We start from the raw sequence: 279739 nt of genomic DNA on the forward strand, positions 1-279739 counted from the left end.
TTCACATATACAGAAAAGAAATAAAACTATTTAACTGCAATGCAGTCATGCTTTGATAGCTTGATTTCTCTGTGGCTGCACCAAAATACCCTTTTTACTCTAGTAGAGCTACTAATAGCTATGCAAATGTATAAAAAATTTGAACGTGAACAATTTCATATATAACAATTAATAATAATAATAATAATAATAATAATAAGCAATGAATCACTAGACAGAAAATATACCATATAAAATTATAAAAAAATAAATATATACTATGAAGTCTCCCAATAAAATGATAATATAACTGCAACCAGCAATTATCATGGTTTAAGCTCTTTAAGGCATATAAACACCTAAATCAATGAATAAAATAAAAGCATTTATGCAAATCTAGGTAAATATGACTTATAGCACCACCTATGATCAGATTTCTATAAAACATGAATATTTTTTTTTACTTGAACCCCTAAAAAATTGTGAACAGATGACAAATCTAACAAACGCTACTTCTATGTCCCATAGAAGAAAGAAAGTCAAGTGAAAATTTCTTTATCCATTGCACAAAATACCAGACTGTAATCCAAAATATTTAAGTATACATGATAATATAAATGATACAGTCAGGCACTTACATTCTTCGGGGTACAATGGAGCAATTCGGGAGTAAGAGGTGGAGTTATAACGTCGCTCTCCACTGGGCTCCTCCCTACCACTAGAGGGCACTGTGGTTTGGCAGGAATTGATCGGTTTAGCCTATAGGCCTGTAATGAGGGTTTTGTCAGCATAGAGTTAGGCAGAAGAGGCCTTTTTATGGAATTAGGAGGTGTAAAACCCTCTGAAGAAGGTGTCCCAGCAGGCGGTCTATCCGTTATCCCCTTTCCAAATCCCAGCCCCCCCAATCCAAGCACTAGACGGCCTTTGCTCATGCTCAAAGGAGATTTGAGTCCAACTGTTCTCGGAGGACGAAGCTGTGTATTAGCAAGTGGTTTGGCTAGCTCCACTGCCTTGTTAAAAGAAAAGGAGCGTGTCATGGGTGCGGACGTTGGTGAAGGCAGTTGCTTGAAGTGAGTGAAGCTCTGAGAACGAACCATGTAGTCAGGCACAAGCGACTGCCGTGAGAGGCTGTCGTTGGACTGGGATAAACTGTCTCTGGAGGTGCTTCGAGTAGAGCTAGAGTTCGCTCTTGGACGCTGAAGCCCTGAAGAGCTTGCTTGGCTCGGTGAAGATCCCAGAGATGAAGTCCCATTTTGAGTTGGCTTGGAGCCTGGGCTTTTTTGGGATATGTCCTGACTTTTGGAGGCTGTGGTGATTTGAGTATTTTTGGACTTTGGTTTAGGACTGACAGATTTAGGGGATTTGGGTGCAGGTTTGGGGCTTCCAGTGGTCAATGAGGAGGCAGACCTGCGCACTTTGGTTGCAGGAGTAGAAGGGCTTTTTAACTCCCTACTTCCTGGAAAATGCTGAGAACGAACTTCTTTCTTCTCATCTGGAACCGTGCCTTCAACTGGGTTTGAAGGGTCCACCAGTCCACCACTATCCTTTCTCCATTTCAAGTTGAAGGAAGAGGTTCTGACCACTCCATTTGGCCTAGCTGGGGGATTCTTGCCCTCTTGAGTGAGTGCAGTCTGGGTTGTACCATTGGGAAGGGATGACGGGGTACCATTGACAGGACGGGCACCAAATTTAGGCAGTCTGGAAACCATGGAGGATTTACTGAGGACCTTCTGTTCCATCAGCAAAAAGCAGAGTCATGGATGAAGACAAAATACCTAGAGAGAGAAAGACACATAAATAGAGATTTTCAATTTTTTTGTCAGAATTATTAATCATTTACTTAAACATAAAAAAACTAAATAATGAGCAGTTGCCATGAAATCCATTTGTCATGTGGAATGATGTTTTTACAGTACTTATGTTAAACAGCATTTAATTATTTTAGAAATAAAATAAAAATGCATTAAGATTTTATGTCTTTTGTGTGCATTATGTGTGCTTTATTCTATTATTTATCATTTGTTACACCTAGACGTGTGCAGGTATTCATTAATATAATATATCATCATAATGAATATGCATGGTATTGGTATAACATGAGCACATACAGAATATAATTATTTAAAATTATTCAGAATTTTTTATGTATTATAAGAACATTTCTGCCAGAACACCGCTGTAAGCTGCGATGAACACACGTGCACTCTTATGTAAACAAGCACGGATGAGAAGCTCACGGCTGAACACGTGAGAGATGCACTGAATGAAAGCACAGATTCACTTTCTGACAAAACGTTAAAACACAGCCGTTACCCCAGATACACCATAAAGCAGATGCGCTACTTCTAGTTTAAATTATTTAAAAATGCATTCAGATTTTTGTATTCACAGTGGTGTTCATCTCAGTGCCAAATCCTGTAATATTTAGACCCAATAAGCTATTTATTTAATTACTACTGTCTACTACTGTCACACTTTGCATTAGGCTTCATTATTTAACATTTAAAATTCTTCTAAACATTCATTAATCATAATTAAAATAAATTAAATTAAAATTAATGTTTAACAAACATTTGCCTTATTTTTGCATTGCTTTTTGTATATAAATGCTCATATTTTTGTTATATATATATATATATATATATATATTTTTTTTTTTTTTTTTTTTTTGGTTATATGCTTAGTCACACCATAGGATTACATTAAATGAACTAAACATGAATAATGAGAAGAAAATGTAAAATTCTTTGATCTGGACTGTATTCTTAGGGAAAAGAACAATGGACAAAAACAGAACAAGGTCAGTTTCTCAAAAGTCATCTAAATGATCACAGTACACGGACTCCTAGTTTTTCTAGTCTGGCACCTTAGTAACTTAGTAACTAAAGCAACTGAAGTAAATTTGTTTGTGTAGCTGTATTAATGTTCCTATGTGTAAAAGCATGAAAACTGTACAAAACCCACGTTCTTCAGGATTTGCTATTATGCAGTACTACTAGAATTACATTCCTTACTGACCATGTAAAATATCATATAAATACACGTGAAGTTTAGGTGTTTTACTTTGAGTGTAAGAGAATAAGCAAGAAAAACGTTAGATGCAAAACTGATTTACTAGGCATTCACTTTAAAAAAAGAGAGTCTGTATGAAGGAATTCTCTCTATTGAAATACAGATGTGTCATAATTTTGCAGTTTACATTTCAGAATCAAAAGGAAATACCCATAAACTTAACAGATGTCCTGGCAGAAAATTACCAAAGAGGTTTCTTATTTTTCATGTTCTTTATACTGTATCCTCCTAACCTCTTCTACAAAATATAGACAAACACAGAAAACAATATTAGAACTTAACAACAAAGCTTTCAAATGTAGATCAAAACTCACTTCCTGTTTTACAGTAGTCAGGGCATAAAAATAAGTCCCAGAATTTTAAATGGAATAATCTTCTCATCTACATCATTATGTGTTTAAAGGGATGAGCAGGACTGAATCTCATGATTCATGGCAGACAATGTTGCCTGTTTGATGTTTTAATGCATGTTTGGCAACTGAAAATTATTCTTAATAAATTCATTTTGTTCATATTGTCATTCATATTGTTGCTCGCAGTTGGCAGCTGACTTGATTAGGAACTGCAACACGAATGTATGGTTTAACTGAAATTCACTCTTCTCCGTATTGATTTCTTTTTCGGTAAATTATGTCAAAGGCTAAAGGAAACCAAAACAAGTATATTCAAGAGAGATGTTCTGGGCTAAAAGCCAAATCCTGGCCAGATGAATGGTGTCTCTATAATGCCCTACTTCATTCTGCCCTAATCCAGTTGTATTCACAAAAATGCCTTTCACAAAAAATGTTCATTCTTTTACGCAAGCCTCGTTCTAAAAGACAAGGTACCAATTATAAAAGATAAACTGTGACCCGTACACAACGTCATATTTTGGTTCATCGTAGCACCAGTTCAGATTTCTGTTTAAGAAAAACAGTCAAAAAAAATGGAGGAAGAGAGGGGGAGAATACAGCAACCTTTATTCACACACTGACCCACATTCTGTGATGAGAGATTATACTAGCAGTCACACGACATAAACGCACGGACGGACGGACAGAGAGAGAGACTGCCAGGCTTTATAATCCTCTTCATTCTGCCAAATCAGGTCAGCCACAACACACCCTACTAAAGACTCGTTACCCAACACCGCCACTTGTGAGGACGTCACATATCATGTTTTCAGTTGTCAAAACACACAGATTCTATGACCTGATGTTGTTTGTTCTGATCTAGTGAAACAACAATCGTTTTAACCAAAGAAAATTATTTTGTGCTAACATACTCTATATGCCTTTTTTATATGCCTTCTGTAGAAGCTATAAACAGTTCGTGTTCAAAAATGTATTTAATTGCAAAGTTCCTGATGAAACAAGACGTCCCTACACTACAGAGATAAAAAACCTTGATTGATCTAATTGAGTTTACTTGCATGTAAAAAAAAAAAACAATACTTTTATTCAGCAAGCATGTTTTATTTTTGATCACATTAGTTAGAATAAGAGGAACCATATGCAAAATACTAATACTATATACTTAAATTTAATTCATTTCAATGTGAACAGCATTCAGATGTCTCTTAATACCAATCACTATGCTTCATACAGTCTGGTACTATTTATTTGCAATTTTTAAACACTTCTTTGCTTTAAAATGAATTTTGCTATGCGAAGCATTTCAGAGCTGGTTGTTTTGGTTCAAGGCCTTGAACTCAGCAGAATCTTTTGAAAACTCTCCTACTGTACTGAATAAACCACTGCATAAATCTGCATAAAAATCCAAAACACATTTAGAGGGCAAAAGAGGGTAATAATCACTGAAGCCTAGGGTCAGATGATGTCATAGATGGGGTTACTATGGCAACCCTGCAGACCATCTGTCAGCTGGCTCCTTCCTACACAAAACTCAGTTGACTAGAGCAAACGGATCACCAAAACAGTGCCTGAAAAAGACTGCAAGGATACCTGCATCTCAAGACACACAAAAACCCACCCACACACATACAGTATAAAAACACTTCGGCACACTACTTTTTGTTAAGGTACATCTAATTCACTTCAGATCAAACACAGCTGAATTTCATGGTATAGTATGTAAACTCTACCAGTGTCTTCAGAAACAAGCACCATTAATCGCATTTGTTTCTGCAATTAACCACTAATGACAAAGCACTGCAGCATCCACAACCAATGCCAGCAAAATCAATAGAAGCAATAATAAAAACAACACAGTCCAAATTTACACACTAGATTATTTGTGTGTTTATTGGGATAAAAAAAAAAGTTAAGAGAAGAACAGAATAATCCCTTTTACCAAGCTGACTACTTATCCCAGTTGGCTAGACAGCAAGCATAATGTGTGCACAGCATGTGACGGCCCAACACTAAAATCAATTAGACACGGTCAACTTTCTGTCTGACTTCTGTTCGGTACTGAACGCACTTGCCCTTGCTGATATAGAGGATATGCACATGGTCCCGAGTAAGCTGGTGTTTGACATTGGTTTGTTTCTATCTTCAGCTGAGCTGGCCTCAGGTGTGCACAGGTAGGGATTTGTCACAGAGAGTAGCTTACTGAGATAAGGCAGATCTGCTCGAGGGTTGGATTAAATGCATTACAGTCCACCTTTACAAAGATAACTGTCTTTGTGGTGTGGCCAAGTGTGCTCTCCATATGACAATATTTCTGAGCGTTATTTCTTTCTATCAGGTGACTGGAACCACAGAGCAGACTAAAGCCAATTTTCTCCTACGCACTGAGCGTTTATTCCAGACCCAGACAAATTCAGGCCAGACACTCAGTCAAATGCACAGTTATATGTCTGGAGGAGAGCTATGGGCTCTCAGAGCCTGTTAATATTTGATTGGGACAAAATGAAGGCAGAAGACAGACCAAAGTAAAGATCCAAAACTGCACGTTGAAGGGAATGTCTCAGATTTTGGCAGGCCTGTATTTATTCTGCAAGCCTGATCTACAATTCTGATCTACAAAAGATGACTTATTTCAAAATTGGCATAAGTAAAATGGAACCGAGTTTAGTTAACTAAGAAAATGTAGAAAACCATCTGCCTCACTGTTACAAAACAAATGCAAATGTTTCTACCACAAAAAAGAAGAAGCGACATCAAACATGCTCCACAATCATTAAAGAACGTATTAAATTAATATTGTGTTTTATGGCTTAAGTTTACGTGCGTTTTCATTGAGACCATCTATAAGCTATGTATTTGTATACATATGCATATACATTTTAAATATAATTTTCTCTTTTCTCTAAAATTCTCTTTTAAACAAAAAGACCAAAGATGACATGCTGACCTGCATTAAAAAACAACAACAACAAATGCTCTTCTGAATGAGAACATCCCCTTCCCCAAACATCCTCTCACCCAATTCTGGCTAGCAATGGCAAGTGGAAAATGATTCAAAGTGGTGATGAATTAAAAATGTTTAAGAAATTTTCCCGCCACAATTTCCTGATTCAAATGTCAGCATTGGCAAGACAACACCGCTAATGAAGCAATTGACAAAAGTCTTCAAATGTAAAAACAAATGGCATTTTGCAACCTATTATACATCAACTATGTGCATTTCTATCAGCGCTATTTTCATATTATTTATTAATAGTATTTATATTGTGGATTAGACATCACTTTAGCTTTATTTTATTTAAATATTTGTTTTTCCATTTTCATTTAATCTCATCTTTTTCCCTTTTTTAAGATGTATATCAATCGATTGAAATATATATTATTTTCATCTTATTCACAATAAGATCAAGAAAGCTAACTTTTTGAAGAGTCTGCTGTATGCCCTGAATTTCATGTATTATAGTCTTTTTCCATACAACAAAGATCTGTTAGTATATTAGCGTCATTGAATTATTATATTAAAAATTATAAAGGCATATTTGTATTTGAGCATAACATCTGCTAGTCTAATGTGGCCTAGTAACTTTTTAGCCAAACTCCTTTAATTAGAGAACATAGTGATGCTAGTAACAGCAGCCCTCAGCAATGCTCTTCAAATAAATCAATACTGTACAGGCAGCTAAAGAGAAACCCAACAGAACATATCTGATGTTGCCTGGGGTTATATACGCCAACACTCCTAAATATACAAAATGGATTGACAATGAACAAGCCATTAGCATTAAGGTACATCAAATGACAGTAAAGCAAATTCAGAATATACTGCACTGTCCATGGTAAGCACTTATTAAACTTGAACTTTAAGATTAATTTTAAAAGGTAGATACGCAACACAGTTGCATAACACAGTGGCTCTAAACTTTCAACCTCTAATAACACCCCCCACACGCATTTACCCCCCAAATATGACCTCATAGTATCAGATCAGAAATAAGCAGATAAAACTTTAATACACCCTAGTCTCAACATTCTTATTAAACACAACAAAGAAAAGGATCAGACAGCTGATCTTTGAAAGTAATCACAGTACGTGGGCCATTACAATGAGCACGTTGTGATTAAGTGTGATTACCAGCAAGAAAATGCTCAGCAGCAAAACCTTATTCTGCTTAGCAAAGTCACTTGATCAGCACGAACCTACAGCATAAATACTGCACTGTAACGCATATAAAAGACTAAGAGGAGCATACGAGACACAAAAGAGACTGAAAACAGATCTACAATTGCTCACAAATCTGTACAGAAACCACTCTTTATTGTTTCTCAATCTCATCTTCCAGCCTAACTAACCTAATCCACTTACGTTAATGCAAAATGTCCTTTCTGTTGATGCAAGCAACAAAATAAAGAGTTTTCAGTCAGATGACTCGGCAAGTTTCTCATTCTTTCAGAGCCACTCAGTGTTCTTTGTTTTACTCGCCATGGTCCATAAGGACAAGTAGCTGCTACAACAAAAACACACACACAATGACAAAGAGAGATTCATTATTCATGGAAGCCATGTTCAATGACTTGGCTCTTTACCAAACAATTACGCTATAATTGACGAAACATGGTAACCATTAATAATAGAATATATTATGAATTTCGAAACTTTTAGTGATAACTGAATCATTTCAGACAGTGCATTTAGGATTAATGAGTAAACCATATTGTGTTAAACAATAATAATTTCTCTTCTTTCGGAGTCCGTTTCATGTGGAAACTCCAGACAGGCCAAACCTAATATGCAAACAGTCTATTTGAATGTCAGTCAGGTAAAACTGACATCAGCCTTGACTAAACAGAAGAACAGACGTTATGCTGATGTAGTTATTGTATCACAGAGAACCTAAATAAACATTACAACACATCCACAAATAAAAAAAAAAAAAACAACAGAAACCGATTTAAAAAACCTACACATCCACAGAGGCTGTCGAAAGCTGCTGTGATTAGCCGCTATCCTGCTAACGCTAACACTTTAAGCACCTTGCTTAAAACCTTAGAGAGCTTTCTGTCAATTTTACTGTCTTGACACACAAATCCAGTTCTACATCTGTTTTAAAGCATTAATATACAACAAAACACTTCTAATACTTTAGTTGGTGACAGCAATGACCAATTTCAACAAGATGTACTGTGCTTCCTGTTTGTGTTGCCTTTGGCTCCATCCATCAATTAAATATTAATGATTCCATGATGTCACACCACCAAATACAGCAAATACTGATTGCTGAGTACATTGAAACAAGCTGAATTATCACTTATTTTTATTTTATACAGGAACTATGCAATGAGTCATGGCAGTTAATGTCCACGAGCACTAAGTGAAGTTCTCAGGTTTCAGATTATTACATTGCGAATATAATCACAAGAAAAGATCCAGCCTGTAGAAGTTCTTTACAATGATGTTTGTACACAGATGTAGTCTTAATACAGAGGTGCGTGTTACAGATGGACTGAAGAGAGACACGGGTTTACTCAGCTGAACACAACAGCACAAATAAAAAAAACAAAAGCCATATACAAATAAATATATATATAAATAAATAAGAGTTTATTTGCAAAAACAGATTAATTTATTAATGACTTTTAGTTTTCCAAAATATTTTTTTATCATGTTTTTGCCATTTTTTATAATATCAGTATTTATCTAATCAAAATAACCCAGCTGCAGTTTGATTGAGATTAATTGGATTATCCGTTGGTGCAAATGAAAAATTCATATACAGTACAGTATGAGGGTTAGAAAGACAGCACAAGAATAAGATTACACTTCAGACAACACATACATTTCTACTAATCTTCAAAATTAAACTGTCAAAAATAATACCTATTTTCCAGCATAATGCTGGGACGTCTAAATTCACGTTCAAAACAGACTTTGAAAACTAATTTTAGTTTTAATGATCTATTTTACAGAATTTTAATATCAGCCATCTGAGTCATAAGCCATAGCATGAAAATAATTATCAGCTTAGCAGGTTCAAATTTTCATATCTGTGCATGCCATATCAATGATGTAAGTGTACAGTAATACATGCAGAACTCCACAACTAAAGTTACCATCGGACAGCTGTCTGGCGCTGAGGACAGACATTTAGCTGCCTGGATACTTCACATTATACCACATTACACTCACTGTAACGCAATACGAGAATCTAGCTCGAACAGAGCTCCCTGACAGGCCTCAGGATGATCACCTAACAGCCACTGCTGCTAATAAACACCCCTCAGAGATATCTGACGCTAGAACGGTCACGAGGACAAAGCAGCAATGGGAAGAATTTTATCGGGTTAGTTTGATACAGGCATTCAATTGGTGAACAAACACACACACACACACACACACACACACACACACACACACACACACACACACACACACACACACACACACACACACACACACGCCTGACAGCTGCCATGAACATTCAACACACACACAAACCAAGCAATAAACAAGGGGTCCTTGCACCTGTCGAGGACACACACATAGTCTGTCAACACAAGTGCTAAGTGAGAACTTTTAATTTTGGGAGGGGGGTGCGTTGATGCTTTGGCTTAACACGGTCTCGTCTGAATCTCTGACAGTTCATGGCCATTAACATCAGCACTGACTGACAGCTATGCAATCTTCATAAACAGAAAGAATGACAAGTGTAGTGGGTGGTGTGTCCCCACCCCGGTGCCACATGACAAGATGACAGATAAATGATCTTTACTAACATGATTAGTCTTGATCCAAAAGTACACATTAAGCTAAAATCGCTGCATTCTTCCTAGTGTGCAAGAATATAACCTTGTGCTAACATGCATTGAAATATACATGCTAAAATAAATAAAGGCTTAACCCAAGAGGTATGTAATAAGAAGGGTGATGACTCTTCTTAATGCATTACTGTAATTTCTTATGGTTATTTCCGGGGCTGGTTACTGAAAGACAAGAAAGACCATAGCGGAAGTAATTATGTCAGAGATCAAAGTCTTTGTAGACCTCCCCCGCAGTATTTTTCCCTTGGTGCCCTGTGTATTTCATCACATGCACCAGATATACACAGGTGACAGAGTCACATGTGCTCGCTGGAATTGATCATCGTGCTTTTTACCATCATTGTAAAATCCAGACCTGAAATGCACCGTTCAGTTAACATGAATGCACACGCATTTGAGATGTAGGATATAACCCAATGCATTTTTTGAATTACGCAAGATGCTCTGAATGCACATATTTGATATGGCCCAGTGAATATGTGAGGAAAATCTATTAAGTCACACTATCCTAAAGGGTGCGTTGTGTAAAGTATGTTTATCTTTGTCCTTTCCGCAGCTTGGATGGACACTGGTGGAAAGAGCAGTTGTAGTCTGGGGGGCAAAGGTCATCTCTGTTCTCAAAATAGCAGCCCAGTTCAACATTAGCATGAACAACATCTGAACTGAGCTAGGTTGTTCAGTCACATAATTATGGACCACTAAGGACATTTCACATTTCTGAACGTAAAATTTCAGTCACCCCATGAACACATAGAAATAAGAATGGAAATAAGAACATATGACCCTTTAGATATTATATTGTAAAATTAAAACAATAATTTGAACAAATATGTAAAACCTGCAAACACAGTTTTGCTGAGACCAATAACTGGTATATTTTGTTGCAGTATATTGAATTGTACCGATAGTATGCTTGAAACTGTTAATTTACCAAATAAAAAACAAGATAAATATCCTGATTCCTGAGGAAACACCATAAGCGGAACAAATGCTTCACTAAAGTTCCTATTAGTGACTTTTTAGGTCACAATTGTGATTATGAATGAATCATTAGAATCACGACTCATGTACACACGAATGAACGCCAGCGTTCATGTTCATTCAACGTTTGATTAATACTTACAGAAGCGTTTACCACATTTTGTAACATACCACTGAGAGCAGTGTGAACGGTGTTTTCCCCAAATAGTTCTTCTTAACAAAAAACATGAATAAATCGTTATGCGGACCGTCAAAGAATACGAATCTGAAGCAGAATCGATTCACTTACGGGAATACCATCCCTGCACTTGACCACGAAAATATTAAGATAAGCGTTAGATGTGACTCACCTGCTCGATGAAAATCAGCCGCGTCTATCCATGCTGTCGATGTCAATGTCAAAGCTCAAGAGTTCACGGACAACTTTAAAGTCTTATTTAAAACGGCTCACGCCTTGAGCACCAAGCTGACTCATTCTATAAACCACACCATATGTTACACACCGGAATAGCCGTGTTATTTAGTAAGAAAGCAACCATGCTGCTAAATAATCCGGCGATATTAGAAAAAGCTAGCGCTAAATTCCTAGAGCACAGACTAAAACAAGCAATAACGCGCTGGGAAACAGCGTGAAAGCATATACTCCTATGTGTATTTTGTAGGATCGATATACAGCACTATAAACGTCCTTTCTCGGGATTTAAAGCGCTAGAGCCGCGGAACAGCAGAGATGCTGTACAGAAGTGAGACTCCATCGTGATGTTTGCGACGTTCGTCGCTCAATCCAGCATCCTCTTCTTCTGCACCTTGCTCTCAGCGATTCGCTTGAGCTTCCACAAAAACGCCTACGATATCAAAGCGCCGAGACAGGCAGTTTGTTCGCAAAGCAAGCTGGCGGTTCATCTGCCTTGAGCTGATGAACTGGAAAGGCGTGCGCTCAGCGTTTGGCCCGCGCCTAAACTCAACCTCTCAACCCCACCGAGCGCGAGCAGCCACCGCGCTCCCTCACGCGCGCCGCAAGTGTGACTCTGACGTCAGACGTGATTCGCAGTGCGCGAGCTGCGTGCTGGCTCTGAGGCCGGGAGCGAGCGCGACGAGTTGACGACCATGTTGACATGTGACATGAATATTACACACAGTCTGCAGCTTATATTTATTATCCAAACTATTTATAACACATGTATTTACAGATACTTACAGATATTTCTTAGCTACTCTATAATTAGTTAAGTAGAATTATTTTTTTTAACATTTAAACACAGACCTAACATAATGTAAATACTGTGTGTGTGTGTGTGTGTGTGTGTGTGTGTGTGTGTGTGTGTGTGTGTGTGTGTGTGTGTGTGTGTGTGTGTGCAAATCTAAGACATAAAACATGATAAGCAGATAGTACATAAAATTCCCAGGGCCTGTCACATGTTGAGGGGTGGATCCCCAGTCCTTCAGGCCCAATACTAAACCTGAATCACATCACTTCAGCTCACTCAGAGCAGTGCTATTTCAGCATTATTGAGATATGAGATATGGGTAGTAAGTGATTACATGTAATCTGGATTGCGTAATCATATTCCAAAAATTAAGTACTTGTCCTTTCTAAATTGGCATTCTGCTTATATACATTCAGAAAGTCTTAGTTTTGTGGAGATTCACTCGGAGATCAGACGTTAGTCAGGTGGCTACACTGCTGGATTCACAACAATCACTTCAGGTTTCAATATTGAAATTATCACCCAGTCGGTTACTTTGCATGTATTATTTATTACCTTGGAAGGCGTTTGTCTTACAAAGATTGAAAAACAAATTCGCTAACTTTTTTGTCATCTGATCCTCTTTCCCCTAATATGTGACATGGAGCACAAAAGCAGTCTTAAATCTGTAGCAGTAGCCATCAGTACATTGCATGGGTCAAAATGATCAATTTTTATTTTATTCCAAAAATCATTAGGATTAATTAAAGAAAGATAATGTTCAATAAAGATATTTTGTGAATTTATAAATCTTCTTACATTTTTTTAATATTTTGAATTATTATTATTATTTATTTACTTTTTTCATCATTCTCACTCCAGATTTTCAAATAGTTGTATCTTGGCCAAATATTGTCCTATCCTGACAAAGCGTAGGCCTACTTATTCAGCTTTAAGATGATGTATAAATCTTTAAATGTATAAATATTTCAAGAAACTGATCCTTTTGACTGTTTTTGTGGTCCAGAGTCATACATACTTTTTTATTTGAAGTAGCCAACTTCAATATAAAGATTTTAATGATGAAGTATCACTATGTATCACTAAGTATCAGTATGTTCATGGTTCTCTGATGCTGGTTATGGTCACATGACATGCAGGTAAACATATAAAATATAAAAAAAGTTTTTCAGATAGTGTTTTGATTGACCTTGACGTAATATGTAATGCACTTCATGTTGAAAATAACAACATACTAAAAATATATTCTCACTTTTTGTTTGTTTATATCAGTTTGGTACAAGATTAAATCAATGTGAAAAAAATGTACAGCCAAGTTAATTTTAACTTTGCTTTGGCAAAATACATTTAAATAAAGTATTTCATATTTTATTTTATTTCTGTTAATAGTTGTTTTGCATTTGGAGAGTGCGGTCTTAAAAATAAAGGTGCTTAAAAGGTTCTTCACAGCGATGCCACAGAAGAACCATTTGTTTTCAAAAAGAACCATTCAGTTAAAGGTTCTTTAGAGAACCATCTCTTAAGAACTTTCTTTCACCTCACAGAACCTTTTGTAAAACTGAAAGGTTCTTAAAATGTTAAAAGTTATGCAACCATTCAGACAAAAAGGTTTTCATATGGCATGGGCAAGTCCTTAACTCGGATAACCTCGTTTTCACTCGAATGCACATGACTATTTGAAATAATAGATCTGTTTGCACTTCTATTACATCACCTTTTTAATACTTTATACCTGCTGTCTGCTGCTTCATGTTGTCTGCCATCTTGTTTGTGTGTTGCACGGTTGTGGTGTCTGGTGATTTGTGAATGCCACAAAGGATCAGCGTTTTTAAGAATTCCATTGTACTTGTGCATATTGCAACAGTGTACTCTGCTCTCCACTACTACACACACTGTTCAGTACATGTTTTTCTTCCTCCATGATATACTGGAGGGAAAAAACTCTCAGCTCCAGCTATTAAAATTTCATCTGCTCAGAAATCTTAGAGATTTCAGCATTTCAAAAAGCCTAAGATTGTGAAAGTATAAAAGACAGATGCTGCCAACATTTTAGCAATAGAAATGAAGCACTATTCGTCCTGCCAAAAATCTAACTGAACGGGTTCACTCATATACATACAAGGCTGTGTTCTGATCTGTATTGATAGAATTTAAAGGGTTAGTTCACCAAAAAAAAAAATCTGTCATTAATAACTCACCCACATATCGTTAAAAAAAACTTGTAAGACCTTTGTTCATCTTTGGATAATAAATTACAATATTTTTGTTGAAATCCAGGAGGTTTATTACCCTCCATAGACAGCAATGCAACTACCACATTTAAGGCTTAGTAGTAAATGTAGTAAGGACATAGAGGACAGCGGAATGCTCACGTATACGTCATGGTACTCACATGAACACGTGTTGAAGACGGACATGGACAAGAAGAAACTGTTGAATTAAGTTATTATTTTTGTTTTCTGTGCACACCAAAAATACTCTTGTAGTGTCATAAAATTAAAGTTAAACCACTGATGTCACGTGTTATTTTAATGATGTCCTTCTGTGTCTTGAACATATCAGTTGCATTGCCGTCTAGGGTCAGAAAACATCTTGATTTGTGTTATGAAGACGAACAATGGCCTTACAGGTTTGGAACAACATGAGGGTAATTAATGACAGAATTTTCATTTTTGGGTAAACTATACCTTTAACCATATCTATTGTATAGATAATAATTTCTGCTTTGACCTCGGACATCAGAAAACACAGCGAACTAACACCAGCAGATGACATGGCACCCCAAACCATCACTGGCCAGGGATACTTTACGCTGGACCTCAAGCAACGTGGATTCTGTGCCTCTCCTCTCTTCCTACAGACCCTGGGACCCTGATTTCCAAAGGAAAATGATCAAATTTACTTTCATCAGAGAGCATAATTTGGAGCACTCAGCAGCAGTACAGTCCTTTTTGTCTTTAGCCCAGGCGAGACGCTTCTGGCGCCGTCGGTTGTTCAAGAGTGGCTTGAAACAAGGAATGCGACAGCTGAAACCCGTGTCTTGCATACATCTGTGCGTAGTGGTTCTTGACTTAAGCTGCAGTCCACTCTTTGTGAATCTCCCCAACGTTTTAGAATGGGTTTTGTTTCACAATCCTCTCCAAGGTGCGGTTATCCTTATTGCTAGTACACTTCCTTCCCTTCACCTCTCTATTAATGTGCTTGTACACAGAGCCCTGTGAACCGCCAGCCTCTTTCGCAATGACCTTTTGTGTCTTGCCCTCCTTGTGCAAGGTTTAAAGGCCTTTGCAGGTGTTTTGGGTTAATTGGCTGACGTGTGTGGCACCAGGTGTCTTCAGTATTGAACCTTTTCACAATATTCTAATTTTCTGAGATACTAAATTTGGGGTTTTCATTAGTTGTCAATTATAATCAGCTGTGTATAATCTGTGTGTATTGAATGAATATTATGCACAAGTTTCACTTTTTGCATGAAATTAGTGAAATAAATCAACTTATTTGATGATATTCTAATTATATGACCAGCTCCTGTATAAACGAGACTACGACTTGACATCTCTATGCTAACACTTTTTCAGTGAACACCAGATGGCGCCGTCGAACAACTGTTTCTAATAGCTTTAACTTCTTGCTTCTAGATTCCACTGCTGAGGGCCCCATCACTCCACAATTTTGTGTTTGTCTCCTGTTTATGCTAAATTAATAACATATGAACCAACATGTGGGAAATCGGCCACCAACGAGACAAAAACAAAAACAAAAGTGATGAATGGCAAACAAACTGTCCTGAGGAAGTGATTCATGTTTAGGTCAAAGGGCACAGAGGTCAGATACTTAAGGCTGCAGGACACCAAAGAGACATTATTTATGTATTTGCCTGTGACTACAATCGAAAGACTTCAAAATAGACACATCAGCACCTGCAAAAGTTTTACCCAACGAAAAACGACACGAACATACTAATACAAATGTTTTCCGCCACTCTTCAGAGTTCTTAAATGTGAGGATTTATGGATTATTATGACATTACGTAGTCAACAGCTTGAAAAAAAAAGTTTTGTTTTGGAATTTCAAAGCATGTAGTTTTAAACTCATGCCATCCGGTCCAGTGCCTTTGATATGATGTTTATGTGCGTGTGTGTGAGAGAAAAAAAAAGATAGAGAGAGTGAGAGAGCTCTGCTTCTCATTGAGTTTGGCATTACTTTACAGACAAAAAGATTTACAGGCCAAAAAAACAGATGGAAGAATGCAGTACAAAGTAGGAGGAGAAAGAGAGAGAGAGAGAGTTCAGGTTTGCACAGTATCTTTAGATGTTTTTCACAGTCCATGTGTAAGTGGAGGTGAGTGAGTGTGTGTCTGTGCATGTGTGTGTGTGTGTGCATCCATGCTGTTAATGGATTGCTAATTAAGGACTTCTCAGGTGAAGCCAGAAAAAGCAGGAGAGGAAATGGAGGAGTGGAGTGCCAGGTAAGAAGATACGATAGAAATAGATTATCAAATGAAAAGAGAGAATGGGGGGAAACAAGACAAACCTGAAGGAGGGGCAGAGGGAAAGGAAAGGTATGTGGCTGTCTGGGAATCCGGAGAGAGAAAGAGTAGAAGGAGGCAAAGAGATTAAACAGGCACGGAAAGAGAGATCATAAGAGAGGAGAGACCGTGGTAAGAATTTCTACACCAATTAAAAGAAATAGCAAAGGAATGAAAGGGTGATTCTGTCAGTACGACTGCTCTGTTAGCGTAACTCTATCTGCTCTGAGCCGTTACATACAGTAATGACTTCCCAGTGATGGGGCCACTCCATTCTACACACACACACTCTTCTAATGAGCACTCCGGGGCTTATACACAATACTGAGACTACTGTGAGTTATTTAAGGAGAAGAGCGATCAGACAGAATCAGCTTTGATCAAGATTTGTGCTTTGAGGATTATTATCTTGACTTTTATAAGTATGATATCTTATGCTCTCCATTATGACTTTTTTTTTTTTTACATATAAGGTTGATATGATAGTGTAGGTCTTTACGTGGATGAAGTTTTTTCTTTATGTCTTGTGTGTGCCGTTCATTAGCTGTACGCTTTCTTGATGAAATGAAGAACGTCTCTTAGGATATCCTCAAGAAGATTCAAATCTTTGGGAGAATATGATTAAATTTTAAACACAATCCTCATTGCCTTATAGTCATTCTGAAGTTTTCATTTGGAGAAACAAACTTTTTATACATCTGAGTGCATTCTGGGTGAGATTCTGAGTCAGAACTGCTGGATTGAAACTGTCACCTGTTGAACGCATGTTTCAGATCCATAAACATCCTTGAGTGAGAAATGCACCTGCACTGTCGTCTGTTGATCTTGACAGTCGCCCTTCACCTTGGTGTCGTCAAGGTAAGTGGTTTATAGTTGCTTTGGTGAGAGAACATGGTGCGACTGTGCTCTAAATTTTAAATAAAAATCCAAAAAAGGTTACTGGCAAGTGCTTTTTTGAAATGCAAAAAAAAAAAAAAATTAATTAATTAAGCTCTTTATTAATAATAATTTTATTGTTGTTTTTAGCATTTTATAACATACCTGTGCAAAAATGTCTAGTTGTTCATTTAGAAAAAAAATATATATATATTATTTTATTGTGATGTTTACATTTTAGAACATAGACCTAACAAGCGGTTGTAAGTAAAAAGTGTTTATGTTTGAATTGTTAATTTTACCCAATTTATGAAACATATCATATGAAAAATGTGTGGAACAACCAAAAAGGTACCAAGTATGAGTCTGTAAAAGAACTGTTAAAACTTTCACGCTTACCGTGCTGTAATGGTTAACAGACTGCTGTAAATGTGCGCTCTTCTTCATTCCTCTGTACATGTGTCTCTCTCTATTTATAAAGCATTTTTCTGCACACATGTTAGCGCAATATGACCCTCATCCATCTCTCGAAATTCTCTCATATATTTGAGGATCTCAAAGATCAAGAAAAGGACATAGGAAAATGTAAAAATGAATTACAGTTCATCGCTGTTTACTATAAAAGCCGTGAATCTAACAGACAGCATATAAAAATGAGGCTTTTATATTTTGGTTTGGTTGCCAGGATCAGCCAGACCTTGCCTGCCTTTAGAGGTTTATGATTCATTAATAGTCCAAAGATCAGTGGATTAAGTTCACTGTTAACCTCTATTTCAAAAATACTGCTCTTTTTAACTTTCTAATTATTAAAGAATAAAATTAAAGTATTAAAATATTAAGCAGTACAACTATTCAACACTGATAATACTAAATTAGACAAAACACCAAACTAAAGCATATTAGAATTAAATAATGACTGCTTAAAATTCAGCTTTGCCATAAATAAATTAGAAATAAAATTAGATATTAAAATGAGAAATAAATTAGATATTAAAATACAATTGAAAACAGGTAATAATATTTCACAATATTACTGTTTTTAATGTGTTTTTGATGAAATGCAGCCCTACTAAGCATAAGACCTTTGTTTTTACTCTGTTGAACTTTGATACTTTTGATACGTATGCATCAAAGATCATTTTTAACTTACAAATCCCAAGTGAATGACCTTATTTGTGTGTGGAAGTGTGGAAGAGCCCAGCGCAAACAGAGGCAGGCTGAAGAGAAGCTGAGGCCATATTTGGGCAGAGTGGATCCAGGTGAGACAGTTACTTTATAATGACAGCCTTATTTTAGGACAGGTTTTGTGCATCATTTATTCAATATAAAATGTTTTACTATTAAACTCGCTCTCTTTCTTTCCTTCTCCTCCACAGAATCCCTTTGTCAGTTGTTGAAATGTCACAGTCCTATTGGTTCCTGGTGCCAAGTAGTGAAGGAGGGGGGCATTTTCGCCCCTAAATGTGTGTGTCCAAAGACCTGCCCATGGTAAGATGCACACCAACAAATTAATAACTATTTTCCAAGACATCTGAGCTAATTTCATTGCCAAGCTACTCACAGTGAGCCAGCATCATGAACCGTGCAGCTCAAAACTCAGTGTCATGATTAAGAGCAGAATAATGACGTAAGACACTCCTTACGGCTCACAGACTCCTTGGAATCAAACCAGCATCCCAGACATTTAACTACTGGTATATTTGCTCTGTGCTTTAATGCAGATAAAGGCCACTTGCAGAAAATATGAACATGAGGCCAGTAGTAGCATACATAAAAAAATGCTGATGCAGTTTTGAAAAACTATTTATTAAAACATCTCAGTCCGACAGTTTTTTGACAATACCAAATTATTGTAGTTAAAAATCAATTGAACAGCTTTAAACTTGACTCAATAAACCTAGCTTGTTTTTACATCAAGTGGTGTTCCAATGCAGTACCAAAGTTATTTATCATGATCATTCTGTTTGATCAAAAGCCTATAAATAAATAAATATACTGAAATTCACTGTACCGTCAACATTTTAAAATCGACAGTTTTGGTTTTCTACATTTCTCTAAATATCTGTTTTGGCTGTTTTTTGCCAGTTTTACTGCTTCCAAACACAGGTATAAAAGCAGGCCTGTTTTTATCCTCACTGCAAGCGAGATTAATGCCGTCTGCTTTTTCTTTTATCTTGAGTAATTGTATTCATGTTTCCCAACCTGTCCACGTTGGCATCTGTCTAATTTGGCAGCTTCTACTAAGTGACAGATAATTTTATGCCAAAACAGTTTGATGTGACGCACAGCCTGGGACGTCAACGACAAAAGATATTAAAAGCGCTTCCTCGTTCCTTTCACAAAATGATCTATTTTTGCACATTTTGCAATTTGATGAATTGTATCATTAGTGTTCCGCATTGTTACCTGTCGTCCTCGACTCTGAACAGACCCATCGAGAAGCACTTTACGTGTTGTTCTGTGCAGGCAGGGGGCACCAGTGTGCAGCGTTTTGGGAAAGACGTACAGCAACGAGTGTCTTCTTCACAGGGAGGCCTGCCGCAAAAAAAGACGCATTGGCAAAGCACATACTGGAGCCTGTATTGGTACAGACACACACACACACAAAAAAAAAGTGTAGCGTCATTACAGTGTCCAGCGCTGTTGTCTAAAAATACTCTTGTGGTCTCTCTGTCAGTGAGCAAGGCTGAGTGCTCTGAGGAAGAGTTCGGTCAGTTCCCGTACCGTCTGCTGGACTGGTTCTTGCTCCTCAGCAGAATGGGAGAGAGATACACACCAGCCGCTCCATCGCAGAGCTGCCTCACACACACACAGCGAACCCAGCTTGCAGAGGTAACACAAAAAACACACTCACACACACTCCACCCTTAGATCGTCCACAGTTTACATATTGATTGAATTGCTTTTGAAAACACACGCACTAATAAAACACTTTACAACATATGATGCTGTTGTTGTGGTGTGTATGCGTGATGCTTTGACACAATAACCCTTGCTTCGCTTGGTTCATGTGTTCACGTCCATACCATTCACTTGTAGTCAGGTCTCGAGATTAAACTTCAGTCAAGTAGTCTTCAGGGCATTTTGATTGAAAAACTCCATTATTAATCACATGAACACTGATTATCTTTAAATGACTAAATGGGAACCCTGATGAAAACATAACAAGTACTCTGTATGGAGTTCTAACTGAAATACAAATATTTCCCTGTGTGGTGGAAAGAAACGCAATTTGATTTTCAAACCCTTCAGATTTTTTTCCTCGGTATTGTGATATATATCTAAGCGAATCAGATTATCAAACAGCAAAAAAAGTCATTTCATTCATTTGATTGGTTGTTCATTAGATAACTTTTCATCTGAATGTGAGCTTGCGGTCAATCGTAAGAAAGTGGCAGGGTTTATGACAATTAAATGATTGGAGAAATCTGAAGAGGAGTCTGTTGTTTCACAAAAAGACTGAGTTACAGCATTTGATTATAATTTACAAGCACAGATAATTTTTTACTAAATTAAACATGCATGGATGAATTATTCACAAAAAGATCAATAACATGCATTAAAAAAGCAGATAATGTGAATATCCTTTTCATGCCTCCTTCGAGCGTTCCCTTAAGACACTACCCTTCTAAAATTCTCTCTACGTCAATCAAATGACATAAGTCTATAGTGTAAGTGTGAAGTGAATAATGGCTGTATTTGGGATTTAACTTTTTTTCTAAACCAGTCAACTCTGTTTTAAGCCAGTATGCTGAGATGTTAGCTTGCTAATTCAATATAATACATGTAAAGTCGTTCTTAAAGCAGTTAAATGAAAATAAACAAAGAGGTAATTTTCTATTATTTCTAATGAGAAACCCAGCCCATAGAACGGGAATTGCCTTTCAATTAATTTGTGAATTTGTGATAAAAGCATTCTGATCCTTTCTTTCCTTCTTTCTTTTTTCTGTCTCTGTCTATTTTCTGTGTCTGTCACACTTCCTGTCTATTTGCCTCTTTATATTGATTCGCTTGTTGTGCTTATCTGCTAAATTCATGAATGTAAATGTAGTTTTTTCCCTTTATTTTTCAGAGGAGGTTTGTTCTGCTGGATCGTAACAGGGACAGGAAGTTAAGCAGGAGAGATCTGAGAAAGCTTCACTATAAGCGGATGCCACTGGAGCACTGCGCTCAAAGATTCTTCCAGTAACACACACACAGAAAATGACACCAGTGCCTATAGACACACACAATCGCCTCGCCACTGTGATTTTGTGATGTTTTCCTCCGTCTGACCTTCTTTGTATTTGCATAATATTACCGCAAACCCTCCCCAGCACCCCTCTGATTATAGTACACATGCCTTCAGGATGTCACCCACCCCTCTCTCTCATCCTCTTTCAATCTCTCTTCTCTCGCTCATCCTCTCAATCTCTCTTTCTCATTCAAAGCTGCGAATGCTTATTGCCTTCCTACTGTTCTAATGCGAGCGATGTCCTTTACGGCTGATAGCAGCAGAGAGATGTGTAGAAATCAGAAACAAGAGAGACAGAAGCAAAGAGAGACCACTTGTAGATTTCAACAGTATGGTGTTTGTGTGTGTGCGTGTAGGTCATGCGACAAGAACAAGAATAAGAAGGTGACCCTGAGGGAGTGGACTTCCTGTCTGGTTGACCGGTCAGAACGCTGGTTTCAGGATTTCATGTGTAAGTCTGTATTCGTTTCTCATATGTAAGCATGTTCAGACACACATACACACACACACACACATTATGTCCCTTTTTCCTCTGTCTACCGCAGCCATGAAGATGGGCTCACCAAAGCTGTGTCCTGTCCCAGACAACAACCTATAAATTTAGATGCTTTATATCGTATCATATATTATACCTTATCATTTACCTAGAAGTTACAATAATTGATACCCAGACAAAGCTATTTGCATTCTTGTTTGATTAAAAATAAAGTAAAACACTGTGATATTGTGAAATATTCTTAGAATTAAAAAATAAGTATTTTCTATTTGAATAGAAAAAAATTAAATGAAAAGTGTAATTTATTCCTGTGATGTCAAAGCTGCCATGACTCCAATCTTTAGTGTTATGTGATCATTTGGAAATTGTAATTTGTTGATTTACTACTTAAGAAACTATATTTCTTATTATGATCATTGCAATAAAAAAACTGTTAAAATAGAAAGCAAAAAAACATTCATTTAAAATATTTTGTTTTTGTAACATTATACATGTCTTTTTGTCACTTATGATCAGTTTAATAAAAGTTTTTCTTTTCCAAAAAGTAAAGAAACATTTATTTAGACTTTTTTTTCCCTTTTTTGGCCAAAAAGTGGGGGGATGAAATTTCTGAAAGTGTGGTTTGTAATAATTGCTTAAAAAGGGGCATAATAAAAGTCTAAACATTTCTGTTGCTTTTTATTGCTTTGTGTATGTGTGTTTGTGTTGTGACTCAGTGCTACAATCTAGTCAACAAAAACTGCTTTTTAAGGGACAGCGGCATGTATCATGGATCACACAAGCAATTACTGCAGAGAGGGACAGCAAGAGAGGGAAAGAGAGAGAGAGAGAGAGAGAGAGAGAGAGAGAGAGAGAGAGAGAGAGAGAGAGAGATTGGGCTATAACCTTAAACAGAGGAATGGAGAGCAGATTAATTGAGGGGTGGTGTTTAATAGGAGAGAGATGGAGAGAGAGATGGATGGCCCATGAGAGAGATAAAAGACTACGTGAGCAGGGATGAGAGGAATAGATAATATGGCAGAGAGAGACGGGGAAAGGCAAGGACACCGAAAGAGAGAGAGAATCTCGTAATGCACTCACAGAATGGGACGGGGAAGGGGACAAGTTACAGTAAACCATTGCAAATGGAGGAGAGAAAATAGATTGAAGCATGAAAAATGGATCAGAAAGAGAGAGATGGCGGGGGGAAGGGTGTGAGAGAGAGAAAGAGTTGCAGAAGGGTGCGATAAAGGGTGGGAAGAGATTGTTAGATGGAAAGAGAACAAGAAGAGAGTAACTAAATGGCATCCCACCACAAAGTAACTTCCCCTTCCAGTACATCATTGATGTCTTCCACTTTTCCAAACACTAAACGCTTCCAATCATGTCTGCCAAGTGTGAAAAATTGATTCTCAACATTTGAAAACAACTAGATCGAGTTTTCCAAGTCTATATGACCCCAGGAAGTGCAGTAGAATAATCAGATCTCATTACATTTGTAGCTTTTAAAGTGGGTTTGGTTTCCTGTAGCGGTAGTGCAGTCAAGAATCATCTCATCTGGCAGCATCTTCTGCATTGTTTTGCTTTACGGTGCGGTTTGATATCTGTCATTGTGTTGTGTGATCATTCTGTGTTGTGACGTTTTGAGGTTATGTTCTGAGTTTAAAGTGTGCCCTGATTCTTATTATGTCTCGTGTTGTTAATACACAGTGTTGTTTGGGCCTGTGTTGCCTTAGTAAATGTTTTCACTCAGACCCGACTATTGGTCTTATATATATTAATATACTACCTTTCAGAAATAATTAATGTCGGTTTATCTTACAAAGGCTTCATTTATTTGGAAACATTAAAAAAAAAAAAAAAAAAATCTATATTTTATATCATTGCAGTTGTTTAATAAAACATGAATTATATTAGAACTATTTAAAATAACCATTTTCTATACACTCTCTGAAATAAAAGTGTAAAAGCTGTCACTGAGGCGGTATCTTTGTATCTATCTAAAGGGTTCATTTTGATGCCTTAAAGTTAAATATTAGTACTTAAAGTGTACATATTTGAACCTAAAATGTACAAAAAGTATACCTTTTGAAAAGGTTTCGTCCCAGTGACAGCATTTGCACCTTTATTTCTGAGAGAGTAGGATTATATTTTAAAATGTAATTTATTTGTCTAATATCAATGCTTCATTTTCAGCAATCATTACTCCAGGCTTCAATGTCAAATAATCCTTCAGAAATCATTCTAATATGATGATTTGGTGCTCAATAAACATTTTTTTATTACTATCAAACTTCATTTCATCTATAATTGCATTATTTGTCAAAATTATTGTCCATTCTAGTGTCAATAGAGATGAATTTATTTAACCCAGAATATTAATTTAAGAGTGTTCAGGAATGAGTCCTGTCTGTACTGTGATAAGAAGCGTGATAATAGATCTATTTTCAGTAACATTTCAAAGCTTGGCAGATCCTTAATGAATATGAGTCAAAAAGAAAGAAGAGAGAGCCTTTTTATCGGTAAGAATTAAATGAAACGAGGTCTAGTGGGGAGACATGACCCCTGGGGTCAAATCAGGCCCCCCTCAGCTCTCTCGAGACCCTCCCCCTCAATCAGTTATAACTGTTTCAGGAGAGACACACACACACACACACACAGACTATCTCATTAAGAGATCTATTGTCATATGCTCTGCTTCAGACTGTGTGACAGTGCGCACACACACACACACACACACACACACACACACACGTTTCAACCTTACACCCCATCTCTGGTCCCATCTCTAGTGTCTCTCTGAGGCCACACAGACCGGTATCCTGCTTTTGTAATGGACACAGATGCAGAAATAACAGATCCATATGGAACTGTTGTATGGATGAGATCATGTACATGTGTCATGCGCTAAATTCCCATTGGACGACAGATCATAGTGACTCCATGACCTGCTATAGCCATGACATCACGCACTGGGAGGTCAAGCTGAACTGGGCGAAAGTGACGTGTTGATTGGTTAAAAAGACAATGCACATGACAGCCCAAGATTTATGAGTGAACTGTGTCTCTAGTTTTTCATCTCTTCTAATTTTTTACTTTATTCCAGTTCAATTTTAATGCACTTTATTGGTATAACAAAAACTTTTGCCAAAAACAAATGAAATAAAAAGGTATAAATATATATTAGTATAAATATTTATTACACAAAAAAAAAAAAAAAAAAAAAAATATATATATATATATATATATATATATATATATATATATATATATATATATATATTTCTAATTTAAAGTGCTTTATTGCTATGAAAAGTCAACTAAAGGTATTTAGTCACCTGAAGATGAAAAAAAATAACACCTAATGTGCCAAAATGTAATGATGTGATATATAATTTTCATATAAAAATACTCACTTTCCTCTCTCTTTCGGGTCCCTGGAGAGAATCCAGTTTTATATGGGCAGATGGGCAACTGTTTGTCGTCTGCTGTTAAAATTCGGATCACTATCAACAGACCACTTTCACATTCTTCTCCGTTCTCTCTTTTTTCTGTCCTTTTATTCTCTCTCCCTGTCTCTCTATCAGTGTTGTGTTATGCAGGAGTTTGCCCTGAGCTACAGAGGTCTTCTCGTCATAACCACCGAGCTGGAACAATATTGCATTTAATACACTTACAGTCTTTACAGGACTAATGGGCTGCATTTGTGAGAAACCTTTAACCAGCCATAAATAATTGATAAAACCTGAAAATTCAATTATTTTAATTAAAGATATGTTGTAGGAGTGTGTGTGTGTGTGTGTGTGTGTGTGTGTGTGTGTGTGTGTCTATGCTGTACAGAGACAGAAGCATCCAGCAAATATGGCGAATGAATTATTAAGAAGAACACAAGAGAACAGAAATTCTGCATGGTAGAAAAAAAATGGTGAAAGAGAATAAGAGAGCGAGCGCGAGAGAACACCAGTCAGAAGAAGAGAAGCTGATGGTGTATGTGTGCATTCATGTAAATGTCTGTCATTTTTAGTATTTCTGGCAAAATCCAAAAGGTTAATCAGTTATAAATCAAAACTTCAAAACCCCAGCAGTATCAGAGAGAGCCAGACTTCAGGCAGTTCAAAGGGATTTTGAAGTGGGCCAGACCCATTTAAAGCACTCACCCGGCTCTCCGGGGGGGGGACAGGAGTGTGGGGCCCACCTCCAAACACCCAAAGATTCAGCACTGGCCCGATTAAAGCATCGTACTTTAAAAAAGAGATCTTTTAGGCAAGTTGATGAGATTCATTCCTAAATGTTAAAATATACTTATAGCAGCTTATGTAGATGGCATCAAAGGATAGAAAGGCTGTTCCTGCCTTCTATTAAAAAAAAGCTGATCTTTTTCATATTTCCATGGTTCTCAGAAGCATAAGTTAATAGGGGGGTTCCTAATAAAAAATGAATTTAATTAAATGGTTAATTTAAAATAAAATACAACAACAATAAATTGTTTTAGACGGTAATTTAGTCATTTGTAGATCATACAAAAATGAATATTTGCTGAAAATGTACTCACCTTCCTAAGAACTTCACTGGAACAGATTAGAAGAAATTTTGCATTACATCTCTCTCACCAATGGATACTCTGCAGTGAATGGGTGCCGTCAGAATGAGAGTCCAAACAGCTGATAAGAACGTCATAAAAATCCACAAGCAATCTAAACGATAAATTAAATTCAAACAGTTGCTCCCAACTAAAATATGAACTACATGTAAACCAACGATCACGGCAAGTCTGAAAAAGTCTGTCATTTGGGCCAGAGCCACACTTTATAGGCAGCTGTCTGTTCAGGCCGACAGAAGACAGCAAAGCAGCTCACTTGTTTCTTTCCCTTTTCTTACATTAAACTACTGAAAAGTCATTTTGTCCAACTGATGCTTAGAAACAAGACATCACTGAACTAAGGCCAAAAGTTTCACTTTACACATCGCACCAATAATGACTAGGCATTTTAACCCACGTTTCTTACTTAGAGCAAAAACGTTCTGAGAGCAAACAAAATACAATGATCAAGGACAACATGAAATATCATCTGAAGCATTTGCAGGATGAATTTTCTCTTTCCACAATGGATTTAGCAGGACCGTGACCATCAAGAACATTCTAGATTCATTAGGACTCTGATTGTCAGTCATATCAGGTTCCTCTCGTCACCGCTGAGCTGCTGTCCTGACCTGAACTAAAGCCACCGATGGCGGACTGCCACAGAAAATCACTTCTTATTGGCCGGATATATCTATTGGTCAAGGAAATCAAGTCTTGGATGAGCTCTGGTATACTTGTGAGCGACGGATCTCCCTGCTGGATCTGGGGTCACAAACATTCATACACACACACACACACACACACACACACACACGTACACACAATGACCAGATGGGTGGAGTGTTCTCATTACTTCAATAGCATGGCTGAAGCACCCATAGAATACATTCAAAAAGGCCCAGGAGACATGCTTAACACACACACACAATGCAAATAGCTCTTTTCATTCTGCTGTGGAGGATGGACAGAATGTGAGGGAGGGGTGGAAGATGGAGAGATTGCATTGTGTGGAGGAGAGAGGCACAGTGTCGAGTTCGGGAAAAACACTTACAATTACATGTACATATTCAATCTCACTGAGAAGAGCACTTGACCTTTAGAACAATGCATACACGAACGCACACACACCCACGCTTCAGGTGTGTGCTGTGGAGCGACTTTATGTTCAGCGTCCATGTATTTATGATAAATATAGGCTGATATCTATATCTATGTCTGTGCCTATATGTAATGTTATACATATTGCCCCATATAAACAGGGACAATGCCATATATATTACTAAGGTGATATATAATTTTCACATTTGTACATTCTATTGGTATATGAATATATAAGTTGATTACATATATAAAATGTGTATATTTGGCTTTAGTAAAACAACATGTACACAAAAAACAAAATTTATACGTGATTTAGAATCATTTTGATACATGTCTTTTATATTTACTCATATAGTATCAATATATATATAGTATATATATATATATATATATATATATATATATATATATATATATATATATATATATACACATTTATGTTTTAATATGAATTTGTTCCAATTTCTAGGTTTCATTTTTTTTCCTATGAGAATGTTTCCTATATGAAATTGTTTCTATATTTACAAATATAGAATAGGTGCGTATAGGTGAAACTTTTACATCCAATGATTGTTATCATAAATGAAATAAAGTTGTTGTTTTATTTATTTATTTTTATGTGTATGTGCCAGTGCTTTATCAAAGCCGGCAAATTGTAAATTGTAAAAATAATAAAACAGATTTTTATTTTTATTGACAAAAATAAATAAATAATATATATTGATAAATACATTTTTATAATAATAATAATAATAAAGAGATTGGTAGTGACAATTTTGGGGACAAATTAAAATAACAAGAAACCTAATTATTTTACTGTTTGTAATGAAGATGTGTATGGTTTTTGTTTCTATGAGAATTAATGGAAATTATCTTTGGTGTGGGTCCCCAAATGTAATTAACACATCCCTATGTAATCTTCAAACACACACACGCGCGCGCGTCTCCAAACACCCTCCCCAATTCTCTCTGCAATTACTTCACACACACAGACACACACACATAGACACAAGCGCGCACACACACACACACACACACACACTACCACCCCTCTTGCAATGACAGCACACACCAAGACACTTTCTCCATCCTTCTATCCATCATCTATCTCCTCTCTCTCCCCCATGCGCATGTGTCTGTTTGACTAGCGCTCCTCAGTTATCAGACTGCACCGATCTGGGTCGGGAGGAGAGAAGAAGAGAGGAGAGAAAAGGAGAGGAAACGAGAGAAGAGAGTGGATAAGAGAGAAAGAGGAGAGGAGAAGGGTGGGAGGGCTTTTCTTTTTTTCTTTCTTTCCCTCTATCCTCAGGACTCCAGCAGGACAGGGGAGTTTCTGTGACTCTGAGCACCAGTGCAGAAGACATCAGACCCATTTACTTCTGCTCTTCTTCACCTCTGCTGCCTTCTTTCTTCTGAGGTGAACATCCTGAGCGCTGGCTGAGGTAAGTACATGCGATTGCATGTTTGTGTCTGTGATTACGCGTCAGGGACTCAACTAGTAGAGAGCATGGTGCCAGCAATGTTGAAGTCATGGGTTCAATACACTGTGAAAAGATAAAGTAATATATTTCTCAATTTTGAATGCAAGTAAAAAAAAAAAAAAAAGTGTAAGTGTTGTCTAGTAATACGAGAGACCTTTTTCTTCGATCTCTGTTTTCTTGACCTATCATTTTGTTACACGAGACTGGGATCATCCCCCTCTTTCTATATGCGTGTGTCTTTACTCATGTCTCTTTGACCACTAAATAGACCATAAGTACAGCAGTGAGATAGTCTGTGGTTTGGGATGGTGGTTCAGTTTCAGGGAAATCCAGAACAGGGCTAACACACTCATAGTGTGGATGAAACTCGAACTGAATCACAATATCTAAAAATAACAATTGTCGTAGTGTCAGCAAAAGAGAGAGAGAGTTTTGTTTTGTTTTTAAATGTTTTAGGGGTTTTTGCTTATATCTGAAATTTTAATTTAAAAAAAATGTATATATAAAATAACATTTAAAAACGTAATATAAAATAACTAAAATCTGATTAAATTAAATTTTTATTAAAATATTATATAATTACAAAACATAAATATATTATTAATATTTAATATGGCATCTTAAATTAAAAAAGTAAAAATATCAATTATAACAAAAACGTATTAAAATTAAAAAAGTTACATTTTGTTCAGTTTTATAATAACATATAATCTGTAAATGCGGGCATAATATTGTTGTGCTAGCATTGAAACTGCATGGCTATGACTGAATTCAATTCAATTTTGAAAGTGAGACAGAGACAGCAAGGAAGGGAAGACAAAGCAATTAGTGTTACTTGACTTGTTGAAGTCGACAATTAGATCCTGAGTTCATGACCATGAAATATTTCTGCTCCGTCCACAATCTCCTTCAGTCTTTCACTAAACCTTTTTTCTCTCCGTCTGAGCCCAACTCTGTCTGTTTCCCCCCCTACGGCCCACATCTTTGCATGAGTTCTCAGTTTTCATTCTATACCATTCAAGTTTGGAGTCCTTTTCTGTCTTTCTTTCTCTCTTTTCCACCTCTCTCCCTTTTCTCTCCCTCTCTTTATATCTGGCTCCCCTGGGAGCAGTCAGGACCCCTGCAAAGAGCATGTGTCACATGACACCACAGCCACCAACGCCATCAACAAGCTCTCTAACAAATCAAGAGCGAGAGAGAGAGTGTGTACAGTAATACGAGCTCCCCGAACACAGTAAACAGAGATTGAGAGATAAAGAGAGAAATAAAATTTGAGTGAGATTTACTGAACAGACAGACTACTATAAAAACATGGGAAATCAATAGGAAAAATATCAGAAATTATATTTAAAGAATCATTAATCATTATTCATTATTTAGCCTATTCAGGACAATTCATGTATTTTTTTTTTTTATTTTGTTATGAAAATAGTTTTTTAGAATTAATGCATTCCCCACATTGTCATTACCATGATGTGTCTAGGCATCCCACTCCCATTAAAGCCAGTTCTCATGACTACAATACAGTTGTTGTAATTAATGAAAAAAAATTTCAATACACATTAAATGATTTAATGATAGCCTATTTCAATAAAAATATTGAAATAATACAAATGCTGTAGAAATATATGACATCATTTAAGAACTGTATAGGTTTTGAAATGTATTTCATTTTTTTTTCATTTATTGCATTACATTAGAATAATTATTACTATGGCGTAAAATGGCATGAAAATTTTACAACGCAAAAAAATAAAACGGTGCTTTTTTTCTTCTTTATAACTCCTTTGACTTTGAGAGGACATTTAACCCTAACACTTGATTTACTCACCCGGAGGTTTCACGACCATTTATCCAGCTCTTTTTCGCATATTCATGTGCCAATTTTGCCTTCCATTTTTCTTTTACACTTCCCTCCATCCCTTCCTCCTCCCGTCTTCCTCTCTCACCTCCTACGCCCTTGCTCGGCTCCTCCCTCCTTCACTCTCCCTTTTACCTCATTTTTCCCCTTCCGATCCTCTCTTTCTCACCTTCACTGTCTTTTTTTCACCTTTCTTAATCCCTCTCTTCATCTTCCTGGACATTTTCCCGCTCCCATCTTGCTCTCTCTCTCTCTTTCTCCTCCCTTCACACTTTTCTTGCATCCTTCTTTTCCACCCCCTCCATCCTTCTTCTCTTCTCTCTCTAATGAGGGCCTGTTCAGCAGTCATAATCAGAGCAGAGGTTGGGTGATGCGTCTCACGCGCATTTACTCCACCGCCTGTCATCCGATCTACGGGGCCACGTTTCCCCAGCGACATCCATGCGTGTTGTTATGGGGACACTTTTCAGCACGACGGCTTTGATCGCAGCCTCTCTCTCCCCGGGGACGTGAACTCACATCACTGAGCCCATCAGCTGCAGATAAACACCGATTGAACATCTGAGAGTTTCAAACTTCCTCAACTCTCCCCCACAGACGCCGCTCGGCGGTGTTCAGATTACCTCCAGGTGCTGTTTTGGTCGGGTTTGTTCTTTTTGTCGATGGGTTTCTATACAACCAAAGCAGCCTGCTGTTCGTACATAATGAGTGGGGTTGAATTATATTTTCACGGTAAACCAATTTGATGTCGCCTGTTAAAAATAGAGACATGGATTCAAGTGAGTGTTTGCCAGGCATCGCTGAAGTGCCGCTCTCGTCTCGCAGCGCGAGGCTTCTGTGTGGAGTGTCAAAGCAGAGAGCACTGAGTGTTAGCGGATAGCAAAATTTCTTTGCTCATATAAATAATTCTCTCTGAATAAAGGCAAATGTTTCCTGCTATCAATGAATCATCAGCTGGGATGAGGCTAACTTTCTCTCCCTCGTCCTTTCGCGTCTCTCTTTCTCTCTCTCTCTCTCATCTTGCCCTCACAACAGATGGAGTGTGAGAATCAACTGATTGACTGATAGCTCTGTTCTGCGCTTGTCAGCCGTAATGAATAACCTTTGTGCCGAATGTCGGTAGAAACACAAGTGAGTTTGTCAGCACCTTGGGAGATAAATAACAGCACTGTCATCTAACACATCAGCCCGAATGCAGATCTTCCCAGGATTTAGCCCGGGAATGTGAGTTTCAGCCATCGGAGTTGGAATTTGACAGGTTTTAGAAGATTTTAATCTTAATTTTAATTTAAAGTCTGCAGTTTATCTCCAGCTTTCACATCAAGGACAAGGCAGATGTTTCGAGTATGATGGATATACACTTGGTGAAATGAGATAAAGTCAAAATTCTGCTGAATTATCAGCTCTTTTGAAACTTCCACAGATATACTCATTTGTCTTGGAGCTTTCATAAGCAAAGCATGAGCCGTTTGTAACCTAAATAGATGGAGTGACTGACAAGATACAGTACATCAACTTTTCACTACAGCCTGTACGCTCATGCGTTTTTCTATAATAAATAGTATGCAAATGGAAGTACGCCAAATGAGTAGAACAGTGGTTGGTGAAAGATATCTGAACGATGAATCTGCAGAGATTGCAGTTGACTATTCTTAATGTTAAAAATAAAAGTGGCAAACCTTTTTATTGTACTTGTGTAACAATCGCTATATGTAAATTATTATTTTTCACAACAATTATACCTTAGTTTTGACATTTTTTCTGACAGTGTTGTTGCTATTATGTCATTGGTCAAAGGTCAAAAACACAAAGGTCAAAGGACAGAGCAGCATGGCAAATGTAGTAAATGCTCAGAACTCAAGCACATACCTCAAGTAAAGAGGTAAAGTTAATATCATATCTAATCATATTTAGTACACACTATAGTATGTAAGTATGAGAATTCAGGTGTAGTGTGTCTAAGAAGGTAAAACTGAAAGCAGTAGCTCTATAACACTTAAGAAAATCATTATTGTCCATTAATGTCACCCTTCTGGTTTTTAGTGAAATATTCTGTCAAAAGTTGTTGAATGAAAGATTGTAATAAAAGCTCTTCCCTCTTAAAACTGCTGTTCTCTGTTTTCCAGGCAAGTGTATGTGAGTGGTTACTGGTGTTGGACGAGGATGGCTCTTTCCTGGTGTCTCTGCCTGGCCATGGCCTTCTTTTATGCCCCCAGCACCATCCGTGCCCTGGCACCTGAAAATGAAGTGACATTACACCCTACAACATGGCTGAGTGAAAACAGGGTCACACCAGTACATCTGCCTAAAGGACGAAGTCGCAGGTAAAAGAAACACTCGGCACACACAGACTAAAAAGACAATAAAGACAATAAAGTTCTTGAATAAGGTACACAAAAAATGAGTTCTTGAAGCATCTTGGAGACACTGGCACAGTTCTGTTTCTTCATGTCATTGCAGACAGACTGGATGATGATGAAATCAGATCTCTGTGTGGAGCACGAGCTGTCATCAGACTCCTTGTTCAAACAAAAATCATTGTAAAATTAATGTTTGGAAACATAAACTGATATTTCCTACTGACCCGCTATACGAATAACTGACTTAAAACCATTAGCTGGTGAAAATACGTATGTTCTAATAATTTTGGTTACCACAGTATACGTTATTTTCTACATTAAGCTACACTCTTTTTGTAAATCTGAAAATTTGTAATTCTGAAAATCAAAAAATATTTTTCCTCCAATATTTCTGATTCTTATTAATAGGCTGAAAACCATGCCACAGATTTCCCAGTTTCCTCTCTATCAAACCCATTGAATTCAAGCAGCTAACATTGCAGCTTTCTTTTTCCATTAGCAACACTAGCCAGTGAGAATCACAGTGAGAACTGCTCCCTCACCCGTAACAGAGGTGGTGTCAGGCTTCAGACTGAGCGCGAGAACGCGAGAAAGAGAGAAAGAGAGAAAGAGAGAGAAGAACAGTATGAGTTTGAATGCACAGCCGCAGGGCAGGAGCTGCTGATCATAAATCAAATTAATTAATCTATTAAAAGATCGTAACTGTGCCTTCCACACAAAACTCTTGCATTAAAAGGGTAAGGGATGCACACACCTGAAGTGAACCTGCAAGCGATCCCTCAAACTAAAACGATGACCTTTTGTTTTGTTGTCAAGGTCAAAGTTAAACCTGATTACCAGAAGAATGAAATCAATATTATGATAATGTGCCAAGCCGGCGTGCCAGCGGCATGCAAATAAGAGATCCAAATCACATTAAACAAACGCTGAGTCTTTAATCTAATGTCTGACTATTTCCATAGCAATAATATAATGAGTAGTTGAAGATGCAGAAAACCATTGACTGAAGGCAGCCGCTCTAGCAGGGTTTCAAGGTCAGAGGAAGTGGCTGTTGCCAAATGGCTGGTGTTACCAGAATGCACCGAGGGAGGTTCACCAGATTCTGCCCAGTGTGATGTTATTCACGGAGGGGGAGTGAATGTGTTTCCTGCCTGAGCGGAGCACGCTACAGTGATGCTGCACCTGGCATCGGCTGTGATCTGTAAACATTAGGGTTTGTGGAGATGCATATCTAAACGATGGCGATGGATCGATAGGAGCTTAGCAGAGATCAGTCATTCTGGAGTCATTGCTTTTGTTTCTCCTCACCTTCATTAGCAGATCAACTTGTGCAAACAACAGGAGTCATACAGTCCCCGAGGAAGCTCTGCGGCATGTTTTTTAAAGATGTCATGTTTTAGACTTTTTCCCCCGGAAAAGACTTTTATTCCAAAACAGTCATCATTTAGTCTTTTTCACTCTCTTTAAAATTCTGTCATCATTTGCGCATACACATTTTTCCAAAACTTGTATGCATTTTTTTTTCTGTGGAACACAAAATAAGATATTATAAACAAAGCTTGTAACACTTTTGGCGACCATTATTTCATTGTATGGGCATTGAGACATTGAGATTTAATTACTTTAAAATAAATGCTCTCTACAAATAAGAAAGGAGAATTGTTTTCACTGGTAGTTATAATATATAGATGCCAAATGTTCACAATACAGTACAATTTCACTCAAACAGTAAAGTTCGTAGTCAAATGGTCACGAACTTTGTTGTAAAAAACCTCTGTTGAGATCCCACACAGCTCACGGTTGGCTTTTACTCTTATCTTTACTATGGTGTTTAGAAACAATAATATGAAGGAGTGGATCGAATTTCTGAACACTGAATAGGCATTTATTCATAAATGTGTTTAGTCATGTGTTAAAGTCTTTGGATTTCTGATCCCAGGAATCCGATGATTTTGTAACAAGATATTTTTGCTGCTTAATTTCAATAGAGGGTCTTTTATGGATGTCTGTTTCTGCTTTAGAATACAGAACTCCCACATTCTTAGATACTAAGTCTCAGGAGATGTCACAGTTATTTAAAAAATGAGGAATACAAATAGAGTGCATTAGATTCTCTTAATGAGACACAATTTGGCTGGTGCATACGGTTAAAGGAGACTGTTAGACCGATTAATTTATGACTAATGGTTAATTTATGGAATATAAAAATAGTTATGAATAATTAGACCAAACATATCATATTTGCTGTGTCTAATAAATACAGATACTGATCTGTGTTTCAGACTGTATTTCACGCTAAAGAAGAAAGCCGATTTGCTGTCGGTTACTGTGAGCCCCTGTGCAGTGCCCATCGAATGGAGCTTGGCTGTTCGGACCCTGAAGGATAAACCGCCTAAGAAAGCACACTGTGAGTTTGTGTGTGTGTATATGTACGCTTATTCATGGACTTGTGTCTGCTTGAAGGTATATTTGTGCATGCATGCAAACACGTACATGTGTTTGTGTTTGGGGAGTGCTGGCATAGACCTAACCGGGGCTAACAGACAACTCAGGGATTTTATATCCAAAGGGCGGACGGGTTACATCCCTTCAGAGGCTTTAATGAAGAAGCGAAGCAGTCGCTTGAGGCTCACTGATTTAATTAGCAGGTGTAAAACTGCTGTTGTGTTGCTTTAGGGCCTCTGTGGACAGAAGATTCTCTTCTTATCCATCTCCAAATCTCCAGGCTGTTTCCCTGACAGAGAGAAGACAAGAAAGAAAAATATTTTCAAACAGAAACAAAGAGATACAACATATGCAAGCACAGTCTGGAGAGATAAACATTGACATCTGTTTCTAATTTAAATTTGTACAATAATAGTCTGTTTGTTAACATTAGTTTATGAAAAAAAATGTATAGCATTTATTAATCTAGGTTAATTAAAATTTCTATTATCATTCACCATCAATGTCATTTCATACCTTTGTGACTTTCTTTTTCTGTGAAACTGTAAAAATTAAAATTACATGAAAGTTAGTAAATTATTAAAGTTTTATTAATAACTGCTAGTTCAAAATACTTAATGTAATAACTAATGTTAACAAATCAACAAAACCCTCATAATGCACAACAGATACATGCATTGTGTTGCAAAAAAAAAAGTCACAATTGGTAATTATGTTAATTAACATTTAGAACACATGTCTGCTTCGTGTGTTTAACAGTACCAGAAAAATACTGATGATTTGATTTTGCATTGCATTTTATGGTGACTACATTTCTGCACTCTGCTTTCGTAATCATGCGCATGTTCTGATATGAAGAGTTAGTCTGGCAGGCAAAGCAGCATTATAAAGTCATAAAGTGACATATAAATCATTTAGACAGTGAACTCAGGGGTCCCCATCTACACCTTTAAATTATTCACTTTGATTACCAAATGTTCCCTCTAAAAGTGTGCCGACAAAAGTAATGATGGTTTGCATGAAAAACAGACTTATCCGTGCATGCGGCCCAAATGTTTTTAGCTCCCTTTTGATTAGAGCCGTCTTTTGAATATGCTTGATCTTGTTCTGAAATGCTTCGTTTCTACAGGGAGCTCGAAGAAGAGCATGCCAGAGGTTTGGTGGAGAGGCTCTGGAAGAGAGGTTAGGATTTACACCTACACCGGCAATGCTGTAGACACCTACACCGGTCCTGCCTACGCACCGGCCTCCATCTACATCCTACGGTTGAAATCAAACGAACAGGACACGCAGGTGTCGACGTACCTCCACGAAGGTCCTAGTCCCTCGGGGGCTTTCCCAGAGCTGCCTTCGGACCCCAGAGTACACACACTGGGGGTGGGCATGACCAGTGTCACCTTAAACTGGGCTCCGAGTTCATCTGTAGTTGTTAAAGATGGTCACCGGCCACATCACGAATATTGCGTCTTAGTCAACCACAAGCACAACTATCGAAGTCTTTGTGCTGCTCGTGAGGGAATCCGAAAGGAGATACAGAGTGTGCAGAAGAGACAGAGGAGAGACAAACAGAGCAAAGAGGTTGTGTGGGCAACTCTTAAAGACTGGTGGTGGCAGCAGCCGGATGCCCTCGAGAATCGTGAATCATCCATGACTGACAAGTTTGAGGACCCTGGATGTGTGTGCAGGGACATCGAAAGTGTGTGCACAGTTTCAGACCTTCTTCCGGATACGCAGTACTACTTTGACGTCTTTGTAGTGGACAGGGTTAACGGCACGAGTGCGGCCTACACCGGCACTTTCACCCGGACGCACGAGGAGGCTCGTCCGGCTGTCACCTCTTTAAGGGAAGGCCAGGTCAAATGGGTCACCCTGAGCGGGGATACAAGCAGTCTCCAGGGAGATCAGTTCCGGTTTAAACCTCGTGGGTGGCAACAAAATGGCCTTCTCACTTTGCACACCTGCAACAGCACTAGTAAAGTGAAGGTCACCGTCTCCAGCAAAGGACGGACTTTGACGTCACAAGAGGTGGGACATCAGCTTGCCCAAATATGGTTGCACGGTGCTCCATCGTACCTCATCCAGCTCCAGGCCTTGGCCCTAGGTTCCTCATCGACGACCCCTAAAGGCGATTCCAGCAAGTCCAAGTTCTGTCTCAAGATGCAGGCATCATCGGCGTACCACCGGCGAGCCTTGCCGGTGTTTCCCACCACACTACAGATTAAGTCTTTCAATAAGTTGCGGACATGCAACTCCGTCACTCTCGCCTGGATGGGGACCGAAGAGCGGAGTCTCTATTGCGTTTATCGGAGGCAGATCCCACTCGACAGCAAGCACACCTCGACGGATCGTTGCATTGACCCAGAATCCCGTCCTGCCAAGGAGAGAGTCCTCTGTAAGTATTTCCAGGAGTTGAATCCACGTCGGGCGGTCACAACAGCGGTGATCGGTGAACTGGAACCAGGGATGCTATATGTGTTTGACGTTTATCTAATGAGACGTTGGGGACTTCCAATTAAGTACCACAGCAAGACTATTAGAACCAGAAGTGAATGTTGAGAGGACATCTCAGAATCTTGCTTTCAGTGGAGAAGGACTCAATGGAGAGACATTACACCACAGGGAAGCCATTGTAAGACCAGAGAGGGAACTATGGGGTGGGGGGGTGGCCTTGATCTGGTGCAGTGGAGGTCAAACGTGACCAATGAAAGACATAAACACACATAATTATGCCAACACAAAGACACAAAAAAACCGAGAGGTGAGACCAAGCTCACACCAGCAAAAACAAATTTACTTTACGATGCTCCCGTATTAATGTTTGTGTTGTTGTTGTTGTGCGTGATGCTGCCGTCTCTGTTGTTAATTATACAGTATTGAGTGTCTGTATAACAGAAACTCTCTCGTCTCTTACACAAAAGAGGACCGTGCCAAAATATGCAAGAGAAACAGCCTGAAGGCTTTGAGCACCAGTGCTAACCAGAGCTGTATCAGATCTCTCAATCTGCCACCAGTATCAGAAAGACACCAAGCGAGGGAGAGGCGAGAGAGCGAAAGAGAGCCGTGTGAAGTCAGTGTGTTGATTATGCTCTGCTAAAGCATGCAGCAGGGAAAAAACGAGTTAGCAGTTCGCTTCGTTGTCTGTGATGTGATTGTTGTGCTGCGCTTCTGCGCACTAATAAAAACACAGTTACCAACCAGACATGAAAATGATCTGTAGATGTTTCACTCTTTGACATTCGTCAAGGGCAATGGCTGTTCGCGTTCCTGAATATAAATTAAACTAAATTTAGGTTATACGTGTGAAAGCCATTTAGTGCAGAGATGCGAATAGCAAACAGGCGCATTTCATCACTGTGGCAATAAGAGAGTCTTTGTATTCTTAATAGTGATTATACAAATAATAAACAGACATTGTGAGCTCTTATTAATTATTAAAAATGTTTACGGCGAACTTTGGATGCTGCAGTCCCACAGGCATCAAAAGTGCTTCAGGGACTCCCTCTGCCGTTCAAATGAGGAACAACTCTGAAAGGCTGCTGGATGTCCCAAAAACAGTTATGGGAATGGTTTTAATGTCCTTATGTCATTTCAGTAATTTTACACTTTTAGCCTTTCTCTAAAAGGGGAAACTTTTAATACTGTTAACTTAAAATAAAGGTACCAAACAAAAAATGATCAGAATAATCATAAACACCCGTTTAAATTCATAATATATGCTATTGTGGATTTAAAGTTTACTACTTCATCCAACAGCTATAGCGAAAATATGTAATCTTATTTGTTCCAGTTTCAGGCGCTTTTGAACTAGGCATTTGAAACCAACATACAAAACAACTGAAGTTGACTCTTAAGTTGACCTGTGTAGTTACAGAGATACAACCACGTGGATGTGAAAAAGAAAAAGACCATATTATTCAAATAATTACCTTTATTGTTCAATTGCCATTCTCATGTATGTTACAGAGGTAAACATTTAGGGGGAATCTTAGATACAGCAGTGCTACACCTGCCAAGAGCTGTCACCTCCACACACACATACACACACACACAGTCACACACACACCCATCCAGCACTGTCATCTCCACCAGACTTAGAGCAGATAAACCATTATTTCCACACACCAAACACGTCCACTTGCGAAAGGTCTGCATCCGTGTTTAAAAGACCAGCGTGGTCTGTTGATCCAGGTGACATGGCTCTTGAAATCTACCCACGCAAATCAGCAGCAATGAAACTCTGTGGTCAGACAGCAGAATGTCTGCTGGAACTCTAGAAATCTCTGTCGAATGACAAAGAAAGTCTAGAAGTCAAATATGGCTACAACTTCTGCAACTCTAGATTGTCCTTGCCGAGCTGAGTGAAGAATAGCTGGATCTGTCTTAGAGGCGGAGGCGTTAGGCTGGGGTATGAAGAGATGTCTTCCCGTGACATCCCTTCCGTATGGCTGTAGAGGAATCATCTCTCTGATCGTCGAACATTATGATGGCCTGTACACTCGTAATACATGCTTTGAGCTTAGTTACTCTCCAGATAGAAAAAAAAAAGTCGATTAAAAGCAATACTCACTCACTGAGATCAACACGTTAATCAAATCGGAGAAATGCAAATGTTCAGTTAGATTCGGTACGATTTCAATAAATGCTGTTACAGTGAAGCTGCCACATAAACATTACAAACCTGTAAGAGCCACATTCAATATCTGCCAGTAAAATGGTACGTCAAAATGTGCTTTACCAGTCAGTGTTAAATATTTAAGAATTTCCTGGCACCAAAAGAACCAAATGGCCATTTAAAAGTCAAAATGAAAGTTTTCCCTATAATATTCCTGTAAAATCCACTTTAAACCGACAAAAAAAGAGAAGATTTTTACAGTACGCTTATTTGAACAAACCCTGAACTCTGCAGTCTTTGTGTGCGTTTCTATTTATACATGTAATAATTAATAAACACCATCCTGTCCATCGCTTGCCAAGTTCTATATGGCTCACGGGACTAAGGCCCAATCACAAAGGCTTATTTTCTGAATAACAAATGGTTTTAAAATAAGAAACTTGAAACTTTAAATCCTCTTTACATCCGCCATTACGCAGGCTGTACTATTGTAATGGCCCGCTCTCATATTGCAGGTGTACTTCCAGAATTTCAGCGTTCCCCTCTGAAAAACAGAGTCAAGGTGGTTTACACCGATTAAGACCTTGGAGTCAGTTTGAATGATATAATGTTACTGAACATCACAAAATCATGACACAAAGGGTTACAACCCTTTGGACTCTTCACAATCTTAATAGGAAGTATTCTTAACACACCAATTGTCCATGAAATTGTTGGAAATGCATCACAATGGAACATCCGTCTAGGATATAGATGGTATAATCTTCTATTGCAGGTTCCACGATCCAAGAAAACTCTGCCGCACCAACATCCAGGCAATTTAAAATCATCTTGAATGAACCTGCATAGAAACTCCATGTAGGCTTCACAGAGCCGTCTTTAGGGAAAACCGAAAGTTGTTACTCCATACAGTACAGCATGTACAGTACATCTACAGATGTAAGGGAAAGACAGTTTCCTGTATTTGGCAGCCGTATGAAGCTGAATATTCCAATATACAAAAATAGGGTTTTAGAAAATTTCAAACAACAACATGAATAACAATACTACTATTAATAATAATAATAATAATAATAATAACAATAGCGGTCATAAATAAAGTCCACGCCCAAACAACGTGTCATACAAAAGTCCAGCAGACGTATAAAGCGTCTGTCAGTACTGAAGAAAAGTTGCGTCAGTGCTGAGGTGAGTTTGGTTCAAGAAGGTGATGGAGATTATGTGTTTGTGTATGCGTGTTTGTGTTAAAGCCCTGGTCTGCTACTGCGTGCCGTCGAACCGCCTCTGCTGTGGGAACGTGCTGGAACAGACACTAGGTGTAGTGATAGAGAGAGACAGACAAAGTGTGAACACTAGGTTTATGCAGATAAAGGTACTTTTAGATTCTTAGTGGTTGCTTTCTTACCTAACTCATTTATATTTTATGCTAAATCCAATCGTGTCGGTATTTTATATATTCAAGATGATTTTCTACATGCAAACTCGCGGTATTTGTAGTACAGATGTACTGCAAGTCTGTAGGGAATATTTCCTGTGAGATCTGTGTAAGGTTTAGGAAGTTTCATCTTAAAAAAAAGTTTTAGACTTTTAGCACTCAGACATTTTAGTTAGAGCATGGTACTTAATGATTAATCGCAGATGTTAAATTATAAATAGCTAATAAATCAGAATAATATATGACTTCCTTTCTACATTTTACTCTTTCATCATTATTCTTAAAGTAAAAGATTATGTAATATTCATACATATAAAGTACTAAGAAGGGCCACATTTGAGGAACCCAAGCATATAAATCTTATTACAGTACTTGCAAGGCTTCCGATACTCCTATTATATTTTTCTCTTCCACATTTTTATGCAATTCATTCTGCTTAAACTTAATTGCAAGATTTGTTGTGCTAATTCATTTTTTTTTAATAATAATTAAAAATCTATCTGACAGCATTAGTATGCTAAAATGTTTTTAAGTTGTTTTCTTGTTTAGTTTAGGGTCAGTATGTTTTTACTGGGATCAGTTTAAATACTTTTATTTAATAAAGGTGCATTATACTGACCAAAGTATATTATATTACATAAATATAAATATTTAAAAGATCAACATGTTTTTGTAAATATAGAAATGTTTATATTTAAATATGCATAGTAGATATGCTCAGCAAACACATATTTTATGTACACAAAAACTTTTATTTTGGATGAAACTATTTGTGATTAATCGTTGCCCTGTACTACTTAAATTGCAATTTTGCAATCAAACAAATGCAGCCTTGGGGAGCATCAAAGACTTCTTTCAAAAACATTTGTAACCCAATCTTTTTGAGATTGTAACATGAGTGTATTTGCATATTTAACTGTCACTGATTTAATTGATTTAATTTTACTATTGCAACTTAACTGTTTATAGCCACATTCACACGGAAGACAAAGTTTATACAGAACAAAAACAGAAAGCTGGCTTGCAAAAAAAAAAAAATATACCATAATGTCTAATAACAAAAATTCTATTGTGTTTTTCTGTACATTAATAATTAATAATTTTTTTATTTAACAAAAAACCTCATTAAAACTGATTCGCACTGACCTGGGGGTGGAGCTTTTGCATCTGGCTCCTCCTCGTGCTCGATGGGGAAGTGGCCAAGAGGATGATGGGAAAATGAGTCTATGAAGGAGGAGCTGCTGATGCCCAAACTGATGCCAGTCACACCAATTCCCAGAGAATCTGCACTCACACACCAAACACAGGCAATGGGGACAATTTAAAGGATTATTATGTTCATCTTTAGGTCCGATGTGTGTTAGTGTGCACCCACCTACACCAACAGACGCTCTGCCAGGTCGTCCCTGCCCGATGCTGTCTATTCCAGTGAATGAACGGCGATAAGGGGTGTCTGACTGCAAAGATCGTTTTGCCATGATCAATACACACATAATTGAAAAGACATGGTGAGAGTCAGGATATAGTTTATGTAATGTATACACAAGTGCGGGAGAGATTCACCCTAAAGGTGTGTGTGGTGTTGGGTCTGGAAAACACGTCCAGCAGGTGCAGTTTGTCTCTGGGCTGAAGACTGACACCCTCGTCTGTCACCGCACTGTGAGCACGACTCGAGGAGCCTCTCTGCTTCTACAAAAAAACGTGGAAAAACGTGTTTAGGGTTCAGATCGCACTATATGTGGAGAATAATGCAAGGCAATCACCTCTTTTTGGTGGCATTTATCTTTTTTTGCTCTTCATACTCTTCATATATTAAAATTTAGATGTAATGATATTTCACAACATGACTTTTCACTGTATTTTTCATCAAATAAATGAATTATTGATAAGAGACTTGATAAGTGTATGTACTTCTAAACAAAATAATTTTTAACAGATAAAATAATGTCTGGTTGTGTGTCTTAAAAGCACCTGCATAAGCCTCGAGTGCTGTCCGGAGTATGTGTGTTCTGCGTCTCCTGTGCCGATGGGGGGGAGGAGTGTGTTTCTACTTAGAGGCATTGGAGGTGAGGCCAAACGATCACTGGCGGTGGTCCTAAAAAACACACACGGACACAAGCTATTGCTAGAGAATTGCTTTTCAGAAAACAAAGTAATACTGAGTTTAAATGAAACAAAGAGTTGAAATAAATGGTGCTCTTACAGTCTTGTGCCTCTAACCACCTCTTCCATGGAGCCAGTTGTGATGGGCTGTGTTACACTGGACGTCAATGGCATTAGAGTGCGAGGGGGCGGGTTCCGTCGTCGTGCCGACTGAGGAGGGCGTGTCAAAGAGGAGGTGCTTTGTTCCATTGCACGACGGGGCCGAGGTTTACTGGTGGGAATGACACTAGAGCCGGGACGATGAGACACTTTCTCCTCTGAGTCCCTGTCCCAGAAAAATAGAGAGGATTATTAAAAGATAGTGCGATTCATTTAAAACTGTTTTTCTTGCACTGCTAATCTATGGAAGCATGTAAAAAGAATTGGTGTCAATAAATAGACAACTTTTGTAATAGTGGTTATATGCAAAAACAACAGATACAACCACTGTAGTCTGAATTAATCGAATTCCTTTTTTTCCACTTTCTATAAAAATACACTGAAATAGAAAATATGAAAAAAATATGAATGGTTTTTTTTATCAAATACAAATACAAGACTAAATTTGTTTTATATTTTTAGAATATTTAATTTTTTTTTAGAAGTCAAACAGTTTATTTTTAAATAGGTTTAATTTATTTTGTTATTAAGAAATATATGGGCGGCATTTCGAGGGTTTTCTCCTATACCTCGCTGACTGACTGTACAGGAAAAATACTACATCATCTAGTTTGGACCATAATTTCTGCAACATCAGATAACTAAACTAAAACTCTAAATATAATTTATAATTTGTAAGGTTTTGTTTATTTCTTCTGCATTGTTCATACTGAGCTATTCGGTCCAGTGTTCCCAGGTTCCTTTGCTGCAGTGGAATGCCATGTATCATGATGAGGTCATTGAGATTGTGATGAGCAACCGCTGCACCTACAGGTACTCGACTGGTCTGTGTGAAGAGAAGAAGGAAAGAAAAAAAAGTTAATTCACTTTTAATTTTATTGCCATATAATGCACAGGTCTGTATATCCCAGTGATTAAAATAATAATAATAAAAAAAAAAAACAGGTGGCATTCACAGCATCTGACATCCATCATCTGTACAGCATGCAATTACATGTAAAACAGACAAAAACACATTGGGAATATAAAAAAAAAAAACAGAAACAAAACTAAGAGTGGGAACAAGCATTATAAACACGTCCACATGACACAAGATTAAAAATGAAGGCAAGCTTAAAATAAAGTCAGGCAGGATAAAAGGATGTTAAGAAAGTGGGCAGCAAATTGTGTGTTAAAAAATAAAGATGAGTGTTAAAGTTTTGGAGAATAACAGAAACATGTCCACAGATGCTCGCCCTCTCTATTTAAGTTATCAGGGTAGAGTTACATACTGTCGATGACTTTCTCTGCTTTTTGGATTTCCGTCTTGACTTGTGCTTTGAACCCCATGACTTTGAGCTCTTTGGAAAGAAAATGAAGGAAAGGGATAGAAATAGAGAGGTATAGAAAGAGAAAGGAAGAATGCAGATGACAGATGGATGATAGGACAGAAAGGCAGAAACAGGGACACAGAGGAAAACACAGAAAAAAGGAGGTTATAAGTTAATGAATCAAAAGCCTGGGAAAAAGCTGGAAAGGCATACGCTGACAGCTTGTGTGTATTTTTGAGTGTGTCTGTGCATGTGTGAAGACAAAGAAGACACAAAGCAGTGAAGATCTCTGCACAGTGACTAGGCATATACACAGAATTCCCAAAGCGTCAGACAAATTCATCTTTGACTTTTCCAGTTGTTCACATTTTCTGGGTTTTGAATAATTACTTAATAATTATAATGCAATTTCTTGTGGTTTTTATTTTATTACAAGGTGCAGTTTCATTGGGTTATTTCTTAATTGTATTCATTTTCTTCCCCTTCAACTTCATTTTAAATTATTCTGTAGCCGTAGCATGACAAATTCATTTTTTCAAGTAAAAATGATATACTGCATGCACTATTGCATATACTACAATTACAACCCGCAAGTTTTTCATGTCAACTACCCATTCAATACAGACATGTGAAGATTATTTTAGATTCTCAATGACTTTTTCAACATTGTGGGAAACCTGTCAATTAAATATTTTGGAGGATATCATCAAGCAGATGGCAGTGGATAGGTGAGTTACAGATATCTAAAATCTGTGAAATGGGATTTCAGATGAAATCAGTGTTGCATCCATCTGTCACAGAAAGAAATGTAGGTTCCCTTCTGTTCTATAATCAGTTGACTAACCTGCGCCTGCAAGCTGGCCGTGAGCTGTTGTGTTCTAGTCTGTGACAGTGGAGGAAGCACTGTTGAGACATTGGACGGCAGCTGAAAAGGATTCTGGGTATTAGTGCAGGCAGGGCTGAGGGCCACGGTATTCTTCTCATCATCTGATGGACAGAGAGGTTCAGAGAAATTATTCTTCATCTTGACATGGCTCTCTGAAATCCTTGATTCAGGCAAACGCTACACGCTGCTTTCAAAAACACTTTCAAAATCAAAATTCCATGAGCCAGTTCACCCAAAAATGAAATTACTCACCCAAACATGTTAAGACCTTCGTTCATCTTCGGAAAGCAAATTAAGATATTTCTGATCAATTCAGAGAGCTCTTTGATCCTCCATAGACAGCAAGGATCCTACCACGATCAAGGTCCAGACATGTAGCAAGGACATCATTAAAATAATCCATAATGCAATTTTACAAAGATACGAAAATGCTTTTTGTGAGCAAAGAAAACAATCACCCTGGCGCCATTTTGGAGAGTAACCACTGAATGCAAACAACATCTGCCTGCTGTTTACATTCAGTACAAGTTTATGTTGTTGATGCTATGATCTTAATGAAAACAACATATCCACGTGCTGCTGCTGCTGCTGACAAAGAACAGCAAACGCTGTTTGCGTTGGGTGGAGACTCTCCCAAAATGGCCCCAGGGTGACGCGGAGGATCAGAGAGCGTCCGAAGTCTGAATGTCCAAAGATAAATGAAAGTCTTACCGGCTTGGAATCACATGAGGGTGACTAATTACTTACTTACATAACTTTCATTTTTGGGAGAGCTGTACCTTTAAATCATTTGGTGAGCTGCTTAATTAGAAGGACGATTTTTAGTACAATGCACTAGGGATGCCCCGGGCCTGATACTGTGCAAGTACCACACAATGTGTGAAGTGAACAGAGAGAATAATGGAGTTTTTAGATATTAAGGATGTCTACAAGGTATATATGTATTCAGTAGCTGATATGCGTGAGCTGAAAAGCATGATGGCACAGTTCTGTGATCTTATAGAGAGAACATATCCCTTTTGCAGCACATTTTAGAAAAAACAACAACAACCTATATTTCCAAAAATAGGTTCATTAAAGTGTTTATTTCTAAAATTCGTTAGATTTATACATAATGAGTGGTTCCCTGCAAACATCTATTAAAGTACTGAGCCGATGCAATTGAGCAGCTTTAATGCTTTCCTATAAAATAAAGACAATGTACCACAAACCAAAAAAAAAACGTGAAAGTAACAAACCTGAATCTATTTTAATGAGTGAAAATAACTGAAGGAAATATCTATTTGCTAAATGTACTAAGCATTCATATTATTTTGACGTTATTAAATTTTGGGTCCGAATTTTTTTGCAAAACTAATCAGTCATAAAAATTTCAAACAGATGCTGTTCTTTTGAAGGATGAATAGAATGATGAATAGAAACTAACAAAATATACAAAAAAATTACAATATCCACAAAAAATCTTGGTTACACTTTATATTAATTGATACATAAAAATCAGTGATAATAATTTATATCGGATTAATATTAATGTTTAATCAGCATATCAGAATGATTTCTGAGTACATTTGAGCAATGGCTTTGCCATCATAGGAATAAATTACCTTTTAAAATATATTCAAATAGAAAAGTATTAACATTTCACATTATAAATGTTTTTACTGTTATTAAACTTTAAAATGTCTTCCTACCTGACACAAAACCCTCCCAATGCCTACGTACGAGCTCCTCCATCCAGCCAATGAGCTCACGCCACACGTCATCGAACAGCAGATCAAGCACCGCCTCTCGACGACAGCGATAAGGCGAGACAGGGGGCAGCCAGCGCCTCCGCCGCCTGTTCACATACTCACGTTCCCATTCCTCGTCCCTAGATAAACACACATATCACTCATCTACAGAAAATATCGATCAAACGAATGATGTTTAATGACAAATTTGTCACACACAAACAAACTCACAGGTCCCTGCAGTCGAAGGCAAGATACTCTTCAATCAGCCCCTCGGCCTCAATAACCCTGGGCAACTCATCTCCGTTATTACTACTAGGCATAGCATGAGGGTGGGTCACCTCCAAAGTGGGCCGACACAAAACTGCCCTCCGACCCTGGACACACAACCTACAACACACACACACACAGTGGCATGAAAAATAGGCTTTATGTAACACTAACGATTTCACACACACACACACACACACATCCACAACCCCCAGATGACTCACTCGTTAGTTTTCTCATTGCTCTGGCAGCCACTGGAGGGGACGGGCACATGAGCCGGTGTGGCGTAAAACTGGAATCCTTCATCTGTAGGACACACCAGCTGTGATCCGAGGATCCTGTCACACACACATGGCCCAAACAGGTATAATAACCAGAGATTGGGCATAAAACGCATAATCATAAATATTTTCCTACTTTTACTTTCTTTGTGCTGAGTGATATTTAATACTGCTGATTCTAGAAACAGAGGCTGTTTTGCTCTAGCACGCAAAAGCTTTTCTCTTTCAACAGCCATTTGGAAAAGTCTTATTTTATGTCTTAACCACCTGAACAACTGCCATAAAGACAAGATTCCTATCTTCGTTATAGCCGGGTTAGGACCATTTGTTCAATACACAGCTAATTAATTCACATGAATGCTTGTGAAAAGATTATTTCATGCCTGATCCTGATTTCAAGGTTAGATTTATGACCACTGACAGAAGAAAATGCAAACATGACCCAGATGTATTCTGTGGCATCTGGGGGGTTTTGCTCCATCCATACTAAAAGATTTTGTGGGGAAAAAAAGTTTGAAAAAGACTTGTGTTTATGTAAAGCTCTTTGACATTTAAAGTATTTGTTTTTATTTTATTTTGTTTTTATTTGTTTTTAGTTTTTATTTTGAAAGTTTAATGAAACTTTTTCACATTTTAATGTTTTAGTTATGTTTAATAACTAATAATTTAGTGTGTAATGCTTTAGTAAGGATATTGAAAACTGATACATATAATTAATTAGTAAAAGTAAATTATGAACATTCTCACTTGAGGAATTTCATCAGAATTATTGCATTACTGTTCAAATCAAAATAATGTTATCTTATACACATGGCTTTTTTTTTTACCTCATCTAATTTCTCATTGACTTATCATTTACAGTAAGACATTATCTAAAATAATTTCTCATTCATCTTAAGAAGCGTACCTGTAACTCCAAATTATGTTTTCTATTAAAATAACAAACACAAACATGAATATTATTAACACGACTATTAAAATAACAAACACGGTGTGGATTTATTGCGGTCTGTCACTGAGACGGATTCCTTAAAGATTTAGCACAAACCAAACAGCACCGTGAAGGATTGTCTAGCGCTTTCGCCAACTGCAATGGAGACTGTAAATGTCAAATAAAAATACATTTTCAGAATAAATACTAAGCGGGCAAATATTGCAGATGAGACTAGAGCAATAAAGGAATCGTGATTAAAACAAGAGTATTTCTGCACCCCTAAGCAGAGACTACGAAGGCGTCACTGATGTTCACAGATCTGAGTGTGTCCATGTGTGCGAATGTGTACCGTAGATGAGGGAATCGTGAAGCCCACTCTTGACACTCTTCCTGCAGGCCTTTGAGCTGTGTTTCACACTTCCTCTCATACAACAGTTCTTCAATCTCCTCAAACATCTGCTGGACCTGCCTGGAGGCAGCTTTATCAAATTCCTACAGTCAAAAGAGAGAAAGAAAGAAGGAAAAAGAGAGGAATTCGAGCTTGCCAGCAGCCCGTTTTGAACACGCCGTGTGAATGCTTCTTGTATGAACGGCCCCTCAGAATTCAAGTCATCACTCACATCGTAGCCCCACGAAAAGACAGAGCTGCGTTCTGTAGAGATGCCAGTTCCCGTGTAACTATGGATACCAGACCAAGACTGAGCTGTGTCATCTGTGGTGAGTGTCTGACATCCTGATCTGACGGATGATGCAGAGGACTCCTCAGACCTAGAAAGAAAGAAAGAGAGAGAGAGAGTGTGACTTTTTTCATGAGTGGAAAGAGTGAATGTTATGCCACGATTCGCTCGATATACTGAGCGATGAAAGCCTGTCCCTTTAATGCATACCTGCACAAACGCACACTGTACCCGCCACTCACCTGCTGTATGAGGACATGTCCTCCTGTAGATCATGCAGGAGTCTGGAAGGATGCACAGAATCATCATCTGCCTCCTCTGGAAGAGGATGCTGGTCCAGACAGCTGCGGGACAAACCACGACTAGCAAAAGCAGCAGGGAGAGAAAGAGAGATACTGGTCGATCAGTCAATCAATCTATTAATAGATCCGTCCTTCTGTTCATCCAAGAGCTATCTATCTATGTGCCTGTCCAGTGATCAATACAAAGATCTTTCTATTTGCTTATTTATCTATCTACCAACCAAATAATTGGATTTACAATCTGACTATCTGTCTGTGTATCTATCTATCTATCTACCGTTCGTTTCGAATATCTGTCTATCTGTCTGCCTGTCTATTTATGGATCAAACCAAATACCTTTCTGATTATCTATCTATAGTTACGTAGTAAGCTGGCTACCTAAGAAACTAAGAAAGCAAAAATGCAGTCTAAGTAGGCAGCTTGAGATCGTGTCTGTGTGATTTATACGCACATCTCTAGGCTGTGAGATACAGGCCGGCGGCTGTATCGGGAAATCATCCTCCTGAAGCGGTTACAGGCGCATCTTCTCCATCAAGCCTGTGATCCGACTCCGAGCCTCCTGTGTCCGGACCGGGCCGCTGCACCACCGCTGCTCTCTCATGCTTCACAAACAGTCGGACCCGCACGGAACCACACCGACTGGATCACAGCTGTGCTGTGAGGAAAAAGGTGCAGTATCCAGCGCTGAGCTGGGCCGAACTGGATCTGTCAGACCTTCTGTGGAGGAGAGTGAAGAGCCCGCGAACATAAAACGAAAATCAGACTATTCCACCATGTCGTCGACTGATTTACTATTCGTTTAATGACGAAAAGCAGTTGTATTCTTCATCCATCCACGATTATCTACTGAACAACAATAACAAGACTGTCATGGAGACCAAGGTGCTCGCGCCCACTGATTTGTGGGAAGTGAAGTTTTGAACGTGGTTTGCCCTCATGACGTGTACACTGCTCTCTAGCGCACGGGAGTATTATTATCTTATATTATGCATGGAAACAAGTCCACATATACATATATATATATATATATATATGCAAAAACATTTTTTTCATTTCTTTAAAATTTTCAAAACCATGTTTTTTTTTATTATTGTATACTTTTGTTGTGTTAAGTTTATTTACCTAGTCAAAATAAACCAACTGCTGGATTAGCAATAGCAATTCAGTAACAATTCAGCTGTCAGTACCACTCAAATCAACTGTTAAATAATAACAATATAGTTGTATTTAATAACATTTAGTAATACAGATATTAATATGTGGCATGTTCATGAAAAAAACAATGCATTATTTGTGAATGAATCATTTATGGAAATCTGATTCATTGAAAAGATCTAATCAAAAGTTAACAGTTTATTCTCAGTTTATATATTATTTGTTCGGAACTGACTTTAAGATTGAAATTTACTTTTCCATATTAAAAATATAATTTAGCTGTAACACTGTAAGACATTATAGTTGAGACTACATAATGAATAACAAAAAAAGGCAAGTCGAATGTGATAATCAGAAGTCATTTATAAACACAGCACATATCAGATGCACAATGCAGACAATATCAAATCAAACACAAAAAGTCCTAGGTTTTCATCAATTTCGCTCTCCAAGCTCTGAGATGCATCAGTCTTTGATGTTCTGGTTAGCTGGGCCAGGTCTTGGTGATTTTCAGGTGGTTCAGTTGGTCTGCAACGTATTTGTGTTCAGGAAACTTGGCTTGTCGTGTAGTTTTGATTTGTTGCCACATCCATTCCCGTCTCTGTGCTGCATGGCCTTGCTCCTGTTCCTGCGTCATGAATGGCCGGCTGATCCAGTATTCATTCTCTGCTTCCTGTTCCAGGCGCTTAATCGTATTGCGTTTCATCTGCCAAGTGACTGGCCGTGGTCGACGGTACTTCCCAATCCACTGCTTTCCTGGGATTCCCTTCCGCAGAAGCGTCAGAGTCAAAAACATCCTGCAGCCAGTAATGGGTTACAAGAATGAATCTGAAGAAGAAGGAAAAAAGGAATAATAATATTTTTTAAAACAGTTTGGTTACAACTAGTGCATCATAAAAATCTTTTAAAACTGCATTAAAAATTAAAAAGCAACTGTGCATTGCTTGGGGCTATTCAGCCTCGAATTTTGAATTTGAGTTCATAGGAAATAGTAGATATGATATAACTTCATTATTGTCACGTATTTATACGGTTAACAATACCTATGTCTTACATGTCTTTAACCGAGTAATATAATATAGATATATTTCTGAACACTCGAAGCAAATCGTCTGACCTTGACTTGAAATGGCCCTTAAAAACAAATCAACAAGAATTTACATGGAAACACGCAAAAATAGTTATATATAGTATACAGCGATATATCCATCTTAATACATCAACACTTCAAATACGCTTTAAAACACATTTAATGTCTCCTACATCACATCGTATACTTGCATGCACGCTGTAAGCGAATAATAAACAAAACCATTCATACAGCAACGACGAAAATCTAACTAAAGGCATAATGAAGTAAAGGCATAGTGATGAAAATCAGTCCGTTTCTTACAACAATAAAGGTTAAAACATTTAATAACTTACACAATCTTCCGCCCGAATCCCGGGTCAGCATGCCGCAGACCGCTGCTGAATGTCAGAAGAGCGATTACTGCAGCGCCACCCACAGCACTGGAGGCGGCAGTGCAGCGCGCTCTGCTGGCGAACTACAAAAATCTGGAAGGGCAACTTCATTCGATCAGGATTACCAGAAGAACAAGAGCTCTTTAGTTACGTGTGCAGCCAAAAAAAAAAAAAAAAAAAAAAAAAAAAAAAGACAGAGACTACGCATTATTCTGCTTTTTATGAGACTAAGTAAATATGAGACACGAAACACTGATTTAAATCTAAGTTATTTTATTAGGATAAGGAAAAGCTGCAGACATTAGATGAGCACTCAACTCAATCCACAATTTTCCGATTTCCCCATCATGTCCTGATCAGCGTGATAAAATAATTTTTACTATAATATTTTTGTCAGACTATATTTTTGTTGGTCTGTCCAACTGGATAATGCCAACAAACAACGCTAACGTTATTTGAAGAGGTTTTATGGTTTGGTGAAGGTTGTTCATTCAAAAAAATATATGTATTTTGCAGTAATGACTATATTTGACTGCAATTTCTTTTTGTTTTTGTTTGTTTTATCATTGGTAGCGTTTACAGAGAAACAGCACACGATTATCGAATGTCATTATTCAGAAATATTGACTGCAGTGTGCCGTGATTGGCCAAACAGAAATAAATTATGCAACATAAAATGTAATTTAAAAAAATTCACGTGAGAAAAAAAGTAAAAACAATAGTCACGTTAAAGTAATCTGTCCAATGAGAGTACAGTACCGTGGCCCGGAAGCGTAATCCGGTTCGTGTTTTCGTGCTCCTCTCCAGGTCTTTGATGTTTCTGTGCTGCGGCTCCGGTCGTGTTTTGGTCAGGACTCAGGAGGAGGCAAAAAGATGACAGCCAGAAAGTCCGGGTCGCGATTAGAGACCGAAATAGAGCGCTGTCGATCTGAGGGGCAATGGGATAAGATACCAGAACTCGTGCGGCAGCTGTCGGCGAAACTCATCTCAAACGGTGTGTGTGATTTCTGGTTTCTGTACTCATGGCTAACGCGTTAGCTCGGACAGTGTGTGTGTGTGTGTGTGAGTGAGTCTCAGGCCTGGTTGCAAAATCCGTATCACATTCATTTCTGTACGTTTAACTACACATTTACAGATCACCGAGAAAATGTTTTCTTTCCAGGGTGTCTGAGATGTAATATTAATGTCTTTTTGCTGTTACTCTTCTCGTCTGCCCAGTACACTTCCTGATTGTCCATACAGTTATCCATTCATCTTCATAGTTTCTATAATTCAGATTTGTATTACGTCTAGTGTTCATAGAGTCATTGTTTGACTTATTCTCTTCTGCGTTAGATACACATGAATGGTGCGTATTTAAACTTAAAACATTTTCATTCAAATCACACAGATGAAGAAAATTACAAAGTCACACAGAACAGAAGATGTGTAATAAAATATTTAGAAGATTAGAAAAAAAACTACACAAATGTTACTAGATCAGTTAAAATGAGAGGGAATTTCACAAAGGTTTTTAATGCTTTATTAATGACAGATTTCAAAATAATTGATTTTAAACAGAAACTTGTAAAAGGACTTACAATTGGCATTTGTGAAATGTACAAAGAAATATATTTATTTATTTATTATAAGTAAAAATGTTTTAATTTATAATAATAAAAACAAAAAATTGTAATATACAACAATAAAGTTATACTTAGAAGTCTGTTAATAATAATATACATATATGCTATTATAAGTGTTTATGAATGAATTATATGTATTGATTTTGTCAAGTCATTATTTTTATTTTCTGAATTTTATTTAAATGTTTTATGTAAAAAAAAACGCAAAATAATCTTTTACATCAATATCATTTGGGAACATCTGGAAGATAATGTATCTGCCTGATTAAAGTTTATGAATTACAAAAGCCTGTCCTAAAGGTTGGTTTAATATCTATAACGAACACATTTGTGGATTAAATTTCCTGTTTCCATCTTCTATTTTTCCCTTTTCATTAAAGCATTATGCATTAATGAGCATTATTGATTTGCTTTGTACGCGATGATGAAAGATTTAAGATGTGCATGTAAGGCAGCAGATTAAACCACACGTGGTTATGTGTGTAAGACGTGTAAGAATGTGTTTAGGTTCAGCACTGGATTATATCTGGGCTTTATGTAAGGCTGTTTTCACAATCAGCATTTCTCTCTTGCACTGCGAATGTGTTTTTGTGTTGACTTTACAGTTCAGAGATGCAGGTGGCAACTCTCCATGATTACTTTTTCAGTCAGAAGAGAAATATGAAAGAATAGGTCCCCAGTAATGAAAACGTTGCCATCATTTGCAGTGGTACATTTATGACTGCATATGCACGAGATTGCTGATGTCTTTATGATTCGATTAATCTAGTGTTTGTTTTGTTTTCCATCTATATGTGCGCTTCTTTAAGTCATTTCAGGTGCTCATTTCAACCTCTTTTTCTCTTATAGATGATCTCGGGGAGCTTCTGCTGGGGGAGGCCAAACTCCAGCAGTACCTCAAAGAAAACCCCATCAAGCAGGGAGCCAGTCCCCGCGGGCCCCGGCCACGCCTCCAGGAGGTACGGAAGCACTTGACGGCTGCACTTGACCGGGGAAACTTAAAGGTAAGCCCGAACTGTCAGGACTAAAACCATTAAATAAATATTTATTGAAAAAAAATCAAATATAAAATATATTTAAGCAAAATTTCCAAAGAAACATTTTCATTCTCATTTAGTGTACTAAAATAATTAAAATTAAACTGAAATAAAATTAATACAAACTCTATACATATTCAAATAAATAATAAAATTGACACAACAAATCTAATAAAAATGTAGGTAATAAATAATATAACAACAATCAAAATATTATGATAGCTAAGGTATAATAAAATAATAATTAGTGAAAATGTTTATCAATTGATCATTGCATCTAAAATAAACTTTTTGTTTACATGATGTATATATGTATATATATATATATATATATATATATATATATATATATATATATATATATATATATATGTGTATATGTGTATATATATGTATATGTATTTGTTTGTTTGTTGTTTGTATTTGTATATATATATATATATATATATATATATGTGTATATGTGTATATATATGTATATGTATTTGTTTGTTTGTTGTTTGTATTTGTATATATATATATATATATATATATATATATATATATATATATATATATATATATATATATATAATGCGTAGAGATGCATTTTTTAAAAATAAGAACATGGTGTCTTGCACTGCAAAAGATATGAACATAAGTACCGCGGTCAAACTACTGCATGTTTGCAACAATGGAAAAGCAGTGCAAAAGAATACAAAAACACATTCTATGAAAATGACTCCTTATTTTGGAATAATAAGATTTAAATGTAATAATTGATTTAAATGTATTTATATTTTTAAATGAGAAATCTACCGTCACTGCCATTTTTTTGGAGTCAACAACAACCAGATTAATAGTGGGATAAAAAGTTTATGATTATGTATAAATTAGTGCTAGGTAAATCTAAAATGAACTAAACCAATAATGGTTGGAGCTTTTCCATCGTCACTGGTGTTTGTCTGTATTTTAGAGATGCATTTAAATTATTCCATTTTTGTGTCTGTAAATGTGTGGTGATTGTGTAAATCAATATATTTGGTTTACTATAGTCTTTTCTTTCTCTCCCAGCCTGAATACATGCAGGAGGCCAGTCTGATCATGGCTAAGCTGTGCTATGTTGAGGGTGATTACAGAGAAGCACTGAATCAGTACAGTCGTGTGAATCTGGACGAGATGCAGCTGGTAGGGGCTCCGGTGTACAGACTGTCCATGATCGCAGAGGCCTACGCCACCAAAGGTAAATGATCAGTGTAGCAGCTCAGATATCAGAGCTGCTGGCCGGTTACGTAGCAGAAATGTTGTCTTTGTGAAAGTACAAACCCGAGCCTGCTGTTGCTGTTACACTGTTTATGTATGCGCTGTGAAACTGTGTAAGTTGCTTTGGTAAGGAAGTTTTGCCTAACTGGAACCGAAACATCATGTTTCTGCAATCATGTACAAATTTTTGGACTTCACTGAAAGCAAAATGCTGCTCAAAGCAACAAAATCACAGCAGTAGGATATTTAATATTCAGTATATTATAGAGCAAAGTAAAGTGTTTTTAATCCAGTGGGATTTCAGTGTTCGTGCAGTATAAATTCTATATATTACATTACTGTCAGGGATTTTTTTAAAGAAATGTACTGCTCTTGCTTAGCAATGATGCATTCAGTTGATGAGAAGCGACGGTAAAAACAATAAAAATGTTCTAAAAATTTACATTTTTGTTAACTTTCCAGTCAGCAAAGGATATATATTGAAGAAATTGGATTAATGTTTTCAAAAATATTAACGTCTCATAACAGACATTTCAGGAATGCTACCAATAACAAGTGATTCTTTATTTCTAAATTAACATAGAATATGGACCATGTAACATTGAATACCAGAGAATATATTTAGCTGTCATATCAGGAATAAATAAATAAATAAATAAAATATATAAAAAAATAAATAAATAAATAAATTAAAAAAATATATATATATATACACACACACACTCACACAGTATCATTATTTTTGTATTTTCTTTTTTTTCTTTCTATTTATTTATTTATTTTTATGTATGTTAGAGTGTGTGTGTGTGTGTGTGTGTGTGTGTGTGTGTGTGTCCGTGTGTGTGTTTGTTTTTGCAGCCTAGTTGAGTATAAGGAGCTTCTTTCAAAATATTTCTGAACAATCTTACCAACCCCAAATGTCTTTAGGTGGTGTATATCTTAATTATAACAATAGTTCTATAATTGCAAAATACTTTCTTAAATTTAATTTTTTTTTTTTTTTTTTTTTTTTTTTTTTATGCCATCTTAACGTTTTGGGGTTTTTTTTGCTCACCTGGTCAGAACCGTGCAGAGATGCTCCACGGATCCCTGCAGTTCATGTGTAGTCCTTTGGGTGGCAGCATTGCTTTAATACCGTACGCGATGCTCTGCAGAGGAAAGTGTTTGCTACTAAATCCTCTGCTCTGAACACACACACACGCACACACACACACTTTTAATTCCAAGCACAGTGAATGTGTTTGCCAGGACCGCAGCGTGAGGTCTTTGATCAGAGTTCTGACAGATCGGCGGTTACTGTGGGGCTCTGGGGAAAAACTGCAGGGTGGCACAGAGCCTGTCTCATCCAATCGCCTCATAGCATCTCTGTGACTGACGACTGGTTTTACAGGGGGGCAGCTTCCTCATTCGGCCCTAATCATCCATCACGCCCCAACTACCACACGCTAACACACGTGTGTGTCATCTCACTGGCGTTTCCTGCCTCGTCTCCTGTGTGTATTAAACCCTCGCCCTAAATTATAGAAATCTTCCTCTTGCTGCCGTGAGCTGCTTGTCACTGCCTGTCCTGAGGCGTCAGATTTACTGCAGCCGTTATGCAGGTCATTAAAGAGCCCGGTCACGGTAATGGGGCTTGTCTTAGAGCTTGCTTTTAAACCTGTAAGTCGAGGGACGTGTGTGTTTAAAGGAACACTGCAGTCGAGAGGAACCGATTTCTGACGAATATGTTATCTGTATCCAAACAGAAGTGAATGTGCCTTTTTCAGACCTTTTAAGATTAAGTGTAGGCCTATAGCAGTAGCAGGAGTTTTTTACCACCCTTTTCTCTTTGGGCATTGGTGTGGAACAAGAAGACCATAGAAAAACCCTATGCCTTTTTCTGTCACAGAATTGGACTTTTCCTTAAAGCTAGAGTGCGTCATTTCTGTTCCCATACGATCGTGGATCCCAAATCTCCCCATTGACCTTAACAATATTTGTAGTTTTAAAATTTAATTTCTACATTGTTAAAGTATTTTAGAGTCTTGCATAAGTAGTAACATGCATGTTCGTTGTAAAATACCCGTGGTACTCTTAAGGTTTTATTAATTTACATTATTATTTTTCAAGACCGTGGGAACCCTGGTTTTTCATAAGAAAAAAACCTTTTGATGAGTGGAAAGTTCAAAACAACAGAATTTTGCTGTCAATTGAATGCATCTTTGCTGAATCAGAAATAATTTCTTACTGGCCAATAGTGTAGGTGACTTAAACTGTTCACTAATATTTTATGCCAATCAGTCCACTCTCGTTCTCCTCCTGTCTTACTTCACAGGGCACTTTTAATCAGGACCTTCTTGCTTGTAATGGATTATTCGACTCCGTTTTCATTTCTCATTTTGCAACTCTGTAACAGACTTTTCTTCATCCTGTGATGTCTGCTTATAAGCCTGTTATCTATTATTGAAGCTGTTTGAAAAGTAGTTAGGAGGGCTACAGTTTCTGTTTCCTGTCACATTGCCATTCTGTCATGAAAACTTTATCTGCATGGAGAACCCAATACTAACGGCGGCCAAACAAACAACTCTCATCATGTTTACCAGCCACCTGAGCGCTGAGTCTGGCCTGTTTTCCTCATGCTATGAGGGATTTAAGATGTGACTTGGGAAGCTGAAGCCAGTAGACAGAGATTGGCCACAGATTGTGTGACATCTCTAGGGAACCGTTCTTGTATCTTTACCGCATTACTTGGCTCTCAGCTGACCCAGACGAGGCAAGGAGATACGGCAGTGCCTTGTGCTAAAACATTTAAAGCTTTTCTGGTTTGTCTGAGGTCTTTGATTTTCTCACACATGTATTTTTCAGCGTCTCACTTCCTCTGTCCAGCCAGAACAAAGGAAACAAACTTGATTTATTTGACCGAAGCATATCGTGTTCGGTTTGCCCCATTAAGAATGAATGTAATATCCTCAAAGTACGGATCAAACCATAACAGTGTATTTCATTAGTCAATTAAATTATAACTGACGGAAATGCTGTGTGCTTCTGACAATTTCACAAGTGAATACCGTGACTCAGTAGAAATGATTGGAAGTGTTTTTAAAATAAATTAGACTGATGGCAGAATTTTGGCTTTGGTATGATAGGAGCCATATGGTACCTACATATCGATGCTAAATTGATTCCTCAAGCAACAAATAAACAGCCTTGGGTGGCTTATGGAATGTAAATGCTTTCAGTTGATTCAAATGTCAATTTTTTTTGTTTAATTAATTCATAGGCATTTAAATGAAATTACAATTTTTAAGATCTTCTTTTCATTTTTTCATGTTAATATGATTAGAACACTGCAAAGATGCATGATGTAATATATTAACATTTGTTTTATTTGAATTATATATATATATATATATATATATATATATATATATATATATATATATATATCAATCTAAATATTTTCAAAATACATATTTTTATGTGTGTGTATTAGTATATGCATAATGAATATGAATGTAGTACCCACACTGTGTGTGTGTGTGTGTGTGTGTGTGTGTGTGTGTGTCTCTCTGTGTATGTGTGAATTTTTTTCTTAATTCCTGATGGTACTTCACAATGATAGTTTATAATTTTTTTTATTGTACTGCCATAATATAGTACATGGCAGCAAATACACTTTAGCGCACTGCTATGCCACATCATTAAAAGGGAAAAAGATGGGTTGTTTTTCTCACTTCAGATTATCTTTATTAAAATGAACTGTCATAAGTCATAAACGTCTTTCTGAATGTGGCAGAGTACTAGGACAACTCTTTCTGGCTCTTGGCATGTGTAAGTCATCCCTTCTCTTTTCTGTTTGCTCATAGGTCTCTGTCTGGAGAAAGTGCCCATGGCGTCCCCATCGCTGTCCAATCGTAATGCAGACAGAGACCAGGAGATAATCACTTGCTATGAGAAGTCTGGAGACATCGCCCTTCTCTATCTTCAGGAGGTAGAAAAGGTATTTCCAAATGTTCGTTCACTACAGTTGTTTTCTTCTTCCATGTTCCCATTTTATTCAAATTCTCATAGATATTAAAATATACATTGATTTTGTTAGCAGCAGGGCAGATTTACACAGTGCTGCTGCAGAGAGTCAGCCAACCGTGAAACTAATCTCTTCCTGTCCCACCTGTGAACTTTAAATCACAATTAAAGCTTTTTACAGGTCAAAGTTCATTTTCTTGCGGAGTAAGATAAGTCTTTTTCTTTCAGATGGTTTTCACACCACTAATTCTTTTTGTTGGTATAGTAGCGCACAGATTCATTCCCCTGCACAATGTTCAGTATTTACTGCTTGTGATTTAGCGTTGGTGGAGAAGGGAGGGAGCGTAGAGAGAGAGAGAGAGAGAGTGAATGATGGCAGGAGGGAAGAACGGCAGAGCTTGTGTTCTGCTGCAGTGTTGACGCTGCATTTTTTGGGTGAAGCCTAAGTTTTACGCTTGACCTTCATGGTAGAAATGCATACCCTCCTAACCGCCGGCCTCTCTAAAGAGCGTTCCCCGGGCAAATATAGTAAACAGTCTGACTCTTTTGAAGACGTTTGGTTTGTATTTGCTGAATAACTAACAGGAAGTGATCAGGAAGTGATCATTTGTTTCAGTTGTGATTAACAGTGATATTTGATGACTTGTGTCATGTCTTCAGGCTCTTAGTGTTGGCATTCAGAACCGCAGTCCAAAGCCTGGTCCGGTCACACAGGAACAAGAACTTGGCTACTTCCTGGAGACAGGACTTCAGAGGGCTCATGTTATTCATTTCAAAAATGGGTGAGTATTTGCGTGTTTGTATTCTCAGGAACTAGGGCTGGGCGATATAGCTGAAAATATATATCTCCATATTTGTCTAGACAATATTTGCTTTTTTTTTTTTTTTTTTTGCATTATTTTGAAGAAACAAAATGTTTTGCAAATAAGACTCAAACTTCTTATTGCAAGAAATAATATAGAAAAGGAAATTAATCATTTTATTCAACAAGCGTGCATTAAATGATCAACAAAGATGGTCAAAACTTAGTTTCAAATAAATGCTTTGTAATTTTTGAACAGTTCATCAAAAAATCATTCGCTTTTCATGGTCATCAATTTAGTATATATTAAAAATTTGTGCTGAAAATTCAGCTCTGCCATGACATGAATACATTACGTTTTAAAACGGTTATTTTAAATGGTTGTGATACTGGTTCTATTGTATTTTTTGATAAAAGAAATGGATCCATGAACATAAGAGACTTATTTTTATGTGTGTGTGTGTGTATATATATATATATATATAAGTAAGTAGTGATTCCAAAAAAATATATAAAATTCGAATTTAGAAATAAATCATTGATCATTAACAAGGTTTTGCAAAACTATATTAGCAACAAACTTAACTTTCAAAACATGTAGCTTGATGTCACCAGCAAAATCATCTTAAATATGTTGCATAATTTTCAATATACCATTCAGCCCTATCCATAGCACAACACTCAGTTATGATTGACAGCCCAAATAGGCTTTTTTCAGAAACACTTGACACAACGGTGTTCATGCATTCGTCATTCCTTCTGTTTCGTACATCTATTGTTTTCTCTCATCGCTCCTCAATCCCTCAGACACGTGCTTCAGTGAGTGCTCTAGGAATCTGCTGAGCTTTCTGTCTGCCCACTAATTCTCTGTGTGTCTGTGTGCCTTTATTTTTTTTCCAAATGCTTAATTGATCCTCAGCCTGTGCATGTCTGTGCGTCTCATGTTATTTATGTGTGTTCTGACACCGCGCTCTCCTCCTGCACCGCGGTCTCTGCTTCACGGAGCAGTGTGTTTGACGACTACTCGTACGTATGCCTACACTCTTTTCATGTAGAGTAGTGCCGTGCTTTTACTGTAGCAGCTTCTCACAGAAGCTAAAACATAGTTAGCCGCTTATGTGGCCTTTAAACTAAGCATCATGGGCACACTCTCAACACGAAGGCACAAATACGCTGCATTCAGTTTCACATAAGGTACAAAAACTAAAAAAAATCTTACTGAAGCCAAACTTTCGAATTGTAGTGTAACATTGCCAACTTACCCAAAGCAGCTTAAGGTACACATTTTATCAGTTTATGCATTTTTCATCAATTTCATAGGCGGACAAATCTCCAGTCAGCTGAAATTTGACATTGTTTACTCTGACAGACCTGCTGATTGTAGAGAGATGGAATAACAGATCTAGTATGCAATCTAGTCAGTGATCTTACTGTTGTAGTAGTGAAAGCGAGGGCATGGGAAGGTTGAAGAATTAACAGACAAGGTGTCATCTCAGCGCTGTTGTCACCTTTGTCTTTTTTTGCGATTTGCAGTACTTGCGTAAAACATGTGGTGGCCTTCCACATGTCAGTACGAGACTCTCCGTCATTATTTATTTGTGCATTGAGTTTGTGGTCGGGGAAGGATCTTCCATATGGATGCAGGTGGAGCATCTGTCAGCGCTTGAAATGCATCTGCGTGAAATATGACCACTGCATTGGTGCATTGTGGGTAATGTATCTGTCAGGCTCATAAATGATTGAAAGCGATGTCTTTAAACCTCACACAACATTTCCTACAGAATAACAGATGTCCGGTTTTGAAGCTTTTAAACATTACGTCTGAAATAATTTTGTGTGGCTGATAGTAAAAGTCAACACTTTTGTCTAAAAACAAAAAAAGGAAACTGATTTAACAAGGGCAGCACTTGGAAACAATAGACACATACGATTGTTTGAATTGTCTGTTTTATTCGTTAGCTCTGTCTCTCTCTGTCACACTCGTGCTCGCTCTCATCGCTGTTTCCGCACTTCTGTCTCTCAACACAACTACTGTACTGCTTTTTCCTGCATCCACGTGCATCTATCAACTCCTCACACCTCCGCATCCCGGAGTCTTTTACGCACATGTCCGTTCGCGGTGTGTGTGTTTGTGTGCTGTCAGTTTGTAAAAAAGCTAGTGGAAATATCACAGTCTGAGGATATTGACCGCAGTCGCTGACAGGTGCTAACGCATTCGCAGGTGCAGCGTTCATATAGGTGCTAATTTTGACCTGCACTGCGTCCAGAACTCCTGTAATCAATGTGCCGTGCAGGAACTGATCATTTCCTGTCCACTGATAAGTAACTGCTTTAGTTTGACGGCTTGAAGCTAGAGCTCATTAAATCGCGCAGAGGTCTGACCAGTCCTGAGGGTGTGTGCACGTGTTTCCTGTGTGTTTGTGTAAGAAAGTTTGTACGCTAGTCGATGGGGAAATTTGTTGATGTCAGCCTTCAGATTTTTTATCAGCGCTCTAGAGGTGATTAATTGATCTATTTTCTCTCCATTTCCCGGTGCTGCAGTAACCTGACCCGTGGTGTCGGCCGCTTCCGAGAGATTCTTCGAGCCGTTGAGACCAGAACCACTCAGAACCTGCGTATGGTGCGTTGTGTGTGCTTATGGCTTTGTGTTGTTGTTCTAGACCGAGACGGTGGTTCTCAACCTTTCTGACTCCAAGGTCCCTCATTATTCAGGACGAAATTTAAAATTCGTAAAGAAAATCCATGCAGATTACTGTACATTTCTTATAATCTTATATTATTATTAGTAGTAGTTTTTCACTTTTGTGATTTATAATGTAAAGTTTTTAAAATGTATTTTTAAACTCAGTGATAGCAATATTTCTGTAATTTGTACTTTTTAAAATAATAGAATGTTTTACAGCTTGACATAATCTATTTAATGTAATATAATTCTACATGATAAATATATGTTTGTGTTCAGGACCAGAAATTACAATTTATATATATATATGTTTTTTTTTTTTCATAAGTAGGTTTTGGAGCATAAAGTGTAAAAATTTAGTTGAATAATGTTACATTGTCATTGTCAGTGTAACACAATATTCATGTAAAAATCCAAACAACATGCTTATTCTGACTTGTACATATTAAAATATATAAAATAATATAATTGTGCTTTAAATGAGTAAAAAATCTGATAAATGGGTAAAACCTAGGATAGTGTCAAATTTAACAATTTAAAGCACATATCATTTTTTTGGTTAAACTCTTTTTCGTCTTTGACCCGTGTGTGTTTAGACTATCGCCAGGCAACTTGCAGAGATCCTGCTGAGGGGCATGTGTGAACAGAGTTACTGGAACCCACTAGAAGACCCTCCTCACCACTCCCCCCTGGACGACCCTCTCAGACACACCCCTCACACTAAGGACTACGCCCTTAGCCGCCGCCCACGCATCTACTCAGGAGAAAAGTAGCACATTAAATTCAAAATAATAATAAATAAAATAAAATTGACATTTATTTTAGTGGGAAAAATTAATTGTTAGAAATCCTGGAAGTTTGTTTCATGTCACAGTATTCATGGTGTCATAGATCATATATCATAAATCATGATGGCCTTTCTTTCTTTCTAGTTTGTTTTGTCCACAGGAGAACACAGAGGAGGCCTTACTCCTGTTGTTAATCAGCGAGTCCATGGTGAGTAGCAGTAAAGATTTGGTGACCCTCTGAACTGCTGGGGTTTAACCATCAGGAACAGAACATGTAAATAAGGCATGGTCTGACACTGCAGGGTTTTTGGCATGAAAGGCCGATGATAATGGAACTGAAAGTGTGAGAGATATCTTTAGCTTGAACTTAGCAGAAAGTATTTTCTTATCATTCAGCATCTCTGGTTCATGCACAGTGTGTTTAAACTGTGTTTTATTTTATAAAAATAGTAGCAGTGTCTGTTATAGACAGCCCTTGCATTTACACATGTTAAATGTTTGTTTGATAATTTAAAAAAATATTGATCAGGGACATGCTAAATTAACCAAAAGTGCCAGTTAAGATATTCAGTATGTTTAAAAATATTAATATTTTAAATAATTGTTGTTTGAACATTCTGAAAGAGTCCTGTAAAAAATGTACAGGCACAAAAATAACAAGATAAAAATGCTGAAATTAGAATATTATAATGATTTCTAAAGGATCAGTTGAGACTGAAGCATACGCATTTCACAAGCATTTCACAATAGTGCTTCTTTTACTTTGATCAGTTAAGGAGATTTACTTTAATAAAACAAATATTTTTGAACAGTAGTGCAGTGTAATTCTGTCTTGTTTTGTGTAGTGTTTGTATTAATATCTGTGTTTATGATAGGCTAACAGAGATGCCGTGTTGAGTCGAATCCCCGAGCACAATAACGACCGAATCATCAGCCTCCAGAGTGCCTCACTGGTGTACGACCTGCTGACCATCGCGCTCGGCCGACGCGGGCAGTATGAGATGCTCTCAGAGGTGAGGTCCTGTCCACGCTAATGGGAAAATACAGGAATACTCTCCTTATATTGTGTAGCTTTTTTGTATTCAGAACTAACCCAGATTCAGTATTAGAGCTCAAGTCCGCATGTCACAAATTTGTCCAAATTAAACAGCATTATTAATAACTTTCTGCTTAATGTTTTATTTTTGCCACGGACAAGCCTCGGTGTTTGTTTTCAGAAGCCTGGCCTATTTAGGACTGAACAGGCAGGCAAAAAAAAAAAAAAAAAAAAAAAAAAGCATTTTTGTGGTGTGCGTGTTGGTTTGTAGTGTGATGTTTTCATTAGTGTACCTGGGCAGGTTCCTTCTCCATCTGTTGATCGCGCTGTTGTCGTTAATGTTGGACTCCGCATAACTTTATATTCAAGGATTTTATGTCTGTGCAATCACAGGGCCCCAGGGGACTGTCATATTTATTGTGTGTGCCCTCTGCAGGGTCGTGTGTGTGCTTGTGTAGCTGTTTGTTGTATAGATCTAATTGTTCAATGAATTGCTCTCTGCTAAGCTGCTAGTGTGATTAACTGTAAAGCCTCAGAGACACACTCAATGCCTGTGGCACTCTGGGTAATCTTCAACAGGAGACATGGCCTGGCTCCGTTTTTGACCTTTGTTTGCGTGTCTGTTGGGGGTCACAATTAATGTTCTCAGTTCTTATCTGAGGTTATCTTAATGTCTCCTCTCCACAGTGTCTCGAAAGAGCCATGAAGTTTGCCTTTGAAGAGTTTCATCTCTGGTTCCAGCTCGCTCTTTCCCTAATGGCTGCTGGGAAGGTTAGCGTTCCCGTTTTCTGTATTCAGTGTACCTCAGAGTTTCCCGTAATAATGGAAAACCTAGAAATATTTAGCAAAAACCTAGAAAGTTGTGATATTCATTAAAATATATATTTAATATATTCACTTATATTCTCTTAATTGTGTATTGGGGTTAATACAATGATTTTGAAAAAGGTTTTTGATGCTGGTTTGTAATTTTAAATATATTTTAAGAAATATATATATATATGTATATTAGAAAGGAATGCGTGAATAAAATAAAATGGCGACCCTTTATTTTACGGTTACCTATTAGTTGCTTATTAGCATGCATATTACTAGAATAGTAATTTTATTACTGCTAATTTTATTACTGCTAATTAAGCACATATTAATACCTTATTCTACATGACCTTATTCTAACATCCCTAATCCTACCCAATACCTAAACTTAAGCGGCAAATTAAGAATTTATTGTGGGAAAAGTCATAGTTAGTAGTTAACAACTCTTATCTATTTTAAAGTGTTACCAATAAAATATTTATATTTTAATCTACAAGTAATACTCTGATAGTAATGACTCTTATCTTGGTGTTTGTGTGTGTAGTCGGCTCGAGCAGTGAAGGTGCTGAAGGAGTGTATGAGACTAAAGCCGGATGATCCCACCATTCCTCTGCTGGCCGTCAAGCTGTGTATTGGAAACCTGCACTGGGTAATAAAAGTGGAATCATGGGAAATATGCACAGGCTCAACCGGAGAGCTGACCCTGACCTGTTTACGACTCTGTAAATCCATTACTGATAGACCGTCTACAAACAGTGAGGTGGTGGTGACATGGGGTGTGTATTTGTGTGTTTTAGCTGGAAGAAGGTGAGCGCTTTGCTAAAATAGTGATTGATATGGGTGAGAAGGCGGCTGAATTCAGGGCCAAAGGCTATCTAGCTATTGGTCTCGTCTACAGCCTGAGAGCCACAGATGGTAAGCATACCTGCAGCAGAACACACTGTTTTTATCATTTCAATACCGTATAATCTGTACTGTATCCTCTGTAACACTCTACATCTTCCCTACAATAATACACCCTTTTTCACCCTCAGACTATATTGTCTCCCTAATTCCCTTCCACATTCTGTACTCTCCCAATATTCTTTTATTCAGTTTTTCTCTACCTTATATAATGCACTTAATGAACCTCTCCATAATCCATATATAATATACTATACCCTTTTGTCCTCTATAACACACTCTATACCCCTTCTTTCTGTATCACTCACTCTGCACATCTCTGCATATCTGTATTATTTCTTAACCCTTAAAATATGTTCAGTACCTTTTTATATATGTCTAAAATACTGTCCTTCATTACAAAATATAGTATAATTTAATATAAAATAAATATAATTTACAAGTTTTATTCATCCAGTTTCTCCACTGCCTCCTTGTGAGGAACCACACTGTTCTGTACCATTTCTGTAATTGATTTGTCCTTTTCCCTTCCTCTGCTCTTATATAACACACTTCAATGCATTGCCTTTATAATGCTTTATATGCTTTATCTGCATTCTATAACATGCCCTATATCTTTTTATAAATGTATACTTTATAACCTCTTATTTCTTATATAACACACTCTGTTCCACTCTGTAATGACAATTATATAATTTAATGATCACTCTGTAATGCTCTGTTCATCGTCTCTGTTACACACTCTATAATCCTGTGATGCCCTTTCTCTAACATTAATGTATTTGATGTCCTTCTTTATCTTGTCCTTACCATCTTCTCACATCTGTCGTCTGTCTTCACAGCATCTCTTCGAGGAATGCAAGAAGAGTATCAGAAAAAAGCACTGAGTGCTTTCCAGAGGTAATTTTTTTTTTTTTTTTTGACTGTTCTAAAAAAAATGTTTCTCCCTCTCAGACCCTCACAAACTGTGCACACTAATGAAACACACTGTTTCTCTCTCTCAGGGCACAGAGTCTGTCCCCCACTGATCATCTAGCGGTTTTCTACCTGGCGTTGCAGCTGGCTGTTTCTCGACAGGTAGGAGAATCAACATCTGCTGCTCACACACAAGTAGTTTGAATGAAAACATCTCACTCTCAGATGACGTTCCTCTCCCAGGTTGCTCACATTGTGATGCCTATAAGCATTTGCATGTCACATCAAGCCACATCCTGGGCAGAAAATATGGCCAAAAATATCATTGCAATATTTTTTCCATATCAGTCGATACGTATATTTATCACAACATTTTTGTACCATTTATAAGGAAGGATGTGCACTCATGTTTCTTAGACTTGATCAAAAAACTGGATGTAATCAAAGATGTACTTCTAAATTCCACATATAAAAAAGATGTCAAATGAAATGAAATGAATGTAATGAATGAATGTTATGCTTCATTAAACATTATTATTATTCTTATTATTATTATTATTATTATTGAAAATTTGTTCAAATATTGATTTATCACCCAACCCTAGCCACATTTCACTCTTCTTACTGTGGGATCTTTATTTTGCCTTTGTTTCTCAGTCTGTCTCTCTCAGCAGATGTCAGTCTGTTATTTTTCCTTCTCGTTTCTTTCTCGGTCCTTTTAAACAATCATCTAATAAAAGCGTCTTGTGTGTGTGTGTGTGTGTGTGTGTGTGTGTGTCAGATTCCAGAAGCTCTTGGTTATGTACGACAGGCGTTACAGCTGCAGGGCGATGATGTTCATTCTCTGCACCTGCTGGCCCTGCTGCTGTCAGCTCAGAAACACTACCACGATGCTCTCAACATCATCGAGATGGCCCTCAGCGAATACCCCGAGAACTTCATGTGAGTCTAACACACTCACAGTCAATGTCACACTTTATCTAACCTCTTGAGCTGGTAGTTTAGACATTGCTTTATTTTTTGACTGCACTGAGTTGATATAGTTGTCAGCAGCCAATCAGAGAATGACAGGAAGCCTATTCTTGGATCAGAGAACCAGTCAGATGATTCTGTGTTCTTTTGCACAGCATTCACACACACACACATACACACACACACACATACACACACACAAACACACTGGCAGGCAGTGTTTAGACATTTAGAGGCATGCCACAGTGCCCACTCTAATGAGAATGTTTGTGTTTGCTGTAGCAGCTGGGATAGATGGGTACATATCTGCTACTGGCATTTTCAATTAGACGAGTTAGAAGTATTTGTGTGTGTGTGTGTGTGTGTGCTGGATGTTTGAAGCACTGGGCAGTCCCCACTCAAATTCCCTTCTCATTCGATTTGATCAGAGTCCCCTCCATCTCTGTATTTGCGTATGTGTGTGTGTGTTGTCGCCCTTTTGGCTGTGTGCTTCAGCCACTTACATAATAGAAAAAAAATACAACAGCTTTCTTTTTCCTCCAATCCTGTGGCCCTCTTTTTCACCCTGTTTTTCCCCCGCAGGGTTTTGTGTGTTTGTCCAGTTTGTTTGTGTGTGTGTGTGTGTGTTTCCATGTATTTTGCTTCATTGCCTTGAAAGGAAATGCACCAGAACATCCAGCCCTCCTTATTCCAAACACACAGGCACACGCGACAGGATTAATTCAGCGGTTGTGTGGGCGTCCTAGCAGTGTAGCGTGCAAATACAACAGAGATGAAAGCGCAGCTGATGAGAATGTGCCATCAGCACTCTGAATTGGCTGAACTCGGATCAGTGGGGCCTTCAGAGACCGCAGCGCATGTTTAAAGCTCTAACCGATCTCAGTTCGGCTCAAGTCAAGCAGCTGCAATGACAGTGAGCTGTTGAAGAGCAGTCTCTCTATATATGGTATCTGCTTCACACACACACACACACACACACACACACACACACACCGGCTGGATCTCTTCACATGCTGCCATATCTGATTATAGAAATGCCCATCTGCAATCTCGATGGTGGGACTTTTACTCAGCTTGAGCAGATCTGCTGTCTGCAGTAATGTGTGTGAAATTCAGGTGTTAATAAGGGATTCTAAATGTGTGCATTCATTAACAACACTAGACAAGAAACAGTACACCACAGACTTCCATACATATATGCAAAATATACAAAAAAAGCACTCAGTATGTTACAAAACATCATTTGAATGATCGTACATATATTAGTTAATAGGTAATAAGGTAGCTTTTGACCCTTATAGCATTTAAATGATTGATTTTAATTGTCGTATTTCATTTTAAATGTATTTTAGTAATCAATATCCCCTATTTATTGGTTAACTGTCACTACATGAAAAGGATTGCTGGCTTATCAGTATTCACTTATCAGAATTTATTATACTTCACAACTCATGCACAATCTACATTACAACATTCAATATAATGCAAATATATAACACAAATACACAATATACAATACATCATACATTCACAATAGACCATAGTTTAAAAGAGGGCAAGATTCAATGATGTGGACACACCAGGGGGCCGAATGCTTCATATATATGTGTGTGTGTGTGTGTGTGTGTGTGTGTGTGCATACAGTGAGAGAGAGAGAGTTGTCTTTAGACCATACAGCCGTACAGATGAACACATTATTTCTGGATGCTCTCTTCTTATTAATTTTATTATATTATCAAAAGAAATCTGTTGATATGCTCTGTTGATGTTTATTTGTTTGATTCATCTTGACTTTGGTTTAAAGATTTGCATCTAAAAGGCTTACAGAAGAGACTTACACTGATACATCTCTATGTGTGTTCAATAAACACTCCTCTCTGTTTATTAAATGCTTCATTAGACATTCTGATGAATGGAAAGTGATTATAAACATTTTTTTTTTCCGTCTCTCTCTAGTCTATTATTCACGAAAGTGAAGTTGGAGACGTTGTGTCGAGGTCCAGAGGAGGCTTTACTCTCCTGTAAACGCATGCTGCAGATTTGGAAGTCCTGTTACAACCTCACCAACCCCAGGTACACACACAAACACACATACTCCAGCTGTTGACACATGAATGCTAGAAGCTCAAGTGTCGGCGCTCACCATCACACATAAGACAGCGCAGCATGTCTCTCTGACTGCGAGGAGCTCACCACACCTTCATTAAAAATAAATAAAAGCACAGCTCATACCACTGCTGCATACTATGATTCAGTCCTGCTTTCTTTCGCTCGCTCGCTCTCTCATTCTAATGGCTGAAATACCAGCCCCCGTTGTCAGAATACTCCAGCTCTTCCTGTCAACCTGTCCTGAACTCAGTACCTGGTGACGATCCACAAGAGACCAATTAGTGCCTGGACAGTGTAACCAAACTCTGCCAGTGCCACATATTCAGAGTCCCTCCCTCCAAACCCTGGGTAGCGCCACTGTGTCAGGACCACTGGAGCTCGTCTTCTCTAAACCCCGCCGCAAAGTCATCCTCGAGCCCTGTACAGTTTCTACTCTGTCGGAGGTTTTGGGGTGCCCTCCAAATACAGTACGAGGACACGGAGACAGACCGCATCCGGAAACATAAATGTAAAAAACTTGCGCAGTCACATTAGAGGAAGGTGTTTCGGCCTTTTTGTCAGTAATGCAGCTCACACAGAGGTCACATCGAAATGAAGCAGCCTTTTGTTGGCCAACATGGTGAATTTGCATTGAACAGTTGCAAAATCTGCATTGAGAAATCTTTAGCCTTCATGCATGCTCACGGATCGTGTGGATTTCTTTTGAAATTACTGTATTTCTCAGAAATTTGCTGAACAGCAATAAATGTGGTCACACCTTATTGCTCAGTATGTTTCAGTTCAGCTTTTAATTTATTCCAAAATGTCATGGCATCAGCCTTTTTGTATGATTTGAGCCAATGCTTATTTCATTTAAAATATTGTTGGAATGTAAGTTTACCCACAAACCTTTCAAAGTTTTCACACTGAAATAGATGAAACCTGTATTCCTACATAGAAGATATTAGGGATGCACAATGCATTAGTAATATATTTATTATCAGAGGATATTTGGGTTTTATTTTGTAATTTATTCATTCTTTTTTATTAGTGTCATATATTTCTTTTAGTGTCATCTCTTTTTATATTTTTAAATGTAGATTACCTTTGCTATCTTCTAATGATGAAGCTAATTTGTAAAAACACAAATAATTTATGTTGTCTGTACTATAACTTTTTCTCTTCTTTGTTCTGTATATTTTCTTCTTTGAATCTTGTTAAATTGCAAATGTAAATTTAAAAAATAAATATGATGCCTGAATTCACTTGTACAATTAAAAAAAAAACGTTTTTCAGGGTTTTTGTGTATGTATGTATTTGGACAAAATTGTATAGATATTTATTCGTTCTCAATAATAACATAAAAATAATTTTTTCTGTAACAAGCAGAATTCTGCTTGTAGTACTAGAAAACTGACTTGTAGTGTAGCAATTTTGGTTCCCCTCTACGTCAACTTTTCAACACTTTTTTGCAGAGATTATTAACAGCCAAATATTTTTTAGTGTAAATCATTTTTTCTTTCTTTTTTATTTTTATTTATATATATATATATATATATATATATATATATATATATATATATATATATATATATATATATGTATATATATATATATATATATATATATATGTATATATATGTATATGTATATGTATATATATATATATATATATATATATATATATATATATGTGTGTATATATATATATATATATATATATATATATATATATATATATATATATATATATATATATATGTGTGTGTGTGTGTGTATGTATATATATATATATATATATATATATATATATATATATATATATATATATATATATATATATATATACACACATATATATATATATATTATTATTATTTTTTTTTTTTTTAATGAATGATGTTGCAGAAGCATTGTGGTTGTGTGTGCAATAGCAGTGTGCCATGAGATGCTGAGTGAAATTTCTGAGGGTTTCATCATTCTGTGTGTATTGATGTGCAAGTATCACGTCGTCTGTCTGAGTGCTTGACTTGTTCTCTAATTTTACCGTCTTAATTGCCTCTTGCTTCTCGTCTTCTCTCTGTGTGTGTGTGTAGTGATTCTGGGAGGGGAGCAGTCTATTAGACAGAGCTGTTGCTGACCGTCGCCAGCTGAACGCCATGACACTACCTGACTTCAGTGATCCAGAAACAGGTGAGCGTGCACACACACACACAAATTAATATCCACATATCTATATCTGTGTAGTTATAGTGGCAACAGCTTTTTTGCCCTACCCTTTTTGATGAGATTGCATCACAGCGGACATCAGCTTTGCTGTCATTTTATCTGTATTTCCTGCATATGTATCTCTCTCTTTCTCTCTCAAACACACAGGTTTGATTTGGAGTGAATGGCTTCTTGTAGATATCTTGTCAAATCATGAAAATGTTCTATGAATATATACTGTATTTCATACTTCTGAGCTCTCCTTTTGCAGTCCAAAAATCCTTTAGTTAAAACTAAGCTGCAAAAGCTTGGGTTTCTGACGTCAAAACACTATTTAGTGTTAAGCAACTGCCAAGTCATGGTAAGGTGATTTAGAAGGAAATAGGCTGGATGCTATTATTCCTCAACGTAAGACCCCTTTAACCCTTTTTATTCTTAACAGAACAATGGACCTTTATTCAGCTTTCTCATTAGTTATAGCTAAATTTACAAGAATTTTCTCAGTATGTTGTGCAGCGAGTAGAGTAATTAGATAAAGAGGGCTGAGATGAGTGCAGGTGTTGATTTGCTGTGTTTGCACAGCCGTGATGGTGGAGGGTTTCTGTGCTGTGTATGCAGACAGTAAACATGTCATCTTGCCTCTGTGATTCAGCGGTTACCCATTTTCTTTACAACCTTATCTTTCTGTTCCAGCTGTTCAATTCTGGTTATTTTTTTATTTTTTTATTTATTTACTTTTTCCATTATTCCTATGGCTATCAATCTATTATGATTTTTATTGACTTTTTTTATTTGAATTTACATACAGGAGTTAAAAATTCGTTATTTTTAACATACATTTTTTTATGTTAAATTAACACTTCCCTATGACAGCCCTATCTCAGTATTCTGTGTTTGCTCAAGATTTATCTTTTTTTTTTTATATTACATCCTTTTCGCTCTCATTTTTTATTTCTAGCCTCTCATGCCTCTTCTTCCTTCTCGGGATCAGAGCCTGTATCTCCTCTTTTTCCTCTTTCATCCTTCTATTCTTCACCTCCACCCAAGGCCGAATCCACCCAGAGGCGCAGCAGCCATGCTTTCTGTGACCACGCCCCCCGCCGACGCTTCTCCTCCACCAGTAATTCACTGTGCACCTTGTGTGTGTTTTTCAGCCAATAGCTTGGCATGAGTCTCCTCTCACTAGCCAATGCCCTGCCTCTAACAGCAGTGCTCTGCCCGCATAACCCTTCCTTCCGGCCCAGATCCTTTTGGGGTTGGTTAAATGTGTTTGGTGTTTGCTGCTGCAGTTTGGATTGGTCCTGAAGAAATGTTTGGGTTTTGGAGCCCTCTTTTTGCAGACCTCCATCTCTGAATATCATCACGCACTAATGTGTTTGCAATGTGGTGAATTTAACCTCCTTAAAAAGACATTTTCAGGCCACATTTACTTTTTTTTCTTGTTTGTAGTAAACTGAAGACGAAAATCTTAAATACTTTGAATGAGCAATTGAGTATTCAAGTGTAGAGTAGTTCACCCTACTTTTATGGTATGTCCAGGCAAGGCTTGTATCAGCTGTAAAAGGACATTAATTGAGTACAGGGCTGTTGTAAGACTGTAAATGCCGTTGGCAGGATGATGTGGTGGTGTGGGTTCAGGGATCCAGTGGCCCGTGAGACTGATGCTAAGCTCTTAATCTCCACTGAGAGGCTCCTGGGGAAACGAAAGAGAAGCAGTGACACTTGCTATCAGCCGTTTAAGACCAGGGATCATATCCGCACTCGTATCTTCAGAGAGGGAGAGAGAGAGAGAGAGAGAGAGAGAGAGAGAGAGAGAGAGAGAGTTCATCAGTAGATATCCTGTGTTACCCTGTAACTCACTCATACTGCAGTTTTGTCACCTTTCTCTTCGTCTAAGGTACTTTCTGTTTACACATTGTACAAACATCTTTCTCGGGTGATCCGGTAATGGTGATACAGATATTTACGTGCATTTCCAGTGAACATTTGTGATCAGATTTTGATGGGAGAGCCTTTGATTGACGTATACACTACCGCTCAGTGGGTGTGGTAATTCTTTTATTCAGCAATGATTTTGACCTAGGAATAACTTTTAATAAATTGTTGGTCAATCAAGTTTCATGATTTTAATTAGACATGGGGGTTTTTTTATTCATATTTATTATTTAATTATTAAAAGAGTTAAAAACAGAAAAAATTCCATATGATCGGTATAATATATTTCCATATATAATCGCTTATATATATAAGGCTTGTTTTAAAAACTTACAGCTCATAATAAACCCCAAATCTTTTATATTACCTGACACAATAAGTAATGTCCACTAAAGTCTGTTAACCTAAAAAATAGACAGTGGAGTCAGACATAATTGCCAACAAATGGTTAATTTATAATCAAAGCAGAGTTTAAATGTTGCATCTCAGCGGATGACTCACAGATGAGGATGGGGTCCTTCCCTGTTATCTGACACACATCAGGATGCAATAATGTTTCCGCTGCAGAAAGGACCACAATACTTTCAGTTTTGGACTTTAATCTAGCCCTGTCCGCATACAATCAGACCACCCGAGATGGATATTAAAACCAGGTGTAAACAGTGTCTGTCTTTTGTATTGCTGTGCATGTGATACACCGTTTCTGCTGTTACTCTTCTCACTGTGCAGTGTTTGTGCATCCAAACCATTGCATTTACACACTTACAGCCCCAAACACAGTGTCACACACCTGTGCACCTGCCAGTCTGTGTCCGCAGAGTGTGAGAATCACAGATACGGGGTTTACAGGGCCTAAGGAGGACTCCTGACACTTTGGTTTGTGGTATTATGGAAAGTCAGACAGAATCGATGTCTTTTTTTCTATTATATTTCTGTTTTTGTAAACTTTCTGTTGTGGTGGTTGTTGTTGTTGTTTTTGTTTCAATTTTTATGAGTAATTGCCCCCTTTTTGTTGTTCTTTTTGGTTTCCAAGGCAACCTTCCAGATGCTTTCTTTCATGGTTTTGACTCCTTTATTGGGGTTTGTAAGTAACTCTTACTGTTAATGCTCTGCCTCTATATATACACACACACACACACACACACACACACACACACACCTGCTTCATTGCCTCGCTGGCCTTCTCCCCCTTGGCAGAGTGCACCCACCACCTGTTTGTTAAGACACTCCGACACACTCCAGCATAATGTGTTCAATGGACTCGTTGCCTTCTACCTTTTGTTTTGCCCTCTTATTGTGTGTCCTCTCCTGGCGTTCTGTGTCCCAGGCCTCTTTGTGCTAGAGAGAGATGTAAATGCAATCATTTGGCCTCGGTTCTTAATAATTAAAGAGACAGTATTGTTCCTCCAGGCCTTTCAAACTAAGTTTAACGCATACTGATGCTTAAAGCCAAATATTTATGGGTACTTTTAGCAGTGTTTGGATTCTGACTTCTTTTTAGTTTTTAATAATACAATTAGTTGTTGTTATTATTATTAATGGTATAGCAAATTACTTCATTTTTTTTTTTATTTACACTACTGTCTAAAAGTTTGGGGTCAGTAAAATTTTTGTGGAAGCTGTGACACTTTTTTTTTTTCTTTGATGAACGTTAGTCTTAAATGTGTTTAATGTCAATTTTAAACAAAAATCTTACTGACACCAAATTTTTCTAAAGCAAATATACATATTACCTGTTTCTTGTTTTTACAAAAGCCCTATAAAAGTGTTGTGTGATTAAATATTAATCAAGAGAGCAATGGCCTAGTCTAAACTGTGCTCTAATTTTTTTAACCATTAATCCAAAATTAGACTTAAGCTCTTTTAATTCCATTTGACAGTCCACAGTTTAATCCCAGTTTAAGATTATTGTTTCATTTTATTTGAAACCTGAGTGAAATCAGGCACATTTAGAGGGACTTTTACTGATCCTGTAATTATTTTAAAAGTTTTTATTTAAATATTGATTATTTGTCATTAGGGTCACTTGATATAAATTGGGTGTGTGGTATCTGATGGAATAGCACCCAGGTCTCTGGACCGTAGATCACGAGCTCTAATTTCCTATAGTGTCTCACATTTAGCAGCTGTTTCTAGTCCAGTCCAGGCTCCGTTAACAGAGCGATGAAACGTTTAGGAGGACGGGGATCGCTGGTGTCATGATCGTGCTGAGAGCTGCTCATTTACGGCCAATTGCAATGGACACAGTATCTGGAAAAGGTCATAGCTTGTAAAAAATTCAATAGAAAGTAATTGGGAATTTATGTCCCCTTTGTTTAACAGAAATAAACGAATGAACTTAATTATGAACTTAAATGTGCTTGTTTGCAGAAAATCACATTACATTACAAACCAAAGATTTTCTGTGTTTTGGATGTTCTGGTGAAGGAAGATACTGTCTCTTTAAAAAGCGTTTTGCTTTGTGTGTGTGATTTGTGTGTGATGATGCTTTCCCACTCCTAGCATGGAGCTCCATGGTCACGCTCTTTCTGCAGGCTGGTCTAATGCATCATGGGAGTTTGTTTGAGTTTGCGTGTGCACACGCATGTGCTTAAAAGAGATGTGAAGCTGTTGACACTTTAGAAGGTTTTGTCATCAACCTTAACCCTCCAGAGTGATGGCCTGATGGCTTCCCCTACTTCATTAGTTTGCATAATTTAAATCGAGACTAGGGCTGGATGATTAATCAAAGTAATCAAAACCAAAATTCTGAATTCCCTTCACATCGGTTATTTTTTTAATTTTTTTTTTTTATTTTATTTTCTTTTCTCTCCAATGCTGTGAAGAGTTTCCCCAGGGTTGCCAGATCTGTGAAACAAAACAAGCCCTATTGTGATTTAAAACATAAGCAAAACTATTATCTAATAATGAATACTAATATGATTAATCGTAAATGTTAAAGTGTTAGAGGTAAAATGTTCAATTTAATCGAGATTATGATTTAGGCCACATCGTCCAGCCCTAATAGAGGCTTGCGCATAGTTCACACTTACATGAATAATTTAGGATCTTTTACTCATGTTGATCCAATCTATATTATTTTATGCAAAGTGACTTACAAATGAAGACAATAGAATCATTCAAAACAAAAGCAATCAAGACCAACAAAAGAGAATAGAATAGAAAAAAGAATGATATGTTGTCTCAGGAAGTGCGATTTATAAAGACATCTAAAGTCATAAAGGTACGAAATAACATGAGAATGAGAAACATGAACAGATTTTTATTCTTGGATGAACTGTCCATCTTTAAATAGAGATCATTGTTATATTGGTAAACCCTAGAACATCCATAAATAACTGCTTGTATATTAAATGTTCTGTTTTAGGTTTTAAAATTGTTCATTCTTGTGACCTGAAAAATACGAGAGTGTTGTTGGGGTTTTTTTTTGAATGCTTGGTATGGGACATTGATGAAGAGATCCCCTGGAAGCCTTTTAAACTCAGTACAGACAAGGGTCAGATTCTCAGTGTTTGGTCCTGTGATCCATGGCTTTGTTCGCCATCACCATAGAAACGCTAAACATAGGAGCAGCATTTATGGATACTCAACAGGCTCATTGCTAAAGAGAAAGAAACTGAGATGTACAGGGATCGATTTCAGTCCGAATGTGTTTTATGTCCCGCTGGTCTGGTCGATAAAGTCCAGCCTATGACTCATAGAGGCTCTTGAGGATCCTAATATGTTCTTCTGAACCCCGACAGAGACTTTAATGACCACACTGATGCCCTGACTACAGCTCTGCCGGGCAGCCGCACGTCCAGACAAATAGGGACTTTGTGATCGCTGAACTGCAGGGGGCAATTTCATTTGAGTTCACCCAGTTCAGGAAACTGATGTGGTGTCTTCAGTTCATTCTCTGCAGATCATTTCCCAGAGTCTAGCAAATTGAAAAGGAACTGAGGCCAAATCTGGAATTTATTGGTAAAACTGGTAAAGGAACATTTACAAACCAAAATTTCTTTTTCAAAAGTCTTTTGCGTCTGGCTGTTAAAAATTCTGAATTGTCTTTGTAGTGCTGAAGTTAGAGTAATGAAGCTTCAACAAGGATACACAAATCTATGATAAAAGCTGTCCATATGACTTCTGGACTAGTGCTAAACAGTTGTTATTCACCGATAATTAGGAATATTCGCTTTGTGAATTAATTGTTTAAGTTGGATGGTTTTAGTGAATTATTTAGCAAATTAACTTAAGATTAATTTAAGATGATTGTAAATGAGAACCAGAATGTAACTTTGGTTAAACTATCCATTTAATTGAACACACTCTTATTTAAGCTGAGCAGACAGGAAAAATCAGTTGCTCTGAAATGAAATACAATTTACACGTTGCTGCCAGCATTTGCAGGATGGCAGGATTTAGTAAATTTGTGAAAAGTAGCAGCAAATTCACATATCTTTATTTATTCTCTATTAATAATCTTATGCCGTGTGGGTTTAAGTGGTGTGTGAAAATGTGCTTGTTAAAGTTTTGTCCACCTCTGAGAGTTGACTACAGGTTATTTACCCTTGCATTTCCTAAAATTCTCTCACATTAAATTGAGATTAGAATCTTTTCCTTTTTTATATTGCATTCTTATGTGTTAAATATATAAGAATTATATTGTTTAATATGTTTTTAGATTTTTTAGGACAAATCGAGGCTGACCAGAATAAAAGTGGGAGAGAGGGAGGGGGCTGGATTAGGAAGGGTCCTCAAGTCATGATTTAAAACGGGGCACTGTATGTCAGCACACTGCCCACAGAGTACTTTTTGTACCTATTTTATTGTTGTACTTGATTATCTTTTTTTTTTTTTTTTATTATTAGATTTATTTTTTTCTCACATCTCAGTTGCTGTTTTAGTAGTTTTTGTATGTTATTTTTTATTTATTTTTTTTTACTTTAACAGTTAATTCTTTACAATTTTTCATTTATTTAATTTTATTACAGCTTTAATTAACAGTTTCTAATAGCTCTGGTTTCAGTACTACTTTTAGTTAACAATAACAGCACTGTTTAGAACAGGGATTAGCTGTGATCAACTGATATTTGGCCTTCGTGTATATGAACAAAATTCTAGATGAAAGTTGTCACTGCTGATATCTGAGGATGTATGCAGAGAAGCTCCTGTGTACGCGTCGTTGCCGACTGTCTGTGTTTCCACCGCAGGTTCCGTCCACGCCACCTCCATAGCAGCATCACGGGTGGAGCAGGCGCTCTCTGAGGTGGCCTCTTCCCTTCAGAGCAGTGCTCCGAAACAGGGACCCCTCCACCCTTGGATGACCCTTGCCCAGATCTGGCTGCATGCAGGTACAAACCGCAGACACAGCCCTAATTTACATTAACAAAAGTCAAGCCCACATTTGGTACATTTAATAAACGGTCCCCATAAACGACATATTCTGTAATCTTGAAATAGAATACAGCCCAAGTTCTAAACAAACTGTAATAAAACACCACTTTTTAGTATGGACAGCTTGATTCTCACTGCTTTGTTAACCAAAGTTATTAATAGCTTCCTTTGTCCAGGCAAATACATTAGGAAAACCATATCCACAGGGATCAAATTTCCCATATGGAGGCTTTTGCTATGTCTACAATCAGCATTTACAAATAGACAAGCAGTATGTTTACTTGTGAATGTGGCTGAATTAAATGCACTGCAGCTTAGGAAAGTCCTGCTAGCATCTCCAAGGTCAAGGGTCTGATTCTCAGGCTAAATAAGTACTGTAAAGAACAGCGTGAATGCACAGTAATTAGGGTGCGAGTGTTTTTCTGCTGTAAAAAATAATTTAAATATAGACCAAAAAGTGAAATTAACTGAAATAAGTTAAAGTCGAAGTACTAAATTGCTAAAACTAAAATAATAACTTAAAATGTACTGGAATTAAAATTGAGAAAACTGAAAAATTGAAACATTTTGAACTGCTAGAAATGATTGAAATTAGGAATGAACTAAAATCGAGTTGAAGTGAACTGAAATAAGTTAAAGCTGAAGTACTAAATTACTAAAACTAAAATAAAAAATGATATAAAACAATAAATAAACCATGTATAACACTGTAATAGTATATAGCCGATAGTAAAACTGGGTAGCTAACATTTTACTAACAGTACTTTGCAACTACATGTCAACTAGCAGTCATTGGAGTTGATGGGGCCACAACATACTGAATATCAGAAACTAACAACTATATGTCAGCTTATTCTACTAACCTTAAATCTACCCTAACAGTGTACTCTAAGACAGAGCTGACATTTAGTTGTAAATTAAAGAGAATTAGTTGACATGTAGTGGATTATCAAAATAGTGTAATCTAAAACGGCACAAAATGTTGATACTATATTTAGAAAAGCATCTGCCGAAAATCCTTGCATTTCTAAGTTGATTGTCTTTCAGAAAAAGACAATCAACTTAGTTACTAAGACTAATTATTCTTTAACCAGCTTGACTGTCACTGAGCCAAGTGAGGGAACCTTAGCAGGACTTGGCAGGGTGAGAAAGGTGTCAAGAGTAAACATGCTTAGTAGTCACTTTCCCTGGAGTTTGTTGGCTGAAGAGGGAGGACACCCCTCCAATGTTAATCTCCCATCAGTCTCTCTGTCTCCTCATGGTTAGCGAGCTATGAAACGGTTTGAAGGCTGACGCTGTAGCTGACAGCCTGTCTGAGAATCACGTTTTCTGTGGTATTTCTCCGGATAAGAAATAAACCCCAGCAATGCTTCTTCCACTGTTTTCTCTTATTTTCTCTCTCTCTGTCTTTCCTCAGCGGAGGTGTATATTGGAATGGGAAAAGCGGCGGAGGCAACAGCGTGTACGCAGGAAGCAGCCAACCTGTTCCCCATGTCCCATAACGTGTTGTTTATGAAGGGTCAGGTGGCGGAGCTGCGGGGGAACGTGGACGAGGCCAAGCGCTGGTACGAGGAGGCGCTGTCCATCAGCCCCACCCACGTCAAGACCATGCAGAGACTGGTGAGCACATGCTGTTTACCCGCTAACTCAAACACCTTCTACAGTTTTACAGTTTCACAGTTTTGTGTTTTTGCTCCCGCAATGCAGTTGACTTCAGGTTTTATTCTTCTTGTGGAAATGTCTGGTTGTGTGTTTGTGTGAGTATTTAGCAGACAATGAGTCCAGGATTTAAAGACTTGTGTGTGTGTGTTTGTGTGTGTGTGTGTGTGTGTGTGTGTTTGTGTTTGTGTTTGTGTTTGTGTTTTGTGTGTGTGTGTGTGTGTGTGTGTTAGAGAGAGAGAGTGCTGCTGTTTCTGGCTGTGTGTCTTAATAGTAAGCAGAAATGTCATGTCTTATAAAGGAACTCCCCTGTAGTAGACAGCAGCAGGAGGAAGTATTGCCCCTGTCTCTGTCAAATCTCTCCCTCTCTGACCTTCTTTTGTGTGTGTGCGTGTCTGTTTATGTGTCTGACACTGTTCTAACAGCAGGACAGTTGACGGCATCTGAACTCTGAGAGCTGTTCACACCACATTAACCCTTCGTTTGATATAGGCTCGGATTTGATCTGTGTAGTATAAAGAATATGTTAAAAGTGCATTTGTATTTAATATTTGCAGTACTGGAATTGTATAAAGTAATGCAAGAATTAAATTTAAATATTTTTCAATTAAATTAAATGTAATTAAGAATACATTGCACATTACAATAATACAATACAACAAAAACAGTAACTTTCACAATAAATATTACTATTACTATTTTTTACTATTACTATTTAATTTATTTAATTTAATGTGTGTATATTTAATTTTAATTAATTTAATTTAATTTTTTTCCTTCACCAAACACTGATATATATATATATATATATATATATATATATATATATATATATATATATATATATATATATAAATTGCTCTATTGTATTATATGTCTATTATGTAGTTTTCTGTTATTGAGTGGTTACAAATGAATATTTTTTACTTTATAATATAATATAATTATGCCATTTCTTAAAGCTAAAAGATATGTTTTTTGCATTTTTTTTAATCAGTAGGAATATTAAAATTCATCCAGAACTCCGTCTTTTATTTCCTGGCATCTGTATTTTTTTTTCACTTTCGAGTTGTCTGTGTGTTTGTTTGTTTTTTGGCAGGGTCTGATACTGCATCAGCTGCAAAGGTACAGTCTTGCGGAGAAGATCTTGCGTGACGCGGTGCAGGTGAACAGCACGGCTCACGACGTGTGGAACAGTCTGGGAGAAGTGCTGCAAGCGCAGGGCAACGACGCCGCCGCGACCGAATGCTTCCTCACTGCCCTGGAGCTGGAGGCCAGCTGTCCCATCTTACCTTTCACCATCATTCCCCGCACCCTCTGAGACACCCCGAGGACTCACCACCGACAAAACCTCTGTCCGAGAGTCATGCATGAACCACAGCCCTTAAAACACACACACCAAAACTCTTCCTCTGTCCTGGAATGCCTTTCCCACCCTCTTCCGACCTTTTTACCGGCTCTCAGACGTGGATCAGCCGAATTCAGTCGGTTATCAGTGTGAAATTTTCCACACTGCTTCACTCACGTTGTTTTTCCCTTCCTATTCCTTCCTTCTTTCTGTGCTAGAATTTCCACCGGCTTCTGTACAGTAGTGGTGCCGCTCACCCTAAAAACCCCGCCCCCTCCAGCACTCCCATTGGTCAGTTTTCATACCACAGTACAAGTGGACCAATGAGAAACCTTTTCAAGCTGCTGTCACAGTGAAGCGGGTGTTTGACGCAGCGGTTTCATCGAACCACGGTGCTTCCCGAAACATGTCCCGAAACATACAATCTAGTAGCTGTGTGTCATACGAACCAGTAATAACACTGACGCAGAGACGGTTAAAAATGTGTATATGTGTGCCGTGTGTGTCAGAGTGTGTGTGTCCTTTATATGTGCTGGTATCCAGGATATCCCTTCTTATGTGGCGTGTGCGCGTGTGTTTAATTTGAAAGAAATACTTGACACGCTGTTACAGTGGATCCCTGTTACACAAACACACATAATAAAGGTTGTGTTTCCATTTTGTTGTTCCTGAGGGCAGGTGTGTCACCCGTGCTATGACTCCTAGAGAAACATTACGTGCCCCTCTGATCAAACACTGTATTGTTTATATTCTGTATGTACAAAAGAATCGCCTAGAGCAAATGGAACGGATGCCAAAAGAACAACTACTCTAAAAGCAAATATTTTACCTTGGTTCTCATTAAAAGAGAAGATAAATCTAGTTTTGGACATTTCGTTTTGGTTCTTTGGTTTATTTTTCCACGTTTATCATGATTCAGAGGTCAAGATTTATATTGTTGATTTATCAGAGACGTGTTATATTAGATGTTTATTTATCTGTGTCCCAGTGGCCATGTGTTAGACGGGGTGAAGACATAAATGTATTCTGTGTGTGTGTGTGTGTGTGTGTGTGTGTGTGTGTGTGTGTGTGTGTGTGTGTGTGTGTGAACTTGAGGGACTGTTACAGATGGACATGGTAAAATCTCAGATACGCAAACTATCTTTATAAGGTCACAGTGATTTCATTTACAGATGAGAAAGAAGAAGATTGTATGTGTGTATGTGAAGTCTTAGCAGTGTCAATCACAGGGCCAAACACAAACTGGAAATGCTGTTTTATGATGTCAATAAATGATCGATTGTGAAAAATTAGTATGTGTTTGCCATTCCTTATTTTTTTCATGTGTCTGACGTCATTTTTGAGTACTGCTAATATTGCTAGTGGAGCTAATATAGCTGTATTTAGCATGGTAATATAGCTCATTTCTAATATTCCACTAATTGTGACATGATTTTCATATTTTTTCTTTTTATAGTTGCTTAGGAGGAAGTCACTTTAGAAACGGGCTTCGATACAAACCTCAGTTTGTTCTCAAGGGGGCAAAACAGAGAATTTCAGAGAATTATTACCTTAAAGGGTTCATATGATGCAATTTCAAGTTTTCCTTTCTCTTTGGATTGTCACAAGCTGTTAGCACACAGATAAGATCCATAAAGTTACATTCTTTATAAAAGTTAAGACGCCTTGTTTAAACATGCCCCCACATGTCTACCTCACTGTGGGATTATTTTCATAACACAACCCAAATTTTTACGCAAAGAAAAAAAATCACTGATCCCTTCCGTATGACACCTTTAAATACCACCCAACAAATATATAATTTGTCCTAATTGTCCTATAGCATTTTTTGCAGCAGTTTTTGTAGAAAACCTCTCTTGCATTATTATACCATTTCATTTCAAAGCACAATGATGTATAAAATCAAGTTAAATTATGAGGTATAGTATATATTTTGGCCATATTTTTTCCCATTTAATTTATTTTCCTGTCAATCTCGCATCTTTCCTTACATGCCCTGCTCACCTCAGCTCATGTATGTTAGATGAGCCCACTGTTTCCCTGACTCATGGTATGGTTGAATACCTTTAAAAAGCTCTCAAAGATTGATGAAGGTCCAAAAGCTCACAAGCAGAGAAAAATAAGAAAGGACGAGCCCAGCCGCCTCTGAAAAGCAAATGAATGACATGACCTAATAAAAAGGAGTCAGGGAGAAAGAAGGATGTGAGGTGGGAAATGTAAGAAGTGAATTATTTAATGCACTTACAGGCCTGCCTTAAACTAATGAGAGCTTGCCGCTTGCTGCTTTACGGGACAGGCCGCACTCCCAAGAGGATTCTGGGACGTACAAAGAGCTGCAGCAAGAGTTTGGTCGTTATTAAAGAGGTGCATTTTAGTGTCTGCCAGAGTGTTTACGCCTCTTGAGACCTCTTCTTCGACTCATTCCCGCTGTAAACAGCCCAGTACAGCCACACGCTGGGTCTTTGATCTGGGTCAGGAGCATGTTGAACCCTAATGAGCCCTCAGTGACGGCATTATTCCTCTGGCTTCTGTAAACACAACATGCTACTATCTCTGAGGGGTTTCCTTTGATCATCTTTGCTTGTAGAGCATCCTCGAGATGTTAGCTGGATTTCACTGACCATTGTACAATGCTGTATCTGACTTTACATGTCAAACGTCCAAACAAGACCCCGGATTAGTAATGCTTACTAAGGCAACTGTCACTAATATTAGTGCACATACTTGTGGTTAGGGGTTTATTCACATCCCTAACCGTAAAGATTAAATTTCACTGTGTGACTCATCTCAAACAACCACTTTGCAAAATACTCTTACCAATATAATACCCTGGAAACCACCTACAACACCCTAGCAAACACTTCCTAGCAACAACCATGCAGATAATTAAAATACACTAACACTTAGCAACACCATATAATTCACCAACAACAGACACCCTATCAGACTATTGTCATCACCCTAGCAACCACCCACAACACCCTAACAAACACTTGTTCTGGTTGCTATAGAAACAGTCAGAATTCTGAGATGTGGGCCCAGGACTGTGCATGCACACTGGCTGATCTCGCCTGAGAAATAAGCCCTAGTATTCATTCAAAAGACCATAACACTTAGCAATACCCTAGCAACCATACACAATACCCCAAAAAACCCTTAGCATTGCCATAGAAATCATTCAAAACACCATAACATTCAGAAACACCATAGCAATACCCAAATAAACACAGCACAGCCCTAGAAATCATTCAAAACTCTTAACATACCATAGCAACACCCTAGCAACCACAAACAATACGCCCCAAAAAACACTTTGCATATCCCTAGCTTTTGTTCAATATACCTCAAAGGCCCATTCACACCATAACTAAAAACACAACAATATTAGCGTCCACAACAGCAAACAACAGCTTTATATTCTTCAACTAGTTATAGTAGAATGGTTTCTGATTGATTGTCAAAGTTTTTATCATTCATTAGCTGAAACAAAATCGTTCTGGAAGTGATTGCAATGATATTGTTTCTCTGTGTAGGGTGTGGTCTATTCTTTATTATTGAGAACAGTTCTTTATCATTCAGATCTTTATTGTTACTTTTATATTCATCACAATCGGTGTTAATACTTAGCAACACCCTGTCAACCAGACACAATATTCAAATACACACTATTATAATCCTAGCGTTCATTCGAAATACCTTAATACTTAGCAACATTCTAGTGACCACTCAATATACCTTAGCCAACAGCCTTAGGAATCCCACAGAACATCCACTCAAACACATAGCAATACCCTACAACTTATTCACAATATCAGAACACTTAACAAGACCCTAACAACCACCAAAAACACCCTGACAAACACTTATCAAAGAATTTGGATAAAATCCTCTCAGAATACCTTAGCAACTGCATAGCTGCATAAAATATGATCATAAATAAATGTATGTGATATGGAATGAGTTTTCTCTGTGGTGGTCTCTCTCTGGACATTGGCTCATGTTTCATTGGTATTATTGCTCTGATCCTGTCATTGATTGGCAGCCTAGCTCAATTCTCACATCAGAGAGCAGCAAATCAATACGACAGACTCCAGGGAGTTTGATTTTTGTAGGGTGAGCTCACATTTTCACACAGACATGGGAAAGTTTGTCTGATGTCCTGTCAAAACCGATACAGAACCAATAGAGACATTAAAGGGACAGTTCATCAAAAAAAATGTTCTGTCATGTTTCAAACCCCACCAAGCTCATTTCATTGTCAGTTATTTCTCCAGAAGATCTGTTATAGTGATAGCCAAATGGATCCATATGCCCTTTCCTCACATGCCCGTCCACGTTTTCTGGTGATTATCCCAGTGAGGGGTGTTGACATTGCTCAAGGACGTTTACTGTCATTTGTCCCGACAGCATTAGCTTAGAATATAATGCACCCATGGTTTGCACTAGCTTTGGGACATGTAGAGAAAGCATGTCTTAATAAAAGTTTGTGAGCCGGTGAAACAAGGTAAGGTGACTCCTCTAGCCGTGACCCCTACATAGAGTGTTGATAGCAATGTGTCATCTATCACCAGCAGATTAGTGAGCATGTGAGAGAGAGAAAGACATAGAAATGTTGTTCATTGTTTTGGAGCGTGACAGTCTTGGTGTCATTGTCACACACTGAGCATTCTCAGGGGTCGTGACCCTTCACTTAGTTAATTTCATCTGCTGTCTAAACTCTGGACGTATTTTTGTGTATTTATATATGCATGATAAACAATACACATGCATATATATTATGTAAATAAAATTCTATTTTATTTTGGATTAATTTAATCATTATATATATATATATATATATATATATATATATATATATATATATATATATATTTACATATATATACACATATATATATAGAGAGAGAGAGAGAGAGAGAGAGATAGTTATAGAAATATATAGAAATAGATATATATTTTTAATATAGATGTAATTATATATGATTTTGTATATATTTCTCATTTAATTACATGCTTCAAAGAATGAACATTTTTCCTATAAAGAATATTTGTAACTGCTAACAAACAATCTTTAATTGTCCTCTAAAAGTTCTTCTATCCTCTAAGAATGTGTAACTTCTTTAATTAATACGAATCAACAAACACAAGGCACACACACACACACACACACTAATTCTTACAGCTGTTCCGCTCTGAAGCTACTCAAGACTGCTGACACAAGGTGGTACAAATTATGCATTTCCCACAGCGGTGTCCAGTCTGTAGCAAACTGTTACAGCAGATGACTGTCCTATCAGCACCTCCCTCCTACACACAACACAAACATACACATATCAAAACCCTCACAGTCTCCTCATCCATCCATCCATCCATCCCTCGGATGGAAGCGTGGGAGGAGAAGGAACAGATGGGGACTGGGGAAAGAGACGGACATAGCAGGAACACCCAGTGAGAGAGAGAGGGAGAGGGGATTACTGGAAGGACTCGCTGTACTCTGTTAAAAAAAAAAAAAAAAAAAAAAAGAAAATTCAATTCAAGTTAATTAACTTTATTTATAGCACGCATAACACTGGCGATTGTCTCCAAGCAGCTTTACAAAGTGGCAGAACTAAAGGCCCAAGTGAGCAACCAAGCAAAGAAATGCACTTAGACTGACACAAGAATACATCCTGGCAAGGGCTGCTTGAGCTGAAAATGGAGAGAATAGATCAAAGAGACACTCTGCTGTAGTCCTGAAGGACAGACTCCAGGGAAAACTGGCCCGAAAAAATTCATCTGACCGATCTTTGCTAGAGTTTTCACTCAATTTCAGAGAGGTGAGAGCAGAAGAGAGGTGAACAATCAATAAACTTTGTAATTAGCAAAATAAATTTGAAAACGTAAAGGAGTATTGGGATTGGTTAGCTGAGTGAATAAATTCACGAAAGAGAGTGTGGCTGTAGAAAATTGATCGAATTAGGCTTTGTAATAAAGAAAATCAGAGAGTCGAGTTCTGGTTTCTTGGCTGACCTCTGACTTGACATATGAGCCATGTTCGTAGCATAGGCTCAGAAGAGAACAGACGAATGAGGATAGAGCAATGTTATAACGGTAACAAATTAAAAATTCGAAAACGAGTAGGCGTTTAAGTTATTTTTACAATGGATATATATATATGATTTATGGAGCTTTAAAATAATGGCCATCCACCAGCATTACCAAGCTTGGAGGATACGTTTTTAAAAAACTCATATACAGTCATATACACCTCGGATGGCTTTACACAGCATGAATAAACATAGATTATATAAGACACATGATTATGGCAGAATATGATTTGTATGTGATTTTCTTATTATTTTCGTAACAATAATGAATGTGTAACTACATCTTAAATACGCATACAGGCAAAAGGCTCTTTTAACACTAAATGACCAAATTTCACAAAAGGCAGTTTTTACACTCAATAGTGGTTTAAATTGAGTTTTGAGTTAGCTCTAATGCATCTGCAGAACAGATGCAGTTTTTTATAATGCATTTTTGTCATAATACTTCACATAAGGTTGCATGTTTTGCTGAATTATTTAGAAATGCTTTTGATAATAGCTGGGTAAATTGTAAATGTTTATCAATTTACAGCACTTAATTAAATATGCATTGAACCTGGCGTGAATTAAATGTAGCATGGATGGTGATTTGAGAGTGATATAGAGAAAATTAGTAAATATTTGTCTTATATGGCTTCAGAAGATTCACTTAAAATTACTCAAAATAGCAAATAATTTGAAGTAGTTTTGGGGTATTTTTATGCTATTTTGATGGCTCAACAAAAGCAGAACCTATTCACTTTTCACTGGTGTACTAAGTAATTTTTGAGTAAATTATAAAAATATCCCTTTAAAGGCTGTAAGTATGAGCTATATATCAGCCATTGTACTATCTCACCCCACCCAAGTTATTTTGAGATCTTGAAACAATGTTGTTCAATGTGACCTGTTCTAAATGTGGATGCATTTTACGATATCAATCAACAACACAGTCTTTACATACTTTCTAATGTGTGTGTGTGTGTGTGTGAAGGGTGAGCTGCAAACTCCCCTTTAAGCTTCTTGATCAAGTGTGTTTACGTGGATGTTTTTGGTTTCTCGAGTTACTGTAATGCAAGCCTATTATCTTTCAGTGGCCAGCGTGTTGCTGCCCTGCAGCGTGTATGTGTGCGCGCTGAGAAATATTAATGCAGCGTTTCACTTCAGCATCATTTAACCCCACAGTGCAGCCTGTCAATCCGTAAGCCCCGCCTCTTCTTTAGGATGACCTCACTCTGCTCCGCTGCAGCAGGGACTCCCTCACAAACACAGACAGTTCAAATGCTGATGACTGCATTCTTAAACAGCCCACTCGTTATGCACTCATATCTCATTCCCCCCGCTGTGCATTTTTCTTCCTCCATATGGGCTTCCCCACCTCTCACACACACACACAAACACACACACACACAGCTTTGAGTCTTTCCCAGACCACTCTGGAGTTGTGCCAAAAGCGCATACCCACTGTGCACTGACTGATCATTCAACACTAGTGATGCTCCCTTAAAAGATAAAGAAATAAATTATGGGTTTGGGAGATTGTTGAAAACAGTAAACATCACAGTAATCCATATGGCTCATCCATAAAATAACTAAAAAACTTTAAATCATTGCTTTCGGCTAAATTACAAGTCTTCAGTACATAATATTGTTTAATATATATATAATATATAATATAAAGCTGACAAGGTGATCAAGAACTCTTATGTGAAGCAGAGTATCTTGTATCAAATGGTTTAGTTTAATGACCAGCTGACGTTCTCCCACTTATTACATTGTGAATAAACCAAATAGATAAATACATCGAAAGGATATATAGATTTTGAGTTCAAATTTTATTGGATTAAAAGAAAGACAAAAACCTGAGGAGATCATAAAACATGTTTTTCTGTAGTATAATAGCTGACCAGTCACAATACATTTTTCATCTGTTTTCTAAACATATATATATATATATCTTAATCATTTTAAAATATTTTATCCTTGCATATGCTTTATTTTTACAAAAACGTGTACACCTCTTTTTTTATATATCTTTTATTTAAAGCATGAAATTGAAAATGTATCTGTTTTCTAAATGCATTTTAATGATGCTATTGTGAAGAATTCTTTATGTTTCATTTAAAAAAAAAAAAACGTTCCTTCTAAATTTTAATTAGAACGTCATAACATGACATTACAGACTTCTCTCTGAAGATTATGTCAGACCTGCCCCCATCCTGTCAGCCACTGATGAATTAAACTAACTCTCCGCCTACATTTTTTCTATTTTAAAGATTATAGATTTGTCACCTCTTCCATTAGATTGTGATTTTAATGTTAAAACTAAAACCATATAAACCTAGAATTAAGACACAAAAGACTTAAACCTCTCGTTTTGGTTATCTTATTATATAATTTAACACCCTGCACGTACCCCTGGTTGAGAGCCCTCTTCTCATCTGATCAGGTCAGGGTGTTAACAGATGACAAAAGCTCCTAATACATTACGTGCCTTGTTGCAATGTGAGCTGTTCTATACAAGCGCATGACACATAGTCTAGTATCTCTAAAACCCGTCCCTCTGCCCAGCTGGAGGGCTGCAGGAACGCTTCGTGTGCTTTTTAATGTTGTAGAGGAGGTGCTGAACTCTCGGTCAGGTATAAATTAAAAATACTCTGCCGGATGATTTGCCAGCTCAGGGGTCGGGAGGGAGCCGTTGGGATAAGATGACCTTATTGGCATTGCGTGAATACAGACTAAATGAGTGAATGACGGCCTTTAGATTGCCGTCCGTGTGTGTGCTTTGAAGCAGCACACTAGATAGACGCCGTATATTCAGCACTGCTGAGGAGGAGGGGCCTGGGTCCTAAGAGGTAAAAGCATCTGACGGAATCTGTTCGACCAAGCATGAGTAAGCTTGTGTTTGGAATAGAGTACGCCACACGACTAGAGCCCTGGAGCAGTTAAAGCTGCGGTGTGTCATTTCAGCATTACTGCGGATTTCGAATCTATAACTTCTCAGATCTGCATAGATCTGCATTATATGTCCTAATTAAGTATATATGTGTGTGTCTCACTGTCTGCGCTCAGTTGAGGTCACAGCAGGCCACTGAAGCTCAATGGTTCTGCAGGCAACTGACTGTGCATACGGAGGAAAATCAATGTATTACCTTTCACCTGTTTCCAAAAGCAAGCTTTTTTTTTTTAAATGTTTTGCGCTGGATACCGCCTGCAGTATTAAGATTATATGCATAAAACGCTTAGATGACTTGTTACACTATTATCAGCTCATTATATTCTAATGTAAAACACTCCGTTTGACATCCTATTATGTAACGGTTGAATGAAGCAGAAGGAACATCGGCTGCAATTTTTAGAATATCTTTTTTTAACTCATCCAAATAGAAAATTGTTAGATTAAACATGCCAAAACCACCGCTAAACAAGCTTATCTTATGAATTGTTTAACACAAAAAAGGCAGATTATATCAGCATAACAACTGAATATAAATATGTAAATATATTCTTATGTTTTAAATATTTTTTAATTAAAAAAATAATAATTTGATTAAAAAAAAGATTTAGATTATAAGCAAGCTTATTAACAATAACAACTTGAGTGCATTTTCATTAGTGAACTAGAAATAGTGTGGAATATTAAATATTAAAGATATTCAGAATTTTTTTAATCAAAAAGAACATATTTCTAGGGTTTATTAAAAAAAATCCCAGATTTTCAATGTTGTCTCAGACTATATGAACCAGCTGTGTGTATTATACCTATGTGATGCCATTCAGCCATGATAAACATGCTATATTTATGTGAGACATTTTGTCTGTTCTTGCTCTGAGATTCTTCCCATAAAGCCTGAGATGACAGAGAGTGTGACCAACCAGTGCCTGCAACCAAACCATGAAAAGACATTCTGCCATGTCTCAGAGGCACCGAACGACCAGAATATTCTACATATTTAAGCGAAACATTTTGTGAAGCCTTTAGCCATTCTCTGATTATTCTTCTTGGATGCAGTAATGCATTTAATACATACACACACACACACACGCTTGGCCACGTGCAGATCATCAGTCAGAAGGGCAGAGAGACGTGGGCTGTTAGCACTCTCTCTCTCCTCCCACACGCCTGTCACTGTATCCTGTTTCTCACTGCTGAGCACATAGTAGACGCACAATCATCTCCACACCCCCCGAGCACACTGTCACTGAGCTCAGGCTTTAAATAGCTGTAAATTAAGAGCGAGTCTGAAAATTGAGTGCAAAAGTCTCACGTTAAATCGGATGGTAAAGCTTCAACTGGAGAAATGCAAATGAATAGTTCCCAGGAAAAAAGGAACATACTGTAGATCTGCTGTAGGGATAAACTGCCTGACTACAGGAGGTGGATCTAATCAGCTGTAGATTTTCACACACACACACACACACACACGCTCTCCATCTCTCCAGAGTCTCTTCTCCAGCTCCCACATGGTTTTTGATATCCCCCTCATCCACCAGAGCCATAGATCCAGGTTGCCAGGCAACCCCTAAAATCCCCAAAGACAGACGCGCTCAAGCCTGCGCTCGGATAGATCAGCGCTCATGCAACATGACACATATATACTGAGACGTACAGAAAGAGAGCGGTTGCCATGGTGATTTCTGTAGGTTGGCTGCAAAAGCTTCCCTAAATGTTCGTTTCGGTAGAAAATGACAAAAAGGACAAACAAGGTTGAGAGCTTCGAGTTCATGTTCTTTTATTGGAAAAAAAATCAAAAGACGAGCATGTACAACTTGGAATGAACATAAACAGAACTGAAGGTGGGCAGTCGAAACAAACCCCTGGCGGCCGAAGCCCTCGTTTTGCACTCTCCAGAGAAAATCGACATGCTCACGGTCAGAGCCCAGAGAAGAACTAAAGATAAAAACATTTATGGTTACAGTCACCATTGCCCTTACCCGAAAAACGCTTTCACATAAGGTGAAAGGTCATACCCCTGAAACTCCCAAGCCACTCCCTCCCGCTAAACGCCCCTACTATCGGGCACAATGCACAAAGAAACAAAACTCTGAATATCCTGACATGCCAAACATAGTTGAAAATCTCTTAACTGCTCATTTTTCTTAAAAATATCTCTTTATTTAGTTTATTGAAGCAAACTGCAAAGGTCCCATTCATTCGTCCTCTATGCAGATTCCGAAATCCCGCCCTGCCCCCCCCAAACCATATTCAAACCTCTTTTAGATTCACCCCCAGAACGCTCCGACAGACATCGCTGAGGTTTCCGCCCCGATAGCGGCTCTGAACTCAAGCTGCATGCATGTAGAACAGAAACAGGAAGTAGAAGACGATTGGCCAGCCCAAACATCGCCACTAGCAAATGGAACCAGTTAAGCAGTTCACCAGATGCTTTTACTTTAGTTTCTGAAGGTTTGATATCAGGATTAATTGATTGATCTTTTTGTAGATGTCTAAGCAGTTCTTTGGGAACAGGACCACTAACCAGTACATGCAGGTCATTTATGTTTGTCTTTTTTTTTGTTTGTTTTATTTTTATTTTTTTATATATTTTTTCTATATATGGACATTTTCCTTTTTTAACATTCAGTTTTTTTCTATACAGAAACAGTATGAATAAATGAATATTTTTGCGTAAGAGGTAAGTAAAACATTTGACTGATTTTTTTTGTCTTCTAAAGAGGTCAGGAGAGAACAGAAGAGCTTCACTTTGCCGTCATCATTTGTACAAATTCTGTGGACAGAAAGAGAGATGAACACATCAGACATGACGCTCAAGATCACAACAAAGCACTAAAACCTACTAGTTTCCAGACTGCTCCTTTAAATTAATCTCCATTTTTGTATGTACACGCAAATAACCTTGCGTTATCCAAATCCAGACTACATTATTGTAATTGAAGTGGCAATTTATAAAAGTAATGTTTAATCTGCATAAAACGCAGACCCTTTCTGGTAATCTCAGTACACAGCTGCATCGTACCTTCGTAATTGACCTGACCGTCTCCGTCGATGTCAGCTTCTCTGATCATTTCGTCCACCTCTTCATCCGTTAGCTTCTCGCCCAGGTTTGTCATGACGTGACGAAGCTCTGCTGCGCTGATGTAGCCGTTCCCATCCTGCCACAGACAGACAGACAGGATCAGCAAGTCAGCAGTGTCATGCTGTTAAAATATTAAATCGCTAAATCCAAAGTAGGTGACTTTGAAAACAGCAATGACGTATTGTGGAAGTGTATTGCAGCAGAGTTCAATGATGACTTTTCCTGAACATTCGACAATCAAATGTCCCAGTAAAACTGAAGGGACGGTGTAAATTATTTGTGCCATGAATCCCTTCAAACCAGCTGCAGTTTTACGTCGATAAAGGGCTTGTTGTTTAGTTTTCCAGGGGTTGATTTCTTTTTTCCTGCCACCTCACTCTTTCCATGGAAGCAAAAACATCATCTTCCCACAAAGCTCTCTTTTCAGCACTGACCTTGTCAAACACTCTGAAAGCCTCACGGATCTCCTCCTCGCTGTCGGTGTCTTTCATTTTCCGGGCCATCATTGTCAGAAACTCGGGAAAGTCAATGGTTCCGTTACCTTAAAGAAACCGGGAAAGAATAAACAGATCTGGTTTGGGATGTTTGGACAACTCGGATAAAGTATCCAGAATGCAGGACAAAAGCAGGGCAGTCAATATGGCAAAATGAAGAGTAATGAGGTCTAATAACATATATTCAGTGTGTCTGAGTGTCATCTAATTGAACTGCACTAGTCCTAGTTGACAGAGTCACAGCAAACATTCTCCAGGATGTACTGTACAACGTAGAAAGTTCACAAGAATGAACGTCATGTATATTTTCTTTTACTGCAAGATAAAACAAACTGAATTAAGGACATAACATATCAATAATATAGTTTTATTGGGTGTTTTTTATGATTAGAAATAATAAAAGTTCAATGTAATATTTTGCAGTCTCAAAAAAACGAATACGCATTTTTCATGCGGTAAATGTTGCAATGTCTGCAATTTACTGGTAGCATTTAAAATGATTCATTTTAGATTTTAGACTTTAATATTTAATTAAAACAAAACGGTTCAGAATTTAATATGAGCCATTTATCGATTTTTTCCATTTCTAATTTAATTCCAAACAAGGTACGTTGACAGTTCTGGGTTTTTCAGGCTACAATGTGTTTCTCATTCCCTTTTGGTTTAACCAAGCTGAGGTGGGATATTTCCATAACACGGGACAAATATGACGTCCTCCTGTGTGCATGCGTGTGTGAAAATGATCACTACAGCCATTCCCACAGGGCTCACACTGCGTGTGTAATCTGACAATGTGGGTGTAGACACGTGCTTGCATATGTGTGTGTGTGTGTTTTCTTCACATTGCATGTTCTTCTCACTGGAGCTCTTCACAAACACTCTCTCGATTCCATCGCCACCACTGCCAAAGTGGATTATGTAAAGGATTTCATGAGGTCTTTATTACCTGCTGTTATTCAACGGGCTTTACTGCTGTCTGACCTACAAAAATGACTCCATACCACACAATCCCATCTGTAAATAACCAGTATATCAGAAACCGAGCTCTGCATGATCTAACGACATGTTAAAATGACACTAACGTTAAAGGACACTCCGTAAAGACACCTTTGCATACTGGAGCGCTAATTACAACAGCTCTGTAACAAGAGAAGCATCCCAGGTGTATTACATTTTGCTGTTATCTGAAAGCTTGTTTGCTTGCACACAAGTTAATTACAAAAACAAGATAACCGTTTAATCACTGAGAACAACAGGAAAGTGTCCCTAGTGTAATATCAATAGTCAAAAATAAAATGAAAAATAAATAAAATTAAAAAAAAAGAATGTCAGTTATGTCTTCAGGGATATATAAGCAAATGTGGAAACCCACCCTTATCTGATTCCAAAGATTTCACCGGTTATTTGAATCGCAGTGTTGACTGCCTACACTAAACTAAAACAAATACTAACTCCTAACCCTAACCTTAAGGTTAGTGTAGTGTAGGTAGCATATTGCGATACGTAACATTACTGTTTGTTGCATTTCTGAAGTCTGAACTGAATCCAACTCACCATCAGCATCCACCTCGTTGATCATGTCCTGCAGTTCAGCCTCCGTGGGGTTCTGCCCAAGCGAGCGCATCACTGTGCCCAGCTCTTTGGTTGTGATGGTACCATCACCATCCTTATCAAACAAGGAGAACGCCTCCTTAAACTCTGTGAGGAAACAGATGAAAAATAGTATTAAATCTTACATATATGAAACTAAATTTCCAGAAGATCCATCATCTGTCTGGATACTAATTGTAGGTAGGTAATATGTGACATTCATCCTTCATAATGAAGTTACACCACAAACACACCCAGATTGGCTTACCAGCAATTTGCTCCTCGGTGAGTTGGTCAGCCTGGAAATGGAGACGGAAAAAAAAGTAAATGAGTGTCATAAACATATATTACTCATCGTTTTATTGTGTGAAGCACTTTACAAACTCAGCAAACCATAATGGCACAGATGTCCTGTCAGGATAAAAACGCCAATCTCAAAACAAGATCAAACCACTGCACACCCAATAGAAGATCTTAAACATGAAATGACTACACAAAATCAACAAAATTTTCTTCATACAGCTTTCTCTCTTTCTCAAGAAACCTGATCAACCAATCAAAGCCGGCTAGCAAGACAAAATACCACTTTGACCTTCAATTCATAAACTAATGGAGAATGAACATCCCCTTAAAAGCCACAATGAAAACAGCTAAATATGTTCTTGATATTGCAACCTTTATCCCATCAAATTGAATGTCGGTCAGATCAGCCACCAGCCTCTTCGCCTTGGGTTCATTGTCCCAGCCATCAGTCTTCTTTACATCTTGCCTGTCCATTTTAACAGGTGCTTTCCTGGGTTTGACCTCAGCGGTGGGGCTTTTCATTGAGGTCAGGCCATCCACCGCTCCTCGGACCATAATTAGCCCATCAGCCAAGCACTCGGCACGCTTGGCGTTTTGAGTGCCTTGCCGCCTGACATCCCCGAGCTCAGTCCGGCAGTGCTGCAAGCAGTTTTTCAAATTCTGAACATCTCGCACCACGCTGTCAATGCGGCTGTTGGTGGAGTCTACAAGCATCTGAAGGAAGGACTTGTAGTTTCTCTCCTGTAGCTCGATCAACTCTTTATAAAAGAACTGCTGCTGGTCAAGGAGATCGTAGACCATCGATAAAGACACAGAGTCCTCCTCATGGTACATGACGGGTCTCTTTGGAGGCATTCTGGTCTTTGTGAGCAGACGTTACCTGAAGCACGTAGAGGTGAGTCTGGTTGATTAGACTGATGAACAACGGACCCCGAGAGAGCTCACCTGACCCCTGAGGCCAGTGTTACTGTACCAACCTCCCACACCGCATTGGGTATCGCTCAGCAAGATATTGGGCCGATTTTTGAGAAGCTTAACGTCAGCAGCTCACTACGGTTACAAAGCTGAGGGTCAGGGATCGTTTCCATTATTTGAAATTAGTGAAATGGCCATCCCATCAGGTCACTCAAGCAAAGCAGGATGTATTCGGAGGTAGATCGGCAGGTACACAGAATGACAGCTAAATCAAAGGAAGGTATTAAGGTTTGTTTGTCTAAATCAAATGTCCCTGCTCCTGCGGACATCTCAGTTTACAGCCAGCCTTGGGTTTGCATTTATATTTCTATCTCTTTGATCATCTGAGTGGCGTCTCGTCTCTGACAATTGTGCAAACAGCTCTCTCCATCTGTGAACACAATGGCAGGTGTTACCTTTCCCTGCATGGATGCATTATCTCACCTGCCTCACTGTTCTTGTGATCAAGTTTATTTTTTTCTGCCCGTCCCTCCCCGGGGGTTCTGTTAGCCTGAGGGTTAAGGATCCAGGCTGCTAGCATAAAGATTGTGAGTTCAAATCCAGGTAGGGACAAAATATGACCTGGAGAGTTATAAAGGTCCCTTCCTGCCCAATTATGACTATGCTGTCTCAGCACATGTTGTTCCAATTAGCATGCTGTCCGTAACTCCCTTGAAATGTAACCTAAATATGAAACATCCCTTTACCCTTATTCAAGTCTCTGGTTATTAAAGTTGGAAGTAGCTACAGATCATGTCTTCCATGCTGTCACGTACATCAATGTGAAATTGAAAAGAAAGTGTTAGAGTATGAAGTTTTAGTCCATTGACTTGCAGTCAATTGTAAGAAAGGGGCAGGGTGTATGAGGATGAAATGTGTGTTCTTTCACTGAAAAATTGATTTACGACATTCTAAAAAAAAAAAAAAAAAAAAAAAAAAAAAAAAAAAAAATAGGTAAAAAGAAATAAATGCATGCATGCATGAATAGCATAGTAAGATCAATAACATGCATAGAAAACATAGATATTCCATTTTATGATGATTCAATATTAAACTTTGTTGTTTAAAGTGTGTACATGATATTCAGGAGTGATGATGCATCTATCCACTGTTGCACCAGTAGTATCCCATATGTGCCCGCAGAGCTCAGCAAAAAAAAAAAAAAAGCTCTGGTAGCTTACTTCTCAAAAAAAAATTACTCTTAAGAGGCAGTTCTTTTAAAAGTCATAATGAAAACCCGGAAAGTCTTTTCTTCTTTATTTTGATCTATATCTTACTGAAACTATTGAAAAATGGCACACACAAACACATATACACAAATATCTTTATAATGTGCATGGCTAAATTGTTTACAATAAACAATGCATGATTTCAGAAGAAATTAGAATTTCAATTTGTACTGGAAATGGAATGGAATCATGTTGAAGCAAATCTAATTCAAGTGAATCAAAATATGTAACAATATCCAAATGTATGCTCATTTAATAAACGTTTCAACTTTACCCCCCCAAAAAAAATCAATGTGGAAAATGCAACGTCTGCAAATTCTCTGTGGACCCAGTCCATAAAGGATAATTTCTTCTCTCCAGCTGATGGGGGAGAATAGGATCCTGCACCTCTACTGGAAGCCTTCCAGGCTATTTGCCATCCAGTGAAGCTTCAAACATTGCACACCACTGCCAGGAATTTGGCCTGGATCTGAAAATGCTGCGCAATGTTGCCTGGAATCTGGCCTTGATTTAGGACTCACCAAGCGGCAGGAGCAGCTGAGAGAAGGCTAGCCTGGCGCTTGGGACGCCCAGTGTACGATAATGAGTGTGGTATTGCCACTTTCACACCATGTTAACAGGGAGTCCCCAAGGCACTTAACCATCATGCTGACAGATACAAACACTCGACTGAGTCTAGTTCCAGTAACTGTCTCTCTTCATAAAATGAACACCAATATACCCACAACTTAGCACCCAAGACAGGAAGACGGCTGAATATGAACTTATGACCACAACTGTGAAGGCAGCTTCCTTATGAACAAAACCAACTGTGTTCAGCGAATACAATTAGCCTGGAAATAGCCATTTATTTAGCTACCAGGTTACCCAATCAATTCTCTCTCTTTCTATATATATGTGCGTGTGTATATTTACTCTAGAATTCAAGCACTTTACCATGTCTGTCATTTCAGAGGAGCTTCCAGAGAGGCCCGTTTCAAGAAGTGCAGACTGTTTCTAGATCATTCTATATGAAAAACATGGTTATTTCCCTCGCTGATTCCCATGGCACAGCTACCCATATAGCCAGGACATGAAACTAGAGCTGCATCATGGCCAGAAAGGTCCTGAAGACGCAACTCGAGGGAGGAAGCAAGAACTAGCCATTCATGGGTCATCACAGAACTGAGATAGTTCTCACCAAGGCTTAAATAACATCCATATAAAAATATATTTATACAGAGCCTTCTGGAATTGTGGAAAAGCTGAAACCGAAGCATTTGTATGGACTCATTGAGTCGGGATTGACTTTGTTGAACTCACTCAGGACATTCTTTCCATGCTTCACAAACAATGTTTGCTTTCTTGAGCTAAAATGCACCATTTAAACAAAGGTTTGTTTATTTATTGGGTATCCAGCTTTATGATTTATGAAGTCTTTTTTTATTCTCTTACTAGTGGAAACATTCAAGCCCGGAGCTCAGATAACAAACAGACCTGTTACTAGTCAATAGAGACCAAAATGAATAAAATATGTTTCTGTCGACCTAAACCAATCAATAAAGCCCAATTTTGGTCCTATTCTTGCTTAGTTTTGAAAGATTTGACAATCATGCAAATGATACATTTTAAAAGCCTAAAAGAGCAGCAACAAAATAAATAATGTGGTCATAAATACATGTAATAACGTTTTTTTTTCACATACTAAACAATGGACAACCACAGCCAACACAACCCACATGACAGCTGCTTAAACAACTCAGTCTGAACATTTCAAGACACATTCCCATCAAATGTTGAACTTCTATCATCATTTTTACGTATGTTTCTTGACAAACACCAGTCACCGTTCACTTTCATTGCATCTTTTTTCCGTTCAGTTCAAGTGAACGGTGACTGAGGCTGTCATTCTGTCATTGTCTCAATTAGTTCTTCAGGTAAGAAAAAAAAAGTCCTACAGGTTTGTAACGACGTAGAGTTAAATATGTAAATTATGACAGAATATATATATTTTTTTCTGGGTGAATTTTTTCTTTAAGGTCTTTCTTCACTCCTTATTCAGACTGGCCTGATTTTCTTACAGTGGCTGTCAGTGATGTCTAGAGCAAAATCATTCGCTGAAGCAAAGCAAATATTGTCTTAAACATATCAATTACAAAAGCAAGCACGGTGTTTTCCTATTAAATAGAACGTAAGCACCGATCATCTGTCTGCTGCTGTCTTGCACATCACACCATAATAAAACGCGTATGTCACATTTCCTGCCGCACTATGACATCAATAACACTGCAATACGTTCAAAATAATAATCAGACGCAACCATCGTTTGCGAAGTGCAATAAAATGAAGAACCGAGTCTCATGCATTTGAAATAAAATTTGCTGTTGCACGAGCGCGAACGCAGAAGAGGCAGGCAGGTGGTTAGTCAAGTCAAGTCTATTTAATGACAGCGATACGTAAAATATAAACACATGTTCGTGAATGAGTAGTACATGATAAAAGCTTATACGTACCATATCTGAAGGTGGAGAGTGGACTAGGTTTGTTAATATACGCTAGACTGCAGCGATGCTCCGCTCTCAGTTAAAGCTCCACCGTGCGACTGTCGCTCGCAGAGTATTGAAGGTGATCCGGTACTATATACGATGGTGTATTCCTCCGCAGTACGGGCCCCTATCACTCACTTCCGCATAGAGCAGTCAGAAGCCCCGCCCACCTACTTATAATAACACCTCAGTCCAGAGAAGGAAAAGTGATTGAAAAGTATAGACTGATAAAGAAATATTATTTATAATATGTAAAGTGCAATATGCATATGTAACATGTACAAGTATATATAATACTCAAGTACATGAAATCCGACATTTTCTGGTAGGTCTATGTAACTTTTTTCCTCACTGTTGCAACAAACACATCATGTTTACAGTATACTCTAAATGTTTTATATGTAAATTTAATATATGAGTAAGTATATCTGCAGCAGTGCAGATTAACAATGTGTATTTAATATGTAACTTTTCCTGGAGCTGTTAGTCTTATTGTACTGAATATATTAATATGCAGCAATACACTGTGATAAAAATGATTTATATCATATTTATATTTGATGTAAATCACTAAAATTCCTTTGTTTTAACATACAATAAAATGCTCTGCAAAACATTGTGTAGAAACACAGAAGTTGGCCTGACTGATATGTAAACTAAATTTATCCAATATATATATATATATAAAAAAAACTGTTGTCAATGTGACATTGCTATTGAAATATATATTGATATATATATAAAGAAAAAAGAGTAGCCTATTATAATAATACATTTAAAATTCGCATTCAAGTGATTTGTCACAGAGAAGAATCAATTCCATCTGCCTCTTAATTAACCAAATAATAATTAATAAAATCTTATTAACAAGTAAATAAAACATGAAATATAATATTATACAACTCATTTATTTTTGCTATTTATCACACCAACGTGAGTTAACATGTTTTGAACACATTTTTGGAATATAAATATAAAAAGTCCAACAGAATCTATACATATAAAAAATAAGGGCATCTCGACGTCCAGTATAATATTTACTTAGGCTTACAGTACTCAAAATAGTCTAAGAAAATTGTACATCTTGAGGGACTACTTCTCTAAACGGCACTAGTTTCTTTCGTCGGAATATTACTTATTGCATCAAGTCCTCTGTCTTTGTTGACGCTAGAGAAAATTCGGCTCAGCATGTCACAGCTTTTATGATTGGCCAGCTGAGACCTGCAATCCGCTCGTGATTGTAACAGCGTCTCTGATTGGTTACGTTAGACCTGCAATGCGTCAAGCCATTGCGCTCAGCGTGTCCCGGATCACGCAGTACTGGAACCGGCGGGCCAACAAGCCCTTCGGTTAGACAGGACAGGGCTGATTAAATTTCTCCCCTGGGATCAGATCTCATATCATACACTCACCGCGAGACTCTTTCACATCCAGAAAGTTAAGGTTTTAATTGAGTTTTCTAGAATGCAACGGTAAGCACAAAGTGCTGTGCTCTTTGTCTAACATAAAACCGACCGGACACAGTCGCAGATTTAAAAATAAATAACACCACGGTGTGAAACAAAGGTTGCCGTGTCGGAAATAAATAAATAAGTTCTGTATATCGACGTTATAATAATGATGTTCACTTACTATGACAAATCCTTTGTTACGTATATGCAGTAAACTTCTGTAAAACTATTATTATAATATGTAAACTTTTGAAGAACTTTTTTGTTCTCAGTCTACTGTACAACAAGACTTAAAATGTCTTAATCGCAATGAAAAGCATTACCCCCACTATTCCTAAAACCTTTAGATAAATCGGCTGAACCAGTTAAAAAAAAGTTCAACGGTTCCTTCACGCAGTGGACTGAACCAGTTCGAGCGATTCACCCATAAACCGATGAATGAGTTGATGATCCCAGCTTTTGTAACTGAATTATTTTACGGGGTGAAGTTTATTATAAGCGCAGAAAAATGTCAAGTTAAACGAATTGGGACGTATATGACTTGGCCTGTGTGATATTTTATCAACACGCATAAGAAATATAAGAGTCCAAAGATGCTAAAACCTTTTTGAGGTAACGTTAGAAAGCGAACTTTTTTTTTAACTAGTTTTGTTTATAAACTGAACTTGCATCTGTGTTGTAATTATGACATAGCATAAATGAACTGCTGAATCGTTTTTTTGGAACTGGTTCTTTAAGAGAAACTGTTCAAAAGATCCGATTCGCAGAAATGAGTCTTTTTATCACTGCATGCGTTCCTTCCTGGTCGCAGGCGGATGACGTAACCGGCGCGCGTCTGTTTTGGTCTGTGTGAAGAAACATGGCTCTTTTCCCGTCCTTCGCTGGACTGTCAGGCAATAACAGCTCTACTGGGGATAAAGGTAAGCTCGTTCTGACCTGCGCTCAGAGTCTCATACAGGATCAGGTCAGGTGCATTTAATATTGCATAATCGAAAGATAACCTGTTTAGAAAGCCTAAGAGTTGTGCTGATTATTACTTTAAACGCTGCCTGCTTTATTGTAACTGAGTGCAGCTACATTACACGCAGTAATAATATGTGCCTGAAAGACTTTATATTTATATTTATGCTTAGTGTCATTTTCATTTGGTAATTTTAGGTCATCTTTAGTATACTTATTTATCAATTAATCGGTTGGAAAGTACTGCAACTAATGTTCCTAATTCTATTAAAATATAAAAACAATGCCACATGGATTATTCTAAAAAAATATTAAAAGTACTAAAACATCGTTCATCTTGTTAGGAACTGTTTCCTGTTTTTATTTTTGTGTTTTGGTACACAGGATTTTTGCTTTTTCTGGAAACTATTTTGTCCGTACACAAATATTTGTGACAATTACGCTGCAAAGTTTAATACTTAGGTTTTGTTAAAAGTGAGCAAGTCAGACCAGTGTTTTAATGCACCACTAACTAGCGCATATTCTGCAATCACAAATGATCTTGCATGCCAAATACTGGACCTTTATGGATTTGGCTGTAGTTCAACGCTCTGTAATCAGTCAGCCGTTCTGTTTGACTGGATCCCATCTTTGAGCACTTAATAAGCTAGATGAAGACACACATCCCAACTAATCAATATCAAATTATTGGGAAAGGAGCATTCTCACATTGAGTACAGTAGAAAAGAACAAACTGCTCTTGCATGCAGATAACCTCTGCTGCCGTGGGGGATTTGTGCAGAATATCGGCCAGGTCAGCAATGCATCTGGCTTCTTCCCAGGCTGTCCACAAAATAATAGATAGCATCATGCTTCTGTCCCTCTTTACTGCTTTGAGGAATCAGCCCTCTTAAACGAACAGTTGTTTTTTTTTGCATGCGAATCACATCAGATGCTCTCTTCTAAGGTTTTGCATCATTTGGACAGGCTGACTGATTTATTCACTTTTAAAGAGGCCAGCAGAGCTAATTTGGTTTGACTGAATGTTTCTTCTCTCTGCTCCAGCAGATCTAGAATGGCTGAGTAATCAGAGCTTCAGAACAGAAGATGCTTTGAAGACTCACCAGCGGGCCACAGAGAGAGCACAGGCAGAGACAGAAGAACCAGCAGGCACAAGGTCACCTGATCCTTAAAGCGCAGTGCAGTTAATCACTGAATAAATTAACTTTAGCACCTGTGTGATTAAAGAGCAAAATGGGATCTTATTATTTGATTTCAAGCTTAATCTTGTGAAAAAAGAAATAAAATATGCATGAAACAAAAATACAATTTTAATTAAACTTTAACCAAGGCTGGAGCTAAGCTAAATGTTTCATTACCCCTTTAACTCTGAAGTGTATTAAGTAAATATATATATATATATATGAAAGATGAATGAAATATAGTACCCAGTTTTATTAATATTTATATTTACACACATACATATTTATACACAGTAAAATATTAACTTGACTGTAAAATGTATATTTCAGCAGAGTGCCTGTTTATCAGAGGACATAGTAAACTTTTCTTTTCTATGTCTGTGCAGAGAGCAGAAGTGTAAAGAGAGAGAAGATAGCCATGGCAGATCGAAGAAGAGAAAGAAAGAAAAGAAGAAAAAACACAAGAGGAAGAAGAACAGAGATAACTCCGAGAGCAGTGGATCTGAATCGGACACCATTTACCCCAGCGACCTGTTAAAAAAAGAGAACGCTGAAAGGTGTGTTCATAGAAAAATCCTGCAGTACATCGATCCACAGTCAGTCTCTGATCTTTCTACCCACTTAAATCTATATCAGGCTTAAAAGGCTTCACACGTTTAATCTCTTAAGGGAACAGTTTACCCAAAAGTCAAACGCCTGTCATTATGTACTCATCCTCATGCGGCTTAAAATGGCATGACTTTCTTCCACTAAATAATGAAGTAAAAATTCAGCAAAAAGATATTTTGTAGACAACAAAAGGAAGTAGTATCATTTTGTGGGGGAATCCGGAAGATTTGCAAGTACCTATTTAAATCTGTCCTGTCTATTTAAGAAACTTTTAACCCTGTTTTTTGGATGATGGTGTCTGTTGTTTTAAATGTCCTTGTCTTTCATCTTCTTGGCTGCAGAGAGGAAGCTCAAGTTCGGGTGAGCGAGACCTTTATGTGGCTGGATGACCTCCAGACCCCCACTGACTCCCCCTTCTGTATTGACAGAAGAGCTGACCGTGCCAACTGGGAATACAGATCCCTCTATAGGGGAGACATAGCCAGGTAACTTTACTCACTATCTCTGTGTGTCTGTCTGTCTCACACACAGATGCTCTCCTCTTTCATTCTTTCTGTTCGGCTCTCTGAAGGTCAGCCAGTCTCAGCAGCAGCAGCAGGTGCCAGGCGCTCCATAATGCAGGGGAGCACTGCGACTGTGTGTGTGTGTACGAGAGAGCTGCAGTGTGTATTGCGCTCATGTGTCTCTTTCAACTGCTTTTATAACCCCAGCTTCTGTTTGCAAACACCCTTTGAAATCCACATGAATTTTTTTGCATTCCAACTCCAGAAGCACCTTTTTTCTCCATTTCTAGACTGCTGCTGCCAGTCAATATTGGAAATGCATTTAAAAAACATTTATTCGTACGCAATCTATGTTTAAATTATTGTGATGTTCATGTTGTATTTTAAAAATATTATGTTGTTTTGCCGTATATATTTCCATTCGTAAGATGAGCAAGGTGAGTATTTTTTACAAACCTTTTTAGTTTTAAACTTGCTTATAGGCTTTTAAAGAGAATGCTATTTTATACAGATTTAGGAGAAATACTATAAATGAAACTTACTTGACAACAACATTGACATTCTGTATGAATATATCTTATGTAATATCTTAATGTAAAGAAAACCCTTAAACCATATAAAGTTGCCAATACACATCAAACTTTTTTTTTTGTAAGTACACGTAGTATGCTTATGCATGGTATGCATACGAGTTACGCGTATTAACTTGACAATGTTTAATTAATTTCTGTAAATTATCCTTCCATTTTTTTTCCTTTTTTTATGGTTTAAGTGAAACCATGTCAGGGAATAAGATTTCACCTGTTCCCCCAGTTTTACTTTATATGTAAACACATTATATGTAACTCTATATGTAAACACCTATAATTTGTAAATGTGTTTATGTTTTTATAGTTATCAGTTTAAACACATTCACCTTTAAAATCTTTTTGACATTGCATACTGCAGAGATGACTTTAGTTCCAACCCTAATTAAACACTAAAGCCAAAGTAACCAAGGTCTTCAGACTCACTAGAAACGTCCAGACAGGAGGAGTTGGTCAGAATTAAGCTGGGCAGCATACAGGAGCAGGATTGGACACCACTGGTATACTGGACAGTTATTAGTCTTCTGTGTCTTGCATCTCTTCAAACTTCTCTAGCCACCTTTTTTTTACTGAAAATGCATTGTTAGTTTATTGAGTTGATTCTCATTCTCAGCCTTAAAAAACAATCGAGATGCATACTGAGTGCCATGACAATGGGGAAAAAGATTCTAATGGCTAATTTTACTTAAGTGAAATCAAAGCCTAAAATTGTTTTGCTGTCTTGTAAGCATTGATGCTTACTTCTGGAAAGGTAAATCTGGTTTATTTTGTTGTCAGAATGCAGCTTAAAGTTCTATGCCCATGCTTTCCATAATCATTGTTCTGGGTCTTATTTACTCCAATGTTCTCACAATGCAGGCTATAGTGAAGGGTTTATTAGCTGCTCAGAGGCAGCAAATCTCACACCTGGCTGTTCTCCAGCTCCTATCAGCTTTAATCTGGTGTCAGAGCTGCCATCTGTAACTTAAGAGACCGCAATCAATAATCACATTCTCTCTCACTGTCCCTCTTCTGACATCCCCCTCTCACACAAATTCTCCCATACACACTCCTTTAAAACTGATCTGTATCATGTGTAAAGAGTGTGTACAGAATGAGTGTACAGAGGTGCATCACAGCACTCTTTTCTTGAGAAGGTCAAGTGCTCCTCCAAAGAGGATGCGAATCCCTCGTCTTCGATCTCTTTCCTTACCTTTCTCAAGTCATCTCATCTTTACTCAGACACCTGCCAGCTTCTGTTTTTTCTTTGTCCTTCATCTGTCAGTAGGCCCAGATGGAATCCAAAAAGTTTCTTCACATTTTCAAGCAAAACCAGTTCAGTTCAAGCCTTGTCATGTTTCTGTTTTTCCAGGTATAGGAGGAAGGGAGGCTCATGCTTGGGGTTAGACGTCAGGACGCAGGCTTTGAATTGGAACGATGGTGGACCAGAGAAGAAGCGAGTGGACAAGAAACACGAACGCTATTTCTGTCCTTCCACCCGTCAGCTGCTCCGGTCAGATAGTGTGCTTGCTTTGCCCGTACTCTCTGAGGGTAATTCAGTCAGCTCTGATACCTACATCAAGCTCTCAGCCTGCAATGAGGAGCAGGGCTCTTTCACCCAGGCACCCACATCATGGGTGAATCCTCTGGGCATCTATGACAGTGGAACCTCCCTTTGGCTGGAGGGCAAGGGTAAACCGGAGGTCAAGGGAGATCAGCAGAGCGCTGAGGTTCCAGGAAGCAGCAAGGTGGAGGAGTTTAACAGGAAGCTACGGGAGAATCCTATGGACACCCAGCTGTGGCTGGATTTTGTGAACTTCCAGGTAGGCCTCAAGAGAGGAAAAGTCCCTGCTTTGTTGTTTCCTTACCTAACTTAAATTGCTCTCTCTTTTGTCTCTGATCAGGATGAACTGACCTTTGGTTCTGCTGCCGATGACACAGACAATGATGGTGAGATGAAGAAGATGTCTCTTCGTGCCGTGCTGGAAAAGAAGCTGTCTATTCTGGACAGGGCAGTGGAAAGTAATCCTGTCAACGTGGACCTGAAGCTGAAGAAACTCTGTCTGTGCAAGGAACTGTGGGAGCCTGCCGCACTGCAGAAGGAGTGGAAGAAACTAGTGTTCATCCATCCAAACAGTGCGCCATTATGGAGGAAGTATCTTCTCTTCACACAGAGTCATTTCAGCACGTTTTCGGTGTCGAAGGTTAACGGCGTGTTTGGAAAGTGTTTAAGCACGCTCAGTGCAGTCCAGGACGGCAGTATGGTGTCTCACCCTCCACTTCCAGGCACTGAGGAAGACCTCTTAGGTATAGCAAAGTTTATTTGTACATGTAAAATCAATCAATCAATCACTTTTATTTATATGATGATAATTTATAATGACAAGATTAAATGGTCTAGGTACTCAAATCAGATTGCTAGAACTGCTAGAAATTAAGTGTAGATGTAAATGTAAAATGTAGATACTTACAAAATTGACCATGTGTTTAGCCACTTAGTCTCCTAGTATACTCAGGTCATTTTTGCTTTGTCATAGTTTGAGTTTTACTTGTTTAGATGTGAATTTGCAGCCGTGGGTATTTTTTTCCCTCTCCCTCCCCTCACGTTGCTGTGACAGCAGTTGGTGGAAACTGTAAACGTGTTTTGATTACATGCATAAATATTTGTAGCGTTAAGCACCTCATGTACAATTTGTGCAAGTGTAAGTTTTGGAGTATGTTTGGGGCTGTCCAACCTTTGTGTGTGTGTGTGTGTGTGTGTGTGTGTGTGTGTGTGTGTCTGTGTGTGGCAGGGATCGACTGGCGGGCAACAGTAAAAGGTGATGATGTGGTGTTTTTAAGTAGATTGGCATGTTGTTTGTCAGCTAGTTTAGAGAGTGTATTGTGTGGGTCTGTTTAGAGAGAGTCGGAACACAAACATCATTGTCCCGGGCTTCCCCGTACTGGGATTCGAGCGAAATGAACAGGCGTTAAAATCTCTGAGACGTGTTTGTGTGTGTGTGTGTGTGTGTGTGGATGAATGATCAGATTTTGAGCCAGGCCCCTTGCTGTTCTGTGCTCTCCATCACTGGCTTCTCAATTAGACTAATTAAACCATTACCTCCATAGATCTGGTCAGTGAGCAGCGTGTATCTGGATCAGCACTCCCTGGGCCTAAATTTGCTGAACTGAGCTGAACTTTAAACACAAACATACAATTATTTTTACACAGATTAAACCATTATAATTATGATGTCCAAAACGAGGTGATGGGTCGATGTTGATCGTACTTCTAAAATTCTGAAATGAGTTAAAAGAAATAAAGTTAATCTAGAAAATAAAACCTGTTGATTATTTGCTTAACCTCGTGTTGTTCTGAAGCCATTTTACGTTTCATGGGTCAAAAGTCATACAGGTATGGAACAGCATGTGGTTGAGTAAAAAGATCGTTTTTGAGGAATATTTCCCTTGAACAGCTCTGTGACTCTGTGCTGCCCTCTTGCGCTCAGATGTGGCACTGCAGCATTGCCTATATCCATGTCTGGATTGGTTACATTTTCATTTCATTCATATTCATTCTCAATTCACTAATGTCTGTGATCATAAATGAGACGAAGTGTTCTCTCTTGTCTGGCAGATATCTTTCTACAGCAGTGCCATTTCCTGCGGCAGGCGGGTCACGCTGAGAAAGCTGTGTGTCTCTTCCAAGCCCTTCTGGATTTCACTTTCTTTAAGCCTGACAGCGTGAAAGACCTTCCCACTAGACAACAGGTACACACACAAACACATTAAAACACTTTTGTAAAAGAAATACGGCCTTTAATTCTTTCTCTCTGAAGCAACACCATGCAACTTCACATGAACGTCTTTTGGCATTCTTTTCCCTTCAGTTTTACTCTGACTCATTTTTTCTGAATGTGTCTAATGTCAGCGCCACAGTGTGTCCAACATGAGCCATAACCTACCTAATTATACTGTGCATCTTTAAGACAGAAAAATCCTATGAATTATTCAGGGAACCCACCAACTCAAAACACGTGTGCAGTGAAACTGCATTACATTTAAGATAAACATGGAAAAAGAAAACATTTAAAAACGTGCATAGTACTGAGAGAGATCTATGTACAGCAGGATGTGTTTGCATGTTCACATGAAACTGTGGTTGCTTTACCCTCTTAGCTTCGGTCACAGGATTTGCTGAAGAGGCGTATTCACATGCACTGTTGCTTTTTAAAACAAACTTTTTCTTCAGCAGCAGAAATATCTGTCCTGTCAACAGCCGCATACACATTCTGCTGAGCAAGACCTAAAGAGTCCTAGAGAGTCAAAACGGCCCTTGTCCTAAACACTTTCAACATGGACTTGATATGATAAGAAACTGGTTTTTGGTTATTATTAAAAACATGATTCGCATTTCGGTCTGTGATAGACTGCTCATATGATATCCACCACACATTCTCACTCATGGTAAACATGCGAACCTGCATTTCTTATCCTTGAAAGTTAAGGGGACATCAATCAGTGACACGGCCTGGTGGGTAGTGTACATCACTGCTGCAGTAATCATCAAGTCAGCATATGATTGGCTGACCGCTTCTGGTGTCTTTCTGTGATTGGTTGAACAGGTTTTCAGTGCTGGTTGGGTTTGTTGCTGCAGTATGAGGTAGTCCTGGCACTCGGTGTTGAGTGATAACTGCAAATTAAACGATTAGCTTCAATGTTCAGCTGAGTACACACTTTAAAGCACTTTTGTGAGTGTTGCTGCTAGTGATTCTGCAAATTAATCTCTCATTGAAAACCTAGAAAACACTGGAAAAGTTCTGGAAAATGATAAAATCACAAAAAGGCATGGAATTTCTATATAGAAATGTATGGTTAGTTCTTTATAAAGTAAGGGTAGAAATTCTTTTAAAACATTTATTATTCAGTTATCATGAATTAAGGGATACATTCTGAAAATCCATTGATCAAAATGTGAGGAAACGTTGTATTATTTGTTGTACTTGTGTTTTTAAGCTATTTATTATCTTTATGTTTCTTTTTGTGTCCAGGTGGAATTTTTTGAGCCGTTTTGGGACAGTGGGGAGCCTAGGATTGGGGAACGGGGAGCTCGTGGATGGAAGGCTTGGATGCTTCAGCAGGAGAGAGGGGGATGGGTGATTCCACTTGAGCCAGGTGTTCAAACCAAACACATGCAAAAAAAAAAAAAGTAGATCTTTGTTATCGATTCTGAGAGCTAACATTACAGTGAACTCTGTTGCCTGCAGATGAGGATGACGAAGAAGAGCAGGACGACTCGGAGATCAAAGACAAAACCTGGCCTAGGTGGAAGATCTGGCTAGATGTGGAGACATCACGAGAGGCAAACCACTGGTTGCCATGGAGACCTGATAAAACCAAGGGTCAAGCGGAAGAGGACTGTGAGGACCCCGACAGACAGGTGTGATGTTTGTTGACAGTCTGATGAGTAGGCCCAAATGAAAGATGCAGTTGTTTTTATAGTTTAATGCACAGTCAAATTTGCTAAAATATTTGTTAGATGTTCCGTTTATGCTTAAATCTGTCTCTGTCTCCACGCAGGTTTTGTTTGATGATCTCGGCCCATCTATGATTCGTGTGGACAGACCAGCTCTCCAGCTGCAGCTGATTCTCTCATTCCTGCAGTTCCTAGGTCTGCCTGGACCCTCTGGAAGGTTCTCTACTTCCTCTTCCTCAAACGTTTTATTAGACGATCTCGCCTTCCTTGAAGAGGGTCCAGACCCAGAGCGACCGCTGACATCTCACGACTTCCCAATGGCTGGGACCTGTGCAGTGGGTCACATGACATTTCTGAATGACTGCAGGAGGCAGGCAGGGCTGTGTAAAGCAGGGGAGGAGTTTCTCCACAACGTTCTACAGCAAACTCTCCCACTTGTCTCTGTACAGGATCAAGCTGCTATTACTCTCTGCTGGCTACAGTATGAGAAACTAAAGGTTTGAGCAAAACTATAAATCAACATTTCTTGAGAACTAAACGGGTAATTTTTCATGCAATAAAAATAATACTACTACTACTACTACTACTACTAATAATAATAAAAAAATTGTATGACTATTAGATATTTCCCCCAAATCATAATATTAAATGCATAAAAAATTATATAAATGTTATATAAAATTATATACTTGTATAATATAATATTTAATATTACTATATTTATGTATGTTACATTATAATTATAATCTTATGATTCATATGAATTAAATATAAATTCTAGTTTTACTGCCCTGATAATTCTTAAATTGTCAGAGCCACTATTTTTTCTTTGCTTCTATGTTGCTGTTGGTCTACAACCTTCCTCATTGCTTTTTTTACTCTAGGTGCTGAGATGTTTACGCAGTGGAAATAAAAGGAGACTGAAGTCTCAGGGGAAGCGTAGTAAACGGCTAGCAAAGCGACTGCTAAAAGAGCCAGATAACCGGGGCAGCCTGGCACTTTGGAGAGAGTATGCCCATCTGGAGTGGCTTCTGGGTAATCTGGAGGAGGCACGCAAAGTATTTGACACTGCCTTGGCCATGGGAGTGACTAGAGGCCTCAGTGATCCTGTTCTGTGTAACCTCTGCTTTCTCTATGCCCAGTTAGAGGTAGAGCAGGCTTTAATCAGCGGGACAGTCCCCACTTCCAAAGCTGTCTACATTCTCACTAAATTAGCAGAGGGTGCTGCCTACACACCTTTCGCTGGCCAGACCAACCCAGTGGCCACGTTAAAGGCCAGAAAGGCCTATGAGCAGGCCCTGTTGAGCTTTTTACCTGAGCAGAGCACAAGCAGCTATGTCGGAGCTCCAAAGAAACTCCACAGGATGTCCAGCCTGGTAGGATGTTTTGGGCTTTTTCAGTACCTCACAGTGGGGATAGATGCAGCTGATGCTGTGTACAGTCAGACCATTCAAAAACTGATTTCCTGCAACTTGAGTTTAGAAGTGACAGATGGATCTCTGAGGAGACCCAAGGCCTTTTCAGACTGGGAGTCTGTTGCTGTCCAGCATGTAGCACTGCTGCGTCACCACGCCAACACCAGTGTGTTTCCTCTCTCTCGGCTAAGACTGGCACTTACAGATGCCCTCTCCTTACTGCCCTTCAGCGCCTCATTATGGCAACTGTACCTTCAGACAGAGAACCGCTATCACAGCGCAGGCCGTGCCCGCAGGTTTTTCCACAGTGTGGCAAAGAAAACTAACAGCATTGTGCCATATCTTTTTGCAATTACTGCAGAGCGACGACTGAGACAGATGCTGAACTCTGTTCAGAGGTGAGGAAAGAAGCTTTACTGGGTTTTTGTTTCTTTCATTTTTTTTTCTCTCTTCAACTCATTGAGGAATTATTCAGGTAACTCTTTTAAAGAGATTTTTAAGAGTTAAGTTAATACAGTTTTGGAGTAAAAAAAAAAAACGTATAAAAACATGCACTGAATTTAGGTATAATATTTCTCGACAGGAGTTGACCCTTTACAAAGAGCTTGACTGATAGACGATCTGACCAATCATAATCTGACTGGAGAGTAGATTAATTTTGGTGAACTTAAACTTGAAACACTTCAGTCTAACACATTGTAGCTAATGTGACACAATTAATAATAATAATTAATAATAATTTCAAAATGTGACACAAGTGTGTTGCATGCTCAGCATTGCAGCAAAGGCTTTATAGCAGCTTTTTTTATATGTTCTCTCATTCAGGTCACCCTACAGCCACGACACAAGAACTGTTGGCTGAGATTTTTGCAGAGCCAGTTAATTGAAAGCTTGTTACTGTAATAACACTAATCTTGTAGCAATATTTTGGTTTGGTAACTAATTTGTTCTCTGTCCAGGTCTCATCTTCCTGGAGAAGCCCTGTCCACCATGCCAAATAATGGTCTTGGCAACCGTATCCGCTGTCTGTTTGAAAAAGCTACAGCAACAGAACATGGGGCCCACTGTCCTCTGCTCTGGAGAATGTATCTGAACTTCACGGTAAAGCTGTGAGCACATGACAGTTGTTCAGAAATAGCTACAGTTACGGAGGTGTGAGCTGTTTCTTTGTGTGTGTTTTTACAGGTATGTGATGGGAGTGCAGAGAGGGGCAGTGGAATCTTCTACAAGGCCCTGCAGGCAGTGCCCTGGGTAAAGGTAAGACCAGCTATACTTACACATGGCACCGAGAAGCACGTTACTGTGAACATCTTGCACTCTTAATGTGTGTAACACCGTTTGTATGTGTGTGTATTTGCAGGGCTTGTACATGGACGCAGTGCAGCTGTTCCCTGAACGTGTGCAAGAGTTTTTAGATCTTATGACTGAGAAGGAGTTGCGTCTGAGAGCGCCCATGGAGGAGGTGGACATCTTGCTGGAGGACTAGCCATCAAAAAAAAACTTCCCATAACAACAGCTAAAAGTTTTTATTTTTTTTATTTTTCCATGATTTTGGAAATAAAATATATGTTCAGTATTCAAATGTCTCTCTTCTTTGACTGTAATGTTTGTGAGAAAGTCATCATGGTTTCATGTTTTAGTTTAGTGACATCTCATTATGAATAGGTTTAAAGCCAGTTACAGTCAGCAAATATTTACTTTTGGCCAGCAGAGGGCACCAGTACCTTTTCTCAATGTTCTTAATGATGTCCTGGATTTGACCCACAAAATTACAAACTTAGATTAGGATTATCTTTAAATACCAAGAGGTTGCTTTAAATTGATCTTTAGACTGCGGCTTAGTCTGTTCCCCTCCCACATGCTGAACTTTCTGCTCAACTGATGTGCTGGATTTGAAGATTTGAGAGCGATTTAAAACATGCATTGAACTGAAATAGTTGTTGAGGAGAGGATTGGGTTTTTCATGCTTATTGCATTCAATTCTTCATCCAAACCGTCTAAACGCATTCATTATGCCAGGGTGAGTGTGCAGTGGTAAGGGGGATTTGTTTGGACCTTTGTCACAGTAAAGTTTGTGTTCCTTCTGCGTGATTTTAAAAAGTATGAGATGGAACTGGTGTCATAATGTCTAGTGAAATGTTACACAACCTCTGGGGTGGGTATGGCAAAGCTAGCACAAGTTTCTAAACCGCTAATTCTTCTCACTTTACTGTGTAAGGTCATGAGGAGCTGGCTAAAGGGCTCTGGAAGAACATGGTACATCACTGTTACATAAACAGAAGATCCACAGAACTGTCTTCTGCTGGATACAATATTATTAGAATTTATATGTTTATATGTAGCCTATATTCATAAGTATAGCTGCTTAATATACTACTTAATTAAATACGTGATTGTATTAGCGGTTTCAGAATTTTTTTAATATGATGTTTCATGTAATTTAATTAAAAAGTGAAACGCCTCAACTGAACATTTTGTTGCATGTTTGGACTGCAGTTGCAAAGTGTGCCAGCAGGAGGCGAACTGAAAAACCTGGACATTTCATGTCACACCAGTCACTTGAGGATGTTAAACAAGCATTATCCCTGCACTGCTTTTCTTTGACAGTTTTAGCGAAGGCATCTTATGAAGACTAGCCTTTGATCAGTTTTAAAGTCGAAACAGGGTCATAAATTCAAATTATTTTCCATTTCAATTATCACGTGATGTCTTGTAATGATATTTCACACAATTCTGTGAAAGAACCCCATCTGCTGGTGTATTTAAAACTTTCCATTGCCATTTTCTTACAAAACATCTTGAGTTACGTCCACAGTAAGGCTTACTTTTGTCTGTCTTTCGTTAAAAGCACAGTTTCTGATCAACAGTCGCTTCAGTGGTTGCTGCTCTCGGTCTCATACTCGGTCAAACTCGGTACATGTGCTACTAATAACGTCTATCTGTAAACGTGTTCAAATGTGTAGCTTGATAAACAGTCCAAACCGATTGATGAAATCTGTGTGATATCTCGTTTGGTGTTTTTTCGGTTTTTGTAACAGCCTGTGACTGTTGACTGGGGGAAAGGCCACGTCAGACTGCCTCTGTTCGGTGTTGCCAGATCGCGTTAAAAAAAACAAGCCATCTAACAAAACAAGTCCAAAACAAACATTTCACCTCTTAACGTCTGTTTGATTTAATTGATGTGATGTATTGTTCAATTAACTTACGTAGATTAAACAAGTAAAGCTGCATCTTATACTGACCATCAGAACAAATGATACATCAAACTACCTATGAAAAGGTGAAAAGTGTACTAATAGAGGTGATATTGAAGCGAAAGACAAAACAAATGACAGAAACTCGGTGCCTTATATTATAAGATTTTTCTTGTCATCACTGATTATTATATATTATATTATTCTGCACATTTAAACTATTCAGTGAGGTATAAACACTTTTTAAGTTTATCTTAAAACGCGAAACAAAAAAAAAAAAAAACTATTTGACAGCTGCTATAAATGGTCAGTCATGCTTTGATGTAGTATGCAACCAAGAACTATCGAGTCCTAATATATTCCGTAAATAAGAACATAACATGCAGCCCGCTACATTTATAAATAAAACGGGCCTCTTTAAAAAGTGGACATGGCAACACAGCGTTTGATCGAGCACGTTCTTGTTTTGCAGTATCGCCTTTGACCGCGAGGGGCGACAGAGAGGCGCCACACACTTGTCCAATGACTCGTGGCCGTTCGTAGTATTTCCTTTTATTTAGGTGAGTTGCAGATCAGCCAAATCGCGAAGTGGGTTGAAAACACTGGCAAAGTTCTTTACTTTCTTCGTTTCGCTTACTGTAATCAGTTGGTGTGATCGCACAACATGGCTTCTTTAAGGGATCGAGCATTTTGACATTTAAGAAGACGAAAAAGTCCGATGCAGCTCTCCGCCGTGTTTCAAGCTGCTGGCTGTCAACTTGCGCTCTAGCTGCAACAGCTTTGACCGACTCTTTTTCTTCACTTGCGCTGGGAAAATAACTATTGCTGGGTCGCGAGAAAATAACAACGCGTTGGCGCTTTTGAATCATGACCACTGAAGTTGCGAGCGACTTGGACGTGACAGTCAGTTGTTTGGGCGAAGGGAACCAAAACAAGTCGGACGCGGATCGACCCAAGAAACCTGATCGAGCGAGCCACGAGGAGGGGCAGCAGGATCCTCCTCAGGTCGACTCCAAACATCAAAAACAGGGGGTCATGGAAAGCAAAGTGGATGGGTTGAGCACGGACAACACGAACGACAAGGAAAACGAGCAGAATGCATCAAGCCACAAAGCAGAAACTGCCAAGAAGAAAGTGATCGAGGCTCCTCCGCCAAAAGTGAACCCGTGGACGAAGAGGAATGCGTGCCCTCCTAGTAATACCACCAACAGCTCGCTACAAACAGGTAGGGAGGTTATGCTCGCGACAGACACGTTTATGACTCCGACAGCAATTATTCTCATGCACACATGTGCTCTGTTAGCTTGCATGTGCTACTGCAAGCAGGAGCGGCCATTAAACTTCTGTCATTTCACTTTTATGCCATTTCTCGCGTGCTCGTGCGCCTGTGCTTTGAAACGTACGATATCTGCGGCTATTCTCTCAATTTATGATAATTCATAAACTTTGTGCCCATATCCGTAAAGTGTGTTTTTCATACATGGTCAGAGAAACGGACCAATCAGCGACGGGGGCGTGGCCTGTTAGCTTTAGCACCAGTGTTGGGACAGCGAATCGGTTCGTTTGAACAGTTCGTTTGATTGACCGATTCAGCCTTTGTTGTACGTTATGGCGTCGCCCTTGGCAACCTGGTCGACATTATTCTTAAAAAACATAAGAATAAAAACGTATTTGAACACTTATTGCTGTTTATTAACGTTGATAATTAAGAGTGTTTATTGTAATTTGATTTAGCAAAGTTCGTTCTTATGAACTCGGTTTAAATGCTAAAGTGTAATTAGATTTTACGTAAATCTGTTCTACAGTTCATGTTTGCTCAAACCAACTTTGTCAGATAAAACGGATTCGATAAAGTAGTAAACATATTTACAATACGCTCGTTCACTATTCACATACGTTCACTATTCGTAAACAATTCAGAGATCATTTTGGCTCTCATTGAAAAGATCCGACTCTTTAGAACGATTCATTTCTTAATCGGACAACAACTCTGTCTAGCAACGAGCTAACACCACAGATCGTTTAATCCTCTAATGCGATAAAAAAGCAATGAAAATCACACTACGCTGCTTTATTCACACATCTGACAGGGTCTATTAGTGGTTGTGACTTGTCACTGCAGTGTTTTAGGTTTTATGTCTCGGAGACTCGTTTGTGGTTTGACTGACATACGCTGTGCTGTCCTGGCTCGCCTGATTAAAAACAATGCTGTTGTTAAAGTTAGATAACGCATATAAAATCTATTCATGTTACTCATATGTGCTTATAACGGTTATATTAATGTTTTGGGGCTGGTTTAAGTTACTTTAGTCAGGTGCATGTTGTTGTCAGGAAGCCCGTAGTTGTTGTTTTTTTTCCATTTGTGATGTGACCAAATATGGTGGTAGTGGGAATTAAACGCCCATCAAAAACGTCCGTTCCCGCATCATTCTACGGACAGAGCCGTGTGTGCCTCGATCATTTGGGTGTATTTGGACAGACTTGCTGATGTGGGCAGATTTAACCCCTCTCCCCACCCCATCTGATCGAGTTGCACGGGAGCACGTGGAGTGCTGAGCACTGCAACTCCAGCAGGAGCTCATGAGAGGCCTTTACACCCTCACTGCTCCACACCGAGTTTCAACCCCACTCACACAGCTGCTAAACGCTCCATAAATCCTTGAACACTTGGTCTTTGGATCCTCGTAGTGTTTGTGGTAGTGTGCCGCTCACCTGTTTAGCTGGTCTTATGTCAAAATGGAAGTTTCAAAGGAATGTTAATATTAGACCACTCCCTCAACTGTGTACATTGATAAGACCATCTGATGGGGTTTGTTCATGTGTTAGGAGTGTAACGTTTACGGTGAAAAGTGACATTTTGGTAGATGTTAAGAGTTAACGGAGACAACTGTAATTTAGCCGTTTATAGTTTAGTTTTCCAGACAAAGTGTAAACACTGAGGCGCATTGTTTTGTTTGATTTAAAATAGATTGGCTCCAGCAATAGGCCAATGGTCAAACAATGGCAATGGTTTTGGGCAACACTATCTGTTTGTCTGACTATGGTTGACGGGGGAAGTGTGTAGGAAACCTGTTTGAAAACAGGTAATGTTAATGCCATAAAAAGAAGGCACTTCACTCCACTAAGGAGATCAGAAACCAGAAGAGCGAGATATTTGCAGATATACAGTTTTTTATTTTTAGGGGATACTAATCCAAACAACTTACGAAAGTTAGCATTTTAGAAAAAAAAGATTGAATTGCTTTAGCTCCTCGCTCAGCTTATATAAAGGTAATTTGTGGTCAATTTATATGAAGTTTTGACTATTAAGGTGCAATCCTGTTAGGAATATTTTCGCATTTCGCAAATATTGTCTGTTCTCAATAGTACATAAAAAGAAAGTGTACATAGATATTGCTTAAAACCTGTCGGCCAGCTTGAATATGACTAATGTGAAAACGAGCAAAATCAGTATCGGAAATGTTTTTTTCCACACGCAAAGCATGGATTTCTTCTACAAATTTTAACTGTTAAATGGTAAATATGGCCACACCTTTATGTGTCTTTGAATACCAGTTAGACTAGTATTAGTTTGATTGGATGGGTTCCCACCTGATACCTAAAGTAAACAGTTTATTCGTTTTTACTGAAATTAAGGTTTTCACTTAGCTGAAAAATTTGAAATAAAAAAGTTTTTGTAATTACGTTTGGGTGATTAAGTAACAGAGCTCTGTGTGCTGTTCGGAGGGTCATGTTCTCAGGTGATGAGTTAAACCATTCAAGTTCTTCAGCCTCCTTTTAAATTTTTCAGACTGAACAGATTTACATATTGCTTTTCTAGCGTCATGTTTGGTCGCAGTGAAGTGCATCCACACTGGATGTTTGTTTATCTTTTCCTGCCTTTTCGTGCTGTGGGCATTAAATAGATGATTATTTTCAATTGCTGCACTTTTGGCACATCGATTCTGCACCCATTATTTAGTTTGATTTGTTTTCTTCTTTGTATCAAGTATTGGGTGATAGACAACTTGTCAAATAGAGATGATGTTTTCAAGCCACTCATGGGCAATCAGTGATTTCGTATGGTGATTAAATTCCTCTGTGTCTGTCTTTGAATGATTAAACCCCTGAGCTGAATTACATGGCCAATTTCCCGTTTTTCCTTATGAAAAAAACTCTTGTGTTGGGTTTGAATGGAGATGTGTCATAAATGAGCGTTTCTCCTTTGTGGTTTGACCGGACCAGTGTTCTGTTGTGTGAGTTTAGTTATGTCAATCCGTATGCATTGTTCGTGCCATTATTCTGAGGAATAAACAGCTGTAGATGTCACTGACCTTGTTAAGCGAAAAAGTCTTTGTGCTTTATGTAATGTGGGATTCGTGTCATGATTCCAAGTATTTGCAAATGGGACTGTGATGTGAAAGAAGCTCTCAGGTTGATCCTCAGGGGTCTGTGTTGAAAATCAGAAATATGCGCTTTGCTTTGAATGATCAGAATGCTGTCACATGATGTATGGACTGATAGCAGTGTTTTAACAACCATTACTCTGGTCTTAGAGTCTGTACACACGACTTGTTAGCTGACATTTGAGAATAGACTGCTCCCCTGTCAAACAACCGTGGGGTTTGTTGTAAGCGGCTTTGTCTGTTTTGACTGCAGTGATACCTGTATGTGGTCATTTTTAAGGTTTTAAATGTCTTTGGCTTAATTTGAATGTTAAATTCAAATTCTTTCTAGTTGCAGGTGTTTGTATGCCTTTTACATACCTTCAAAACAGTGATATTGTGCATTTTTATTACATAAAAAAAAAAACTTTTATTGTAATGTTTTATAAATAAATAATTTATTTCTTTGATGGCAGTCTCTTTTTTTTTAACAGCATTACTCCAGTCTTAAAGGAATAGTTCACCCCCCAAAAAAAGAACATTCTGACATTAATTTCTCGCCCTCAAGTCGTTTCAACCCCTTAAAACCTTCTGTTTCTGTGAAAGGTTTTTTTAAATGAAATCCAAGCTTTCTGACCCTCTATATACAGCAACACATCTGCAGTGTTCTCAGATCCAGAAACGTAGCAAGGACATCGGTTACAGTCTATATGACAGCAGTGTTTCAACAGTTTTTTCTGATGCTACGACAATATGTTTTTTGTGCACAAAGTAGTTTTTGTCCTCTGACATCAACCGATGTCCTAGCTATGTTTCTGGACCTGGGAACTTTTTAGTCGTGTTGCTGTCAATGAAGAGCTCTTGAATTTCATGTCTCTTTAATTTTGTGTTCAGAAGATGACAAAACCTTTATTTTCTGGTTGAACTAGGCCTATTCCTTTAAGTATCACATGACCTTCGCTGGAACTTAGATCATTTAATCTAGAAATCATTCTAATGTAATGTGATGTTCAAAAAATTATTTCTTGTAATTATTAATGTTGAAGACTTTGAAAAGAACAGTTTACTTAAGTTTATAATAATTTACACCACTTGACATTTTTAAACAAATCAAGTTTAAACTTAAGTGTTCTAGATGAAACCATGAATACAAAGAGTACATCTAGAATAATAATAAAAAAAAAAACTTTTTCTTTAGCATGTCATTTACTTCAGTAACTTAAAAAACATTTGCATCAGATAAAGTTATTAAGCCTCCGGCCGTATTTACTGACAGAAAGGTGTCGGCGGAACAATATCAGTAAGTTTGTATGTATGGTCACACCCCACACTGTCAGCAAGCGCCCAGTGCCTTATCATACAGGCCATCCTTTCACTAATGATAAAGGACCCCGGACACTCCCAGGAATGGGCGTCCCTCTCTGTTGCCTGTGTAATCCTGACAGGCTTTTTTTTTTTTTTTTTTTTTTTTTTAAGTAAAGAAATTTAAACCGGTTTTGTTGGCAATTCCAACAAAGTAGCGTTTGATTCTCCCACAGGGAAAAGGCTTTAAATGCTGCTGTATTTCTGTAGAATAAAAGCTGATTTGATGTGATCATTTAAGACCAGAATTTTACTCTTCAGAGCATTCATGATTGTTTCTCCACAACCACAAGAATTTAAACTCCTCCTGTGCAACTGTAAAGCCCTCAGTGTTGCAATGAAAGGATAGACGCTCATCAAAAGTCAGACATACAGTTGTCACATACATTGCGCTAACTTCCTTATCGTCCTTATCTTATAAATAATAGGTTATGCTACGCTACACCAAAATGAACACTGTTAGCATTAGCATCATATTTCTTCTGCTGTTTTTATAAACTCTGTTTATATGTGCCGCAGTGACTCTGTTATTATGGTGGGGGCAGTTTGTCAGGACGTAGCTGCTTTGTTGGTTGTGTGAACAGCAGCACAAATACCCATAGGGGCCGTTGTCTTTGTGTTGGGGGGATTTGAATACCACGGATGACTCCACTTTCACTGGCCCTAATAGAAATGTTATTCGCTGCTTCATCTCGGAAAGAAGTTAATGTTTTACGCATGTGGATGTGTGACCTTGCTGTGCAGGTGCTGGCGTGTGGCTTTACAATCTAAGTGAAGCTGTTCCGAGATAATTGACCACAGCACTTACTGACCTGCCAGCACTGGACACACACTGAGAGAGAGAGAGAGAGAGAGAGAGAGAGAGAGACGTTTGTAGATTTTAAGTGCAGATCTGGGACACCCTGAGGAGGAAAATCCAGTATTCATTCATGAGTCACGTGAATAAAGAAATGCAGTATTTACGGTCATACTTTGAGCTATTAATTAACATTGTAGCCTGGAGGTGTTTATAGTATTACGGACATTGTGCTTATGTATTTAACAGCCGTTTTGAAATATTGTGTTGTATGCTCTGTAAAGCCCGAAGAGGTGTTTTACCAAGTGTTTTAAGGCATTGCTATGATATTGCACAAGTTTTTCCTGTTTGAAATTGTTTTAAGAGGTGGTTACTGTATAGATGCATGCGCAATATATAGGAGTTGGTTTAATATGTAAATTCGCTCAAAGAGTTATCGCTTTAGATGAACTTAGAAGCCGAGACTCACACTGCATTTGTCCACATTCAAAGACGGATCTAGCTCAATATCAGCCAAAAATCCAGAGTTCTTCCTCTGTGGAGGTGTCTACAATGTTGGTGACTGTCTTAAGTACGTTCTATGAATGAATGATCAATAAAGTCATTGTATAAATGCACAAGTACAGTCAGGTTTACTGCATTTCTGGTTGTCTGAAGCGTACACGCAGTGTCAGTTGAAGTCAATGAAAGCATCTAAACTGCCTTTTGAAAGCTGAATTAAATATAGTTTTATGTAAAATTGTGGTTTTAGCTTTTTTGTTTATGCAAGCATGACTGCGCACTCATTGATTGACTGATAGAGTTCTGCATTTGTAGTTTCTTAACTTTGCAGGAATCAAAACTTTTCTTACCATTGCAAACGTCAGTTTTGCCAGTCAGGTATAATAATAATAATAATAATAATAACAAAAGCAACAATGGAATTATAAAATGAAACTTTTTTTTTTTTTTTTTTTTGCTTTCTCTAATAAACTATCAAAGTATCCCTTTAAGTCATGTCGCTCGGCGGCCGTGTTCGAAGCGTCTCTCGGTCATGCAAGTGCAGCTCCTTTCTCTTTGAATGAATGAGGAAATATCAAATTCTCAAACTGTCCATTAAGCTTATTGCTACATTCATGACACGTGCTATTGGAATTATTGTAACGTCTTTCATAGTTGGAATTTAGGTATATAAGACTAAGGTCGTCCATGTCCAATTTTCGACTAGACAGCAGTTTTTTGGGGGAACGGCTTCGTTCGAGGGTGGCCATATTGAGCATTGTATTTTTTCCCATTTAAAACTATACAAGTGACACATCTTGGGTATTCTATTGTCTTCGACTACATTAAACATAATCTCTCTCTCTTGACTTTCTTCTGTGTCCACAGAACCTCAGAGTCCTAGCAAAGTTGTCCGTGCCAGCAAACCCAGATCCAGGAAGACCAGTAAGGTAAGTTATTTTTATGCAGTGGATTTGTTTAACGTGGGTAAACCCCCATCCCACAAATCTTTAATCCCTGTCATTAATTACAGAGACCATGTAAATGCATGCGGACATCTCTTTTTGTGTCTGTCTATATGTAAAAGTGTCAGTTTTGTCCTCCAGCCTGTTTGTGTAACAGTCTAGTTTCTGGATGTCCTGCTCTGGATCAGGGGTCAGCAGCAGCCAGTCATTGAGTAGCTTGGCTTGTGTTTGTATTTAAGTGGATATTTGTTCGCTCTGTTCAGTCTTTTGTGTGGGTGATAGTCAACAGAGAGTCAGCACATGAGTTTTTGACTTTTACCTCAGCGGGACATTCCAGAGAGAGTGCATAGAGGGCTCAAATTTAGTCCTAACAGGGGCAGTAGAGCTGTCCCCATGACTGACTCCAAGGCATGTTAGTTTGTCTCCACTTACTCGCACATACACCACCTGACAGGTTCCCTTGTACATTTGTGACCCCTAGCATGTTATTCTGTGTTCATCCCTCATGTTTGTTTTTTTTTTTTTAAAGGACTAGCCTTGTTATAGTTCACATCAGTTATACCATTTTAACTTCAAGGCGCTGCCTTACAAATTCAGCTTCTACCGTCTAGCTTTAGCATCTGGGACACCCAGGACCCATTTTGGGACGATAGTGGAATCCGATACGCCGCTTGGAATTCTGGGTTGCTTCGTGACTTGAGGAATGATTGACGTTCCTCCGGTAATAGAAGGTGAAATGATCTCTGAGAAAGGAAAGCCACACTTCCCCCACAGAGTCAAAATTATGTTTTGTGTGTTAAATGCTGAAATACTTGAGGAGTATTCGACTCACAGACGTCAGTGGAGTGGAGCAGCTGCCTTTTCATAAATCATTCAAACTGGACGTTGAGAGAGCATGCATCTGCTCATTGCCTTTCAGTTGACAAACATTTGCAAATGATCCTATTTTTTTGTTTTCTGTCTATTCAAATCGAATTGTTTTGTGCGTTTCCTATTTATGCACTAATACAGGAGTTGGCTGTTGTAGTAATGCGTCATGATGAAGGATGGGAATATCCAGTGGAGATGTAACTTTGTTTTTTTTTTTCTATCATTCCCGTTTGTAGTCGAGTGACTTCAGTGACATCACAAACTGGCCGACCCCTGGAGAAATCGCCAATAAGGAGGTGAGGAAGACACTGTATTTGAGTTCAAATCTAGCTGTTTTTTTTATTCAGTTTAGTTTATTATTTGATTTACACAATGAAGACAGTGCGACATTATTTTATTACCATGTTATTTTGACATCCGAACATTATTATAATTACTAATTTCTCAGTATGCCCAGCTTGAAATTGAAGTACAGCTGTGTATGATTTCTACTGTTAAAAATGGTGTCTTATTAGTTTGAATTTTAAATTTGTTACTTCAGTCTTGGAAAACCTGGATACTGTATCTGAATTTCAAAAATCATGGCAATTTCTATAATAATTATAAATATTTATTATGTTGAAAATATTTTGTGAAGTAGAAATGATGATTGAAACATTTAAAACGCTACATAAACATGGTAATCATTAAACATTATATACATTCATTGGTTGTAAAAAAGTGATCTCTGAAGTTTAGTTCTTGAAACGTCTGAAAGTATAGAATTTTAAAAGTAAATTTCCCCAACACGCTTGTGGCTTCAGAAGATTATATAGGTTTTAGCGCACAACTAATATGGGCCACTTTTGGCTGTGATTTACTTTCATGAAATGGTAAAGAGCAGCCTAAACGTTCAGGTAAACATCATCTTTAGTGTTCCATAATTTTTTCTACGATGAATAAATAAACTATGCCTTCATAACTCTCTTTATGTCTGAGTTAAAATCTATGAAATGAAACATTTTGCAGTGTCATGGAGTGTTCATTCTGTATCCCTCCGTATCTGTATCATGCCCTTCAGACATGTGGAAGAAATGTATCCGTGTTGGTTTTCACTGACTGTCCCACTGACTTCATTCTGCTAAGTTCAGGTCAAATTTACTGAGAGATTGGTTTGATTGCGCTCCTCAGCAGCAGCAGAATGTGATAAACGTGCAGGGGAGGAAAGGGACGTCCGGACGGAGGGAGAGGAAGAAGGATCGCGGGGGAGAGAAGAGAGAGAAGGAGAGCGGAAGTGATGGGAGTGACAGTAAGGAAAACAGGGAGGCGCAGTCGGATCCAATCACAGGACTTTCGAATGAACAGGAGGCAGAGGATGGAGAGGATGTGCACAACAGCGCCCCCCGTAGGAGAGGAGGTGAGCGAGACGACTACATTAACACACACAAATAGGCATTCAGAGTCACACTGCATATCCGTATTTGAGGTTTACTGTGTTCTGTGCAATATGCTGCCTCCTGTTCAGAGAGTAATATGCTTTGTTGCGGACATATGACCTCTTAATTTTTAACATTGCATGTTCAGAGCTACTTGAACAGTTTTTTCATTAATAAGTAGTTGTTTTGCCTTTTTGATTTCAATGTTGTGTAAAAATGTCTTTGAGTTTTGGCACCTGATCGAATAATACACTATTTCCAGTACTGTATGCTGTATACAGTGTGTATACAACTCCATTTATAGTCTTTGAAAGTATATAAATGACCGCGGCCGTTGAGCTTTATACTCACTTCTGTTGGTATGAATTCAGCATAATGCAAAATTGATTTGAGATTATTCTAAAAATGTTTTATTTGCTGATGCATTTATTACCCGCAATTAATTTCTTTTGAAACAGAACACTTTCAATAACACGGGGTTGCCGGTGATCATTACTCACTCACTTTTACAAAAAAGTAATTGTTTTAGCCTGTAGATGACTTAACTGTTAAAAAAGGTAACCTCTTTTAATTAAACAAGATCAAGAAAAAAAAACAACAACAACGGCATGTGAAGTGAACATGTAGGGTTATGGTTAAAGGTCAAAAGTAATTACCTTTGTAACTTAAAACCCTAAATAGTTAAAATGGCTTTTAAACATTTCCACTTTAGTGAATGTCATGTATCAAATGGTTAAACAAACTTGTCTACTAAGTACTAAACTAAGTACTACTCATTCCTTTAAATGGAAAAAAATGTTTGGAAAGTGGAAGTGGGGAAAAAAAATACTTGACACGCCTTTATAACACTACTACAAACTTTGGGAAAAAATGTGGGAATTTGAACATGATCACACGTGTACCTGCAACCTTCAGCTAAAAAAAAGAGAGAGAGAAAAGACAGACGCTGAAAGAATTGAGCACTTAGAAATTCTCCTGTTGCCTGGGCGGGTTTCAGACGCGTTAATGCTTTAAATCACACACGCATGTCTTAACACATACACACATGTGCCCATAGTCACACACTCAGACACTCAATATTCTACAAGTATTGCACAATACTCATTACTTAATTAAATGGTTCCTTCATTGCTTCATAAATCTCAGATTATGTCTTTTTAGATGTTATTGTGGAGTAATTTACTGTGAATTATTGTCTAAACGTTATGGCAAGACGTCTGCAGGAGAATATAAGGTGTTACTAAAAGCCCTTAGGCTGGTTTCGGAAAGCTTCTTTCTCTTTTTTTTTTTTTTTTTTTTTCTTCTCCTCTTCTTTCTGTGCCTTAAAACATATAGATATGAAGAGACAGCACTGCTTTATATTTCTATATACTAATCTAAATTTATCATGAATATAGTAGGGTACAAACATCCACTGTTGACATTGAAATACAAATTATTGTATGATTTTTAAACAAAAAAATAGTGACATAATTAAAAAAAAAAAAAAAAATTAAAGGTTGGCAAACACGATTATCCAGTTTTACGCAGACTTGATGTGTTTGACTGCTGCCAAAATAGAGAGTTGTAATGAATTTTAGACACTTTTAATTTTCTTTTTCTTTTTTTTTTATTTGAGACTGTAAATATTATTTTGTCCTTTTCTTTTTTTGTGTTCCTCAGGCTGGAGGAGAGAGAGAGATTTCTTTGATGACACAGCGAGCATTCGCAGCGAGGGCAGCAATGTCCGTGGAGGCCCTAGGGGCCGGGGGAAAGGTCGCGGCCGAGGCAGAGGTCGTGGGCGAGGTAACCAGAAAACACCCCTAAAAAAACTAAAAATCAGTTCTCACACACAGACTATGTTTAAAATGATATAATACATTTATTGTATAATACATTTTATATAATTAAAAGTATTAAAGAACAATTTTCTATTTGAAGTGTGTGTGTGTGTGTGTGTATTTGAGTCTTAATGACATTCTAGTAAATAAAATGCTCTGATTCACTTTTCTTTGGAGATCTTTCCATTTTTTTGTATGTGGTAAAGCAACATAAGGGGTTTGCAGGGCTTGGTTAAGCTTGTGCAGGTGCTCGTCTTTCAGACATGTAAAAGCCAATAAAAATGACAACAACTAAAAGCGATTAGGATCAGTCACCTTAAAGGGATAGTTTACCCAAAAATGAAACTTACCTCATGATCTACTTGCCCTCAAGCCATACTAGGTGTACTGGATATGACTTTCTGTTTTTAGATGATACAAAATATGTCCTGGCTCGTCCAGGCTTTTTAATGGTAGTGAATGGGGGTTATGACTTTTAAACCCATAAATAAATCTGTCATTAAAAAAAAATACAAACTTTAAAATCAGTCTTCTTTGTAAAGTGTAAAATTTTAGCCACACAAGTTTGTTTTATGGTTTAAGTTTCACTTATTCAGTGTCATGTATTTGTTTAGAAATACACATCTTGTATTAACTTTTATTAACAATGTCATCTCTCTGTTTTCAGGTCGTTATGACTACTCCCACAGTTACCGGGACTCGTACATGGATGGGTCCACAGTTCCAGCTGAGTTTGGCACTAACATGGTCTATTACTACGACGACGGTAACCGCGTGCAGATGTATACGATTGAGGAGAATTTACTCAAAGAATACATCAAACGCCAAATGTAAGTTGAGTGTCTCTCTTCTCTTTTTATATATGCAAAATACATTGTTGTGAGTTGATTTGCTTCTCCAGCTCTCCAACTTTCAGTTTTTATTGGTCACATCACAACCAATTTCACACTGTACTTAACTGTAGTTATATAAATAAACTAAACAGCTCACACATACCTGTATTATATTCTTGGTGTCTCGCACCTCACCGCCAGTAGGAGGAGCAGCTGCAGCATTTGGCGGCCTGGCACTGCCTGCCTGTGTGTGTCCTTAATTTAGCTTGTCTGCCTTATGGATGATGGGGAAGGGTCAGATGATCTGGGTCAGAGAGATTAGGACAGAGAACGCTGGGCGCGCGTGTGCGTGTGTGGGAGCAGCTCCTAGTTAGTCAGAAATAATGATTTCTGCATTTCATGTGGAAATGAAAATGCGTATCTGTGCATATTCAAACTGTGTTTTCTTTTTACTAGCCAGCATGAGATTATTGTTTGTGTCTGTGTGTGTTCTTGCCCGTGTAATCTTATTCACAGAATTCAGCCAGGCTTACTTCACTCAGTGCTGTGATCATAACAAGTTGTGAGTCCACAGGGAGCTCACACACACACTTGCTGTTTAACTCTGATTTAAAACGTGTCTTTCGAAAACAGTTAAAGAACTATTACACTATTTTTGAAAATAGGCTCATTTTCCAACTCCCCTTGAGTTAAACAGTTTTTTCAAATCCCATTCAGCCCATCTCTGGGTCTGGCGGTGACACTTTAGCACCATTAGCATCTCGCTTAAAAATGACCAAAGATTCTGATATTTTTAAAACTTGACTCTTTTGTAGTTACATTGTGTACTAAGCAATGGAAAACATTTTTTTTTTTTTTTTTGGCCGCGTATGGCTAGGAACTATACTCATTCAGGTGTAATAATCAAGGAGCTTTGCTGCTATAACATGGGTGCAACTGTCGCAATATCGTGCAGCACCTAGAAATAGTCCTCCGCTAGGAATTTTTTTTTGCTAACAGTCTAATCAAATTCAACAATCTACGCTATCTGCAGCAAAAAGTGCTCCCACCAGACCCGGAGATTGGCTGAATGGATTCAGAAGTGGCAAAGTGCAACTGTTTGGTTCTATTGGAGTTGGAAAATGAGCCTATTTTGTAAAAATAGCGGCATGTTAATTTTAAGAAAGGTTTTTCACTGATCAGTCAAAAAGATCCTTCCTATGCAGAGATTTTGATAGGGCTGAAAATACTTTAGTCGAGTCTTCACTTTGTTTGCGAAAAAGAGGACTATGAACAAAGAGAGAGCAAATTTCACAAATCAAAACACATTTTTCAACGTAAAGCAGCATTTCCATACCATCAGCAATGTAGTTCTCAGCACACTCTAAACCACAAACAAGTTTTTATATTTAACAAGACGCTTCAACGCTTATTAAACACAAGTCTTCAAGTTAACTGTTAATTTATGTTCCTTCATAATAGTCTCTATTCCATAACACTGTGATGATAAATAACATTATAGTGTTTTTTTCTGCTAAGTTTAGCATGCAACCATCCAACAGTGTTTTATTTACCCATTTAATTCTGTAGCAGTTTATTTTAAATATTTTTGGTTTATTTGAAAAGAGGAAATAAGTGTTTCTGTTTGGCACATGTCTAAATTCCCTTCTGCACGTTCTCCTCACACCTAAACATACGAGTGAGTAAAACTTGCAAAACACCACCGCCGAAACTCCCCAGAATCATTTGCAGTACGGCACATGGGCCGACTCGACCTCTGCTGACTAAAGCTGCAGGAATGTGAGGTGTGTTCTGGGTGGAGGTGGCAGCGTTCCTCCCAGAGCACTTCTTCTGCTTCTTACAGGAGTTTTAAAAATGTGTTACTGCATGTAACATTTAAGGAGGCAGTCGGATCGGTTGATGTGTATTATCAGTCACGTCTCTCAGGATCCACCTTCAGGTGCCTCCTCGGGGTGCTTTGTGGGAAATTGCATGTGTTTGGAGAAACGTAATTAACTTTTCTCCTAACTGCTTATCAACAAAGGCTCTGTAAGATTACTATACAATATTTAAATGAAGTTCAGCGATGATAGTGGAAGTTTTGTCCTCACTGCACCTGGTCTCACTGGAATCCTGCCAGAGGCTCTGTGCCATATGCCGTGGGACTGCTGTGTTCCTCACCTTGCACAATACACAATACCCAGAGGACACTGATAGAAAGTGAAGCGCTGCTGATCTGTGAATGCATATGTTGATGGAAAAAGAGAGGGAGGGAGGGAGAGAGGGAGGGGAATAGATAGCTAAAGGGATGTGAGATTTCATTCTTTATTCCCAAGACATCAAGTCAGTTCTATTTATGCACATGTAACAGTTAGTTTAATTGCAGCAGTTATAGAATGAGACTGTAATACGGAGCTGCTCTATGTTTACATGTGTTTTGCACTACATTGAATATTGAATTGCAGTAAATTTCATTAATGCACATTTTTAAAAAGATTTCTTCCAATAGTCAGGTGTCAGACTATAAGGGTTTATATTATAGCTCTATATTGTTGTTTTTGTAAAAAAAACATAATCATCAGAATAAAAAAAAATTAAATAAAATATAAAAAATTATTAAAAGAATTATGATGATTTGATTTGTTCGTTTCTAATACAGGGTTCTACTGCAATACATAGTAAGACTTTGCCTTAAGTGTGGACTAAACGTCTTGAGATTGTTCTTTCAATCTCGACTTTTAGGAGTTTTAAAATAGTTAAAAGTTGTTAAAAAAATTAATTGTTTTGAGTTGTTAAAATTACATGAATTAAAATATTGAATTCTGGTTCAAGTAGCTTACGTGCTAGAGTGTTTAAAAGACACATGAAACACTAAGATTCTCAGAAATAATTTTCAGTTTAATATTTCACTTGATTTGTTTGTACTATAATAATAATAATAATAATCTGCATTTGAAAAATGCATAGTTTGCTATAGTGTTCGCAGACCTTTAGTACTCACTTTAAAGATCTTTAGAATTTGAAAATTTTTAAGATGTTTTCTTGTCTTTTTATAGTTTTATACATTTTAAAGGTGAATTGTGTGAAAGAAAAAAAAATCATTGCTGTTATACAACTTGGGCATGCAAGAAATAAAACTATTAAATGAGCCTCTACAAATATATATCTTCAGAATTATTGTAGTCTGTATTTTCATTTATTTGTATTTTTTGTGTGTTAAGTGCGCAGCTTAAAATATGTGATGTGTATGTAATTATATCAAAGTTGTATGTAATTACAACTTAATTGCGTATATACGTGACATGCAGTAGTTATATTTTGTAGTTAGTATTTAAATACACAGTAATTAGAGCCAGCAGATGTGAAGCTATGCCGTTTAATTATTATTTTGGAGTTTATAGATGGCTGTTTGTTTGTTTTTAGTGAATACTACTTCAGTCTCCCAAACCTGGAGCGTGACTTCTTCCTGCGGAGAAAGATGGATTCAAAAGGCTTTTTGCCCATCTCTCTGATTGCCAGTTTCCACCGAGTCCAGGCCCTCACCACCGATATCAACCTCATTAAGGAGGTGACTATTGACCTTACTTCACCATCAGAAAGTATCATCCTCGGGCTGTGTTACATCTGTTTTTTGTGTATGTGCAGGCGGTGAAGAACAGTGAAGTCGTGGAGCTTGTTGATGAGCAGATCCGTAGGAAAGAGGAGCCCGAGCATTGGCCCATTCCCGGTCCTCCTCTGGATTCCCCGCGCACCGATTTTTCCCAGCTCATTAACTGCCCCGAGTTCGTCCCAGGACAGGCGTTCACCTCCCTCAGCACAGGTTCTGATGTGTTCCACTGCTTAGCTTTTTGTTTTGCAGTTGTATTGTTCATTTGCTTGATTCTGAAAATAGCAGCCCTGACCTTTCGCTTGCGATCTCTCCCTCTACATGTGCCACAGTGTCTTCCTCCCCAGTCAGTCAGCACATAGTTGAACCCGCTCTGGTAAATGGCCAAACCAGTGATGACACAGACACAGCTAAACCTCAGTCCAAAGAATCCTCTCCTACAGACTCAAAAAGCAGCTCTAGTGAAGATGGGAATGCACCTAAAGAGCGGCCCAGCAGGCTCTCTGACTCAGACGCCCAGCCGTGGATACAGGTGGAAAAACGACATAGAAACTCCTCTGGAAAAAATAAGGTACTTCCGGATCCTAGTCTAGTGATGTATGTCACAGCATTTTGTAGTAATGCACTAAATTCTGATGATTAAGCAAACAGATTTTATGTAACGGCATTAAAAGTATATGTAAAAGTGGATTTAGCATTTAACATTAGCTAGGATTCCATTCAAATATGTTAATTTAACTTTTTTGCAAAACTGGAATATTGCATTTCATTTAAGTTTTTATCTAACTAATCAAAGAGAACAAAATCGTCACTTCCTCATAAACTGGCATATAAAATATCTCTAAGAAAACCAGTAGATGCCACTGAATGTAATCATATTCAAAATATTTTTTCGTTTGAGCATTTTGATTACACAATTCTTTCCTTTTCCCTCCATACATCTCTTCATCCATCATTTCCTCTCTCCATTATTCCATCTCCTGCCCTGTGGGTGTGCAGACCTCAGTAACTCCTCTTCCTCCTAGCCCTCCTTCTCCTCTTCCTCCTCCTCCTTCTCCTCCTCCTCCTCCTCCTCCTCCTCCTCCCCTTCTTGAGTTGTCCCCATCTGCAGTTGAGTATACTCCCTGCTTTCTGTGTTTACTGCTTTCTTGATTAAAAAAAAAAAAAAAAAAAAAAATCATAAAAGTAAATAAGATCTGTTTTGTTTTTGCTTCAGGAGCGCACAGAATTGGTTCAATCCAGCCCAAAGCAGCAGCCTGAGGCAGACCAGGAGGAGCTGGACTTCCTGTTTGATGAAGAAATGGAAAGACTAGCAGTGCCTCGCAAGAACACCTTCACTGATTGGTCAGACGACGATTCTGATGATGAACTTGACGACCGAGACGTAAACAAAATCCTGATTGTTACTCAGACCCCCCCTCACCTGCGGAAACACCCTGGGGGTGATCGGACGGGGAACCATGTGTCACGTGCCAAAATCACAGCTGACCTCGCCAAAGCCATTAATGATGGATTGTTCTACTACGAACAAGATCTTTGGACAAATGAAGAAGGACAGCAAGAGTGTGCCAATGCCAAGGTGAGAATGGTTGTGCTTTTGATTTATCAATATTACAAAAATAATTTGCAATAAAGAGTGCAGTAGAAGATCCAAACTTCTCACCTCCACATAGTAAAAGTGAATAGTGACTACTGCTGTCCCTGGTCAGCATCAATTTATTTTATGCAAGAGAACAGTTTGGACATTCTGCTGAGTATTTTTATATTACAATTTAAAACTGCTGTTTTCTGTTTGAATATATGTCTGTATGTAATTACTTTCTGTGATTGCATTGCTGAATTTCTAGCATCATTACTCCAGCCTTCATTGTCACATGATCCTTTAGAAATCATTCTAATATGCTGATTTACCGCTCAGAAAAAAAATCTTATCATCAGTGATATTTATGTGGAAACCATACAGATAGACGAATAGAAAACATTTATTTGAAATAAAATTATTTCGTCTTTACAGTAACTTTAGATCAATTCAATGCATTCTTGCTAAATAAAAGTATTACTTTTATGGAGAAAAAAAAATGATTAAACCCAAACCTTTGAGCTATAATGTAAAACAAAATTAGTTTTAATCCAAAATGAGTGTGTAATAGTAACACGGAGAACTTTATGCAGAGCGTGGTGTTAGTTCAGCAGCTGTTGACTTTAGATAAATGTACACACAGCAGAAACATGGGAATTTTTGCTCTGCAAATGTTGGAATTGCTCTGTAGTGGCCCGAAAATATGCTGAAATATTTGCTTAAGGTCTCATATCTTACATGAGGCAGCACATTGTGTTTTCTCTGTTTTATTTCTCAACCAACCTATGCACTATAGGATTTGGCTTGTGTTCATAGAGCTCTTTCGAGTTTAATATGTTTCAATGTCTTTTTATGATTCCGTTTTATTAGGACATTACGATTTCACCACAATATCTGGATTAAATTGTTTGGTTAATCCAGCAGTGTTACCATTTGGTTTAAAAGGACAGTGACAAATACCTTTTTATGTACCCTCCACAGTCCACAGCCAATCAGACAAGAGCTCTGTGAAAGCATATGTGATCCTGGATCACAAAACCAGTTTAAGCTGAATAAATAAGCTTTTCGCTGATGTATGGGTTGTTGTGATAGGACAACATTTGACTGAGATGCGACAATTTGAACATCTGAAATCTAGGGGGTGCAAAAAAAACGAAATATTGAGAAAATTGAAAATTGTTCAAATGAAGTTCTTAGCAATGTATATTACTAATCAGAAATTAAGTTCACATATTTACCATAGGAAATTTATATTAAAAAAACCCTTATGGAACATGATCTTTACTTTAATATCCTAATAATATTTTGCATGAAAGAAAATGTATAATTTTAACCCACACAATGTTTGCTATTGCTGCAAATATACCCATGCGATTTATGACTGGTTTTGAGGTCAAGAGTCACACATGGTCTAGGATGTGTATGTTCTTTTATAGGGAAAGTTCTTGTCTTGATTAGATTCTCCAGGACAAAAACTCATTTACCGATGTTGTATGAGCCAGTTCATACAAACATCTTCAGAATCTGAGCCATTTGCAAATGTCAAAAACTCTGAAAGAATGTGCCTCTAATTTAACTCAGGTAGGTCATATCTGTGTAAATTGTAAACTTGATATGTGTCTGAACTGCAGAGTGGTGTCGGGGGTACCCATCTGTTCCCACTCATGGGAGTTGTGACACCTGTGTTAACTGTGCCAAGGTCTCTGTGGGCTGAAGTTCAAAGTACAGACACCTGATAAACGGCAGCACAAAATGACAGGAAAAGGCACATGTGCATTTGTGTTTGATCAGATCAGTTAAGAGTTTAATGTCACTGCGATTGTTTGGCTTTTTTAAATGAACATGTTCTGTGTAACATTGTGACCAGTGTGTAAACCTGTCTATTTGACACATTATGTTCTTGGTAAACCCCCAGTCAACTATGTTATGTCTGATTTAATGCCTCTGATAGGCCTAAAAGCTTTCAGTGACCAAATGGGGTTGAGTCTTTATGATGGACTGTAAGGATGTCATTGCAAGCAATAACCGCTGGTAAACCTGATTAAGTGCACTGCCCGCAGTCAAATACAGAGCACTTCTGACTTCATTGTTCATACAGGCAGAAACTGTAAGCCATCAGGGCACTTTATCTTTTTCTCCTCTTTGTTTTTAAGGAGTGTGATGCTCTGCTACTCTGCTTTAAGCACTCTTGTCGCTGTTTGTTTGTACTCTCTATAATGTGTTGATATTTTCAACATTTTTAGGAGGTGGAGAATTTTAAAAAGCTCAACATGATCAGCCAAGATGAGTTTGAAACGCTGACCCCTAAACTTCCCATTGACCCCAAACAGGAGGTCCCGCCCCCTCCACCATGTCAGACAGGTGAGATTATCTGTCTGTCTGTCTTTCAATCTTATGATTTAAACAAGCAAAATTATTTGTTAATAAAATAATAAATGTAATTTTTGTCCGTTCTTTTTCTCTTTAGATGATTCTAGCATGGCTCATTCTCTCCCCACGGATGTCCCAGAATCCTCCAGTGTGCCTCACACCCCACGTACACCACGCACCCCGGGAAGACAGGACCCCACCAAAACCCCTCGCTTCTACCCTGTCATAAAAGACAGCGGCAACCTTGATGGAAAAGTATGTTTGTACTTAGCAAACATACTCTTGAACAAACTTTTTTTTTGTGTGTTTTTGTAACTATGTTTATGAATTCCCTGAGGTTATTACCTGTTTTGTCATCATTTTTACGGCCTTTATGCCGTTCCTCACGTGTGTAAGCTTCTTTGTGTTGAACACAAAAAAAAGGTATTTTAATGAATTTTGAACAACCAGTCTGTTATTAGTCCCCATTGACTTCCATAGTAGGGACAAAATACCATGGAAGTCAATGGGACCGTAAACTGTTTGATTACCTGCATTCTTCAAAATACCTTCTCTTATGTTCAACTTAAGAAGGAAATCACACAGATTTGGAACAACATGAGGGTTAGTAAATGACGGAACTATTTGGGCGAACTATCCCTTTAACATTTTTGCTTAATGCCCAAGCTTTTACAGTTGTTTTAACCAGGTGCATATTTCTGCTTTTTCATTTCTCCCCCTCACTCGTTTAGACCCCCAGAAAGAGGAAAACCCGTCACAGCTCTAACCCTCCTCTGGAGTGTCATGTGGGCTGGGTGATGGACTCACGAGAGCACAGACCCCGCACTTCCTCCATCAGGTTTGTGGCTTTTTTTATGTTATGCCCTTAACACTGAGGTGGAAATCTTTCTTTATCTTGTCAAACACGTCAGCTAATTGTGATAAATGGCTCTGCTTAACAGTGTTTCTCATCTTCTGTGCAGCAGTTCAAATGCATCTCCATCAGAAGGAGCACCTGCGCTCTCGGGCAGTTACGGCTGCACCCCGCAGTCCCTGCCTAAGTTCTGGCATCCATCCCATGAGCTTTTGAGAGAAAACGGCTTCACCCAGCAAGTGTACCACAAATATCGCCGACGATGCCTCAATGGTGCAGTAATTTTTTTTTTTACACAACAGCTCTTCTGTATATCTGTGTATACTTTATTTGAATTTCTTGTGTATTTTCTTTCCGCAGAGAGGAAGCGATTAGGTGTGGGTCAGTCTCAGGAGATGAACACCCTCTTCAGATTCTGGTCCTTCTTCCTCAGAGACAACTTCAACAGGAAGATGTACGAGGAGTTCAAGCAGTTTGCCCTAGAGGATGCCAAAGAGAACTACAGGTAAGTTGTCATGGTTAGTGAGTTTTGTATTTTTTCTGCAGACCTAGTCTGGAGAAGTTATCAGGGTTTGAGAATTCAGGCAGCAAGTCAACCAAGGTTATCTGACCCCTTCTCAAGTGCCCCCAGTTTGGCAAGAGGTTACATAAATTGACATACCAAAAATAAAAAGGTTCCTGCTCATGACTCCCTCTGACTATACGCATAATCCATAAACCATTGGTATTACAGATGCTTCAAAATTCTCCTGGTTTTGAATTGTATTATTGAGGCTACAAGAAGACTTGAAAAATGATTTGTCTGTTCTTAAAAATAATGAAATATAAATTAAATATTGACTATCATAGCAATTCCTTGCGAGAGAATGAACATACAAACGCAACATACAAACACACCCACATTAAAATGACTGCCAAGTCTGAACATTGTTCTTTCTGGTCTGTCTGGTTCTTAAACAGGGATACAGAACCTCTTCTGGTTGTACTCACAGATTTAGTTGCTGTTAGGCACGTGTGTGTATTACAGTGCTACAGTATATTTTGAATGCTGAGGGCACAGACTCCTATTTAACTTGTTTGTTGAATCAACAAAAGTCATAATGCAATATTAAAATAATTTGAAACAATATTGAAAGAACTTCAAATACTATGAACATCACAAATCTTGCAGATTCTTTAACAGTAAATCTTTTTTCATTGAACAATACAATAATAAAAAGTATTTGGCAACAATTTTTGGAAATATATCAGTTACCGACAAAATCGTTATAACATAAAACCTCTCATTTTTTTTCATGTATCCCAGATCATCCCAGTATACTTCAGAAAGTTGTGCTTGTTTTCTGGGCAAAAAAGTCTTAAGTCTTGAGATGTGTGCAAACTGTACTAACTCTCACTTCCTCCATGTACAGTATTTGCAATATCAATAGTCATGCAAATGATCAGACTAATCAAGGATGTGTAAGGTTTTCATATACTACCTGTTGTGGTATCTGGGAAGGCTTAATGTGTGTTCAAATGTTTAAACAGGTACGGACTGGAGTGTCTGTTCCGGTTTTACAGTTATGGGCTAGAGCGGAGGTTCAGACAAGACATCTTTAAGGACTTCCAGGAGGAAACCATCCAGGACTATGAGAAAGGTTAAACATTCATAAGTTTTCAAAACAAAAACACTTTTCTTTTGCTGAAAGATGTGTCACCGTGTGCCTGTGTCTGATGTTTGGGGGTTTGTGTATATGTATAGGTCAACTATATGGGCTGGAGAAATTCTGGGCTTTCCTGAAATACGCAAAGGCGAAGAATCAGCCCATTGAGCCCAAACTCCAGGAATACCTCAGCAAATTCAAAAGCATTGATGATTTCAGAGTAGATGTGAGTATAAGCATCAGTCTTACATGTGCATGTGAACCCAGAATAACACATTAACCCTGTAAAGCACAACATTCAAAATGGTTTGGAAAAAAAAAACATTTCCTGAAATGGAACAGTTCTGTTGAACCTTTGAAAATAATGTAATGCACTTGAGGCCCAAATTGAGCAAAATATAAAAAAATTAAAATTACATGGCCAAAACGTATAATAAAATTCTGATACCTTTTCATCTGGTAAGATTAAGTATAAAAGACTATTTGCATAAAAGTCATAAGATTATCGGTTATCAATCTATATCTCCTTATCAGTAAGGTGACATTTAAATGCTTCGTTTTATGGCTAGAGCTTTCTAGTTTCTATTGTGGGGAACAAAACATGCAATGCAGTGCAATATATTGATAAATGGGAGAAATTAATGTTACAAATAACAAAATAATGTTAAATATGAATCAAATACAAATCAAAAAACAAACACAAGTAAATGTTCCTCAAATGCCTGATGTATATTATATTTAATACTCCTATTTTAACATTAAATACAATATAAACATTAACAATGTAAAAATTACAAACTATATAAATATAATTATCTTCCCTTTATAAAGAATTTAAGACTTTAAAGAAAAAAAACAAATGTATATTATCTATCAATAGTGTAAACCATTGATCAAAAGGTAGAACATTTATAGCAACAGGTTTTTTAAAAGTTTTGACCATGTTGATCATTTAGAGGCCTTAAGCAACTGTAATTTCTCTTCTCTTAGCCACCAATGGCAGAGGAAGGAGTAAGGAGAAAAGCACACTCCTCCTCAGCAGGAGATGAGGTCAAACGGAGGCGACACAACTCAACATCATCATCATCATCATCATCATCATCATCGAAACAGAACCCAGTTGCCAAGACGTCTTCAGACAATCAACCAACTGCTGGAGTGATGGCAAAAACAACCACAACAGATCAAGCCGCTGCTCCAACGACAGGGAAAACCACCAATCAAACATCAGCCAAGCCAGTCACAGCCAATCAGAAACCAGCACCTCTGACCGCCAAAAGCAGCTTGGCTAATGACCCGCCTACAAAAGCCCCACCCAAAGAGAATGTGAAGAAGAATACCTCATCAGATGCTCGTAAAGGAGAGGTGGCGACGAGCAAAAACAAAGATGCCCAACAGCCAAAGAAATGAAGCCCTTGCTACACTATATACAGTATTTGAGCGTGATTCTAACTCTAGAGCTGTGAAAAGATTTTTCAGTGCTGGTGCAGGCTTACGTTTTACACCGTAACCTCGGAAGTGAGCCAGTCAAACCGTTAGAGCAAAGACCAACTGTCAGACCGTTGCGTTCACAAACTGAAGAGTAAACCGGAAATATCTTTGTGTTGTACGAGGTGCTTTTTCTGGACAGGTTAACTTCATACGATCTTTTTGTTTTCTTTCATTTTTCAGTTAGTAGTTTCAGAATCAAGTACGCATGGTGAACTTGTTTTGCTGTAAAGTTTACAGAAGATGCATTCCTACATCGAATGCAGTTTTATCTTTTTAAAATTAGTTTTACCTTTGCAAATGCCTTACATTTCAAAAAGCAACACACACACATGTATGTATATATATATATATATATATATATATATATATATATATATATATATATATATATATATATATATATATATATATATATATGTGTGTGTGTGTGTGTAATAAGTGTGTGTGTTTTTTTATATATATATATATATATATATATATATATATATATATATATATATATATATATATATATATATATATAAATAAATAAAAAAATTACAGCTCTGTCAGCATAAATAATTAATCTCTTGGTTTTTAAGTGTTTTTAATTTAGTGCGAAATGCACAGTACACATTTGTTCATTTATTTTACAAATTTTAAAAAGCTCATCAGACAGAAAAAAAAAACTTGAACTGAGATTGACACAAGATAACACACTATATAGCTTATTGCATTTTTGCTCTTTTAGCTTGTGTAGGAAATATGACAGTGATGGAATACTAAGTTCTTTATGCTTTTGTGATTATGTGTTTGAGCTGAATATCGGAGAAGTATGTTGATATCAGAGGTGAGGGATTATTAAAAAAAACAACAAAGTGTTAACATCATCAGGAACTACAGGATGCTCCTGCTTTTAAACTAATATTGTGCCGTTCACATTGTGGAGGTGGTGATCTCAAAGATGCCATGTCTCCAGTTTAGGTGCAGAGTAGAGGAGAAAACATCTTTGACCTTTTAATAATTTTGACTTAAATTGGTAAACATCTGTGTACTTGAAGTTTCTAAGAAATGTTATCTTTTTGAGAGGAATTATTCTTCCTTTTAAATTTTGAATCCTATTGGAGTTAAGTTTGAGATAATTTATTGTTTTACTCTCTTTTGAAAGCTTAATTGATTATAATCTTTTTTTTTTTTTTTTTTTTTTTTTATTATTATTATTACTGAGAGAATGTAGATGACTGCAAACATGGTGGCCCCGAGAATACATTTATCTGCATTATATTTTTATTTTTTGCCGATTGGATCTTTGCTGATAACATTAAATCAGTGTTTTGTTTCTCATTTATGATCATTAATCAGACACTGAATTGATGTCCAGATTGTATCATATTTGCTTATGAAAACTGTACATAAAAAAAAAATATTAGAAGCAGCTCTCTTAATTTCAATCAATTAATTTTTATTGATTCATTTTATTGTGATATTTTTGTTTGTGTGCGCTTGTGTGTTGGTATGCATGTCGGTTTAATTTTTTTTTTCCTCATAAATTGTAAAATGTAAAAAAAACTTAAAATATATTAAAATCTGTTTATAAAACCCCAAAGTAATATATATATTGTATTTCTTGCTGAGTTCAAGTAAGGTCAGCGTGTGCTGTGGTTTTTTTTTTTTTTTTACTGGATCTTACACAGTAATCTACATTTTGCAAATTTTTAACAAAATTCCCATTACTTTTTTAGTTACTTTGATTAATAGATATAGAAATAAATAATTTTCACTCACGAAACAACAAAAAAAAAACAATATACTCCATATTTTAGAGCAGGGCACAACCGGAAGCAGGTGTGCTCACTATAAACATTTTTGTGTTTCCAGGCTTTAAATCCCTGTTAAAATTCCTTAATTTTTGCAGGTTTACCATGGCTTCGTGAAACCTCTTACAGACATGATATAAACACTTAGAGCAATTCGGCTGCTCTGAGCAATACGCTATAAACTTTTTTTTATGAAGTGTAACTTTTTTGTGTGTTTAATTCGACAAATAAGTATAGCCTACTAAAACTTTTAGGGCTCAAGCGACTTATCAATGCTTCTTTTGCACTTTAGCAATAGTAAAGATTGTAAATTCAATAGGTTGTGAAGGTAAAGTGCTCACAATGGTTACTGCTATCTACTGCTATTATTTTGTTTTTTACATTTTTGGTTGACAATATTTATCACATTATATATATTTCATTATATTCAGTTTTGTATTTAATACACCTTCGTTGTTTAATGTCTGATAAATAAAAGTAAAACATACTTTTGAGTTGCAGGGTAGTTAAAAAGCAGATTTTCGGCATGCTAAAGTCTTTTTTTCACAGTTGGCTACTGATAAATGTAATCATAACAGTTAGCGCCTTTTCATTATCTTATTATATTATTAAGCCTTTGTCTGGTAGCATGCGATCGGTGGTCTTGAAGGCGCCACTCTGACAGAAAACTACAAATCCCAGGAGCCAACGGGGTGTTCCGGTGAAAGACGGCCAATCAGAGGTGCCCCTGAGTGGCAGCTGGGCGGGCGCGCGCGGTGGGAAGGCGCTATCGTTGCAGTATGGCGGACGATGGGGACGGTAGGAGTGCAGCGGCGGACACTAGCGGCGGGCAGGGCACGACAGAGGAGTTGGATCCGGGGGCCGGTCTCGGTATAAGCGGCATGCTGCTCGATCTCAGCGTTCTGGTGCTCCTGCTGGCCGCGTGCTACGTGGTTTACGCGCGGTGGTGGCGGAGGGCGGGCGCGGACGCGGGCCGGGGCAGCGAGGCCTCGCCGCTTCCCAAGATGAGGAGACGCGACTTCACCCTGCAGCAGCTGCGCGAGTACGACGGCGTGCAGAACCCGCGCATCCTCATGGCAGTTAATACCAAGGTCTTCGACGTGACCAGCGGCAAAAAGTTTTACGGACGCGGTAAGGAGAGCGCAGGGCTCAGGCTCACACCCACATTCAGCGGGGTTTTTTAACTTCAGCAGTGGAGAAGGTACTAGTATCCAGTACGCAAAGTCTACTAGCTGGAATACTAGTAACTACCGGATAGTTACTAGTGACTAACAAACACCTTATTAATATTCGCGCCAGCGCTTTTTTTTGCAGTTTGCCTGTTACACGTTACTATATCCGTAACTGTACATTATGCTTCGTTACAAACGACTAACCATATAGTAAGTGTATGGAGTTATTAATAATACTCAGTGCTTGTTTCTGTGACTACACTGTAACAATTAAAATATAGTAACTTAACCGTTTTTTTACTAGTGCCTGCAACAATTGGAAATGCATACTGGTCTGAAGTAAATTATTTTAATTTTGGCATTTTTAATTGGTAATAATGGAGTAGTTACAAGTCTGGATACTAGTGGTTTGAGCCAGCACTGACTAGTATCTGATAAATAAGTTCTAGTCGCTAATTGTTTATATGTTAATCTATAATTAAGTACTAACATCTAACTCATGAAATTATGAGGGATACAGTTAGGTTACTGGCAACTTTTTGTTGACCTTTTTACAACTTACATGTACTTGCTGTAGAAATAATAAGAAACGATGCATGACTTAAAGCAGCAAAACTTACAGTAATTAGATGTTAATTAGTATAACTTGTACTGGTTAGTTTATAAAAACAACAGCTTTGTCATAGAAGAATAGCTTTTGTGGTAACCAGCTTATACTCGGGTCAGAGGAAAGCTAATACTTGTAAACACAAGTCAGGGTAAAGTCACACAAAGCCTCTTTCTCCCATAAACCCCCGCTGTGATGATGCACCGGATGGTCTGATGTCTGATCAGAGTTTGCCAGTTAGCCTCTTGACTGGTCCTTTCTGTCTCATTCATAACTGCGGTCACCTTTCTGCCTCTCTGTTTTGCATTGGTGAACTCTTTCCCAGGCTTCAACCTGTCATGTCAGTGCATTTTTGAATGAGAGCCATGTATGACGTGGACATACGGGGTGAGAGCCATGTGCTGGCACACCCATCAGGTATGCACTGTACTATTTATTAATCGATATGCTTATTTTAAACCTGTAACGCTAACGGCTTGATTTGCTGTGATGAATATTAGGTCAGCTAAGTTTAGCAGTGGCCTTGGTTAAGAAATCAAGCACCGGGCCTCATTCCTTCCTCCCTCCCCTGCAGGGAAACACTTGTTTCTTTCCCCTGTACTTTAAGAGCGGTTTACAGGCTCTGCAAAACGGCACAGAATACTTGAAATATTTGCTCTCAAAGCCAGAACAGCGGCCTTTTGTCTGTCCGGAGTCTATATTCGGAGACCCGGGTCAGAAGTGAAACCAAGACTGCACATAAAACTACTAGGATCATCACAGCCGTTGATTGCATGCACCAAGTTTTGATTCACAGTTCAAACTAGAGCCTCTGATTGGGCCTCTCATCTCCCTCAGCTATATTTGTATATGAGAGTTATCTGACCATCTGTGGTGTTTATAGGGGGGGGGACACGGGCGTTCAAGGTGTGGTGTCATCAGCAGCCCAGACCCTGACCGGTGAGTCATTCGTTTAGACACCTGTAGTCCCGTGTGGCATCTTGCACCATTTCACCCAGACAGAATATGAGATCAGCTTTATTTACCTGTTGCTGCATTCATTTATAACCTGATGAGACTATAGCAGAGCTTTGTACTTTGTAGGCAGACGTGGTGTCTTATCACTCGGCCGTGGAGCAGCTTGTTCTTTTTGGTCAACGTTTGGCCGGACCTGCTTGTTTCTTTTAAGATTATTATTGCTCAACTGCTGAAAGAGAGAGAGAGAGAGAAAATGCGTGTGTGTTTTATGTGTGCATAAGCTAACTGGCTTTGCACATGGAGATCAGATGATGAACCAAAAAAAGAAATATCAAAAAAGATTGCCCCTTCTACTGCCTTCTGTTCTGAATAAACAATGACTAAAGCTCGGTCTCTTTGTCGAGAGAGAACAGAGGAAACTACAAATGCCAGAGTAGCCTAGTCATCATCGGGCCTGATCTGCAAGGCTTTTGGCAGTCGTGCTATTTAAGAATCATGGATTCCAGTTTCTGTTCAAGAGGTTCTGAAGTAAAACTTTGAATGCAGCAAGTATCAGAGACGTGCCTGTCCTCTTATCGTCTCCTTTTATCGCATCAGTTCATTTGTTTGTTTTGATTGTGTGACTGAAGTTCATCAGTCTGTTGTGCACATCTGTCACGTTTCAGGAGGCTTCAGGTTTGGGAGGAAAGGTGTGTGACCTGAACGGTTTGTGCACAGCTGGAGTTTTAGTACTATATATTTTTGTAAAAGGGAATACATTTGAAAAGTAAGTTTGTGGACTGAAAATAAAGGGTTTTGAAAACAGTATTGGATGTTTAGTCATGTGACGCACATTGTGCTAATAGATATCTATGTTTATACTGGTATTGTGCTTTTCACGTTTTCATTGTCGCTATAGATGTTACTTTGTACACTCTTTATAATGCAGTCCTGCAAAGATGACATGAAATGTGCTCGCTTCTTGATGTCCATGTCATGACATTTTTATAAAAGCTGCTTAAACACTCATGACTGTTTCGTCTGTATCATTGTATTTGCTTTTTAGAGGTTATGCGCAGTGAGGTGAATTGAGTTTTCTGATGTTTCTGTGTGGAACTTTTGATAAACACTTTAAAGCGTTTGTGGACAGAGAGCATTTGAAAATGAAATGCTAGTTTTCAAATATTTCCAGATTTGTTTAGACGTAGCCATAGTGTCTTGTAATGGCACCTCACATTCATTTCCTTAGTCGTTCACAGAATCTCACACAGCCGTTAAGGAGTACCTGTTTGTTTACCTGCATTCCTTTGGTTTGCGTGCGCTGCTTCATCTCAGCTGTTTGGTTGTTTTTGAGACCACACTCCACTTTGGTTTCAACTTGTCTGTGATTGTCTGACTCACTGACCCTACAACTTTCTTTTAGTAGGTTCATAAGAGTTTTGTTTTGATTGCATGTCAGTTGGACTTTTACTACTCCTAGTAATAGTAGTAAAAATAATAGTACTAATTTATACTAATGTTTGTTAGTAGTAATTCTTATATATTATTCATGCACAAGTAATGCTATTTTAAACACTTTATATATTGTTTTACTGTTTTTTTTTTTTTTTTTTTTGTTTTGTTTGTTTGTTTTTTTTTCCTTTTTACATTTTGGGAGTTCTAATTAGTTTACTTTAAACTTAAATTAAAGTTTAATAATATTTGTTTAATTAATTGCTGGCAATATTACATTTTTAGTTCTTTTCACAATATCCATATTGTGCAAAAGTTCCTAAATTTGTCTTGCTGACCTTTATCCTCACAGTATGTCTGTTGTTCCAGAGGGCCCCTACGGGATCTTTGCGGGACGTGATGCTTCTCGGGGTTTGGCAACATTCTGCCTGGAGAAAGATGCATTACGAGACGAGTACGATGATCTTTCAGACCTGAATGCTGTACAGATGGAAAGTGTTCGAGAATGGGAGATGCAGTTCATGGGTAAGCAGGAGATTTTCACTGTGAATTCAGAAAGAAAACATAGCATTTGCTCAAAAATCTAACCACCATGTCTGAAAGTTTCTATTGGCTTTAGTAATTGGTAATGAATGGCACAGAATACTTGATAATTGGAGTGCCTTGGTAATTGGAGGTAGGATTGTTCTGCATGTTAGGTAGGTAGTTAATTTTCACTACTCCTCAACCACAAGCTCCACATGTTGTTCCTGTTGTGCAGGTTAGGGCTGATCTGTACATTTACTGTAATCACACAGCTGATTCAGGAATGGGGTACTGTAAAAAAAAAAAAATTTCTCTAGATGATGAGTGACAGTAAGCTTTAATTGTCCTGTTCCCTCTAGATCAGAGAGCTATAAAAATGCATGGCCATACATCAGTGTTTCCTGCACCATTATTTAGCGGTGATGATGTGTCAGATGGTTGAATGAGATAAGATAAAAAAGGCTAGGTAGTTAAGAAATAAAGTCAATAAAATACTCATTTTAAGATAATTGTTGTTATTATTATTAAAAATTAAAAAGTAAATATAGCTTCAAAACTTGCAAGTAAAAAACAATTAGCCTTCATGTGATAAAAGAAAACACTTTCAGTATCTGGGAGTGCTTTAAATGGGACTATTGAAAGTTTACACTCAGTAGTTATGGTTTGTTGTTTTTTTGTTTTTTATTATTGTCATAATGCCATCAGATTATTATTTATGAGATCGTAGACACTTTTTAATAGACTGCATTCACAGTAATGCACAGATCTTTTTCCACGTATCAGATGAAAACACCAAAACTGATATAATTTGTTTCATGACTTTAGATGCAAGTGCATTTACCTGTAGCCGCGAGCTTCAGAACAAACAAGCACAAAGCTCATGTGTAAGTCTGCCAGTATGTGAGTTCCATGCATCTAATACGTATTGCATTCCTAATGGCAGAAATGAAAGCATATCTAAATAAAAAGAGTGAAATAACAGCCAGTGAAAGCACAGTCAATCATTGCACAGCGCAATGAAGCTCGCTGTGTTTCTCTGTCGCACACATTTGCCATATGTGGGGGGAAAAGCCAAGCTCCGATTTTGAAATGGAGTGTTTTAATACTTACTTGACAAGCCCTTATGCAAATGACAACGTAGACTATAATCGATTATGGTCTATTCAATCATAGATGTTCATCCGCATTGTTATATATCAATGCAATGATTCACTATTGTTGACTTAATGTACTTGTATGCGTTTATATGCGTATTCTATAGCCATATAAGGTTTGTTTTTGACTGATCTAGATTGTTCTACATTGAATCAATCAATCTCATATCTGTTTGTGTTACTGTGTGCAATGAGGAAATGTGAGATAAACAGCTTGACTTCCCGCCTGTGAGAAACGTCAGGCATGTAATATAACAGATTAATGCTCCTTGACAAATAAGTTACTCTGGTGATAAAGCACAGCTTCTTTCGTTTTTGCTACCAGAGGTGAAATGGTGAATGCCATATACGAACCCTTAAAAAATAATTTGATTTTTTTTTTTTATAAAATTCGTTAAAATATCTTTTTTTTCTTTTCTTTTTTTTTTAACTAGCTTTCACAGAAAAAGTGGTACTTGACTAATGTAATTTTATTCATTTTTTGAAGTCTGAATAATTTTATGTACTGAATTTTACTTAAAGTACTTTAACTTAATTCACTTAGTTACCAGATCAATTTTTTTGTTTTTTTCCATTTAATATTTATATATTATTTATTTCCATTTAATCATATACGATTTTGAATAGTTCTAGATTTGTTGTAGTTAACCATAACGCTGATGGAGAAAGGTGCCAACAGAGGCTAACAGGTCTATGCTAACTTCTCTCCCTACTTGTTACCATAGATATATTTACATAGACGACTCATTTGCCACTGTTTCTATATGCTATAAGCCGTCCGCCATATTGTAGCGGTCTTGATGACAAACAACATGGCAATCACTGAATATTCAAAAGATGCCACAATCCTAAACAAAACGGCTCAACGGATCAGTGCGAACCAAAATGCAATTTTATGTTAAAATTGTTTTATTAATGCTTTTCCATTTGTTCTCTCTCTCTCAGAGAAATATGACTACGTCGGCCGTTTGTTGAAGCCAGGAGACGAGCCGTCTGAGTACACAGATGAAGAGGACATGAAGGATCATCAAAAACACGAATGATCTGCTGAAACATCACAGCAGCTGAAGCCCAGGACTTAGAAGGCCACCATCCAGAATAGTTAATCCCCAGCAAGAAAACCCCTCCGAATCTGCCCTCGATCGTGTCCCCACTACTGCTCCACCACAGTCTAAAAGCCCCATGCTGTTCTGACTGTTCTTCTACCAAAACAGACCAATAGCCTGTCAGAGTTTCCTGTACTCTTCTTGTCTGTTCTTGATACCTTCTCCTTAATCCAGCTCCTAGCCTCTCAATCTCCCTGTCCCATCTAAACGCTCAATTTATACCATCAAACACTACCACCAGTCCTAAATCGTCCATTATTTACCCTGCAGTCCAGTGGAGAGCGGAGCGCACCTGAGGCTTTTATAGCATCCTGCACATTTACGCGTTCAGACTTGGACTGACAATGTGAAGAGATGAATAAAAAAGGAAGGAGGAAGGAAACACTGAATACACATACATTTTTATTCACTTAATTTTCTTTGGGGACTTCACTGTTCATGACCTTGAAGGTCACATACATAGAGTGGGGCAGATGCCTGGAATTCAGTACACGACAGGTTAAAAATTGCAACTGGGGTCTCTTTTAATTTTTTTTTGTTTGTTTTTCATTTAAGTTGGGTTTTGTTGTGTGTGATTACCGTATCGCAACACACTTCTCAAACACTTCATAAGCATTTATATCTCATGCTTATTCATCGACTATGAGAACGTTGTCATTTTAAATCAAAGTAAATGTGGAGCGGATATGGTAACCAATCCAAAAGCCAGATTGTCTGCCATCAGCCAATCAATCCAAAGGATGGGAGGGACTGGGGTGGGTGGGTGCTCTTAGCAATTTTTTGTATTGTGTGCACCACTAGTGTGTAGCGGTTTATGTCACAATGTGATTGTAAAACATGCGGGATGGGAAATGTTTGTTGGGGGGAGGAGGGTATCCGTTAGCATTCTCGCCATAAAACTTGTTTTATTTGAACTGCGGAAATCTGAACGGCTGGTTGGGATGCAAAGGGAAGATCAGTAAGGTAGTTTAATTGGATCAACTTCTCTGCTCATTGGTCAACAGAACTCTCCCTTCCCCTGTTAACGAAACAGTCAGCGTAGTTATTGTGCCTTATTTCCATTTAATTTACTACAGAATAGTCAAGAGACGTAGAAGGATACAAAGTTAAAACATGTTCTGCTCTGCCCTTGTTCACAAAACATACTCTTAGGAGGTTTTTCGAAAGCCAAGGCATCTTTCCCCTCCATTTCCTCACAGTTCGTACGACGAGGTGTGCTCACGTCTGTGAGTGAATCTGACACGAGAGGCTCGACCGCCATTATCGTGACCTTGTACATAGACTTTATGAGCTATTTCAGTGTTACTGCCATATCTGCGCTGTTATTAAACTCCACGCACTGCTGTGTTGTACTGGCCAAAAGATCCATTGCTCTTTCTCTGTTTCCATCTCTCTTTTTCCCCTCTTTTTTTTTTTTTTTTTTCTGCTGAATTTATTTTTTAATTGTGGGTAATTTTCAAATCCACCCTTAAGTGTTACGTTTCGTTTTGTTTTTCTGGAGAGGGGAACTATGAGTTTGGAAGAATACTTTGTCTTTGCTGAGGGGAAGGGGATGAGGCGCAATTCAAAAATTGTGGATTCTGTAAATATGTGTATCATTTTATTAAAGCATGTGCAGCAAACAGTGAGGTAATGCTGGCTCTCACGTCATGTATTTAAATGGAGTTTGCAAGGATGTGTGTGCGTGTGTGCTCGAGGGGGTGGGGGGGGGCAGAACGCATTGTTGCAGAAATAAATACATTTGGTTAATAACTATTGTTATCCTTTCTGACCCTCTGTTGTCATCTTCAGTGCAAAAATAGGCTTTGTTTCTCACAAAGTGTATAATTTCAAATCTCAGAACTATAAAAGTGACGGCTGAGACTGTAAACACTGAAATGTAAAATGTAGGTTGATTTGTTTGTTAAATGTGCTTGTGTCATTCTACCACAAAAGTTTTGGAGGCTTCAGGCTAGTTAAAGGATTTTGTACTTCCATAATAAAGCAATTAAGCTTGTGTGAAGGAATAGGGGAGGAAACTTGTACTTGGTTGTGGTATGCGTCACGTTCCAGGTGTAATTACTGATACGTTACATGTGCAAAGATAACAGAGCAATAGCAATAGTTTGTCCAGGTCATTTTTATGGATTTGAAAACGTATATTTTCAAGCATGATATAAGATTGTACATTTAAGCAGCAGTGTGAAATGTCACAAAATCGTGTCAGAGTTGAAAATGTATCGGTGCCCTGCATGTCACTCCCCAGTTTACACAATCAGCAATGAAACAAAGCCATTGTTCAAGTGATTGCAGTTGTGACATCTAGTTTCGCAAAACAGATTGAGGATTGAGTTTTGTTGCATAATTCCAAATAAATAGATTATAAAATATAATCCACAAAATGTGCAGCAGTTGAAACGTACAAAAATCATCCACAGATGTGTCTAATTTAGCCCACCTGGTATGTTAACATTAAATTTTGCACTTTTATCAAGATTTAGCACTTTGTATCTTGAATATGTCTGTTATGTTTTTTATTTAAATAAGAGGGTACATCAGACTTTGCTGTGAACAGTCTCATATTTCTGGTAGCTGTTGCTAATGCTATAGTAGTACTGTCTTCTCACTGGAACTATTTACTTTCTGAAAGGGCTCTTTATTTTGTTTATTAAACCAATATTACAAAACACTAACAGTATTTTGAAATCGTTTGGCATTAACCGCCAGATGTCACTGAAACCCTAATGGTCCTCAAACAGGTATGCACCAATGATGGGATGTTTGATTCGATTCTATGAATCGGTTCTTTCCAACAGTTTGTTCTGTCCGGTCAAAACTCCAGCGATTCTTTTACGTCATAACGTCGTTCGTGACACACATCTGCTGTTCGGCGTGTCGTCGTACGTCCTCGTAAATACACACAAAACGTTCCCGTACAGCTATGTATAGACACTTGTGTATCTTATGCGTGTTTTCGTTTTCATTCCAAAGCCCCTCTGACCGATTCAGTCGTGAATGAATCTTTCAAACTTTGAACTGTGTTCAGAAATCGGACGTCGTGAAAGAACATGGACACGGTGTGATTCTTTCGCATGTAATTTCGTGACCGGTGCTTTATTTTGCGTGAGATAACTGTTAGAATAGAGCGGAATTTGGAGTAGAATTGTCCAGAACAGAATTGCGTATCAAACCGGCAGTTTTTGTTGGGTAAGTTTGGTTTTCTTATAAACGTTACAGGGCTTGAGCACGGAGTTGTGCAAGCAGGTTTTGGCTCTGCATATGTCGATATCTTGCAGCTTTATGCAAAATATCTGCTAGCGGTTGTTTTCACAGCACTGTGGTCAATGCATCATCATCTGTACATGTTCTCGTCGTAAGAGATTTTGTGTTTGGTTGTACAATGCAGTCTTTCACTGTAACCGGCTGTATGAAAGTGTGAAGACCACAGATTCAGATGAATCTCGTTTAAAAGGGGGAAATAAATACAGGCTGGTAATGTAACTATAAACTGCAGACATGTTTTAATGTTCTTAGTAGCCTTTATGTGTTTTCGATCGACAATATTTGGAAATGCATTAATATTGTTGAAGCAAAGAGTGCAAAACAGAACCTAAGATGTTTTATAGCATTGTTTGTGTATGCCTTTATGATTTTTTTCTTTGAAAAGGTACTGCACATGGCAAAGATTTTACTCAAGCGAAAGTAAAAGTATCTGGTCAAAAACATACTTGAGTAAAAGTGCGACTTTAAATTGTACTCAAATATTAAAAAAGTAGAAGTACTTTTTTTCCCCTGACAGACATAAAGAGGTTTGGTTAAAGAGAGAAAATTAAACTAAATGTATTGTCACATGGGGCAAACACATATATCTAGTGCAGCAATAACAATTACATTACTTAATATGAATCTCTCTTTGTATATGTATGGGACATCCAAAAATGACACTTCAGAAACTATACAAAGTGAATGTGACAGTAAGTCATATAACCCCGGTTAATAAATCAGTGTCTTCTTAAATGAAACAATATGCGTATGTAAGAAGATTACAGATACTTTTATTCTGAACTTGACTGTCATGTTGACTTTGTGGTTTCTGTAGTGGTCATGTCCCCTTGGTTTATATGGACTAAAGATTTTTGCTTATGTTCATTTGAAGAAAGAAAGTCATACATTTTTGGGTGAACGATCACTTTTAATGGGAATGTGATGCAGAGGTTAGAAACATATTCCAAACAGGATGCAAGAATGGGCTGAATTAAGGAGGAGAGTCATAGAATTAACATTATTTTGAAAGGCCACTTTTTTTTTTATGTTTTCCACCTCAGTTTAAAACGATAATTAATTAATAGATAATTAAAACAACTTATCCACTCCCTGCTGGGAACATCACTAAACATGAAATACAATAAAGCAAAGATACAATGTTAATTTAAACACTTTTTGGAGATTTGCTAACAGAATAATTCCCACAAAAATATGAATTATATTTACATTTTCATCACTGAATGTATTTGCATTCAATTTTGTGTATTCAGCCAATATATTAAACAGCTCACGGCTCTATTAAAACAGAAAGAATAATAAGTCATATTTAATTTGAAGGTGAACTATCGAACCCAGATATTTGTCTGATGAAGGTCATAACTGAAGTAGAAATATGCGTGTGCTTGATGTGTGAAAACAATGATCATTGGTTCCCGCATCAAGCACTCACGTTTACCATATTTAATGCACATAAGATAAAATACAAATGTGATTTACTTTTTAAGTTGTAAGGAATAAAAAGTGCTTTTTCTTCAGAAATGTAATCAAGTGAAAGTACAAGTAGTTAGTTAAAATTGTACTTGAATAAAGCAAAAATAAATACTATAATAAAAATAAAATAATATTTTAGTACAGTAATCAAGTAAAATTACTCAAGTTTTTTACACCTCTGGCACAGGGTAAATGGTTAAAGTGTAATATCAAGTATTTTTTTGTGGTATCTTCATACACCATCTACTTTGATATTTCACGTTTACTTGTCAAGTGGTTGAAAGTTGCATTATATGACTTTTACAGGAGGGACGTTTGTCATCATGGCTGAGCATTTATCCCAGAGTGAACTGGACTATCCTTTTAAGCTTTTGGAATATTTCAATGGATTCAGAATCTCTAAGGTGTGTGAGGAATCTCTAAGGAAGTTTTTATCAAAAATGAGAGCATAATTATATAAATCGGTCAACTGACATAAACTATCTGTGATAATACTTACTTTGTGATGTGGCATCACCTAAGGCATCTTTAGCAGAGCGTTTTAATATTTTAATATTTATTGTTGGATTACGAGTAAATGTTTTATGTGAGAACATCTATTATTTGTGGCATGTCCCCCGTTGTGTCTTTTTTTACCTCTGAGGCCACCAGAGCTGATTTCGCCTCTAGCAGGACAGGCCTATAACTTATTAAAAGCCACTGAGTAAAACACTGAGATGACTCAGGACTTTGGTTATCTCACAAAACCCAGAAAGGATTTTGCATCAACTGAATTAGATAATAGAATAGAATAGGATTCACAATAATTATTTCACAGCCAGTTTACTATGAATCAGAGTAATAATAATAATTAATGTAAGCAAAATATAAGAAATGGTCATATCACCTGAAATATTACATTCCTTTATACCTTTTCAGTATACTTGCACATTATTATCAATTCTAAAATCATGATTACTTTGGGTTTCTCCTGGAGAAATAGAGTGAATGTAAAAAAAAAAAAAAAAAAAAAAAGTTTTTTGTTTTAATAAAATACTGTTCTTTTTAATTTAAGTCTTTGTATCACTATTTCCACAAAAAATATTAAGCAGTATTAGATATTATTTATAATGCAATTGACGATTGAACACCAAATCAAATCATAAAACTGTAATAATATTACACAATATTAAATTTTTTTTAGGTTTCTCCTGGAGAAATATAGCACCTGTAGTGTTAGTCCAGAAATCATACTGTGAATATCATAATTAGTCAAAGTATCAGCAAACTAAATTCTGTCTTGTTGTCTAACTGAAATAAGGAAGGGAAAAGGGAAAATTGCACTATTTCTGTGAAAATGGCTTCAGGTAGAAAAGCAAGCATATTTATTAAACTGCATTAAGTGCATTTACACATAAAAACAAATAAATAACATATTTTTTTTAAATATCCTGAATCCCTTCTCTACTCCAGGCAATATTTTCAGCTTGTGAGTTAGGGGTGTTTGACCTCCTCCTTCAATCCCAGAAGCCCATAAGTTCGGTTGAAGTGGCACAGAAGCTTGGCACCAGTGAAGATGGTATAGAGCGCTTGCTGGATGTTCTGGTGGCCATTGAGATTGTGGATGTGGAAGTGGTTCAGGGAACAGGTGAGCTGCTGATCTGTTTCATATTCCTCCACAAATAGCTGGAAGTTATCTTGATTGATCTATTATGTAAAGGCCATAAATGTTAAATATCTGTTTGTTCATAAAAACATCCATCTCTTGCTGTCTGGATTATGATTTAAATATTTACCAAGTCTCCAAACCTTACCTCTTGTCTTCTCTCACAGCTTTTTATAGCAGCACAGATGTAGCGAATCAATACCTGGCCAAATCCAGCCCCAAATCTCTACATGATTTGATCATTTATTACTCTCAGACAATCTACCCACTCTGGAACAATGTGGTAGACGCTGTGAGGTAGGCATCGTGGTTTTTATCATCCATTGGTCCTGTGGCTATTTTAAATCCCTTTTTCTGTTTCGTTGTGGTGATTTATAGATACATCAGGATTTGTGATCATTGAAAAAGAAAAGCCCGACCGAACCTTCCTAAAGCTAAACAGTTAAGAAATAATATGATTTATTGAGTAATAAAAATGGTATAATCAAAATATCTGAAAACCTTTCAGGGAAGGAAAGAACCAGAATGAGAAAACGTTTGGCCTCCCATCTGAAGAGATCTTCTCTGCCATATACAGGTTTGTGTGAGCGCTTTTATATAATATTAGCACTGTTTGGGTGAATGTGATTGTAGTCCCTAGACGTCACTAGATTTAAAGTCCTTTCTTTGACTCCAGTGATGCAGTCTTAAGCACTTAGCTTCTGGTGCAGTGTAATTCTAGGTCATGGACTTTAAACTAATACAGATTTGAGGCTTTATGACAGGTTGTTCCCACGTCTGGAGGGGTAGTGTGTGTGTGTGTGTGTGTGTGTGTGTGTGTGTGTGTGTGTGTGTGTGTGTGTGTGTGTGTGTGTGTGCGTGTGTGCAATATACGAGCTGACTATTATGTGTATATGTGAAAGAATTACTTGTGCTATTATTGTATGTATGTTTTGGAATCATTGGGCTTTTTGTGATGATGATGATGATGATGAGAGAGTGTGTGTGTGTGTGTGTGTGTGTGTGTGTGTGTGTGTGTGTGTGTGTGTGTGTGTGTGAACAAACACATCTCACGCTCTAGTAATTTGCATGCTTGGGATTATGTGGAGAATCATCTATTTTAGTTTTTAAGATTGTGCTTCAGTCTGAAGTTATTTGATATGTTATTAGTTGTCAGTATGTTTTATCCTAACTTTCATCTATATCCATGAGGAAAAGATCCATATGTAGATTTTTTTATCAAAAATCTGTGCTGGTGATATTTATAATGCATTTATACCAGTGGGTTTTTCCTGGATAAAAGAAATGTATGTACTGTATGGCTGCACAATTAATTGAATTTCTATGCGTAATTACAATTATGCATTCCACAATTATCGTTCAATCGCTCAAAAAAGTCTTTGTTCAGGTTATCTTTAGATTTTTTTTTTTTTTTTTTTTTTTTTTTTTTTAATTATTGCTTCAATTTTAACATTATTATACCATGCAGAATTTATATTAAAGAAGAAGAAAAAATATAGCTGCCATTTGATTTTTGATAGTACAGAAAGTTTTTCTGTTTAAACAATTTCAGCTTGCTTACTTTCATATAAATATATGGCATGTAGTTCCTTAAAACAATGGTAGGTTATGTGGGTTAATCATAATTAATAAATGCTATTACAGTTTCAAGCAAATAATCAACAATTATTTTTGTCATAATCATGCAGCCCTAGAATGTAGTTTTAGTACAAAAAAATTCTACTCAGTCACAGATATCAGTGATCAAAACTTTTGTATTGATTTACTGATTTTTATAGTGAAGAAATGAATGCTTTTATGCAGTAAAGACACATACAATTCGGTCAAACTCAAATTTATCTGACATTGGTTCCGATGTTTTGTTTCAGGTCAGAAGAGGAGATGCTGAAGTTCATGGGTCTGATGAACTCTACGTGGGTCATTGACGGTCATGACATAGTGACAGCATTCGATCTTTCCAGCTTCAAGACTGTCGTAGATCTGGGAGGTGAGTATGAATGTTGTTGTGACTCTTTGCTTATTTATGACAGTTATTTGAGCTAAAAATAAAAGTCTTACAATTGTACTTTTTTTTTTTATGAAATATGCAAGAAGTAGTAGATTTGCAAGTGATGTTTTTTTGAGATGCTTTGCAGGCTGCTCTGGTGCATTAGCACGAGAATTGGCTAAAGAGTATCCTTCCTCCACTGTCACCGTTCTGGATCTCCCGGCTGTGGTCCAGACTGCTCAGCGGCATTTCGCCCAGCAAGATGACACCATCTGTTTCCAAGAGGGTGCGTAATGACGCATTGTAACATTGATGATGGTTCGCATTTGACTGATTCTCTGTCCTTCTGAACTTGTCAAAAACAACAGACAGTCTAATGGCTGCCCAGACCACAGTACAGCTTGTTGTGTTGAGATGTATAATGTTAACTAGGCATTTGTTAAACCATAGTACAAAAAAAAAACAAAACAATAAAAACTAACATTATCATTCAGATGCTTAGTAAGTTTAAAAGTGACATTTAAATACATATACATTTTTACAATCGATTTTTATGTATAACATTTATGTTTATTTACAACTCAGTTATAATTCATACAATAAAGATTGCAGTAATGGTTACTAAAACATTATTCATGTGTTCAAATGGAAATCTTAAATCATAAGTTAAAAAAATATCACTGTTCAAAATATCATTGTTTTACTGTATTTTTTTATTATCAAATAAATGCAGCCTTATATATATTAGTATATATATATATATATATATATATATGTGTGTGTGTGTGTGTGTGTGTGTGTGTGTGTGTGTGTGTGTGTGTGTATATATATATATACACACACACAAACTTTTCAACGGCAGGGTTGATGATGTGGAAAACCTAACCTAAACCTAAATAAGATAAAAAAGAATATTACAAATTCAGAACTCTAGTATGGTATTTCTCATCTATATTAATCTTTCTCATATTTGTAGGGGACTTTTTTGAAGAAGAAATCCCTCCTGCAGATTTATACATTCTGGCCAGGATCATTCATGACTGGAAGGAGGACAAAAATATCAAACTACTGAAGAAGATTCATAAAGCATGTCATCCAGGTGAGGAAAGATGTGGTGAATAATATTAACAAGTGGCCCTAAAATGACAGATTTCGACTCATTAACCATCTCTGTCTAGGTGGAGGCGTTCTGATCGCAGAGGCACTGTTATTTGAGAATCGCCGGGGTCCAACTATGGTTCAGATGTTTTCTCTGAATATGCTGGTCCAGACAGAAGGGAAGGAGCATCCACCCTCTCATTATACACGCCTGCTCACCGAAGCAGGATTCAGAGACGTGCAAGTTTGTCGGACCGGAAAATCATACGATGCTATTTTGGCTCTCAAATGAAAATGCACAAGTGTATTGTAAGCTTCGTCAGTAATCGGACCCCTTCTGCCTTATCTGCAGACACGTCATTAATCATGTTCATGCACAAGTCAGGCATCTGTTCTTCCACCTTGGCTTGTTTTGTCATTTTTTTTCCAACAGAGTGAGCACAAAAGGATCCCTATGATTCCTTCAAAAGACAGTTTTAGTACCATTTAGATGTAGTTATTTGTGAACTTGACTCCTGAGGCCTACCAGATGTAGTCTGAGAAGGGGTGGGATGGGGAGCTGGTTTGGATTGGCCAGTAATGTGTCAAAATAAACTCCTCCCTTTATCCTGTTTTGTGTATCCATGCACTGTAATGTTGACACGTGGTTAAGTGTGACCCCTAGTGGTTATTATAACTAACACAGTAAAAAATAAAATAATAATAATAATAATTAAACAACAATAATGGATTTTTAACTAAAGAAAGTTTGTCTAAATTCCTGGCCTCATGCAATTTAATTTTAGCAACATGATTTTGTGTCATATAGGCTAGTTTTTATATGATTTACCAACCTTCTACATCAAAAAAGGATTGCATTTTGATTTTTTTTTTTTATGTATTGTGTATTTTTTCCAGTGAAAACCTTGCACCGCCATTGACCTTGTGCCTCACATTCATACTTGTCCACTGAGAAAAAAATAATAAAAGGAACCAATGACCTAAGCACTTTTTGTGTATTGTGTTGTATCATATGTGATTTGCAGCTTTTATATAAAGTACTTTTCCCAAATGGTTCATTTACTGGACATATGTTCAAAATATTAAACGTGACTCTGGAAACCAGAAAAACCAGTCACAAGTAGCAGGGGTTTATTTCCAAAACTGTTCGCAGCAATAGCCAACAATACACTGTATTGGTCAAAATGATCGTTTTTTCTTTTATTCCAAAAATGTTTAGGACATTAAGTGAAGATCATGTCCCACGAAGATATTTTGTAAATTTCCTAAATATATCAAAACGTACTTTTTGAGTAGTAATATTCATTGCTAAGGACTTAATTTGGACAAAATATATTCTCTATATTTTCTCACTATTTATTTTTGCACCCTCAGTTTTCAAATTGTTGTATCCCGGCCAAATATTGTCCTATCCAAAACGTATTTATTCAGCTTTATATAAATGTATACATCTCAATAAAAAAAAAAATACCCTTATGACCGGTTTTCTAGTCCACTGTCACACATTTGAAACTACTTCTGATTAGTAGCGATGACATAAACAATCTTCGGATTGTTTTTTTTTTACAGACGTTTCCAATTGATTCATGATACTAAATAATGAGTGCGTTTAAACCTGGAAAAAAACCCTGTCATCATCTCCAAAACAGATGTGGATATTACGAAACAGCCGAAATGGAAGTCATGAGGCTAATTCTGTGTTTGCGGGTGGGCGTCGGGTCCCCCTGCAGGCGGACGCGGGGTACAGCAGCGCACACGTAACCTGCATGTGTTTGTGTGTGTGTGTGGGGTGGAGGAGAGGAGAGGACTCAAACTCTGAGCAAGCGCCACATAGAAACGCCAGCGCAAGATCAGCAAGACCTTTTAATGTAGGTACGCTACATTTTCTTGCTGTGCTCTAGCATACATGTTTAACGGGCAGGAGGGTACAACTGTTTTCCTGGATTTCCGCGAGCTCTTCATGCAGATGGTCCTGTGCAAATGTAGCGCGTCATTAAAATGGCGCCAAAAGATTAAGTTGAGCAGCGGCAGACGCTGCCCTAAATCAATGTTTACGCGCGTTTGGCCTCTGTGGTCGTTTCTGTAAGCTCGTGGTGTGCTTTGCTGTGATATTTGGTAGTTACTTTCAATCGCGTAGCTGCTGGCCGTGCGCGCGCATGTGTATGTCCAAGCGTCATGTCGCAAGTTAGACGCGCGCGTCCTGGCCTGACTGTGCGGCTTATCTTATTTTCCCTAAAAGTTTTGGTGTTGAACCAGCAAACGGCATCAAACGCATGCCCGTGTTTTGTCGTTTAACGTATGTATGAATTTCAGTTATGGTTCACAGGGGTTGTAGAAAAATGTCCCCGTGCCACGGTCTGGGTTGGTCCGGATTCATCTCTACCATGATGGTGGGGAAATAACGATGGAAAATATTAAACTTTTTTTTATTTGTGTGTTGCGTTAGAAGTTGCATCTGCAGTGTGTATGTGCGATAACACTTTGTTTTCTGGTCGACGAATGTAGTGCCATAATGTTTTTGGTGCTAAAAGTTGTCGTTTAAATATACGAGAGTGCGGCGGAGGGTTTTGTTTAAACACTGAAATTGAGTTAAATTCTATGGGTGAAAAAAAAAATAGTTTTGTTGTCAATTTCGAAGTGGCATCGAAATGGACAGCTATGTGACGTCAAGGGGCGTGGTCTGTCAGTCGCGTCACATGGAGCATTTGCGCTGCGTGAGCTGCTGTTTACACGCAGTGATACCCGTTGTGTTTGGGCAGAATTATTGGTTTGTTTGTTTTTTGTAATGTTGTGTATTGAAATGTTTCTTTACTTTATGGTTTTAGTTAAACGCAATAAGTGTGGCAGATCGGTTTGGTTTGCTCTGCTTAGATACTAATAAAAACACGATTTAAGAAATACAAATTCGTGTGGATTATATTTCTGTTGGTCCTTAATATATATTAATATATCCTATATATTCGATATGTGATCAGAAGCGTTAAATAAAGCTTAAAAGTGCAGAGTTCATTAAAAAATTGACAATTATGAATTTAAGCATGTGTGCATTGCTCAGAAATGTGACAGTTTGCTATTTTGCAACACAACGGATTGGATAAAATCTAATTTTAATTGTGTATAATTGTACTGAATATTAATTGTATGTATATATGGCACGTATTTAGTATATAGAGCAAAATAACATGCTTAAAGGGGACGTTTGTACGTTTCGCGAACATTTCAGTCTGCCATTGGTCGGTTCAACGCATAGGCCCGCCCTCAAACCCACGGGATTGGTTGCAGCGTTGTTACGTTGCTTTTCTCAACCAAACATCAGCGGCTTACCAGCCCCACTTTTTGGAAGAATCGGCGTACGAATTACTTATAAATTGATCGCTCGAATATAATTATATAAAGTTTAACATATGTTAAGTATCTTAACATAGCCGTTAAGTTTAAGTAGGCTTGTAAAGTGTCTGTCAAGTTGTGGCTGGCTGCCTGAAAGCGCAGGATCAGTTTTCAAGAATGCTCTGCTAATGTTTGATCAACCTCTGCAGATTTCTGCATCACTTGAAGGCCACGGCAGCTGACGATGAAGCGAAGCCGTGCTCCGAGCACCAGCGAGGACTCGGATAATGGAAGTAAGTACACAGACGCTTTATTTTCTAGTACCAACTTGCCTCGAGTCACAGTGCCCTTCTGGTGATACTGAACTTGCATGTTCTTAAAGTGACTATGAAATGAAAATGGACAGTTCAAAATTTTGGACTATTGCAATGTTTATTCTAAATTATCCCTCCACATCATTATTTTTATTCACATGCCCTTGTAATCTTTAATCAAAAACAACATACTTTTTCTGATGCTGTGTGCAGAGGCTTTACAATAATCTGCCACTCCCGTGAGATGACAGTATTTGAAAAACTTTACACAGTAAAACTTATTTTTATTTTTCATTCTAGATGTCATTTCACTCACATGAAAAAAAACATTCCCAATTCCCGTTATGCTGCTTTTCATTTTCATCCTTTTAGTTACAGCGGCAAAGCAAGCCCTCTCCTTATGCAAAATTAAAACTGCCATATTCTTTTCAAACTAATATGACTGCTGTTGCTGCTAAAAGCATAAATTATCCCTCTTTGTCAGAATGTTCACCACAAGACATTACATGCATGTGTTTCTGTCTCTTTGAGGTAACTCCACGTCCTGGTCTCAGCACTCCAACTCCAAGCACAGGAAACAGAGTGGAAAAAGACCCTCAGAGGTACACAAAGATGGGAGCATTGTAGATATTTGTTACAATTTTTTTTTTTTTTTTTTTTTTTTTTTGCATATTCTGATGGTCTTTCTGTCGACTCCAGGTCTTCAGGACAGACCTGATTACTGCTATGAAGCTGCATGATTCATACCAGCTGAATCCAGAGGATTATTACGAGCTGGCCGATCCCTGGCGGCAGGAGTGGGAGAAAGGGGTTCAAGTCCCTGTTAGTCCCAACTCCATACCACAGTGTACAGTGCGGTACGAGGCGTTTTTACCTGTCACATTATTCTTATTTAATGGTAGCACTTGCTTCATTCCTCTTTTTCGCTTTTTTCTGTAGCACTGTAGCTGAGAAATGCCCCACTCCTCTGTTCATGAGGCCGAAAAAGCTGATTCGCTCATCTGAGTCATCGATGCTGGGGTACGTGGGTATTCAGACGCTGGCTGATGGCATGTGTCGTTATGACCTGAACGAGGAGGACGTGGCTTGGCTGCAGATCACCAACGAGGAGTTCAGCAAGATGGGTGAGTGTGGAGTTTTCGTTTTACCCGCTATACACTGTTGAAGCAAATGTTACATGATGCTAACTGATTTGCTTTTAGGCATGCAACTTCTGGATGAGCTGACGATGGAGAGGGTAATGGAGGAGTTTGAGCGCCGTTGCTATGACAACATGAGCCACGCCATGGAAACCGAGGAGGGGCTTGGCATCGAGTACGATGAGGACGTGGTGTGCGACGTCTGTCAGTCCCCTGACGGCGAGGACGGCAATGAAATGGTGTTCTGTGACAAGTGCAACATTTGTGTGCATCAGGTGTGTTTTTGTGTGTTTGTAAGTCTCTGAATGCATGTGTGAGAGCGTACGAATTATATCACAATGTACCTCCCCACAGGCGTGTTACGGTATACTGAAGGTTCCTGAGGGCAGCTGGCTTTGTCGTACCTGTGCGCTGGGCATCTTTCCCAAATGCCATCTGTGTCCTAAAAAAGGTGGGGCTATGAAACCCACTCGAAGTGGCACCAAGTGGGTCCACGTCAGCTGTGCCCTCTGGATACCAGAAGTAAGTATGCATGCACAAACTAAGACTTATAAAGTGATTTTGTTTAGAGTGGCGTGTAAGCTTTGTTGTGTGCTCTTCATCTGTAGGTAAGCATTGGAAACCCTGAGAAGATGGAGCCTATCACTAATGTGTCTCATATACCCAGCAACAGATGGGCTCTAATATGCTGCCTGTGTAAAGAGAAAACCGGAGCTTGTATTCAGGTACACAGCGCTGATATTTATCATTGTTTTATTATGCTATTTACACAGATATTTAAAAATCTCCAAAGTGCATCTTAAACTTGAATATTTTCTCTCAATTTCTTCTCAATTTACTCTGGAAAGTAAAATATATTATTAACTGATGGCATGAGCAATTTAAAGTTAAAGGTCTTTTTTTTTAATATAAGATGACACATGCAAAAAGAATAGTATTTCTGAAAAAGGTTTGAAATGACGAACATTCTCATAGGTTGAGATTATATCAGTATTCTTATAAAAGCTGTTTAAAATCTGAAAAAAAACGTCACATTTTCCCCATGTTTTGTGCTTTAATTCTGACATCCACTCTTTCTAAATCCCTCTAGTGTTCTGCCAAAAGTTGCCGTGTGGCGTTCCACGTGACTTGTGGTCTGCAGTGTGGGCTGAAGATGAACACAATTCTCACAGAGGCGGATGAAGTCAAGTTTAAGTCTTTTTGTCCCAAGCACTCGGGCATGGACTGGAATGAGGAAGAGGGAGATGATGACAGGCCAGTAAAGGTCCAGACCAGTGAAGAGAGAAGGAGAAATAGGGGAGTGGACATCTCATCCAACTCGCAGCCCAGACTTGCACAAAACCCAGAAGAGACCAGACTCAGCGAGCGCAAGCTTCGAGTCCAGCAGCTGGAGGACGAGTTCTATCGATTCGTAGCTGCCGATGAAGTTGCAGAACACCTGCAGTTACCCCTAGAAACTGTGGACTTCCTGTTCCAATACTGGAAATTGAAAAGAAAGGTGAATTTTAACCAGCCGCTCATCATGCCGAAGAAAGAAGAAGAGGACAGCCTTGCCCGGCGGGAACAGGAAGTGCTTTTGCGTAGACTCCGTCTGTTTACACATTTACGACAGGATCTAGAAAGGGTAGGTTTTTCAAAACCCTTCTGTAGCCACATTACCTCACATTGCCACTGTAATGAAAACAGCAGCCAATCACAGCTCAGGACTGTTAGACTTTTCTTCATGATTTCAAATAAACATTCAGTGAGTCGCGCACAGATCAGTGTGGGTTTTTATGGCTGAGGTTGAAGATGAGATTTGTCCAGACATTATTAATGGTTCATTTTATTTCATTTCAGTGTTGTGTGAAAAAGGTTTTCATTTAGTGTCATCACTAACATTTGTCATATTTTCTGTGTTGCTTTGTCACGTCAGAGTCATTACAACACCTGTATCTTTACCATTAGACCATGAAATATGTTGCTAGGCCAACCCCAAAATAGAAAATACACACCCCTTTTTAAAAAAAAGCAAAGATGTCAGAAGTGAAGGGATGTTATTTTATGGTAATAATAATGGGTAACCTGAGCACTTTTCCTACTGCAGACAGAACGTTTTAGACAAATGGATGGATGGCATTTTTCAGAGTAGTTAAGACTCTAGATTATTATGTGCTGTATTGCCGCTGCTGATAAGAGCATGTGTTCCATGTTTGGAAACTGACTCTACCCTTAAAAGATTAGTTTACCCAAGAACGAAAATGATTATTTATTAATAATCGTGACGTGGTTTTAAACCTGTTCATCTTTAGCACATAAATTAAGATATTTTTTAATATTTCCATATGTTCTAATGGTTTAAACCAAGTCGATTGATTTAAATGATGAAACTGATTTATGCAGGCCTTTGTTTATATATTAACATTGTACGTGCATAGACCAAATCAAATATGGTGAACAAAAGCTCAGTTGTGCTTGCTTGTAATGCAAGATCAAGCCACGTTGGTTTTTCATTGTCAAGAAGGATTAGAAAGTATTAGGAGCAAGGTGAACGAATGTCCAGGATTGTTGGCAGAATTTTTTGGTTTGTTTGTTTATTTAGTGTGCCTCACCTACATATATGTGTGTTCAGGTGCGTAATTTGACGTACATGGTCAGCCGTCGGGAGAGAATTAAACGAACTTTGTGCCGAGTGCAGGAGCAGATCTTTCATCACCATGTCAGGCTGCTTGAGCAGGGACGCGTCGCTGGTTAGTATGACACTGCACTCGCTTGATGAATATTTAATTCGTCTAGTCTGTTTTTCACTTTTTTTTTTTAACTGCTGCATTCTGTCCTGCTCAGGTATATCTTCTACTAGACGTTTAGAGGAGGCTATGTTTTACTTTCGGACGCCACCTCCTGTACCTACATTCCCTCAGCCTCTGAAGGGTCACTGCGGTCAGAACAGCGCCCTGGGCACTACTGTTCAAAATCACGAAAAAGGGAGTAACTCTTATAGAGTCTCAAAGCATATCGAAGCAGACAAGCCTACAAAGATGGCCAGACTGGAAAGCCTAGTCATGGACAGCGTGCCCAGTTCTGGGGTCGTCGATTCGAGCTCTGGAGCTTGTAAGACGGCGGCATCAGCTACAGCGAAGCGATCGGAGAGAGGGCTGAGGGGAGGAGAGTCCCACAGAAGAGATGAGGAAAGCGAGCGCCCCCTGGAGGACAGGAGGAGGAGGAGCAAGCTGTGGGAACAGGTGTCTATAAAAGATAAACTGAGACACTCGAAGTCTGTGGAGGACACGGTGAAGAACGAGACTGAGCATGACAACATGGATGACAGATTACTGCTGTCTCACAGCAGAACTACTGCTGGTTCTGGTGTCTCCGCCTCAAACACATATAACGGATCGCTGAGGAAGACAAACGCAAGCCAACATCAGGGAAAAATAGTGCCAAATGGGCGGCATCTGAAAAACTGGGGCAGTTTCAGAATCCCTAAACGGAGTGAGAGAACATCAACAGGGAAAGATGGACAGGATGGAAATGACATGGCAGACCAAAATTCTTCCTTAACTTTTAATACAAGTCCCGCCTCCTCCCCACAAATTAGGACCCGGTTGCGGACAGGAAGTGAGAACCGAAACCAAGTGGAAGAGTCTGATCTTAGCCAATCAGAACAGGGCAAGAGGTGTCACGCCCAAAGACTTCGAAGCCCCATGACTAGACGTTACGGTTCGGATTTGATCCAGCGCGGAGTCCTTGCATCATGAAATGTGTCCAAAAAATATATTTCTCATTTTCATTTTGCTCTACAGTGAAAGGTGAACATATTTATTTTTCTATTCTGTAATTTTCTGCTGTTGCTGAAATTATTTTTTGAGCGTACTTTAAAAACATACATGGGAGAGGTTTCGAGAGACCAAGCAATTGGCTGATGAAGAGGGAAAAATATGAAACTTTAAAGATCAGGTGAAGAAAAAAAAAAACAAAAAAAACTGGCACAATTTGTAGATGTTATGAGCACTTACCAGCGTGAAACCAAGCCAGTACAGCCCAGCTGTCTTAAGTCCCACAGAATTACTGCACTTAACTGAGCACTTCAAAATATCTGACCACAGCAGTCTAACCAGTGTCCAAAACTTAGAAAAGACTTTTAAATAGATTTTTCAGTATTCTGCTAACTTCAAAGGCCATCATGTTGTGTGTATGTGACGTGTGCCATACTTACATTGTGGCACCCTTTTCTTCTCAGGTAAAATCTGCTTATATTTGTACTTAATTTATAGCGTCATGTCTTGTTTTTCTTTCAAACAAACTGAGTGTGTAACAGGTCAATGCCTTATATGTACTCTCTTCTGTCTCGAAGTTATTCCTTTCCAGAAAAATAACTCTTTCACTTAACCATATTCTTCAGCAATAGATGGACTCTGTAGATCCAAGACAGACAATTCCACACTCAGTAGGATGAAATGACGACACATACGATGCACGCCATTCGCAGCTCTGTTCAGGAAGGCTTTTAACAATCATTTACTTCCAGTATCCATTACTTTTGAACTTTTGCACTTGATATTAAACAATAACACAAGACACTATCATTGGTCTAATAAAGACACTATTGCGTTGAAAGGACTGATCTTCTTGACATGGTTGCCTTGGAGTAGTACTCAAGTATGTGTTTCTTGCATCTTTTCTTTATAGCTGTAAATGTCTTTTCTCATGCAAAATGTGAGTTGATCTCCTAGAGAAAAAGTTTATCTTGTGCCTGAGTGTTTTTGTTGAGATGTTGCACTAGAACATTAGCCAGAGAGCTTGGTATAACCGTGTTCACAAAAAAAAAAATGTTTCTACATGTTTATATAATCAAGCGCTGCTGTATTTTTCTTCTTTCTTTTATTCTTATGCAATACTTTAGTTTTGTTGCAGATTGTGAATAAATTTTCTTGAGGTTACTTCTGAAGATGTCGGGATTGCTTGAGAGGAAAAGTTTTCTGCATTGCTTTAAACGCCCAAGACTCCTTTGACTCCTACAATTAAACCATGTTTGGAAATCAGAGTTATTACAAAAAGCAGTTTAGTTCCCATTTTATGCTGTCATTGTAATGATTCTGTTTGTATACTGTATGTGAATTACAGTGGAGTCAACAATGAAGGAATTGTATTGTCAATAGTACAATTAGATTCTACATCTTATCTGGACCTACATTAAGGGTTTGGGATTAACAACATTTTTCTATTGTAATATATCTTAAAATCTAATTTATTACTATGATACAAAGCTGAATTTTCAACATTGTTTCTTGTTATTGCTTAAGTGTCACGTGATCCTTTATTCTAATATGCTGATTTATTATCAGTGTCGAAACTGTTGTGCTGCTTAATATTTTTTTGGAAACTGACCTTTTTTCAGGATTCTTTGAGGAATAAAAAGTTAAAAGAAGCGCATTTATTTAAAATATATTTTCTAACAATATACACTACTGGAGTAATAGCTGATGGAAATTCAGCTTTGCACCGCAGAAATAAATTATATTTTAAAGAATATAAAAATACAACCATTATTTTATATTTTAATAACGTTTTTGCAAGATTCCCGTTTTTCAGTATTTTTGATTAAATAGATGGAGCCTTTATGAGCATAAGAGACTAATTTAAAAACTTTACAAGTCTTACTAGTCCCAAACTCTTAAATATATGTGTGTGTGTGTGTGTGTGTATATGTATTCAGCTGCAAATTTAAAAGATTTACTGACCGAGTTTAATTCACCGGCAAACTCAGTGAGATTCTCTGTTCATTGAGTTTGCCGTGAAAATGAAATCTTTTCTTCTGCCTCTTTAAAAAGCTTTAGTTAATGAACTGGACATTGTGGTTGTTTCATGCAGGAAATGCAGATCTAAAGATCGGACCCGTACCCGCACCCGTAATTAACACCAGATCACAATGTAACATCTCAGACTGTATCACAACTCAGCAACAGCATTTTAGACTAGACTTTGTTAGCAAGGCCATAGGTTGGAGTCCCGGGGACTGTATAAACAAAATCTATACTTTAATGGATCAACATCTGGCTAATGCATAAATGTAAAATATATACAGAGTATATTGTTTGAACAATCTTCTGACAGACCTCAGTATTAAGAGTGCAAATGTCATAACGATATATAGTTAAATTAGTTAAATTGACGGACATCATTAACATCTCTAACTGAATTCTGGCTCCCACCAATTCTATTTTTAAGAAAAACAGTTTTCAGCTCAAGGCAATAAAATATGTTTTAACCTATATTTCATCACCAAATCCAGTGCTAAAAATAAAACTAATCATTTCAAGTGAGAGGACACTTGTCTGAAGTGTTCCTCAGGTTCTTCAATATCATATACAGGTTTTTTTTTTAAAGGGGACTTTTATCAAAGTTCCATAAAATCCCAAACAGACAGCGAATGTTCAGTTAATGTTGGGTGTTCAGATATGACCGGGCCTCTTCCACTACTTCTTTGTTCATGTTGGTATGCTAGTATCTTCGCACGTGTGAGTCCAGACAATGTCAGCTATGTGTTATCTACTGAAGGCATGTCATGTATCGTCACAATAGTTGATCCGCTGTTGGTGCTGAAATGCTCCCCATTACTCCGATCCATGTTTGGCAGGTCGACCCGAGGAATGCGGTACCCGTTCTCTGAGGATGCATTGGACTGCACAAAGCTTCCAGAGCCTGAGCTGGCTCCCACGTTGCTCATGGCCAGGTTTGTGTTTGTGGTAGTTGAGGACACCTTCTTTCGAGGTTTGCTGGAGCCTCCGGCCAGCATCCTGTTCGCATGAGTTCTCCTGTCAGATAAATAATGGTAAAAATGGATTGCTTAATATGTTTTAAAAAGAAACATCTTTGGAAGCATATCGATTAAAGGGTGATTGAAAAATGTTTTATATTATCATTGGTGCATCACAAGCTGTTAGGTAGATAAGATCCTTAGTTGCAAAGTTGCAAAGACTAAAGCCGCAAAACCAAAGAGATATTCTTTATTACAGTTATGACTTGTCCACACCACCCTAAATCATCTCATTTAAACACACCCCCACTTTTTAAAGTCACAGAGTGGGTTAATTTTAATAACACTGGCCAAATGTTTACGCAAAGAAAGATGGCGGAACTATTATTCTCACTCTAGTGTTGACGCCGGCACCATGTTCTGGAGACGGTGTGTTGCATTGTGAAAGTAAAACTACATTGTTTGTGCTTCCAAAAGAGGACACAACTAGACACCAGTGGTTGAGGTTGTTAAATTGAACACTGATCCAGAACAGTTCAGCAACAATTTTTGAGTGTGAGCAGCGCATTTATGGAGGACTGATTCCTAAAACCTGGATGGCAGCCTATGAGGGCTGTACAGAGAGACTATGAAGTGAGCCAATTCTAATTCTGCAAGGACAGTCTGGTACTTCTGACTCACAACCTTTAAGTAAGTTTTGTTTTCTTAATAAAAAAAGAAAGCTGCTACTTAATATTCAAACACGTTAGAGGTATTCAGCCAATCACAAGAAATCTGGCCAATTTAATAATTCATTTAATAACAGAAAAAAATGCATAAAAAAATGCATAATTGAAATTGTAGCTTTTAAAACAATATTGTTTATAGTGTTTTATTTTTAGTTTATTTAAACAAATAGTGTAATACTAAAAAACATTATGTATGACTTAATAAATTAGAATATAAATACAATCAGAAATTACTAGTAAATTCCACAAATATTCACAATGAAATGACAAGTAACATGGAATTATACATTAAACGACTAAAACATAACCCTGTCAATTTTTACAGTATAGTATTTTAATATTGGCCATTTGTTTATTTACTGGCTATAACAAAGAAGAAAATATCTGCCCATTAATATTGGTTTTTAATACTGGTGCTTCCTTTAAATGATAAACAACACAAATCAACTCAGCTCTCGTAATGAAACAGCTATGAAGTCTTTTAAAATGTGTTCCTTTTAGCCCTGAGAACATTTTTAAGTGTTCTTGTCCTCTAATACATTTGAAGAATGTAGTGTGAGCCTGGTTCAAACGAATAGATCTTTATCTATTTTTAGGCCTCATTAAAAGGTCGGTCTAAAATTGTCCAACTATTGTGAGGAGACAGACATGGTATTCACCTCATGGTATGTAACTCATTCATTATGTTTCACATCAAAATGTTGCCATACCTGTTGTATGTCTTGAGGACTATCAGCAAAAATGTGAGAATGATGATTATACCAATGACGATTACAGCTATCATGGCTCCTGAGCCTGTGAACACGACAAATAGGGAATGTTTTATTAGACATATTAGGGGTAGAGACAACCATACATTCTCTTTTGATTGTTCAAAGAAAGTATAATAATGTACAAAGCCAAAACTGTAAGCAAAATTCTGTATGAAGAAAACTGAACATAATGCAACATGACATTTATACAGACACATTTTACGTTAATTTGATCACAAAATGTGGAAAACAATAGCAAAACATGCCATACAAAATTGAATGTGAATTATTTATAATATGCTGTAGAACAAGTTCCAGAAAGTAAGGTGAAGTAAAGCTCATGTTTCTTGTTTTCTAACTCTCACACAGTGTCAGCTTGAGACTGTCTACACTGGAGAAGTCACAATGAGCTTTCAGAAACCATTTGTCCACCGAATCGAGTGGGTATCCAGTGTAGACAGATTCACTGATTAGTATGTTGACTTGCGGTGTCACAGTTAGTACAGATCTGAAACGTACTCTGCGTGAGGATTTGTTCTCTAGACTTGGTGACGACTGTGGTGTTCTGTGTGGACTGGGTCACCGATGCTGTGGCGGCTCTTTGCATCTTTAGATTTGTCCTAAAAAACGAGGAAAAAAACGAGGAAAAAAATACCATGTTAGTTTACAGATTTTAAATAGATAGTTTACGCCAAAATTAAAATCCTGTCATGAATTACTCACCTTCAAGTCGCTCAAAACCCTTAAGACCTTCGTTCATCTTTAGAACAAAAATTAAGATATTTTTGATGAAATCCAAGAGTTTTCCGCTTTCCTGGTTTTATTTTGGACAGTATCACAACATAAAATTATGGTCAGAGAGCTTTCGGATTTCATCAAAAAATATTTTCATTTGTATTCTGATGGTGAAGGTGAACAAAGGTCTTACGGGTTAGGTATGACATAAAGGTGACTAATTAATGACTAATTAATTTTCATTTTGGGGTAAAGAATATCAACAATTTAAAATTCATAAAGTACTGACTTAATATTGTTTTACTCAACAACGTTTCATGTTTTCTGCCTTTTGTGCTGTGCCTTCAGCTCTAATGATTTTGAAAAAAAAATAGTTTGAGATGTTAATTAAGCCTGTTTTAATTAATTAAGGCTGTTTTGGGGAATTTAACCACATTGAATACACAATTTATTGTTTACAGATCTACTGATTAGTTTAGAGATCCAATTGTGTATTGTAATCTCAAAATGGTTGTATTGTTTTATGGCTTTCGAGCTGTTCTGCTAACTCCACATGGTTTATCTGGTACCAATTTAAAAAATTTGATTTCATGTTAGGCCCCTATTTATGTACTTAGTTACTTGTCAGAGTGATTATGTGTTTAAGTCAATCTGTTAATGAAAAACTGAGGGGAGTATATAATTTTCCCATATATCTGTCAGCAATAAATCTCACGCCGCCCATCAACTTCCCCTTTTTAAGCACTTATCTGTCATAATTTCAGCACAGTCAAAACACAGCACTGTCCAGTATGTTTCTGGGGATGAATTAGAGACATGGTTCAAACCAGAAGGAATTTTATTTACTTCTGGGTTTTGTACTCGGTGAACTCTTAGCCATGGTGCATCACTGATGTACTGAACATGTGAACAATGCAGCTTCAAATTTATACAGCTGCTGTTGCTTTTAGATTTAATTGACTGTGGAGTATCCTCAACGATACAATCAGAACTGCTTCAAAACAAAATGGCACTGGCTATAAAAAGCTTAACAACCCATGCAGCACTCACATGAATTCATCCATTTTTCTTCCAAATCGCTCAACCAAATGCATTCATACAGTGTAAGTCCTGCAGACTCTCTCACTCCTACCTGCTGACAGTTTTTTAAGCACGGGTGAAGTCTATTCTTCGCCTGCTGATTATATTCAAATAGACTGGCAACTACAAAACATGCAAAGCCCTCAGTTTCATAACAGCTATTACACATTCTGACAGCGTGGGCTTCACAGCAGCAGAAGACCAGAAGAACAAGGTCTTCTCAGTATGAAAGAGCAAAGATGTGAAAAATATGTTCACCAGTTGTCTAATATTGTGAAACAGGGTCACATTTTATATTAGGTGGCCTTAACTACAATGTATTTGAATTAAAAAATGAATACATCGTACTTATTGTGTTCATATTGTATTGCAAAAAATTTCTAGAGCCATTGAGGTGGGATATGGGTAGGCTTAGGGACAGGTTTGGTGGTATGGGTAAGTTTAAAGGTGTAAGGGATGGGTTAATTTTAAATGTAAGTAGAAAAATGTATTACACATACTTACATATAGGTATTTTTGAAAATACAAGTACAAAGCAAAAACATGTACGTACACAATAAGTGCAATGTACCTTATTATTAATTTAAATATAAGTACATATTTGTTAAGGCCGCCTAATATAAAGTGGGACCTGAAACTGTGATGGATTTTGGAGTGAATTACAGCCAAAAATATTGAGCTCATTTAGATTTATCAATATCAGATCTTTGATATTTAATTATTTATTTGTATTTCTTCTAGTTTTTCAATTACCGTAAATTATGGACTATAAGCCTATTTTTTTCATAGGTTTTGATCCATGCGGCTCATACAAAGGTGCGGCTATTCTGCAGATTTTTTCCACCGCTAGGGGCGCTCTAATCGGAATTAAAATCAAAACTAAGACAAAATAAATGCAAAGAAGAATAAGCTAGTTCGTCTTTAGCAGATATAAGTCGGTAGAAGCGGATAGAAGGACGACAAATTACCAATCCTGTCAAACTCTATCTTTTCAAATCCTCACCCCTTCATCATGGAACCCACATGAAGAAGTTCGAAGACGACTTCGTGGGTTTCAGCGAAGATGGTTAAGGTGACGTGATTACACGCACAGGACAAATGAAGATAAATACTGTAAATACCGGTTATTTTCTCTTGGTTCTGTCCCGTTTTAATCAGCAAAGTTGCTGCCGTGTTAAAATAAAGGTTAGGAAAGGATCTATTTAGGTACATACGTGTACATTTACAATTCAAAATCGTTCTGTTCCTGTAGTAAATATCTAATCTAAAAACATACATATCTGTGGCTTGCAAAACTTTTTTAAATAGAGCGGATGTGGCTTGTTTATTTTTTTCTTTTTATTTTTTAAAAATAGAGCGGATGCGGTTTATATGCAGGTGCGCTTTATAGTCCAGAATTTACGGTAGATTAATGATTTTAAAGAGTTAATTATTTTTTGGCTTCAGTCAGAAATGTAATATTGGAAATTCTTAAGACATTTCTTTGTGCCTGTAACAATCCATGAGCAGGTGCTTTTTAATTATCAACAGATGTCCATCTATTATTTATCACCTCAAAGAAGCGGAAGTAAACTGAATTATCTAGATCTGAAACAAAAATAGAAAACTTACTTTAGACAAAATTAATAAGACCCTAATAATCTGCATTTATTAATACAGTCGCCAAGCTCATCTTTGTTATTTTCAATACGACTTCATAGAACAGCCTTTTCTGTTCCAAACAGGCCATAATGTTCAAGGCTGGCTCTTACGAGTTTTTCTGACAGAAGCAATCAGAGCTGATGGAAAGAAAAATACAGCGCCTGTACTGCCGAAGAACAGCAAATAGTTGTAAATTCTGTTGCCTGAGCTACAAGGTGAATCACTGGACATCAGTATGGAGCTCAGTTTCACACCACCATAAAACAGACCATAATACACTCTGAGGTTTCAAGTGTCAGCCTGTGCCACTTGATTTAATTTACAGCCACTTTAAACACACAGATGAACAGAGCAGCTGGGACAGAGCGAGACAAACCTCGCCAGAGCCACATTTCAGCTAAATTCCAATCTGGAGTTTAAATATTGGCTAAAAATCTTTTCATATATATATTAATTCACTTAAAAAATAGCTTATTCTTGAATTTAAATAGAAAGAAAAAGTGAAAGAAAAGCCACAATATGAAAAAGCTTGTGTTAAGTATTGGTGTATAAAAGTTTAAATAACTAAATTCTAAAATAAACTTATATTCATCAAAGAAGTGCTTGGCCCTTAATAATATAAACATCACATTGCACAACATATAATTGACAACATCGGCCTGGAAAATGATAGATTTATCAATATCAGATCTTTGATATTTAATTATTCATTTGCATTTCTTCTACTTTTTCATTTAGATTAATGATTTTAAAGAATGTTAATATAATTATTTTTTGGCTTCAGTCAGAAATTTAATACTGGAAATTCTTAAGACATTTTTTTGTGCCTGTAACAATCCACGAGCATATATCTATATTTATATATCTCTACATATATAAATACCTTTTTATAAATTATGTCATTTCTGCTTTAGAAAAAAAAAAAAAAAAAAAAAAAACTATGGAGAAAGTTTCACTCGTTGTGATCTTTCACCCTTTCTCAATCTCTCTATCTTCCCTTGAAGTGCTTATTAATCACTGTTGCCAGCAAAATGAAGGTGTGGTCATAACCTGTTGCAAAACGTCTATCAGGTTTCTACTTCATCCACTTCTAACAAATGGCTTTTATACATTTATTCATTCAATCGGTCATTTTAATAAGGTGCCGCGATAGCTTCTGACCGAAACTTAATCATCCGTCCCTAACGTAATGTAAATCCACCATTCTATTTTTAACTAAATTAGATAATCCGTAGGTCAAATTCATAAACGTATGTGTGTCACTGCCATTCTACTTGGTGAAAAAATCAATTGCACACACAACAGAATATAAATTTGATCGATTTGGCATAAGATCGTGGGTCAATATTTAACCAGTAAAAGCAATTATTAGATCACAGGTGTGCTCACGTATGTCTGGCCTCAGGTGAACGTCACAGCCTTTCTATACACAGCAGATCAGTCCTCAGTTCCCCTGTCTCAAACAATGGCCCATTCATCATGTTTTGTTACAGGTATGTGTCCGTCTGAGGCCGGATTTTTAATCAACGTTTCTCCCACTTCTTACACACTCACTAAAAATAAAAACAACTTCAAAATACACCATCGAACTAAAAGAAATCGGGCCTGACCGTTTACAGGATCCTTCTGCATTGCTGCTGAATGCCAGAACACAATAAACATTCACTGCCCTGCCAGAGCTTTGTGTGCGGTGTCAGTCTAAAACGACATCAAAAGCAAGTGAAAAGGAAAGTTAAAGTTATTCAGATTCTCAGAGGATGCACAAAGCAGAACATCCTCTTGGGTCCTCTCAGGTAAGGGGAAAACAGTTCTGCGATAGTTCCTACCAGGAACTTATTGGTTCAGTATCTTCATCACATGATTAGTCAGAATCACGAAGGAAGCGGTAGAAAACATAAAGGCTTGACATCAAATATTATAAATCATAACGTCAAATACCGCTTATTGTTTCTCATAGTATCGTGATCTCAGGTGCATCATGTGGTCACTTCATTTACAAATTTGGAAAAACTCAAAGATATGATTCAATTACGACTAAATCCACCAGAATATGTTACATAACAACAACAACATTATTATTTCTTGAGGTGATATATAAATTTCACCTCGAGATATGAAATGCAAACGTTAACTTTTTTTTACAGAGTTTGTTTACTTTAGGTAAATGCACTTAAATCAAAACAACAGCAGAAGAATTAGAAACTATTTTAATTGCTAGTAAATTTCACGAATATTTTCAAAGTAACTGCAAATAGCGTTGATGAATTTTGAAGAAGCAAGACTGAAATAGTATTTTATTGTAAAATAAATGATACCGTTTTCTTTACAACTTAGAAAAATCCTTTTTTACTGTGTGGTTTGCACCTGTTTGGCTGTTTGAGACCGTGAGTTGAATAATAGCTAATTCTTATTACTACACAGTCTGTCCATTTAAATATCACCTGGAGGCATGCATCCAGGGACCCTCAGGGGTCTTTAGATGACTCGTGACAAATCGCACACAAAATTGAAGGTGCAAAGTGATAAAGTGTAAAGTTTGGTTGCATATTGGCTTACCTGTATGATCAGTTCCCCGTCGTGGAGTTCTCTCTCCACAGTATCAATTCCTCCACTCCCCCTCCTTCAGTCGACTGAAGTGAGCATAGTCCACGCGCTCCTTCCCTCACGCACGCTGCCGCTAACAGAGCCGAGACAGAAAAACACAACGGAAACCTGTATGAAACCAGTCTGAAGAGGTGAAACGACCGAATGTCCACTTTAGGCGTGATTATGAACTGAAGAAGTCGAAAAGCGAGGGATGGTTTCAGCCTTTGGCAGAGAGGAAGACACGACGTGCCATATTAGAGCTCTCCGGACTGAAAGCGCTAGCTGGTTTTTCAGGTCTGGCCTGGCCCCCAAGGCGTGCCACATTCATAACACACTTCACACACTCCGCTCCTGGCCAGTACTCACCTTTAATTAAACACACACACTCGTTGACTTTCTCTGAGCGGCAGAATGTAGAAAATCATTACAAGATTAGCGCTCGTGCTGTACACATGCAAATCAAGGGCCACAAAGAGAGCTGATGTGGTTTACAGATAATGTCATATCAGCCACATTTAAATATTAAATCAGATTCCCTTCAAAAACATCCTTAACGCACACTCAGAGTGTGTGTAGAACATCAGAGTTGTAACCCATTCCAATCGAATTATTATTACGGTAATTATTAAACAATTCATCCTAATTCTGAGATGAAGTTATTAGACAAAATGGTATTGTGTAATTCATTATTTATTTCAATTTAAGAATAATTTACATACTAGAACAGAATAATTAAGATGAGTCATACCTTGGTGTTTTCTTCAACTCTTTATTTTCAAAAGCAGGTTCCTTCAGAAAAGGGTATGTTTCATCCCTCCTCCCTGACACACACACACACACACACACACACACACACACACACACACACACACACACACACATCTATTTTGTAACAGAATGTGTCAATAAAAGAAAGGGGACATTTGTTCTTTTTTAAGGGATTCCTTCCTTTAAGGGATCTCATGATAGAGTTTCACTCATGGGTTTTCCAGTCAAGCAGCCAGTGCAATAGGCTATGCCTCAGCGGGAATCAAGTTACCTGTAAACTTTAAAGAGCAAAAGTGTTTTCTTTCTTACCTTCTTTCTTTTTTTTTTAGATCTATTTATTTATTTTCTTTTGCGAGACAGACTTTCTGCTTTAGATATGCTAGAAATAACAGCTATTACCGTACTTTTTCTTCACTTTTTGCCTTGTTTGTGAGTTGGTCTCTGATACAAGCTCGTGCCAGAGGGAAATTTAGTGTGTTTGGCAGTTTGCACACTTTTTTTTCAGATGGCATCATTATATAACAAGTACGCGTTTAAAGGTCCTGCTCAGCTTTCACAAACAATCGGAGGAGAGTGGAGACTTACGGAAGGGACTCTATTGTCCTCGGCCTCAATCTAGTTCAAACAAAACTGATCCATAATGGTCACTGCTGCCAGTCTTACATCATCTGGTTTGATTGATTAATTGGAATTTTACAAAGATCATGGGATGGGCTGTTCCTCATTTTGCGAAATAAACAAACAAGTCTGAGAGAATGTTATGCAAGTCTGCAGAAATGTTACCTTTTTTTTTTCCTAACTAAAACATTCGAATGTACCAACGTTTATGATGCAATCTGTCGAGATCGTGTGGTCTCGCGATACAAACTGTAATTTGATGCCACTATCAGACCTCTGTACGATATACGATCAATAATGGAAAATAAATCCCATAAAGTATTTTGTGAAACATCAAATGTTGGTCGTTTTAATTATAGGGTTGCTGTATTAATTAATCTAGCGGTGAACCCTACGTCTACTTTAAATAAAAGCGGCACTATGCGACTTTCTGCCGCGGAAGAACATTCTAACCGGAGCTACATGGCGATTCACGCAGGTATGTGTTCCTACACCGAAGAGATTACAATAGTTCGAATATACGCACCCTAAAAGTGTACCGCAGTGATTCGGGATAAGACAAAAAGTGTAGTTTAAAGATGAATTCGTTATGTACTCGCTCATTATATATACATCGTGCGATTTTTAAACACAGAAAAAATTACGTAGCGCCGCCAGCTGTGACTCAGAGGCGAAGTTTGGACCTTCACACTTACCTACGCCTAGTTATTTATTTATTGTGGCAATTTGCAGATCGTGTTAAAAGTTGTTGGTCTACATAAATAGCTAAATAAATAGCTATAGGCATGTTTACCTCGTGTAACGATCGTGGCGATTTCTGATTGGTCACTCACGATTGTTATAAGATGCCAAACTTTTCTTAGGTTTTGTTAGGCAGCCGAAAAACGTGCAGCGTGTCTCGGCTCCAGCTTTTAAAACAAAACAAAACACTAACATTTTTGGGACATATTTGTCATATATACTGTTATAAAACAGTTTACACAATGCTTGTCCGTTATTGACGCCTTACCACAAAATGTTTGCAATTAAAATCGCGTGAGCTTTGCTGTCTTTGACTTTCATGGGTTCGTTTTAGAGATTGGCAACATATAGTTAAGGCCTCTGATCATACCTTTATTACTACATTGTTATAAATTCCTGTTGAATACTAGTAAAAAAGTGTTTTAGTAAAAAAAAAATATATATATATATTTTTACTATTCTCACCCTGAAGTACCTTCAGTAGACATCCAAGCTTGAAGCAATAATTAATCATTCAGTCAATTAACTTAACCCAATCTTCAAAATATCTTGCATAGACTATCTGCTTTACACGTACACAAGATAAGAGCTGTTTCCATTGGTCATCAGCAAACACATGGCGGGCGCAGGCACACACTGCACTGCAATCAGTCACCCATCTCAGGGCATTACACATCCGGCCCGAAGATTACACTGTTTACATAGTTTAAGCTGCTTTCGTTTGTCCATATATCACACTGTGGCTACCTTTTTTTGTCCCTCAAAGAGAGGCTGCAAAAACAAGGCATTGCATAGCCTACAACACAGAGGCCCTAAGAGTTTGGTCTCTTAAAATGGCATGATTAACTTTGCTGTGGATAACAAAATAAAAGTAAATAACCGAAGGATTAAATACTTTTTATTTTTTCAACATTTCACGTAGGATATAGATAACATCGCCTATTTGCTGATACCTGATGCTCAATTAAAAAATCTTTTGGAACATTATTTAATAATATTTTGAGTTTGTATTAATTGGATAAAACAGTATAGGTGTCACGTTCTCCGGACTTTTGTTATTGTTTCTGTCTCGTGCCATGTGCTCTCTGTGCCCTGCCTTCCCTCCATGTTAATTATTTCATTGTCTGCAGCTGTGTGTAGTTAATTTAGTCATTTACCCTGTGTATTTAAGTCCTGTGTTTTCAGTTCCGTTTGTCCGATCGTCAATGTCCCTACCTGGTTTTTGTCCTGCCTGCCTTTGTATCTTTATTTTGCCGTTTTGGGATTAAATCCATTTAAGTTCATTTTAAGTCTTGTGTGCTTAGTCTCGCGAAAGCGCGAACGTGACAATAGGCCTATAATTTATATATTTTACATAGCAAGTTACCAGTTATATCACATATATTGTGTGGGGAGGGACTTATTGGTATCTGCCAGAATTTTAATATGCACCCATTATTTAATATGCAACTTCTTATTAAATATTTTGCTATTTGATACATTGATATTTATTTCATTTCAAGTGTGACTTAAAACTAAATGTCCAAATACTTTTTGAGGCCAATTTATATTTATAAATGTGTAAGTGATATGTGATCCAATCTTCAGTAAGAGATTCCTTGTATTGCTACTTTTAAGTGATTATAAGCATATATTCAGTATACGTATTGATTTGCATTATGCAAAGGGAAAACGTTACAAATTCAGGCAGATCTAGTTCCAGTAGTACATCTTGTTCAAAGCTACTGGATGTGATTCATAAGCTCTTTATTATTTCCCTCAAAGAATAATTCCCAACAGGACATGTGAGAGCCTGTATAATTAGTATCTTTGTATCAGTATTTGTATCCCTGGAGATTGGGCTGGGATCTCCTCATTGACGGGTAAAAACAAAAATCAGGTGTGTCCCATTCTCCACTGGTGAGGTGGAGATAAACCTCCTTTTATTATCAGATAAAGAAAAATGGGATAGTGGAAAGTAGGCTAATTGTTTGACAGTTAAACCTACCTTTGGGTTAGAAATGGCAAAAACAGGCAAAAAGCTGAGATATCTATATACCCTGGCACAATCTGAATGTGATATTGTTTTTTTTGCAACATGTCACATGGGCAATCTCTATTTAGAAATATTATTTAGAAGTTTTTGCCAGTGCGTGACCACTGCTACAAATATCAATTGAATGGGGAAGAGAAGGACACCCACACATAATTTTGTAAATATTTCCTGGTGCAGATGTCGTATTCATCGATAATTGATCAAATACTGTGGCAATAAACATAGTAATATTTCATAATGCACTTAATCTAGACTTAATCTAGATACTTTATTGTCACCGTAGGAGGCACTTGACTGCTTTATACAAAATAAACATATTACAATAGTTTTTTAAAGAATCAGTTCTTTATATATATATATAGAGATATATATATATCTTTATTTATATATTTATATGCCAATGAGAAACAAATAACAATCATATTTACACAAACAAAAGCAAGCTAAGAGTCAGAGAAGAGCTCTGCCAAAAAAATAAATATAAAATAAAATAAAATCATAGTATACAGGACACAGACATATAACTGTAAATTATTGCTTTGTGTTCACGGGTTATGAACTACATTTAAAGTACTAGACAATATCTATATCCAAACAGAACAGCAACAGTGTTAGAACTGACTACCTGTAACTTTCTTATAAAAAATGAAAAGAAAGAACAAGATCATTTTACTGATATGAAGCAACTGCAACAACAGCCTTAAATACAGTAAAAAATATCAATACATTATGCTGCCAATGATAGGCTCATCTTACAACTTGGTACAAATTTGCTTTTTGTGTTCATATACTTCACTTCTTTAACACATACAAAACTCAAAAGAGTCCAAAACATTTGTTCATGCTGGTTATCAATAACTCAAAGAGCTTTGTTCACCATGTCTCTCACCCCCGTATTGACTGAAACACAACAGGATGAAACAGGCAGGAGAAAAGGGCTGCATTCAGAGTGAGATACAAACAGGAAAGACTGCATCTATGGAAAAGTCACAGCATGCAGAAGTACAAAAAAAAATTTAATTCCAATAGATTTATTTTTTTATTAAGTTATTTGCTAAAGGTTTCCTTCTTCACTGAAGGATTGGCTTTTAAACGAAACACTTGAAAGCAAGGGAGCAAGGCAATTTATAAAGTCACATGATTTTCAGTTATTTGCATTTTTTCTTTTTCATTGCATTTTTAAAATACGTCTGAATATTACTCCATATTTAACTGAATTTTCTTTCTTTTTTTACACATTTGTTTTTTCCTTAAAATGTGACTTTTCATAAGGCTAATTCAACCGCCGTCTTTAAAAAGCTTCTCTGCAATCCTCAATCTGATTGGTCAATCGTGACATTCTACTTCACTGACTGTACATTATTACTAAAACAAATATTTTAAAATGACCTTTTCATTCATCCATTTTCATCTATTTTTACCTTTTTGGTATGAATTAACACAGTAGAGGTTTATAAACTTATGACAACACAAAAGAACTGGAATAGTTCCACTGAAAAAAAAAAAAAAAAAAAAAGGAAGTAAGGACAGAATTAAAATTTTTCGGTGGACTATTCCTTTTTATAATTTGATCTGCCACTGCAAAACGCACAACTTAACAATTAACATTGATATGACGGTATCATTATCCATACTCAGTTTTGGGCCAAAGCACCCGGCACATTGATTTTCATTTCGAAACATGAGCATGTCAATGTATATTCAATAAATCTATGAAGATATGAAAAACAACAAACACTGTCAGTGATAAACAATGCAAGACAAACAGAGTTAATGTAAAACTAAGAGCCTCACCATGTGCTTTTTTCTAATCGTTTATCTGACCTGTGAATGAAGCACTATACAAGTACAAAATGTCAAACTTTACTCCTGACAACTATTCTTCGCTTTCCAAGACCAACCACTCTGAAAGACAGCGATCAGATACGCTTAAAGTTGCTTTAACATAGAGTATAAAATACGTCAGTCAGCATGCAAAAATGCGTGGTATCAAATACACAGTAAGAATAATACACATCTAACTTAGTAAACACCCCCTCATCGTAACCGACGTGACGGAAACACTTCAATCGACACCTTCGTTCTTACCATTTCCATTATACAACTTTTCGTCTCGTTCTAGCATGGTATGAACAGGCATAAATACACACACGGGTCACAATTCCAATGCCATCTCTGCAGGTGTGCCAAACCTGAGCGATAGGGAGATGAGCGCGGACACGGCTGTCGAGAGAGAAACGGAGAAAGCAGAATGGGTCTGCTTTCTTTATTCTTTTCTTTTTTTTAAAGCGTTATTTTCTTTGATGATCAATCAAAGTGACAGACAGTAACAAAGATTACATGTAACCTACCTCTACGACTGTTAAATACAATTACTGCTCTTCAATGCTACAGTACAAAGACTCTAAATGAGGGAATGAAAGTGCTATGATTGTGAGAGGGGGGTCTCAAGCTCATCGCCCCCTGGCTGTCCCGTGAGGCAGCAGTGAGACAGTGTGTTCAGTCCACGAGTCCAGTTCAGAACAGCACACGTCACCTGTGCACGGAGCACCCTCCACATCCATCCGGTTCTTAGTTTAGCTTTTTTTTGTTATTGAAATAAAGCGTGCCTTTCCCTGGATGAGAGAAAGAGACACAGAGAGAGAGAAAAACGTGTGAAGTGCGCCGAAGGTTTTAGTTGTAGACTTTCGGGGGACCGTCGGGGCGTCTGGTCTGGACAATCTTGGCTTTTGGCCGGGCTTCTTCTTCTTCTTCATTTTCGCTCTCACACACGTGGACCACCACGCTCGGAGTGGACTCTGTGCCCGCGTGCAGCTCATACTTTTCACCTAGAGAGAAAGATGACACCTTTTGAAATAAAGGGATGTACTAAAAAAAAAACATCACTGAAGAAAGCCATTCAGTGGGTAGTGGACTTTTAGCTTTCATGGAAAGTCTTGTGCAAATACATTCCCGGACATTCTACATTCGTCATGTTTGCAGCGTCTATTGAACCTGTGATATATTGTCAACAGTCGCAAAAATTGTTAAACAAGAACTTTCTTTGCATGGCTTGGACAAACTGTGCAACTTATGTAAATTAAAACCTAATGGTCTGTGACTAATAATAATAATAATACTAAATTATTTTTGCTCAAAATGCTCAAAAAAAATCTTAGGCCATACAATACTAATAATCTATCCGTATGATCATGATCGACATTAATAACAACAACAACAACAATAATATAGCCTTTTTATATAGCCTTAAATAATCATAGCCTAATACTAAGCATCTTTGGTCTTATGGGCTTGTTGCTATAACGACAACTCTTACTGAAGAGCAGATTTAGAGGATTATGTCATGTCATCAACAATTACAATTAGAAAACTCTAATCCAGATACAAAGAACAGAGCCCAATCGAGCCCAAAACATTGCGCGTTAGATTTTTTTTTTTTTGCCATCTTTTCCGCATTGAGTGGACATTTAAAAGATAAATGTCTCTCAATTAACCAATTATGAGATTTGAAAGCCATTAAAAGATTGCAATTTTTAGTAAAAAGTTATATTTTACATTCGTAAGAGAAGCACCATCACTGAGAACACACAAACATTGAGAAACAGAATGAGGGTTGCCATAGTAACCAGCCAACCAATAAGAGGTGATAAGAGGTTTGCCTGGCAGGAAGTCTGTGTGTGTGTGTGTGTGTGTGTGTGTGTGTGTGTGTGTGTGTGTGTGTGTGTGTGTGTTGTTATATGCACCAGCAGGGGGCGCAGACACAGCACACATGAAGAGGAACGTCTAAAACTAAAACTGTATCAGTCTAATCTGTTTACTGCTGCCAGCTATTACAGTTCAGGTTTTAAACAATATTTGATTCAAAAACCACATATTAACACATTAGTTGATAACATATATTTTGTCTTCTCACAATATTTATTGCCATTTTAATTAATGCAGTAAAGGGATATCAGGAGCTGGTGATGAAGATAAAGGAATGTGGTAAAAAATGATCAAATTAAAAATGTATCTGCCATTAAATTTAATCAGGGATCGTCAACATTTTCCAATTCTGAGACCCCTTTCATCTTCTCAGTAACGCTGTATAATAACTATTCCATTAGGACACATTCATTTGATCACAGTAAAGACTTTTAAATTATTACTTTTTATTTTAAATAAAGTCATTTGAACAATAAATTTGAATATATGAGAACAGAATAGTTACTTTTTTATTGTAACAAAATGGCTAATTCATACAAATTTGTATGACCTCACGCATGCAATTTTGTACGATTTATCTAAACCCAAGTGATGGTAAGATTTAAGGGTGGGGTTAGGTGAAAGTTATTGATAGAAATTCATACGAACTTGCAACTTATTAAATACGTATGCATTTATCAAAACTGTAAAAAATTTGTACGATTGAGGCTGTATGAATTTGTACTAATTAGCCACCTTGTAAAATATGTATTAGTTGCCATGAGATCGGACTGCACACACACACACACACAATCACCCATTACAAAAAAAAAGCACAGTCACACATTTCAGAATTTTTTTTTACTCCAAATACAGTTGGGGTCATTTTATCAGCGTGTTCATCCCCTGTTGGTGTGAAAATCAGTGTTTGATTCACTGAAGATGCAGATATTTGGTCCATATGGTTAGACACTTGCACTCAACACAGCTTGTTTGTATGTGTGGGAGTAAGTGGCATATGCTTGTATGCTGTGTGTGTATGTGTCTGTGTGTTTTGTACCTGGTCCCAGTTTGGCCACTGCACACAGCAAGTCGTAGTTGATCACAGGTGTGGCATCTTCACTCTGGCTCCATCCCACAGGTGGGGACGCAGGTGGGGAGATGAGGAACTGCTTGACAGGTTGAGGTGGGGCAAGGTATGTCTTGTCCACATCATCCCCTGAATTCTGCACCTGTGGCCAGAGAGAAAAAAGACGGGGTGGTAAAGAGCTAATAAAAACTAAAGAGTACAATAAAAAACACTCTGAATCTCTGTTTAAATTAAATGCATTCTCTGAGCTAAATATAGAACAGTTCAGGCCCAGATCTAATTGATTTGAAGGAATACGCTCACCAGAGTTACATCTCGCTGAAGGAAACAGGCTATTCTTTTACTGTTCAAAAGACACACCGTGTCCTAGATCATATCCACACTCCCACGCAACAGAGCACAAATACACCCAATCATTTTGAGGAGTGCTTCAACTCTTTCTATGTTCTGAATAAACCACGTGGAGCACATTTACTACATAATGATTCTATAAATATAATCATGTGTCTGTCTAATTTCACACGATTAATAGCAATGATGATTAGTCACACACAAAAGACTCCACAGTGTGTGTGTGTGTGTGTTACTGTGCAGAGAACTGTGTGTGCTTTGACTATCCCCAGCTGACAGACCTCTGAGAGGAGAAACGAAGAACTAAACTCTCCTATTCTCTCCTCTGGTCTCCTGATGATGTTACACTGAGAGTCCTCATGTCTCAGGTCATGTTGCTTACTATAATTGTACTATAATTGTCAAATACAATGTGTTAAATTAATCAAATGCCTTTATGCACCTTGGCTGATTTATAACGTTACTGTGGGTACCTGCCATGCCCTTCCTTGTTTACATCCGGTGTAGCAACAAACAAAATTTAAGTAAAAGAACATGGTATAATCATCTATAATCGCCTTTTTGTATGTATTTATTTTGGGGTATTTTTAAATGTTAAATTTCGAAATGTTCCAATGAACATATCACAAAATAAAAATCTTTATCTTAATCATCTACTTTTGTGATCAACATAAAAAATTAGTTTTGGCTATCTGTAAGCTTCAGGGCAACTTTTTTTAAACTGTATGCATTAAATCTACCTAAAATGACATTAAAGACATTTACAATATTAGTAAAAATATTTTCAAATAACTGTTGTTTTATTGAACTGTCTATTCATCAAAGAATCCTGAAAGCTATTTCTTTCCACAAAAATATTTACAGAAATGTTTTGAGCATCAAACAAGCTTGTTAGTAATGCAAATGGCTGGATCTCTGAAGGATCCTGTAACACGGAAGACTGTAACGGCTGCTGAAAATTCACTGTTGCCATCACAGGAATAAATTATGTTTTAAATCATATTAATACAGTATCACTTTTCTTACGGTATTTCTGATTAAATAAATTCAAGCTTCTTTAACATTGTTCTGTTAACATTTTTTTACAGACACCAAACATTTGATCAGAATTGTATATATCGGTCTGTTTGGAAATATAGCTTCATAGCATTTGAATTTATTTCCCAAGTCATAAAGACTCATTTTATAATGTTCTTTTCTGCCGTTTTGGAGTTGGAGACTGGTTTAGAACAACATGATGGTGAATAAATGACGACAGAATGAGAATTTTTGGAATGAAGAATGAAACATATTAAAGATTAAAGCGCTGACCTGTGCGAAGTACAGTTTTAGTTTTGTGCCGTTGAAATCAGTTTCATGGAGCTCGATGCGTGCGCGTGCGGCGGCCTCTGGAGTGCTAAAGCTGATCCGAACTCTTCTGAAACTCTTGAACATCTGGAAGGACGTCTGATCATCATAGATCCTGAACAGAGCCTCAAACCGCTCCTGAAGAGAATTGCAAACAAAACGCAGTTCAGAACTACTTCAGTTTTGTGTTAAATCACTTCACATCTATTGTAAACTTCTACAGTGTGTAATTTAACAATTCTGCTTATGTTATGTTGTTATAAAACTAGATTCATGCTCTCCTGTGCCCTAGAAGCACAGTACCGGACCCGTCAGTGCTGATTTGGACGGCTTTGAAAAGAAGGGGGCAGGCGAAATATGAAGAGTGACCTTTATTGTGCTGATGGAGCAAGTAAAGAGAGAACAGTGACAGGAAGAAAATAAAACAAAAGGTTCATTCAAGGATACTAGAACAACTGCTAGATTTATTTACTCCACACAATGTCCATATTCATTATACTGACTAGGACAATTAACTGTTGTGTAAAATATCAGAGAGTCATTTTGATATGCATTGATATACATTTTTATTATTTCTTTAAATAATAATTTAATTTCTATGAATATTTGAATACAATTTAATATTTAAATAATAATAATTTTAGTTTTCCATATGCTGCATGTTTGTGTTTCAGTGTTTCTGTTCCCACACAGAGAAGGTTTGTTTTGAAGTCAGACACTGTGTAACAAGAGGGGATGTGCCAATCACTAATTCATGCACAGCTCTGAGCGTTTCCTGCAAGCGGTGTAAACTTACACACTACCCGGGTGGAAGGAGTGGACATCCGCCTTCATGTTTGTGTGTGTGTGTGTGGCATCTAACCAGCTAACAAACATCATTTTAATGCTAGCATTGCCATACTGTTCACAAACAAATCCCAGCTGATAAAGTTCACCAATCTGCATTGAATGAAGTGAGAATGGTTTACTATGGATATATCACTAGGGTAGATAAGGTAGAATGTAATGATGTATGGGCTATGGATTTTTTTTGTGCTCTTTTATAATTTTTTTGAGCTTGACAGCCAGTGGTCATTAAAATTGCCAGTATTCATGTTTGACTTAATTTCTGGAGGATCTATTTCTTTAATGAAGAATGAAACATATTAAAGATTTAAAAGCTGACCTGTGGAAAGTAGCTTTAGTTTAGTGATGCTGAAATCAGATTTGTGAAGATGAGGACACATATAATGATGACCTGTTTCTACATTAAATGAACTGTAACATATGAATGCACAACTGCAGTTGAAATAAATGAAATGAAACTATGAAATAAATGAAAACAAAATTAATACTGATACAAGTATTGATGCTAGGGGTGGATAATATTAAACTTTTGGCCAATACAGATAAGAAATATATAATTTTAATATCATGAAAATGATTAATCAGTAAAAGCTCAATTTAAATGTACAGTATGATCAATTGAATTTAACAATAAATAATATTCAATTAATTGACTTAATTATGAATACACTACTTGTTTTTAACAAATTTTTTGTATGGTACAGTAAAATGTTGTGCATCCCTTTTGCAATTTCTGTAGGAAATTATGTATAAAATATATAAATATATGATTGTGTGGTGACACTTTAGAATAGCGAACAATATTTAATAATAACTACGTCTTTTCCCTCATTTGCTGCTTATTAATAGATGCTTAGAGTTTAGGTATTGGGTTGAATCATAGATGTAGAATAAGGCATTATAATGCGTTTAATTAGTACAAATGGCTAATGTTCTAGTAACATGCATGCTAATAAGCAACTAGTTAAGAGCCCCTAAAATACAGTGTTACTGATTCTATTACGATGGCACAACATCAAAAGAGGAAATCTGAGGTTTTCTCTCTCCCTGTGTTGCTGGACAGACACTACAGTGAAACTTCAAAGATCACATCAGCATCCAGTAAACAAAAAGCTCATTATTTAACCTGATACCAACATTTCACAGGCAAAAAAGGCCCCTTTTCAAAGCAGCACTGCAGATAAGTGTTTAGGACACTGGTGTGATGTAAGGCCTGTGTAACTCCGTTATGTAATAGCACAGGTGTGTGTGTGTTGGCTCACTTCACACCTCTGCCAATCGCATGCATTATACACCTTTTACCTGCTTGGAAAGCTAAGCAGGTGGCAACACATGAGATCATTGTGGTCAGCTTTAATGTAGGGCAAAGAGAAATATTCTACTAATGGAAACTGCAATCACTGCATTAAACTAAGCATCTAATTCATTTATTAATTTAGCTTTTTGAATTTGAATGCAAGCGAGTAAAAACAAAACCAAAAACTTCATATTAGTTCCCAATCTCCTGTATATTTTTTGGATGAAATATTTGGAGAGGCTTTTGTTCCTCTGTGGAAACATGTCTGGCAGGTGAGGTAATTAAAATTCTTCAGTCAAGCATTGATCCAGGATGGTCCATCTATAAATTCTGTAAAAAATATTTCAGAAAGATGGAATGCACATTACTATGACTTGGGATAGAAATTCCCAAAACAAGAAGAGTTAGTCGCAGAGAGGTAGAGAGATTCACAGAGATATTTAGAGAGGTGACACTCTAAATAAAAAGCCTCTAAAAGCCTCTTAGAAGTAAAAAGCCTCTAAAAAGAAGTGCCAGAGAAACTGGCAGAGAATTAGACACAGAGAGAGTGAGTAGAGAGCAATTGTGGTGCATATGACTGTAACATATTGACCTGTTTCCAAAACACAGCACTTTTTTTCTGTCTGTCAAACATACTACAGTTGTGTGTAGATGACTGGATTCACTTATTTCTGCTCCTGTTGAATTCGCTAAAGAACGGTGAACATATGCATGAAACAGCATATGCATGAAAAACTGAACAGAAAATCAACTGAGATATATTGTCTGATGCACCAATTCAGTCCTACTAGCTTTATAATTCTCAAAAACATAAATATAGAAATGTAATCAAGTACAGTTTTAGCATTAAATATAAATAGTGAAAACTACAGAAGTGGTAACTGATTGTGACTGCATATTTGCAATGCTGCATAACCCTGAATATTGTTGGATGAATTATCGTGACTATATCATGAGTAGTTGATCACCAGCTCCATACACTACACAGCTCAGAGCATACTTATCTTCTTGTCCTCATACTACGGTCTCCTCAGAGAGTGACTTTAGGACACGCTCCACAATACAGAAAGCCATTAAAAAGTGAGTATGACCCAAGAATCTGGGGCATATGGTGCGCTGGGACTCTAGCATGATTTTGGGCTGAGAATAGAACCATAAATAATTAAGAAGATTAATCCGTTAAACGAGTGGGAGATGTTTTTAATTACCCTGCTGATGTTACACAACCCTGACGACTAGCCGCCAATCAAAAAGCCCTTGGGTAATACAGACTGGAGCAGATTCAAAGAAACACTGTATAACAACTACAGATTCCTAAATATAGACAAAAACACTTTTACAAATCTCGACAGATGCACAAATTTTATTACATGTCCCCATAAAGCCCATATCGTATCTGGTTTCCTGTAATTCAGTTGCCCATTGTTTGGCCTGACAGTAAATAACGAGTGAACTTTTGCTGCCTTAAATCAAGTCTTTGTCCAAAACAAAATCTGGAAACAGGAGGACCAACCCCGAACACAAAATCTAAATGTTATCATAATGTCACACATGAGTCATTTATCCAAGCAGCCGAGGTGCCAACTCACCAGGCACAAAACAGTTTTGCACAAAAGAAGCTGATCCCTGACCTTCTGTGAAAGGAAATCTCTGTAAGTGGCAGAAGCGATTCATCACAAGTGCCGTAAATGCAGAGAGCACTGTTTTCCCTCAGAGTTATCAGCACAAAGTTAAACAACAACAACAAATGCTGTCACCCTGATTGGCTTTGGTAGAATTGGTGCCATCACTCAGGTCTGTTGTGGTTTTATACTGGAATCAATGGTAGGAAACAAATCCAATTGACAAACCTGATGAAAAAGCCCCGGGGGATTTTCCAGAGCTCAGAGATGGTTGCAGTGATCCAGAATTTCATGACGTTATGGGAATTTCTGATACCTAAAGACCTCTGTTGACTAAACATACTAATTTCTTGCTATGCACAGTGCAGTTGCTCAATATAGAATTCAATCAAGATATTTACAGAATATTATCTGATATGGGTGATCCGGCATTAAAAAGCTTATCTAGCCCTTATTTTTGTGACAATCCTCCATGTGCTGCCAAAACAGCACTGACATGCCAAGTCATGGACTCTATAAGACCCCTGAGGGTGTCTTGTGGTATCTGGCACCAAGATGTTAACAGCAGATCCTTCATGTCCTTAAAGGGATAGTTGTCCCATAATTGAAGTTCTCTCATTAAATACTCACCCCTTCAACAAAGGTCTTATGGGTTTGAAATGACATGAGGGTGAGTAAATAATGGAAGAATTATTAGTTTTTGATTAACTACCCATTTACGTTGGGAGGCTGATCCACCATGGACTGGACTGGCTGGTCCAGCACATCTCATAGATTCTCATTTAGATTAACTTCTGAAGAATTTGGAGATAATGACAACACCTTGAACTCTTTGTTATGTTTCTTTAAACCCTGAAAAATTGCTGAAAGAGGCTACAGTCATCAGGGTAATAAAGGGTGGTCTGCGATGAAGCTGAGGTAGGTGGCTCCACATGAATGGCCAGAACCAGGGTTTCCCATCAGAACATTGTCCAAATCATCACAATCCCTCCACCAGCTTTTCATGTTCCTGTAGTATATCCTGGTGCCTTTAAATTCAAGTATACACATAAAGAGAAGTGGACTCATCAGACCAGACATCCTTCTTGCACTGCCCCCATTCTGTTGCTTGTGTGTCAGATGTAGGAAATTTTGGCTATAGAGAGAATGCATCGTGGGCTTCCTGACGAGTCTACACCTTCACAAGCCCATCAATGAAAGCCTCTCTATAAACATTCTACTTCTGATGAGCCTTGGATAACCTACACATGCTTTTATCAGTTTGCGGTTTATATTTTTCAGGACTCTTGATGAATATCAGATTGAAAAGAATGACATTTCCTCATATATATATATATATATATATATATATATATATATATATGTGTATAAAAACAAAACAGGTACAAGTTTCAAATACACTGTGTGCCACCCTATTTCTCTGGCCATAAAGTTACATAATTTGGTGCAGTTGTCACATCAGTAGATGTTTATTCCTGACTCTACCATCCGCAGGTGCTGAGAATTCAGGAATGTTTTTTAAAGCACTACGACTAGAATATGCAGACTGTGTCTGCTGGTAACCCGACCCACAGGAAAACAGACACAAGTGGGTGGCCAGCAGCCTTTTGTCTAACGTCATCATTACCTACGAATGCCTTTAACCTTTCAGAGTGACATCTGAGCTCTGCCTATGCTCTTGGGTTACAGATGTATCTAACCTCCCTCCTCCATCCATCTTTCTGTTTCATCCATCTATCAGACCATCTAAGATGAGTGAAGAGAGAGAGAGAAAGAGTGAGAGAGAGACATACAGTCCTAGCATGGCTGTCGCAGGCCTATATCTCAGGCTGCAGGCTTTAGCCTCCCCACCTGCCAAAGCTCATATCCTGTTACCTACCTGAGTAGAACCTGATCCAGGTATGCTTCAGTCCTATGCTACCTTCAGTTTTACCCGTCACTCACTGTTGTAGCTAATGTGCCATTTGTTGTGACATTTACTCTAGACAGAGATATCAGCAGTGTCTATTATTCTGGCATTTATTTAACAATTTGAGAAAATTGGCATTTGACTATAGATTGTCAAAAAAATCTTTAAAAAAATGTTCCTATTTAAACTATAACTATATATAAACTAATGTGAGTGTATGCATCTGTTGATAGCTAAACATCATATAAATCCAATGTGAGTGTATGCATCATAAGCACTATTTTCTTATGTGTTTCAATGCTGATTTAGTTTTTTTGTACAGTTATCTTTATTCATAATACTGGTACATTTTTGGAGGGTCACACATGACGTCACAACTTTAATTAACCTTGCCTTCTTCTAAAAATCTAAAATAAGTAAAATTATCTAATAAATTAAAACACTCATTAATCTTGATACACACACACACTGACCTGTTTTATGTTTTTACTGCATGTTGCAAATTTATTAGACATTTATCTTTCAAATATTTTAACTGCTGTTAAAGTTTTACAGTTTCTTTCGGTATTTCTACACACATGTATACAAAAATGTATATTATTAATATTATATGCATTGAAAATTTGTTGTTATTAGTTATTTAGTTGATTTTAAGTAAACCAGTTTAGTATACTAACAGTACAATTGCAAGGCATTCCTAAACATAATTTTGTAAATATATTGGAGTATAATTAGTATGAAATAAATGTATTGCAAACACATTTTAGTATTTATTTTTCACTTTTCAAGAACTTGTTTAATCAGGCAATGTTTTCTTATGATATCAGGATAGCTGTATCACCCTGATTTTATCTTTACTTTATCCTACTAAAAACTTACTCTAAAAATTAACTCTAATTTATCAATTAACAAAATTATCATTATAGATTAATTATATTTTACAGGGCAAAATAAAATTAACATCATGTTACTGACCTATAGATATTAGAAAGACCTCTCTGTCTAGATCTGCTGCTTGTGACTGGACCAATAATTTCAGCTAATATAATTTTTTTTTTTTTTTTAACTGAAAAGACTCATCAGTTAAAAAACCAACCATTACTACCTGTTAATTGACTTTCTTTCAAAGGGATTCGCAGCACTCTAATTGTAAGAAAAGTCTCTTGTGCTTTGCTCAGGTGCAAGTGGAGAACTGTCACTCCAGAACTCTTACATTCCTGTTTCACTTCCACTTGGAATCAAAACCTAGATCACGCAACCATCATTTAATAACAAAAAGAACCATTTAAAAGCCAAATAATGTGCATTGAATGGTGGCAAGATCTGACAGCTGCTATGGACATGGAGCCTACTGATCATGCCTGATGGACATTCACTCCTTCTTATAGAAATCGGTGTGAAGTAAAATACAAACACGCCATCCGGTCAAACTTTAAAAAGTCATGTGTTTATGGCCTCGACAAACACGCCATCAATGTGTTAACCATTTAGAGGGGTTGTGCATGAGTGTGCTTATGCGTGAATGTTGAGAGTCCTGCCCATAACCTTCAGATTGAATGTGCTGATGTCTGCATATTTTCCATAGTACATCATTTTCCACTGAACACACACGCACACTGTAGGCCACACCTGTTCCAGTGAGTGTGCTTGGATCCCAGTTGCTCCCCTAACAAGTCTGACAAACGTTGATGAAACGTTAACAGGCTATGTAAACCAATCCATCATAACGTCTAAAGTAAAAGCAACATGTTCCCTATTAGAAAATTCTTTCTAAATTTATCCATTAATGAAAGCAGTTAAAACTTCAGATGACCCGTTATGTGCTGCTTTATCAATTTATATATATATAAATACACACATAACTATTATTTTTTTCTATTGCTCTCATCCTGCAGTGATAAAATCAGAGCAGAGAGTGAATGAATAAACCCTTAAGCGGCAGATAAAAAAGAAAAAGTAAAAAACAAAACCAAGCTGTTGTTCAGAGATCAGTGTAATCAGTGTCTGTTGCCCACGTGCTGCATCTTATAATCTCCTGTGTCCTCAAACCGAGCCAAAAACCCAGATTAGAAGCAATACACACACATACTGATATTTTCAGATATAGACTTTCTCCATAAATCTTAAGTTGTCTTTCTTTCTCTCCTGCCGTTTTTCGCTCAGGGCAGGACACTGCAGGCAAAGCAGAGCCACTGCAGTCTGCAGTAGCCGCACAGAAACACCTGTCTGTCTGACTGCCTGCCTCTCTATTTGCAGTTTATGGCACAGAAACACTGACCAAACATGGAAAACGCATAAACTAGACCGACACTTTGACACCACATGCTTAATGCCACTTTTTTCTTTTAATTTTAGCATCACCTGCTTCTTGTCACACTCATTTGAGCAACTGTCACAAACGTCATAAATGCATTCCCATGCAAGAACTTGTGTGTTTGATATATAAGTGAGGCAAATGCTCAAAGGTGCCAAAGAAAAATATATGAGTTTAAAGATTACGTCTACGAATCCTGACATTAAAATGCATCTGTGCATATTCAACGCTGCACACTGCAGAAAACTGCACTGGCTCGCCACACATAAAAAGTGTGTGTCTGGGTGCCCTACTTTTGGACTAAATTCAAATGAGGAATTCTGCCAAACACTAAATGCAATTTAAAATGAAGTGGCACCATTAATTACGAACTAAACTATCATAGATTATCGCAGTTTGATAGGTGGATGTGTGCAGTTCTACCTGACATACCTGTAAAAGGCAAAGGTGAGTAATGTCTATGCAGGAGCAACGGTGTCTACAGCAGATCTCAGCAGATTATAAAATCATTGTTTTTAAGGGTGTAGATCACACATACAAAAAAAAAAAAAAAAAAAAAAAAAAAAAAAACATTTAAAGGCAAACGTGAGGAATAGCTTAATGTCATGAACGGACAGTTCTTAGGCATACAATGAAAATGAATCGGCTCTCATTCTGCTCCACAGAAATAAAAAGAAGGGTTTTGAGCAACATGAAGGTGAGTGAATGATTACAGAATTGTCATTTATGTTCTGAACTGTGCCTTAATGTAAAGCAACTTAAGTGTGAACACCAGCAGCCTCATCCCATACGAACGGGTGGCGCAGCCCGTCTGGAGCTGCTCCGCATCGAGGTCGTTCAGAGCATTGACGCCATCGGTGCGCATGCAGCAGAATGTTAATGTGAACTGCGGATTCATTGAGAAAAATACCAGAGATGAGAAACAATGAACCGGCGGCGTGCAACGTCACACAGACCGCGCACATGCGGTGAAAGCGCTCCTCGCGCGCAGACACAGACCGTTTATAAACACAGCATGCATTTAGCCCCCTGTTTTTTGTTTTTTTTTTTTTTTTTTATAGATAAACTTGCAGTACCTGCATTTTGTCGGACGTAAACACCTCCGTGTCTACATCGCAGGCGATGAGCGTCAACATCTCCAATTTCATGTTTATCGATGGCATTCCCTCTTTTGTAGCTTGCAAACAGATAAATAAAGAAATTTGGTCTTTTATTCCCCGTGCCTCTTTTCCCTCTCGCCCGTCTTCTTTCCGTAGCCGTGCGTCTCTCTGAGACTGGAAGTCTTTTGTGTGTTGGTGAGGTGACTGACTCAAACTCCCTGGCTGTCTCTGACTGAGATGCTGCTCCGCGGGCGCTCGAAGGCTGCTCAGGTTCATCCGCTCTGGCCAATCAGAGCGCTCAGCCGCCACATTGACGTCAGCGCCTTCTTCGTTTGATTGTCTATTCTGATGTGCACGCGCTCCTCGGAGAAGTGAACGCAGAACGCCGCAGAACGCCTCGGTTCTGCCAACAAACGATGCCGTCACCGCTGTCCTGCTCCTCTGATTTACTAACAGTACGGGAAACAGTTCCAGCTGACAGCGAAACTTGTAGTAAAAAAGGGGAAACGTATGCCATAAATTCCTAATTTATAAAATGACCTCAGAATACCGCAGAAGGACCACTTAGATAAATTAATTAAAAATGTAGGTGTATTACAGATGGGGGAACTGATACGCCTATTCGTGGCAGGATCTCCCAGTGAAGTAAAAACCATAGGTTGAGAAAATAATACATCTAATACGGTTTTAAAGGTATAAATTACTACAAAAGTATAAGTATGTTTATATGCCAGTAAACAAAAGTCACATCCTTTCAGAGGGAACGATTGTAACAGAATGTCTGCTTGTTAAAACAATGCAAACTTAACTTTAATAATGGATTTTGATATATTTACTGGTTTAAAGGGAATATAGACAATATAGTATATAGGCTAATCTCTCTCTCTCTCTCTCTATATATATATATATATATATATATATATATATATATATATATATATATATATATATATATATATATATATATATATATACAGATATTCTTTAATTATAGAATCTATTTAAATATAGCTTTTTTAAAGCTGTTTGCAATGGACTAAAGTGGGTAAAAATAGGGCCCAATGTGTGTCATTTTCTGCATTACATTTTGACATTGCATTGCATTGTGTTGTTTTAAATGAAATTTCCCAAACCCATAATGTCCTGACAGAAAATTACCACTACCTTTTCCCTTTTCTATTTTAATTTTGCTTTTGTACACAAACGCTATTTTAACCATTGTTATCATTCAATCGCACCGATCAAAATAAAGCTCCTCCATACTTCAGACTAAACATTATGAAAGTACAGCGGAGGATGATTCCGCAAGACAATCTCTGTGCAAGAGACAATGCTTAACAGGGTCAGTCTCGTTACACACAGACACATGTGCACACAGCACTGCAGAGACACTGCACCATCATCATGACTTACAAATGTGTATGTGTAAAGACTGCCAGTCTACCTCGCTCATGTACGTACCATGCCGTACCAGCCCCTGGCACCACTGCAGCTATCACAAACTAGGGCAAGCTATTTATATCACAAAGGGAAGAATGAGAGAGAGAGGTTCTGAAAGACATGAGAGAGAGAGAGAGTTCAGGTGCAGGAGAGTGCAGGCAACTATAGAGGAGTAGAAGGTGATGCAGCAGATATGAGGTGCAGAAGAGACAGAGATAAAGGAAAGCCGCAAGTCAGGTCATTAATATGACAGACAAGCTGAGATATCAAGAGAAAAGAGTTAATCGAAAAGAAAAATAATAATAAAAAACAGCATGCGGAAAATAAAGTTAAAAACATGATACAAAACAGATCAGATACAGTATTTTCAGTGCACTGCAGAGGTCTATTGCAGGTTCTATGTTTTTCCCTGTGGAACTTGTTTATACACAACACCAAAATGTCACCTATGTAAATGAGCTACATCCTGTCCTGAATAATAACAGCATAATATTCTCATTATCCTCTTCGCAATTCTTTTCATCCACGGGTCAGCAGCAGGTCTACGGGCTGCTCACAACAGCACTGAAATGAGCAATGCAGTATATCTATTTATGACCTTATTATATAATAAATAATGCGTGGTTGTGTCATTTAAGGAAGTGGCTTTGCTTCAGGACCAAGATTTTACACTGGACATCAAATACTGAGCCAACACAGTAACAAAACAGTTTATTACACAAAATTAAGTTAACATAGGAATTAAACTATGTAAATAGTTTAACAATACATATAAAACTATTAACAAGATAAAACAAGATAAAAAAAAAAAAGAATAGGACAACATGCATAATAAAAGCAAAAATGTATTTTTTAATATGAAACAAACACTGGGGTGAAAACTATATTAGCAGCTGTAATTTGCAGATAAAAAATGAAATCTTGAAATCCTTGGTTTCCAGAAAAAAATACTAAGCAGCAACTGTTGATAATACAAAGAAATAGGAAGAAATGTTTCCTGAGCAGCAAAATTAATGATTTCTGAAGATTTATGTGACATAACGCGTGCCTGCTGAAAATTCTGCCTCGGTATAACATGAATAAATTACATTTTAAAATATATTAAAACAGAAATCAGTAATTTTAAATTGCAATAAAACTTCACAATATTATTGCCTTAACTGTATTTTAAAAGCAGCCCTGGTGAGCGTGAGATAATCACCCCAGGGTGTTTCTATATGACTGTTGAATGTAAATTATCCTTTACATATCACACATCAAATCCATCATTCCCAACAGCCTGATCTCCTGGGTGAGTTTATAAAGGGACTATTTATAGACTCTAATCTAAGGATACATGGCTCACATCCACTGTTTTGACTCCTATCTGAAGAGTCTCAGCGATGGAGCAGGCAGACAGGACTTTGACCCTGATACAGCTCAGTGAACAAAGTGGGGAGGAGGGGTCGAGGCACGTGCCACCAAAGCAGGTCAACAGTCTTAATGAAACAACATCACCAGGCTGCCAGACGCAACCAAATGAAAGACTTATGAAGTGTGTATTTGTGTGGGTGTGTGTGTGTGTGTGTGTGCGTGTGTGCGTGTATGTGAGAGAGCGAAAGGCAAGGAGGGAAAGAGAGCTTCTCTCGTGCCGCTCACACAAAGTAAATGAGATTTTCAGGGTTGGGGGGGTCTGTGAGAGCTCCAGTTTCTGAAGCAGAAATAAAGGCCAGCTGTTTGCCTACAAAGATGCTCCCGGCTCCACCCAAAGACACAAATCACACTCAGTGTATCTCAAGAGCAGAAACTTAAGAGCATTTCTGTGTTTTTCAAACAGTTCTCAGGGATGCGTGCAATGCATTCACTTCGACTGCGTGGTGTTTTAAAAAGACAAACATGCGATTTCGAACAGCCGTCTCAATGTAAATGTTACAAAGTGATTGTCAAAATATCATTTCACTGTCACTCGCAGCACTTTTATGGATGCTCTGGATAACTGCACTCATTAGTACAAGTCAGGGCAGTATGCAGGGTCACGGAGTGAAAGGCATTATGGGTAACCTCTAGCCCCTCGCTGTTATATCTATCTTTTTTACCCTCAGGATGATGACCCAAATATACTCAAACACACAAACTTCACCAACATTCACAGTCATAAACACACACACACACACACACACACACACACACACACACACACACACACAATAACAGAGATGTAAGTCATGCTTTTATTGGTTCTGATAGCAAACACTGGGCAATGTTTTCCAAGGCTCAGCTGTACTCATTAACAGGTCATGAATGCATAGTAGTGTGAAGCAATATTACCAGCCTGCTGAACTTACAAATTGTTCTGAAAAGCAAAAAACTAACTGTACTATGAAAACATATGAACAAATCTATGGCTGACACGATAATTATACCTTTTTTGTGTAATTATAATAACATTAGAACATGACCCGGCCTTATGTGACAATCACTAAATAATGAGCTGAAAATATGGAAACAGATTAAAGCCTATCTGCAGGTTCAAGGCATGCACCTAGATAGTCCTGTGATCAGAATCATGCATTCTCTCCTGCTTTGCTTGATCCAGGTATCTACTAAATGTTTAGTATTCTACTAAAACATGAAGTAGTAAATGAAGCTAAAATTAAGCAGGACTGGGAGCATTGGCTTACATAGTTGTTCTTTTTTTTCTCCAGAGGTTTCTCCTTTCCGTAACAGATGTAAAGTAGCAGAGGGATCCTTACCTCACACACTGTGGCTGTGCCCTAAATTACAGGAATATTTGGTAAAAATATTTGATTGCATTCAAAAATAATCTAAAACCATGTCCACCTTTAGCTATAATTTGGAGATTTAGCAATTTAGAGATGTTTAACATTATTTGGTATTATAATTGCCTAGAGGGTGATTTTAAGAATGTGGAAAACTGATTTTGCTGCCAAGTTTGAAATATTGAGATATTGTAAGTATTTCTCAATGTAATTTATGTAATGCATTCATAGCCTGATTAACGATAGAATGTAATAATAATGGTGTGTGATCTGTATTTGTTAATAATGTATTTAATATAGTATTATTTGACAGTCAATAAGTCAGGGTAATGCTGACTTTTGTGCAATAATATAATCAATATCATAATTTAAATGCACAGGTCTAAGTGGCACTATAATAATCTACAAATTTGTCTGCTTATGCATTATCTGACCACTTAAGCTGCACTTTGCATGCTCAGTGTTCTGTTCTGTCATAGGGTATTACATTTTATATTTTATAATTGTAATTATCTTTTCTTTTCTTAATTATTGTTGTCATGATTGTTCTATGAAAAAGAGAAACAAAATATATATATTTATGGCTGTGAAAACATGGAATAGACTTGGAATATGGTAAGTATAGAACCACAGCTGAAGAGTTTAAGTAAGAAATTAATGATTTAATTAAAAATGATTATTAAAAAAACTATTTTGAATGTCTGGATGTGTACATGAGCTAGAAGCAAGTGGCAAGATTTTTAAAAAGTAATTAAAATGAGTGCTATCAAACAATTAATTTTGATTAATCACATCCAAAATATTTTCATTTCATATTTTGTGTACTGTGTATAGTTATTATGTTATGCATATTTATACATACTGTAAATAAACACACATCCAGAATAAATTTGGAAAACATATTCATATTCTTATTTTTATATTCTATAAAATATATTTCATACATAACATATTTTTCTTTAATATATACATTCATGTTTTTTTATTTATACATATATAATAAATATACAACTTACATTTATTATGTAAACAAAAACTTTTATCTTGGATGCAGTTAATCACGTTTAGTAGTTTGAGAGCATAGAAAAAATGTTTAAAAGAAATTAATATTATTTAACAGGAATGCATTAAATTAATCATAAGTGACAGTAAATTATTTATTTTTATTTTTTACAGATAATTGATGTTCAGTTAAACACTTTTGAGCAGTTAATTGGGATTTTGGCATTGAACAGATGCTGAATTTTGCAATTCACATGATTTACATAAATAAAAAATAAATATATGAAGCAAAAATAATAAAAACAAAATAAATAAAAATGTATTAAAATAGAAAACAGTTACGATATAACAAATCGCAATGACATTTCAAATTATTACTGTTTTTGATGTATTTTTGGTGAGCAAAAGAGACATATGCCGCTTCATTCAGGTTTAATGTTTTCAGGGAAGCACAAGAGGTTTTCAAAAGTAAGCAGGTATGCTCTATTTTCAGCAGTGACCTGAGTGACTCTGTTTCTCTCTCTCTCTCTTGCTCCCTTTCCCTCTTCAGAGAAATCACATCTCCGCTTATCTTGTCTACCACAGGGAAAGTAAAAGCTTCCCAGGTAAGAGGTTACATCTTCAACAGGCAGCAAAAATATTCCATGAACGCAGAGGAAACGCAGTGTGAACGTCAGATGTTGTCCTGAGGGCCTTAAAGTGCTGGCTTCAGAATGTAGGTTAAAATGTACCGCTCACAAGACCTCCATTAGCTTTGAACATGCCCGATTTGGAAAACTAGAGTTTGCTGAAAAAGATAAAGAGACCTAGCAAGCACTCAAAGCCTGAGGAACTGAGTGCGTTGTGTGGAAGAGAAAGCCTTTCATCCCACGGTGCCTCAGCTCGAGCTCAGATAGAACCTTAAAGGAATAGTTCACTCGGAAAGGAACACTGTTCCAAACTCGTATGCATTTCTTCTATTGCACGGACCGTTTTTTGCACGTGCCACATCAGTGAGGTCCAAAACTTCAATGACTTCAATTAAATGGTAACTGAATTTTCATGCAAGTGGGAACAGAAAGAGGTTTTTAAATTATTAGTTCTTACCCTCTGCCTGTCCTCCTCAAACACAGCCTCATGCACGCTGCAGGCAAACAGAGCTGTAGGGAGATCACTCAAGTCCATCATCTCTTCAGAGTCTTCCTCAGTCTCGCCGAACGCCATCTCTTCTTCATCATCCTCTTCGGGATCACTACTGTGACCCTCTGAGCTGTTGCTCCACAATTTCCCACCCTCACGCATCATTCCACTGCCCCGCCGGAAGACAGCATTACAAAAAAATGACACAAATTAGTTAAGGCAATGAAGGACACACGTTCAATATAAAAAATTGAATTGATTTTTCACCCTTAAAATTTCATTTACCACTAAATATGTGACATTGTTTACTTGCTGTTCCGTTAAAAATTAACAAAAAAACGGGCTTGTGGCATCCATACAAATTATTTTGTGACCAAAAAATAATAATGATAATAAGTAAAAAAAAATAGGTTGTATGGCATGTATAACGTTATATGCTGTGGAATGTGAAACCCATTCAAGAAATCACCACCAGGTGGCCAAATAGAGTCGTTCATTGCTCAGAAAGGCGGGAATTGTGGCATTTTCAGATAAAATAATTACATTAAAGTCTTTTAAAAGTCTATTTAAGTTACTGACTGCTCCTTTATCACTGTTTTTTTTTCTTTAAATAATTATGAAATAATTTTTTCTGTCCTTCAGCAGTATCTGAATTTCAATGTACACATCCACCATTTTTATATACTCTCCTGATCATAAAAGACTATTGTTTTATGTAAGCATGGATATCAATATATATATATATATATATATATATATATATATATATATATATATATATATATATATATATATATATATTTTATTACAAATATATAAAATGCCTAATATCAAAATATATAATAAAAACACCATAAAAGTATACCATGTGACTTGTGTGCTATTGTTCATGACCAGAGACAGCGATCTGTACACCTGCAATGTTTACTAAAGATCTTTATCATTAATAATCTGACAGGAAGATGATTATATACATACAAAAACATGACAACACTGTTGTATAATTTTTAAATAATTAATTAAAAAGGCATAGTAGCAAATAATACATACTCTAATTAAAAATATTATGTTGATAGTGGAAAAAGACTGCTCTCTGTATTTTCCAATTTTAAGCATACATGTAAGTTTATGATTTTGCTGACAAATGGGTGAACCCTAGTGGTTTGAAGGATAAGATTTTAAATGACAATTAATTAGATTTGATTGGCTGCATTAAGATCATTAAATACACTCTTTTAATGCCATTTAATACTTCTTGGTCTACCGTGTCTGAAAAGATGAACTATTGAATAACATGTTGTCGGTGTTTATGATAAATCATGGTAAAAGTATACGATATTCATTATTTATTTTTAAAAAGAGAGGACACAATCTAACATATGACAAAAAACAAAAAAAACCCTGTATTAAACTTTCTTGTCAATGCTTAGACCGAAGCAGTATTTTTCCTTTTGCGGTGCTTAAAAGCTAGTCATTAATTACTTTTTTTATTTATAAAACTAACACGCGTGTACATTTTGCCTAATTTTGTTTTCATCAGAATGTGTTACAGCGCCATCTAGCGGCTGGTACACGAGTACAGCGCGTGTACATTATGGGTGTTATCTTATTATGAGCGTGTCTCTAAAATAGAAAGCGTGTTGGCTAAACTGGAGCGGAGGCAAAGATGCGTGGTGCTGAATGTATATTCATAACGATAAAAATGAATAATGTACATGTAATTCATATTTCCGCTTAATAAAAAAAGAAAACATCGCTGCTGGTATACATTTCATAACAAACCGATTAGCATGCTTCAACTATCAAGATGACATTGGCAACATAATCGTAGCAAACATCCATGTTAGCCTATTAGTTCTGCCACTTTTATTGACGTAAATTCAAAGCAAGTCCGAGAGTCAGATATAACAGCATGATAATGTAAGTTTCATAAGATGACTTACCAGTTATCTTTGCAACCGATTCGAAATCGATGGCCGGGCAAAAGGCCATCCGCTTTAAAACCCGAGGTACATAAACTTTCATACAGTGATGGAGTATAATTAAACCTCCACTAGAAATGCCTCTTTTCACATAAACAGTAAATTCGTCGTACGCTATCAAAACGACAAGCGACAGTGAGGGACGACCAATGATATTCAGGTTTATCTCATGATCAGCCAATGGGATTCGAGTTCGCGGAAGATTGACAGCAGGGGTTGATGACGTGTGACAGCAGACTCGCCCCGCCCTGTTTGGTGTGTCACATCAGAATGCGTTACGGATTATCTTTGACATTCATTTTTTTCCCCACATGAATTGACTCCTTTTGAACGTCTTTAATTAAAAACAACCCTCTAACTGAAACATTTTAACGCAACTGCTAGCCTTCGCATAGCGGTGTATTGAAATTACTGTCAAAATGGTCATTAAGGTATCTGTGTATAATGAGGTTATGTTTTCAGCGGCTGTCGAGCCCACTAATAATTAATTTGACTGCCTGTTGTTATCCTGACTTACACAAGCACACTCTGAGTGTATACTGAACATATATAAGATCCTTAATAATACAGATAGGGTCCTTGATACATTATGCACCGGTAACAATTAGTGAACAAACAATATTCTTAAAGAAATTTGAATTTGTAAAACAACCTTTAAGTCTATACTCATGATACTACAATTAATTCAGTACTCTATTATACAGCAGTCCACAGCAACATGGCTGAGATTCAAGGCTTTAAAACATTCAGTTTTAAACTTACTAACGTTGGAATGTACAGGTAAAGAAATTAAACAATAAACAGTTATTATAAGGCGTGTATTATTGGTTCAGTAGGGTTTGTACCACTGTGCTAAATAACGACACAGAATGCTGACTGAAATTTAGTATTTTTTACATTATTTTTATTAAAGGCATATTGATTGTCCTTGTGGAATGGTTGATATCATAAACAATGTTTTTAAAAAATGATCTAATTAAAATTAAAAATAGAATTACATTTCCTAACATTAGCTGTCATCACAGTAATTGCACTTAAACATAACTGGTCAAGTTTCCCATTATTTTTTTCAACAAGGGCGTCTCTCTCAACGTTATAATAAAATACAGACACAAAAACGACAACTAAATATTTTTCCACATTATTCTATGGTATGTATGAAATAAAGTATCGGCCAGTGTTTCTTAAAAGTTTTACAGAAGGCCTCTGTATTTTTCAACCACCAGCAGAGTTCCAATATCCAATGTAATACCTACAAACATGCAGATTTGTATAGAAATGTCTATTTGGTATGCTTCAGACAAGCACAGAGAATAAATAACAGGCACAGCAGACATTAAGGTCTGAAGACATCAGAACGAAAAATGACAGAACAGTGCTTATTAGTTTGAGAATACAGTAATTTGAGTCAGTACCAAATATAGTCTGGAATTGTGCAATCTACATTAGTCTTTGGCCTTTGGTTAATAAAGCAGGACTGGCTGTAGTACCTCTGGTACAAAGCAGTAGCAGAATCCAAATATTCTGAGGTATTTTTAGGGTTTTGGGCTACTATTAGTAGCCTTTTGCAACTGTGATAGGAGACTGGGAGTGATCATGTCAATCAGCATATATAAGGTACGATTACATATATGAGTATCATACAAAGATAGCATGCCAATAGCTCATGTTAAAATCAGCGCTACCAATCAAAGACCTTTTTTGCCTTCTACCATACAGTAAGTCCGTTTTAGCCTGGTTTCCAGACTCAGGATGAGACGTGAGAAAGTTCTAGAATGACCCAATATTCTGGAACTGTGCTCTAGAAGTGCTGTGATTAACACACAGTAGCATTTCTCAAGTAAAATCAGTCTTAATTGCACTTCAGAGACATTTCCACTTTTGTCAGTCTTTTTTCAGTTCCGATGGTTGGTACGGGCTAACAGGACTGGGAGAGACAGACAGCTCTCGGTCCACTGGAAGCGTCACAGGAGCCACACTATCATTATTCTCCAATGCTCCATATGAGAAAGAGCCGTTATAATCGGGCTGCACAGCCCAGCCTTTGTTGTGAATGGTTGGAATGCCTGTGTTGACAGAAAAGACAAACAGCGTTTAATCTAATAGTGTGACCAATTGTTTGGCTTGATGACAGAAATCACAAGTCATACCTTTTGCCATGTCCATAGTGACATATGGCTCAAATGCTTTGGCCTTCCTCTTGTTTTTAGTGATCAGGAACACTCCAAGAAAGCATATAGCACACCTGCGGGAATATTAAAAAGACACAAGTTAACAAACCTAGATTCCCAGGGCCTCTCTGATAGTCTGTTAGTCCCGGTTACTGCTTAGAAAAAAACTTGTGGAATTTCATGGCCAAATAGTTCTCTTCCTCACATGGATGTGTTACAAAGTATCTACAGACTATAGTATTATATAACAGTCACATAGTACAATGAGCATTTAGGTTAATGCATTTAAACTTTTTTTTTTAATAATTAGAAAACTAATACACAAAAAAAAAAAAAAAAAAACAGCAATTTTTTTAGATGGCATATACTGCCATTCAAAAGGATACATTACATTGATTTAAAAAAACATAAGGTTTTAAAAATGTGAAAATTACAGAAAAAGAATCTTGAAAACAATGTATTTTTTTTTCTACAAAAATATTAAGAAACAAGTAAGAAATGTTTCTTGAGCACCAAATTATAATATTAGAATGGTTTCTGAAGGATCATGACTTTTTTTTCCTATAACAGGAAGAAATATTAATATACATTTAAGACTTTTTTTTATTTTTTTTTTATCTTATCCAAACTGTTTAACGCTAGTGTATGTACTTAGACAAAACCTACCCCAAAAGAAACATGCATATGTGCAGAACATCTTCGTGGTTAAACTCTTGATAAAATATGGCCCCTGTTTTTAAAGAGAAAGAATGAGATCACAGATATAAAATGAAGACAACCCTTTCATCTTAATCGAGACTGACTGACTGAGTCCTACCTGCCACAATTGCAAATGTTGTGCAGAAAATGTAATTCACACAGGCGATGAGAGAGGAATCATACAGGTGAGACGCCTGTGCTAAAAATCTAATAAAGAAAGTCAGGTCAGATAAAAACATACAGAATTCTACTCCAAGCTCACCGTCTTACATCAGAACATCAACACAACAAATAGCTCAACTTACGATGCTTGAAAGACGATGGTTGCCACCATGCAGACAAACATCACATAGAAAATTGGATAGGACAGCTGCAGAGGACCCAAGATGCTGAGCACAATCATTCCTGAAACCGCCTTCACTGTGATTACAGTCACTGACCCTAAAAGGGCAAGGGCAAAGGTCAAGGGAAAGGTCAGCTCCGTTATTTTGGTTTTGTTTGGTACATTTATAAGGGCAAAACACATAACGATTTGTTTATCTGTGCATTCCTTCCTTGTCAATAGAGCTAATTTGCAAAATTAATTTTTTTTGAGTAATGTTGCATACACAGAAACAGCACGTCATGGTTATGTTATTGTCCTACCAAGTAGTGCCACCAGCAGCAGAATCAGAACGAGGTAGTTAGCATTCCGCTGTTTATAGAAATACAGCACCAGACAGAACGTAATAATCCCCAGAAGCTAGAAAAAAAAAAAAAAAAAAAAAGATTTCAGTCATCAAAACTAATTCTATTTCTACATATCAAGAATAAAGTACACTTTAAATCAAAACAATGTCCTTTGTAAAATACATATGCTTTCAAAAGTTGTTATTTAAAATTTGGAAGCACACAATAACTTTTTAAAACAAGGGTGTTTATTACCAAGTATAGGAGGAAGGGCCAGCCAATGACATGCTTTACTATGTTCTCTGCGTTCAGCTTCTCGTGAGAGTTCGGTCCAAACGTCACAAAGAGGTAAGTACCGCCTGCCGTCAAGGCACAGCCCAGGAAAGTTAAAATGTAGCGCTCTACAAAGACAAGCATAAGGATGTTATACTGCTCTGCATTTAATTTATTATATTACTAACACAATATATTAGCAAGTAGTTACTTGTTGCTTAGCAACTCATGGCCTCAATCTTTTGAATAAAGAGCTGAGAAAATACAGCTGGCACATCAAAGCTAGAATTATGTTGCTAGTACGATTTATCAGAATTCTGTTTCTTATATTGCTTTTTACATGCTGAGGAGGAGAAGCAGAACTCACTCAAGAATTCCTGTGCCTTCCACTTTTCCCGCAAAAACAGGAAACCCAAGATGGAGCTTGCTGTGAAAATCAAAACAATCATTGGTTGTTACTTGAAATTTTAATTTCAGCTAATTGCTGAAGAAACATTCTCGTTTTCATTAAATTTAACTTCATATATTAAAACTAAAATAAAAATTCATAAAAACTACATAGACATATTTAAACTTAAAATGGAATCAAAAACACACAAAATTCTAAAATATAAATAAAACTAAACTAGTATCATACTGATAAAATAACACTTTGTGTCACATATAAAATTTACTTTATTTAATACTTTTATTATCATATGTATGACAATGAACCACAGAAACACTCATAAGTCGCACAGGTATATTTATAGCAATAGCCAACAATAATTGTATGGGTCAAAATTATAGATTTTTCCTTTACACCAAAATTCATTAGGATATTAAGTATTAACATTCTGTTTCATGGAGAGATTTAGTAATTTAGTAATTAACTTTCTACCATAAAAATATCAAAACTTCACTTTTGATTACCAATATGCACTGCTAAAGAATTTAACTTTAAATATGATTTTTGAAATATTTACATTTTTTGCACCTCTGATTTCGAAAATTCTATTAGTTGTATCTTAGCCAAGTATTGCACTATCATAACAAACTACACCTGAATGGATGCATGTATTATTTATTCATCTTTCAGAGGATGTATACATTTCAATTTCATAAAAATTGACTATTATGACTGGTTTTGTTGTCCATGGTCACATGTGAAAATGTGAAATAGAAGTGAGATTTTGAATACCTACATATAACAGACACAGCATTAAGTGGTGCTATAAGAGAGAGTGGTGCAAATGCGTAAGATACAAATAGGGCACCCTCCCCCAGAACCATCAGCATCAGGCCAGACCACCAGGTCTTAGTGTAATAGTACTGCCTCGGGTCTTTATTTCCTGCCAACGTCACATGGCTTTGTTTCTGCAAGAAAAAAACATCAGTCGTGATGACGTTTGTTTGTCTTTTACACCTCCTTTATTAAACCCACTCCCTTAGATACTGTAACAAACAACAGCTGGGTTATAAAACAAGATGTTGAGAAGTAAATAAAAGCGGCTGACTTTCAGCTGACAGGGTGTAACCTGAACACACCCTGACCCTGAATCACAATGCAATTACAAATGCAGGCTACAAATACACACTTACCTGAATGCTGACTGAGATGCTGACCAACAGGTTTCCAAAGATAGCTAACAATGTTCCAATGAGGTTTTCCTGCGCGTACATCATAAAAATACAACTTTGAAGTGTCACGCGCGGACAGGATAATCGTTTACAACATGCAGTGTGCATAAAAACAAAACACAGGACGCGTAAATCATCACGCAGCGATCCAGAAAGCCATGGTAAAATGTATAAATGTATACTTAACAAGAGCTTCCGGTACGTGCGTATGTAAAACAATACATTACATTAACTAAATTAGATTACAGGGAACCGGTTTAGAAAAACATACTAACTTGGATACAGAAAAATAACAGTTTTTGTAAACTCGTAAATATAGTTTCGGTTTGTATTTGTACGTTAGTTTGATTTTGACTACAAACATCACGTCATAAACTCACGGTGTAAGAGTCTGTCGTCACATCGTCCTCTCCCGCCATCCTCACGCCGTTCATCCTTAAATCAGACGACATTCCCGTTATATACTCATCACCGAGCCCTTCTCACAGCTCGGTCCAATCGGGACTGGGACGAAAGTCAGCTCTACTTTCCTCTTTTCTGGCAACGACTATCATGGATCGCCATTTTCGAAAAATCGTTCCTTCCGGGTGCACCTGTCAAATGACATGTGACGTTGTGCGCAGTTCTTCTTCTTCTTCTGTTGGGTTTATTTTTATACCAACTTTTTTTAGGTGCATAGCGCCACCTTCTGTGCTGGAGTGAAGTGATTTCAGACTGGGCGTATGTTGTGAGGTCTATATTCTATCTTTAAATGCACTATTCTTAACTAATTTGTATAACTTTCTTTATGATTTTCCCATTATTTAAAATTGAAAATAATGATGTAATATTTTAATATCTAACAAACAACTAATGCTTTGCCGATATACGCCGTTTACTTACTTGATGCAAGGTGAATAATGTCCAGTTATTTAATTTAGCACACAACATCTTACCTTTATAATATGCTTACTATTTTCTTACACAGTATCCTAAAAAGTGGTATGGTCTGCTTTTGTAATCAGTTTTGGGCAGCAGGTGGCACAAGTGCACCTTCGTAAAAAAATGTTTAAAAGCCTTGTTCGACTCTGCTCGCCACACAAGCATGGCCGAATGCTAATATTTTTTAGGTACACAGCTTTATTTGAGTTACCTCAGCTGGAGGTAAGATCTGACTTTCTCAAACCCTACACATTAACCATAACCACCATAGAAGAAAGTTATCAATATATCTTAGTTTTACTTTTGGGGACCCAATTTTGAATGTTTAGTTACCAGTATTGGGGAAAGTTACTTGTAAAAGTAATGCATTATTTTACTTTTGCATTACTTTCATTATGCATTATAAGCAGGGTTTTTAATATAAGAAATTTATAGCAAATATAGTCATTTCACACCAAAAAGTGTACTGAATAAACCCTAGGCTGAAGGGAAAGTAAATTCATGTCTGTACAGCAATAATAAAAAAGCACAATTGTTAGCATATATAAAGACATTTTTGCTTATTAGTATGGTTAAACTGGATCATCGTTGTTTTAATTAATGAATGAACACATTTAGTCTAGTACTACACTGCATTCTGACCTTTTGATTTCTCTGAACATGGGGACAGGAAACTTGTCAGTCAATAAATGAGTGACTTTAACTCGTGTTATTTGTAATGCGCTACCCCCAACACTGTTAGTTACATCCTTATACCAGACCCCTCCGAGACCCAGATTCAATCTAGTTAATTAAGAGTAACAACCCACATACTCACAACGAGATGTTTATATGAGACCAAGACCACAAGATTCTGCCTGAAAGCAGTTGTGACTTCACCTTGAGTAATACAATGTTCCACCACTGATATTTTGCAATTTTCCATTATCATATCCCAGAGCTATGAGGCTCTAAATAGGAACAATGATTATGACATTCATCAATTATATCTTGGCACGGCTGAAATGACGCACAAACCGTTCCTGTTGTTTTAGGGTCCACAAATTCCCGTAGGCGAAATAGGTGTATTTCAGATTTTTTTTTCAGATAAAAAACACTACGACAATGAGTAAATGTAAATGGGTTATGGTGTGAGTGACACGAAACAAATCTGTGACCTTTCACCATTTCGTCAAAGATAAAAGAAACTATAGTCATTTCATTTTTTTGTAGAGAAGAGGTACACCCATGTTGTAATAGTTGCCGATGTTATTAGAAACGTGTCATCACTTTATGCATGTTCAGATGTCACTGGGTGTGAAAGGCCTGTGGAAAGTGAACCTTCAGATCATCCAGTGTAAAGTACCAAGACTATTTTTATCCTGTGCAGTATGCAAAACGTCCAGAAACATTTGATGAATTAATCTGGATATCAGCTCAGGTGGACTGCAAATAAACAGGAAAACATTTTGACTAACAATCATTTTGATTACATTTTCCACAAATATAATACATTAACATGTAGTTTTTAGTATTATTATTATTATTATTATCCGGCAATAAAAATAACCTGTAAAAAATAAGATACTCTGACAAACAGCAAGGTAGCAGATTTCTTCTCCCACTTCCACGGGATATATCAGGAATGACGATTCCACTTGAGGCGAGATCTGAACATCAAAAGTTTTATAATAAGCGCAAGAATTTTACAAAACATTGGAGAGATGCCACAGTAGCCTCTAGATGCATCAGACAGTTGCAGAGCATCAGGATTCCCTGCCGTGATGCTTCCAACACTAATTATGAATGATTAATAATGCTTCTATCTCTGTGGTAAATTACGCCCTTGCACTGACACCCGGAAAAAAAAGGAACATTCTTTCCCTTGAGGTCCGTCCTCAGGAGGGGAGCAGCGCTCTTGATAGAATGGCATAACTTACTCTGAAGTTTCATCTTTAGTACGGCTTTCTTAGAGAAAGAAGTATAGCTTGTGTTTTCAACGTATTAACAGTTCAAGTGAAGACACTGCAGTTGAGTTTTGTACAATTTGTCATTTACATACATTTTTCTTTACTAGTTTTATGTAAGTATAATACACCAGACAATTGTTTATGCTTGTCACTGTCAAAGAAAATCTGTGGTGCAGGAAATCACTTCTCAAAACCGATTTTAAATATACCCCCCAAAAAAAAATTAAAAGAAGAGGCATGAAATCAGTATAAAATAGAAACAACTTCCAGGATGATTGTGCAAGGTGCAATTCCTCTTTAGCTTTTGAAGTACTTGGGAAAAACCAGAAAATGATATTTTCACTTCCTGAAACTCTATTATTCTACCTATAGTCATGTTAGTATTGTAATTTTGGGCTTAAGCCTGTATAATTATTGTTGACTCAGAAATGATTTTATTAAACACACTGTGAGGCATTAGTGCAAATACTCTCCCGTTATTTTCACCTTAGTTTATGTATTTGTTTATTATTAATTTTTATTGCATATTACTTGTTTATTGCATTTATATTTAGTCATTTACCACAAACATTTATCTGAACTAAACGGGTCAAATGTGTGTAATCTTCAGGTGTGGTTTTGTTTCATATTATTAGTGTAAATTTTCTGAAAAAGAATTCTTTAAAACGCTCCTTTTAACCACAGCATTTTTCGGTTGTTTGTTTTACTTTATATGAAGCACATTCAGATCACACCTTAAAAATCAATACATACTTTACATATGAGTAAGTCAAAAGCTTTATAAATAGTGAAATAATAAGATATTGTTAGTTTTTAATAAGTAACAACTTCAGTTTCTTGGGAAAAAAAACCAAAAACAAGCAGACAAAAAAATGAACAGTACAACTTTCTTTTGTGTTATATGAAGAAAGGTAGTGGGTTTGGAACAAAACAAGGGTGAGTTACAGTGCACTTCAGGGGCACATCAGGCACATTAAATCGAGCTTCTCTTATTTTTCTCCTAAAAAGAAAGTCTCTCATGTATCTTTAGCAATGTCACAATCTGTGCTCAGATTATAAAAGACCAATCTATAAAAAAATTAACACATTTCTCATCTAGCTTCTCCTCCAGAAGCATTTTTGTTGTTCTATTTTTATTTTCCCCTAGCAAATTCTGAAAAAACCCCAAAACATTTATTTTATTAAAAATATCTCATAACCCCATAAAATCTCCTAAAAGAGTCTTTGAAAGTCTGCGTAAAATGTATTCCACTGGTCTGGTATTAATATTTTACAACATTTAATTTTGTGTTGAAACAGGCTAGAACACATCTTAATGTTAATACTAAATTAACCTTTCTTCGACCCACATTAACAACAGAAAATATCAAATTTCATTAGGCGCACATTTTGTAACTGATCTTCCTGATTGTTGCTATTGAATTTCTCAGACTCATTATCAGTGAGAATTTCCACAGCACAGACAGCCTACAGCCGATAAGCATCAAGCAGCAGTGTCAACACAGCATAAATTAAACTGAACTTGAATCTCACTAGACATATTTTTAAGTGCCCAGTGTCTAATGATTCTTACTATGCTTTCATTGCCCTTTGATCATTCTTGTGCCTTTATGTGTGTTTGTGTGTGTGTGTGTGTGTGTGTGTGTGCACGCACTCAGGGTGTTATTCAGACTAGCTGACAGACCAGTTGGTGGCATTTTATCCCTCTAACAAGTCAGGCATTTTTACATCTCTACCTGTATTCATGCTACCTGCAGGCTCATACTTCAATAGCACTTCAGCCTTTCTTTACAGCCTGTCATTTTAGCAAGACAGAAACTTAAGACAAAGCCAAAATACCGACTCTGATGGCGCAGTGTCTCTCTGAGCGCGAAGCGGCAGAAAATAGGTTGGGAAACACTGCTTTGTATGATTCTGGAAACATCAAGGAATAATTCACCCAAAAACTTCCTCTGCAGAGAATGGGTGCTGTCAGAATGAAAGTCCAAACGGCTGATAAAAAAAAGCACAAAAACCAACGAGAAATCTACACAACTCCAGTCCATCAGTTAACATCTTGTAAAAAGTTACATAAGGAGTTAATTGAAGGACCGGAGTTGTTATTTGTGGATCGTTTTTTTCTCAGCTCTGCCAGCACCCATTCACTGCAGAGGATCCATTGGCGACCAAGAGATGCAATGCTACATTTCTTCAAATTTGTTCGGATAAAGAAAAAAAACCTCATCTACATCTTGGATGGCCTGAGGTTGAGTAAACTGAGTAAAACAGTTTTGTGTGAACTGCTCCTTTCGATCTCTTTATACGACACACCTTGACTTCTGACACCCACATGAAACAAGACTTCAGCAGGCCATCAGCACGCTTTATAGAACTGCGATATGTTAACATTTACTTTTATTGTTTTTATTTCTGTATTATTTGCTTTCACTTCTACTTGTCTCTTTGGTTAAATGTAAATTATTCGAAATAATGCTAATTATTCATCATAGACCTTATGGGGCCATGCAAATGAGTTAGTCACAGTTGAGCGGTTCCGCAGACTCTCACCTCCAGACTTAAAATTCGTCTTCTTTTTTTTTCATGTCACTTCCTCTGTCTTGTTATGTGTGGGTGGCTGTCTTTAAAAACCCCTCCAGCGCAAAAACGTTAGTTACAGACCAAAGGTAATGAAAACTTCTCTGACAAACGGGTTTTTGAAATAGCAAATAAACTCAGTCCTGTTTCATTAGTCAAGAATGCGTGAACGTTAGCGTTTGCAGCAGCGATGATGAAAACGAAGCTAGCTGCTCCGTGTCGCTCTATTTTTGGCCTTCGCATTTTCGTCCGGAAGCGAGTTTCTTGCGACACCTGATTTTTTTTTTTTTGCGATGGAATGAAGGTTCGTTAGTGGGTTGTGGTAAGGCAGGCTTTTCCTAAAACCTCCACAGGTTCAGACTTGCTTCGGTACGCACTCAGAGGTATTTAAACATTGATCCAAGAGACAACAATGACAATGACACCTCAGCCCAAATGTGAGCGCAGCCATGAGGGAGAAATGAAGCATAACGTGACTGTGACTCGTTTAATCAGAATGACAGTCATTAGTAGATAACAGGGCGTAACCATACCTTCATCGTGTGTCATAACATTTGCCTTAGAAACACTAATTAAAATGTTCTCATGGCAAGAATGTAAAGGTTTTGCAAAGTCTTATGTATGCAAATAATTAGGAGATGGATAATCAAAGGTAATGTTGTAATTGAGCACGGTATGACTGTATAAGACCCTGTGACCCATTCGTGCAGCGATTCACATTCATTTGATTTTTTTTTTTTTTGGTAAAAGAATGCTGCATGCCAACGCAGATATCAAATATAATAACGTCTGCTGAAACACAATATGCATAGTAATCCCCCTACCGTGTCATATAGATATGAACATGCTTCATTGTTGCTAGTGCATGTTATTTTGCCTAAATACTGTGAGGGATTGTGTTTGATTGGATGTGTTTCATTGTAGAAATACTCATGAGTGATGCCGCTATTGCCTGTGTAAAATATCTATGAGCTGCAGTGTTAAAATTAAATAATGTATAGATTTTTCCACTGGGTAAATTTGAACAATTGAATTTATATTTTTTTATGCATTGGGTGAATTTAGGGTGATTGGGACATAAGGTAAAATGCAATTTGAGTGGATGGGACAATATGATTTTGGGTGATTGGGTCAGTGCTTAAAGGCAAACAAATCAATAAATAGTTTTTAATGAAGTTTGGACCTGAATGTTGTTTTTTTATTTCAGTGCAATTTTAGACTTTTAGACTTTGATCCTTCAGGGGGCACAAAAAAATGGACGTGGGGGAGAGGTGAATGAACTTTGAGGGTGATAATGAAATGTTCAGTGAACTTTAATGGAGAGAAATAAATGTGCTCAATGAAATTTGAAAGTGAGAATTAAATGTTCAATAAAATTTGGGGGGAGAGAATAAAACGGTTTCAATAAAATGTAATGTAGAGAATAAAATGTGTTTAATTACATTTATTTAAAAAAAAAATGGTTATAATAAAATTGATCAGGAATAAACAGGTAGCCTTAATAATCAAAAATATTATAATATCCCAATAACAATGTCCCAATAATACCTGCATTAAATATTAAATCATGAACATTTAGAATTCCAAAAACATAATTCGTGCTATATATGTGTGAGAATAGGGGTAGTTGAAAAATACAAATTGTGCTGGGTTCTGTGATGTGTCATTGCAAAAATGTGGGAAAAAAACATAAGCAAAAAAGCAAATAGCAGGAGAGAAGATTGTCTTCAAGTGTTTTTTGTTATACCATAGGACTTGTTGATGTCAACTCTCCATAGAAAGATTTTGAAGTGCAGTAACTAAAATAATATTTTGCAGGGACCGAAAATGAAATTCAATAATGTTTTTCTGTAATGCAATCTTTTAATATCAAAGAACATTAACAGTAAAAAGCTTCATAAAAACATTACAAGTAAAGCAAGATACATAAATTGATTCCTTTTTTTTAAGTAACTAGTAAAGTAAAATGCATTACTTTTTAATTTAGAAGTAAATTACTTTTGAAGTTACTTTTTCAAATAAGTAATGCCAGTTACTTTCTTTCCAATGTATTGACTGACAGCTCTCGTGTTGCCATGTTGAGAGAAATCAAGAGTAAATGCAGAGGGGTTGTGTGGTTTAGTTCTGGATGTTAGTTTCGTTCAAGACATGAACGTGCATTCACTCATCTCACCTGCACAAAAACGGTCAGTATTCCTTAGAATGAAAATGGTTAAATGTAAAGGTCCTTGCAGTCAGATTTTTTTTGGGGGGGGGCGGGTGAAAGTTTCAGAGGCAGAGTGTAAACGTGATTGACACGAGGTCATATTTATTTAGCAACGTGCAAAAATTTTGGACTGTGTGCAATGGCCTTCAGAGAATTATGCAAACGTACAGGAATTAAAATCAGACAAACATTATTTAGGCTATGTAATTAATCCAATTTTATTAAGCAATGTCTTTGCTAAGGACCATCAAAGATCCAGTTCGACCATACTAAGCAAAATGTTCTCCTGCATCATATTCGTCATGCGATTAGTTTGCGCTACGCCTTCTACTGTACAGACATGAATTTACATTTCCTTCAGCCTGAGGTGTATTCAATTCACTTTTGGTGTCTGAGGGCTTTTACATTTGTAAATGTAGACTAATGCAACACTGTAATGCATTAGTTTTAAAATGTAAGTTTTATTACTGGTATTAGGTATTACTTTTTTTATTAAGAGAATTTGTTTAGCGTTTAATTATTTCAGCATCCCGTACGAGACTAATTAAGAATTTAGAACTTCATGCATGGTTTTACCCTTTATACTTACATGATTGCATGTCATATGTGCATGGAAAAGTGTGTTTACCTGCATATGATGATTTCCAGCAAGTTATTTATGTGCGTGAGTTCATAAATATATTAGGTTTAGGGATAGATTACAATAACATTAAATAATAATAACTATTTAAATAATGCATAAGATGAAATGAACTATAAAATATAAAATGACGCCTCCATTTTGACTATTTTTATTCTATATTTGCAAAGACGTTTATTTGGATTTAAGTCTGTAATAGACATATGGGATGTCTTAACTGCTAAGCAAAAGTCCGTCTGTGTGTGTGTGTGTGTGTGTGTGTGTGTGTGTGTGTGTGTGTGTGTGTGTGTGTGTGTGTGTGTGTTTGATGACTTTTCGAGTGAATTGTCGCTTGTCTAGGTCAGTGTTAATGCAATAATGGTTTGTTTGTGCAGACCGTTTTGTGTGTCTGGTGAGGAGAGGTTAATCCAGATGTAGAGATGGACATACAGACAGACTCACAGGCGCAGGGGAATTGGAGCTTTCCGCGATGAGCCCTGAAAGCCATCACGGCGGAACAAAAGGCTCTGTTTCATTTTCTTTCTGTTTGTTTGTCTCTTCCTTCATTTTTTCAGCACCTTGTAATCACAGCCTTTGTTAGCATTCAGTTCAGGTCGAACCTGTTGTGTTACTGTGGGCACAAACCAGCACCTTTAACTTCTAACTCCTCCGCTTTACACGCTGGCCCCTTTCTCTCCTTTGCCCCATCCTTTGATTTACAGGCGTGTTTTACAGTGTACTAAAGTCATAATGACACGGGGCACTTGTCTTAGCCGAGTCTCTTCTGTTCTTCAGCAGGTGTCTGAGCAGGTGCATTCTGCCTTCTTACACTCCATGACTCACCGGCGCTGGATAATCCAGAGCTTCACTAGATTATAATCCTCTTCCTAGCCCATTATTCCTTGGGATTAAATACTGTAATATACACAGGAAGTTATTCATTAGAATGCATGAAGAGAAACAGTAAAACAGCAACAACAACAAATAATCCTAAAGCTTACAGTGAGGCGGACCACATAGAAAATCTAGGACTGTAAATCGAATCGATTGATGACAATAAATATAGCATTGAGGGATTCGGGATAAAAAAAAAGAAGCAACGAAACATAATTGAACTAAGCAACATTTAGGTGACTGATAAAACTGAATAAATTTGTGACATCGATCATGTGACGTCAAAGCAAAAGGAGCAAATATCTAAATCCTGGAATATCTTTTTTAAATATTTTTTTAATATCTCAAATGGTTAATAGATTAGATATTATTATTATATATTATTAATTCTTTTAGGATTTAAAAATCCACATTTCATGTCTAAAATATGACTAAAAATTACTAAAAGCGAACGCAAACTATTGTTTCAAAATATGTTTTTGTATGTATTTGTTTAGTATTTTCTAACATGTTTGTCATCTTAGAATTTTTTTTTAAACATTTTTGAACTAGAATTCTTTAAATGTAACAGGTGATAAGGGTTAATATTTGTTAGCTTTTTAGTTAGTGTTAGTATCATTAGACACTACTGTAGTTTTATTATTATGATGTTTTTAGATTTTTTTAGCTAAACTTATAGTAATTTTGTGTGTTTTATCCTTATAAGTTGCATATATTTTTTTGCCTCAAATATGGTTACATAGTTAGTTATGATAGTTTTTAATCATTTTTATGTACATTTTAGATATTTTAGTTAATCAAGTTAAAGTAAATCAAACTAAATAAATGTGAGAGCATTGCTTTGGCAATAAAATAAAATAAGATATTTAGTTTATAATTATATTATATAATATTATACTCATTTTCATTTCATTTTTGTTTTATTAATTAAATATTATTACAAAATAATATACATTTTGTTTAAAATTATGTTATTACCAATTAATTTTATAACAAAAAAGTTGTATGGTTATAGTTTTTATATTTGACATTAATAAGTTGTTGATTTTTATTGGTATCTTTCATTCAAAATAGATCATTGTGATTATTCTTTAAAATTATATATAATTGGCACATATGTACTGCAAAATAAATAAATTAAAAATACATGTTTAAGCAAAATATGTTAGAAATGTCTCTAGTGTTGTTAAATGTATTATTAAATAAAAATGTTTTCTATTGTATTTTTCTTTTTAAAAAGACATATGACAACATTAACGATTTCAGTATCTGAGTTCTATAAATGTATTGTTTAAAATGCAATAGAGCTGGTACATGCGATGAAAATATAAAAATCTTTTGTCTCTCTTTCTTTTACTCTCTCTCACTCTCTCTCTCTCAGACGTCTTGCATTCTCTCTAACAAGACAGGACTTGTAGAGTGAAACTGGGTGAGAGATTTTGTGTTGCACACATGAGAGGTGTGTGTTCTCTCTAAAGTTGGAACAAAAGTACTTGCAAATTTTCTGTGAGTGGTAGGAGGTGGTGAGGGGATCATTTTCTCTGTGTGGGTTGATTTTGAGGATGCAGTGTGTGTGTGTGTGTGTGTGTGTGTGTGTGTGTGTGAGGGGCACATGTGCGTGTTATAGGAGTGTTGTAGGCTAGCAGGGTGATGGTTTAGACTTGTTTCCAAGGTTATTTACAATAAGCATGTGCACTAGCGTTTGCATGCGGGGTCTCGACATGTTTCGTTTCTATTGCTGTTCCCAATGTGGTAACAAATCCTGGAAAACACAAAAACCTCGCAATCCCACGGGAACATCTTAACCCATCCAGGGAAAGAATGAAAGGCAGAGAGAGGCAGATGCCTATCACACATGCTCTCTGCCTCCCTCTTTCATTTAGTCTAATGAGGGAAATTTATGTCAGTTGCTGCCAGTTCGCAGTGAGTTCCCCTCAGACCATCACAAGAGCTTATTAAATATTATTCCTCAAACTGAACACCACACTAACACAGACTTTACATGTGGCAATAATCTGACAAGAAAACAGCATGTGTGTGTGTCCTGATTTAAATCCGCATTCACTCTTTACTAGTTTACTATTTCTTAATTTATATGATTTATGTTTTTCAAAAGATGATATGAGCAGCTGATATGGCAGACAAGGAGTGATTCAGAAAATCTAAAAACTAAACAATTGCATTTCCTGATGATTTATTCATAACTTTTGTTTAAATGTGTGAAATGTGTGTTCAACACACACACACACACACACACACACACACACACACACACACACACATATATACATATATATATATATATCATATTAATTGTATATTATATGTATATATATAATATTTCATTTTCAAATATTTTGACAAATGCAGCATGTCAACATTTATAAAAACTAGAAAACATACAAAATTAAATGTTTAAGGTTATTATAATATTCTAGAATTATATTCTAAATAACTAGAATGAATACTAAAAAGCAAAGATCCCTATTTTTTCTTTATTTAAAACCATCTTAAATGCATACGACAGATTTCACAATAATTATATCATGTCAAATATAATGCAATATAATGTACATATAATTTCTATATAATACAACAATATCAAACATATATAGCACAAATCAAGTTTTTTGATGTATCTTCATCTTTGCTGGTTCAGGAAACAGCTAATGTGTCACATTTCTGCTCTTCTGTTACAGCATTAATGGGCAGACAAAATCCCTGGAAGGAAATATGAGACAATTGTATCTTAAAGGTATGTCAGTATGTGTTTTCATACTCAGTGTCCTTTAGTTACGACAGTCACAGTGTAGCCCGAGGAGAAATGTGAAGATGATTGTAATGAGACTGCAAGAAACCTCAGATTTGGAGAATTGTGTGTGTGTGAATGAAACTGGGATTAGATCTGACCAATAGATATTACAGGTCACGCCTCTACCACCTGTCATTTTACCATTACAATGTGCATGTGTGTCCTCCTGCTCCCTCATGAATGATTCAGAGTGATCCGGGGTTTTGACCCCAAATCATACATTTGAAGCACATCTTGAGTAATATCTGGTAGTTTCAGCGGATCGTACCGCGTTTTCACTCTTTGAATCTTTCAGAAAACTGAATCGTTTCTTTTCTCAAACACACCTCAGAAGCTATCTTGTTGTCCATTTTAGGCTAAACAGAACATATTTTCATCAAAAGAACAACTCAAAATCAGATCAAAGTGAGATTTTACATTTGCGTTCATGCGAAGTAATTTACAAATGAGAATGCAGAGGTAAAACAATCAAATTAGTGCTACCGTAGCAAATGTATAAGACTGTTTTATCATTCTTCTCATTCGGTAGGTAATCCAAGTTTTTGTATTAGTGTAGCGCTGTATAGTGCAGATGAATGTATGACAGACGCAGTGCATTAAGAAGGGCACAAAGTGTCTTGTTTTCACAGCTCTAAATTTCACCAGCTCTGCACACCTTGAATACACTGCTTTTGGTTATTATATTCAGCTCTGACGATGGACAGTGCATATAGAAAATTAATCTCTAATGATGATTTGATCCTTAAATATCACACAGTCATACAAGAGGATACAAAAGCCTAGAAAATCTGGGACTCGATATTTTAAATAAATAGGAAGGGATCATGTTTGTTTAGATATGAATTAATTTAAAATGTGTATTTTCTATTTTTCACACCTTCTGGGATTCAGGGATGGAAAAAGCACAACAGAAACCATGAAAAGACAAGAGCATGTGATAGGGACCCTGTCATGACCTCTCGGATGTGGGAATCCTTCTTATAATCACTTCCCATCTTTATCTTTCTCTATTTTTGCTTTCTCCTGCATGTGCACCTCATGGTGCATTTACTCTGGTTTCCGAGGGTTGAGCGTGGTTTCTAGGTGTGAAATGATCCCTTTAGAAAAGCTCTTTCCCTGCGTTCTCACTTCCAGCAGAACACGACGGCTCTCAACGAGGCTGTTCACACTTGCTGCTTTACATCTAATATTAGATCTGTTCATAAGATCAGTGTAATCTGTTTAGTCACATGATAATGACAAAGAAAACATGCATAAAAACCAGGATAGCAACATTTTTATTTCTGACTATTTAAAAACTCAACCATGAAGGGATAAGATGAAATAGTATGCATTTTTAGTGAGAAGCTGACATTTTTGATGTGTTATATTTTTAAAACAAACATGATATATGTGATATGTTGTATCTAATGCAGTTGGTTATTAACTGAAAATGCAAAAAAGTAACTACACCCTATAACCACATTTCTTTGAAGTATATGAAAATTGCATTTGTGTCCAGGAACTCGTGCTCATTTACTGTAAACTGCTAAAGCGTTATCAGCATTCCTGACTTCCTTCCTAACTTCTTATAATCTATTTCTTCTGCACATTTTTTTTGGTTCGAGTCCAGGTTGCCCGGGGGGTTTAATGTGTGTGCGTGTGTGAAACTGTGTGGGTGTGTGTGAAGGCAGGCCGCAGAGCACGCACCCTTTGTGACACAATGCCAGATACCTTGAGGTCTTAAAACTCAGATTAATACACACACATAAACACAAGCACGTCTGCTGTATATTAATTCATAAAGATATGCAAAAACTGTGCATATCTTGTCCAGATTATTAAACTGAAAAGTATAGAATAATATACTTAAATTTATTATTCACATTAAGACAAAGTAACAAAAAAAGAAACTAAATATTTTAGATATTTTAAAGGAGCAAATGCAAGTCTGTATCTGTTTGCATTAGTTACTATCTATGACATAGATGCATATTTGTTGGGACGAATTTTTATTCGCAAGTCATGCATGTATCCAGCTAACAGGGAACATCCTCAGAATGTTTTGGTGAGGTTTCCTAAAGTTTTGAACAAAGATTCTTCCATTATTAATAAATAATAACGTTAGCACAAACATCGTTCATTCGTTTTTTTTTTTTTCAGAAATTATTTTTATTTCAAAACTTGTTTCAGGATAGAGTCCATTCAAAAGTAGCATTTACGTAGTGTTTCAAAATTGTTTCCTTACTGCTCGCATAACCAAGATTTTTTTATATTTTTTAACTTATTACAATGTTTTGAATGATCCGAAAGTAAATTCTGAACGACGTTTTTTAAATACCTTAATGGGAAGATTAATAAAATGTTCTGAGAACAAATATTTGTTTGCTATTAAGACTTCGTAATAAATGTTTTGAGGAAAACAATATTGATTTCATTTGAATCTTGCATTAGAAATAAACGACAAAGAATTAAGCATTATACGCCTATAAACATATATGTTTTGTAAAAGCATGCTATGATATGCAGTGGGAAAGTAATTAAATGCAGGTAAATGCAGGCTATTTTGTTTTAAAACATAAAATAAAATAATGGTGGGAACACCATAAAAACCATGCAGCCAAAACCTCCTTTTTCATTCTGCTAGAGAGAATGACACAACCTTTCATTTGCATGTTAAAACCTTGTTCTTTCACCAGTGTCTTTGGTTTCTGATCCCAAATAGGATGCATTTCACACCTGTGGCTGGAGACTTTCAGTCTTTTATATGAGGTGTTAATGAGTTAACCCCCCCCCCTGCAAAACACCCACACTCATGCTGAAGTTTCTCTCCAGCACTGAAAGAGTTAAGGGAGGATACACCTGTACTATCACACACCTGTCTCAGGCTGGCAGCCAATCAGAGCAAAGAAGCCAACTTGCTAGGTGGATAAAAACCAGAGACGATGTGGATACAAATCAAACAGCTTCATTTATCAGGATACAAACACATCTTAAAGAAGAGACAAGATTACAAACTAAGGATTTTATAGTCACTGTCTGTCAGAGGAGTCATGACCAAGGAGATTGAGTAAGTGTCATCAATTTTTCATTTATTTGCATTAATTTATTATGCTCTAGTTAGGGTTTTCTTTGCTCAGCTGTGTTGAACATAACATTGCTAAAATTGATATAATCGCTTTCCTGAAAATATCATTTTAACTTTTTTGTATTAGCCACTGCCTAGACATTTTCAAATGAGCTGTTAATGTAGGACAAAAAAAAATCCATTGCATCGCATATGATTCATCTGATTTTATTGTGGGGTGTGCTATAGTTTGCAGTTTCACCGCTGTGAGCTGTATGTTCCTCTCAAGAAATGTCTTTCTCCTCTTCTCCCACTCTCCCTCTGCTCATGTGTAAACGGGCCCCCACATGAATGAGCGCATGAAGATCATTTCTGCTGAAAATTGACACCAGAACACAAACACGCACACTCTTTCTCTTACTCTTACAAGACAGCCTAGTGTAACTATTCTAGGGGCCTGAGTGCACAAACGCAGAAACACGTTAGTCTTGTGTTAATGCGTCAGAGGCCGGGGGCTAGGTCAATGTGTAGGTGTCTGGAATTAGAAAATATGGGTATATCTAGAAAAGTCTGTACAGATCATTTTTAAAAAACAGAAAATGCTCATTCATTTGGTGTGCGCACAGGTGCCTAAACTGCTGTTTGTATTTTAGCTTACCATAGCAGACCACCTCACTGCTAATCCTAGTAGTTAGGGAAAGTCCCAAAACAAATCCAACTGTTTAAGGACTTAGTGATTCTCTTCAAACCCTTGTGTTTTGTTTGTGGTGCTCGTGTTAAGATAAAATGACGTTTCTTCACTTAGGCTTTGCTTCTAACCGTTGATCCGTTACACGAGTTTTTGCCCTTAGGAGCACAGATGAGAGGAGAAAGGGATATTTATCACTGCTCCTTTTCTTTTACGTTTTGATTTGTCGTTTTGGTATTTTCTTGAGTATTTGACATTTTTGTAGCGTGGATGAAGAGCATCAGCTCTTGCACCTTGGATTTATTAAAGGCTGTGATTTTGTCACTGAACATTTTATTTGCACCAGAGGCACATTTCTGTGGCCTTTAAGCTGTTAATCATTTTGCCATATAAATGCAAAATCACATGTTGCAGTTCCAGGGAATGCTTGCTAACATCTCCTTCTTTCGCCTAGGGCTCTCATGGTACAACAGAACGAGAGTTTCAACTACTTACGCTATCCAGACAATTACATTATGGACTCTTGGCCTGGCATGGACAGCGGTGACCTCAGCAAGACTAAACCCAGACTGTCTTCAGATGAAGAACTTGCAACTCTAAACCTTCTCTATGAAGCCTGCAAGGTAACACAAAGACGTATTTTAAAAATACGAACATAATTATTTCTTATCATTATTTAATTTGTATTATGTACAGAAATAATATTATAAATGTATTGTTTTTAAGACTCCTAAAGAGCAGAAGATGACATCTTGTGCGCGTGAGAGCAGCATGTACATGGACAGGTAAGTTTGACCTATACACTTTTATGATTAAATATAAAGTATAAAAGTCAAGGCAAGATGAAAATATGACACGATAGTATGTTATCCAGGTGTAAAATGTCACATTTTCTCTATCCAGTACATTGGTAGTTTGAGTAATTTAGCTAAAGATTATCTGAGGTCAGAGCTGGTTCAGCAGTTAATCCTCTTCTTCAACCCATCCCAAAAAGCCTGAGTCACTACACAGCAAGCTTTTGTGCGAGTGAAAAATAGCTGCCTATAGAGCTTGTTGGTCTCCCCGATGTCAAAGCCTGCCGAGAAACTCAAACAGTAAAAAAAAAAAAATCAGCGTTAGGTGGCAAACAGCTCCCGCCCTTGTGTTTGGCTTTGCTATTCATGCAACGAAAGCTTCATAAACAATGCAGAGATTGACAAAGCTTCTATTGACTTTAACACTTTTTCATTATTGTTTAGGCAGCTAACAGTTAACCCTGCGTGAATAACATCAATGATGGAGTACCGTAAAAAAAAATTGATCACAATTTATGCTGTCATTTATTTCACAGGACAGTGAACAGCTCTTCCCCTGAGCTGGCCACGCTGGAGAACGCTCACATCATGAAGCTGCTTTCTGAAAGCATTTCCTCCAGTCACTCAAAACAATCACTGATGAACACTGACAGCTACACCGGGGACAACTTGTACCCTCTCCTGAACGCAACACAGAAATCATGGCCGTCTGACCAACCCTTTCTGGAGACGACCCCTGAGGTTTGCAGAGCCTATTAAAATGCATTTAAAATACAAATATATATTAATGTAATTTTTGTTGTTTCTGTAGTTTTTATGACACTTCTGTTTGTTTTCTTCAAAAAACAGCCTCTAGCCTACAGCTCGTTTGTGGGACAAACAAGCCCCGTGTACTCAGAATCCTACTCCAACTCTCCTCCAGATAGATACAGGTGAGACTGGCTTCTTAACTGCCCAAACCTTTACATATCAGCTATTTTGTTTTCTTTGTATTCCCTCAAAAAATAGAACTGTGCCTTTTGGTGATTTCGCACAAGCTATAAAAACCAAATAAATACTAGTATGTAAAATACAGAGTAATACCATTGCTTAAAAATGTATTTGACTGTTTTTCACAGGAATGACTTCCAGTTTGTTCTCGGCGCCCCACAAGCTTCCCAGCACAAAACAACAGAAATACCCATGGTGTACCTCAACAAGGGGCAGTTTTACCCCATCACACTGCAAGGGGTGGACAGCACTGCTGGGGTGTCTTGCAGCAAAGTAAAAGTAAGTTATAATTTCGTAGAGCAAATACCTTCTTGCTATATGTCTGTTCTAAAGAGAAAGAAGAGAAGCTAGTTATTTAGTCTCCTTTGAGAACGATTTGCTAGAATTCATATTCACTTGCATATTCTAGGTGTGACAGATGTTTTTTTAGCGCATACACTGCTATGGTTAGTGACAAAGCAAAGAGAAAGCGCATTAGTGTCGTGACATACACCATCGCTTAGTAAACGACAAAAGACTGGCATTTGTCCTACAGGGAGTCACCTCTTTCTAAACAACACAGTAACAGACTCTTCTTTTCATCCTTTATCTCTCTCAGACGGTGATCATGGCTGTGTTTGAGAATGACAAGAGTCCTGAGATGCAGCTAAAGTACTGGAACCACTGGCACGCTCGACAGCCTACCGTTAAACAGAGAGTCATTGATATTGGTGTGTTTCTAACTATTTCTTTAAGCGGAATCATCATACTTAGAATTAATTAATTAGTTCCAAAAAACCCAAGACAATACTGATTATGATAAAGAATAAAATGTTTTTATTGTATACCGGTAACTATGGCCGCACCCATAATTAAAGTCAGATGTCAATTGCTTTTGATTGATGTGTTTTTCATATATTATTTTTATTGACTCTATTGATCAGCTGACTACAAGGAAGTTTTCAGTGGAGTGAGTAATGTGGAAGAGGTGGCTTTCAACGCACTGTCCTTTATCTGGAACACCAATGAAGAAGCAAAGGTACAAGCACAAACACACACAGATCCACCTGTCACTTGTTTTTGTTAAGTGATGGGTTGAAAGGAGGATCATTTAGAGGAGTGTCAGAGAGCAGTGGTATCTACGGTATGCGGTCTCCTCAGGCACCTGTCATCATAGGGAATAAAAAAGAAAGAAAGAAAGAAAGAAAGAAAGAAAGAGGGAGGGAAGGAAGCAAGGAAGGACAGAAAGAGAAATAGGGCACATTTCAGTATGCCCCCAGGGTAGTGATGGGTGGGACGACGAAACTCACAGCAGGTGGAGCAGAAACAGAAAGAAAGAATACAATCACTGTAACGCACTTTTATTGATTCTATAATACTTAAACAACAGCCATGTTACAAGAAATAGTGAGGGGTTACATGTTTTATAGCTATTAATTGGAATAAACAATTCTTACGTCAAGTAAAATAATTTATTAGTCTAGCATCTAACAGTATGTATAATATAGCAACAATGTATTTTATAAATCAGAATTTTAATTGAAATATTTCAATTCCTAACTGTTAATCAACCTTGTTGTGCTAAATGAATCAGCAGCTATGAGGAACGAGGAAGAAATGTTTGGAAATCAGAAACCGTTCACTTATTTAATCATTACTCATCATATTATTTAGGTGATTGTTTTACCTCTAGTTCCAACATGTTGGATCCAGCCACTGACACTCCTTTTCTTTTGAAATTAATTGGAATTATTCAACAATCATTTGTACCATATTCGCAGATGACACATCTAATTTGTCTCATCCCTGACCTTCCTTTTTGTTTGAGACCGTTTTTTTTCTAAATTAAATGTACTACTGTGTCATCTACTTAAATAACAAATCCAGCTTTCCTGATTTCCATAATGCTTTCTTGAGATTTCATGTATCGTGTATTCATGTGTTTTACAGGTGCACATCGGCATCAATTCTCTGAGCACCGACTTCTCCTCGCAGAAGGGGGTTAAAGGTCTCCCTCTGAATCTTCAGATCGACACGTATGATTTCAGCTCAGGGAACAACCGCCTCATTCACAGAGCCGTTTGTCAGATCAAGATCTTCTGCGATAAGGTGAGCCAGTGACCAAAAAAAAAAAAAAATAAATTAAAAAAAAAAAAAAAAAAAAAAAAAAAAAAAAAAATATATATATATATATATATATATATATATATATATATATATATATATATAAAATTCATATTAAAGTATATCTTCAAAAAATTCTAAGAAACATTTTTGTTTATAATAATGTAATTCTACTTTATTACCTTTTGTAAATTTGTAAAAAGCAAAACCCAAAAGTGAATAACAGCATGAAAAGATGCACACATGCATTTCAATGCTTAATTAAACCTAAAACATGGATCAGAAACATTAAGTTTCATTATCAGGGTGTGCAGTGGAACTCATCTTGGCTCATCTTGGACTGTGTCATAAACTGTTAAACAAAACACAGTCTTGACTCACTGTTACCATGACCTACTAAGTTATTTACATGAAAAGTGTCTGACCTCCGATCTTTTACTAGCATATTTTCAATTACGTGATAACTGTTTTCACTGAAGCAAAAAAGAAAAAAAAAAAGATGCTATAGTGTTTGTGCGTTTTTTCTTTCAGTCTGTCTCTCTCTCTTTGTCTCTCACCCTTACACTGTCTGGTACCTCTATCTTCTGATTCCTATTGATTCCTTTTGTTGAGCTGATCAGATAAATGCCACCAGACTGCCTTATCTCCCTCATCTTCTTAAAGCTCGTTTGTGCGTTTCACCATGGCCATAGTTATTAGCTTTTTGACATGTGTGGGGGAAATGCATGATGGGAAGGTTAGATTTAACACACGTCTGACTGGTTTAGCAACAGCAGGTGAACTGAGTGCATTACTGCATTGCTGTGGTTTCTCTAGCTGGATCAAATGCATATTTACCACATAGCTGGCATCTAAACTAGATATGAACTCTTGAGTTGTTTACAAGAATTTTTTTTTTTTTTTATATAGACATAAGTTCTAAAGCATAGCTTTAAGAATTTAAAAACTTGTTTGCTTTAAGTATCCTAATATGTTTGTAAATGCTCAAATTCTAAATATTTTATTTTTTAATGCTTGCAGGGAGCAGAGAGGAAGATGAGAGATGAGGAGAGGAAGAAAAGCAAGAGGAGGACCAAGAATGTTGCAGACTCCAGCAACAATAGTGAGTGCTTTCAATCATATATATAATTACAGTCTGTCAGAGTACACCCATTACCACCCAAAAAAAGCAGCATAAAGAAAACCCAGTGCATATCTTCTTCGTTTGGTGTCCATGTCCTAGTTCTGACCCAACAAGCCACTGAGATGGTTTACGGTTATTTAGGATTTCCTCCTAATTTGGCACAAGTCAAAACCAAAACTAGCTTTCAAGCACATATTTTCAATGCAGTGTAAAAGAAGGCTCTCAAGCTACCTGAGGGCTACTAGCCAAACTGTGTTTTCCACCAGAGTCTGTTTTTTTCGATAGCCGTGCCTTCATTAATTGCTTTGAGTGTTATAATAAAGCTGTTTTTCTTCTCCTCAGGTTGTAAACAGGCCCTAGTTTCCAGCTCTGTCGGAAAAGACTCTACCTACTTTAAAACGCTAGACGATCACGTCACGCAGCCCGTTTTATTCATCCCAGAGATGCACTTCAGCACCATGCAGCGCTGTGGCCTGGTACGTCTGTCTTTCACACACACACACACACACACACACGTTCTTCCTTATATCCTAGGATATGTGGCTTACCGCAGCATTGTTGAGTCATGTTCACCAACACCCCGAGGGCTGAGTCTATGGGAGCGAGAGAGGAAAAGTGTGGGAAAAAATGCGGTGGGAAAGAAGTGGGCTTGGAAAAGAATAAGAGAAAGTGATCTCGAGATCAGACATGCTAACTGGTGCGCTCCTGAGTTTACATGACAGCGAGCGAAACTCACCTGAGGAGGGGACGGCCAGGCTGACTGACACAGGGATTAACCCGTGGGAGCTCAAACACACGCACACACACTTCTGAGGGTGTTGAAGAGATGCTTTTCAGCTGTGTTTACACAGCCTAAGAGAGGAGGGATGGAGGCTGTTTCGACAGGCCTTTTTCCCACAGTCCAGACTAGCACAATTCTCACTTGTTAGATTTCGACATCATTTCATAACATAAGGCCTTTTTAAATGTAGTCACAGCCCATATTAGTGACTTTAGCATATTAGTTGAGGATTAGGAAGTCATGCGATCATCCAACTTTTTTTGTTCTGCATTGTCGCACCTCTCAGTGTTCGAGATGTCACCGTGATAAAGTTGTTATCACAATCATCAGCGTGCGAACACGCAAGAGACAGGAAACTATGCAACATTTTCACAACCTTGATTTTATCTGTTTGTTATTGTCCAGGTGCCCCCTGTTAGCCTGGAGGAAAGCGACAGGACATCGCTAAAACGTATCAACTGCTACACAGAAGGCGGCGATCAGAGCAGCTCCCCGCCGAGCAAACAAGCCCGCCGAGACGATCAACAGAGAGGTATGGAAGACTCATGATTAATTTAGAAATGCAGAGGCCTGGGAACATATCAATTCGCGATACAGTCCTACAGTGTTTTAATGCTAAATTCTTTATTCTCAGTTCTCCTATACGTCAGGCGAGAGAGCGAGGAAGTATTCGATGCCCTCATGTTAAACACGCCAACGCTTAAGGGCCTGAGAGAGGCGGTGAGTTTTTAACTCTTTCCGTTACACATATTTACAAAAGATCTCATCTAGAAGAGGAATTGTACCTAAAATGTCCCTCATGTCCCCTTTCTGCTTTCTCAGATTTCAGAAAAGTACGGTATGCAAGAAGACACCATTGGGAAAATCTTCAAGAAGTGCAAAAGAGGGTGAGTGAGACATTTCTAAAGCTAAACTCCATAGGGCGAAAACATTCGGGGAGGTCTGACGAAGTCACGAACCTAGATAGAGGGATGTCGAAATGCTCTTTCACGGAGACGAATGACTGTTAAACCCTTTTCTTATAATCTGAGCTCTATCTCAACAAGCTGCCAGGAAGCAAAGTCGACAGACCGGGTTGACAGGAGATCTGTAGAGTTTGGAATGTGATGATTGCTGCTCCCCTTAAAAAAAAAAGAGGGGGGGGGGGATTAAAAGCAAAACAAAAAAGGAAGACAAGATGATTTCAACATAGGTAGACTCATCTGACTTTACTGTATTACTTTTTTGTAGTTTATGAAGCTCAGATAGAAGCAGTATAAATGAGGGCTGTGATAGGAAGGCGTGTTGTCTACGTGCAACCTAATGAGCCCGGGCTCTAGAAAAACACCATTTATCTCTTTGGTTGGTGATCACCCATGACACCTTGTAGACAATTGCGCTTAACTGTTCGCGCAGCCATTTCAGAACAACTCACCTGAGTGCATCATAAAGTATAAGGCATTAAAGTAAAGCATATAATTGTGTGACCATATTTCACATCCTGCTGGAGCGTTTAAGGAGCGTTTGACCTACATAGGTCAAAGAAACATGCCCAGGACTCTATTAAAGGCATTTTATCTTAATCATCCTAGCCCAGAGCGGTGTAACTTGGAGCTCAACTTTCCTCAGGCCGTTAGCTGATGATATGGCTGAGGGATAGGGACAGGTTGGGCAGCATTCTCGCTCTTTCTCTCGCCCCAATCTTTAATCAGACTCCCTTCACCCTCAGGGCTGGGAGAGCTGGCATGACCTTGCTGTTAGTCTGTCATACACCCGCACAACGTATACATGTTGGCCGGTAGAGACGACTGTTGTGCCAAATAATTGTTTGCGTAAGTCATGAGATAAGGGTTTGTGTTTTTAAGGATCTAAATCAGGGTCTGCCCTTAGGGAAGGAATGATGAATGCTTTAGAAGATTGTACAGGAATGCGTAAGGTTTCTTTCAGCAGTCGCTAGGGCACAGTTCATCTGTACGTCAGTCAGTGTCACTCAACAGCACAACGCAGTCATAATGACTAAAACAAACTATGTTTCTTTTTTACGAACAGGATCTTTGTGAACATGGATGACAACATCATCGAGCATTACAGCAACCACTCTGCCTTCCTCATCGAGATCACTGAAGTCATGATCAGCCACTTCCAGATCACACTTATGGAGTTATAATGACATCATCAACTAGTGACATCACACCGGGTGCTGCTGGCAGCTTCTTTCTGCTCTTTTTCGATCCAAAAGCATGACTATGAGCTAGATTCTGCAGTCGCTATGGAAACGGCTCATCTGCCAGTTCCATCATTTTCAGTTTTAACATGACATATCAATACTAAACAGTGTAAATACCATTTTCCACTTTTGTACCTTTTTTTTTATTTTTTATTTTTTTTATTATTTTATCTCCAATAATTTTATAACACGAGCAATTATGATCAACAAGGTACATGTCCTGTAAATATTATTTGTAAATAGACATAATTATCATAATGTTGTGTGTTGACGTGATTTTAAAAGAGTTATATGTTATTATTTCAACGATAAACTTGCCTGTTTGGACGCTGCCTCTTTGCTGCTTATAGTAGGCCCATCATTTCTAGGACAGGATGTGAGGCGTTTGTATCGCTTTATGCTCTGATGGTGGCTGCATGTTTGTTAATCTTGCCGCGTGTTACTTCAGCATACTTCCAGTCAGGGTGCTGTAACTATCAGCCTTTTAGTTTCACATCTGGAACACTCCACAGACACACACGAGTGTTTTAGACTTTTAAGTCGCACATTTCCACCCTAAAGAGACGCATATCTGTCAGTGTTTCCATCACCACATTTTGAAAACTGGCTCCACACATTTCGAATCTGTGTGGCTGTAACGGTTGTCAGGACAACCGGCCTTTTTGTCCTCTGACATTTAGAAAGTTCGGACGAACCACTGCAATGTCGAACTTGCCCAAATATCAGATTAAATAACGGTGTCTTTTTTTCATTTTGTGGATTTTGCATCACAAAACTTGTACATTTCAAATGCTTTGTATTGCTTTCAAACAACATTGATATACTAAAGCTGTGTTTTCCTTTTTTACTGCCTCTGCTTTTATATGGAAAATAAAATCCAAAATCCATAACATATTCAAGTGTTTTGTCGTTGTTTAAAGACATTTCTTTGCTGAAATCATTTGAAACTGTTAAGACTGTGTGGCCCAAATCTTAGTAGATTGCTCCCAAACTGATTAATGGAGTCAGATATACCTATTAAAAAAATGAAGTGCAATTACTCATATTTAAAATCAATAATGGGCTCGTAACTCACAAAAAAACTATGGTATAGGCAAAAAGTAAACTATGGTGTAGCAAAACCATTGTTTAATTTGTGGTTAAATATAGCAACCATTTTTTGTTTTGTTTTGTGTCTTTATATATATATTTATTTCACAAGTGTCTTCACGTGCTGCTTTTCATGTGCTTCTTGAGAAAACAAAACATAAAGCGCAGTCTGTGTGTTCTGATTCAAGCACGTGACTCTTATGAATCTTTTAAAAATTGCCCCAAAGATTTAAGAGCTATCTGTTTGAATCAGTCTGACGAATCATTTATTGACCGAACGATTCTGTCAGAGCAGCCACTTAACATGCCTCATCGAATTGATTCCGTGTCAGTGGATCAATATTTTAATACAGGGAGTGCAGAATTATTAGGCAAATGAGTATTTTGACCACATCATCCTCTTTATGCATGTTGTATTACTCCAAGCTGTATAGGCTCGAAAGCCTACTACCAATTAAGCATATTAGGTGATGTGCATCTCAGTAATGAGAAGGGGTGTGGTCTAATGACATCAACACCCTATATCAGGTGTGCATAATTATTAGGCAGCTTTCTTTCCTTTGGCAAAATGGGTCAAAAGAAGGACTTGACAGGCTCCGTAAAGTCAAAAATAGTGAGATAACTTGCAGAGGGATGCAGCACTCTTAAAATTGCCAAGCTTCTGAAGCGTGCTCATCGAACAATCAAGCGTTCCATTCAAAATAGTCAAATGGGTCGCAAGAAGCGTGTGGAAAAACCAAGGCGCAAAATAACTGCCCGTGAACTGAGAAAAGTCAAGCGTGCAGCTGCCAAGATGCCACTTGCCACCAGTTTTGCCATATTTCAGAGCTGCAACATCACTGGAGTTCCCAAAAGCACAAGGTGTGCAGTACTCAGAGACATGGCCAAGGTGTAAGAAAGGCTGAAAAACGACCACCACTGAACAAGACACACAAGCTGAAACGTCAAGACTGGGCCAAGAAATATCTCAAGACTGATTTTTATGGTTTTATGGACTGATGAAATGAGAGTGAGTCTTGATGGGCCAGATGGATGGGCCCGTGGCTGGATCGGTAAAGGGCAGAGAGCTCCAGTCCGACTCAGACGCCAGCAAGGTGGAGGTGGAGTACTGGTTTGGGCTGGTATCATCAAAGATGAGCTTGTGGGGCCTTTTCGGGTTGAGGATGGAGTCGAGCTCAACTCCCAGTCTTCCAGAAACTGGCAGTAGGACACCTTCAAGCTGTTGTACAGAAAGAAGTCTGCATCCTTCAAGAAAAACATGATTTTCATGCTGGACAATGCTCCATCACCGCGTCCAAGTACTCCACAGCATGGCTGGCAAGAAAGGGTCTAAAAGGAGAAAAACTAATGACTTGGCCTCCTTGTTCACCTGATCTGAACCCCATAGAGAACCTGTGGTCCATCATGAAATGTGAGATTTACAAGGAGGGAAAACAGTACACCTCTCTGAACAGTGTCTGGGAGGCTGTGGTTGCTGCTGCACGCAATGTTGATGGTGAACAGATCAAAACACTGACAATCCATGGATAGCAGGCTTTTGAGTGTCCTTGCAAAGAAAGGTGGCTATATTGGTCACTGATTTGTTTTTGGTTTTATTTTTGAATGTCAGAAATGTATATTTGTGAATGTTGAGATGTTATATTGGTTTCACTGGTGAAAATAAATAATTGAAATGGGTATATATTTATGTCTTATGCACAGTAGTAGCCACCTGCACACACAGATATCCAGATTAACTAAAACTAAAAACTACTTCCAAAAATATTCAGCTTTGATATTGAGTTTTTTGGGTTAATTGAGAACATGGTTGTTGTTCAATAATAAAATTAATCCTCAAAAATACTACTTGCCTAATAATTCTGCACTCCCTGTAGATATAGACTGTTCTTTCTCACCATTAAAGAAAAAAATATTTTGTTTATTAGCAAAATTTAATTCTGACACTTCACTATAAATGGTATCTCAATGCATTAAAAAAAAAAGTGTCTAGATTTCTAAATTTTCATTTAAATATCAGCATTGGAGAGATTTAGTCAGTCAAGCACTGTTAATGCTAATTTGCCTTGTTTTTCTTTTGAAAATTGTCATCTATAATATTGCATTGAGCCTACGATGAATATCAAAAGTTTCAGTGTCTTTTTGCTCATGAGGGAAGAACATTGATTTTTGTACATCTCCGAAGCAAAAAAAAAAAAAACTTAAAGTACTAGATGTGCGTTGCAGACATTTTTAATGTGTACTTCAGTGATACATTTTTCTTCATAGTGTTATTAGCTCAGAAAATATATTACCATATAAATAAAACAATTTATGTACATTTTAGATTAATCTCTTTCGTTGTGATTGTTTGTCATTGGTTGTTCAGTTATTCAACCAAGCTTTCAATAATAATAATAATAATAATGCAATAGTTAATCAAGTATTTTATTTACACGTAAATAAATAAGAACTATGTTTCAAAAACATTTATTCTGTAAAATTCTTCTTTCCCAGGTAGGGGACCATATCACCCCACAACTACATTAGCAAATTAGCATTACTATTATGCCCATGCTTAACTTAAATCTAAATGTGTTATTTCTAAAATAAGATGCTTTTAAGATGCTTTTTCTCTATAAGACAAAAATCTTGTTCAGTTTTTTTTTTTACCATCTCCACAGGGCCATTACATTTAGGTTTTATATATCCGTGATAAAGACTGAAGAGTATCGTAGACATAAGTGCCTGTCTGTTCAGGAGTGAGTATTTCTGTGCAGCTAATGTTTGAAAGGTCAACCTTCATGTACACTGATTGACATCTTTCTTTGGTATTTAATAAATAAGTATGTGCCTACGTGGCCAAGATGAATACATGTGATAGAAGGCAGACTTTTTAAATTCATCTTCTTTTTCTTTCGTCAGCCCGCCCGGTTCAGCAGGCAGTCTGCATACTGCAGTCAGCACACGTCGGACTTGCTGTTTGTTCTGTGTGTGCGTGTGTGTCTCTGTTTGAAAGAAGGATGGGGGTGTATGGAAAGCTCATACACAAGACTAGAGAGATTCAGAGAGTGAGGGAAAGAGAAAAGACAGAAAGCAGAAGGATCCATCTCAGAATTAACAAAGAGGACAGCTGAATGATCATCCATTCTTCTTCAGAGAGGTAAGTGCATGACATCTTTGTTATGTGTGATTCAAACAGAGAAGCAGATGACTGTAACATCTCTGGGCGAATGTAAAAACCAGGTCAGGAGAGCAGGTCAACGCACTTGTCTTGCATCTTTGTCTGAGGAGTCTCTGTTTGCGTATGCCACATCCTGTTGATCCGTTTCATGATGGAATGGTGCTTTTCGTCTTTTTTAATCAAAGCTTGACTACTGTTGTTCCGATCTCACTGTCATGCTGTTTTTCCAGATATTTAATAACTAGTGTGGTTTGAAGACAGATGTCAAGTGTCAATGTGAGCAGCCACATTTTGTTGGTGTGGCAGATTCTGTTGTTTTCATTAATGTACTGGTGCCAGTGCGCCCTTTTAAATGTTTGTTTGAGGGTTGCCATGCAACAAAAGTGAGTGATACAAGAAATTGATGCGATGATAGATGCGTCTGTACTCTAAGAGCATGCAGTGATTGACCAAACTGTTGAAACATACACCCACACCCCTCTCGTGGATACCTTTGAAGGTGATATTGTCAACCAATTAGATGATGAAAACACTCCACAGACTTGTTAAAAAATATTGGGCTCGTGCATTAAAAATAGTTGCTTTTTATAGCAACACATCCTTCACAGGGTCTCTTTTGTCCTTGTCTCCTGGAACAGACGTCTGGGAGCTGAGAGAGAGAGAGCCTCCTGTCTACGCATAATATCCGTAGGACTTTTTCAAAACGTATCCCGTATAACACGACCACACAATTGCGTCAAAAATATGATGTACTGAGACTAACACCTGTGGCTGAGATAGTGCTAGAACCATTTCAGACGTACAACAAAAGATGCAACCGTCCAGGTTACCGTCTCTTAGCAACAGCGGGCCATTCACCTCCACTGTGCTGGTTGCCAGGCATGACGATGTTTCTTAGAGCTCAAAGGAGAGAGTCATTGGCTAACAAGACATGTATATATGCACTCTTCCTCTTTGAGATCTAACAGACTGCAAATCCAGGAATGCATTTCTGCTGACGGATGTCTGAGGAGTTTTCTAGAATCAGAGTTTAACTGAAATTTTACTCTTTTTCACCAGGTCTTTGTCGGTGGTTTCAAGCTTAGCATCGTCCTGAAGACAGATACAAGACGTGATGCACACTCCAGCGTCCATGCTGATGGGGGTGGTGTTCGCTCCCTTGGGCCTTGTGCTGGTGTTCACTGCAGCGATCACGCCCCAGTGGAGGGAGGGACAGGCGCGGTTGGGTGCAGCAGGGCGTGCCGGAGCAACCGAGCTCCTCCTACTTCGCTCGGATGGCCTATGGGAGAGCTGCCTGCAGGTGGTGCACTCCGAAGTCAAAGAGTGCTGGCCCGTGTCGGGGTCCTACCAACGGGATGCTCGGGTTCGAATGGTTCAGGGGATGGTGCTGTCGTCTCTTTTCTTGTGCGGCGCTGGGATTGTCCTCGCCAGCGTGGGTGTCCGCTGCTGGACTGATATCCCACTTAGGAGCGTAGCGGCAGCTGGTGGCCTGCTGGTGGCGCTGGCGGGTGTGCTCAGTCTGGCTGCGTTAGGAGTTTATACTCATAATCTTTCCAAGCTGGGGATCGAGGTGGATTCAACAGTGTCAGAGACGCAAGGACTCAACGTACACAAGCCACCCCGACTAACGTTACACCCGGCCGGGTCGCTCTATTTCGGGTGGGTGGGAGCCTGGGTGCAGGTGCTAGGAGGAGCCGCTCTGCTTTTTGGATTTAAAAGCATGAAGTGTTCGTTCTGCCATAAGCAGAGACTCAAAGACAGTGCAGAGATGTATGAGGTGAACTGTTAGATGGAGCAAACGTTCCTTCCTGAGAGATAAAGGGTTTCTTATGGTGTTTAAATACATTGAGTTTGCACAGGACTTGATGTAGTGTATAAGAACTGGACAAATAAGACATAGGAAATGGTAGACGTGATGTTTCTTAAGAGAACTATATTAAAAACAAAAACAAGGCAAACAAAAGCCTTAAAGCCTGTTCACACCAAGAACTACCATAAAGATAACTATAACAATAACTCTATACCAACAAACCTAACATTCTTTGTTATAGCTGTACCATGCAGTTATGTCGTCTGCCACTTGAAATGCATGACTTCTATAAAGTCAAGTTAATTCTGATGAATTCTGAATAATTTTGTCATTAAACTTTCTGAAAGCGATTTCAATGACATCACTCCTCTGCGTCGTTATTATTGCTATTGCTGTGGTTAAAACCAGTTTTAGTTATGGTCCTTGGTGTGAACAGGAGGTCAGCTCACACAGAAGGCTTTGTTCTGCATTTTAGCTTTTTTCTGAGGTCTATGATTACATAATTTTTTTAAATTGCGGTTTTGTCAACTTTTAAAAACACTACTCACGACATCGCGTTCCTTTTTTCTCCCTCATTTAAAATCAAAGAAGCGTTCTGTGTGAACAGTACCTCAGCAGATACGACATTGTAGATTGTAGCCTATAAATTGTCGGTCTTGTGGCAGATCATGACAGTAGCCTACCGTATTATTTTTTCCAAAGTTGTCGTAAAATGAAAGCAATGTACTAGTTTCACAAGGCTGCTGGCAATTGTGGCTTTTCCCGCTAGTGCGTGAAATGTGTCATGTGTCATTTCTTTTAAGCCTAAGGCTGGTAAACAGCATTTACTTGTAATTTATTGATTTGTAAGTAATAACTACCTTTACTTGATAAATATTTACATTGTAAATATGTGTAGTTATTGACTGTTATGCTATGTGTTACTGATTAAATATTTCAAAGCATTTTTTTCCTGCTGCCCATGTCATATGAAAAGACTGCTTGTATTTCAGTCATCACATCTCTGCAAACTATCTATTGGCTTGTCATGCTAACTTGTAATAATTTTACAAAAACAACTTGTTTTTGTAAATACACTGCCACCTGACCTGTACATTCCCACATCACAAGGAGCTGAGGTCATGAGTTTTTCTTTTTTTTTTTCCTTTTTGAGACAATCAGATATTCTAGATGAATTTTATTTATTTATTTTTCAAAAAAAAAAATACTTAATAAGTATTTAAACAAAATTGAATGCAATAGGTATGGTGAGATTGGCTTTGGCTCTGTTTAAACATGCAGCAATTATACACTTTGTATAAACGTGGCAAATTACAAATATCATTGCAAACCTTGTGTTTCTATTTCTTCTTTCTTTTTTTTCCACAACACTGTTTACACTTTGTGTGTATAAACGAGAAACATTACATTTTGGGGCTTTTTCCGTTTGCTACATGAGCATAAAGACACAATAACACCCAAGTCACACTCACTGCTCTCTTTTTAGAAATGAGTTTCTCGGTTTAGGACAAAATGTCTGACTTTATATCCACTTTTTGTCTAGAAGTTAAAAAAAAACACTATTCGGCTGTTGACATTTTAAAATAAAATAAAAAGAGAGTAAAGTTTTAATATATGTGTATATATATATATATATATATATATATATATATATATATATATATATATACACACACACACACACACACACACACAGCCTTTTTATGGATGATTATACACTGTTGGTATAAAAACACTAAAAGACTCAAAGGAACAGGTGACAGGAGTGTGAAACACCTCATAATCAAAACACATGGCGCCACTGTGTGGCAATTTTGGGAAATTTAATAGAAACTATGCATAGTTTTTGAGCCATACATAGTTTTTGAGCCTTCTAAACAAGTTTTCCAGATCTGCACTGCCGTAATTTTTCTACATAATAAAAAGAATACATTCTTATAAAAACAATACTTTCTTGTCTATCATGTCTGAACATACCAGAAAATATTTCTGACATATTTAGGGAAACTTTACACACATACCTGACATAAAAACAAATATGCATCATATTAATATAATTACTCTAAAATATATATTTTTAAAATTACATACATCAGTATATAATCAACGTCCTTTAGCAAGTGCTGAAAGTTAGATTTGTTCTTTTGCCAGCATCAGGCAGTTCATCATAAATTCAGTGATAGTTTTTAGTGAATGAACAGCAGAAGTGTGAGGAACTTCTCCAGATGATAGATCTTACTAAAACAGCCAGTGCTCTGTCCCAGGCGGCTGCAATTCAGATCCATATATTTGTCTCAGTGTTGCACTTTCATTTGTTGTTGTCTTGTTTTAATATGGTTATTATATGTAAAAATAGTTCTCTGTAGTTTCGTCTGTGACTGTGGTATGTGTTTGCATCGGCACCTGTGCCTCTGTAGAAGTGGAGCCTCTGTCATCAGCCGTCTCTGAATCTACCAGCTGTTCTCCATCACTCAGATCCAGCGTGCTTGCCCCGTCTTTGGCCTCGGACACCGTGTCTGTGCTTGGCGAGTCTGTCTGTTTGTACTGTTTCTCAATGTCCTGCAGCAGCTCTTCATTTAACTTCTTCCACTGACGGAACGTATCCGGTGAGAGCTCAGAGTCCTCTAGGATCTTGTCAAGCAGGTGAAGCTCTGCTTCCTTCGCCTAAAAAACATCAGCAGCCAGTGAGAAATTAAGAGACTGCTGTGTGCTTGACCTACTCTACCTGGCTTCCATACACCACCAGTCAAAAGTTTTAATGTTTTTGGATAGTAGTCAAATAGAAGTTAAAATGTTCAGCAAGGCTGAATTTATTGGTTCAAAACTACAGTAAAAACAGTAATATTTCGAAACTCTTTAAAAATGAACACTTCAGTGTCCCAAGATCCTTCGGAAATAACTCTAATATGTTGATTTGGTGCTCAATTATTATAAATTATTTTTGGTGCCCAATTATTAAAGGGGGAGTAAACTTGCACTTCCCTGGATTCAGAGTTGTTTACACTGTTGAAAAGTTGGATTCTCAAGCTACGCATGGACTAAGTTTCAAAAAACAATTTGGACATATGAGTATTTATGAGTCAAAAATCTTGTCTCTGGGGTTTGTACAAGTTTCTGAGAGTTTTGTTTGATCATGATTTTAATGAGTAGTCGACCAGGAACTCCTTTTATGGGCATTTCTCCTAGAAGCCCGTACCTGCACAGGCATAGACCAGAGCGCGTGTTTCACTCGGTTGCACTGCACAGGACTCGCATGGGAAGTAGGCCTAAAGTTTTTGGTTGTAAGGGAAAGATAACCCTGTTAAGCTTTCCAAAAGAACCCATCTTAAACCAAACATTTTATAAAGAAAGCCCAGTTCGACGCTGGATTTGCACATTGTTTGATAGTGAAAGATTGAGCGGTCCCAGCTATAAAAGATCCCGGTCATGATTCAGAACTGCAGATGGTAAGCGAAACAGCATCAAATATCTGTTTTGTTGGCAATCAGCGCAAGTGCTGATCACTCTTTAGCTCCGCCCACACGGCACGCCTCCAGGAGCTAGGATTCAGAGAATCGTAAGGCTGTATCTTTTATTTTTTTTTAAGTATGATAAAGCTAAAGACTTTTTAGATAGGATGAAGGATGTAGTACTACTCTACAGGTACTTAAGATTCACATGAGATTGTGTGAAACTGTGTGTGTTATGCCCCCTTTAATTCTTATTATTAACAATGTTAAATTATTTTTTTGGGAAAAATAAACTGTATTTTAAACTGTACTAATATCAAACAGGTGCAGTTGAGAGACAGTCGTAAGAGACTTCTTGTAAAAACATTAACAATTGATGTTCATTTGTCCAAACTTTTGACTGGTACTTTACTTTAAACTGTCCATCTATTATGATTGACATGAGTAGGAAATAATGATAATAACAACATATTATGTCGGTGTGTGTGTTACCTTAAGTGTGCTCTGGAGGGTACGGAGTGTGTGTATCTTCTCGTTGATAACAGGGTTTTTGTTGCGCTTGATGAAGGATTTACGTAGCTGGTCGTGAGTCGTCGGTTGATTCTGGCCAATCAGAGACACTCCTCCTTTCTTCAGGCTATGGAACATTTCATCCATCTCATCCACTTTTCCTGAGAGACGGAGAGATTTTGCTTCTTTAGTAAATGCGCTGTTTTTTTTGCGCTGAACTCATTTTAGCTTTAAAAGCTCTATAAGGATTGAAAAATACAAGACATAAACAGGCTGATGAAATTTACGATGATCCTTTACCTGCAATTTTACTGCCCCCTGCTTGTGAAATGGTTATGGGTTCTGAAATCCTGTTCTGCTTTCCCTTTGTTCGAGGAAGTGTGTTTGATTGTGTTTGAGTTTTCTATGACAAAATAAAGAAGAAACTCTGTTAAACATTCTATGTTCTAAAGGAAATATACACAGCCAATTTCCTCATTTGCAAGTTTGAATAATAGAAAAAAAAAATATTGATCTATATTCTATATTTATTGAAGATTATCCAAGCAGCTAATTTCCACAAAATAATGGTGAAGAGGCAATATTCTATACTACATTTAAAACTTTATTTTTATTATTATTATTTTCTATTATTATTTGTATTCGGCAAGAATCCATTTAATCGATTAAAAGTGACAGGATATTTATAAATCATATAAGTCATATTAATAAATCACAGTTGACACAAAAATATTAAACAGCACAGCTTCTTACAACACAGATTATATTAAGAAATGTTTTTTAAGTTTATTAAAGTGATTTCTGGAGGATCATGTGATCCTAGGGTGATGAAAATCCAGATTTGCCAACAGTTATAAGACAGTTATTAAATTATAAAACATAATATATATTAATATAAAAACTATAATTGTAATTATATTATAAAAATATTAACTCTTTACTGTATGGTTGATTCAATCTAAAAATAAAATCATAAGGGTGTAACAACATGAGTGTTTGTGTGTCAGTTTTCCCTCACTGTATTGGCTTTCTTCCGATGAGAAAGGGGTGAACGTGACGGTTCCTCCTCCGATTCAGTTTCACTGTAACATTCTGACGACAGAAACATTTTACATTGATAAAGTAGTACATAAATACCAAATATACCATAAAAAATGCATTACCACACATAATACAGTAATATACATACAGTAAAACACATAATTCTGCTGGAATCACATTGATAATAAAAAAACATAGCTGACTGCTGATGTCCAATGAAAATGAAAGAAGTTCTCACGTAGCCTTTTATCAATCAAAACCAATAATGTAGTACAGATTTGGCGCTGCATATTTCCACAGAACTTGGAGAACCGTCACAGAACCGCCTTAAGTGGCAGTGTAAAGATGTCAGCCAAATAGCTGAATGTGTTGTTTTCCTACCTTCTTCGCTGTCTGGCTGACTTTGAACATACTTCTTATATTTCTGAATGGTTGTGATTAAGCAGTTAATCCATCTGTTGAGACAGAGAGAGAGAGAAAGAGAGGGATTCAGGGATTTAGTTTCCCATTAGCACTTCAGGCGGTTTGTATTGTGTTCTATTAGGTGAAGGCCAGTAGGGGGCAGAGGTGACATGTCAGAAATCCTGAATGTGTAAAAACTATATGTGTGATGCAGTACAGAACAATAATAATAGGTAGGTAAACATGAGGTGGTAGTACTTAAAAGAGTTAACTCTTACACACAGTCACTGTTACTCTCTATGTCTGACTCTGAGCGTCTGCTGACTCACTGCTTTACTGCCGCTCCTCAAGTGCCACTCAAGAAGTCAAAGCCATTAAGATTCAATTTAGAGTTCAGACCTTTTCGTAACGAGGCTAAGAGCGGCTAGTGCAACCTAACAACAAAATACCTGGACAATTTTGCCTGAAAATAATGGACCTAAATGGCCCGAAACTTAAAAGAGACAAACTGAGGCACTAATATTGGTCTAATATTATCGTTTGTCAAACGAGTGGGGGAACGAAACATGATAGTTAACATAACTGCTCAGGGTTCTCTTCTGAAATCATATCATCAGCTCTATTTTTAGAGGTAACAAGCACCTGAGTTCCACTGGTCATGGGACAAATCATGAAGTGTAAAAGAGCTCCAATCTGTAGTGTTATTACATAATGCGCTCCACTCCAAATTACTGCAGAGGCACCATGCAGTGGCTGTTGAGTTTTCTGACCAAACCCTAAAAAACTAAAAATATGTTTTTAAACAACAAATACAAGCTTTTCTCAACCATATCAATAATGGTTTTGAGCTAGTTGGCCAAAGGATAGAGTAAAATAAAAGCGGCGGTCAGGATATGCAATTTATTTTCAGCTCTCCTACACATTTGTGTCAAGCTGTGAATCGCTTATAGTTGCCTATGCACATTAAATTTTAAAAAGGTACGTTCACATCACACACTCCACCTTTAAAAATACAAAATCATTGTATCCATCACATCTATTTAAATTTAAAGGTCAAAGCACAATCATTTGCACATGAAGAGAAACTGCAGGTGCGCAGCAAGATCTAATCATTGTGACATTTCGCTACTCAATGATTTTTACAAAATGCTCTCCAAGCTATGAAGTCATGAATGAATGTCATTTGGATGCAGCGGTAGAGAAAATGCTTGTTTATATGCAGCCGCACTCACTTGCTCATGTCGGATACATTATCAGCAGCGAAGAAAAAATTCTGGAAGCGCTGGTGGCACATTTTAAATACACTAGAAGATAAAGAGAAAGAGATCAGATGATAATACCCATTAATCTTAGGGCAGACGCTTTAGCAGCTTAATGAAAAAACAAAAGCTCATTTGTCATCATGGTGGCAGGTTGTGCTGTTCAGTGTCTGCGGAGTGCGGGGGACGATCTGAGGAATGTAAAGTGTAATTCTGTTATTCACACATCTTCGGCTAACTGCCCTCCTGCGTCTGATACTCTCACAGCCAACCACAAACATAGAGTCCGAGGAGACCGACGACTTCTGTTTCTTTATGACAGTGTGAACACAAACAATCACGCTGAATGGTGTTTAATGTCGTTCAGTCAACAGATACGCTTCCCTGCAAATCTGACTTAGCTGCAAATAATGAATGGGTAACCAGATCCAGCGTGTTCTGTGTAGTGCAGCAGATACTCACTACTTCCTCTTGTGTTCTCCCGCACTCTCTATACTGTAGCTGCCGATCTTGATTAAGCCCTCCGCCTTCTCCTCCTGCACAAATATATGGGTTCGGTAATTATTTTAAAGAAATTACCAGAATTCGTTAAGAGACAGAGTTACACAGATATTATACTGAAACATGTTAAAAATCAACACTATCTTGTCTCAGTAAATTAAAGGAACAATGCAACCCAAAATAAACATTCTGTCATAATGTCTATTATTTTCTCACCATCATATTGTTCCAAAGCTCTATGACTTTCTTTTTCCTTGGAAACATGAAATTTAATATTTTGAAGAACGCTGTAAACATATAGTTTTCCGATGACTTCCATTGAACATGCAAGTCCATGGGTAGCAAAACTGCTAGCACTACTGCTGTTTTTTTTTTTTTAAATCAACAACAGAAAACGACAGAGTTAAAATTTTTGGTAACACTTTTTATGAAGCTCATATTTATAATACATTATAATGGTATTCGTAAAGCATTATATTGCATTATAACTAACTTTATAATATGCTGTATCATCTTAAGAACAGTTTTAATGTGTTACAATATTTACTTATTTGTGGTTATAGCTTTTAAGATCATTTATAACACACTGTGTACATGATTCATCCAGTTAAGTTAGAATGGATTATCAGTCTTAGAACATATCTTGGCATTTTACTTATATTACTTTAAAGCAGACAAAAATAATAACAATACAAATTATTTCTCAAAAAGCTATAATGTATTATAAATACGGCTTCATAAAAGTCTTTCCAAAGTTCTGGATGGACTATCCATTTAAAAATCCGGAAAATCCGGAAATATGTACATTTGCACCTACAATGTGCCTCTTTACAAGTAAACTTGTACTAACCTGTTGGCTAGTGTACCAATACAGTGTAGGACCTTTCAGGACGAACCAAAATCTCTGCCATTTCTGAGTCATGAAGACATTTGTTTCTTTCCTCTTCCTCCATAGCCATCCATCACAGTCTGGGCGGCCAAGTTCACGACAGGACACCCTCCTACGGCTCAGAGCTGTCCGTGTTCCTTAAGTGTTCGTAAGAATCAGGGTATAGTCATTATTTTGCAATGGATGAAATAAGATGTCCTAGAAAAAGCAGTGAATGAACAAATCCATGCCTGACCTTTAGTAGAGCTCTTTTTGTTCTCCTTTTCCTCCTGCGGTAAAAAGAAACGTATAATTATTTTGAGATCACAGGGTTTAAGAAGACCTTCTGCTGATTTCATCAGAGTTGCCTCATTAGAAACACTTTATTGTAAGATGCCTCAACAGATGCTTCTCAGTGACTCATGGCACACTCAAGTTTATCATGCTCAAGGGCACAAGGGTGACAAATCATTATAGTATCTCTCCAAAACGGACCTTTCTATTTGACTACAAAAAAAGTGCAAAGAGTTGTACGTCATACCAATTTAATGCTTGTAAATATAATAAATGTGTTTTGCTCTTACTCTTAGTCCTGCCATGTCAGGACAGGAGCTAGTGCTGGCTCGGTTGAGCTCTGAGCTTTGTGGGGATGGACTCCTTTCTGCAGATGAACCTATTTCCAAACTGTTTCGACTAGCACGAGAGTCTACAAAAGGGAAGATGGATTAAAACATGTTTAGAAAGCCTATGAAATGGAATCAGAGCTGTAAAAGTCAATATAAGCTAAACAACAAATCTATATTTTCAGTAACAAAGAATACTGAAGAAACTATGGATGATAAAAAAAAGAGTAGCTTAAAATGAAATCAGTTAAAATGCTGCTCCCGGCTATTTTATGCTTTTCAGTGCTAGTTTAGCTGTAAAACCATGTTGTTGACTAATGAACAATATTTCTTCTTTCTTCAGAAAATCGTTGGGCCAATAATAAAAAAAATGCCTTCAATATTTTCTGTAAAGTTTGCTGTGACTCTTACCTGCCCTTGGCTTTAAAGTGTTTGGCTGATGTTCATTAGAGCTTTGTTCACTAGAGAGCGCTGATTTCTCCCGCCTGAAATGATGTGTGCCGTCCGATGCTGATCTGTGATACATAAACACATACACTCTATATATAAGCATATAACACAAAAAAATTAATCTGAAAACACAGTTGGCTAAGTGGCCCTATGCAGTGGCACATATACAAAAGAAGCTTTAACGGTATGAAAACTGACCAAAACACATATATACTATAGTTCTTGTTTAAATCCAGTTCAACCAAGCTACACACACACACACACACACACACACAGACCTGAAATAGAGGATTGCTCGCATGTCCTCACTGTAGCTCACAGAAAACAGTTATGAAACAAGAATTTAGTTTATGAAACACGCAGGCAGAGAAATGGAGATTTTCACTTCTTACACACAGTACGTTTATTGTAAAAGAATAAAATAATGGAAAGCACAGACTCAAGGCTAAGCATTATGGTTTACCCGAGAGAGGCGGAACTATCCTATTATATCCTACGATATTATAAAACCTCTATAACTACTATAATTTCTTCCACTTTGTGTTTTAACAACAAACATGATTTGAGTGACAAGGAATGCCTGTACAGAGCCTGAAAATCACGGAAATTCAGCATCAAAAAAAGAATATAGTAATTATAAGAGCATCAGAGGACTTTCAGCCGAGCCAAACTCACCTGAAAGACAGAGAGCGGACTGAAGCTGCCACCCTGCCCAAAAGAGAATGTCTGCTTTTCTCTTCCTCTTCTTCTTCTTCCTCCTCTTTCTGAAAGTAAGGAATTGATGAGATTGAAGTGATGCTTTGAAAACCCAATGTCATCCCAGAGGACGACTCATGTGGCAAGCGTGTTTTTTGGTGGCGATACATTTTAGACATGTGACAATGAGTTGAAAAGCACATTTTCATGTCTTATGAATGATTGTGGTACATTTGTAGCAAGCTTAAGTACCTTTATGTGTCTTTTCCAGTAAGACTGTGTGCTAGTGCCAGTGTTTGGGTTTATTAAGCGATACTCTGAGCTAGTCACCGAGGCAACATTTCTCATCTTAGTTTAGTGTAAGTGCAAAAATAACTAAAAGATAAATAAACAGAAATAACATGACAAATGACAAAAAACTAAAAAGATATAAAAAAATACAATCTAATTTAAATTCGAAAAAAATTTATAGTATATCAATGATACTAAAGCAGGACTGGAATGTGCATGATCGCTCAAAAAACGAATGTGAAAAACTCTTGTGTCTGCATTCATCAGTATGTAAGGGGTCTGGTAAGGATCTTTTGTTTATCACATCCCCGTGGATCAGTCCCTCAGGGTCACCAACAGACCCAATCATTTTTAAAAGCCACATGACTGCTACATCACACAGTGTCCTACTGAGTGTTTGCAGTCTCAGGAGATTGGTGGGAAGGAAGTCGCTGTTGTCATGACGATGCTCTTAATGCACAAGAAGTTCAAATGAAAATTAGATTGTCTCTCTCGTTTGAAAATGTGTACTTTCGTGTGTATGGTGTAGTCTATTGGTGTAAGAATATGTAATCGTTTCAGTACCACAAAGAGGAAATGTGTGTTGCTTACAGAACAAGCACAACCACATGTGTCGTGTGAACATGTGACGTCAATAAATCTGTTGCAAAGCAACCGCTAAAAGAACCAACACTGAAAAGTGCTTGCAGCACCTCATATGAGACTCATGTGTTCATTTGTTCATTCTATTTGCCTATTAACACTGTCAGAACACTTTGGCTTTGTTCAGTCAGGCGGACAGCAAAAATCTTAACTGCAAAAAAGGCCCTCTACAAGAAAGTTTTTAAAGACCAGATTCAGAGGACATCTAGTTCAAAATCAGATTTTTTTGGTCATTATTACCACATGAATGACTTTAAATTCATTCTCACTCGTTCATCATAAATGGAACTATGACATGTATTATATAGTGAAATAGTGAAAAAATATATACAATGATGTGTATATATTCACATATTGTATTGTATATACACAAGCACACACACAATACATGTGAACAGACACTGTATATTAGTGATATGTGACATGAAACCTGATCTCATAATATGTAATGACAAAAAAAGGTAATAATGCTTAAAGTGGCATATGTCGAAGATGAAAAAGAAAAAGATGAGCCTGTAGTACCTCAGACTTGGCTCGGCTCTCTTTGCGTTTCAGAAATCCTGGAAGTCTCCTTAAAACCAGAGTGACTCCATTTGGATTTTCCTCCAGTTTTTGAACAAGGTTTGCCCGGCTCCAGCCAACCTGAGACAAAATGTATTGTTTACATTGCATGAAATAAATGTATACTTGCATCTGATATGTTGTTTCTTTTGAGTCTTTACAGTCAAAAAACTGCTGGATTTTATTTTCTACATTTCATTTAAATGCCTTTTTAATCTCTTTCTCTTTATCTGAAATAACTATTGTTTTTCTTCTGTGCCTAGCAGTAATTACAGGACACTGGGCCACAAACTATTGATGATCTAAAATAGATCCAGCTGGGATTTCAAATCAAATAGACGGAAGAGTCTTACTGTGCCAATCTGGGGTTCAATCCCCCCTCATTAGGACCCTGGCTAATTTCCTTCCTTACAGCAGTCTTTATGTAAATTACTCCAGTATATCACTATTAGTACAGTAAAACATCATTAGCATTGAACTGTTTTCACTTACCACTATCTGTCCGTTAACCTGAAGGACTTCATCCCCCGCTAAAATCTTCTCACAGATCTCTGTAGGAGACTGTAAAACAGGATTTACGGTTATGCACAACACACTACTGAGTATAAGAGCACCAAAAACACTTCTACCGATAATACCAAAGCAATGATTGCAATGGCTTAGAAGGAACCACCTACAAGCAGAAACCTCATGCCCAGTCGAACTGCCACGTGCACCTTTTTGAACCAACTGGATTTTGAATGCAACATCAACATCTGTAAGACTGAATGATTATAATACACTACCATTCAAAACTTCAGGGTCAGAAATCTTTTTGCAGCCCTGGTAAGACACTTCGAAATCCCGAACCCCCATACTTTTGAATGGAAATGTACGTTAAAATATTTAAGTTTTTGTGTGCAGTAGTGTTTGTGTGTTTGACTAAATATGGCCCTTTTATTAAACTTTTTTTAAAAGATGAAGACAAAGGATATGACATCACAACTCCCTCTTCTGCAATTTCTGACCCTAAAGAAGCTGTTTACATGGAAGCATCATTTTATCATAATAGGAAAGAAAACTGAGCAAAATAAATGTGAAAACATTTCAAACCCACAATTCTTGTTTTAAGCGAGTCCAGAAACCTTTAAAGTAGCCCACTTTTTCCCTAGGAGGAAGTTAACCTTTCGCTCTCTCAGTTATGAGCCAATTCATTTTATGCGTTCATTCACTACAATGACACCCTCACATATCTCCCAGCAGACAATTTAGGGAATGATTTACATCCGTTTATGCCAGAAAAACACCAATTTCCCTCCCTAAATAAATACATTAAGAAAACAAAATGATGCTTTTCAATCTTGGTAAAATATATTGAAGCGCTGGGGTACCATCAACCTGTCGTACCTCTGCTGCTGTTCCAGTGACAAAATGATTTCTGGATCCTGTGGTGGTGATCTCAATTCCCTATGTGAAAGAAATAATGTGCATATCAAGCCAAGAATATCTTAAACCTCAGCTAAACTAGAGTTCAATGGATTTGATATTGGCTCCTGTAAGCGAGATGAGAATCCAGGCTCGTTATTAGTCCATGAACCCTGCTGGTTTGCTTTTATATTCAACCCTCCTTCCAGCATTATGGAAAGAAATTCAAAAGCAGACCGGCACTGGTCAATGAATCGACTCCAGTATCAGATGTCAGCTCAAGTTGGATCTAAATAGTATTGATTGTGCTGGAAATGTGCTGTAAGCACAGAGACCTCCTGCTTAAGAGACAATGAGCCAGTATGGTCCAACCTCAGGCTAACTGAATCCATTAGTATCTGTCAAATCAATAATAATCAATCATGTGCAATTATTATATTCTCTTGTTTTCTCCGAAGCATGCCAGCTCATTATGTCAAAATATAAACCTAATGAGCTTTCCTCAAACCTCTCTCCAGAAAACAGAAGAGGCAGGTCTCACTTGGCAAAAATCACAAGTTTTTTAAATATTTTGACAGACATAAACTTCAGTGCACTGAACAGTGTAAAACCTCTATTGGATTTCCTTTCATGGTATGTGGATGTCTGCCAGTGTAGTCATTCATGTTGCATTGTGTTTTTTGGGTCTGATTTGAAAACACACAAAATATAAAGTCCTCAAATGACTGTTCTTAAACAAACCAGGGCAAATGTAAACCAATCATAAAAAAACAATATTTAATATTTTATCAGTCCACAGACACCTAACAGAAGACCTTTTCTGCCGCGTGTTTGTGTCTAAGGTATAGAAAGGAAGAGCTTTACATAATTAAACTCTATTTAAATAGCTTCACCCTTAGCAACATATTATACAAAGTGAAAGGACTGTCTGAGTAGAAATGATTTGAGCCGGGCTTAAAGACGGATATAAAAGAGACAGAGAGAGAAAGGTGATACCGAAACTCCATCTGTACTTCTAAGCATGATTAGTTCTTTATCATTCACAAAGCTAGAGTGTACATTTAACATCAGCAAAGTATGCAAATAAATCTTGAATACAGAAAATTACTCGAACCTCAGACATGGGAAAAAGGATTTTTCAAAGATACAAAAAAAAACTAGATCACTGGAATATGTTTTACAAGAAAATAATATTTCAGTCTTTCTACTTCAAAGTTTCATGTTTAATTCAATGCATTACTTGTCGTTTCCTTGTAATTAATTAAGAAATATCTAAGTGAAATTATTTTCAAAGCCAATTTTTCACTATGCTGCTGTAAGCCACAGAAAAAAGGAAACGGACAACAAGAAGAGAAGATGAAATAGAAAATTAATGAATTACTGTGCATTACCACTTGATCTCCTGGTGAGGTTGGGACCAGGTCAACACTCTCCAGCTGGGCAGTATGGGTAAGAAGAGGCAACGGAGTAATGGTCAAAATCTCATCACACACTGCTACCAACTGACGGCACTAGAGAAAGAGACAAAAAGAAAAAGATTGGATATCTCTTCTCAAGTAATCAATATAACTACATGTATTATTGGAATACAGAAGATCATGTACTGTAGGTTAAACTATAAGGTTTAACCTACAGTATGGTGTCCATAAGATGTTATTAAAAAAAAACAAAAACTGTTTAACAGTGACAAACTTTTATTACATTAAAAAAAGATTTCTCTTTTAAAACTGGTTCATTTGAATTTTGCATGAATGAAAGAACCCTGAATAAAATGTATCTCTATTTCCTTGGTGAGCATATTACATTTTTCTCAAAAACATTTGAAATAATCCCTCCGACCGCAAACTTATGAATTGCAAATGTATGTGTAAATATAATACATCATATGTGACGCTGGACCAAAAAAAAACAGATTTTAAACAGATTTATACATGTAGATTTTGTACGAGATATAAATATTTGAAACTCTGAAATCCGAGAGTGCAAAAAAATTAAATGTTGTGCCTTAAGTTGTTCAAATAAATTTCTTAGCAATTGCATACTACAGATTAATGGCAAAAGTGTACAAAATATCTTAATGGAACATAATCTTATCTTAATATCCTAAGGAAATTTTTTTTCATGTATTTTGTCTATTGCTACAAATATACCCCTAAGACTAGTGTTGTGGTCCAGGGTAAAATTTTAATAATATGAATGCCATAATGTGACATTAAAATAATGTTCCAGGGTCAATAAAACATTTTTAACAGCAAATAAAAATTACATTTGCAGCAAGTACAGTACTCAAAGTATTATCCTGGGATAATGTGAAAGAATGATTAAGAAAACTTTCAATTAAAAGTTCAAATACCACAAATTTAATATTTAATAAAGAACTGTTGCTGCACTTTTGCTTTCAACTAGTTAATTACACTAAACAATTTTTTCAAATTATAATGAATTTCTCTGGTAATCAACGGCATATCAGTTAGAGCTACCACAGAAAGTTTGTAATTGTTTGTAATTTCTGACACTGAAATGTATGAGTATATTCATATGAACATCACAACTGCATAATACAATACAATAACATAATAAAGCATTTCAATAATATAAGAACATATTAATGTCATTTAAAGAATACAAAAGACATATAGAAAGTAAGAGTGAAAAGACCCATGGTCTCTTACTATAGATATAATGTCCTTCTCCTTTTCAAACACAGTGGTTTCCTACAGGGAAAAGAGAGAAAGAAATGAGAACATTTACTAAAAATGCACGTGTTTCCACCCACTGAGGATTTTCATCCAGTATTCTACAAACACACATGAGAGGAGTTCACCTAACCCACTCACTCCAGGGCTGATTCAGCTTCTTCACACCTCTCAATGAAACACTTCCTCAAACAGAGTGATACTACACACCGCTAACACACAGCCAGCAAGCCGTACAAGACCTAAGAACAGGATTACATACACACAAGTGCACACTCATACTGATGACTGGAACATGTAGATCATCTAATTTAAGGATTAGGGCGGCTGCTGAGGATCGGTGGCAAGAGAAAAAGCGTTTGAACTAGATTTACTCATGAGCCAGCTCTTATGTAACAGCCCTAAAGATAAACATTGAATCCCAGACCACCAACAGATTCCCTTCAGCCAATATGCAACTCGTTCAGCTATGAAGTTCAGCACAAATAAAACCAAAACAAATAAGGGCTCATATCCAACCTCGGATCTGTTTGTATTGGCTAAACGGATTCCGAGTTAGTCCGTCTGAGACATGAAAGTATGCACTTACTGTCCTCGGGTATGCGAGAGTGAGGATATGACACGTCGAATTTTGTGGGAGGTATGTGTGTGTGACACCGATGCCTCACTTCTCCTTAATTTAAACAGGTGTGTCACTTCCCCTCATGAGAAATCAGCACACACAAAAACATTTAGACTCACAAAGAGTTTATAAATATGTGTGCAATACATTTTTGAATCTCGGCCACAAAATCTTGAAATTGACAATTGAAACACCTGAAAGCTGATTAAATAAGCTTTTCACTGATGTATGGTTTGTTAAGATAGGAAAATTGCCTTTATAGTTGTCCAAATGAAGTCCTTAGCAATACATATTACAAATTCTGAATAACATTTGTGTGTGTGTGTGTATATATACAGTATATATATATACTGTATATATATATATATGGTAGTAAATCAAAATATTTTTTACTGAACATGATCTTAACTTAATATCCTAAAAAAAATTTGCATATATTGTCGGCTACTGCTGCTATAAATATACCTGCGATTATGACTGGTTTGGCAGTCCAGGATCACATATATGAAATATGTAATACTTTTTCTTTTAATTTTCAAATATTTTTTGAATAAATATTGTTTAACATAAAACCATGAATTTAGTTTTTTTTTGTATTTTATTAATTGTATTTTTTATTATACATATATATATTTTTTTCAGGGTGGGCTATACTGAAGTGGGGCAGCAAGCAAACACCCTAAAATGAGATAAAAACACTCGTAATAACATTAAGGTGACCTAACTTATGCATGGGCAACCACCACTACACATTTCTTTAAAAATGTTATTTAGAAATAAATCCCTCAGTTCTCCTATAAATACACACACAGTTTGGAGTAAAACAATGAGACCTGACAGAAAGACTGTGATTTAACACAGCAGTGACTTCTGGGACTCCACTTTAAACCAGAGCAATTATCTGCTTTGTTTGAGGTGATTCGATAAGCATATGGTTGTGCTTCCAAGCAGGTGCTTGGAACTAAGATGTGCCGTTGCCATGGAAACAGATGTAAACGTAAAAGTGAATGGAATTAATTACTTCAGTGTAACGTTTACACGTTTCTGCTGCATTTCAAAAATGACCCCATTTACACTACACATCTTAATGCACGTCACATGACAATTCATGCACGTACATTCCTTTTTTTAATTTGAAATTTTCCCAGGCGTGTTAACTATATCAATAAAACATCACTATTCTCAAATAAATGTAATTACATTTTGCACCTTTATCATGTTAGTTGATCGGAAAAGTAGGCTATATTAGGCCTATTTATTAAGTAGTATATATATATATATATATATATATATATATATATATATATATATATATATATATATATATACACACACACACACACACACACATATACATACATATATATAGGACATACAGATTTAGGACATACAGACATACAGAGAAAATGTGGGCAGCCACGCCATCGTTTTCCAAAGTCGCCGTTTTGCTCCATTTACACTGAAACGCAACTCCAGCATTTTCAAACTAAAACAGGGTCTGCAGCATTTTCAAAAGTCTCCATTTTCGAGTGTGGAAAACGCTGGAGTAGCGTAAATGAAAGGCGTAACCATAGCGAAAGAAAATGCACTAGTGTAAATCGAGCCTTAGTATAATATCTTCTACTGAATATTCCCACTCTGTCAAAGAAAACTGACAAAGTGTCTTTATTTTATATGTTGTTATGCACAGGACAGGCCTTTGTGAGTAATTTATCACCAATGTGAGTACCTTCTCACTGATTACCAACCATAAATCTCCTCATAATCACATCCATGAAAAGCAAGGCTAATCTGAATCAGAAACTACACATTTTTTGCAGAATCAACAGTTATTTTTGTTAGACACATCTGCTACCATTGGCATATTTCTGTATTAATTTTTTTTATTTGCCATTATCCTTTGGCTTACAAACAACAGTTTAGCTTTGTCACCACCGGTCAATATAATCCGCCAATTAAAACCCATTTCACAGGATTTCGCAAATATACAGAAAAATGTGCACCAAAAATGGAACAAAAATTCTGTGATATTTAAACATAAATACTTAAAGTTGACATGAAAAAAATGTACAATATTTTCTACATATTCAAATATTATTGGTCTTATTGTAAGTTAAACATTCCAAAAAAATTATATGTGGGCCTTACTTAACCCCTTTTTTTGTCAACAAGTTCCACGTAACTGAGTTAGGTTGCATTTAAGTAACAACATTGATTTCAGTAAACGTAAGTTAATTATGTAAAGTTAATTCAATGTTGTTACAACATTCTCAACCTTGATTTAATTAATTAAGTTCAGTTATTCTAAAATTTATATTGCCACCTTCAAACTAGATAAATAATCCTCTTTCTTTGATGAGTTTATGCAGTAAATACATTCAACTTTTTCCAAGAAGAATAATTCTTACAAAATCTAAAGACTACAATCCAAAAATCACACGCTCTACACTTTACCACAAGGTTAACCCCCAAAAACACTAACACACCAGAAACTGTTTTAAATACAAAAATAAAAGAGCATTAAACATTACCAAGTCTACCAATTTGATCACCTTAATAAAAATGCCTAAATTAACATTTCATTTCAACATTTACTCCTTATCCAGCCCTGTGCAAAGCATGATGGGAAGGGGAAATCCACTTCCTAGCTGCACAAGTAAAATCATTTATGTACTCTCAACTCAAATGAATTGTAAAGGATTGTGTTGGATTAATGTTATTTACTCAAGTAAATTGAACAAGCAATTAAAATATTACCTAATTAATTGAAATATATTATTTAAAAATAGAAATATTTAACCAAAGTTTAAGTTTAACCAAAACACATCTGTTTCAAGTCAGTTTAACACAATGCAATTGTTTAAATGGGAAACCTAACATAATAGCTTTTTTTTGTAACTAAAACAAACAGAGATGGAGAATAATTTTTTACCCGTAGATTTACCTTTTTCTACTTCAAATTTACTAACAAAATCCGGTTTAGCAACCATTGTAAATAACAAAGTCCTTGTCCTTGTAATCCATTACATTCGGATAATACCACAATACAGAAGAAAAGATCTGTTGTTCCATTGCAACTTTGAATGAGGTAAGAATGAGAGAATCTTTTGTCTTTTGATATTTATTCTGTGAATTATTTTGTACCGGGGGTTCTTTTCTCCTCTTTTCTTTGTATGCATGCAGCTGAGCAAATGCATAACTAAATGTATAACTGAAAATTAAAACTCAAATGTCAGATGAGAAAACTATAAAGTAGAAAAACAACCGATATTCACTTTCTTTTCAGTCCTGCTGTTTTCCTCATCTTTTAGTTCTATTGAGGCTGACGTCCTCGCACAAAGGAGCTTCATTCGGCTCAAAAGCTTTTACCTTGTTATCCTCTAGTTCCCAACAAAGCTCCTCATTTCACACTGATAATGATCATTAACTGTTTTCAATGCCGCAGAAAGAGAGAGAGCTTTCCTCAGTGATAAAATACAGGTCAGATCCTCTCTCCTCTTTCTATCCTCTATCTTTCTCTCCCTCTTTGTCTGTAGCTTATTGGCATTACAAATAACTGCATTTGCAGCTGCATACAATGGCAAAAATGGAGTTAACTGAAGTATATAAATGTTCTGTCTCTAGGCAGAGACAAAGCTAAATCAAATGCTGTTATTAATGGGGTCACAGGCCAGCAGACCTGAAGATACTAAAAAAAGATATGCCTCACATCCTGCATGTATCCATTTACACTTCTCAAATGCATAAACAACACACTTGCCTGTTGCTTGTTTTCCTTTCAAGCTGGGAACTTTGTTTTTTTTTTTATTAGTGAGCTGATATATAGTTTATATCTCCTAATCTTCACAGAAACCTTTCTACATTTTCACATTGTCTTCTTATATTATCTAACAATAAACACATAGTGAGAACTGAACTTAGTAACTCTACAGAAGAGAAGACTTTCAAAATTCCATGAAACAGACTGTTATAAATAACAGTTATTTATGATTTAATGTTATAAATAGCCGATTACTCCCAGGAAATATTATACAAAGAAATTCTGAACCAACTTCAGACATGTAGACATTAAGGAAAAAATATATTCAAGGTAAAAAAAAAAAAGATAAAACAAGCACACACAGTACCTCTGTCTGATCGACGTGACCTTTTCTGCTTAATCCACTGATTTATTTCAGTACTGTGTGTGTGTGTGTGTGTGTGTGTGTGTGTGTTTCCTTTTGCACCCTCTCTCTCTCTCTCTCCACCCCTTATCTCTCTTTTAATTAATCTATCTCACTCCCTCACCTCTCCTTCTTTTTAAGTTCATTACTCCTCTCTCTTTCTTGATAAAGTCATCGGCTGACTGCTAATTATTCCACACTTCCTGGGCAGCGCTGCCAATACATACAAACACACCAAAACACTCACAGGTGCAATTATAAAAGAGTTTCCCCTTCATATCTGGGTTAACCTTGGAGACACTGAATATGTGTTCATCTTTTCATTAAAACCTCAGCAGCAGTGAGCAAGACAGTCATGTATGACACACTTATCACCAGAAGAGTTTGTTTGAAATGATGACCTTTGACTTGAGGTGACGTGGATTCTATAAGGATCAGAGGCCCACCTGTCCCCTAACACCTGTTCTAATACTCACCTCCATGGCTTCAAATGTCAGAAACTTATTAAAGGTAAGCAGAATGAACACTTTATTCCCAGAAACCTTTAGACTGAGATGAGGTTTCTGACCTCAATCAAATGTGCTAATTTGTCTTAGGATTTATTAGCTGTAATTTAATATACTTTTTCCTAATATTCTAATTACATATAAAGACATTATCGATAACATTTTTTGCGGTCAGTAAGCCTTCTATAAAAAAATGATACAATAATGATGCATTAAATAGTTTAAAAGTAACCATGATGTATTAAAGTTTCAAAAAATTGCAGCAAATGTGAAAAAATCCCATTTTTCTTTCCGTTTTTGGCATCGCTAATAATAAGAATGGTTTAAGGATTATGTCAAACTGAGAAGGCTGGAGTAATAATAATGAATATGCTAAATATTCAGCTTTACAATCAAAGTTATATTTAGGAATTCACCATATTACAGTTTTTACTGTATTTTTGACCCCAAACTTTTGAACTGAAATGTGCAACATGAATATTTTCACTGGTGGTTTTAGACTTTTGGACCTCATTGCATGAATTATTATGTAAGGATTAGTGATCCAGAACAGCTTTCAGTTAGTACATTAACTCTTACTGCTGCCATTCTTAGATGAAAAAGGTTCTCGATTGCTGCACAAGAAAGCATTTGCACTCATGATACACACACTACATGTAGTATAAACAGGAAGTATACAAACAATGCTTTTAAACTGGAAAAGATGCCATCATTCGTAGGAAAGTCAGCTCAGTGACAATACAGAAAGAAAGAAAACAACTCTCTAGTGATTTACTTTGTATGTGTGTCTGTGTGTGTGTGTGTGTGTGTGTGTGTGTGTGTGTGTGTGTGTGCGTGTGTGTCTGTGACAGCCGACAGAAGCTGATAGCATCAAGTGTCAACATTCTTAGTACGCGCATTACACATTGTTTCTCCATGCATGCAAAGAAACACTTAGCTTCTTTTCAATTTCCACACTTTCCTTCCCCTCTTTAGCAATGCTGTTCGCTCTCAGAATGGACGTCTGAGTCACACCATCAACAATTCAAACCCTTTTTTGTTATTTCCCTCTATTAGTACCAAAGAGCCATTTAACTTTTAAAGCGAACATGAAATCTGCAAGAAACATTAATGAAATAGTTCAGATGTTTTTCGAATGATAACGCAAACCCAAATCTTAAAATAGATGCTATCTGATTTCCAATGACAGCATGTCAACACGTTTTATCATTAGTGTACGTGTGCATGTACTTGTGTGTGTTAGTTTGCACTCAAGTAAAGTGATTATAGTAAAATAAAGTGTTATAGTTGTGAAGCTTTCTAGGTTAAAGTGTGTCAAATTAAATGAAAGAATAGTAGAGACAGAAAATAAGCCATGAAAACTTATTAAAGTGTAAAATTATCAATGAATAAAAAAACAAACCCTACTGTTCCAAGTCCAGATGAAAGATATTCTTCTGATGAAGTGATTATTATGTGACCTTCTCTCCTGTACGCTCACCACAGGTGAATAACACACAACCAAAGTGTCTTTCATGCCCGCCTCCTATCCCTCTCTCTCTCTCTCTCCACCCCCAACTACCCTTAACTCCCCCTTTTCTCTCTCTCTCTCTCTCTCTCTCTGCGACAGCCTTATCCCTCTTCAGTCTAGTGAATTTGTGTAATGAAAACCATGTGTTTATCAGCATTATAGTGTGATGGTATCAGGCGTAGAACAAACACAGACAAAGCATTATTTTTTTTAAATATGCAGAATGGACAGGTTTAAAAATCACCAGAACCTCTATTTTCTACTTCAGCCACTATAGACTAAAACATTTTCCCTCTACTGTTGCATACAGTGAAATATGGCAGATATTTCCAATGAAAAATGACTTGAATTGGTTACGACATTTTTCTTGGTAATATGTTTCTTGAGGTTCACTTGTAATGTTACATTTTGTAGACAAAACCCAAATATATATGCAGTGATTATTTTCAAGCCTCATTTTGCCCCTCTGATTAAAATTTTTCATTTTTAGGGGGAAGGCTCCTTTAAGGCTTGTCAATAAACAATAATTGGCTACCATCATTGTATATTAAATATTACCAATGTCTCCTTGCTATTTCATGTAAGTGCTTTGAAAACATTATCGATATAAATATCATAATATCATAAACCCTACCCCTACACTGAGCCTCATTTTAAAAACAAGCTGAATAAAAACAATAAAATAAAAATGCTCTGAACAAACATATAACAATCTGAAGCGATCTGAGATTGCATTAAAAAAACTATCCACTTGTTCCTGATGCTGGGATCCTTTTAAAGTCTGTACAGAGATGCAAACAAGTTGTTTTAAGAGGACTTCTCAAAGCAAACGTTCCTTATACTGTTGTCAGACTCAAACACATGGACTACATTACAGATTTAAACAGGCATCTGTATACTGTATTGCAGTGTACTGTGTAATCAGTGATTATAATGGGCTTACTTTTGATGCAATGCAACACTCACATCCAGTGTAAACAAGTGCCAACTACAAAAACTGAACATCTTCAGGCAGAGCTTATGCTACAAAGATATATAACTGTTTGTTGAAGTCTTCTGCTGGAGGCATTCATATGCAAATGTTTGGATGATGTTTTAAGATATGAAACCTAAAGGATTTTTTATAAGCTCTTATATGTCAAAAGGCAAAATGATTTCTCGTGTCATGATCCTATTCTATTTCAGTCTGTTACTTACACAAGGTTATTGCATTATTGTAATTTTACGGAAAACAGCAACTAAAATACTCAAACAATGGCCATATTAGGGTGGAATCGCCTTTAAAGCACTGTAATAAAAACACACTCACCTTATGCACAGTAATATCCAGATCTTTACACAGAGTGGCAACTTTCTCATTTGCTGTGTATCCAGTCTGCTGTGCAAATTGGTATCTATTAAAAAGACATATACATTATGACTGATAAAGAATGAACACCACTTCATGTGCAAATTCCAACCTGGTCTTAGAAAAATATGTACCTCCACACTTTTTGTGCAATGCCGTTTTTAATTTGCCTTACAGCACATTTTGCCACAATTTCAAATAGAAATGACCACTGATTGGCTCTAAAACACAGGTTCGTGAACCATACAATGCGTGACCCATTTACTACATTGTTATAGGTACATATAGCAGTGTTTTTATTTTGTTAAATATCAGGAACTGTGGCTAAAAGCTAATGCTCTACCATGTTGGAAACATGCCCTATACCAAACGCAGCCCTAAACCTGCCCGACAGTGTTAACAAATGCAATCTGATATAAAACAGCATTTCTTGATCCATGTCATTTCAGTTTCCTTTTATGCAGATTTGAATAGTTTTTTCGAACCAGTATATTAATATTGTTTTGAACTCACATGATATTCTTCAAGTAATTATGCAAAAATTACACTTTATTAATAAAAACTCTGTACATTTTTGTGAAAAGAAATAAAAGGTGTCTGAGTTTTACTGCCTTTAGTGTTGACTTCTTTTGAAAACTGCAGTGATATGTACTTATTGGTACGTATTTCATGTCTTACTAAAAAGTGCACCAAGGTACGTTTATGCAATGAGACAAGGCAGGCAAATTCACTGCCTGTATAATGTATATTAACACACATGTAAATGGCACTCTGTGGTTCAGGCTGTGTGATTCTCACCTATTGAGCAAAGACGCAAGTCCATTGGATGCTGTGACGACGTCCACCACCGCCTGCAGCACCTGTTGTGACAGCTTGGTGGCGCTCTGTCCATCATTGCTGTTATTGACACGCCAGCGCCCCTGTATGCTCATCTGCAGAGCGTGAGCCACTGCACGTAGTTTCTCTGTCAGACTGCGCAGATTGTCACCCCCAACACTGTATGTCTGCACGGACACAAGAAAGAATATGCTATGTGCCAGAAATACGTTTGTAAAAGTTGACCAATCTTAAATTTTACAACTATAAAAATTTGGCAAAAAACGTGAGCGATTTACATAGAAAAACAATAAACCCTTTTTACAGACTTTGATGATAACCCATTTCCAGTTTTTAACAGTGAAAATCTAGCAAAAGTTTTTTTCTTCTCTTTATCTCTTTCGACTAACGTAATCCATCTCTTCAAATATTTGAAAAGTCACAGAAATGCTATCGTAGATTTTTTAAACTGTTGCTAAAAGTATAAAATCGAAAACCATGTCTACACAACAATGGCGACGGATGTGTCCTACATGACCTAAAAGAAACATAACCTAAATTTAAAAGATAAATGTGCAATATACCTTCTTATCCTACAAACGCGCTTTCAACCTAACTAATAACTAACATCCTTATATCCCACCAAAGCCTGATGTGCCTTTGGTCCACGCCTTGGAAACTGTAGGTTTGCTAAATTACAAAAAATTCATTCTCTTTAGCAAAGCAGGATAAATTAAGCCTGAGTGTACTGTTACGACACACACAGGGAGTCCTGGCACCAACAGGTCCACATTAATCCTCCCAGCAGGCAAAACATTTACAGCACATGGAGCACATCCACTGTCAGCTCAGGGGAAGCTTCAGTCTACCAGCCAGCAATCAACACATTTATGATCTGAAAATGAAGTGAAATTACTGCACTATTTATTTCTTGGAATTGCACGCTATGAACACTATAAATCCATGATATTGCACAGCTAAGATGACTGAAGACAAGCATGGAAGTGGAAACCATTTCAAAAAATAGGCCAGGCACTTGTGGAAGAATGTTCCCTGAGATTTGGCTAGAGTTTTGTTAGTGTTACAGGCCTCTGAGAATACAGCTTAAGTCAGCAGGGTGAGCAGCTCTCACAGATGTAATGAAATTCACAGACAGAGAGAGAGAGAGAGAGAGAGAGAGAGAGAGAGAGAGAGAGAGAGAGAGAGAGAGAGAGAGACGGTACACAGAACAGTTCAGTCACAGACTAATGATAATGCTAGTGTATAAATACTGACTTTATTCCTACAGCATTCCTCACCTCTATAACAGAGGCTCTAATATGGGTGGCAGACAGGCATGTGAAACACAAATGCTAACAAAACCCATTCAGAAATACTTAATATCAGGTTATGAAATAACAAAAGGATTATTACAATACAATACACTCTGAATTTACGAATCACACACTCAAATACAAGTTTTATCCCCTTTGTAACACTCCATTCAGAAGTGTTCTGCATAGAAGCTAATAACAAATAGGCTAAACGTAGCACTGAAGACGCCCCTTGGTATTATTTGGAATTATTTATTCTGCTGGGAGAATTAATGCACACACACACACACACACACACACACACTCAAGAGTCCTACCAAAGCACAGAGCTTTTCCACAGCCTCCAGTATAAGCTCCTGGTGTCCGATTTTATGCACTCCAAGTTTCTCCAGTCTGGTAGATGAAAGATGCAGCAGGTCAGAGCCAGAGAGGTGCCATTCGGAGAAGGAGTACTGCTGTAGAGGAGCATCCAGACCTAAAAAACACAAGGAGAAATTTAAGTTCACGAACAGTTCAAATTAAAGTGAGAGCTGAAGTTCATCACAGTACCAAATGTTACTGGAAAAGAATGTAAAATATCATCACATAAATATTTTTACAAAAAAATATTATGCTGATAATATAAATATTATTATACACTACCATTAAAAGTTTGGGGTCAGTACTATTTTGGATTCATTAAATTTATCAAGTTAAATGTTTAAGCAGAATAAGAAACTGTTTTGTACAAAAATGGCAATTAATTATCCTTAAAGATTATCTTTGACCATAAGTAAAATAGAAAAAAAAAGAGTCAATAGGTAGTTAGTACAAGTAGAGAGACACCAACACATTATGAATGAAAGGAAACAGCTACTGTATATGAGGAGCTCAGACACATACACAAAAAGATCTTTCCATAGATCCATTATAATAGAAAGAAATGAGTGGCCTAGCATGAAAAAGGTGCCCAGGAGGCATCTGGGTCATGCACACTGAAGTTGTGCAGCCAGCTGTTGTTGAAAGTCATGTTAAAACACACACCTGCTGAGTGTTTACATTAGGAAAGTGCACTTTATATCCCCAGTGCGACAAGTTTCTGTTGTTAATTTAGAAACAAACAGTAAATCAGCAAATACTTCCTGTAAACAGTTGTATACTGTGACACTGAGGATTTAAGCTCATTTCTCTGAGCTGGTGAGACAGAAGGATTTTGGGCCCTGAAGAAAATTCCTTTGTGTAAGATTTTTTTACGCAACTATCCACAGCTGAAAGATTTCATAACTCTCGGATAACTCTAAACCATATAGCAGGGAACATAAAGCTTTGTTATTACATTTTGCTTTGAAATTTTATTCAGCTTTTAGAGATCTCATACACTGAGAACCTAAATGATCACAAGACACAATAATGTCCAACAGTCAAAAAAAAACAAAACAAAAACCCTACAAATTAGACAAGCAAAAAAGAGAAATAGGGGGCTCTATGCTTTTGTCATAGTGTAATAGGATCAGGGCTTTAACAGAATCACAGTAAAAGTACAAAGCTGTTGATCTCATTCAGGTGTGTTAAATAAGGGACACATGCGAAATGTGCAGAGCAGAGGGTCCCCAGGACTGGAATTGAGAAGTAAGGGATTTGGGAACATTATTCACTACTAATTTGATTATTAACGTGCATATTACTAGATATTGGCTGTTTATTTATAAGGCACATATTAATGCCTTACATGACTATATCTAGACCAGATATCTGGTCCACTAGATATCAGTGTGCACTAAATTAAGAGTTCATAGCGAATATATCTTACCAACCAAAACTTTCAGTTTAAATCTATAATAGGGCTAGTTAGATTGTCAAAATAGCTGTATCTCATTCACTATGATATTTTTAATTCAAGTCCAAACAGTCTGCTCAAACCCTCTTAAAATTGAAAATAATTTCTAAAAAATTTTTTTAAATTCTGCTCTGCAAATGAAACGAAAATATTTAACAATACCGTACATAGCATTCAACATGCAGTTTCATTGTTTTGTATTTCAAAAGTTTGTATTTCAGAGTTTGCTAAAGTCTTTTAACTGCATGATGAATTGTGACAACATGCCCCAGTCTTGGTGACACTGTCGTACACAACATCACGTGTTCAATGAAGTAGTCGCTGCTTTTAATATCAAGCCACTGTAAAGATGATAATAACAGAAATATAAAGCAAAATCGACGTGCGAAAAGAACAGCATTAGAACACAGAACACACGTAAAACCGCATTATATGGATAATATGTCAATACAAAAGTACTGTAAAACGCAATTCATAAGCAATCGCACAAAATAGCCACTAGTCTGTTATTACGCAATACTGCCAATGTAACTACAGTTTAAGTAGCCTACGAAGCGACCCAAATACCATTGTAAAGTAGGCCTATAAAACATATAACACCGTACGAGTGTTAAAATGAAACCACGGAGCGTGGGACAGAAATGCGCGAGAGAAACGAAGACCTGCGTACATAACGAGCGATGTGGGCCAGTCTGGACTCGCACAGAGAATGACAGCAGCGGATCGTATCGCTTTGCATACGAGGAAGACGTATCAACGCATCACAGATTGCGAAGTTTAATCGCTTCTGTGTTCACCAGCTGCGAATTAATATCGCGCGAGAGTTTACCAACAAACTAAAAGGCGCTTCCTCATTCCACTAACACCCTCTCGCTCCTTAGGGATTTGCGTTGTTCCTGTTTAATTCGGCCGTATCTCACTGTCGACTGACATAAAGTCACCTGTCGGTGGCAAAAAAAAAAATCACAGACAAGCACAGCCCAGTTACCTTTGAGCCACTCGGCGACTCTCTCGTCGCTCCAGGACGTTACGGGCTCCATGATCTTAGGAGCATGAATTGAAATCCCTGAAGTGGATCAGAGCAAAGAAAAGTTCATCCTGCCGTCCGCTCGGCACACCTTCTTACAGGTAAAGCTGCGCCCTCAGCCAATGGCGTGCGGCGCTGCCGTCCGCGTGCACTGCGCCTGTCTCGGTTTGCAGGGAGGGGTTCGTGAAATTCGTTCAGTGAGGCGACTCAGCGTCCCGAAACCGAATCAGTTCTCTCTGCTTGCAGTCTCTGTTCTCCCACCCAACTTCAAGCGGTTTGATCAACGTATTTAACTCTTTAAGGTCTTCCTTTCTGGTGTTAGTAAAGTGTGGGAAACTTTTTGTGGGATGTATTTCAATGCTACAACTGGATATTTTCCTATAGCGACCGTATAACAAAAATGAATCCATGCTGGTCAGACAAGAAACAAGAATCATTTAACATGATGCAATTATTTACATTCTTATGCTAAATTAGTAGGCTAAAGTTTCTTGTTGACCTACAGATTCGTTTTAAGTAGCCTACTGAAAAATGTAAACAGGCCTACAGCTTAGCTGGGATAAATAGCAGGCTATGTAATGAATTAATATATTTTACAGTTAGCTCATTGTTGGAGGCAGAAAACAATAACATTCCAAATCTTTTGACTAAGCTTCTTCATTTGCATTCTAGACTTTAAAAAGCAAGTGCATTACTGGTATCTACACATAATTATAAATAGCTAAATTAACACGAACATATCTAGTATTGCTCCCTGAAATGAAAATGCAAAATTAACATATATATTTTTAATATATTTTATTAATTTGTTTTTTTTTCATATAGGAACATGATAGCTTAACCAGTCCTTAAATATATCAGTTAGAAGTAATCAAGTATATAATCCAGCTTTAAATGGTTTGCCTGTCTTTAGCTGGTCCCCCAGCATGGTTTTTGGGATTTTTTTTTTTTTTGGGAGACCAGCATTTTTTTTTTCACCATTGCATTGTACTGCAATCTAGCGCCTCCTACTGTATGTGTGATTGACTGAGTGCATTAGCTGATGAACTCAAATCCATAAAAAAACATTATCTTTTGTTCAAACCTGATATGACATGTCTCAAAAGCACCATGCAGTCTTGGTTTCACCGAGTTCTATAATCCATTCCTCCCATACAGACCCAACATATCGTAAACAGAGTGCTTGTCTCTTTGTAGTTTTAGATGCGTGCAGTAAGGCAATATCGCAGAAACCATATGATTCAGAACGGATATGGAGTAGATGATAAAAGAGCAGCCGCTTCAAAAGCAAAGCAAGTGTATGATTTGATTTGCATTCTATTGTAGCGGATAGACGCGGGCAGGCATTGAGTGGCCTTATGAAATGTATCCTTGAAGCTCTTGAACTCTTTGATAATAGTTTCACTGAGTTATGGCGGCACTGTGTGCAAAGAGATGACCTGCCGTGGATTATATTATTCAAAATCCTTAGTTCTCGATCGGACTTTACTAAAGATTCGTGAGCAATGCAGCGTTGCCTTTCGACGATGCTTTTATGTAGTCGCAAAAGTATTGTGACTATATAAATTGGATATATATATGTTATATCAAGCTTTATCTACATACATAGGCCTACAGTAGGCTACACTAACCTAAAGTGATATACTAGCACTTCTTAACTGCATTTTTAAAAAAAAATGTAAATAGAGCTGTTATCGCATAGCTCTAGTCTGCTAAATGCAACTAAAGGCAAAAAGATAGTATAAACATCACGATTTTCTGCTAAGCTGCTTTAAAAGCAGTGCGTATTTGTGAGCAGTGATCTATAGACTTGCTTTTTCCAGAGAACAAATTTGGCTGATATAGTGTTTTAATTTGATTAAACATTTATTTAGTACCGCGTTCATTTGAAAGTGACCACTGGTCTATTTCAAACTGTGCATTGGTTCTCAGATCTTAGTTTAAGCAATCTAGACCTGAGACCCTGAGGCTTTCTTCCTCCCTCTTAAGCTGCAAGGAAATAGCCAAATACCATTCAGTCTTTTGCGTGTCTGAGCACATCAGGTTTTTCATGTTGACAGTTGTAAATGTAAGAAATGAGATTCACCATTTCACTAGTATTATTTGTCAGCATTATTGGACTATTTATAATTCCACACCGTTTCTTATGTATAATAAAAGAGCCATTCTTAAGTATAAAACCGCTATACTATTTACAGATTCAAATATATTTGCATTAATGCCTTTCGCTTTATGACACCGCATCTCTTGAGTAAACAACGCTTTTATTTAGATGTCGACTTCTAACAGGATCTGATCCAATCAGTGTTTTTTTATAATTATTGTTTGTTAGATATTTTTCTTATGAATTCACACCTGGCAGAAAGACTGAGCGAGGACACTGATGAACTTATCAATGGCATAACAAATGCATATCTGCAACAAATCAAGCACATTTTCCTTCTTACTCTCTTACTCTGAATCTACATTAATGGATTTAAATGGGCTGAAAAGTACTTTGCCAGTTGTGGTTTTGCATAACATTTAAAAGCAACTGTATGATCTGTTTTGCATGCAAACGATTGGCTCAAAATCTCAGAGGATATTTTGTGTTTAGGAGACTCATTACATTTCCCAAAGCACTGAATCCCACGAGGATTGACATTCCATTTCCAGAGTGATAAATAAACAAAAAAAACTCGCCATAACATAACCCGATCTCATAAGAATTTTAATGGCACGATTTTCTGTTTTGTGTTTCAGTTTGGCAAACTATTCATACACAAAAATGGGCCTTTGGTGTACATGTGAAATGCAGTTGGTAAGTTTAGGGAATGTGGAGTAGGTACTTATTATATGTACACCAATATCCATATTATATGCAATGCCTAAGCATATAATGTATAAGCATAATTTCGTGGTTGCGCTACAATTTTTATTTTAAAAAATCAGAGTAATTTTTTCAGTGAACTGGACTACACTGCTTTACATTTGATTGTGTTTGTTTTCGCTTGCAGCCTATGAGAACAAATGAATCACATTTTTCTTAACAGTGTAATTTGCGGTAAAAGGTTGCTATATCTCATCACATTCAATTCAGATTGCAAGCTCGCAACTCAGGTATTTCATTCTTTCACTTTGCTGCATGGTAATGCAGCAAGCATCGATTGAGGAGGGTTAAGCATGTGCACAGAGCATTTGGAGAGGACAAATGTTTATTCTTGTGGAATGATTGCTTTTTTATGGTCAATACGAGAACGTAACAAGGTTGAAATACAGAGTTTTTTTGGATACAACCCAACCCCATAATTCATTATTTGGCCTGACAACAACATTTTGCACAAAATTGGATTGAAAAGGCAGAATAGTCATATTTATTTTAGAAATGATATCTAGTAGTGCTCACTGAAATGAAAATTCAACAGTGATATCATGTAGCCTACTGATACTCCATACTAAATGTAGTCATGGAAAACTATATTATTCTATTATTTTATTCTGCCTGCGTTAGTGTATCCTGCCTGCTGCATGCGTTGTGTACTAATTTGTCACCTCTTTTTTACAAGAACAGTCACTTTTAAGCAAACTGAGGAGTGCCTCGGTACACAAGGCATGCTGATACACAATGGTGATTGCCCATAAATCTTCAGGGCATGAAACTAACCTTTATACCATATGCTGCAAACTACAGTTCACTGCTTGTTACAACAACCAAGAGACCCACTGCGTTGTAGAATTAATATGGCAGCCGATTAACTGTCCACATAATGCAAATATTAGGAAGTGATGCATACGGATTATTCGCATACTGTGTCGTATTATTTTACATACCACATGCTTTCGGAGTGGTGTGAGTTAGTGTGCATGTTCAACTGGCATTATGCCATTTAAAACTGCCATTAAGATTTTCATGCAGTCCAGTGATTATTCTGCCCACAGCAGCTCTGCGGCTCCTGCAGTCTGTTGCATGCTTCGTTTCACGCCCACGCAAACCTCCTACTGATTGTCCAACAATTCACATGCGTCTATGGGTGTGTGTGATGTAGTGTGGGTGGGAGGCGGGCGGACATCCTGCTGAATAGTCCGTGTGTGGAGTTCGGGAGGGAGGCACATTGTTGCAGTTATTCAAGAAATAATAGTGAGCATATGCAAGGCCGTGGTATGTGTGCGTGTGCATTTTGGGTGAGGGGTTTAATTTTGGCATGTCTTAATATAATGTGCACCTCATGTGTTAAGTATGAGTCATCTTCCCATGATGCTTGACTGCGATATAGACAGGGACTCCCTGAGGTCATTGGGGGTGAAATGATGCAGTTCTTTGGCTGGAAATTAGATCACAGCAGCAAGTACACACACAATTACCCACGAAGGAAGTGCAGGTTATTCCTAGGCAGCCCTTTTCAGGTTAAATAAATGCTACGTAATGGCAGTGCGGGCATGTAAAATTCCTGCAGCCAGCAGTGTGGAAGTTTTTGCTTAATATTATATATAAAAAACAAGATTTAAATAAATAACAACAAAAAAGGTTGCATAGTTGTTGTTTTTTTTAAATATGAGATTATGATTGCTTCAGCTTGATGATTTTTAAGTTGATTAATTTCTGATCACCAAATCTGATTATCAGATTATCTGGGAACAAAACCAACAATAATCAAGAGAGATCTGGCTAGCCATTATTTCTCGCAGGGCTTTGCATCAACAAGACTTCCTGTCTGAACATATTTATCTGTGCACTGTGGGAAGAAATGACACATGAACCGCTAAAGGGTAAACTATAGGAGTCCGAAGGAAAAACGGGCAAACGGCCATGAGATTTCACACACAGCTGTATGGCCAAATTACTTCAAACTACTAAACATATGTGCTATGTGTGATTATATATCACCAGCCTCTAGGTGGCATTATTAAGCAAATACCATTAGTAATTAAAAAAACCCCACAGAGCTAATAAATCAATAAAATTGATGTTCTTATTCATGGTTCAAACAAAGTCTCTCACATTTCTTATGACCTTTTCTACTGTGCAAAATATATATTTTTATGTTATGTAATGTACCCTATTTTATAAGTGTTACATAAAGATATTGCTCGGTCTGCATTCATTCAGCTCCTGCTGCCTGTATGCACGTATTGTAGTATTTCATTAATGTTCAGAAGAATGCGTTTTAATCTTCCCTTTCTCCACTTCATTCGTTTCAAGGTCAAACTAGATACATTTGCAAGTACTTGACGTTGTGAAACGCGGTAACTGCGTTGGTATGAAACAAGAAATATCAAACCAGCCTAATAAAAAAGTACATCATCTTGCATTATGTCTTCAGGTTTCTGCTGTTGTATTAACAGTCTCTCGCGGGCTCTCTAGACTAAATAATGTGGAGAGTCACCTTGCATGGACAGTCATGCTGTCCGCGCTGCTCTATAGCCGAGTACTTGCTGTTCTAGCGGATGCTTTTGATTCAAAGAGACTTAGAGTACAGTAATTGTAGAGACGGGCTGGCAGGCAGATTGCCAGGTTCTTACTGAAATAGGCCAAGCTAGCAGTAAAGAGCAAGAGAATCGAAGTCGTATCGTACAGCTGAGTATGTGCATTTGATATCTATGTACATAATAGCTGTTTGTACTAGTGCTAAACACACACACACACACACACACACACATGCCCAACAGAGGGTAATGAGTGTTTGTAATGCCTATAACTTATTCTTGTGAAAAAAATTCATACATAATTGACTTTATGTCCACACTAAGGAATTCTGCACGTCTATGACTGAGACCTTAGTCTTGACGCCATTTAAAAATGTCACAGTTTAGCCTGACATAGCCCTACATTATCATTATTGTATTTAAGTGCCATTAAAAGCATTTTGCGCTTTGTGCCGTCATTTGACTCAATGAAACATGGTCCTCTACCATGCACACTCCATATCCACCCACTACCATCTCATAAAGACGACCATTCATACTCTGTTTTACTCTGGCAACAGATTCACCGGCACGCTGGCAGATGGTCTGTGGTTGCCAGTGGTAACCACTCTCAGTGAGAAGCAACAGTTGCTCTTCTCTGCTCCCTTTGAGAGAATAAAGAGTCAAGAGGTATTGGCATATCGCTGCCTTGTCACAAAATGGGCAAGCCTACAAGACAATTACAATTGACAACACGAAACAGCATTTTTGGCATGATGGAAAATTGGATAGGCTACTTGTGCCAGCGTTGGGAAATACTTTGTTGCATAAATCTTTACTTTATGCTGGTAATATTTTAGTAAAACATGCTTGATATGCAACGCAATGATGTGCTTTCCTATGTCCAGTCAAATGCAACTTTTTTATTAAATGTAATGTGTATGATCAGCTTGTGCCCAACTGATTGGTTAAGTTTAGAAAGTCGAACCACTGCATTTGATTATTTACCACGTTTTTTTTTTTTTTTTTTTTGCATGGAGCTATACTAGAATGATATTCTTTGAAGTACTATTTAAATACCTTTGCACATTAATATGGAAGTGAATTTTTTGCTTATTTATTTATTTTTTTGCAAATAAGGTTGCAAATATATGTCATATGTTTCTAAATGAACTAAATCGAAAATTTAGTTTTTTTAGATTATAGAAATGACAGTTTATATTGATTTAAAAATCATTGCAAAGGCACACTAGTTTGCCCCACTAGCAATTAAAACAGCATGCGTTTTGTGGACGAACGTTTGA

General features: G+C 37.3%; 18 protein-coding genes across 35 annotated transcripts in view; 10 read left to right on the forward strand and 8 right to left on the reverse strand.

The window, feature by feature from the left end:
• Window positions 1-1732, reverse strand: part of ccser2a (coiled-coil serine-rich protein 2a) — a 29292-nt gene extending 27560 nt beyond the window's left edge. The window contains 1 exon segment of the mRNA XM_043262462.1: window positions 595-1732. Coding sequence (XP_043118397.1) covers window positions 595-1718 — 1124 coding nt within the window. The 5' untranslated portion in view covers window positions 1719-1732.
• Window positions 1733-16736: 15004 nt separating this feature from the next.
• Window positions 16737-23181, forward strand: sparcl2 (SPARC-like 2). 2 transcript variants are annotated; one of them, XM_043263428.1, is made up of 9 exons: window positions 16737-16874; window positions 17708-17792; window positions 18997-19069; window positions 19187-19298; window positions 20277-20395; window positions 20488-20642; window positions 21883-21995; window positions 22401-22495; window positions 22590-23181. In XM_043263428.1, the coding sequence occupies exons 2-9, from the start codon at window positions 17733-17735 to the stop codon at window positions 22640-22642; spliced, it is 780 nt and encodes a 259-aa protein (XP_043119363.1). In that variant the 5' UTR covers window positions 16737-16874; window positions 17708-17732; the 3' UTR covers window positions 22643-23181. The 2 variants fall into 2 exon arrangements, with proteins under 2 accessions (XP_043119363.1, XP_043119364.1); XM_043263429.1 differs by lacking the exon at window positions 16737-16874 and adding an exon at window positions 17001-17066.
• Window positions 23182-29218: 6037 nt separating this feature from the next.
• On the forward strand, window positions 29219-39556 carry ndnfl (neuron-derived neurotrophic factor, like). Its single transcript, XM_043262352.1, has 4 exons — window positions 29219-29644; window positions 33671-33868; window positions 36187-36311; window positions 37479-39556. The coding sequence occupies exons 2-4, from the start codon at window positions 33708-33710 to the stop codon at window positions 38903-38905; spliced, it is 1713 nt and encodes a 570-aa protein (XP_043118287.1). The 5' UTR covers window positions 29219-29644; window positions 33671-33707; the 3' UTR covers window positions 38906-39556.
• A 703-nt stretch (window positions 39557-40259) lies between these two features.
• fam149b1 (family with sequence similarity 149 member B1) lies at window positions 40260-51948 on the reverse strand. 3 transcript variants are annotated; one of them, XR_006253058.1, is made up of 17 exons: window positions 51501-51948; window positions 50989-51108; window positions 50690-50837; window positions 50419-50561; window positions 49079-49192; window positions 48816-48974; window positions 48546-48724; window positions 46813-46955; window positions 45930-45998; window positions 45369-45484; window positions 44600-44824; window positions 44368-44491; window positions 43960-44085; window positions 43772-43853; window positions 43543-43680; window positions 41657-42273; window positions 40260-41505 (listed from the first exon to the last, which is right to left on the reverse strand). XR_006253058.1 is itself a non-coding variant. In XM_043263294.1 (16 exons), exons 1-16 carry the CDS (start codon window positions 51545-51547, stop codon window positions 42206-42208), a joined length of 2001 nt encoding a protein of 666 aa, XP_043119229.1. In that variant the 5' UTR covers window positions 51548-51948; the 3' UTR covers window positions 40260-42205. The 3 variants fall into 3 exon arrangements, 2 of the variants coding, with proteins under 2 accessions (XP_043119229.1, XP_043119230.1); XM_043263294.1 differs by having other exon boundaries at window positions 40260-42273; XM_043263295.1 differs by lacking the exon at window positions 45930-45998 and having other exon boundaries at window positions 40260-42273.
• Window positions 51949-52549: 601 nt separating this feature from the next.
• Window positions 52550-53756, reverse strand: mrpl57 (mitochondrial ribosomal protein L57). 3 transcript variants are annotated; one of them, XM_043262330.1, is made up of 2 exons: window positions 53630-53756; window positions 52550-53032 (listed from the first exon to the last, which is right to left on the reverse strand). In XM_043262330.1, the coding sequence occupies exon 2, from the start codon at window positions 52998-53000 to the stop codon at window positions 52689-52691; it is 312 nt and encodes a 103-aa protein (XP_043118265.1). In that variant the 5' UTR covers window positions 53001-53032; window positions 53630-53756; the 3' UTR covers window positions 52550-52688. The 3 variants fall into 3 exon arrangements, with proteins under 3 accessions (XP_043118265.1, XP_043118266.1, XP_043118267.1); XM_043262331.1 differs by lacking the exon at window positions 53630-53756 and adding an exon at window positions 53248-53598; XM_043262332.1 differs by lacking the exon at window positions 53630-53756 and adding an exon at window positions 53259-53595.
• Window positions 53757-54475: 719 nt separating this feature from the next.
• On the forward strand, window positions 54476-86398 carry ttc7b (tetratricopeptide repeat domain 7B). Its single transcript, XM_043263080.1, is given in 23 exon segments — window positions 54476-54662; window positions 56143-56297; window positions 57384-57552; window positions 61418-61551; window positions 62238-62359; window positions 64921-64999; window positions 65659-65831; window positions 65995-66058; window positions 66726-66863; window positions 67574-67657; window positions 68247-68351; window positions 68500-68617; window positions 69448-69505; window positions 69610-69682; window positions 70302-70462; window positions 72449-72565; window positions 74677-74690; window positions 74693-74773; window positions 75747-75908; window positions 77757-77807; window positions 81916-82056; window positions 83517-83719; window positions 84858-86398. Coding segments are annotated over 23 exon segments (2745 nt in total). The 5' UTR covers window positions 54476-54541; the 3' UTR covers window positions 85080-86398.
• Window positions 86399-95887: 9489 nt separating this feature from the next.
• calm1a (calmodulin 1a) lies at window positions 95888-104418 on the reverse strand. Its single transcript, XM_043262664.1, has 6 exons — window positions 104272-104418; window positions 99562-99592; window positions 99258-99401; window positions 97644-97750; window positions 97150-97285; window positions 95888-96900 (listed from the first exon to the last, which is right to left on the reverse strand). The coding sequence occupies exons 1-6, from the start codon at window positions 104272-104274 to the stop codon at window positions 96872-96874; spliced, it is 450 nt and encodes a 149-aa protein (XP_043118599.1). The 5' UTR covers window positions 104275-104418; the 3' UTR covers window positions 95888-96871.
• A 1181-nt stretch (window positions 104419-105599) lies between these two features.
• nrde2 (NRDE-2, necessary for RNA interference, domain containing) lies at window positions 105600-118020 on the forward strand. 4 transcript variants are annotated; one of them, XM_043262660.1, is made up of 15 exons: window positions 105600-106367; window positions 106567-106675; window positions 107760-107871; window positions 108283-108453; window positions 108847-108990; window positions 110947-111397; window positions 111479-111881; window positions 113191-113324; window positions 114605-114728; window positions 114821-114993; window positions 115134-115526; window positions 115914-116842; window positions 117404-117545; window positions 117630-117701; window positions 117805-118020. In XM_043262660.1, the coding sequence occupies exons 2-15, from the start codon at window positions 106615-106617 to the stop codon at window positions 117928-117930; spliced, it is 3435 nt and encodes a 1144-aa protein (XP_043118595.1). In that variant the 5' UTR covers window positions 105600-106367; window positions 106567-106614; the 3' UTR covers window positions 117931-118020. The 4 variants fall into 4 exon arrangements, with proteins under 4 accessions (XP_043118595.1, XP_043118597.1, XP_043118596.1 ...); XM_043262662.1 differs by having other exon boundaries at window positions 107763-107871; XM_043262661.1 differs by having other exon boundaries at window positions 105600-105776.
• A 2115-nt stretch (window positions 118021-120135) lies between these two features.
• larp1b (La ribonucleoprotein 1B) lies at window positions 120136-144413 on the forward strand. Of its 3 annotated transcripts, none has more exons than XM_043263139.1 (19): window positions 120136-120863; window positions 127529-127590; window positions 128712-128771; window positions 129646-129871; window positions 131553-131675; window positions 132378-132540; window positions 135946-136090; window positions 136168-136342; window positions 136462-136700; window positions 137129-137239; window positions 137346-137708; window positions 139952-140069; window positions 140176-140333; window positions 140810-140916; window positions 141041-141204; window positions 141292-141436; window positions 142462-142571; window positions 142676-142803; window positions 143568-144413. In XM_043263139.1, exons 1-19 carry the CDS (start codon window positions 120506-120508, stop codon window positions 143985-143987), a joined length of 3375 nt encoding a protein of 1124 aa, XP_043119074.1. In that variant the 5' UTR covers window positions 120136-120505; the 3' UTR covers window positions 143988-144413. The 3 variants fall into 3 exon arrangements, with proteins under 3 accessions (XP_043119074.1, XP_043119075.1, XP_043119077.1); XM_043263140.1 differs by having other exon boundaries at window positions 129649-129871; XM_043263142.1 differs by lacking the exon at window positions 137129-137239 and having other exon boundaries at window positions 120137-120863; window positions 143568-144412.
• Window positions 144414-146611: 2198 nt separating this feature from the next.
• pgrmc2 (progesterone receptor membrane component 2) lies at window positions 146612-154568 on the forward strand. The gene is made up of 3 exons (XM_043262701.1): window positions 146612-146995; window positions 150401-150556; window positions 152656-154568. Exons 1-3 carry the CDS (start codon window positions 146644-146646, stop codon window positions 152751-152753), a joined length of 606 nt encoding a protein of 201 aa, XP_043118636.1. The 5' UTR covers window positions 146612-146643; the 3' UTR covers window positions 152754-154568.
• Window positions 154569-155646: 1078 nt separating this feature from the next.
• Window positions 155647-163264, forward strand: asmt2 (acetylserotonin O-methyltransferase 2). The gene is made up of 9 exons (XM_043262699.1): window positions 155647-156002; window positions 157857-157954; window positions 159003-159177; window positions 159363-159492; window positions 159704-159772; window positions 161064-161182; window positions 161331-161468; window positions 162159-162281; window positions 162361-163264. The coding sequence occupies exons 2-9, from the start codon at window positions 157874-157876 to the stop codon at window positions 162570-162572; spliced, it is 1047 nt and encodes a 348-aa protein (XP_043118634.1). The 5' UTR covers window positions 155647-156002; window positions 157857-157873; the 3' UTR covers window positions 162573-163264.
• A 729-nt stretch (window positions 163265-163993) lies between these two features.
• Window positions 163994-172378, forward strand: jade1 (jade family PHD finger 1). Of its 3 annotated transcripts, none has more exons than XM_043262823.1 (11): window positions 163994-164148; window positions 165817-165900; window positions 166453-166523; window positions 166621-166778; window positions 166861-167045; window positions 167124-167335; window positions 167415-167582; window positions 167669-167785; window positions 168151-168684; window positions 169672-169789; window positions 169884-172378. In XM_043262823.1, the coding sequence occupies exons 2-11, from the start codon at window positions 165852-165854 to the stop codon at window positions 170795-170797; spliced, it is 2526 nt and encodes an 841-aa protein (XP_043118758.1). In that variant the 5' UTR covers window positions 163994-164148; window positions 165817-165851; the 3' UTR covers window positions 170798-172378. The 3 variants fall into 3 exon arrangements, with proteins under 3 accessions (XP_043118758.1, XP_043118759.1, XP_043118760.1); XM_043262824.1 differs by having other exon boundaries at window positions 164016-164152; XM_043262825.1 differs by lacking the exon at window positions 163994-164148 and adding an exon at window positions 164278-165047.
• A 675-nt stretch (window positions 172379-173053) lies between these two features.
• On the reverse strand, window positions 173054-181641 carry LOC122361814 (non-compact myelin associated protein). 2 transcript variants are annotated; one of them, XM_043262827.1, is made up of 5 exons: window positions 181289-181641; window positions 180343-180430; window positions 175796-175896; window positions 175235-175319; window positions 173054-173854 (listed from the first exon to the last, which is right to left on the reverse strand). In XM_043262827.1, the coding sequence occupies exons 3-5, from the start codon at window positions 175881-175883 to the stop codon at window positions 173578-173580; spliced, it is 450 nt and encodes a 149-aa protein (XP_043118762.1). In that variant the 5' UTR covers window positions 175884-175896; window positions 180343-180430; window positions 181289-181641; the 3' UTR covers window positions 173054-173577. The 2 variants fall into 2 exon arrangements, with proteins under 2 accessions (XP_043118762.1, XP_043118761.1); XM_043262826.1 differs by lacking the exon at window positions 180343-180430 and having other exon boundaries at window positions 181289-181633.
• Window positions 181642-185837: 4196 nt separating this feature from the next.
• Window positions 185838-209463, reverse strand: rcan3 (regulator of calcineurin 3). 2 transcript variants are annotated; one of them, XM_043263287.1, is made up of 5 exons: window positions 209304-209463; window positions 207328-207529; window positions 191917-192090; window positions 190225-190396; window positions 185838-188308 (listed from the first exon to the last, which is right to left on the reverse strand). In XM_043263287.1, the coding sequence occupies exons 2-5, from the start codon at window positions 207523-207525 to the stop codon at window positions 188154-188156; spliced, it is 699 nt and encodes a 232-aa protein (XP_043119222.1). In that variant the 5' UTR covers window positions 207526-207529; window positions 209304-209463; the 3' UTR covers window positions 185838-188153. The 2 variants fall into 2 exon arrangements, with proteins under 2 accessions (XP_043119222.1, XP_043119221.1); XM_043263286.1 differs by lacking the exons at window positions 207328-207529; window positions 209304-209463 and adding an exon at window positions 201017-201331.
• A 756-nt stretch (window positions 209464-210219) lies between these two features.
• Window positions 210220-215380, reverse strand: nipal3 (NIPA like domain containing 3). The gene is made up of 11 exons (XM_043263647.1): window positions 215155-215380; window positions 214736-214804; window positions 214339-214510; window positions 213522-213581; window positions 213137-213282; window positions 212858-212954; window positions 212518-212653; window positions 212331-212419; window positions 212180-212243; window positions 211493-211587; window positions 210220-211408 (listed from the first exon to the last, which is right to left on the reverse strand). The coding sequence occupies exons 1-11, from the start codon at window positions 215224-215226 to the stop codon at window positions 211227-211229; spliced, it is 1182 nt and encodes a 393-aa protein (XP_043119582.1). The 5' UTR covers window positions 215227-215380; the 3' UTR covers window positions 210220-211226.
• Window positions 215381-229680: 14300 nt separating this feature from the next.
• On the forward strand, window positions 229681-239374 carry grhl3 (grainyhead-like transcription factor 3). Its single transcript, XM_043263779.1, has 15 exons — window positions 229681-229798; window positions 230938-231106; window positions 231210-231268; window positions 231814-232018; window positions 232127-232209; window positions 232396-232546; window positions 232866-232977; window positions 233191-233285; window positions 234197-234355; window positions 235391-235472; window positions 235836-235969; window positions 236680-236806; window positions 236909-236994; window positions 237097-237161; window positions 238303-239374. The coding sequence occupies exons 1-15, from the start codon at window positions 229782-229784 to the stop codon at window positions 238418-238420; spliced, it is 1662 nt and encodes a 553-aa protein (XP_043119714.1). The 5' UTR covers window positions 229681-229781; the 3' UTR covers window positions 238421-239374.
• A 2818-nt stretch (window positions 239375-242192) lies between these two features.
• Window positions 242193-245483, forward strand: cldn23l (claudin 23-like). The gene is made up of 2 exons (XM_043263164.1): window positions 242193-242708; window positions 243789-245483. Exon 2 carries the CDS (start codon window positions 243844-243846, stop codon window positions 244516-244518), a length of 675 nt encoding a protein of 224 aa, XP_043119099.1. The 5' UTR covers window positions 242193-242708; window positions 243789-243843; the 3' UTR covers window positions 244519-245483.
• Window positions 245484-245703: 220 nt separating this feature from the next.
• Window positions 245704-273261, reverse strand: cnksr1 (connector enhancer of kinase suppressor of Ras 1). 4 transcript variants are annotated; one of them, XM_043263160.1, is made up of 22 exons: window positions 273015-273261; window positions 270528-270685; window positions 268880-269085; window positions 268043-268127; window positions 259909-259950; window positions 258628-258747; window positions 257219-257278; window positions 256325-256393; window positions 255794-255913; window positions 254318-254406; window positions 253921-253950; window positions 253604-253707; window positions 253154-253275; window positions 252826-252859; window positions 252552-252727; window positions 251663-251736; window positions 251174-251245; window positions 249921-249994; window positions 249517-249590; window positions 248799-248901; window positions 248481-248659; window positions 245704-247203 (listed from the first exon to the last, which is right to left on the reverse strand). In XM_043263160.1, exons 1-22 carry the CDS (start codon window positions 273064-273066, stop codon window positions 246880-246882), a joined length of 2367 nt encoding a protein of 788 aa, XP_043119095.1. In that variant the 5' UTR covers window positions 273067-273261; the 3' UTR covers window positions 245704-246879. The 4 variants fall into 4 exon arrangements, with proteins under 4 accessions (XP_043119095.1, XP_043119097.1, XP_043119096.1 ...); XM_043263162.1 differs by lacking the exon at window positions 257219-257278 and having other exon boundaries at window positions 273015-273259; XM_043263161.1 differs by lacking the exon at window positions 253921-253950 and having other exon boundaries at window positions 273015-273258.
• Window positions 273262-279739: the final 6478 nt, after the last annotated feature.

The sequence above is a fragment of the Puntigrus tetrazona genome, chromosome 17 (assembly GCF_018831695.1).
Source record: "Puntigrus tetrazona isolate hp1 chromosome 17, ASM1883169v1, whole genome shotgun sequence".
Classification (NCBI taxonomy): domain Eukaryota; kingdom Metazoa; phylum Chordata; class Actinopteri; order Cypriniformes; family Cyprinidae; genus Puntigrus; species Puntigrus tetrazona.

Excerpts from the sequence above, each read along its gene's own strand:
- sparcl2 (XM_043263428.1), top strand. The coding sequence starts at position 17,733 with ATGCACCTGCACTGTCGTCTGTTGATCTTGACAGTCGCCCTTCACCTT. Across the intron at positions 19,299-20,276 it reads TGTCCAAAGACCTGCCCATG|GCAGGGGGCACCAGTGTGCA; the intron begins GTAAGATGCACA and ends TGTTCTGTGCAG. Across the intron at positions 20,643-21,882 it reads AGCGAACCCAGCTTGCAGAG|AGGAGGTTTGTTCTGCTGGA; the intron begins GTAACACAAAAA and ends TTTATTTTTCAG.
- ndnfl (XM_043262352.1), top strand. The coding sequence starts at position 33,708 with ATGGCTCTTTCCTGGTGTCTCTGCCTGGCCATGGCCTTCTTTTATGCC. Across the intron at positions 33,869-36,186 it reads CCTAAAGGACGAAGTCGCAG|ACTGTATTTCACGCTAAAGA; the intron begins GTAAAAGAAACA and ends TCTGTGTTTCAG. Across the intron at positions 36,312-37,478 it reads ACCGCCTAAGAAAGCACACT|GGAGCTCGAAGAAGAGCATG; the intron begins GTGAGTTTGTGT and ends TCGTTTCTACAG.
- fam149b1 (XM_043263294.1), bottom strand. The coding sequence starts at position 51,547 with ATGATTTCCCGATACAGCCGCCGGCCTGTATCTCACAGCCTAGAGAT. Across the intron at positions 51,109-51,500 it reads GTATCTCACAGCCTAGAGAT|TCGTGGTTTGTCCCGCAGCT; the intron begins GTGCGTATAAAT and ends TGCTTTTGCTAG. Across the intron at positions 44,492-44,599 it reads GTGGTTAGAGGCACAAGACT|GACCACCGCCAGTGATCGTT; the intron begins GTAAGAGCACCA and ends TGTGTTTTTTAG.
- mrpl57 (XM_043262330.1), bottom strand. The coding sequence starts at position 53,000 with ATGTTTTTGACTCTGACGCTTCTGCGGAAGGGAATCCCAGGAAAGCAG.
- calm1a (XM_043262664.1), bottom strand. Across the intron at positions 99,402-99,561 it reads CACCGAGGAGCAAATTGCTG|AGTTTAAGGAGGCGTTCTCC; the intron begins GTAAGCCAATCT and ends GTTTCCTCACAG. Across the intron at positions 97,751-99,257 it reads CAACGAGGTGGATGCTGATG|GTAACGGAACCATTGACTTT; the intron begins GTGAGTTGGATT and ends GGTTTCTTTAAG.
- nrde2 (XM_043262660.1), top strand. The coding sequence starts at position 106,615 with ATGGCTCTTTTCCCGTCCTTCGCTGGACTGTCAGGCAATAACAGCTCT. Across the intron at positions 114,729-114,820 it reads GGTGATTCCACTTGAGCCAG|ATGAGGATGACGAAGAAGAG; the intron begins GTGTTCAAACCA and ends TGTTGCCTGCAG. Across the intron at positions 117,702-117,804 it reads AGGCAGTGCCCTGGGTAAAG|GGCTTGTACATGGACGCAGT; the intron begins GTAAGACCAGCT and ends GTGTATTTGCAG.
- larp1b (XM_043263139.1), top strand. The coding sequence starts at position 120,506 with ATGACCACTGAAGTTGCGAGCGACTTGGACGTGACAGTCAGTTGTTTG. Across the intron at positions 120,864-127,528 it reads CAACAGCTCGCTACAAACAG|AACCTCAGAGTCCTAGCAAA; the intron begins GTAGGGAGGTTA and ends CTGTGTCCACAG. Across the intron at positions 128,772-129,645 it reads GAGAAATCGCCAATAAGGAG|CAGCAGCAGAATGTGATAAA; the intron begins GTGAGGAAGACA and ends TGCGCTCCTCAG.
- pgrmc2 (XM_043262701.1), top strand. The coding sequence starts at position 146,644 with ATGGCGGACGATGGGGACGGTAGGAGTGCAGCGGCGGACACTAGCGGC. Across the intron at positions 146,996-150,400 it reads CAAAAAGTTTTACGGACGCG|AGGGCCCCTACGGGATCTTT; the intron begins GTAAGGAGAGCG and ends CTGTTGTTCCAG. Across the intron at positions 150,557-152,655 it reads ATGGGAGATGCAGTTCATGG|AGAAATATGACTACGTCGGC; the intron begins GTAAGCAGGAGA and ends TCTCTCTCTCAG.
- asmt2 (XM_043262699.1), top strand. The coding sequence starts at position 157,874 with ATGGCTGAGCATTTATCCCAGAGTGAACTGGACTATCCTTTTAAGCTT. Across the intron at positions 157,955-159,002 it reads ATGGATTCAGAATCTCTAAG|GCAATATTTTCAGCTTGTGA; the intron begins GTGTGTGAGGAA and ends TCTCTACTCCAG. Across the intron at positions 159,493-159,703 it reads AATGTGGTAGACGCTGTGAG|GGAAGGAAAGAACCAGAATG; the intron begins GTAGGCATCGTG and ends AAAACCTTTCAG.
- jade1 (XM_043262823.1), top strand. The coding sequence starts at position 165,852 with ATGAAGCGAAGCCGTGCTCCGAGCACCAGCGAGGACTCGGATAATGGA. Across the intron at positions 165,901-166,452 it reads CGAGGACTCGGATAATGGAA|GTAACTCCACGTCCTGGTCT; the intron begins GTAAGTACACAG and ends TGTCTCTTTGAG. Across the intron at positions 167,336-167,414 it reads GCAACATTTGTGTGCATCAG|GCGTGTTACGGTATACTGAA; the intron begins GTGTGTTTTTGT and ends ACCTCCCCACAG.
- LOC122361814 (XM_043262827.1), bottom strand. The coding sequence starts at position 175,883 with ATGCAAAGAGCCGCCACAGCATCGGTGACCCAGTCCACACAGAACACC. Across the intron at positions 175,320-175,795 it reads AGAACAAATCCTCACGCAGA|GCTCAGGAGCCATGATAGCT; the intron begins GTACGTTTCAGA and ends TCGTGTTCACAG. Across the intron at positions 173,855-175,234 it reads GTCCTCAAGACATACAACAG|GAGAACTCATGCGAACAGGA; the intron begins GTATGGCAACAT and ends TTTATCTGACAG.
- rcan3 (XM_043263286.1), bottom strand. The coding sequence starts at position 201,316 with ATGAACCTGAGCAGCCTTCGAGCGCCCGCGGAGCAGCATCTCAGTCAG. Across the intron at positions 190,397-191,916 it reads TAAAACTGTACTTCGCACAG|GTGCAGAATTCAGGGGATGA; the intron begins GTCAGCGCTTTA and ends CTCTGGCCACAG. Across the intron at positions 188,309-190,224 it reads AGTGGCCAAACTGGGACCAG|GTGAAAAGTATGAGCTGCAC; the intron begins GTACAAAACACA and ends CTTTCTCTCTAG.
- nipal3 (XM_043263647.1), bottom strand. The coding sequence starts at position 215,226 with ATGTCGTCTGATTTAAGGATGAACGGCGTGAGGATGGCGGGAGAGGAC. Across the intron at positions 214,805-215,154 it reads TGACGACAGACTCTTACACC|GAAAACCTCATTGGAACATT; the intron begins GTGAGTTTATGA and ends ATGTACGCGCAG. Across the intron at positions 211,588-212,179 it reads ATATGCATGTTTCTTTTGGG|GTGTGCTATATGCTTTCTTG; the intron begins GTAGGTTTTGTC and ends ATATTCCCGCAG.
- grhl3 (XM_043263779.1), top strand. Across the intron at positions 231,107-231,209 it reads TTCTCTATGAAGCCTGCAAG|ACTCCTAAAGAGCAGAAGAT; the intron begins GTAACACAAAGA and ends ATTGTTTTTAAG. Across the intron at positions 231,269-231,813 it reads AGCAGCATGTACATGGACAG|GACAGTGAACAGCTCTTCCC; the intron begins GTAAGTTTGACC and ends TTTATTTCACAG.
- cldn23l (XM_043263164.1), top strand. The coding sequence starts at position 243,844 with ATGCACACTCCAGCGTCCATGCTGATGGGGGTGGTGTTCGCTCCCTTG.
- cnksr1 (XM_043263160.1), bottom strand. The coding sequence starts at position 273,066 with ATGGAGCCCGTAACGTCCTGGAGCGACGAGAGAGTCGCCGAGTGGCTC. Across the intron at positions 254,407-255,793 it reads AGAGCCGAGCCAAGTCTGAG|AAAGAGGAGGAAGAAGAAGA; the intron begins GTACTACAGGCT and ends CCTTACTTTCAG. Across the intron at positions 253,951-254,317 it reads GTCCGCTCTCTGTCTTTCAG|TGAGGACATGCGAGCAATCC; the intron begins GTGAGTTTGGCT and ends TGTGAGCTACAG.